The 288358-nt window shown below is 40.7% G+C and overlaps 2 protein-coding genes and 1 non-coding gene across 3 annotated transcripts; 1 reads left to right on the top strand and 2 right to left on the bottom strand.

Annotated features, from left to right (window-relative positions):
* Positions 1 to 64975: 64975 nt before the first annotated feature.
* On the bottom strand, positions 64976 to 70173 carry LOC127570989 (leucine-rich repeat-containing protein 14B-like). The gene is given in 3 exon segments (XM_052016961.1): positions 64976 to 65451; positions 65454 to 65623; positions 69269 to 70173. Coding segments are annotated over 3 exon segments (1551 nt in total).
* Positions 70174 to 73752: 3579 nt separating this feature from the next.
* zgc:158766 (uncharacterized protein LOC100009641 homolog) lies at positions 73753 to 205551 on the bottom strand. Its single transcript, XM_052016913.1, is given in 28 exon segments — positions 73753 to 74900; positions 77553 to 77624; positions 79209 to 79417; positions 80303 to 80572; positions 81790 to 81906; positions 85609 to 85692; positions 85695 to 85785; positions 86367 to 86537; positions 94134 to 94174; positions 94177 to 94351; positions 95979 to 95984; positions 96086 to 96175; positions 97760 to 97854; positions 97857 to 98008; positions 100216 to 101159; positions 102682 to 102873; positions 103863 to 103985; positions 106323 to 106461; positions 108051 to 108193; positions 110126 to 110224; positions 111798 to 111914; positions 113966 to 114052; positions 118143 to 118236; positions 123241 to 123364; positions 126120 to 126338; positions 129093 to 130410; positions 149294 to 149491; positions 205298 to 205551. Coding segments are annotated over 27 exon segments (5400 nt in total). The 5' UTR covers positions 205355 to 205551; the 3' UTR covers positions 73753 to 74900; positions 77553 to 77579.
* Positions 151860 to 152019, top strand: LOC127571063 (U1 spliceosomal RNA). Its single transcript, XR_007956439.1, has one exon. It is a non-coding gene; the product is annotated as a U1 spliceosomal RNA (small nuclear RNA).
* Positions 205552 to 288358: the final 82807 nt, after the last annotated feature.

Below are 288358 nucleotides of genomic sequence, written 5' to 3'. Positions count from 1 at the left end.
CACTGCTTTTTACCTCATCTGGTGTCAGTCTATTATGGGCTTCATGCCTATTACACCTTTATGGTGGCAGCTGTTTGTGGTAGTGGCGTGACTGTCTTCTTTTGGCTTACTACAAGATGCCATCAGCATAGACTTTTATCAATCCCATCTGCTGGAATGCACTACTCCCAATTATGGATGCGGTATCTTACTAAAGTACTCTGATGAAATCCACTTCTTTTACATTGGTTGTACATACCTCACTGGCTTTAACTGCAGTATCTCATCATTGCCGTCGTGCTTCAAGAGGACATTACACTATACTCCAGAATCAAGCTGAAATGTCACTTGTAGTCCCTACACTGACATCTTGATATAGATACACTTAGCAGGTAGTCCATCTGCAGAATTGACCTTGGTTGGCATCAGGTATGTTCTGTTCAACTGAACCCTTGAATCTGATTCTGGGTCCGTCCCTGCTTGGCTCATCTCACCCACTCTGTGCACTATTATGTCCTCTCTATTGCGCACTGTCTAAAGAAAAGATTTTCAAGTGCACTTCACACACACTGTTGCCCAGTGCTCTCCTCTCTCCAGCCATCTCAACTGTTTTATTCCTAATCTGCCTTTTTACTCATCAATGTCCTTCTGGTGCCCATCCTACATTTCTACCCCGATGTTCAAAAACCCATAGCTCCGCACACCTGTAAGCACTTTTATAGAGTTAATTCTGTTTCATATGGTAGCCATTCCCTCACTGAACTCTAAGACACCACAAACAATCTCTGATGAGAGAGTTGTTCAAACCTGTGAAACAGTTGTTACCTGCAAACAGTTTTAGCTCTGTTAAGAAAGAGTTGAGATTCTCCCTGTTCCTAACTACAAGAGCCGGTAATGGCCAACTGCAGTGTGCTTGTAATGAATTTAATACATTTTCCAGAGTTTCACTTGAGGGCTTTATGGTTTGGTACAAATCTCTATCCATGTGGCAAATCAGATATAACAGCATCTTTACTTTCATCTGCTCTGGTTTATCTTGTGTAACAGCTCAATCATCATTTCCTCTGCACTGCTACATTCTTAGATGGGTTATTTGTTTGGAAACCCAGTGACCTGGGCATCCTTATTTATAGGTTTTGTCCTATTCATAGGAAGAGGCCTCTATGTCAGCTCTCAGAGCAATCCCATCAATCCCATTCCCTACATATTTCCCTGCAAACCCTTTCACTGTCACATGCGTATTAACACCCGCTCCCCATCTCCAATTCTCCCACCACCAACCAGTGCTGGGGCAATCAACTTACCAGCACATCTGAGCAATACAGGAGGAAACTGGAGCACCCACAGGTCATAGGGAGAATGTGCAAACTTGTCATGGACAACACCTGTGGTCAGGATTGAACCTGGGTCGCTAGAGCTGCTGCAGCACATAACACCCCAGTTCTTTCCCCATGGTAGGGTATGGGAGCACAATTTGAACAAAAGAAGTCCATTTTAGTGCAAAGTGAATCAAAAGTGGTCATAATGTTGTTAAACTGTAGTGATTAGGGTTGTGACACTTTGTTCAGAACTGAATGGTTGAAGGGAAGTAGCTGTTGCTTGAACCTGGTGGTGTGGGACTTTAGGCTTATGTGCCTCCTGCCTGATGGGAGCTGTGAGAAGATGGCATAGCCTGGATGATGGGGATCTTTGCTGCTTGGAATGTCAGCAAAGGATGTAGTTGAGATTCTGGACAAACTGAAATTGAGATAAAAATTGAAAGAAATGGTACTATAAAGGCTAGCTGCGCTTAATGTTAAAAGCTGCTCTAAAACCACCTGGTCAAGATGAGATGCATTGTGGCTTGCTGAAGAAAGAAATTGCAGAGGCCCTGGTCATAATCTTCAAAGCGTTTATAGATTCACGGGTTGTGTCCAAGGACTGGACACTGCAAATGTTACACACTTGTTCAAAGAAAAGTGCAGGGATGAAACCGATAACTACTGAAGAGTTATCTAATCTCAATGTGGAGAAAGTTCTACAAAACAATAATCAGGGAGTGAAATTAACAGATTGATTAGACAAAGCCAGCATGAATTTGTTAAAGGCAAATAATAACTAAATCATAGTTTTTTTTTCTGAACTGACAAAGGGAATTGTTGAGGCTGATGTAGTGTATATGAACTTCTAAAAGGCATTTGATAAGGTGCTGTAATAGCATGGATAGAAAAATCCTTTGGTTACAGGAATTAAAACATAGTTGTAAAAGTCAGCTTTTCAGACCAGATGCACAGTGGAATTCCCCAAGGGTTATTCCTATAATCAATGTTTTTCTTAAAGAGATTTGATGAGATTGATATGGTACATATGAACTTCTAAAAGGCATTGGATAAGGTGCCACACAATAAACGTCACCTTGTCTGAAAGCTTCTTGGAGACTGTAAATGACTAAAGTTCAGAGAGATCTGAATGTACTAGTGCATGAATCCGGTAACCCCACCCCTTCTTTTTAATCCCACCCCCCCCCCCAACTCCTCTGTCTTCCCTTATTCCTGCGGCTCCCTTCCCCTGCCTTGATGACCTGCCCATCTCCTCTCCTCCCCTCCTCCATCCTTTATTCCATGGTCCACTGCCCTCTCCTACCAGATTCCTTCTTCTTCAGTCCTTTGCCTCTTCTACCTATCACATCTCAGCTTGTTACATCTTCACCCCCCCCACCCACCTACCTTCCCCTTCTCACCTGAACTCACCTATCACCTGCCTGCGTGTGCTCTCCCCCCTCTCCCACCGTCTATACTGGCTTCTGCCCTCTTCCTTTCCAGTCCTGATGAAGGGTTTCAGCCTCAAATGTTGACTGTGTATTTCCCTCCATAGATGCTGCCTGACCTGTTGAGTTCCTCCAGCACTTTTGTGTATTGCTCCACATTCCAGCATCTACAGAATTTCTTATGTCTCCAGAGAGCATTTTGGACTTTATTGCAAAGATGTTGGAGTTTAGAAATAGGGAGGTTTTTTTTACAATTGTACAGGGTGTTGGTGAGGCCATATCTGGAGTACTGTGAACAGTTTTGGTCTCCTTACCTAAGAAAGAATATATTAGCATTGGAGGCAGTCCAACAGAGACAAAACGTTAATCACTGGAATGAGAGGGTTTTCTTATCAAAAGAAGACTAAACAGTTTGGGTCTGTGTTCTTTGGAGTTTAGACCAATGAGGGGTGACCTTATTCAAACAAATAAGATCCCAAGGGGGCTTGACAGGGTAGATGTTGAGATGTTTTCACGAGTGGGGAAGTCTTGAACAAGGTAACATAGTTTCAAGATCAGGGACCAGTCTCTGAAGGATGATGGAGGCTAGATCTTTACAACTATTTAAGATGGTGATTGATTATTGTTTGAAAGATCAAGGAATTGAGAATTATGGTTAACTGACACAGAAGAGGAGGTGAGGTCAACACAGATCAATAGAATCATACAGAATGGTGGAGCAGGCTTGAGGGGACTGGTGGGCTACTCCTGCAACAATTTTCTTGTGTGCTTCTGTTCTTAATACATACCAGTGATTTGGACCTGTGCATATGGACACAGTTTCCAGATTTGCAGAGTACACAAAACTCGGGGGCGCAATGAAACCGAAGGGGAATAGTAATAGACTTCAAGGAGATCTAGAAAGAGTGGCGGAATGGGCAGATCAGTGGCAGGTGAAATTTAGTGTTCTTCTGCCAATGGAAGCAGATTCTCTCTTTCTTACTACACCCTTCATGGTTTTAAATACTTCAGACCTCCTAGAAAATGTGCAACTTAATGTTGATGTTTAATCTCCCTATTATCACATAATTAGTCATAGAAAATGACTATAAGTCAGAGGAAAGTAAACAGATATAATTTAAAATGAGTTCCAATAAAATGTGTCTCTTGGGTGACTAAAAGAGATAGGCATTATTTAATGCCACACAGAAATGCTGGAGGAACTCAATGAGTCAGGCAGCATCGATGGAGGAAAATGGACAATTGACCTTTCGGGTCAAGACCCTTCATTTTGACTGAAAGAAGAGGGGAGATAGCCAGTATAAAAAGGTGGCGGGAAGGGGTGAAGCAAGAGCTGGAAAGTGATAGGTGAATCCAAGTGAGCTGGGTGTTAGGCAGATGAGGGAGGGTGGTGAGTGGGAATGATGTCAGAAGCTGGGAGGGGATAGATGGAAGTGACAAAGGGCTGAAGATGATGGAATCTGATAGGAATGGACAATGGAGCATGGAATAAAGAGAGGGAAGGGGGAAGGGGAACCAGTGGGATGAGTGTGTGGGTGATGGGCAGATGGGGGAGGGGGAGAGAAAGGGTCATGGGGCCAGTTGGATTGCATTTTTGTCTCCATCAGGCATTATTTAATGGTGAGATGTTAAGAGGGGAAGAGTTTCGAGACTAGGCTACCCAGGGCGTTGGTCTCAGTGGCTGCAGGTAAAGTGACTAGGGGACTAGAAATACGTGGAGATGGAGATGGAGATAAAGGTAGAGATGATAGAAATAGAGATGATAGAGAGAAGATAGAGATGATAGAGATAGGGATAGAGATGCTATACATAGAAATAGAGATAGAGATGGAGATAGATAGAGAAGATATAGAGATAGAGATGATAGAGATAAAAATAGAGATAAGATAGAGACAGTTAAAGATAGAGATAGAGACAAAAATGGAGATGAAGATAGCAATCAAATGGAGGAGTTGAGACTACAGGGGAAGTAGATCACAAGGATGACAATCATCGATTTGTCCCTCCACAATGCACAATGTGTGGAGTACATAATCAAAAGAGATGATAATTGCAACATTTCAAGAGTCAGCTCATTCATTAGTTGCAACCATTGCCCTGCCACCAGGGCTGAAAGATTGCCTTTAGCAAACACCTCACACTGTCATTCTGGATTTACATTCTAATGTCAGCAGTTGGCCATTTAACAATTTTAAAATAAAGCATACCTGGTTTTATGATCAAAACCATTTAATTATCAACCTCAGAAATTCTTGTTTACAGTGATATGGAGTGGCATTTAAGTTTGCTTCAAACATTAAAAGAAATCTGTATGTTGGAAAAGGTTAATGTATTAAAGCAGCTTGTCTAGACTTAAATACATGCCTAGAATCAATACTAAATCATCTTTAATGATGCATCTTCTCTCTGGGTTCTCTTGCCTTCACACCTCCTGTTAAAAAAAATATAAATGTGCATAGGGAATTAGATCCAAATCTTACCTTCGGCTTGGCATTCAAAAAAATTTCTTTCAAAGAGGCAATGTTGAAATAAAGTGAAAGGAACGTAAAGGCTGAGCTGAGACAGATTGGTTGCCAGAAGGCTGAAATAAAGCTGTGTTCTGCCAATGTTATCAGCCAAGCTCATTTAAAATCCATCTGCCTTCAGAACCCAAGTGTTGAGACTACCCTGTATGCTGCCTTTTAATTTCTACAGGCTGTGGAAGCCATTCAAATGAACCCAACTTTTGCCAAGTGCCATAGATCTCAGGAACCTGGCAATCATTTTACTTCTGCGCAGAAGTTAAGGCTGTGATTTGCTTTGTTTACTATAGATGCTGCTTAATTGCTTTGATATATATTTCTTATTCCATACATGCAAACATTCTGAGAAACCAGAAGGATGGAAACAGAAAATACTCAAACATTCGGCAGGTCATGCTGGTTTCGTGTGCAGGGAAGACAAGTTTAATGTTTCAGGTTAATAAGTTTTCATCAGAGCTGGAAAATGTTTAGGGTGATCCAGTGGCCCTTGCTCATACTGCAGGCCGCATACCAGTTTCATATCGCAGGCTTGTGGAAGTCAGTGTGCAGCCTATTCTGAGGAGGAAATGTATGTGATAATGAGACAACATGCGAGAGAATGGGCTGTAAGATTTTCTAATGCTGCACTGGAGATCTTGGTGAAGGTAGAGAAATGTGTTCTATCAACAGGAGGCCAGGAGGTCCTCCAATAAACTCTGCCTAGGCAGAGGGGGCTGTATGCTCTGCCAGTCATTGCTAGGAGTCAAGCCCAGAGGACCTGACTGCATCACCACAAAAAAAATTCAAAGATCTGACAAGTGTGGTCAAGGTCAGGAGCTGCGTCTTGAAATGCCATATCCTATCAAATACACCACGAGCCTCAAGCACTCGTTAATACACCATGTCACCACCAATGTTCTCTATCAATCAGGGCTTGTCCATAATATTTGTAGGCCTTTTCATTTGTAGGTTCAACTTCACCCTCATACACTAAGAGGTGCTGAAAGCCTCACAACTACCTCCTACAGCATGTATACACTGCCAGCAACATGACAGGCCCATCACCCAAATGCATTTTTAAGCCTCACTCGCTCCTTCTCTCTTGAATGACCAAATTGTGTCTAAGCGGAGGCAACACCACTTAATCTTTAAAAGTGTATAGGCACAGCTGCATGTCCTTATCCCTGGGGAGGAGACTTGGCTCACTTTGAGCCACTGCTGGGACTGTGGCCAGTGATGGGACTAAAATGATGAAAGATAATGGCATCCTCCTATCCAATTCTCATTCTCACATCATAACACACTCCTCATCTTAATATTTTCTGATTTTCACATGGCAGATGGTGGAAGTACAGAAATCTTATCTCTTATCTCTCCCCAATCTTTCCTTACCACATTTCAGAATAGTCAGGGATGGATAATAAACTCTGGCCCAGCTAGTACCACCGAGATCCCATGAATGGGTCATAAAGTCACAGAGCACAGAAACAGGCCCTTCAGCCCACCAAGTCCATGCTGACTATTTACACTAATCCTACACTAATACCACTGTATCCTCCATAGATACTCATCAACTCTTCCCCAGGTGAATGAGTCAAATTTGTTGATGATTCACTTAAAGACGCACAGGTGGGTCTCCCTGTAGTTACAAAATGCATGAAGATAAGGGTTAAGAATGACTGTTAGGTGGGGAATTGAGCTCTGAAACAGCATCACTGTCATTGAAGCAGCACTGCTGGATGATTAACATTATGATCTGCCTATGCTACATACTTATGGCAGGCATTAGTTATGCACACATTAACACCACAATCAATAACACACCTACAGTGGCTCATACCACAAACCATCAGGTGCCACTTTGGACTGGAAACATCCTTCTGCCTCAGCACCCAAAAATCATGCTGTTGAACCAGATTTTATCCTTCAGTTTCCTTTCGTATTGGAAAAAAAGTGTCTAATGGGATATACGTATATCAGAAACCAGCATGAAATGAAATTCAAATGCATCAATTAATGCAAAATATACTGCAATAAGCAGTATTACTTAATAAACTTAAACTGGGGATTAAATGGCAAGATTTCAGTTCCACATCTCCAAATCAGTGTACTTGCCCTCCCATGTGGAGCAAAATCTACAGCAATCACAAGTCCATACTGATTACTAAATCAGACTGTACTAACCACTAAAGCAGCAGAAATACATTGGAGTTGAATCAGATAATATGATGCCCATTTTCAAGAGAGGAAACAGTGCAGGAAGGACCAGTTTCACTGGGTGATGTCCTGCATGCCAAGAATTTCCAAAAGACTTTGACTCCATTTTGCTGATCTTCCAAGTGTCTTTGGTGGTCCCTTAAAATTGGTGTTTGGTGCCGAAGTGCCTATCTGATTTCAGACACATTCCACAAGAACACAAGAAAATAGGATCAGGAGTAGGCCACCAGGGCCCTCAAACCTGCTCTGCCATTCAGTATGACCATGGCTGATCTATGCTGACCTCAACTCCTCTTCTGTGTCATATCCCCAAAGCCCTCAGTTCTTCAATCTTGCAAATGTTTATCTATCTCCACCTAAAATATAACTAATGATTTGGCTTCCACCACCCTTGGGGTCAGAGAATGCCAGAGATTCACTATCATCTGAAAAAATAAATTTCTACACATCTCAGTTTTAAATGACTGGCCCTTCACTTATTTCCTCTTGTTCATGACTCTCCCACTTATAGAAACATTTCAACATCTACACTAACATTTCCTTACGATCTTATATGTTTGAATAAGGTCACCCCTCATTCTTCTAAACTGCAAGGAATACAGCCTCAAATTGTCTTGCATCTCTTGGTAGGACAATCCTCTTGTCCCAGGAAATAATCTGGTGAATCTCCTTTGGACTGACTCCAATGATACTATATCCTTTTTTAGCTAAGGGGACTGAAGTGCACAGTAAGGTAAGTGCACAGTCTTCCAGGCATGGCCTCACCAACACCCTGTACAAACTCCAACCCCTTCACAATAAAGGCCAACATGACATTTGCCTTCCTAACTACTTGTTGGACCTGCCTGCTAACATTTTATGATTCATACATTAGAACACCTAAATTCCTCTGAACTCCACTCATTTGTATTCTCTCACCATTTAGATGGTAATTTGTTTTTTTTATTCCTGTTATTGAAGTGCATGATCTCACACTTCCCCACATTAAACTCCATTTGCCAGGCTTTCTCCTAATCACTTGATCTATCTACATCCTGTTGCATAATCACAATGTTCTTATCACAACATGAGCTTCTACCTATTTTGGTATCATCAACAAAATTACACTTTGTTCTTCCCTCTGGGTTATTAATGTGAATAGTAAACAATTGAGGTTGATCCCTGGGGTATTCCACCAGTTACATCCCTCTGGCCTGAAAAGGACCCATTTATTCCAACTCTTTGTTTTCTATGTTACAATTTAGTTTTCAATCCCTGCTAACACAATTCCTCCATTACCTTGGGCTCTTAATTTATGTACCAGCCTCTTATGTGGCAACTTATCAAATGCCTTTTGGAAATCTAAATACATCTACAAGTTCCTTTCATACCCTCAAAGAATTCGAGCAAATTTGTCAAACATGATTTACCTTTCATAAAACCGTATTGACTGGGTTTGATTATATTCGGCTTTCTCAAATGCTTAGTCATTTCCTCTTTGATTATTGGTGCAAGCATCTTCCCAAAAATTGATGTTAAACTAATTGGCCTATAGTTCCCCACCTTGTGTCTTCTTCCCTTTTTGAACAAGGGAGTCACATTGGCTGTTTTCCAATCTCCCGTACCTTCCCAGAATTGAGTGAGTTTTGAAAATATTCAACCAATGGGTCCACTATCTTTGCAGCCACTTCCTTTAAAACCCTTGGGTGCAGGCCATTGGGTCCTGGTGGTTTGTCTGCCCTGTAAGTTTCTCTAATACTTTATCCCTTGTGATTGTGATTTTTACAAGTTCCTTCCTGTTATTTGAAATTAACTCATCTGTTATCTTATAGATATTTGCAGGGTCCACCACAGTGAAGATTGATGCAAAATATTGATTTAACATATCTGTCATTTCTTTGTTTCCTGTTATTAATTCACCAGCCTAGTTCTCTGAAGGTCCCACACTTACCTTAGCTGCCTTCTTCCTATTTATATATCCACAGAAACTCTTACTGTTTGTTTTGATATTACATGCAATATGCAGCCTAACTAGAAGTCCTTGAAGTATTTTACTGTTAACATATGTATAGCCAGAAGCAGCAGTGCTCCCAGAACATACCTTGGAGCAACTACTGCCTTGCATTTAGCTCCACTCCTGATATTCCTACTCCAGTCCTACTGTTGTGTGGACACACATCCTGGCCCTTTCTCAGGATTTACCTGTGGACCATTCCAGTTTTGGCAAACAGCTTAATTCTTTTGTTTCTCAAAACAGCAAACAGTTTGCAGAGGTGTGACATCAGTTGGCTCATCACCTAATTAATAGCTCTGAATCGGCCTTTAGGCATCTCTTTATATCCTGCATGTAACCCAAAAGGCAATGTAATGTAATCCAACCCTTTTATTTCCAATTCATTTCCATGCAGGGTGAGATAAAAAGAGATTTGATACAACTTGAAAGAAAGACCCATTTGTCTCACACCTTACCTTCAGCAATATATTCAGTGGCATCAAACTAAATACCTATAGTTGCTATGGTACTGACATTACCAATGATTTAACTGCTTAGCTCCATTTCCAGACACCTTCTCCCCCAATGGGTTTGTCATCAGAATGGATGCTGTGGCAGTAATTTAAAGAAAGGAAATTGCATTTGGTATCATAAAGGTGATAGTTTACACCCAAGAAACCTTTGCAGAAGTGTCAACAAATATTATAGAGAATGTAACATTTAGATAAGAAAGACCGTATTATATAATAAATAAAAAGAAACATAATGCTTTTAGTAATTACAATCTAAATGACCTTATTAACTGTAGAGCAAGAGTTTTCAAATTATTGGGTGTGCTTCAAAATGCAGTGGTTGATTCAAATATTATATAGCTTACTTGTAAATGGTTACATTGTAGCATGTGCTCAATGTGCTCCTTTAACATCTAATACAGTTCAACATTTGTAGCTGTAATTATACCATAATTACTAACACCAGTCATTAAGGGCTACAGATTCCATTGACCTTCAGTGAAGAATATCATCACCATTCATTTGACACAGTAATCCAACGTGATGCATTTCAGTAAGTACCAGCTAGCACTGCAACTGAATCAAAGTGGGTAAAATAAATTTGGGCTTGCAGCATGAAAGGGGCTACAGTGAAAAATGGATTGTTTTATATACTGCCCAATGTTCTTTGCTGTTGGGTGCAGTATAACTGAAGGTTAGTGTAACTTAGAGAACCAAGTGTATCATGTGATCTGACTCTCAAGGCATTATTGTACAATGACTACCGTTAATCGGGAATTGACTACTTTCATTAAAGGATGACTTTTTGTTAACCCTGCCTCTGTCATAAAGCAACAGCACTGGAGAACCTATAGACTGTACATTGATGATAAGGATATGATGTGAAGCTGAAAGAGAGCAGCATTCTCTGAGTAGACTGGTGATGATGGCAGCCAGTCGAAGTGAAGGATATGTTGATAAGTGTGAGAAATACAATAGGTCTCAGCCATTTGCTCTTTATATAGAGCAAATGGGAATGTTCTTGTAGGTAACTTATATCATCAGTGTTCCAGGGGAAAATGCAGAACAGTAAAAAAAAGATATATAGGAAAAGAGGAAGTCAATATTGTTGTTGGTTGCTAAGCTAAAGCTGTCTGAAAATTGACGAGTTTACATGCACTACGAACCATGGTTGAGGTTTCCTACAAGGACCTTAAAAAAGTCCTGAAGGGACATATTATCCCAGCACCTTCAGAGATTTTCAAGTTGTAAATTTGGCAAGCAACCAGGGACCAGAGGAAATAGTGGGAATATATGCTCAGGCAAAAGGAGCACTTTCCACATCTCTTTAGACTGGGTGCTATGGCATAAGTAGGTTACCAGCTGCTGAATTAGGGAATTGAGGTGAACCTATTTGACATGCATAAAATATTTAAGGGAACATGCTGGAGGGCTACCAGTATAGAATGCCCTTTTAAAAATGTCAAGCAGTTCTGCTCAAGGCACAATTCCAAGGTGGAATCAACAAACAAGCCCACGGAATTGGTAATGGTGGCTCAATCTTTTTCATAGCCAAGTCATGTGGATGCTACAGGTGGGTTTAGCAAGAAACTAGTAGGTCACATGAGTGTAAAAGATAGGAAAGTTGCTAGTCATGTGGACTGAGAGAGCCATGTGGCCGTAGAATGACTATTTAAAATGGCACAGTGATACAATTATCTTAGGGCAGGGTGTATTATAAGCCTTAAGGAAGTTACTAGTTGTTCCTGTTTGCCTCAAATGCAGGGGGGCATAGGTGTAGTCTCACAGGAGTACAGTATGCATTTTAGAATCAAGTAATAAGAATGTAGTGACAGAGATGTTAAATGGCATTTATTGAACAACCAGAGAACACATTTCACAGAGGCTACTTTACTGACTAAGAAAATATTGATAAACATATATATTGATACAGCAGCAATTTGATCCGTCATAGACCATAGATCAAAATGGTGTTGGGCAACCAGGCCCGAGGGTTCCTTCCAAGTTATGGGAAAGATAAACTGTTGGGTTGTCAACAGAGATAGATGGGCCCAGTTACTCATTGCAGTTATGAGCCAGGAATGTGCACTAATGATCATAGACACAGGTTGAATTGAGTCATGTGGACTGAGGGACTGTGTGACAGGTCTTAGTGTTGGATAGTAAAGAGATGTCTGAGCCACTCATGTTTCAGGATGTACTGGCCCTGCTCAAACAGACTATGATCAGGTGGACTTGGGTGGTGCCAGGAAGTCAATAGCCCCAAGCAGCTACTCCCAAGTTATCAACTACAGCTTCAACAAAATCATCACAGGAAATGAGAAACTAATAACCATTCCACCATTATCTCGGAATGATCCAGGATGAGAATGCAGCAACCATAGACAGCTTTCTCCATGAATTGGTTGGGTTGGTTTATTATCCAAGGTACAGTGAAAAACTTACCTTGCAATCTGTTAATGCAGATTGATATATTATACAGTGCATTGAGGTAGTACAAGGTAAAACAATACAGAATGCAGAGTGAAATGTCACAGCTGCAGAGAAAGTGCAGTGCAGATAGACAATAAGGTGCAAGGTCATAACGAGGTAGATTGTGAGGTCAAGAGTTCATCTTATTGTACTAGAGAACTGTTCAAGTGTCTTATAACAGTGGGATAGAAGTTGTCCTTGAGCCTGGTGGTATGTGCCTTCAGGCTCCTGTATCTTCTGACTGATGGGAGAGGGAAGAAGAAAGAATGTACAAGGTGGGTGGGGTCTTTGATTATGCTGGCTGCTTTACCGAGGCAGTGAGAAGCGTAGGCAGAGTCCATGGAGGGGAGTCTGGTTTCCGCAAGGTGTTGAGCTGTGTCTACAACTCTCTGCAATTTCTTGTGGTCCCGGGCCATACCAAGCCATGATGTATCCAGATAGGATGCTTTCTATGGTGCATATATAAAAGTTGGTGCATGTCAAAGGGCATGTGCCAAATGTTTTTAGCCTCCTGAGGAAGTAGAGGCATTGGTGAGCTTTCTTGGCCGTGGCATCTCTGTGGTTGGACCAGGACAGGTTATTGGTGATGTTCACTCCTAGGAATTTGAAGCTCTCAACTCCCTCACCCTCAGGAGCATGTGAGATAGGTGTGGTAATTAAGGTGTTGGTTGCAAGTCGGTGGTACTATTACAGATGGAATTTGATAATAGTCCATCTGAAGAGAAATGTGAAGATTGGGTTAAAAGTCAAGTGAGGTGGCTGAATATGAGACTTTTCTGAGAAAAGGTAAACAGAAGTTAAGTCAATGCATACTATAGTAATTGCTAAGGAGAGCTGGGTAAGATTGAGTAAAATAGAGTCAAGGCTATGGCTAAACCCCATGATGGAGAATGGTAATGTGATTACCTTGGAAGTGGTATGGTAATGCTTATTGGCAATCGCAACAAAGAATCCACCTTCCATGACATAAAGTGAATATTAAGAGCACCTATCAAAAGCTTGGCATTTACATCACTGACCATTCGGTTACCCACCATTAAGAACTGGGAATGTTTCTATTTTGCTGTCGGAAAACAATTGTAACAAATCTCTTATGATGATGGCAGTGAGATACTAGGGCAGAAGTTGTATGTTACTGAAGTGTCTGCAGAGGCCAGCATGAGGTTGTGACATAACCTTGCAGTAAAATGTGGCAAGCAGGCCAGAGATATAGACCAGAGTGGGATATCCCAGAGTGAAGGTCAGTCCAGGGTATTATTTGGTAATTACAGAGAGTCAAAGAGGAAGTCAAGGTGCAACATAGAGTGAAAGCAGAAGCACAAAGATGGAGAGCCTTAACAAACAACTAAAGTAGAAGCAATTATAATTGCATTTTCTGTACCTAACAATGTACCATATAAAGTGCATTGTGTAGCTGCTCTGTTAATAAGTGTTGTTAGCCTGTGTTAAGTTTAAAGTGAACAGCTGATGTTCAAAAATATATTGTTATACATAATTATGTTAATGTAATAATTGGAGCACTGGATGTGAGATCAAACATATGTGAAACTAATCTGCAGAAGAGATCCATACTAATGCCTGGAATAGACACTTCAGAGACATTAAGTACATCTCGCAAGTAAAGAATTTAGTGATTGTCATGATTAGCAGACTGAGTAAAAGTACCAAATGTTTGGTTAGATTTATAACTATTAGATATTTTAGATGTTTATTTATTAGTCACATGTACATTGAAACACATAGTAAAATGCATCTTTTTGCATTACTGCGAATATGCTGGGGGCAGCCCACAAGTATCACCACTCTTCCGGTGCCAACATAACATGCCCACATCACCTAATCCATTATGTCTTTGGAATGTGGGAGGAAACCGGAGCACCTGGAGGAAACCCATGCAGACACGGGGAGAACGTACAAACATCTTACGGACAGCGGCGGGAATAGAACCTGGGTCACTGGCTCTGTAATAGTGTTACATTAACCGCAACACTACCATAAATAGTTATCTAACTGTATAATTTTCTATATGAAATAGTTAAATCGTGATAGAATTTTATACATGTAAATAGTTAAATCATGATAGAATTTTATACACATAAATAGTTGACAGTTTGCTTGGGTTTATTACTTTTTTAAGGGAAAACAGCATAGTATACAGTATAAGGTTAGTATACCTTTAGTAACTGAACATACCAAACCATTTTGATGTATTGTTATACTGCCACTGCTGTTAGCTGGAAGTTGACTACCTTCAATAAAAGATATTTATATGGTAGCTCTCCCTTTGTTTTCTTCCCTTAACTCCTTATTAAGCAGCAAATAACCTTCAGACAACCTAGCTGGGGAATACATGTGTATGTTCCTCTGCAGCAAAGGGCTCTAATCAAATCTCTTGTGTTTAACAGGCCTAAAATGTTGCCACAATGAATGTTATGACATACACTACTAGTGATTACAAATAACTTTTCTATTGCCTGGACCACTACGGGATCCCTGCAGTGAAGGTATCAAGATTTATGATAGGGTGCTGCTTACAACACACCTTGGCCAGAATGGGGTGGCCTTGCAGAAACTGAAGGCTAAAAGCAGAAGGAAGAGGGGAGGAAGAAATCTAACGAAGAGTGAAGAAACTGAGGGAGTAAATAAGGATACAACTTAGACAATTCATCCTGTCTAAGCGCCACATGATCAAAGAATTGATGAGCCTTAATCACAACTCACAATGCAGCAGCAATCCCTCACTGGACACCTTTTCCTCTATTGCTGTCACATTATCCTTTCAACAACAACAGTATTAGGAAAATACATACAATAATTTAACATTAGCTCATGAAATAATATATGAAAAAAATAAACAAATGTGCCCTCTGTGTTCACCTCATGTCTATTTCATAATGCCAGGCTAAAGAAGAAAGTTGGCCAGCACATGACTTTACACAGAATTTTCACCGTCTTACTGCCTCTCTGCAGATTGACTCACCAGCTTCAGTACAGCCAGGGAATGACGGCTAACTTTTATTTGAGCAGTTATCACATGGCCTTTTGAACAACCTCAAGCAGCTCTGGGCCTTGAAAGCCCAGCTTCATGCTGCACCATTGAAATGTACACCACAGCTGCCAATGCTGGGTGGTTGCCCAGTCTATCAACACATGCAGATGCCTCTTTCCTTCTCTATGTGCAGCATCAGAACAAGTGTAAAATCAAGTGATTGCGTCTCTCTGGCTCTTTCTTTCCCATTCCACCCCATGGACAGGTTTCAATTCAGGTTTCCAAAACAGAAGTTGTGTTGTGATGAGTGAAGGAGAGAAAGCAAAATAGGCATATTTGCATCTTCTACTACCTCTCAGTCAGGAGAGATTGAGGAATGAGAAGAAAGTGGATGAGGGAAGGTAGATTAGCCTTGTGGATACCTTAATCATCGATCACCCCATGACACAAATTGCTACAAACTTTGCAATAGCCTTTCCCATACCTGTTGACAACATCACCACCATGGGTTTTAAAAACATACAGTTGCATTTATCCTGCTGTGGAATGCCGCTCTCTCCTGCAATAAGGAGGAAAATGTGTCAGTGGCTGTCAAGTGATCTATTTGGGTAATGCGACTCTCATGGGTGAACAGCTGCTGGTATTGAGTGCAAATTGACAAATTGAGTGAGATCATTAAACACCTTCCTGCTCTCCATCATGTTCAATAAGCAGGAAAGTGGCATGGGCCTTCATCACTACTTCTTCTCACTCCCTGCTCCGAATGTCTGTATGGCCTCTCTCACCTGTTGATAGAGGACATCCTTCCTTTGATCCACATCCTCTATAAGCTTCCATTGTATTATTTGTGGCTAAGGATTAAAAGGACAAAAGTCAATAAAAGAAAATAAAGGGTTTTGCACCAAATGAAACAAACTGACAGCCTAATACCTGAGGGATTTTATCAGAAAGAAGCCAGGAGATTATTGTTGTGATACTATTTCAAACAAGCTGCTACTTCCCGTAATAAAATTGACAAAAATGATAAAAACTGAGGGTTATAGACAAAATAATCACAAATAAATGCATTAAAGAAATCAGAAGAAACTTTTCCATTCAGAGAATCACTGAACCTGGTACTACAATCTTTTCTTTGCATGCGGTATAGTTATGATGAATACCATTTAAGGGAAAGATTAAAGAGAAACAAAGGACTACAGATGCTGGAATCTAGATGAAAAACACTATGATGCTGGAGGAACTCGGCGTCTGTGGAGAATGCTGCCTGGCCTGCTGAGTTCCTCCAGCATCATAGTGTTTTTCATTCTTCAAGGGAAAGATTAACATTACAGGGAAAGGAATGGAGGCTAACGTGGAGTATTAACATCAGCCCAGGCTAACTAGGTCCAATATCCTGTAAAATTCCATCTACAAAAGTATTCACCAACATGAGTTATAGGCATTATGTGATCCGTAAAATGCATATGGATCAAGGCCAAAAGCTATAAGACATGAATAATACCAGGTCACCTAGGAGTGTAAAAGTAAATGAAGAATCAACCAGACCACACTTAATTAACTAATTGCTGCACTGTTTCTATGCAAAAAAAATTGCTTATTTCAAACAAATTAACTTTTTGAAATAGGTAACAGATGGTTCTTTAATTTTTTTTTCAGTAGTCCAAAACCTAATAGATTTCTTGGGAGAATCCCAAATGCCATTACTAGTGAGTTTTTAGAATCAGAGCAGCCAGCTGGCCATTCTCTTCCCAGAGGGGAATGCGGGAACCCTGAGCAGCTGTCTGCAGACAGGAATAGCATTGCCACAGGTCCTCTGTGGGTTCTAAGTAGGAAACTAAATAGTAAGTGAGGACAACTCTGCTCCCACGAGAGTCCTATTCCTAAACATAACTCATTTGTTAGTATTCCTCTAACTTTTAGTACAATTTATCAGTCATAACAACAAATTTATAGTTAATTATTCTGAAATAATATTTGCTGTAAAGGGACCATGATTTCAAAATCAAATTATCTGAATATTGATTAATCTTACAGATGTTTTACCTTCCCAAGAAGGTGAACCGTTACAGAATTAACTGATGAAGAATTTACCAATGGAAAATATTATAATGGGCAGGCTCATAATTCAGTTTTTGTTCTATTTTTCATTCAGCTGATTAGGTCATCTTAACTTTTGTTCATGGTGATCAAATGGGGATATTGGCTTCTCCACTCGTTATAAATCTATGGTTGCCCAACACGTTTGTCACACACCTCAGACTTCACATATTCAGGTTTTTTTTAACCCCACATATACCTCACTAATCCAAAGTGAGCATCATAATCTCCATCTCTCACAGCATAACTCTTCCATCTTATGGTTAAGTTCACACCTCTCTTTCACTCACTTCCTTTTTGAAAGATTCTACAAGTTGACTGCTGGATAAGTTGTTAGGATTATTATCATTTGTGACCAAGTTCCATTAAATTTAAGCATGTTACACATTGATCTGAGAAGAAATTATCCTTTTAATCTTTATAAAATGGCTTCTGACAGCAGAAAGAGGAAATTCTATTTCATTTGGTGGACAGTGGCCATAGAAATGTCATCATCAAAGGGTAGTGGAAGATATCTTTCAACATTTTTAAGGCAGAGGCTATGACTGAGTTGTTACGACTGATAAATAGACCTTTGATAAGCAAGAGGGTGAAAGGTTACCATTGGTAAACAGGAATGTGGAGTTGAGGTTAGAGTCAGATTAACCAAGATCCATTAAAGAGCAGATGATCAGAATGGCCTATTCCTGTTGAATGTTTGTAAGCTCCATGAGAAGCCAATTGTTGATGCACCTCACACATGCTGACGAAAACTGAGAGAACTACAGTTGGACAGAGGAGGAAGCATTTGCGATTACCTTTGAGGTTACAAGGTGGTCAGGGAAGATCATTCACACTGGTTACTGAGCACACACTACTGTTGGCCATTCTGGGACTGAGGTCTGCTGTGCACGACTATGACATTGAGTATAGAGCAACCACACAAAACATTATAGTACTCACCTTATCTTGATTACCTTATGTGGAATCCATGATAAATATAAGAAGTAAAGCTTGCAGGTGGCAATTTCCCTGTCACAACAGTTGAAACAGCGAGGCTTTTGTAAAAATAACTGATTCTGAGATAAGTATATGAACATGAAATCAGTGAATAGACTGATTCAGACACAAATCTGTCAGAAGCCTTGAAGCTATTTCATTGAAGAATTTGTGGATTGTCCACCAAGTAAGATTGGATTAATTGGGTATACAAAGTGGGGATACTAAGGGAAAAACAAAGCAAAATTACAGGAAGAATTTGATGACAGTAGCTAGAGAATTTGTCTATGGGTATGGCTGAGTCAAGGTTAAAAAAAGAACTAAAAAAAATGTATAGCATGCCAGAACTGCAGAATAATACTAGTTCCTCTGTGAAGGTCACAGGGGTATGAGTACAAAACCCTGTGATGAACTAAATTTATAAAAACATTAAATCTATTTATATAAAAAGAAAGAGAAGCAATACGGTTTGTGTAATATTTGGTTGCAAACAGTAATTGTTGCTTTAAGGTTGACACCTCTTTAAGTATTCTGTCATGGGACCAACTGGTCTCCAAGCAGCAACAATGTTCTGCAGAGTTTTGTGTGTGTGTGTGTGTGTGTGTGTGTGCGTGTGCGTGCGTGCGTGCGTGTGTGTGTGTGTATATACATTCTGTAATGGACTTTGTTAGAAGTCAAGAACTCATTGAACATGTATCGTTTACAATTAAAACAAAACAATTCCTCACACAATTAGAAGTAGAAATCTGGATCTCCTTCACCCAAAAAGTTATTAACTCTGAATCAACAGAAAATTTAAAAAAAACTGATATAGATTTTTGTTAAGCAAGGATATGAAGTGTAGACACAAGAGACTGCAGATGCTGGAATCTGGAGCAACACATAAAATGCTGGGGGAACTCAATGGGTCAGGCAACATCCATGGAGGGAAATGGACAATTGATATTTTGGGTCGAGACCCTTCATCAGTCCCGATTTGGGTTGAAACCCTGCATTTTTGACCCAAAAAGTCGACAATTCCTTTCCTCCTCCAGATGCTGCTCAACCCGCTGAGTTCCTCCAGCAGATCATTTGTTGCTCTGGATTCCAGCATCTGCAGTCTCTTCTGTCTCCTATGAAGTGTATTACTGGCTAAGAACCAAGGTGAGTAGAAGGCATTAAGATATAGATCAGCTACCACATAGATATAGATCTAAAATAATAGATATACATCAGATTTATGATCTGATTAAATGGTGGAACCCCTTCAAATATTGAATTGTCCACTCCTATTCCCAAAATTCATTCATTTTTTGGGCTTCCTGCTTTTTCTACTGCATTTATCATTACCATGTGAAATATGGCTGGAGTTCAATTATCCCATTCATGTACTTCCATATAAATTGTTTGGAGAATTTCTCTGCATAAGTTTGCCCAAAGATCTGGTGTGAAATCTGTGATGCAAGATTGCAATTCCCAAACTAAATTGCATTATATTGTCACATGTTCCCAGTCAACTCAGGTTTTCTTTAATTTTTCAGGCAGCATCTGAGTGTTTCCCGCATTTTATGTTTTTATTTCAGATTTCCAGCATCTGCAGTTTTTTTATTGTTTTCTTGTATTTTTTAAGAACACTACAACCAATTATGAATCTTTAACAATATTAATGAGGAATATAATTTCTGAAAATTACCTCAGACAGGAGATAAGTGTAAAATTTGGCATATGCATGTCAAATCTTGGATAACAGTAATTGTGACACTCATTTTTCGGTAGAAAGTGTAGAATTTGAACACAGTTTTTAACTTTTTGTTATTTATATACCAAGTAGCAGATTGAAAAGCAGCAAATGAACAACATGACTGACTTTTGAATAATATTCCTCTGGAATTCAGACAGCCTTGGCATTTTATACTTTCATAGTTTTCATTATTTTATTTCAGCAATTAGTAGATGCATCAAATGCATCTTGATTTTAAATTCAAGAGCAAATGATAGTTTTTGATCCAATAATGAAAGTGATTGGGTTGAAAGATTAATTGATTGAAAAGACGGTGTTAACAGTACATGGATATCCAAGGATGAGATTGGATGTTCTTCATGAATCCAGTCCTATCCTACAGTACAAAGTACATTCAAATAAGAATTACATAAATAAATGCAAATTTTCCTTTGAAAATCTCATTCTTAAATGATTTAAGAATTTAAAGTCAGGGTTCAGGAGCTTTTAATGCATGAATTCCAGTGCATGATCAAGTTGTTAAAGGAACAGAGTTTTGCAATGTGGGCTATTACCAACATACACAAAGACAAAGAGTACAGTATTATTTAAAGACAAAACCTATTAAATATAAGCTTGCTTTGTTTAATTGGAATTGGAATTTGTTTATTATCGTCACTTGTACTGAATTACAGTGAAAAACTTGTCTTGCATACCGCTCATACAGATCAATTCATTATACAGTGCATTGAGGTAGTACAAGGTAAAACAATACAGAATGCAGAATAAAGTGTCACAGCTACAGAGAAAGTACAGTCCAGGTAGACAATAAGGTGCAAGGTCATAATGAGGTAGATTGTGAGGTCAGGAGTCCACTTTATTGTACTAGGTAACCAATCAATAGTCTTATAACAACGGGATAGAAGCTCTCCTTGAGCCTGGTGGTATGTGCTAGAATGTCTCAGGTAGGTGGGGTCTTTGATTATGCTGGCTGCTTTACTAAGGTAGTGAGAAGTATAGACAGTGTCCATGGAGGGGAGGTTGGGTTCCGTGATGTGCTGTGCTGTTCCACAAATCTCTGCAGTTTCTTGTGGTCCCGGGCAGAGCAGTTGCCATACCAAGCCATGCATCCAGATAGGATGCTTACTATAGTGCATTGATAAATGGTGGTGAGTGTCAGGGGGGACATACCAAATTTCTTTAGCCTCCTGAGGCGCTGATGAGCTTTCTTGGCTGTGGCATCTACATGGTTGGACTAGGACAGGCTTTTGTGATGTTCACTCCTAGGGACTTGAAGCTCTCAACTGTCTCGACCTCAGCACCATTGATGTAGACAGGTGCATGTGCATCACCCCCCCTTCCTGAAATCAATAACCAGCTCTTTAGTTTTGCTGACATTGAGGGAAAGGTTGTTGCCATGACACCATGTCACTAAGCTCTCTATCTCCTTCCTGTACTCTGACTCATCGTTATTTGAGATACAGCCCTCTATGGTGGTATCATCTGCAAACTTGCAGATGACCTTAGAGCAGAATCTGGCCACGCAGTCTTGAGTGTATAGGGAGTAGAGTAGGGGTCTGAGGACACAGTCTTGTGGAGCACCAGTGTTGAGAATAAACGTGCCGGAGGTGTTGCTGCCTATCCTCACTGATTGCGGTCTGCTGATCAGGAAGTCAAGGATCCAGTTGCAGAGGGCAGTGTTGAGTCCCAGGTCTTGGAGTTTGGTGATGAGTTTGCTTGGAGTTATAGTATCAAAGGCAGAGCTGTAGTCAATAAAATATCATCTAACATAGGTGTCTTTACTGTCCAGATGCTCCAGAGATGAGTGTAGGGCCAGGGAGGTGGTGTCTACCGTAGACCTGTTTTGGTGGTAGGTGAATTGCGATGGGTCAAGGTTTTCTGGGAGGCTGGAGTTAATGCGTCCATGACCAGCCTCTCAAAGCACTTCATGGTGGATGTCAGAGCTACTGGGTGGTAGTAATTAAGGCACGTTACCTTGTTTTTCTGAGGTATTGGGATAGAGTAGCGGTTAGCACCAGTGACCCGGGTTCAATTTCAGCTGCTGTCTGTAAGGAGTTTGTGTGTTCTCCCTGTGTCTGCGTGGGTTTCCACCGGGTGCTCCAGTTTCCTCCCATATTCCAAAGACGTACAGGTTAGAAGTTGTGGGCATGCTATGCTGGCACTGAAAGCATGGTGACACTTGCAGGCTGCCTGCAGAACACTCTACGCAAAAAGATGCATTGCACTGTGTGTTTCGATGTACATGTGACTAATAAAGAAATCTTAAAGCAGGTGGGAACCTCAGATTGAAGCAGAAAGAGGTTAAAAAATGTCTGCAAATACCCCCACCAGCTGATCTGCACAAGATGTGAGGACACGGCCAGGGACACCATCCGGGCCAGATGCTTCCTGTGGGTTCAATCTCCGGAAGACTGATCTTAAGTCCTCAATGGTGACTGTGGGTTCAGGTTCATTGGAGGCTGTTGGGGTGGGTGGTGACATACCAATCTCCTTTTGTTCAAAACATGCATAGAATGCGTTAAGCTCATCGAGAAGGGATGCACTGTTGTCAGCGATGGTCTCCAACTTAGTTTTGTAGTCTGTTATAGCATGTAAACCCTGCCACAACTGACGGCTTGTCTGGGATTCGATTTTGGACCGATATTGTCTGTTGGCATCTCTGATAGCTTTACAGAGATCGTATCTTGATTTCTTGTGAAGGCCAGGGTCACCTGATTTGAATGCTGCAGTCTTAGACTGCAGTAGGGAGTGGATCTCCCGGTTGATCCATGGTTTCTGTTATGGGAATACCCGGATTGTCCTCAACACACTTGCTGATAAAGTCCGTGATAGTGCTGACGTAAACATCTAGGCTGCAGCTGAGTCTTTGAATATGGACCAGTCTACTGACTCAAAACAGTCACATAGAAGCTCATCTCTTTTAATGAACACAATCCTATCAGTACTTTGGTATTTAATTATAAATACCATTGTCATTTCTTTCAAGCCTCTGTACCTCTTTTGTATCAGAAAATGCTGAAGCCACTAAAAAGACTACAAACAAAAAGGAGAGTGATAACTTTTTGGGAAAAAGCAAAAAGGAAATTCTACCTGTAAAATGATAAGAACAGATATGGTCTGTTCAGCCCCTGAGTCTTTATCACCGTTTTATTTATTATGGTCTTATTTAACACATCCAATTTCTTTTGGGTCAAAACTTTAAACTAAAATCTTGGAGTAACTTGAATTGATCAATTTTGCTTTTCTTATTCCATTCCTGTTTAAGGAAGGTTGCTGTGTTCAAATCAGTTATTTCATCTCTCTCTCTTTCTTAAGATGTTACACATGTACTTATTTATAACTTATCGCCTGGTGATATGAGAGACCATGTCTGAATCCCTGGTAGTCTTGTCATAATAACTGATCCAAGGAAATATAACAATGAAGTATTTATCCACTTTTCCTTAGAGCACTGTGAGACTCATAAGGCTTGACGAGGCTATATCAACATCCAGTAGTGGGACGTGTGTGTCCTTGCTCCCTGTGGTTTGACAGACTGATCAGGCAGAGACAGATAGATTTGCATTTGCCTTCTGGTGATGAATGGAGGACAAGTCATTTATTCCTCTTTCGTTGCAGAGCCAACAGTTTAATCAGATCTCTTTGCATCAATGGAAGATCTTGATCCATCCCTTGAGTGATCAGTTTGGACTTTCAGAGTTAGTTTTCCAAATATCTAAAATCTGGATCTCCAAAGTGGAATTAAAAGCAAAGTTCCAAAGAACATTGATTAGTTTTACTCCAAGCAACTGGTCCTCTATGAAGGAAAGTAAGAGGCAATTTACATATATGAACTAACTGTATCTGTCACAAAAATAACCTCTAAATAATTAAGTACGTACAAAAAACAAGTTGAATCTGCAGTCATAAACTGGCAAATCTTACCTGCCATGCCATAGTTTTTCATCCTAAAACAGATCTCTATGAGAAACCAGCACCCCCAACAAGTATAAACTACCTTGTTAAATTGCACTACAGCCTTCCACACAAGTAAAATGAATGCAAGGAGAACGTTGGCCATGTCAATGGTGTACAGCATGTGATAGATGATGCAATATTGCAGGCATATACTGTACATGCTCAGGAAACTGTCATAGAGAGATACAGTGACAAAAGAGATTCTGAGGATGCTGGAATATGGAGCAACACACAAAAAATACTGGAGGAATTCAACAGGTCAGGCAGCATTTATGGAGGGAAATAAACAGTTGACGTTTCAGGTCGAGACACTTCATCAGGACCATCACCTCCATAGATTCTGCCTGACCTGCTGAGTTCCTCCAGCAATTTGTGTGCATAGATAGATAAATAGATAGATAGATAGATAGATAGATAGATAGATATCTTTATTAGTCACATGTACTGTACATCGAAACACACAGTGAAATACATCTTTTGCATAGAGTGTTCTGGGGGCAGCCCACAAGTGTCGCCACGCTTCTGGCGCCAAAATAGCATGCATACAACTTCCTAACCCGTAAGTCTTTGGAATGTCGAAGGAAACCCACACAGACACAGGGAGAACATACAAACTCTTTACAGACAGTGGCTGAAATTGAATCTTGGTCGCTGGCACTGTAATAGCATTATGCTAACCACTACACTACGGTGCCTGCCCATAGAGAGATACAGCATGGAAACAGGTCCTTCAACCCACTGAGTCTACATTAACCTTCAACTATCCATTTACATGAATTCTACCTTAGTTTCACTGTACTTTCCTTGTAACTGCAACACCATATTCCATGCTCTGCTTTTCTTTTTACTGCTTTGATGTACTTACGTATGGCATGATCTGTCTGGATGGCATGCAGACAAAAGCTTTTCACTGTATCTCAGTATATGTGACAATAATAAACTAATTTCAACCCCAACAACCAATACCAATGTTCTCCCCACATTCTTACCAACTCCTCCCAGATTCACTACACACTGGGCGAAATTTACAGCGACCAATTAACCTCCTTGAAATGTGGGAGAAAACCTGGAGGAAATCTATTAGGTCATAAGGCAGTGGCTCTACTAGCTGAACCACTGTGCCACTTTGTTTGGGCCTCAAACTCAGGAACAGTCTGTTCCCAGAGGATGAAGGCCTGCTCCAGCATAAATTAAAGGGTCCATTTACCTGCACCATTGACTGAGAGGATAACAGAGAAGCAAGCCCTGAAATTTTCGTAGCTTATCTTGAAATCTTCTAATTCAAGGGGGTAGGGGTGCTCCATCGACAGTATTCTCCAGCAACAATGACACCACACTCCATGTTGAAGAGGAGCAATACATAAAAAGTGCTGGAGGAACTCAGCAGGTCAGGCTGCATCTATGAAGGGAAATAAACAGTAGACATTTTAGGCCGAGACCCTTCATCAGGATTGGAAAAGAAGAGGGCAGAATAAGAAGGTGGAGGGAGGGGGAGGAGCACACACAGGCAGGGGATAGGTGAGTTCAGGTGATAGGTGGGTTCAGCTGAGGGGGGATGGTAGGTGGGTGGGGGAGGGGGAGAAGATGTAATAAGCTGAGAGGTGATAGGTAGAATAGGCAAAGGGCTGAAGAAGAAGGAATCCAGTAGGAGAGGGCAGTGGACCATGGAATAAAGGATAGAGGAGGAGAGGAGAGGAGATGGGCAGGTCATCAAGGTGGGGGCAGGGAGCCACAGGAATAAAGGAAGACAAAGGAGTGGGGGGGGGGTGGAAGAAAAAGAAGGGGTGGGGTTACAGGAAGTTTGAGAAATCGATGTTGAGACCATCTGCTTGGAGACTCCCAAGGCGGAATATGAGGTATTGTTCCTCCAACCTGCACCTCGCTTCAATGTGACAGTAGAAGAGGCCATGGATAGACATGTCAGTATGGGAGTGGGATGTGGAATTGAAGTGGGTGGCCACCGCGAGATCCTAGCTGTTGTGGCGGATGGAGCGAAGGTGCTCGACAAAGCGGTCACTCAATCTATGTTGGGTCTCACCGATGTAGAGGAGGTCACACAGGAACACCAGATGCAGTAAATGACATCCTCAGACTCACAGGTGAAGTGCTGCCTCACCTGGAAAGATTGTCTAGGACCCTGAATGGTGGTGAGGGAGGAGGTGTAGAGGAGAGGAGAGGAGTTGGAGAGGAGTGGTACCATTCCTATGATCTGCCTTCCTGAAGTGCTGCCATCTGTGTGACAAGCATGTTCTCACTGTGCCATTGGGTAGAGGTTTCCAGGATTTAGACCCAGCAGTGCTGATGGACAGTTGACATATTTCTGTTTGGAATATGTGTGACTTAGACGGTTACATACTAAGTCTCTCTACTTTTTAGAGACAGACTATGGGTGTATAAAATGCAAGTTTTTGGACAGAAAGTTTTGAAAACTTGGTATGATAGTTCAAAACCTAATGTCAATCATAGCCCACAGCTTTGGTGAATTACTGCTAAATACAAGTGGAACAAAGCAATGTCAAAGGAAAATAATCTCACAATAAATAAGAGTCCGTGCGGAAGGAAATTTATCAAATGAAAGCTACATTGATATTGAATCTGGATGACTGGAGCATAAAATTGATGATGAAGTTGAAGGAAATAATGAAGGAAGAAACTAATGTATCAGAAAGAATGCTAAAAGAAAATCAATTGAGCTTATGACATTAATTTTCTGCATGCAACTGACATTAAGACTCATCAAGACATATTGACTCATATTAGATACTGCACAGTTACTTGAGAAATAACTTAAAGCATACAGAGGGAAGGATGTCTTCCCTCTCGGGCTATGGTCTATAAGAGGTGGTTATTTAGTTTCAAAGCATTCATATTTAACTAACAAAGTGAGCAACCATCATACAGAAGGCTGTAGTCTCAGCAAAAGTCATTGAATCCAGAACAATGCAAAGCAGTTTCCTGAACAGAGGGCAATTAAGAGTTACTATATTGCAATGCATGTGAAGACAACAGATTTCCTTCCAAAATAATATTTGTGAACCAACAATCCAATCATCCTTCATGACACTCACCAAAAACAGGAGCAGTCAGTCAAGTTACTGCACTTGGCATGAATGCAGCATTTTTGGTGAATATGGGAATCAAGAAGCTCTATTGTAATTGGAGTCAATAGGAATCCAAAGAATTCATTCCCCTTGTTAGAGATTATTCTGGAATTATGAAATTATGAATAACATAACAGATTTATTAAAATAAGAACCAGTCTTCAGGAAGTAAAACCTGTTCATAATTTAAATTCAACTGATACTTTAAGGCTATTGGAACCAATCATTGAGTGTGGGACATTCTGATTCTGTCCCATTGAAACTACACAGGGGAAGACAAAAGATGAATGTTCATGTTAATTGGTGGTCATTGAAAACTTCAGGATGAGATCAGGGAAGGCATTAAGTGGCTATATCCTGTACTAGCACATTGTATTGGTATTGGTTTATTATTGTCAGTTGTACTGAGGTACAGTGAAAATCTTGTCTTGCATACCATTCGTACAGATCAATTCATTACACAGTGCATTGAGGTAGTACAGGGAAAAAACAATAACAGAATACAGAAAAAAGTGTCACAGCCACAGAGGAAGTGCAGTACAGGTAGACATTAAGGTGCAAGGTCATAACAAGATAGATTGTGAGATCAAGGGTCCATCTTATCATATAAGGGAACCATTCAATAGTCTTATAGCAGTGGGATAGAAGCAGTCCTTGAGCCTGGTGGTATGTGCCTTCAAGCTCCTGTATCTTCTGCCTGGTGGGAGAGGGGAGAAGAGAGAATGTACAGGGTGGGTGGATCTTTGATTATGCTGGTGGCTTTGCCAAGGCAGTGAGAAGTATAGACAGAGTCCACGGAGGGGAGGCCGGTTTCTGTGACGTGCTGAGCAGCGTCAACAACTCTCTGCAGTTTCACAAAGTCAATTTGCCTCCCTTTTCTCATATGTAATTAAGAATTAGCAATGCACATGGGCGTTCCAACAATGCCCACATCTTGTATGAGACCAGGGAAAAAGGAAGTCAATGACGTACATATATTAATTTTTGCAAGTCTTATTAATTAAGTATCATTGTGCCCTATTGAAACAAAGATGAGTTCCCCACACAGGTGATCAAATAATCTAAGGTGAGATCTCAATGTAGTATTTGGTCCACACCCTTCACAACTACTCAGATGAATGTAAACAATCCCATATCACTAAGATGAGCAGGCTGGTGTCCCTTGAGTCATGCCATCCTTAACTAATATCACTAACCATTAATGCTTTTGCTGTCTGTGTGATTTTGCTGCACAACAACTGATTGGTAAATTTGCCAATGACACAATATACTTCAATGGTAAATTATTGATTGCAATGGGTTGACCTAAGGATGTGAAGAATTACTGTAAAAATACAAATTCCTTCTTGTGGCAATCTATAGAAACCAGTTTTATTACAGATGTTCGGTAAATATTGCAGTAGTTGATAGTGATCCAGTCTATTAACTGGCAAGGCAAAGTATCATGGGATTTTTTTAATAAACCTGAATGTTTCCTGAATTCTTTCAGATTGTTCTATTGGCAAGAATGAGTTTAATCTCATTTCAACTTTGTAAACTGAAGCCAACAAAAACGTACATTCATACCAACTCTTGAGCATAATGCACTTTGGCACTTCATTGGATCCACAGAAAGCAAAACTTGACACTAAACCATTTATGGAGATATAAGGCACAGATTTGGTTCACTCCTCATGATCGCCTCACATGATATTTCTGCAATGTGCAGATGTGGAAGTCAGGAACATTCTGATCTGCACACTGCTACTGGCATGCTGTTTTCTACTGAGGAGCATGATCTGGCTCATTGTCCCTTAAGTCCTGCCACCCCTAACCAATATCACTAACCATTAATGTTTTTATTGTCTGTGTGATTTTGCTGTACAAAAACTGTTAGGTAGATTAGCTTGGTCAAAGTTTTAAAGACTTTACCTCTTAAAGGAGAAAAAGAATAAGAGAGGCAGATTGACAGAGAACACTTTACTTCACACTGTGGAAATAGATGCTGACAGCTCCCAGTCACCTTTAAGACCGGGATGCATACATGAGCAGATACTTGAATAAGCAAGAGATCTGTAATGCCTGGCCTGCTGAGTTCCTCCAGCATCCTGGTGTTTTTCTTTAAGAGATCAGTAATCTAACTAATAAACCTCCCTGAAACTACAAAAGATATTGGAGGATAGTTGGGACATCTGTTTAAGTGTAGAGATATAATTTTATGTCCACAGATTGCACAGACTATTATTACGGTGACAGAAATGGAAGTATAGATTGACCAAGTGTGACAGCCTCTCAATCATTCAAATAAATGAAAAAGCTGTTAGAACTATCCTGTCCAGTGCCTAAACTAACACAATATAAACTCACTAGATATTCTTACAGAAGAGAATATGCTGCTGCTTTATTTCAGTGAGACTGAGAGTGAAAGATTATGGAGAGTAAAATGAGAGAGACCAGCCAGGATCACTTTGGAAATCATCACGTCTAGGGGTAACAAAAGCATGGATGTGGATATCAGCAGGAGGTGTGCCAAGGCAACGGTAGAACCAGGCAATGTCTTGGAAGAAGAAATCGACACTCGTAATAATGATGGGGTTCCAAACTCTTCTTTGGTTCAAAGGTGACTCAAAGGTTGTGGTTTCATCAGTTGGACAACTGATAGAGAGGGAAATGGAAGTGGTGTCAAAGAAAATTGTGATAACATCAACTTCAAACATGGTCTGATCCTGTCAGCCATTCAAGTGCTTCTGCACAAAAAGGATTGTGGAAATATAGAACAAAGGCTGTGGCTGTCATGTCAATTTTAGATTTCAAGATTGATATTGATAAGTTTTGTTCTTTTTGAACAGCAAGGAATATAGAGCAAGGCAGGCAAATCAGTCTTTGATGCAAATCAGATGGGAGCTAACTGAATGGCAGGATAGGTTCAAAAGGCTGAAAGGCTGCTTCTTTTCCTAAGATTCCTGTGATCCATCACTGGTCTGAAAAACATAAAAACAGAGAGTCGTGTATTCCCCAGGATGACCCAATTTTGGTCAAAAATTGATAACCCCATCCCAATACTCTGAAAAATTCATTTTTGAGGTGTAGACTTCATTGGACAGCCAATATTTGTTGCACATCCCTGATGATTCAATTGAGAATCTTTTTGGGCCACTTAAGAAAACAGCAAAGAAGTTTATAAAGGACTAGAGTCAGACATAAACCAGATTGGATCAGGCAGTAAGATTCTCTCCCTTAAATAGCATTGGTCACCTAAATGACAATCTATGCCAACCTGACAGCTTCACTGTCATTAGAAGCAACCAAAGTTATAAAGACATCAGGTCTTAGTGCCCCATTCCCAAAGGGATTTTCTGCTTACGTTCCCAAACATCAGAGGTATCTACTACACAGTGTGTCAGAATTAACACTCTTTATTCTCCTGAAAGTGCAACCTCACAAGGCATAATAGATGCTTAACCATAGCTTCCATATTCATTCTCCAGGTTCATTTGACTGAAAGGTCAGCAACTGGGTACAAAATGGCAAGTTTTCATCATCTGAAGGACAGATGTTCTTATTGCAATTGGTCTCTTCAAAGCTTTAGGCTATCCGTAAATTTTTGTTTATAATTAAATAAATTTTTAAAAACCTCTCTCTGAGCCTCTGAAATTTTCAACTGAGAAACAGTACTGTATCGGTTTTAAAAAAACCAACCACAATTTTAGATGTCATAAATATTTGTTGGTTACTAACAATGAGTTCAGGAAGATCTTTCCTGAGTGGTCAGAACGTGAAGTGTTTCACGTGATGCAGTTGAGGTGAAAAAAAAAAGATCCATTTAAGAGAAAGCTAGATAGGTATGTGAGAGAAAAAGAATATTTAGATAGGTTTTGAAGAAGGATGAGAGGCAACACATTTGAAATATAAACAGTGGAACACACTAGTTGGGCAAAGGTCCTATTTCTGTACTGTAAATTCTATGTTATCCAGGGAATATTGGATAATGTTACTCTTCCTAAGTGAGGCACCTCTTCTGCAAAGCAGCCTCAACAAATTAAAGAGAAATACCAGACTGTGATTATTGTATTATTGGTGATGTCAATCTTGGTGCACTATTGATTTGACCTGCTCTGCTAAACTGGGCAGCTGGAGGGATACTTTGCTTTGCTTCCAGAAACATTCCTGAGAATACTGGAGGATATCAGTTACATGATTCCCTTTACATTCCACCACTTGGTTTAGTGGAAGTTCTCTATTTAAGCAGAGAGGAAATAATTTCCTTGGGCAGAAATCAGGGGGCAGCCCAGCTCAATTATTTCCTGATCTAGCAGGTTTTGGTCAGGGCAATTGACTGCATATATTTGCCATTAATGTCCCTAAACTTGAACACCTATCTACGCAAGACTGAGTCTGTGCAAGGCTGTATGGGTTTTATAGGAAGAATTAAGGCGTAGACTATTTTCTAAATGGGGAGAGAATTCTGAAATTGCAGGTGCAAAGGGACTTGGTTCAGGATTTCCCAACTTGCAGGTTGAGTTGGTAGGAATTAAGGCAAATGCAATTTTGGTACTTATTTCAAGAGGACTAGAATATGAAAGCAAGGATGCAATACTGAGGCTTTATAAGGCCTCGAATCTAAGGAATGATGTGCTGGCCCCAGAGAGGGCCCAGAGGGGGTTCACAGGAATGAGCCTGGGAATGAAAGGCTTAACATATGAGGAGCATTTGATGGCTCTGGGTCCATGCTCAACGGAGTTCAGAAGGATGAGGGGGGATCTCATTGAAACCTACCGAATATTGAAAGGCCTGGATAGAGAGGACATGGAAAGGATGTTTTCATTTGTGGGAGAGTCTAGGATCCAAGAGCACAGCCTCTGAATAAAGGGACGTCCCTTTAGAACTGAGACGCGGAGGAATTTCTTCAGCCAGGGTGTGGTGAATCTGGGGAATTCATTGCCACAGAGGGCTGTGGAGGTGTATTTAAGGTAGAGATTGATAAGGGCGTTAAGGGTTATGGGGAGAAGGCTGGAGAATGAGGTTGAGAAAAAAAATCAGCCATGATTGAATGACAGAGCAGACCCAATGGGACAAACGGCCTAATTCTGCTCCTATATTTTAAGGTCTTATGGTCTAAGAACCAAAAGCCTTTCTCTCTCTGAATATTAAATTAGTTTGAAACCACAGACATAAAATCTGGTGACACAATGCATAAATTTGATTCTTCCTTTCTCAGCAGGTCAGCTGGACCTGGCACCTTTGAGCCACCAGAATTTGACAAGTGGAAGTCTCTGTGGGGACAACAGCTATGCATTGTGTACTACACAATCTTGCCAATATGCTGTTACTGTTCTTGCCTCTAGCACCACAACAGAAGAATGAGGAAGAGGAGGAGGAGGAGGAAAGTCAAGCTAGAAGGCAATGATGTGACACCTTCTCTGGACATTGTGCAAGGCTCCAAGTTGCCCTTTAATTCACTCAAGGATTGGGTGTCAGTCAGCATAGCTAACAGAATAATGGCAATCGATGGTTCCTTCCCCACTAATGCAGCTTGACCTGCTGAGTGTTTCCAACATTCTTTGTTCTTGATTTGGATTTCCAGCAGCTTTTGCTCCAATAGTATTCAATATTGTGCAATTACTTTTGATTAAGTGTGCCCCAAAACTCCTATTTTCTCCTGTGCACCTAAAGGAAAAAATTGATCATCACATTTTCCAGCAGACTTGCTTTACATTCAATCTAACAAATGTGACCTTATCAGATCCATGTTGCACTTGTTAGAAGAATGATAATGATTATCGGGACAGATGTCTGCCAGATGCTTATTTTGCTAGTCTGCACAATGTAGAAAGCAACTCAGTGCAGTGCAAAAAATGTTGGTGAAATGTTGATTTAATTAAGCCTCTGGGAGTTCCTCATTTCTCTTCTTGGTTCTCAGAAATAAACAGATTTTCAGTCAGCAATGAGCAAAAATCATTTAGTTGGAATTCCTGATTTGCTATTCTTGAGTTAATTTGTCTAAATCAGGCACAAACTTGTATGGGGCAATTTCAACTGACTTGTTCCATCAGTAAAGGAGGTGTTTTATTGCCATAGTATTTCAAGGCTAGAAATTTCTAAATTTAACATTTTTTGGGATGGTATTCCAACCATTCACTGCAAATGGGTCAATCCATCTGTTAATGCATAATTTGCATTTACATGAAGCCTTTAACATAGTAAAATATCTTAAGGCATTTTTTGAGCGTCTAATCAAACCAAAATTGCCACCACACGAAAGAAAGAAACATTAAGGAATAAAAACAGATATTGCCTGGAAACATACAGCAGGCCAGGCAGCATCTGTGGAAAGAAAAAGAGAGTTGACACTGTAATTTGAATTTCCAGCATCAATTATATTTAGGTTTTGTGCAGGCTAATAGATTTTATGGAGATGCAGCATTTAAAGAGGGGATTCCACAGAGTTTGTAGCCTAGGTGGCTGAAGAGACAGCCATTAGTGATGGGGAGGTGCATAAAACACAAAATTGTTGAATGATAATAAGGATGAAGGAGAATGCAGAAGCAAAGAAGTACAGGTCTGTGCTGATGCTGGAAATCTGAAGGAAAGACAGAAAAATGCTGGAAACACTCAGCAGATCAGACAGCATCTGTGGAAGGAGAAACAGAATCACTGCTTCAGGTCAATGACTGCTCATCCGGTCTCTGATGAAGGTTCTGATGGAGTTCTGTATCTCTCTCCACATGTACTGTGGGTCTTGGTGAGTATTTCCAGCATTTTCGATTTGTATTTCAGATTACTTTGGTGTTCACTTCTGTGTGAAATGCTCGCAGAGGGGAAATTGGACAAGGTATTTCTCTGCACTATTCATGCTAATGAGTCTAATGTTTTCCAGTAGTGGTAGTGCACGATGTCACTATACAGTCAGATGGTCAATTGTCATTATCTATTTCCACTATTGCTCGCAAAATTTGAGCTTTTGGGTGCCACCTATAATTTTTGCCGAACGTTCTCAGTACAACTAGGAGCACATTGCATTACTTTGTTACTCTTTGCATTATAGAATGCCTGCAGTCTGCTCAAATGCCATCCAAGGTCCACAGACTGTGCTACAATGATCAACAACTGTTTTCTCTTGCACTGAGCTGCTGAGATACTCATTCAATAGTGCCTCAGTGATGACATTGTTGTGGCGATGAGTTGTCCAGCACACAAACAGACCCTTTGGCCCACCATGCCCATGCCAATGCATGGAAGGGCTGACTTTTGAAGTGCAAAACAGTAAATGAGAAATCCCACAAGATTTTAACTGAGGTTCATAGTAAGACAATTGACCATCTCATTGTAAACAATGGGGCACAACTAATAAAGTTTCTGTGGTAGAAACATTGCATTTCACCCAGCTTGCAACAATTGGATTTGGTCAACAAGCCATCATTTCTTACCAATGCTCCCTCACCAAGAGGGAATATAGAGTATGTATCATCTGAACAAACTGCCACCCTCAAACTTCTTTGCCTCTATTGGGAATTCCTCCCTCAGAGGAAGCCTTCATAACTATCACAAGAGCAGGAATAAGAACCATGAGATGGTAAAATCAGCACAGATGTGTCATGGTTACCAGTGCTGCCTCACAGATCCAGCAAGCTGGGTTTGATCTTGAACTTGAGTGCTGCCTGTGTAGAATTTGTAATTCTCCATTTGACCATATGGGTTTCCCCAGTGTGCTCCAGTTTCCTCCACATCCCAAAAATGTGTTGGTTGGTAGGGTGGAGACACAAGTGTCTTCAGATATTGGAATCTGGAACAAACAATAAATGGCTGGAAGAACCGGGTAGGTCGAGCAGCATTGTGGGGGCAAAGGCATGGTTGCCATTTCAGGTTGAGACCCTGGATCAGTCCTGATGCAGGGTCTCAACCCAAAACATCAACATTCCTTTGTATCCACAAATGCTGTTTGGCCTGCTGAGTTCTTCCAGCAGTATATTTTTTGGTTGGTAGATTAATTAGCCACATGAATATACCCCTACTGTATGTGGGGGGTGGGGAGGGGTAGGTGAATCTGGTGAGGGGGGTGGAGTTAATGGATGTTTTAAAGAGAACATGTTACAGGGAAATGGGATTGATGGGTTTGTTCTGAGAACTCGCATGGACTCGAAGGGCCAAATGGCATCCTTCTATGTTATCTAGAAATATGAGAAATTGTACCCTACATTGCATACAAGGCCAGATTCACTTTACGCCAGAACAACATGATAATTGTAGCATGTGTTTAAATATTTCATAAATATGTGATCAGTGTTAATGCTGCAATTTTTAAGGGGAATGCATCACTCAATGTATGGGCACAATGGAATTTTAGCTTGACCACATTTACATGACAAGAGCAACCTTTCTTGGTGAAGCATGCAGGGAATGCTACCACCAGTCTGACTTACCTGTGAACTAAGTACGTTATTGGAACTGTATGAGCATGCTTTCCAACATTCCTATTGTCTGGAGAATACTTTATGCCAAATCAAAGTACGTAATCATGGAAGTAATAATGTATCTCAGCAAAATAGAACATCTTTGTCTTTCCCAACTCACAACCTTGACTGAGGATCTAGATGTGCTAGTACTACGTTGCAGCTGCTGGAAGGTCGGTCACTCAAAAACCTACCTCCCCTCTGGTGACTCCGTCTACATTTCCTGCTGCCTCGGAAAAGCAGCCAATATAGTCAAGGGCCCCTCCCATCCTGGTCATTCTCTTTTCCGTTCTCCAGCAGGCAGAAGATACAAAAGACTGAGAGCATGAACCAATAGACTCAAGAATAGCTTCTACCTCACTGTTATCAGACACTTGAGTAGACCTCTCATGCACTAAATGATGAACTCTTGAACTCCCAATCTAGTTCATTGTGGCCCTTACACTGTATTTTACTACCTGCACTGCACTTTCTCTGTAACTGCAACACTATATTCTGCATTCTGTTTTCTTCTTACTACCTTGATGTAATTATGTATGGAATGACCTGTCTGGATGGCACGCAAAACAAAAGCTTTTCATTGCATCTTGGTACATGTGACAATAATAAACCAATATCAATACCACTTTCCCTTTAAGTTCACACAGATATTCTTGATGATCCACAAAATCTTTTTGCTCTCGGCAGGCTGGCTTCAGATCCAGGGCCAATTGAAAAAGCTGGCAGTAGGGCACTGGTGAGTATGCTGTTTGAGATGTTCTCATGGGAGGTGAATTCATGACAGCACAAGGATGACATCTATACACCAGTTGATCTCTCAGAGGACTGGCTAACAAAGAAACAATGATCTGCTGGTACTCAGGCTGCTCCACCATTGTTTTGATCCTCAAACCACAGACTACAGATCAGAGGTATCTGGTCCCTACTGAATTTACTTCTCTCCTTGAAGTCAGCTCTCTGTCCCATCGCATTGAGGTCCCTCCTGGTCTCAGTATCTTGCACCTCGACCTCTGTATCACATTGTGTAAATCTGGCAACTCCCTTCTTCTCCCTGCACTCCCTCTCTCTCTCCTCTGAGGCAACCATTGCACACTAAAGACTACCATGAGGAATGTGCATTAAGGGCCTGATGTCAGCCAATATAGTGCATCAGTCGAGGTCCCCTAGGAAATCATCCGGACCCTGTTTCAGTACATTTTTTGATTTTAAGTCATCTTAGCACCACTTAAAAATTCTGGGGGGCAATTTCACAATTTTTTGTTGGAGGAGGAAGGGTAGAATCAAAAACCCCATTAGCTGTTTATACAGTGTGATTTAGTATTGCAAAAAAGGGTGAAATCCAATTTCTAAGAAAAGGATGAGAATTTTAAATTTGAGTCAGTCGTGTGCCTAGAGCCAAAAATGTCCAGTTGGTATCCTAGGAATGCAAGAAAGCTTCTTCAAAGAGAAGCAAAGGACTGCAGATGCTGGAATCTTGATGAAAAAAACATGATGATGCTGGAGAAGGGAGGCAGGGTGGGCACAGGGTGCCCTGCATCTTACCTGCATCTACCTATCACCACCCTGTGCCCACCCTGCCTCCCCTCTTTTGTCCACCTATCACTGCTCTGCTTTTCCCTCCTATGTATTGGGTTTTCCCTTTTCCTATCTTCAGTCCTGAAGGAGGGTCCTGACCTGAAACGTTGACCACCTGCTTTTTTCCATGGATGCTGCCTGGCCTGCTAAGTTCCTCCAGCGTCATTGTGTTTTTCATCAAAGCTTCGTCGAAGCTTATTATCATGAACCCATGAATGCTACCTCGTTATTCCTCTTTTTTGCACTGTTTATTTTTGTAATTTATAGTAATTTTATGTCTTTGCACTGTACTGCTGTCACAGACTGCTGTCACAGAAACAACAAATTTCACGTCATATAAGTCAGTGATGATAAATTTGATTCTGATTCTTTAAGCAGATGAGGTGATGCCTTATCATTATTCTGAGTGTTTCCAGTATTTTCTTCAGTTATTTCTTGACTTCCCCATATGTGATCTTTAACCATTTTTTAAGTTAAGCTTTATTAATAATATACTTTGAGTGAAGTAGAACATCATTTCATTTCTACTCAAGTTCAAGTCACATGTGAATTATTACTCTATCAGTGGATTTAAACTAAATATTACACACAAGAAGAAATGGCTCCCTCAGCAATGCATTGGAATATCAGTCCTGATCTATTGAAGTTGATGGAAAGTGCAAAATAACACAAAACTAGGAACACGAATATGCACTTAGTAGAAAGAGACACAAGGGTATGGATCTTCAAGGAGACCCCAGAAATTCCAATAAACATTTGTTCAGCCATACAAGAGCTTGTGAATATGGCTATAAAAAGGCCACTAGTGTAACTGTGATGGATACTAGAGGTCCTATTCTGCCTTGTAAGGCTCCATTGGAAAATCTGTGATTGAGATGGTCTTATGTACGTATTTTGAATGGTGTCAGTAATTGCCAACACCATTGAAGTTATGATTGCAACACTTGAATATATCCAAATCAATTTCCCTACGTTTCTAATAGAAAACAATATGCTAAGAATATACTTGATATCTTCTTAAGACACTTTTGTTCATGCTGTGTAATATTTTTTTCTCTCAAAGTTTGAGGAATCAATATATTGGTGCCATGTGTTGAATTTTGTCCATTTTTCTACTTCCATGCAAAAATGTGATTTCCAATGCAGACCAGCAGCTCTTCATATTTTAATCATTTTATATTCTTCTACAATATATTCATAGAAGTATACAGTATATGTGACACAGTTTTTAATTAATTGTAATTGTAAATAATATTTCACAGCATAGGATTCATCAGGGAATTACTCAGCTTCATCATAGCCAAGAATGCACATTATTTTGCATTTTGCATTTACTTTATCAGAAATAAAGGCTTCTCATAAACAATTGACTTCCCATGTTGTGAAGGCCAATGTTTTAATGTCTCCTAGGATAACATAAGCATATTAGCAGAAGAAGATAGAAAATGAAAGAGTCAGTCCTTGAAGAAAGGAGGAAGGATTTTTAAATGATTCTGCAGAGTAATGAGACAGACTGGAGATAGGTTTCCTTCATGTTCTGCTTGAAATCAGATAGCTATTCTTTGTAACCTCCCCTACATTGGCGAGACCAAACGCAGACTAGGTGACCATTTTGCAGAACACCTGCACTCTGTCGGTAACCATGATCTACATCTCCTCGTTGCCAGTCACTTCAACTCCTCCTCCCACACAATAACTGATATGTCAGTCCTCAGCCTCCTCCATTGCCAGGAGAATTCCAAGTGCAAACTGGAGGAACAGCACCTCATTTTCTATCTTGGAACCTTGCAGCCTAATGGCATGAATATTGAATTCTCCTACTTCGGATAATCTACACCCCCCTTCCCCAAACCACCCCCCCCCCACCATGTTTCTTTTCTTCTGCCCTATCCTAGCATCTTTTTTTCTACCCTTTTTTCCTCTCTCTCCTTACCTTTGACCCATCCCCTGGTGGATCTGCTCTCTCCTCTGCCCCTGCACCTCCCTATGTCTTCCCTGCATCTACCTATCGCCACCCTGTGCCCACCTTGCCTCCCCTCTTTTGTCCACCTATCACTGCTCTGCTTTTCCCTGCTATATATTGGGCTTCCCCTTTTCCTATCTTCAGTCCTGAGGAAGGGTCCTGACCCAAAACGTTGACTGCTTGCTTTTCTCCACGGATGCTGCCTGGCCTGCTGAGTTCCTCCAGCATCATTGTGTTTTTCATCTAGATTCTAGCATCTGCAGTCCTTTGTTTCTCTAGCTATTCTTTGTAGATTTGAAATAAGAACTCTCTACTCCATAAAATTTATGTTCACCAACATGTACAGGAAAGAGCTTGTCCAAAGAGTTCACTCTCAGAATGACCCATGAACAACCAAATTCCCAGCATTTTACAGACCACCAGTGGGAAAGGGGATTGACTGCGATTTAAGTGTCAATAGCTGTTCCCTGCTGGAAAAGCTAGTCCTATTCTGAAGTGAGAATCAAGTCAGCAATATACTAAACCATGATGACTTGTCTCAGCAACATGAAATGATTCCAAGATACACACTTCTCTACTAAAAGCAAAAAAAAACTGTAGATGCTGGAAATGTGAAATTAAAAACAGAAAAAAATAAAAATATTCACTACCAGGTCCGACAGTGTCTGTGGAGGACAAAACAGGGTTAAGGTTTCAGGTAGATAACTTTTCATGAATTAGGAAAACTGATAAAACAAGTATGGTTGATGTTGCAGAGAGAGAGAGAGAAATGTAGAGAGAACAGAGGAAAGCCTGAGATAGGATGGAGACCAAGAGAATCCAGCTGAAACAGATGCTGCTGATGTTGTTTAAGAGATGGCAGTGAAGACATTAATCTAGCTGATCTGCCTGGATGAGGTGTAAGTAGAGGAAGATGAAGGAGGATAGAGGAGAAAAACAAACAATGCTGAATCTGTGGGATGCAAAACACAACAACTGCTGGAAACGTAAAACAAAAGAGAATGCCAGAAATACCCAGTAGATCAGGTGGCATCTGTGGAAAGGGAAAAGCTGAGTTAATGTTACAGGTCGACAATTTACATCGGACAGACCAGTTCTGATACAAACAGGAAAGATGGTTATCGGAAATTGTTGAGTTCAATACTGAGTTCTGGGGGGCTGCAAACCTCCTGGACAGAAGATGAGATGCTCTTTCTTGACTTCCCATTGGGTTTTGTTGGAACAGAGTAAGTGACCAAAGACAGAGGTCAGAGTGGAATTAGGATTAAAGTGGAAAACAGCTGGAAGTTCGGGATCACCCATGCAGACTGACCTGGGTCCTAAAGGGGAAGATGGTGCATAACCAGCATCAGCAGCAAAAGGCCATCATTGCCTCAATGCCCTGAGGAGGGAGTGCTGTGATCCTCACAGATTCCATATCGAGAAATGGCATGGAGCTTAGTGAGCATAACAGTGAGACTGAACCTAGTCCTTTTTTTCCCCAATCCCACATTAACCACCCCTTCTCTCTCTCTCTCCTCCCACAATTACAAAATGTACATGGTGTAATGGTGAAGCTCTCATTGGCACCCTGCTTCTAACCATTCCCTAACCCTGTGACAATCTTCTTCCAGACAACAGGGATCTCCCATCTGGCTGAGTAGCAGCAGATCATCAAGAGCACGGTGAGGAAGATAGCACCCCCTCCCTCACTCTGATACTGACTCACCAGTTGAGTTTGCATACTGAAAAGGGCTGGCCTTGGGATAAGTCTCTTGGTGTGAGTGACTTATTCAGAGCCTGTGCCTTGTAAATGGTGGAAAGATTATAGGCAGTGAGGAGTTGATTCCCTTCACACAGAATACCCAGAATCTGACCTCTTCCCAGAGCCACAGTAATTAGATAACTGGGGCCAGATTAATTTCTGGCCTTAGCAAATTCCCAGGATGTTGATGGCTGGGAGCTTGGCAATTGAATGTCATACCATTGAATGTCAAAGGTAGACATTGTCACTGCCTCACACCTATGTGGCATTAATGTTACTTACCACCTAGCAGCCTAAGATTGAATATTGTCCACATTTTACTGCATGCAGACATGGACTTCTTAATTCTCTGAACAGTGATGAATTAGCTCGGTCCTCTGCTCAGTGGAACAGTGAAGTATTGAGTCTGTCCCTAACGGTCAAACTATAAAGAGTATTCACCTTCTCTTCTGCCTTGTCCAGGTCCTCCCCCTTTTTCTTCTGCTGGGCAGGGTTGGGGCTGTATGATCCCTGTTTGTCCAATACACAGCATGTTATGATGAACAGAGGGTCCGTCTCTGAATTTTACTGAAATGAACCTCCAACGAGATCCAGGCAGCAGAGAAGTTGCTTCAGGATTCCGATTATGTGCTCAATCATTTTGCAGGTGCTGCAAGTATCTCATAGTTGGAGTCACAAGAGATTTTGCAGATGCTGGAATCTAGAGCAACACATGAAGGGTCTCGACCCAATGGGTCAACTGCTTATTTCTCTCCATAGATGTTGCCTGACCTGCTGAGTTCCTCCAGCATTTTGTGTGTGTTGCTCATAGTTGGCAATTGAATGTCATACCCTTGAATGTCAAAGGTAGACATGGAGTGTTCTGTTTTCGTACCTGGAGCCCTCACTTGGTTCAGGACCCAGAAGTGCTGGAGATTGCTCTTGTCCCATGTTGCCATTCATTGGGCTGGCATGGTCACTTGGAGACATCAAACTGGCACATAATTAAAGTATTTTGCAATCTCAAAAGGAGTCTGCAATTAGCCCTAGGATTTTCTAGGAGTAGTGAGGATTTGGGGAATGGAACTCATTGTGGTTCTGACAAAGTTCCACAATGTGAGATTTCACATTTCATTTTCTTTTATATCTTACACAACACAGAAGGCCCACTAGCCCGTTAACTCTAAGCTAGCTCACAGAGCAATCCTATCTTTCCACTTATTCCGCTGTAACCTATTCCCTCTCACATCCCCATCAACCCCACCCTGATTTTCATGTCAGCTACTTACACCAGGGGTAATTTACAGTGAACAATTAACCTACCAGTCAACACAGCTTTGGGATGTGGGAGGAAACTGGAGCACTCGGAGGAAACCTGCATGGTCAGAGGGAGAACATACACCTCCACATAGGTCATGATTGAACTGGATTGCTGGAACTCAGAGGCACCTGATACGGCTGATGTGCCTCAGTACTGTATTGCTCTCATGTAAACATGGGTGCAATCAATCAGCCTTACACCATCAGGAGCCCACAACATTGGCTCCGGTCCACATAGTCTTGATTCCAGGGAAAGGAGGTGAATCAAATAGACCAGAAGCGTAGATTCGGTAGCACTTCGGGACATGTTGCTCACATTGCCAAGAATGAATCAGAGGCGCTAGGACTGAGTTGGTCAGTCTATCTACAGGACTCCAGCTATGTTTGGGTCACTGACATATGACAGGTATCAGTCGCCCCTCTCTTTGGAGGAATGGAACTCCAAAGACATTGCTTCTCAGTCAGATGCACACACACACACACACACACACACACACACACACACAACGCTAACATACACACTAACACACACACACACGCACACGCAGGCACACACTCACACACGCACGCACGCACAACTGACTGAATCAGTCTTTGAAAATTCTTTGCTGTATTTGCTCTTCTGGTCAGAGCCCTCCCCTGTTCAGCTGGCCCTCCCTTTTCTCTGTCTTCTTGGTTGCCTGGAGAAATGGTGACCAATCCACATACTTATGCCAAGAATCCAAGATAGATAATGGTATAAAACAAAGTAATAGGTGTGAGTAATACATGGTGTTAGCTGGAACTTACTGCCCAATTTTGCTGTGTTGATTCCAAATCAGTGTGGTATGAAGACTGATGTTACCAGCTTTCTACTCTGCATACTTCTGCCAAACTACTCAACTTGGAGAGCAAGTTGCATCATGCTAAAAATGTGTACTCGTAATTTATAAATAAAATTGGAACCAAATTGGCTTACACATGACTGGAAATTACCATGGCATATTGCAGCTTTAGAATCTTACAGCACAGGGGGCCATTTGATTAATTCTGTGTGCCATTTGAAAGGGCGATCCTGATGCAGTAGCTCTTAAGTGTTTCCTTTTCAAATTTATGCTCAGTTCCTGTTGAAAGGTACCAATGAAGCTGCTTCCACCACTCTTTTCTTGCCAACATTCCAAATTATATCAATTTACTGAATTAAAAAAGTCACCTTTGCTCTGTTTAACTTAGCTTAAATCAGTGTCCTTCTTCTTATTGACTCCAACAAATTCATTCATAATTTTGATGATTTAATTAAATCTTACCTTTCCATTCCCTCTTATAAAGGAAACAATACCCATCTTCTCCTAATTTGCCACTTAATTGAAGCTGGCATCATTCTAGTAAATCACTTCTGCAGGTCTGCAAGGTTTTGACATCTTCTGGAAGTGTGCTGCTAAAAATTAAACTTGGAGACACAGAAGACTGCAGATGCTGGAATCTGGAGCAACGCATAAACCACTAGAGGAACTCAGTGGGCCAGGCAGCACCTATGGAGGGAAATAGACAGTTGATGTTTCGGGTCAAGACCCTGAGTGGCAAACTGCTCCATGAGTTTATGTATTATGTTATTGTTAAACTGTTTAAAATATTGCAGAGACTAAGCTTCAATTCCCTTGAGTCAAGAAGATGAAGGAGTAACATAACTGATGTGCATGAAATGGTTAATGGATCTGCCAAGGTAGATAACAAGAAACCATTTCCTCTGGTATGGACGTCCAAACTAAGATCATATGATATTGCAGCTAGAATTAAGCTTACTTGGCATGTTCTAAAGGTGTAGAATATTTCTCTCTCTTTGTATCTGGTTACTGAATGGTTACACATGGATTTGCTGACACATGTTCTCCACATTTTCATAAACAAGGAACCTCGGACATTGGTTTATTTTCTCTGTTCCTGTGTAACTTTCACTCAGCCCAGTGCCCCTGGGCTTGATTTCACAGAACCAGTGTGCCATCTGATTTCGACGACTGTTTGTAATTACCAGCTTAATAAAGCCTGCGGCTCTATTTGTCTGCCATTAATAATTGAATAGAATTCTCTTGTGAAACAAAAGATTAGAAAAATCAAAAATAGAGGTCTGCATGATCACAGATTTGGCAAAATTCTACAAGTCACTTGATTGAAAACCAGGATGACTGAAGCAGTCATTTGTCATATTTACAATATCAAGAGACCTTATCTTTCCTGGGCCTGATTTGTCACTTTATGACACAACCGCCATTACTTGAATAAATTACTATTGTGAAGTAATTGTTGCTTTGGAATGGCTCTCCTGCTGCTATTCTGTTGCAGGAACAGACGGGGCAGTTAGTGACTAGGTGAATGTTATTTTTCCCCCCACCTGCCGCAGTTGGTTGACAAGTTCATTCAAGTGAACAGTTCACATGGCTTTCAGTGGCACCTGTTTGATGAGATGTCAAATCTGAGACCCAGAGCTGCAGAACAGCAGGGATGTACTTCCCAAAACAAAACTTACAAAAAATACCTACTTGTTTCAATTGGGTCCATAACGATTGCAGTCTGAGCTTGGGTTCCAAGGATCTCAAGAAATGGAGGGAATTACAAAAAAGGCTTTAGGTCTATAAACAACACACACAAATATGTCTGTAAAACTCACTTGAATCTATCTCATCCTTTGTCTATTTTAGTTTTGAATACTTCAACTTGAGTGGCAAACTGCTCCACAAATTTAACTATTATATTATCACATGTTTATCAGATTCCACAGACTAAGCTTTAGTTCCCTTGTGTATATCAGATTAAAGAGTAATCTAAGTGATGTGCATGCAATGGTTTAATGGATCTGTGAAGGTTGATAATAAGAAACTATTCCTCTGGTGTGGGAGTCCCATGGTATTGTAGCTTGACTATTTAGGACGATTTTTGGGAAGCACCTCCTCATAAAAAGCTCAGTGGAAATCTCTCACGCAAAACATTATCAGTGTTGTGTGGGTTGAGAATTTCAAACTAAGTTTGATGGGTATTTTTGGCAACTGAAATGGATCGATGTACTTAAAGAGACAAACGAGACTGCAGATGCTAGAACCTGGATCAATAAACAATCTGTTGGAGGAACTTAACGGGTCAATCAGCATCTGTGGGGGCACAATTCTGATGTATGTAAGGTACTGAATGACTGAATCAAGAATGGGAGTACAGGCTCAAGCAGTTGAAAATGTAAATTCTTTCTTGATGTTTTTGTTGATGATTGGCTTTCTCTTCTTTGTCCACCCCTCTGTTCCTAAAATGCTTTGGAATTATTCTTTATTAATAATAGACTTTGCTTTTCATTCTGCAGGTGTGAATGATTCAGCCTTCAAAGGTCTTTTGTCTGATGCCTTGCCTAAACCACATATGTCAATATCAGTGTGATTGCAAATGCATTCAGACAAGACATCTAGTCCTGTGACACTGGTATAGCCAACAGGATGTGGGTTCGACTGTGATATCCCATAATGTTAGGTGAGCTTGTTGGTTTGTAGGACTTTTTCCACTTGAGTCCACAGGGTGTGAGCTCAGGTCTCATTCCAAACCCTAGGCTGTGAGAGATGAGATGTTCAACCCCTAGAAGGCTGCACAGGTGCCTCCAGAAAGAAAGGAAAGTATTGTAAACTACCAAAACAAACAGGAATCCTACAGAAAGATTGTTTTAAATATAAAATCATCCCACCTCAGCCAGCTGGGTTAGGTATATGTATATCCTTATATACCATGTATATCCTTTTATATCCTGTTCCTATAGGTGTCCGAACATGACCACCAGTGCTTTATCCTTCCCCTCCCCTGCCCCTACCCAACTGCCCATATAGCCATCCTCACCCAACCTCACTTCCAGTCCAACTGGGAAGTCCCATTGTTGGATGCTTATGTAGTGTAATTGATTCATCTTAAAGCTCACACTTCATTATGTAGCAGAGTAGATGTGCCATATTTATTTTTAACTTGAAGTCAATTCCTAGACCCCATCCTTGGCTCAGTCTAGCAAACAAAGGGCAAAATTCTTGAAAGTCAGGCAAGCAGCCATTATTTTCCCATCTGCAGAATCTCTTGTGTCTCCATTTTCCCATCTTCTCTACTTTATAATCATTATATGAAAATTTTCAAGGTGAAAAAGGTGAAATTTTAAATGAGAGTAATTTATTTCCAGTATTACCAGAAACAGCATCCTTCACTTTCTTTACCATGGGCAACACTGCTATCAGCCTCTCCCTGACCAAACCCATGATGGGGATGGGTGATAGCCTTGAAGTCCCTGGGTTAGAAACAAATACCGATCGTGTACTCTGTTCTAAAGTGTGTGCTTAAAGATGAATTAATTAGTCTGCACAAGTCTCCAATAAGTGGACCTTCCCTTCTATCTGCAAAAAGCTGGGAAGGGTCAAAGGGGTTGCCAAAGGCTGGAATCCCTGGAACACTCTATCATACCCTTAGGTGCACCAGGGTTGAAATACGTCTTCTGTTGTCTGTTCCAAGTGGATGATGCATCTGACTGTTGAAATCTGCTTCTGAAACTCAGCCACTTCGACACCAAAGGGACACCCATTGATATGGATGGGGAACCAAGTGGGGGATCCACTACTAACTCCCAGTCCACTCACACCATAGGCCCCCTCCCTAAACTAAAATATTAATGCGTCAAATTTGGTTTTCACCCCAAAATCCAAATAAAGTGGAGAATAATTATTCAATGTTCATTCTGGCCTTCTCAGGCAATAGAAATTTGAGTCCTTATACCCTTTAATTTGTGGGCTTGATTGTATTTTTAATCATTACTCTTCATGACTATTCAGTATAAAATCTTCATTTCCAGTGGAGTTGCTTTGTGCTGGGAATGTTGTGTTTTCAGTCTGAATATGGTTTTATGTTTGGTCCCATAATCCACTACGTGGGATAAAACCACTGAAGTTGCAGCACATCAGTTCATGGGCCAATAAATAGGGTAAGGGGGCCCCCTAGAGGGGACTCAATATAAGGCCCTTTCTGATCCGTGGCTTTTCTCTCTTAATTAAAACAAAGGCTTGTCTTCATTGTGTGAAAACTCAGCCACCAATTTTCCTTTATTCACCAGGCAGTATAAATCTGCATACTTTGAGAGATTCCAAGCAGGCTCAATGCTCTCAGGGTCTTATCTGGGGAAACGAGTTTGTGGGCTGACATTAGTGGGAGATGAAAAACGCTATGATACTGGAGGAAATCAGCAGGCCAGGCAGCATCCATGGAGAAAAGCAGGCAATCAACGTTTTGGGTCAGGACCCTTCTTCAGGACTGAAGATAGGAAAAGGGGAAGCCCAATATGTAGGAGGGAAAAGCAGAGCAGTGATAGGTGGACAAAAGAGGGGAGGTGGGGTGGGCACAAGGTGGTGATAGGTGCAGTGATAAATGGACAAAGGGGAGGTGGGGAGGCGATTGTTCCTTACTCTGCCTAGTTTACAGGCACTAACACCAAAGATGGCTCTACTTCAGGTACCAACATTCTGTGGCCCAGGATGATTGAAGAACACCCCAATCTGTGTTGGACTGTTGGTTTCATGCTTCTAGCAGAGGCAAGATTTCTTGCCTGGTTAAGCCAACATCCGATGCCTATTTCCTTTTCCCCTGCACCAAACTCGGCAGCACGGACTAGAGGGGAACATCAGTCGAGCTGGATTCTTCAATGTTTTTAAACTTAATGCTTTTAAAATCATCTCCATGAAGATAGGAGGAGCAAACCTAACACCACCCAACTCCACCTCCCTTCGTGCTGACTCTATAACATTTGTGAGCAGCCACCCTTGCTGAACCAAACAATGTTAAAATCATCTGTTTATGTGGGAAAACTGTCTTGGGGGTGCCACGGGACAAGGAAGTCACCTGAATAGTATCAATTCAGTCTAAATTCAAGTCAGCAGGTGGAGGGAAAATGGACAATGAGGACTGTGCTTACTTCAAGTCTGGCGATAAAGTTAAATGAAATTTATCTTTCCTCACATGCTCTATTTTGGTTAATCTTGATTATGAGCACGATCAGAATGAATTTTGCACTTGTTGTTCACAGAATAATTGTTCCATACATGGGTCTTACCTGTATAGTGATTCCAGTGTTGCACTCCCAGGAACTTCAATGCTTAGCTGACCCTGAGGCATTTGAGGTTGCAGGTTGCATGCTCCAATGTGATGGGATGGCAGCCACAAAATTCAGCTCTGGCAAAACAGACCTTTAGTTGGTCAAACACCCTTCCGTCCTCATCTCTGGACTCAGGGCACTAGGTATTTCAACACCAATCTCCGTATTCAGACTGATTCCCCTCACATTTTGGAATTTACTCCCTAACTCCCTTTACCTCTCCAGCTCTCCCTCCTCCTTCAGGTCAACCTCGATGACCAGGTTTACATCTCCAACCCTGATCTCTCTTTTGGCTCAGCATCTGTTACTCCTGGCAACTCAATAAACCATTTACAAATAAATCACTTACGTGGAAAAATGATCTCTCTTATTTTGAGACCTGGATTGCCACAGGTTTAACTGCAGTTGGTAAGTATCCTTTTTTCTTAATTTAGCTGAGTCTTAATTGCTCCAATATTGCACATCTTTTTTCTGGTGATCTGTAAATTTCCCCTTGAACCTTGTTTATGGCAAAATGCACGTTGAATGACAGCTTGCCTAAACACTCAGCATGCCTATGAACGTTAGTGCTGAGGTGTTAATTTGATTGACACTCCATTAAGCTATCCAAAAATCTCAACAGCTGTGCTGTAACCATAGCAATACCATGATGAAATGGTTACAGATATCTAGCGGAATCAAGTGTCACTGCATCAGGTAACTAACAGTACAGCACTTAAAGGAAAGCAAATGACTGCAGATTCTGGATATCAGAAATTAAAAAAAACAGAAAATGCTGCAAATACTTAGGCAGTGTGTGCGGAGAGAGAAATGAAGTTAACGTTGCAGGCCAATGACATTTTACAAAATTAGAAAACAAACATGTCTCGAGTTGCAGAGAAGCAGGAGGAGTGGAAAAGACAAAGGGAGTAACAGAATGACACAAGTGGTGCTGATGTCATTGAGAGAGGGTGGTTAATCTACCTGGAGGAAATGTAAGTAGAAGGAGATGAATGAGAACACAGATGAAAGAGAAAAAGAACAATGCTGGAACTGTAAGATGCAAAACACTGCAGTTGTCTAGCAGGTCAGACAGTATCTACAGAGAGAGAAAAAGTTAACATTACAATTTGATGGTCTTTCATCAGAACTGGCAAGGTATGAAACAGAGCGGAATTGTTACATTTAATGTAGAGTCCTAAGCACTCTGCTGTGTTTGGCTGGAAGATGAGATGCAGTAGCTCATGCTTACATTAGGCTTTGTTGAAACAGTGGAAGAAGCCAAAGACCGAAAGGTCGGAATGGGAGTGAAATGGAGAATTAACATAACATGCAACTGGAAGCTCAGGGTCACTTTTTTGGACTGAATAGAGGTGTTCCGTAAAGCGGCAGCATAATCTGTGTATGGTTTCTCCAATGTAGAGGAGGTCACTTTATGGGAACTGGATGCAGCAGACTAATTTGGATACACAGCAAAACACAAAGTGCTGGAGGAACTCAGTAGATTAGGCAGCATCTATTGGAAGGAAATGGACAGTTGACATTTTGGGTCTACAAAATCGGATGAAGTGTAAATGAATTGCTGCTTCACCTGGAGGGAATATTTGTGTCCCTAAAAAGGGGGAAGAGGTAAAAGGGCAGGTGTTGCTTATTCTGTGGTTGTACAGGTGGGTAACACAAGAAGGGGTGTAGGTGTTGGAGGAGTTGAAAGGGTGAATCAGAGGGAATGATCCCACTTAAAGGAAAGAAAGTGCCTATCATGTCTATCACTCATTCAGAGTGTTCCAAGGTGTTCTTCAGCCAATAATGTTCTTTTTGAAGTGTAACCACATTTGTATTGCAAGAAATGCAGTAAAAGTTTAAAATTTTTTAAATGGTTTATTTATATTATTGAGGTGGGGGTGAGGGGATGTGTGGTTACAGTAGCATCATGGTTGTTATTAGACAAGCATCCAGAGGCCTGAACCATTGATCCAGAAAATCGAGTTCAAATCCCAGCACAGTTGCTGAGGAATTTAAATTCAAATAATTATATAAATCTGGAATTAAAAGCTAGTATCAGTAATGGTGACCTGAAATGATCCAATTGTGAGAAAACCCATCTGACTCACAAATGCGCTTTAAGGGAAGAGAATCTGCCGTCCTTACCTCCTCTGGCTTCTTTATGGCTCCAGACCAAATACAATCGACTCTTTACTGTCTCCTCAATTTAGGGGCAATGACAAATGGATGATAAATGCAATGTTGTTACTGATAACCACATGAAATAATTGAAAGGGTAAAAATAAAATAATACTTCTTTAATATTTCTGAAATGTCAGGGACAGTAACGTGCAGGCCAACACTTCCAGCAGCGCAACACACATTCAGCATTGCCCTAGAGTGGGGCACGAACTCATGACATTCTGACTCCAGTGTAAGAGTATTCTTACTGAGCCATACTATCCTTCAGAGTCACATCAACAAAGCATCCATCTAATGTTCAGGTGAATGTAAGAGAGCTTTGGTCCCTTTGGATGGAGAGCAGGGATTCATCCCTCTCTTATATAAATCTTTCAATCAACATCAGCTAAAGAACCAGGAGATTAGCAGTCTTCTGAGGGGTAGATCTGTGGTGTTCAAGACCAGTGATCCAGAACCCTACATGAAGTCTATGTATGACCTACGGAAGGCCATCGTGAGAGTGAAAAGGCTATTCGTGTGAAGTTAGAGACACAATCAGACGCATGACGCTGTGGCAGAGTTTGTGTGCCATTCTATAATGCGAAATCTAGCAGCATAAATAGCAGTGATGCTTCACTCCCCGATGAGCTCAACGTCTTTTATGCATGCTTTGAAAGCGAGAATAACACTACACCTGTACGAATCCCCACAGCATCTGGTGACCCTGTGATCTCTGTATCGGAGGCTGACGTCAGAACATCCTTCAAGAGGGTGAACCCTCGCAAGGTATCAGGCCCCAACGGTGTATCTGGCAGGGTACTGAAAACCTGTGCCGACCAACTGGCTGGAGTGTTCAAAGATATCTTCAACCTCTCACTGTTGCAGTCGGAGGTTCCCACCTGCTTCAAAAGGACATCAATCATACCGGTGCCCAAGAAGAGCAGGGTGAGCTGTTTCAATGACTATTGTCTGGTAGCACTCACATCTACTGTGATGAAGTGCTTTGAGAGGTTGGTCATGGCTAGAATTAACGCCTGCCTGAGCAAAGACCTGGACCTGCTGTAGTTTACCTACCGCCACAACAGCTCTACAGCAGATGCAATTTCATTGGCTCTGCACTTGACTTTGGAGCACTTAGACAACAGCAAAACATACGTCAGGCTGCTGTTTATCGATTACAGCTCAGTGTTCAACACCATCATCCCCTCAGTACTAATCAACAAGCTTCAAAACCTGGGCCTCTGTACTTCCCTCTGCAACTGGATCCTCGACTTCCCTATCAGGAGACCACAGTGGAAATATCGGTAGTAACATCTCCTCTTCGCTGACAGTCAACACAGGTGCACCTCAAGGATGCGTGCTTAGCCCACTGCTCTACACTATCTACACTCATGACTGTGTGGCTAGGCACAGCTCAAATGCCATCTATAAATTCACCAATGACACCACTGTTGTTGGCAGAATCTCAGATAGCGATGAGGAGGTGTACAGGAGTAAGATAGATCGACTGGTTGAGTGGTGTCACAACAACAACCTCGCACTCACCGTCAGCAAGACCAAGGAGCTGATTGTGGACTTCAGGAAGGGGAAGTCGGGAGAACACACACCAGAAGGGTCAGCAGTGGAAAGGATGAGCAACTTCAAGTTCCTGGGTGTCAACATCTTAGAGGATCTATCTTGGGCTCAACACAATCACAAAGAAGGTACGTCAGCGGCTTTAGTTCATTAGGAGTTTGAGGAGATTTGGTATGTTACCAAAGACTCTCGCAAATTTCTACAGATATACGGTGGAGAGCATTCTGACTGGTTGCATCACTGCCTGGTATGGAGGCTCCAATGTGCAGGATCGAAAGAGGCTGCAGAAGGTTGTAGACTCAGCCAGCTCCATCATGGGTACAACCCTCCCCACCATCGAGGACGTCTTCAAGAGGCGGTGCCTCAAGAAGGCGGCATCCATTTTTAAGGACCCTCACCACCTGGGACACGCCTTCTTCACGTTACTACCATCGGGGAGGAGGTACAGGACCCTGAAGACCCACACTCATTGTTCAGGAACAGCTTTTTCCCCTCCGCCATCAGATATCGGAAAGGTCCATGAACCCATGAACACTACCTCGTTATTCCTCTTTTGCACTATTTATTTATTTTTTGTAACTTTTTAGTAATTTTTATGTTTTTATGTCTTGAAATGCACTGCTGCCACAAAACAACAAATTTCATGACACATGTCAATGATAATAAACTTGTTTCTGATTCTGATTCTAATTCTAGAAATCAATTCTACATATAACAGAGTGCCATTTCAATTCATTGGTCCTGAAACTGACCATACAGCCATGCATAAAATGCAACAAATAATATGGCACTAAAACAATTGCAAACTACTGCAAATATTTGGCAAACAATCCTATTTCTTCTCAGTAGTTGTAATGCAATCATGTCAATTTCATTATTAACGCCTAGGTATTCATAGCACAGTAGAGAAGTGATGGTTAGCAATCACTTTCCGTTTACTCTGCTAAAACTGACCACCTTCTCCTCAGGACTATGTCATTTACTGGATTGATGATTCAACTGCTCTAATAACTTTGCTGTTTGGTCACTGTGAATGCAAAGAGCCGGCATGCAGATAACACTGCACCACAGTCCAAACTAAAAAAAGCACTTAAGTGCCAGAGCACTGTATTTACAGATGTTGATCTTTCTTCACTGAGTGGCCACCAAAAATAAGAACCTTGTTTTCAGATGCTGAATCCATATAAGGAGCTAATGCAATTATACTTGCTTTGCTGTATTTCATACCTCTCTGAGCTGTTTACCAAACAATCACAGTTGACATTGAATTACAGTGTTCTTAATTTGGTTAGTCTTTTGTAATTTGAAAACTGAATCATCAAGCAAAGAGAAAATAATATGAACCATGCATCCATTCCTTCAATGAACATTGCTCACATTTCTTGATCATTAAAATGGGGGAAAGAAGCTGATGATGGAGCATCAGTAATATATCTCAGAATCACTTTGATTTTCACATCACAATATATTTCATGCAGTTGTTTGTGGGAGCTCACTTCTTTTTGCCACATTATATTAACATAAATATTCCCTCAGCTACAGCCAGTGAGCATGATCAGAAATAGTAACTTCAGAAGAGCTCCCCTTCTCAAACAGCAAGGAATCTAAAACCAATTAATGATTCAGCCAACTCAGAATGGGTCAAGAGTCAAACCTACGGCTACTAGTCTGTACGGCTCCAGATCACAGTGGGAATGGCTGGGGAGGAGGTTCATTCATCTGGCCTTGTTATCCTGTATGATTTAGCTCCTGGTGTCGGAAACGCAGTAGGCTTTGAGCAAATCTGAAATACAGTTTTCTGTGCTAGTCATCAGGTGTGTTTTTTCTATAGTTCCTCACAATTGTCAGATTTGTCAGTCAAGGAATCAAGGCTGATAATGTAGCCCTATGCTTACTGACAGGGTGAAGGGTGGATGGATGGTGGGGGGAGAGGGGAAGGGAGATACTCCTTCCCCCAAATGAGTATTAAACAGACATTCAGAATATGTGTTAATTTCTGTGCCAGTTTTTGTTTTAATTTTTCACACCGAACATCTGCAAGTGCTCCAGGAGAGAGCAAGCAAACACAGACACAACCACTGCTAAATTTAGTACCAATCCTTGTCAGAACCGTAAACACACTCGTCTGAGATTAGGCCAATTTCAATTTCATTTTGTATATGATCAGGAACAAGCTAGCGATTCTAGAGATGAAAGTCAACCACACTATGTACTCTCACTAAATCAGTCCTCATCTGATAAATAGTGACTTCTAAATCTATATTTTTGCAACAAATTATCAAGATCTTACTGACGACTCATAAGCATAAGAATGTTGTACTGGCACCTAAGGTACTGTGTTTAATTCTGAATGTCAGTATTATAAAGAAGATTCAAAAATACAGAAGAAGGAACAAAAAAGATTCACTAGGCTCTTGTCTGAACTGAGACCATTTGCTTGCTGGGAAACAATAAAATGGCTAGCGCTCTTTCATGCCAGAGTCATAAAGTCATACAGCATGGAAGCAGGCTCTTCAGCCCACCAAGTCTGTGCTGACCATCAAGACCCCATTTACTTTTATCCCATCTTATTCTTCCCCTAGATTCAACCACTCACCACACAAGAGGCAATTTGCAGAAGCCAATTAACCTACCAACCTGCACATCTTTGGGCTGTGGGAGGAAACAGGAGCATCCAGAGGAAACCCATGCAGTCACAGGGAGAAGATGCAAACCCCACCCAGACAGTATCAGAGGTCAGGATTGCACATGGGTCACTGGAGCTGTGAGGCAGCAGCTTGAAATAACTCTGTCACTGTGCTGCACTTTTTGTCCTCCCATCCCCCTATTTCCATGCTCTGTAATTCCTGAAAACTGTTATATCAATAACAGTTTCCATACCTGGTGAAAGCTCTTTAAAATGTTTGTCTCTCTCTCCGCAGTCGCTGCCTAACCTGCTGAGTATTTACAGAATTTTCCATCGTCTTTTTAATTTCCACCATTCTCAGTATTTTTAGTTTTTGTAGAAATGTTTCCACTTGTAGAGAAGATCAAAAACAAGAGGTCATAAATGCAAGAGGATCACTAACAAATCCCATGGGGATCTCAAGTAAAACATCTTATCCTGGGAATGTTAGAATCTGCAGTGTGGTACCACAATAACTTGTTGAAAGAAGTAACCTGTATCACATGACTAAATAAACTTCTTACTTACAGTTCATGGTTTCAATATACATATCTTGTGTCATGTCAGTCCCAGGCCATTCTGACTGTTGGAACAACTTAGATACTGCAAAAAAGGAAATACTTCCACACAGCTCTCTGCTTGACCAGTATTGTTGTCCTGAGTCTTGACTCGCTTTGTATCATGGGTGAATCTTCAGGCAGAGTGACCTGTTGGCCATCTCTTCTGCCTTTTGACTGGTGATTCATCCTGCTGGTCGTCCACACATACACCCCAACCAGACTGGCCCAGGTGAGACACTTGTCCCTTTGACAACAACCTGGCAATCTGCACTGGCTGCACCAAGTGGGCTGTGGAGAAGAAATCTGTCCTTGCAAATATTTCTCACAGCAACAAATCAACATTCTTCATTAGTTAACTTAACCCTGATGGAGGACAGCTTGCAACTAATTTTCAAGACATGTTAAGATTTTCCAATTGTCATCTCAAGGCTAACCAAACGTTGTGAAGGTAAGGAATGTCCTTGCGATGATGAAGAATGCTTTGTGTAGTGTATTCACTGCCTGCAGCTCAATCAAATTAAGCCGATTATAAAAATAATGGATATAAATGTTTAGTGTACAGGACAAAAGTACTTTGGATTGAATAAAGAATGTTGAATCTGTCACAGTGAGGAATATATGCCAGCCAGAACAGGCACTTATTCTTCTCAGGCATAAATTCTTCATTGTGGAGCTAGTGCAGTCTTTTAGTGAGGCCGAGGTTCCGAGCTCATTAGACAGACTGCACAGGGGATAAGGTGGGGGGAGCTTCCTACCTTACCACAATCCAGACCACACCCAGTGTCTGCTAGACTGCTTCAGCAGCAAGATGTTTGTCAAAATGACATGAACTGTCTGATTGGGAAATTGTCCAATTGGATCCACACTCTTCTCATCCTGAACAAGCTATTTTACAATCTTGGTTTATTTATGGCTGTCTTGGGTCTCATATCATTAAGCCCTGGTAGCAAAGCTCCTGCTACTCATGGCTCTACATTAAGGTAATCATTAAATAAAGCTTACCACTCAGCAGACTGGTTGGCCAATGGCCTTTTTTATGGATAATGGACTAAGCAGCATGTAGACCTGATATTCTTGAGGGAATAGGCTGACACCTGCTTAGCCCATGGAAGATGAGCCAAGACAAAAAAAAAACAGTACTGGTTCCTTCATTAGCATGTTCAAGGCCTTAGATCTGTTTTAGGCAGCCACAAAGAATGCCAAAGAAACCACCTTACAGCAAAAGAAGTCAGACATTATTCCAGTGTACCCTGCAAGGGATATATCCATACAAAATAACACCAATTTACCTCTCTTTCACACCTTAAAAACAGGCAAAAGAAGGTGCAATTGTGTCCAGGCTTCAGTGACATCAGGTGAAGTCATTTTATAGGCTCAGCTCCAATGTTCAAATACATACACTTACTAACTAAATGGTGGTTAGTTTAGCCCAAGGTATTCAAACAGGATAGGTCTCCCTGTTTAGGTGGTGGTGGGGGGGGGGGGGGGGGGGATGGACTGCAAATTTAAATATAGAAGGGGAGTATAACCATTTGAAACAAATAGTTTTTGTACACTCATGACTGCTGTGACTAAGGACAGCTCAAACACCATCTATAAATTCGCCGATGACACCACTGTTGTTGGTAGAATCTCAGATGGTGATGAGGAGGAGTACAGGAGTTGAGATATATCGGCTGGTGAGTGAATCACAACAACAACTTCACACTCAACGTCAGCAAGACCAATGAACTGATTGTGGACTTCAGGAAGGGGATAGTGGGGAGAATACTCAAGAGTCCTCATGAGCAGTGGAAAGGGTGAGCAGCTTCAAGTTCCGGGGCAATCAAACATTTTCAGAGAATCTAGCCCAACACATTGATGCATCACGAAGAAGGCACACCAGCGGCTCTGCTTCATTAGGAGTTTGAGGAGATTTGGTATGTCACCAAAGACTCTTCCAATTTCTATAGATATATAATGGAGAGCATCCTGACTCGTTGCATCACTGCCTGGTATGGAGCCTCCAATGCACAGGATTGCAAGAGGCTGCAGAGGGTTGTAGACTCAGCCAGCTCCATGAAGGACACAACCCTCCTCACCATAGTGGACATCTTCAAGAGGCGGTGCCCTCAAGAAGGCAGCATCCATCACTAAGGACCCTCACCATCTGGGACATGCCCTCTTCTCGTTACTACCATCAGGGACGAGGTGCAGGAGCCTGAAACTCAACGATTCAGCAATAGCTTCTTCCCCTCCGCCATCAGATTTCTGAACAATCCATGAACCCATGAACACTACCTCAATATTCCTTTTTTTGCACCAATTATTTATTTTTGTAATTTATAGATTCTTTTGTCTTTGCACTGTACTGCTGTAGCAAAACAACAAATTTCATGTCATATGTAGGTGATAATAAATCTGATTCTGAGTTTTTGTCCAGTGTTTATAATCAAAGAGGAGAATGCGGGAGGTGGAAATGTGGAGTAGAAAAAAATGTCTGAAGTGAGCTGCAAGAAAACTGCTTGGGAATTTTTGACTTGAAATGGCATCATCAGATTCCCAGTGCCTGGACATCTATTCCCTTGTAGTCCTCAGCACAACATTCAAGAGAGGGGAGTAAAATGGAAAACAAGTAGTTGAGGAGACTGCCCAAGAATGCAAAAAGATATAATGGAGATAAAAATGAGCATTATCCAAAAAAGTAAGTCCCTCTAGTAGTGAAACATTAATCTGCACTTGATCACTTGCAGCTGACTTGCAGCACCACATGTTTCTGACCTCCTGGTCTCCTCAGTTAAATTTGTCTTAATTTGGGTCAGCTCCAAACTTAGATAGGGAAAAACATTGCCCTTGAGAGGGAATGCTGCTTTGATATGAGCTAAATACATTAAATATCTTCCAGTCAAACATTTTGGATATGTATGTTTACCTGGCAGAATTGAAACATATTGCCCACCTTTTTTTTGCATATGAACATAGACGTGTGACCTTTTAGAATCGCTTTGGTGACGGATTGGCATGAAAGACTATGTTAGAGGAAAACAAGAGCAAACCATATTGAAGTGAAGTGAAAGTGATCAGTGAACCTGTAGAATTTTTAGCACAAGTTTCACAGTCCCTTTCATTTTAACAATGCTATTTCACAAGTTTTTTATTAAATGATTGTCATGGCAGCAATACCTAAATGCAGTTGGACTATACCAAATGCTTTGTGTGCCAATGCAAAATGTGCTTGTTTAAGAACATAAAGTATAGGATGAGGAGCCAATCATGCAGGCCCTACAGGCTGCTCTGCCATTTGGTAAAGCCATGACTGATCCTTTGCCTCAAACACTTTCTGCCTGGTTTCCATATCTTCTGATTGCTAAAGTGCTTTGAATGTACTGATTGATCTGAAGTCCTTAAATAGGTTGAGGGTATCCACAGCCTTCTGAGGTAAAATCCCAAATGTTTGCAACCTGCCATGTTGAGAAATATTTCTTTATCACAGTTCTAAACAGTTGATCACTTGTCCCAAGTCTACTTTTCCTGCTCTAAAACTCTTCAGTCAAAGGAAAACAGCTCAATCCTCTCAATAAGTCTCAAGACCTTGCATTTCTCAATATGTCTCAATATATTCCTCTGCAGTCCAGAGGTCATAGGCCATTTTCCTCATTGTCTCTTCATAGGACAAGCCCCTCGTTCCTGGATTCAATCTAATTAATCTACTGGACACTGACTCTAGGGCAAGTATATCTTTCTCTCTCAGTTTCTTCTTCTTCAGGGTTGAGGAAGCCTTGCTTCTACCCTACTTCTACAAGTTCAGGGGTAGCTGTAGAGTGTTTTGTAGGAACTGCAGACTCCGCCAGTTGGGAGAAGGTGGTGATCGAAGGGGGTGAGCTGTTTGGAATGTCACGCACACTCTAGTGTTTGCACATGTGTGCTCCCATCATGGATTCATGAGGTGTTTGGTATCTTCCTAGTTGTTCCTTTACCAATTTGAGCCGATATGGGCCAATGATTCCCATGAGTCAGTGAAAATATTACACTTTTCCAAGAGTTGAGAACATCCTTGAAGTATTTCTCTGTCTTTCTGAAATCTCTTGCTGTGATGGAACTTGTATTAGGGCATTTCTTTCAGGAATCTGTTGTCAGGTACACAGAAAATGTAGCCTGGGCAAAGCTGGTTGAGAGTTATCAGAGCTTTGATGCAAGAGCTGTTGGCCTAAAGAGTTTCTACCGAGCTGAAAACTGAATTTCTTTCCAAAGCTTTTCATTTTTATATAAAAAAAAACAGACAACACTAAAGTTGCTGTAGTTTCCTCTTTGGAGTTAGGAAATGTGATTGTGTCTAAATTTTAAAAATTAAATCACTACTGTGACCTTTTGTATGTGATAACTGACAAGAAAGGGTTAATTCCAACTGGGTTAATTTCATTCCTTTATCAAATCTGTAAAGTACCAGTTGACAAATTTGTTAATTGTTAAAATTATCTTTATCCTTTATCCCTAATCCCAAAGAGTAAAATAGATTAATGCAATGTTCCTCCTTAGATCTAGTCAACAGTGTAGATAAAGAAAGAACTTCTACCCCACTGTGATAAGACTATTGAATGGTTCCTTTATACAAGGAGATGGACTATGACCTCACAATCTACCTTGTTGTGACCTTGCACCTTATTGCACTGCACTTTCTCTGTAGCTGTGACACTTTACTCTGTACTGTACTGTTTTTACCTGTACTACATCAATGCACTTTATACTACTCAACGTAACTGCACAGTGTAATGAATTGACCTGTACGATTGGTTTGTAAGACAAGCTTTTCACTGTACCTCATTACAAGTGACAATAATAAACCAATACCAATACCAATACCAACAGTGCCTTCCACAACTTCAAGATGTTCAAAAGCTCTTTATTGCTAATCATATTACTCCATTACTAAAGCTACCATTGAAAACATGGAAATGTTCATCTATGGGTGTCAAATGGAAGGCAGGGCTGACCCATGACACCCATTTCCCAAATCAACAAATAAGATAATTTACATAGAATTACCTATATGCAGTGCACTGAAACAGCCCACTCAGTCCAACAGCATTTACGCTCCCCTTGAGTTCCTCAATCTTTCCTCATTTATTGTTGCCAGCATAATCTATTATTCCTTTCTCTTGCTGGTATTCATTGAGTACTACTCAACCACAGCTCACCGCTATTCCAAACACCCATTAGTTGAAGGAGTTAATCCTGAGTTCCCTATTGCCTTTATTGGTGCATTTTATATTTAGTTTTGGTCTGCACCACAAATGGAAATAACTTCCCTATCAGTGCTCTGTCAATCTCTATCATAATCTTACAGAGTCCAATGCTGTGTCTTTTCCAATGACATAAACCCAAGCATGTTCAAACTTTCCTGATAGTCATTGTGCCACTGATATCATCCTTGTAAATCTTTTATGCACCTTTTGCAATATCCACACATTCCTTCTGTAATATGGAAACCAGAACTTTGCATGGTATCCAGATCCTTCCTCCTTTATGGGATATTGCTATGCAAAGGCATGTTGCCATGTTCGCAATAGTTCCTCCACTTCACAAGTAATTCATTTTTATTTGCATCTTTTTACAGAATTATTGTGAGATTTGACATAATGCAGTAAGATTTCTTCCTGCTTGGCACATCCATGAAAGCAACGGACATGCAGATGAATAGCTTGCTCCTCTTTCTTGCATATTTGGGTAATGATGCCAAAAACAAGCATGTGTTATCAACTTCAGAAGAAGAGAGGAAATGAAAAGAGTGAAAGAAAAGGATAAATTTAAGCTCCTAGACGTAATAAAAGTACCAGGCAAACTTGAAGTGAAGAGCACCTTAATTAGTTCAAGACATTCTGCTGAACAATGTACTTCCGACTCAGTGATTACCAATGATTTGCCAGTGATTGCAATCCATTCCCAATCAGCATTGCCTTGACGTCCTTTAATAACGGACATGATACTGTAATGAAGTTTGCTATATTAAGGCAGAATTAGTTCGCAATCAGAGGTTATTGTCAAAATCATATGAGGGAACTTGATGTCAAAAGGAATATGTTAGCAGTTAATGAAGGCAACGTGAAATAAAATACCAAATCAGAGGCATTCAGAACCAGAGTACTGAAGGCCCAAACCTACCAGCTGGGATTTGAGCTTGGATTTTGACATGTTTAATTATCTCAGTGTACAAGATGATGAAAACTTCTTAATTTCAATCTACGCAAATATAGACTGTGGCATTTCATGTGTGAAAGAGATTCTGCCCAACAGTTAATTAAAGGAAAATTTGCTGTGAGAATTGTATCACACACACTTTCACCAGTCTTGTTTAAAAATGAAAGAGAGAGGATTTTAGACATAAGAGATTCTGCAGATGCTGGATCTGGAGCGATACACACAAAATGCTGGAGGAACTCAGCAGGTCAGGCAGCATCTATGGAGGGAAATAAACAGTCGACGTTTCAGGTTGAGACACTGACCTGCTCATTTCCTCCAACATTTTGTGTGTGTTGCTGAGAGAGTGGGACCTTGCCAGAACTTCTGGTATGATCCATACAGTTAGGTTTTTGCCCCTTTCACAACACTGAAAGAACTCTGATCAAGGTCACTAAAGGCATGCTTTACACCTGTGAGATGAGTTGTCTTTCTTTCCTTGTCCTTTCCACTTTTCAGCAAACTTTGACAGGGTTGACCGGGCCATCCTCCCCCAGATCCTCTCCACAGTCACCCAGGCTGGAGAATCATTGGTAATAGTTTCTCTTCACATCCATGATCCCCAAAATTCTGGTCAGGTCCCCACCCATTTTGCACATCCATGCCACTCCTCAGCGACACCATCAAAAAAATGCAGCATTTGTTTCCACAAATACAGAGATGACATGCAGCTCCACTTTAACTTATCCTTTCTCTCTTAACCCTTCCACGGCCTCTGAACTGTCAGCCTGCTTGCCTGACAGACAGTACAGGAGAAGCAGAAATTTGCTCCAAATAAACTTTGGGAAGCTTGAAGCCATCAGTTCCTTTCCCTTCATAAACCCTTTTGCCTAACCAATGATTCAATCACTCTCCATGGCTATTAAGTGAAACTGAATGAGATCACTAGTAATCTTAATGCCATATTTAACATTGGAGTCAAGTCCATGCTGTCACCAGCACCACCTACTCCCACCACCAAAGCATCACAGGACTCACCACTAACTCCAGTCTTTGCTGCTGAAAGACACATCCTTGCAATTGACACCTCTAGACTTGATCATTCAAACACACTGATTTCTGGCCTCTTTTATTTCACACTCTATAAACTTGAGGTCATTAAAATCTGCTGCCCAGGTTCCATTCACTCACAACCCCTATTTTTGCCGACCTATTCTAGCTCCTGGCTAAGCAATGTCTCATCCCAACCCCAAAGCTTACTCTTCCCTTGGATCTCCTGTCTTTTAAACTGCCCCTCCTCCATCAAATTCCTGTCTTCTTCCCATCCTAATCTGTCGTTTTCCCAATCCAGTCTTCTGCCCTCTTCTTTTAATTAAATGCGCCCTCTCTCTCTCCCCTTGATCCCTCATACTCCTCCTTTACTTTTGTTCTCTTTCAACAATCATCTCTCCATCAATTGTCTGCCTCTCCTCCAAGCAATTTCTTCTCTGCCCTCAATGCCCTCTCTTCTGTCTAACAAATTTCTATCTTCTATCCCCTCTTACCTTCTCTTCTCCCTCTAAATTGCTGTAATTACTGTAATCATTAACTGCATCATTCACAGATGCTGCCTGACCCACTAAGTTCCTCCAGCAGTTTGTTTTTTGCAGTTGATATTACCTGTGGCCCACTGCAGTCATTTTTAATCAGCATGTAATTTACCTGGTTGTGCAAGAATTTCCAAGTAGTCTAGCCAAACTATTCTATAGAGTTCAGCTAAAGAAAACTGGCAGCTAGATGCTTAATAGCTACTTTCCATCTGGTAGGTTTTGAATTTTATTGAAGAGTTGACAATACTAGCCTTCTAACCAAGACTCATTACGAGGCAAAAGCTGCATATCGTCCCTACAGTGAATGAACCACTTCCTTACTGCTGAAGTGAAACGTTGGGAACTTGGTATTGCATCTGGGTTAGCTATAGACTAGGCAACAAATGGTGGATGTTGATACTGGGGGAGCTGACCTCTGGTGCCGTATGGGTGGAGTTTGTATATCCTCCCTGTGACTGACTGGGTTTTTCTCCAGGTGCTCTGGTTTCCTATCACTTTCCAAAGATGTGCAGGTTTGTAGGTTAATTGGCTGCTGCAAGTTGCCCCTTATTCCTCCTGCCTGATTATCAGATGGTTCTATATCAGTGACCCAATCATAAAGTCATGCTGCGTAGAAAGAGGCCCTTCAGCCACTGACCTCCATGTGATCATCATGATCCGATTTACAGCAACACTAAACTAATCTACTTTATTCTCCCCCACTTTCCCATCCACAAGCCCGAGATTGTACAATTCACTTACACAAGGGGCAACTTGCAGCAGCTAATTAACCTACAAACCTGCACATCTTGGAAAGTGATAGGAAACCAGAGCACCTGGAGAAAACCCAGTCAGTCACAGAGAGAATATACAAACTCCACCCATACGGCACCAGAGGTCAGGATTGAACTGGGGTACTGGAGATGACAGTTGCATCACTGTGCCGCTCACTATCTCAGGTTAAAGACTGGCTATAGGAAAACAATTGCATAAGTGTGAAGAAAAAGAAAAATATTTTGCCATTGTTTATTTTTATAATCACAAAGTAAGAAAAACAACTAAAAGCACTAAACATTAAATGTAAGAGTATGTGAAGACCGAGTGAAGCAGCTGCAAGGTTTTTAATATTTTGTATATTTGGTACAAAGATTAATGATTTACACAATTTCTATGGTGCTTTGTTCACACAATGTGGCAATTCTTGGCTACCTTTGACTTCATGTGGCTTTCAAATGGATGTGGGTTACCATAATCAATACAAATGTTGGGATTAGTATTAGAAAACTATAAGCTGCATAGGAAGAGAACAGGTTAGTATTTATTTTATAAATTCTTGCACAGTCTTACTTCAGCAGAATATTTTACATCAGCATTGACTGGTAAAGATTGGGTAACCTACTCCAGTTGGTTGTTCTCATGGAGGTCATCTGACCCTCCATTTCCAGTCACTTCAGTTGACCAATCAGCCTTTCTTCTCCCCTCCAGAAAGGATAGAAAGGGAAAGAGGTCATTCCAGTTAAGCATTGACAGAGACTATTATCTCTTCTACAGACAATAACAATGACAAGCAAGAATAATGTCTGGATGATTTATTCCTTCATTAGTGAGTGAGAAACCACCCAGGAAGGAACCAACTTCTATCCCTGGTTCTGGGGTTAGTTAGCTACTTTCAGTTTAAGTGGTGTTAGTGAGGGACCAGGAGAAAGAGAAGCTATTAATCATCCTGTGAACCCTGCTTTGTTTCTGTATTCCAGTCATATTTTTCCTGTTTAAATATATCCATTCCCTTCTGGGAGTAACTATTGCATGTGTGTCCGACAGCCTTCAGGCACTGCATTTCAGTTCTTAACTCATTATATTAAAAAAAAATCTCTTCTCCACTTGGTTAAAAAGCTAAAAAAATAATCATGGTTTACACTTTCCCTTTTGTGCTAATCCACTTCATTCAAAGTTGTTAAAATGTTGGAAATAGCATCTTTGAATGATTGAAGCATTACAACACTAATCTCATTGCTCGTTTCATGAATGTTGGGATCAAAACTGCCAAAGATTGGAGTTGACACAACGATATCATTTCGATTGGCCTGCAACAATATCACCATTAATTCATTGTTTATCTCCTCAAACTTCTCCCTATCATATTTCAGCAGGTTTTCATCTGTGAGTGGATAAGTATAGGATGCAGGATAGCAGTCCCTAGGGACTGGAATCTCGACTTTACAAAGCATAGGGAGCTCCGTGAACACTTCAAAGATACGACGAAGTGATCTTGATGTTAGCGGGTTTCCCAGGAACCTGAACTCTGTTAACATTTTGCAGGGCTCTATGGCTAGCATCAACAGATGGATCTGTTCGTCACTGATGTCACACTCCTCAAGGGTTAGTGCTCCTCAGAGTGTGGGACGCAACGGGTAAGCAGCTTGAAGAAGGTTGAAGGGAAGAGGTCAGTGACACTGTTGCCACTCAAATCCAGCACTTCCAGGTATTCAGCATGCAGACTGTTGGCCAGGTATGCCATGTCTACGTGATTCAGACAGCAATTGGACACATCCAGAGACCGCAGAGGAGTTTTTAAAGGACTGTGGAGATATAAAGTAAAAAATGCATCATGTTTCAGAATAACATGAGGATTCCTAATGGACGTTCCACTATTTCAAGTTGTCCCTCAGTGCTTCAATATCAGTGAATTACTTTTGATATACAATTACCATTGCAATCAGTTTGCACACAACAAGACCTCAATCTATAATATGATAAATGGTCAGGTAATCAATCTTTTTAGTGGAGTTGTAACAAGATTGATATTAGTCAGAATGGAGAAAACACCTTGCTCTTCCTTGAAATAACGTTATGGGCTTCTTAATACCCAGCTGAAAATCAGGTGGGGCTTCAATTTAACATGTATTTTCTTTGATGATGATATGGATGAAATATTCAGGTGTTGTTGTGATCTCGAAATATCTTGGCTTATCCTAGTAGCTCCTTTTTTGGTTCCATATCAGTTTTGCCTGATTATTCTCTTGTGAAAGATCTTGTACGGTTTCACTATGTTAAAGCCAAGCTTTTGTTGCTGTATTTCCCCACTATGTTCTACAGTGCTGGCTGCTAGAGAGATCATTCAGAACAAAAAGATATTTAATTAAGAGAGAACTTCATGGACAAATATAATGCCAAGGCTTGTGATGGACCTCCCTTGAGCCAGCCTAGAAGCTAAATATAAAGCTTACAGTGTGAATCTGCTGCCTTGATACCTTCACAGCCCCCGGAATTAGTGGCTGTGATTGTGTCTAGCCTGAAAGGTCAGCTGTAGACCTGCTTTAGTGTAATGATACCTGTTTGATAATTCAGGGAATCCAGAGAACGGGTGATTGAGGAACCATGATGTTTTTCACTGAATGTCCCTAGTGATTAAATAAAAAGATGAGAGCTTGTAGTGTAACCTGATAGGCACACAGAATGGTCATGGTGTGACATACCATCTCGCCCTTCAGTTGCTGGATTAACATTGTACATTGCAGAGCAGCAACGAAAAATGCACCCTCTAGGATCGAGGGTGGAACCTAGATGGTAGGGGTGTTGGTGGGATGGAGGGTCAAAGGCTGAAGACCAGATGGGGGTGTGAAAATGGGGCTGGGTCAGGTCAGTGATCAGAATGGTGGCTGGAAGAGGGAACTGCAGGGGAGTTGATGGTGGGTGATGGGGTACATAATGGTATCAGGATAGTGACCCAGGGCAAAGGGTTGTTTATCAAGGTACTATGGCCAGCAGGGAGAATGTAGTCAGTGATCAGAGGTAGAGGTAAGGAAGTGGGAAGAGACTGGAGCCAACAGAGGCTTCAGAGGATCAGGATCCTAGGGTATGGGGTTTAGCAGAAGGTCGAATGATCAGGGGGCCAACTGGGAAGAACTGCAGGTGGATTTCAAACTGGAGCAATCAAAGGGGTTGAGTCCAATCGGTGGGTGTGTCCTGTATTATGGTGTTGAGCATGAACACCAAAAGTTATCTTGTTGAGGGTCCCAGTCCAGCACTGCACACTCAAAACGCAGACATGTCAACATGGAGTATTTCTAGCATAAGATGGACTGATTTCCTAAAACATTGCCGGAGGAATCGTGTCACTTTATGCAAGTTTCATGCTGAAGTCCTAAGAGACTCATGAACCTGGCTTACACCAATAAGTACATGGCTGAGTTTCCAGTGGAAAAAAATGGCCTGGAAATGGCTGTGCTTTATCCAATCACATAGCTGAAATAAACTGTTTAATCCTTCAAATTTTTTGGTCACAGTTTTTTTTTAATGTAGTTTCACTTGCTTCCTAAACTATATACGTAGCAGGAACAAATATATATCACCTATTACACTATAAGGCTGCTCAAAAGTGGAAAGGGAGCATTTGAGATCAAAACCATGCACATGGAGCACACAGAAGCCCTGTATACAGTAAGTGGCAGAAGGAGCACACCACCACACAAAATACCCTTCCATCTGCCCTGTTAGCCACTTCCAGGCCCAACTGTGAAAGAGTCTGCAGTTCCCATATTGTTCTCATTAAGCACCTCAGAACCCATAAAACCAGAGTAGAAGCAAAGTCAAGCCCAATCCCAAAGGACTGCCTGAGGGAAGGTGTCAGGAATACCAGAGTGGAAAACAACATAGATCCTTTGAGAGAAGGCATTTAATAAAGAATGACCCTGCGTCAACATTTTACTGAAAATTATGAAATGGCATTTGGACTATGTTGCAGGGCGTCAGAAGGAGGACAATGTCCCACTTTGTGAAGTGATAGTAAGGGCATGAGCATAGGGGAACAGCATTTTAATTGGAGATCAAATATATCATACAGAATTGTTCCTTGACCAAGGGCATTGAGGAATCCATGAGAGGCAGTTCTCGATTTGGCCAGGAGCTTGCTGAAGCTCCACAAAAGAACGTGGGAGTAAGAGGACATAACATAATCTGAGTGCCAATATTAATCTAGACCAGGAACTAAGGATATATTTTTGAAGTGGACTAATGGATTGTGCTGAATGATTAAGTAATATTTCAGTGGAAAACAACTACAAAGATTTTCTGGTAGTGTCTAAAATTATCATCAGTGACCAATGTCCCAGAGGACTAGAATCAAGATCAAATACAAAGACAGAACTTGCACTTATATGGTAAGAGGTCTTTATGTTCTAACCAATCAAAGTCAATGTATTTTGAAGTGCTGTCAGTACTGGAATACAGCCATGATAGTGAACAGATAAACAAATTTGCGTTTGGTTGAGGGATAAATTTTGGACTGGATCTTGAAGAGAATATCCTTGCTCCATAGCATAAGAGCGACTTCCCAGCTCTTCTTAGCGATAGAGCCAGGATGTCTTGTATCTATTCATTTCATTCCAAAGATGTCTTGTATCTATTCATTTCATTCCATGTGTTGAGGTAGCATTGCACTTTGATAGTGCAATGCTACCTCAACACATCACTAGAGCTTCAATCTGAACTTTATGCTCAAGCCACTGGACTGGTGTTGGAAGGGACAACCCACAGAGCTGACACCTGTATGCCATGACAATTCAACCACGTGATCCTCTTCCTATTTTAATATCAGAAATTTTGTTTTTATCCCTATATTTCCAAAATAACCTTTGCTATCCATAGCGTTGTAGTGACAGAAGGGTATAATTACAAAATAGTATGAACAGAGAGCTTCCATACTTCCATTATGAACAAGTTTATAGTGAGAATAGGTGACAAGATTGTTGCCGTTCTAGGATTCCCTTGGGAAAAGGCATAAACAATTCAAAGCTGAAGACAGTAAGGGAAATAATGCTTTAGAACATTTCTTTGTAGTCATCTCAAATGATCAAAGAAGTAATCATAGAAAAGACACAGAAAGCCATTTGCCATGGAGCCTATGCTGTCTCCAAGATGAGCAATCCCATCAGTCCTGTTCCCTAGCTCTTTCTATACAGCAATGCAAATTATTCCTTCTCCTGTACCTATTCAATTCCAGTTTGAAGATACTAATTGATTCTATTTACCCCACTTTACAGGCAATGAATCCTACATCATAAATAGTCTCTGCATGAAAGAAAGCATATTCCCATTGTGCCTTTAACCCAAAACTTTAAATCTGAATCCCATGGTCCTTAAATGGGAACAGCTTCTCCCTACTTACCCCATCTAAACCAGTCATTATCTTGTGCACCTCGAACTTAATGGTCATCCAAACCTACCTGAGTATCTTGCGTATTCGTCCGGTTAGAATTGAAAAAGCCAAGCTCAGTTCTGTAAGGAATTTCATTCCACTTAGCATCTCACCAATTCTCACCAACAGAGGTTCATCCTCTTGCGTCATTCTACGTACATCAAAGGTTCTTGCTGGGAGTGTCAGCGATCGGAGCTGTGGGAATGCAACTTGGCTCAAGAGGAATTCAAGATGTTCCATTTTCATGTGAATATTGTGGACTAACTCCAACTTCTGCAGAGTCTCAGGCTTGACTAGTTTGATGATGTAAAAGAATTTCCTCAAAGTCAAACTGTCAGCTCTGAGGTCTACACATGTGATCTTCAGTGGACACTGCTTCCTCAACAACAAGGCCTCAACCACTGTTTCATAGTTCCGCTGTGTCACAAACATACTCATTAAAACCTTGATTGAAATATCGGACACCAAAGTACCGAGCTGACGGGCCTCTATCTCCACTAGCAAGTCAAAACAGGTCCTTGCCATCAACTCAGTTCTTCCCCACCTCCCCAAAGTTTTGCCACAATTGCAGGCCTGAAATTCCACGTCAACAAGGCCTGTTAAATCAAACATTTTCAGCCTCTTTGAATATGTCACTGAACTGTGTAAAACATAGCTCTTCAGCCCTGTCAAACATGCTTGCAGGCAGAGTTGGCAGGTCCTGTTGCAGAGATCTTCTTCACAGTCTGGTGTTTTCCCCAGGAGCTTCCTAATGCTGAATTCTGCCAATGGCCACTTTTCTACTAAGTTATGAATCACCGTGGCCTGTTCCAGCATGTAGCTTGCTTTGAAGAGTAGAGGGTACAGATTTTGTGCCACACAAGTGATACTTCTCTGGGCGATCTGGGCATTTGATACCAGGGCTTGGGCACAGATGAACCGCAAGGTCTTCATTATTCCTCGGTTCTGTTAGTCTTGCAGCTTCCTATGTTTACCCCCATGTAGCATGTGACTTTCTGAATGATCCAGTGACTTGCTCACATTCGGTGTCATGTATTTTTAGCAGCAGTTTCAGCTGCTGTCTCCTGAATAGGAGGCATCCCAATCATGTGTTCAAGCTTACATCTATTTTAATACCAGGCAAGCTAGGACTGTGACTGCATTTTCCTGGGAATTGTTTCCCTGAGATCTAAATGATTTTGTCAATAGTACTGACTATGGGACACAGTTAAAATTTTGAGTAGAAGAAACAATGGGAATATAAGGAAATAGTTTCTTTCAAGTAGAGATTATTTATGATGTAGAATTTACTGCCTGTAAAGTGGTGGAAACAGAATCAACAGGAGTACAACAGATTTTTCATCGAATGTTCCTTCTTGGTCATCAACATGTTGTATTAGAGCTGTAATGAAGTATGTGGAACTATAACAGCAACTTGCATTCATATAACATCTTTAACATACATTTTATGGTATGATCAAAACAATTGACACTAAGCCACATGAGATGCAAGGAAGATTAGCCAACAGCCTGGACAAAAAACTGGGTTTTAAGAATGATGTTAAAATACATGAAGCTTTATATTACTGTCAGCTCTCTAAACCCAATCACTTTCGTTCATTTGACGCACTGCTACATCCATTATTGGAGGAACAGAGATTTGTGTCCAGCTCAGTATTGGGAAGACTGAAACCAATTTTGTTTTCCAACACAAATTTTATTTCCTGGCCATTGTTTATATTTCTGCCATCTCCCTAAAATGAGCCAGACAATTTGCAACCCTGGTTTTGTGTTTGGCACTGAGATGAGCTTCAGAACATTAATTCTTTACACCAATAAAGCTGCCTAATTTCACCTCTATTGCATCGCAGTGCATTGATCCTGCCCTAGGTTGCTGGCTGCTGATACCCTCATCCTATTTATGGTCACCTCTAGATTTAACTAGCCCAATGTTTTTCTGAATAGCCTCCCGTCTTCCAACCTTCATAAACTCATGCTCATTCCAACCAGATTGCACATAACTTGTTCCAAGATTCATTCACCCACCATCCTTGCTTGTTAATCTAGATTTGTTTTCAACCCTGAACATCTCAATCTTAAAATCCTCATCCTTGCTTTCAAATCCTTCCAGAGTTTCCAGCCTCAGAAGTCTTCAACCTGTCTGCAAATCCACCCGCTTGTTTATTACTGACTTTAAACACTTGCTCATGATCAGCTGCCTGGCCAGAAACTGTGAGGTTGACCCCCTTAAACCTTGCCTCATCTTTTAAGGTCCTCCTTAGAACCTAACTCTTTGACAAAGGTTTCATAACCTGTCAAGATTAACCTTATCTAGCTTGGTGTAATCAAAAATGAAGTGCGATTGGTGGCAGAGGCGAAGGGATTTAAGGGGAATCTCTTCATTATGAAGCTTAGATTGCCGAAGCCCTAGGAATTTATTTGGGCAAAAATATGAGAACAGGTGCTAAATAAGTGTATTAGTAATAAGATACTTCCCACCCACCCCAACACCCAGTCCTTTTTATGTTGTCAGGAATGATATAAGTATCTTAACTTCTGCAGTTACTTGTCAATGGTGAGAGCTTTTGACTCAATTTTGTCTCCAGTGTTGAATGCTCATCATCTCCACTGGTGACCTCCAGCTCCCTTTTCATTTCTTATTTAATTGTGTGCTCTCTATAGAAGGGCCTTCTCACTTATTTGCTGCAACATTTTATTTAGTAAGCATTCTGGTTTGTTATGAGTACATAGATCATAAGCACAAATCGGAACGGCCTACTCTGAAGGATAACAACGTGGGAATTCGTTCAAGATCATGGAGTTTGGGAGAGTGATGGAAAACATTTCCCAAGAATGATGTGAAGGAGTTTGGGAGAGTGACGGCAAGGATTTTGCGAGAGTGATGTGATAGGGCTTTCAATGTCTCTGGAGCATCCACTGGTGTAAAGTGCAATCTCTTTGAGCATTTATTTGTTCAAAACAGTTGCAAGAAACAGAGTTGTAATGTACTTATTCTTTAAAATCCAATTTATGGCTGTTATTCCATTCTACTATCTAATACAATACCAAAGACATTTTTACAACAAAAATAGCTTGATTAGCAAAGCCAGCACTGTGATTGTGGAGTTCAGCAGATTCAGCAAAAATCAAAAATAATTGCAGGTGCTGGAAATCTGAAATAAGAACAGAAATTGCTGAATTTTTTCCACTGGTCAAGCAGCATCAATGGAATTAATGTTTCAGGTCAAAGACCCTTCATGAGAACTGTCTTCAGGGGAGATTCAGTATCAAGTATCTGTGCATAATGGATCTCAGCTCAGGTGAGTACATGTACTTCAAAATGTTTCAGCCCATTGTGTTTGGAAGAGGTAAATATAATGGACTGGATGACTGCTCACTACCACCACAAAATACTAGTATGATAAGATTGACTCTTGACCTGACAATCTACCTCATTATGGCCTTCACCTTATTGTCTGCCTGCACTGCACTTTCTCTGTAATTGTAACACATTATTCTGCATTCTGTTATTGTTTCCCCTTATACTACCTCAAGGCACAGATGTGATGAAATGATCTGTATGGATGGTATGCAAAACAAAATTTTTCACTGTACCTCAGTATATGTGATGATAATAAACCAACTTACCAATTTATCATGTAGCTTGCTACCATTTGGTGATAATACACCCATGAATGGCCAATAGGAGGGCACTGACTTTGCTTTTCACCCAAACCCCCTATTCCTCACTTACTGTACTTCCTTTCCCCTTGTACTTCTGCAACTTTCCACTCCATCACGGACACAACCCTCCCCGCCATTGAGGACATCTTCAAGAGGTGGTGCCTCAAGAAGGCAGCATCCATCATTAAGGACCCTCACCACCCAGGACATAACCTCTTCACATTACTCCCATCAGGGAGACTGAAGACCCACACTGAATGTTTCAGAAACAGCTTCTTCCCCTCCGCTATCAGATTTCTGAACGGTCCATGAACACTACATCATTATTCCTCTTTTGCATTTTTTTTATTTTTGTAACTTATAGTAATTTTTATGTCTTGCACTGTACTGCTGCTGCAAAACAACAAATTTCAAGACATATGTCAGTGATAGTAAACCTGATTTTGATTCTTAAAATGCACCTGGATCTCTGTATCATTCCAGCTCTCTCCCCTTGCACATCTCCTCCATTCCCTTCTGTCCATCATTGGTGCCCAAGTTTTTGGACATCTAGATTCCAGGCTCCTGCATTCTCTCTCTTTATCTCCCTGCGTCAACAACTCTCTTTTTCCTTAAACCCACCTCTGTGACCAAGCGCCTGGTAATGCAATGGAATGTCTTCTTCTTTGGCCCAGTGTTTTTTTGTGCCTGATTATGCCTATGGAACACCTTTGGAATGTTTTACTAAATAACGAGATCTATTTAAATGTAAATTGCAATTGTTGTTTTTCAGGGGATACAATATATCTTGGTAACCAGGAACAAAAGCACAGCATGGAAAAGCTTAAAGAAAGAGGGTCATTTTATTTGCTACCAGTTCTATTTCATAAAATAGGCTTGAGATACCAAGCAAAGAATAGTATTCAGTAGGTTCATCAGTGGCCACATGGCTAAGCTTACCCACTTGTTTTAATCATATCAATTGTATGTGTTCAAATGTACAGGAATGGGTAGGATTTTTGCCCAAAATATTAATGAAGAAAAGTGGTTTGGGTTTTTAATGACAATGGAAGCCTGACACAAAGAATATTTAATGTACTAGAATATTTACTGTAAGACATTAATAAGTGGAACAGAAGCAAACAGGACCAAGAGATAATTGTAACTAAAGCATGCCTTAGTTTCTGATCTGCTGGCTCAATAAAAATACATTAGCAATTGATCTCTTGGCCAGTTGGATCACTTGATTATAATTGCCTACCACTGCATGGAAACAACTGCTTTTCAAAGATTGTTCACTGCAACTTCTCCAATCAAACGTGTACAAACTATAAGCAGCTCAGTTAAAATGGCACCACACTGCCCACTTGCTGGGAAATGAAAGAAATAAAACAAAAACCTGGAGTAAAGTTTCAAACCATGTATAAATTCTGGATACCCGAGAAGGATAGAGACATATTGGTCACAATTTTTGGTGAAAAAGATAATGCCAAACATTTAAAATAAATATTTACACAAACATAACGCTCCTAGACAATTTGATTTATACACTAGCTATGGTAAAGAATTAATCTATATCTACAGTGTTGCAGTTTCAAAGCTACAGCCACTATAAATTGCACAAGAATATAGGTCACGCTGCAAAGGCACCTCGTTATTTACAAAATGAAACATAAAAATGTTAAAATATGCTATAAAAATACTAACCATACTATACGTATATACATATACTCTAGTTACTTCCCATTTATCACTTGGGCACATTTTTAATGTCCTTTTTTAATGCAAGAAGGAATGTCCCATGATTAATTGTCCTTTTCAGACATCTAAATGCTCATGCACATTATCTGATTCATTCATTCTGTTTTGGATTTTGAGGATGATATATCTGCTCCTGTGTAGGTTGTTAGCAAATCCAACGCAGCAACAACTTAGAACAAGCAGTCCAATGCCTCAGAGGTGAAAATGACTTTCTTCACTGGGTGCATAAGATAGTATGTGGAATTTTCCATTCAGAGCTGTTAAAACAAAATATTATAACAAGAATAAGCAAATCTACATTAATTCACCCATTGCATTCATAGACCTCAAAGAGTTGGAGTACAACTGTGCAACCTAAGATTAGAATCCAGTCAACTCCTCTTCCAACAACTCAAGGGTACTCATGGAGGTCTGATGTAACCTTGGGCAGTATTCTATGTCTGAAATTAGATCATTCCTGATGTACATCTGGACTCAATTTACCCACCTGCATTCCCTATAATTTAATGTCCTGACAAAAATCTATCAATAAAAGTTTTAACATTTTCCAATTGTTACCCCAGAAGCAGTAGCTTTTTAGTGGAGATAGTTCCAAGCTACCACAATCCTTTGTGTGGGGAGTGCTGAGTGGTATCACCCCTGAACACACAATCTGGAGTAGAGAGGAAAGATTAAAATAAAAATAAACAGAGGAACAGACCTTGGTGTTCCAAAACAAAAGCAGAAAAAATTGGCAATAAGCTCAGTCCAAGTCCCATAGTTTATAAGAACTAAGACAAGATTTCTTTATTAGTCACATGTACATCACAACACACAGTGAAATGTACCTTTGTGTAGAATGTTCTGGGGGCAGCCAGCAAGTGTCACCATGCTTCTGGCACCAACATAGCATGCCTACAGCTCCTAACCTGTATGCCTTTGGAATGTGGGAGGAAACCGGAGCACCCGGAGGGAACACACGCAGTCATGGGGAAAATGTACAAACTCCTTACAGACAGCAGCTGGAATTGAACCTGGGTCGCTGGCGCTGTAAAAGCATTACGCTAACCGCTACACTACCTTGCCGCCCCTTGCAGCAAATGCTTCACTGGATCCTCTTATTATATAAAAAAAGCCTCCATTGAGGGGTTACAAAAATAGATGGATTCAAGGTATTGGTTCACCTACAAGTTAAATCTTGATGCAGCAACAGGAAGTCGTAATGGCAAAATGTATTAAACACAGGGTGAGGAATAAATGGAGAAGCTGGGGCTGACAATCAAAGGGCAACTGACAACAAAGAAGGAAAGTGGAGCAGCCAATAAAAGGGCAAGTCAGATGATTCTACAGGGGAATGTAGATTTGTATCTGGTTTATGTCTTTCAGTAAAGTTGTAGTATGCAGTAGCTTGGAAGAAAGTAAAAGCATCAAACTGAACAAACTCAAAGCTTTGAACTTCCTTTTACTTAATTCATCCTTGGATATGGCCATCACTGGATGTGGCATCAATTGCCAACCCAAGTTGTCCTAAGGCGGTGATAGGTCTTTTACTTGATACAATTGTGTACCTCACTGCCTCACCTTAGAGACCATTAAAATTCACCCATTTTGGAGATGGATTCACGTATACACTGGATTGGGTAAGGAAAATATAATCATTTTCCCAATGGATATTTATGAACTAAATGGAGTTACATGACATTGTGGCAAATTCATTGTCACGTTTTATTGCTGATAGACTTTTTTATATATACTTCCTCAATTAAAAAGAATTGAATTCAAATTCTCAAATTGCCAGTAGGGACTTAACTGATGTTCTTTAGTAACATAAGCAAATTATGATGCCGTATCCAACTGTACCTGGACTTCAAAATGTTGCCCATTAATCAAAGGCTTTTGCCTGGGACTGAAAAAAATGTTGACAGTCATACTTGCTTGATAAAATTATGCCAACACCCTGTATTTTTTGAAAGCTAGTAATCAAAGAAGGAGAGAGGATAGCAGGTATGCAATCACAGAAGGCCCACTACACCTGTGCTACTTCTTTGAAGGAATCGTACAATTGGTCCCAATCCTCTGGACTTTCAATATAATTTTGAAAATATTTGCTTCTCAGGCATATGCACAATTCCTTAGTCACTATTTCCACCAACTGTCCAACAGTATTTTTGAGATCCTACAAATCTCACTACACAAAACGTTTCTTCTCATCACCATTTGGGTCCTTTTGTCAATTATTTTAAAGTGTGTGCTGTCTGGTTAGTGAACTTCCTGCCTACAGAAAGAGTTTCTTCCTATTAACTTCATCAAAGCTCCTTGTAAGTTCAAACTTTCTCTGTTCTGAGGAGAATGATCTCACCTTCTCTGTTCATCCAGTTAAATGAAACCCCTCAGCCCTAGCAAGCTGCGAAGAAAATCTCCTCACACCTTCACTGTAGTCTATACATCCTTTCCAACATGTGCTGTCCAGATCTGGATACAATGCCCTAATGAGATCTGCTTTGCAACTGATTTATAAAGGCTTTGAATAGCTGTCCAATTTTTTTTTATCTGCCTCAGGATCTTAAAAAGTCAAATCTTATCGGCTGTTATTTTAAACCTAAATAGTTTAGGTACTTGGAAATACATTTACATCCACAAAATTAAAATTATGTTCCTGCCAGATACTTGGGATTGCTGTCAAAAGAAAAGTCATTTCAGGTTAAACCAGGGAACCCGCTCACCTCTACAAAAGGAACACAGTTAATAGTTAATAGCTATCAGCCCGAATAAAGCGCCATGATTAATAGCATCATTTGAAACATGCTAATCACCTTTGTTATTTTCCCAGTTAGGGTTATTGTTTAGTAAGTCACCACTTATCCCTGCTTAAAGTCATTAGTCTGATTAATTCTCAAAGATACTTTAACTTATAAAATCTAGTTACTTACTGAACTATCTTTGCAAACACTTGCAAGTCAAACCAGTGTTGAGAAGCCTATTGTTACATGTGAGACTTTACACTGCCAAGAGAGTGAAGGAAAGGAACCAAATTAAAATTACTAGCTGGTTGATGCTCAGAACAGTAACTTGCCGCATTGTTGGGTCAAAGGTGGAGAATACAGAGCAACATCCATTAATGTTTGAATACTACAACTTAACCACATGTCATCTTCTTTATCATGTCTTAGAAACCAAGTGACAGTGCAGGCCACAATCCAGGGAAGAAGGTTCCAGGTGGATAGAATCCCTTCTAGTTTTTTCTTGCCAAATCTCTTATTCTGCCGAAATCATAAAGAAAGGAGTTAAAGAGAATGAGGAAAATAAAGAAGACGTGAGAAAACAGATGAGGGGTAAAGAGACAAAGATAAAGAAAGACACAGAGAAAGAGGAAAGACTTGGAGGACAATGAGGAATGAGAGAAAAAGGTGGAGAATGGCAGAAGAGAATGTGGATTTTAGTGCTCTTGAAACTGGAAAAGCAGCTGCAAAAATCATTTCACAAAATTGACATCATTTCTCATCAATGTTGCCACATCTTGCCAAATCCAAAAGTTGGAGAGTTGGAATCATTGATCATACACAAAGATTTGCTTTGCTCATAACAACAATCAATTAAAGACATAATTTATGCACATCCACAGAGAAAGACATGCAGAAAGGAAACATTTGTTGTGGTGTTTTGCTTATGCTTTCTTACAAAGCTGGAATACTGTGTGCGGTACTGGTCACCACACTACAAGCAGGATGTGATTGTACTGGATAGGGTGCAGAGAATGTTGCCTGGGACGAAGTGGTCACTTATGAGGAGAGAACGGATAGGCTGGGTTTGTTTTCCTTGGAGCTGAGAAGGCTAAATGGGGACCTGATTGAGCCATAAAAAATTACGAGGAGTACAGACATGGTAGATAGCAGAGAACATTTCCCCGAAACAGAGGTGACAAAAACTGGAAGACATAGGTTTAACATAAGGGGGAACAGGTTTAAAGGGATTTGAGGAAGAATTTTTTCACCTGGAGGGTGATTGGAACCTGGAACGTCTGCCTGAGTGGATGGTGGAGGCAGGTACTCTCACAACATTTAAGAAGTACCTAGACAAGCATCAAAGGATACAGACCCAATGCTGGTTGACAAGGTTAGTATAGATGCATAGTTGATGGTCACCAGGGAACTGGTGGGGCAAAGGTCCTGTTTCTGTGCAGCATGAACCTATGACTCTGAAGTTTGGCAAAAATAAATTCAGTCCAAAAGTAAACTGATAGCAACTCTAAATTGTTGCAGTTTGATCTTAGTAGTATCTGGTAAAGATTTAATTTAATTTAATTCTTGCCAGAAAATAGGTTTTCTTTGCTTTGTTAAACTCTATTCACACTTTCCTTCTTCTTGAATTACTGACAATTCCTGATTTGCCCAAGAACTTTCCTTCTTGTACAAACATCCTCAAAAATCCAAGCAGATTCATTCCTTAAACTGAAGTATGTAAAAAGCTTTGCTTAAATGTTAAGAATTAAATGTTTTGCAAATCACAGGACTGGTAAGTAAGCTGTGATTATTAGAAACATTGATCCATTGCCAATAATCAACACTACACAAAACTCAGATACTTACTGCAGTTATGTATTGGTTCTTCGCCTGCTTAGCCCTCTGCATCCTTGGTGAAAGATTTGGGGATGAATAATGGCAAGGCTTATTAGAGTCAGGATTAGACGCTTCATCAGAAAGTGTCTCTGTGGAAAACTGGGACACGTAGTTGAGAGTTGAGCCACTGATGCTTTCTGCTGAAGTGCATTGTGAAGAGGTCTCCGAGCTCTCTGTGACTAGGACAAAAAAGATGGCATCTCAGAAGTGCTCAGTTTCCTTCAGGTGACAGTGATCACCTTTAATAAAGTTTAATCTTTAGCCATGTACAAAATTAAATTGGTCCAGAATGTCTGTGAGCCTTGATATGGTTTGAATACTGACTTTTCTTTTTGCTTTACAGCTCTTGGAAAAAGAAATGCTTTCTGGCACTGCATTTTTTTCAGTTTCATCATCAGTTCAAAATCTAATTGTTACAACATTAAACAGGATTTGCCTTTGGAATATATGGCAGATTATCCAAATACAAAAGTGACTTCATTTCTAAAGCATTTCTTTGGCTATAAAGTACTTTGGGACATCTTGAGGTCACAGAAGATGATACATAAATGTAAATGCTGCTGAGTTTTTGCAGCAGTTTGTTTTCTGCACATAAATGTAAGCCTTAATTTTCTTTTTTTTTCCAACATCTACTGCAAGTGGTACAGAAGCCATAGTATTCAACATTTCTAACTACAGTGTAAGAGTTGAACAGGGGAGACCTTGTTTTGATTGTTTTACAATTTTTTTTGTTTTAAAACAAATGTAAAATAAATTACCTTGTTATACAATAGAGAGAAACAATATGATTTTAATCATGCTGATGAAAGGTTATCTAATATTTATGTACAAATGATTCAATTTTTGTGCTGAGTCAAAACATTTTTGTACTTGGCTAAATGGCCAAATGTTAAGTAAAACAATATGGCTCTTTTGAAGAAACATCATTGGATAGAGCAAGGATAAATCTGGCAGAATAAATTACACCAGTTTCCCATAGCAATACATAGCAGAATAAACGAAATGGATTTGATGAAGTTTCAGAAGTTTAATTAAGAATAATCCCAATTCTATTATAGACTCACTTATAGAGGGTTGGCTTCCAGAATCTTGCTCCAGTTCATCTTCTTCGATGCACGTTCCAATGTCATAGGACCACTGGTTGAAAGGTGTCAAATGCAGACCAGCGTGTACTGGACTTGAATACACATGAAGATTGAGAGTCCCCAGAATGGATGAAGATGACTGGCTGCTCGAAGAAGAGGTGCTGCTGTTGGATATGGTGGAATGAGGCCTCTTGAAGGACATTGAGTGGTCAAACGAAGACACAGCAATAGATGCTCTTGTTCGAGTTTCTAATGAGTCATAATCAAATTGAAAAATGTTAGAAAGAAAATGCTTATGTCGCATTAAGGATAGAGAAGATCTTTGAACAGGATAACTACACTTCAAGGGATTTTAGTTCGGGAATCATAGAAATTTAACAACAAATGAGAAGCAATTTGCAGCAAAGATTCCATCTGGTAGTAGAGGCACTGATTAGCCTAATAAGTGATCTCAGAGTGACAGTTCAAAATAAGGTCCAGAACATTTTCAATTTTACAGGGGACCAGGATATTTTCTCCTGGATCGATGAAAATAGTCACCAGCTAATTCTGAACTGTCCAAAGGCCACCAGCATGAGATTTCACACACAACCATTCAACCCCTATTCTCAATCCTAACGCAATGCACAGATGAAGAATGCACAGTTTTGATGAAGAAATTAAGGAAGGGCCATGTTCTCTCATTTGGAAATCTATGTATAACTCAGTTAATGAAGAGACAAGGTGAGAGATATTTCATCATTCAAAGGATTAGTTTAGTGTGAAATCTTTTGTCACTCAGAATACTTGAGACAGAACCGAAAAGAATCTTTTAACGGAAAGGTGCTTGAAAATAGGGGCAAAAGTCAGGCAATGAATCAAATGTGATTTTTCTGACTAACAGGGACTTTTCTTTCCTTGCTTTTGTACTTCAATTCTTTATGGGTGGAAGAATCTTTTATTCTGGGTCAGGCCTTGAAGAATGGTGCCAGTGTACATGAACTCACCTTCCACTCTTCTTGAGAAGCACTTAGTATTTTCTCATGATAATACCACAAAGATATGAGTTTTATTGGTACAGCCACAATGTAACCTTGTCTGTGTTTGTGCATGGTAAGGTGGACAGTGCCATGCAGAAGGGAAATGGCAACGAACAAATACTTTATCCTTGGTGGCCTTCACCTAGTCCATATCAATACTCAGGATCCAAAGACCTATAAACAGGGAACTGGCCAAACAAACGTCTCCTGGTAAAATTCACTGGAGCATTGGATCCAAGTACCGTAACATTTAAAAATAACATCAGAAGGGAATAGAATGAAGTTTGTGAATGAGTAGATCAGAAGGATGGTGTTCAAGCAGTATCACGCGGCCCTGAATATTCACCTTAATCTGCAGATGTCCCTCCCTGGTTATTGTACATTTAAAAATAGTCAAGTTGCTGAAGTTTCAAACTGCCATTTAGATGATTACTTTATTTGACATACCTGTACCTTTCATGATGTAATCAATTGCACGATCACTGATGGCAGCTTCACTGGGCTTGATGTCCATAAATGGTTTATTACCTATCCCCATGGATACCATCTCCTGCATCCTCAACTCTGTAACAAAGAGTGTGGTGGTTAATCGCTAAGGGATTACTAAATCATTAATTATTCAGATGACAAGCATGTATTGCTGCAACTTCATTTTTTTCTTAATAAGTGTAAGTTTGAAATCCTAGTTCCATTTATCCCTGAGGCAATGTTCATCCTGCTATTTGAAGACCTGTACATGGTAAGAAGACATTAAAGAGAAGGGAATTTAAGTGGCATTCCTTGTTTGGGCCTGTTTTTATTTTTGGTCTCTTAAGAACCCACAACTTTTATGCAACTGTCTGCCAAATTATTTGCATAGGAAATTACGATATGCATTTCAGGTATGAACAATGAGCAACTCCAGGATATTCAGCTCTGAAAACCTCACCGGAATGAAATCAGTACCAGCAACCCCAGATGAAGTCAATTGCATAGATACTCAAAAGCTATCTTTCAATTACTCCAGATATGTTCAAGCTTGCACTTGGGCTGAATGGCTAAATACCACATCTTGGGGCAAATTTGCCCATTTAGCAATTGCCAAGAACCAGAAGGGTTCTTCAAATGCTGTATCATCAGTGCTAGCAATAGAGCTGTTTATTTGGTTCAGTTAATATTAATATGCAAATTAATTGTGTGATGATGGCAGATGGAGGGAATGGTTATATTACTAAATGAGTGCATCAGTATTCACCAACAAAACAGATGCTGCCGGTGTCTTGGAAGATGGAACAAAGATTTGTGAAAGGTTTAAAACTGACTGAGGAGGTACCAGAGAAACCAGCTGCACTTACAGTGAAAAAAATCACATGGTTCAGATAGAAGAGATCCTAGATTACTAAGGGAGTAAAGGGGGAAACTGCAAAGACCTGACCATAACCTTCCAAATATCTATAGGTTCAGGAGTGGTGCCCGGGGACTAGAAAACTGCAAATGTTACAATTAAGAATAAACCCCTTGACTACAGACTGGTCAGTTGTTGGTAGTACAAGTTCTGGAAACAATCATCAGGGACAGAATTAACAGTCACATGGACAAGTATGCATTGATTAGGGAAAGCCAGCATGGACTTGTTAAAGACAAATAGTGTCTAGCCAACTTAATTGAGATTTTTGAATAAATAAGAGAGAGAGTTAATGACAGAAATGCAGTTGATGGATTTCCAAAAAAGGTGCCACATAATGGACTCGTTATGAGAATTGAAAGTCATGGAATAAAGAATGCTACAGCAGCATTGGCTGAGTTACAGGAGACATAGTGAAAGATTGTTTTTCAGACCAAAGGGAAGCATACCGTGGAGCTCCCCAGGGATTGGTACAAGGATTGCTGCTTTTCTTAATATTTATTAATGATTTAGACTTCGATGTACTGAAAACAATTTCCAAATTTGCACATGACTCAAAAGTTGGAGGCATAGTCAACTGTGAATATTAATAGAGATATAACCAGGGTGGTGGACAGATGGATGGAAAATGAAATAAACAATGAGAAATACAAAGTGTTACATTTTGATTTAAAAGGAAATTGCAAGCAATATAAACCAGAGGGAACTATTCTAAAAGGGATACAAGAACAGAGAGGTCTGTGGATATATTAGCATGGCTTGCTGAGAGTGCCACAGCAGGTTTAGAAAATGGTTAAAGTACATATGAGCCTGGATTTAATCAAAAGAGGCAAAAAGTACAAGGGAAATTATAATGAACCTTTGAAAAACACTGGTTCAGTCACAATTGGAACATTATGTCCAGTTCTGGACTCCTCACTTGAGAAAAGATGTAAAGCTTTTGGGGAAGGTGCAGATGGGATTTACCAAAATGATTATAAGGCGACAGGACTTTAGTTTGTGGATAGTCTAGAGAAGCTGAGGTTGTTCTCCTTGGAACACAGAACATAGAACAACACAGCACAGGCCCTTTGGCCAACTATGTTTTGCCGACCTTTTAACCTACTCTAAGATCAATCTCACCATTCCCTCCCACATACCCCTTCATTTTTCTATCATTCATGTGCCTATCCAAGAGTCTCTTAAATGTGCCTAATGTATCTGCCTCGACCAGCACCCCTGGCAGCACGATCCACACACCCACCACTCTCTGTGTAAAAACCTTACCTCTGATATCTCCCCCACCCCTTTCCTCCAATCACCTTAACATTATGCCCCCTCATGTTAGCCATTTTCACCCTGGGAGAGAACCCCTGGCTGTCCACTTGATATATGCCTCTTATCATCTTGTACACCTCTATCAAATCACCTCTCATCCTCCTTCGCTCCAAAGAGAGAAGACCTAGCTCGCTCAACCTATCCTCATAAGACATGCTCTCCAATCCAGGCAGCATCCTGGCAAATCTCCTCTGCACCCTTTCTAAAGTTTCTGCATCCTTGAGGCGACCAGAACTGAACACAATACCCCAAATGTGGTCTATCCAGATTGTTATACAGCTGCAACATTGCCTTGCGGATCTTGAACTCAATACCCCGACTAATGAAGGCCAACACACCATACGCATTCTTAACAACCCTATCAACCTACGCAGCAACTTTGAGGGATCTATGGATGTGGACCCCAAGATCCCTCTGTTCCTCCACACTGCTAAGAATCCTGCCATTAACCCCGTAGCCTTCAACAACCTTCTACACTATCCATAACACCACCAACTTTCATGTCATCTGCAAACTTACTAACCCACCCTTCCACATCCTCATCTTAGTCATTTAGAAAAATCACAAAGAGCAGGGGTCCCACAACAGATCCCTGTGGAACACCACTGGTCACTGACCTCCAGGCAGAGTATGCTCCATCTACAACCACCCTCTGCATACTAAGGGCAAGCCAATTCCGAAACCACACAGCCAAGTTTCCCTAGATCCCATGCCTCCCGACCTTCTGAATGAGCCTATCATGGGGAACCTTATCAAACACCTTACTAAAGTCCATATGCACCACATCCGCTGCTCTACCCTCATCAATGTGTTTTGTCACAACCCTCACTTACTCAAGTACTCACAACCCTCACATTCCATCCTGTGAGACCTTCCTGGAACTATTAACCTCAAAGCTTCTAACATGGGCTGGGGCAAGGGATCGAGTGCCTCTCCAGACCATCTGTTTTTGTAGAGGCTGCAGGCCATTTTCCAAGTAACTGCTATTCAAAGTGGATGGATCAGCAAGGCATGGGCAGGGTCATGTGGTCTGGTGGTTAAAAACTACCTCCTGTTGGTCTGGGCAGACAACTAACTGACTCCTTCAATTTGTCACCAGACACTCACTAATATGCCAAGATCCATTTGGTTCACCTTCTACCAGCCTGGTTGGCATATAATAAAACAATAATGGGGTCGTAGATAATCTTTATGATCAATATTATTTAATATCAAAAAATTTGTTTACAACAATTCTTAGTCAGAAATGGGGAAAACTCCACTGGTAGAGAGTTTTGCTCAAAGGTCTAAAGACATCTCTTTCTTCTTATTAATGTCACAATGATCATGTGTCATGCTTCAAATTAGCAATTCCAAAATCTTCTGAGCGAAAGAATCAAATTTACATTTGAACCAAGAAATACCATCAACTCAAACCAGCTCCATAGAGGGCACAATTCTTGATTAGACACTGGGAATGTGAATCGTGGGCCTTAATAGGAAACAAACAGCATTGACATAAAGCACACACCTTCTTCTTGGTTTACATAACAATAAATCAAAAGACCTGAATCCCACTGACATACCTCTGTTTCTGAGGGCTTGGCGCCACAGGATTTTTCCTATAACATTTGTCCAAGTTAACTTGACCTCAGAAGAGCTGGCCTGAAAATATAAGTGTCCTGAGATTTCCTTCTCCTGAACCAGATCTCAAAACGCAGCCCACTTTCTCCAACGTTCTCGGTCATTCCAATCTCGGCAGTCTGAAATCAGTCAACAATCCAGTAAGCGCAGGAAAACTCTTGCCAAATGTTACCATGAATTACTTAAAACAACATTATGAAAATATTTCTTTGAAATGGATGGAAACTTGAGGGTATATTGGAGTAAAGTCTGACTTATTTTGCACTTCCTCATGCTTGAGCTATTTGTTGAGCAATGCTTCAGTATTTAAATTTCTTATACTGCTTTTCAAATCCCTCCATGGCTCTGATCAGCCATATCTCTGTGATGCCCTCAAGCTCTATAATGATCCAAGGTTTTAATGTTTTGCCTATCTTGAATCACCAATTTTCAACACAGTAACATTGGCAACTATGATTTCAGCCACCAATCTCAAGTTCTGGAAGTTTTTCCTAAATTTTTCTGCCCATCTACTTCTCACTCCATTTCCAAAATTTTTCAAGACATATACTTTCTCACCAAGCTGTGCCAAAATTTCTAAGTCTGCCTCAGAAAAAAAGTAACTTTGATTGAAAGGTTTATTAGATGAAAAATATTGTGTAAATGCAAGTCTTTGTTGTATAAGTTCATAACTTTTCAAAATTAATCATTTTTCCTTTACCTTAAATGACAGCTTGTAAACATAGATGTCATATCCTCCTTCAATCTTTTTTGTTTTGCTGAAGAGAATGAGGTCCTCGAAGAGGAAGATGTGTCTCAGATATTTTTTGCGTCCACACCAAATGACAAATTCTTCCTGACACATAAGCTGTCCTTGTTCTTTGAGATTCACCTACAGGATATAATAGTAATAGAACATAGAACATGGAACACTACAGCACAGTACAGGCCCTTCGGCCCATGATGTTGTGCCGACATTGTATCCTGCTCTAAGATCTATCTAACCCTTCCCTCCACATAACCCTCCATTTTTCTATCATTCATGTGGTGCCGACATTGTATCCTGCTCTAAGATCTATCTAACCCTTCCCTCCCACATAACCCTCCATTTTTCTATCATTCATGTGGCTATCTAAGAGTCTCTTAAATGTCCCTAGTGTACCTGCCTCCACCACCTGTCAGCAGTGCACTCCACGCACCCACCACTCACTGTGTAAAAAACTTATCTCTGACATCTCCCCTGTACTTTCCTCCAATCACTTAAAATTACGCTCCCTCATGTTAGCCATTTTCGCCTGGGAAAAAGTCTCAGGCCGTCCACTCGATCTATTCATCTTATCATCCTGTACACCTCTATCAAGTCACCTCTCATCCTCCTCCTCTCCAAAGAGAAAAGCCCGAGCTCACTCAACCTATCCTCATAAGACATGCTCTCCAATCCAGGCAGCATCCTGGTAAATCTCCTCTGCACCCTCTCTAAAGCTTCCACATCCTTCCTATAATGAGGCAACCAGAACTGAACACAATATTCAAATGTGGTCTAACCAGAGTTTTATAGAGTTGCAACATTACCTCATGATTCTTGAACTCAATACCCCAACTAATGAAGGCCAACACCACCATACACCTTCTTAACAACCCTATCAACCTGCATGGCAACCTTGAGGGATCTATGGATGTGGACCCCAAGATCCCTTTGTTCCTCCACACTGCTAAGAGTCCTGCCATTAACCTGTATTCTGCCTTCAAATTCGACCTTCCAAAGTGTATCACTTCACACTTTTCCATGTTGAACTCCATCTGCCACTTCTCAGCCCAGCTCTGCATCCTATCAATGTCCCGTTGTAGCCCTACAGCAACCTTCTACACCTATCCACAGCACCACCAACCTTCGTGTCATCTGCAAACTTATTAACCCACCCTTCCACATCCTCATCCAAGTCATTTATAAAATCATGAAGAGCAGGGGTCCCAAGACAGATTCCTGCGGAACCACTGGTCACTGACCTCCAGGCAGAATACGCTCCACCTACAACCACCCTCTGTCTTCTATGGACAAGCCAATTCTGAATCCACATACCCAAATGTCCCTGGATCCCATGCCTCCTGGCTCTCTGAATAAGCCTTTCATGAGGAAACCTTGACAAACATCTTAATAAAATCCATGTACACCACATCCACTGCTCTACCTTCATCCAATGTGCGTTGTCACATCCTCAAAGAATTCATTCAGGCTCACGAGGCACTACCTGCCCCTCACAAAGCCATGCTGACTGTCCCTAATCAGCCTATGCTTTTCCAAATGCCCATAAATCCCTGTCTCTAAGAATATTCTCCAGTAATTTGCCCACCACTGAAGTAAGACTCACTGGTCTGTAATTCCCAGCATTATCCCTACTCCCTTTCTTGAACAAAGGGAACAACATTTGCCATCCTCCAATCATCTGGCACTACTCCTGTGGCCAGTGAGGATGCACAGATCATTGCCAAAGGTGCAGCAATCTCTTCCCTTGGCTTCCCGTAATAACCTTGGATATATCCCGTCCGGTCCTGGAGACTCATCTATCCTAATGTTTTTCAAAAGTTCTAGCACATCCTCTTTCCTCACATTGACATGCCCTAGCATATCAACCTGTTGTATGCCATCCTCACAAATGTCAAGGTCTCTCTCACTGGTGAATACTGAAGCAAAGTATTCATTAAGGACCTCTCCCACCTCTTCCGACTCCAGGCACATATTTCCTCTTTTATCCCTGATAGGTACTACCCTCACTCTAGTTATTCTCCTATTCTTCACATATGTGTAGAATGCCTTGGGATTTTCCTTAATCCTACTCACCAAGGACTTCTCATGCCCCCTTCTAGCTCTCCTAAGTTCATTCTTAAGCTCCCTCCTGCTGCGTTGTAACTCTCAAGAGCTCTGTCTGATCCTTTCTAAACCTTAGGTAAGTTTCTTTCTTCCTCTTGACAAGACATTCTATGTCTTTTGTTAACCATGGTTCCTTCACTCTACCATCCTTACCCTTCCTCAATGGGACAAACCTACCCAGAACCCCATGCAAGTACTCCCTAAACAACCTCCACATTTCTGTTGTGCACTTCCCCAACAACATGTTCCCAATTTATGCTCCCAAGTTCCTGCCTAATAGCATCATAATTCCCCCTCCCCCAATTAAATACTTTCCCATATCGTCTGCTCCGATCCCTTTTCAAGGCTATGGCAGAAGTCAAGGAGTTATGGTCACTGTCTCCAAAATGCTCTCCCACCGAGAGATCGAAACCTGATCAGGCTTATTGCCTAGTACCAGGTCCAGTATGGCCTCTCCTTAAGTCGATCTGTCCACATACTGTGTCAAGAATCCTTCCTGGACACATCTAACAAATTCTGCCCCATCTATCCCCTTTACATTAAGGAGATGCCATTCAATATTAGGGAAAATGAAATGACCCATGACAACAACCCTGTTATTTTACACCTTCCCAAAATCTGCCTCCCAATCTGCTCCTCAGTGTCTCTGCTGTTATTAGGGGGTCTGTAGAATACTCCCAATAGAATGATCGCTCCCTTCCTGTTTCTGACTTCCACCCACACTAACTCAGTGGATGATCCTCCAGGATGTCCTCCCTTTCTACAGTTGTGATACTGTCCCTGACCAGCAAAGCCATTCCCCCACCTCTTTTATCTCCATCCCCATCCCTTTTGAAACATCTAAACCCCAGAATATCCAGCAGCCATTTCTGGCCAGGTCTCTGTAATGGCCACCACGTCGAGTTCCATGTATTTACCCATGCTCTAAGGTTCCTCAGCCTTGTTCCTGATACTTCTCGCATTAAAGTAGACACATTCAGCTCATCCAACTGACTGCAATTTTGCCCTTTCGACTGCCTTTCCTTCCTCACAGTCTTTCTATGTGCTACATCTACTTGTACACTAAATGCCACCAACCTCTGACCTGTCACTCAGGTTCCCATCCCCCTGCCAAACTAGTTTAAAACCTCCCCAACGGTTTTAGCAAACCTGCCCGCAAGAATATGGTCCCCCTCCAGTTCAGGTGTAGCCTGTCCCTTTTGTACAGGTCGTTCCTTCCCCAGAAGAGATCCCAATGATCCACAAATCTGAAATCCTGCCCCCTGCACCATCTTTCAGGGCAGACATTAATCAGAGGCCACACCCACCCTGTTGATTGTAAAGTAAATGATCCATGGCATCATTTAGCATTACAGAATGGTTACAGCATGAAAGGAGGGCATTCAGCACATTAAGTCTGTATGGGCTCTATGTAGGACAATCAAGCTAGACCTACTCACCAACCTCCCTTTGTAGATCTGAAAATTTCTTTCCTTTCTAATATTTATCCAGACCCGTCTGAACACTACAATTGAATCAACCTCTATTGCAACATCTGGTAATGCATTTTCAGATGCTAGTAACAGGCTGCCTTGAAAAAAATCAAGTCATTTTTGGTTTTTTTGCTAATCAGCTTCATTCTATATCCGCATCTGCACAGAACTGGACACAATATTCTAACTGTGGCCCAAACCACTGAAGGTTCATCATGACTTCCTTGCTCTATACTCTGTGCTGCTATTTATAAAGCCCAGTGTGCTATAAGTTTCCTTTCTTTCTTTCTTTTTCAATCTTTTTACTAGTTTCCAAATTAATACAGATTAATATATAACATTGATGTTTGTACATGTAATACAAAGAGATCAAGAGAACAATCATGGCATAGATAATCATAAAGAATAATAAAATATTTTAAAAATCTGTAGACCTCACGATCTCTTAGTAAATTAATATAATATAAAAGAAAGGAAAGAAAAGATTTATTGTATATATATAAAGGAAAAAAATCCCCAAATCAATTTTAAAAATTATAAACAATATATCAAACCAAACTAAAAGAAAAAATTTCAAAAAAGACTTGTCTGAAATTTCTCAATAAAAACAGAGAATATTATGTCAACAAATCCGTTCCTCTAAATTGGAAAGTTATTGAAAGGGATCTATATCATATGAAAATATTGAATAAATGGCCTCCAAATATCTTCAAATTTAAGCGAAGGATCAACAGTACCACTCCTAATTTTTCCAATTTTAACATGATATAGTTTGAGAGAACCATTGAAAAGTAGTAAGGGGTATTGGATCCTTCCATTTAGCAAAGTGATCGTTTGGCCATTAATGTAACAAAGGAAGCATAGGTAGCGGAAGCAGATAAATGGCCAGACTCTATCCTTGGTAATCCAAAATTGCAGTGATAGGGTGAGGTTGTAAATCAATATTCAATACAGTTGAAATAATGTTAAAAATGTCTTTCCAATATTTTTCCAAAAGAGGACAGGACCAAAACATATGTGTCAAGAAGCACATTCGACTTACATCTGTCACATACAGGATTTATATGGTGATAAAAACAGGCTAAGCTTATCTTTTGACATATGGGTCCTGTGAACTACCTTAAAGTGTATCAAAGAGTGTCTGGCACACATTGAAGATGTATTAACTAAATGAAGAATTTCTTCTGTTTCTCTGTAGGTAAAGATGTCTGGAGTTCACTTTCCCATTCATTCTTAATTTTGTTCAGCGAGTCTGGGCGTATTTTCATAATTAAATCATAAATTATTGTTATCAAGCCCTTCTGATAAGGATTGAGACCTAAAATTTTTTCCATAACTTCAGTTTTGTATGGTGTCGGAAAAGAGGGTATAGTAGCTTTTAAAAAATTTCTAATCTGCAATATTGAAAAAAGTGTGATCTAGACAAATTGTATTTGTTAGACAGCTGTTCAAAAGATGAAAAACAGTTATCAATGAATAAATCATGAAAACATACTATTCCCTTCCTTTTCCATATAGAAAAAGCTGAGTCAACGCTGGATGGTTGAAAGAAAAAATTAGATTGAATGGGACTTGACAAGTTTAAATTTATTCAATCCAAAAAATTTACACTATAAGTTTTTCTTAATTTTATTTTTTAAATTTTATTTACAGCGTGGTAACAGGCCCTTCCGGCCTAATGAGTCCACGCCGCCTATTTTAAACCCCCAAATTAACCTACCCGTATGTCTTTAGAACGTGGTAGGAAACCGGAGCATATTGACCACTTCTCAACTTGCCCTGCTATCTTTAACTATGCACGTTTCCCCTCAGATCTCTATACTTTGTACCACTATTAGAATGTCACCCTTTAACTTATATTATCTTTTCTCATTCTCCCTACCAAAATATTATACCTCACATTTCTCATCATTAAGTTTCATTGTCACCTACTTGCCTGTTAATATATCCTTAAAATCTATTGCTATCCTCCTTACAATTCATTGTGCCCCAATTTTTGTGCCGTTTGCAAATGTTGGAAATCGTGTCCTGTACACTATCCAAGTCGGTATAACTAATATATATTCAGAAAAGCAGTGGTCTGAGAAGTGACCCCTGGGGAATTCCAACATTTTCTTTACTCCAGCCTGAAAACAATCTTTCACTGTATTTCCTTTTACTTAGCCAATTTTCTATTCACTATGCTATAACACCTTCTTGAAGTCTATTCCTATCCTCACAGTTTTCACCATGCCTCCGAATATTGTGTCATCTGCGAAGAAGATGAAGGTGTTCTCCCAATATTCTACTTACCCCTCAACTGACATCTTTAAAGCAAATTATATAATTAAAGTCTTATGAGTGGTCCAAACACCCTTTTTCCAGTTCCCTTTTAGCCACATCAATGTAACCTTTTCTCTTTGCCTTTAACACTGATCATATGAATCAGTGTTTCTGCTATTTCTTTCCCTTCCTCTGACCCACCAGGCCATGCAACCCCTGTCCCAGCACTGAAATTACAGCTTCACCTACTTATCTCTCCTATCTCTCATCATCTCCTCTCCAGTTCATCTTGTGCCCAAAATTCACCTCCTCATCCCATTAGTTGTTTGATAATCTTCTTGGATCCCATATTAGTTGACATTGTTACCAGTTCACTTGTAGGAATACTGACACCACCTCCCCCCTGCCCCCCCATCATATCATCATCATTTTCCTCAAAAGAAAAACAACCTTGGACTTCTCCCACTAGCACACTACAGCCCCATCAAAATGTCCCTTTCTTCTCCTAAATCTAGAATATACTGATTTATGTTCCTGGTCTTTCCTGAAGCTCCATGCTTGAAACGCTCCAATCAGGCTTCCATCCCAGCACAATCCTAGGTGACTGTGACAAGGGTAATTGATCACCCTCTCATTCTTCGAGACCTACATGGAATTTTTGACGTGGATCACCACACTTCCTCCACCAGCACCCAATTATACCCACTTGGCTCTGCTATTTAATTCAGCCATAGAATCATCTGCAAAAAGTTCTCTTCCTACTCCTGTGCCTTTGATGTTTCCCAAAGGATGTGCCTTTGGAACCCTTTAATTTATCATCAGCAAAATGGCCCAAGCAACATCGTCTTTCACATCACTACCAAAGCAATCCAGTTCCACATCACCACCACCTCTCTCAGCCCCTCCATATCATATATTATCATGTATTGAGGAGGAGTTGAAATCTCCCCCAACTTAACACTGGAAGATCATAGCCATCACGAACTTCATTCTCTAACTGTTGGCTCCAGCTCTCTCCCTGCAGCTTGTTGAAATCTTACATTAATGTATTAACAAAATCTTTTGAACTGGCATTTGAATGCATTGTGGGAATTGCACAAGCAGAGAGAATAAGATTGTGCTATTTTCAAGCAGTTCAGACCACCTTCAAAATGTAAATCTTTGAAAGCTTTTGTTCCATCTGGAGAGCAAAATAATCAGGGTATTGAAATTGCCTTGATCTGCAATGTTTTGCTGAGCTGGATAAGGTGACTAATCCAAATCCCTGTTCTTTATTTGTTGCAAAATTCAGGCCATGTTCATCAGACTGGTAATTGGATTCTATCCAGTCAATGTATGGAGTCCAGTCCACCAATCTGAGTGAATCAAAGGACTCTGCCACTTAGTATCTTACTTGGATTTAAAAGCCATATTCAGGTTTCTTTGATCATAGCAACAACAATAAAAGTAGAGAGGATGAACCTGCAATTTTCAAACACCTTTCACAGCTTTGTGCTCCATGGTATTGTTTGAAGTTTAGTCTGTGTGCAGGAAAACACAGCAGTCAGCTTGCGTACAGGCAGATCATACACGGTCAGCAATGAGATGTGTGAGTTTATTATCACTTCTCGTGAGGTTGGCTGAAGGATAAAAGAGACAAAATGGAAGCAGGAAAATACTCACAGGGCAAATGGCTGCCCTCACCCACCTGCTCAAAGAAAGGCAAAGGCAAAATTCCCAACAGCAACTACTCTCGCTATCAGCAATAGAGCTAAGCATAGAATGTGGAAAGACAAGGAGGTGCTTTTCAACAAAAGTACCACTCTGATCCTCAAAAGTGGCTCTGAAATTGCCAAAGGTAGTATTTCCAAATATTAGCTAATGACAGAGGTAGATTTCCCTTACAATCGCATCCACGAATGGCATCCATCGCCAGCAAATCATTCCATGTCGAAGCTGGAACTTAACCATTTCCTCAGCTGCTTGCAGATCATTGAACTCCTGCTCCTGTGCTTTGCTGCACTCTTTGATCATATCTTTCAACAGCAATGCATACTTGCTCATCCGCTGGATGGTGTTCAGAAGATAGGAGGCCAGGTCCATCTTATCACCGAGTGCCAGCTGCTATTCTGCAGAAATATTGCACAGATGGGTCAGCACACATACAGATAGTAAAATCAGGGGAAAGGCTGCAGGCTTTTCAGCCCTGGAACCTCCTCCACCATTCAATTAGATCATGACTGATCACCTCAAAACCATCTATCCACCTTCTAATTCATATTAGAAACAAAACAAGTAGGAGCAGGATGAGGCCATTCAGGCCTTCAAGCCTGTCTAGCATTCATTATCAGGGCTAACTTCTTTGCTCTATCATACCATGCGATCATTATGTGCCTTGACTCCTCTCGTTTCCAAAAACCTCTCAATCTATGATTGGACTATGATCAAGAAATGAACTCCCACAGCACTATGAAATTGAGAATGAGAGATCCAAAGACCCTTAATCCTAGAATCTGGACCAACCATTGATTTTGGAGGAGCTGACTGCCTCCACCCATTCCTTTGACTTGAATAAAACTCCAAGGATGAGATGACTGTTATACAAAGAAAGATTGATTAAGTTCCAAGGAATGTCAAGTTTGAATAGTCATCTCTCCTTAGACAACCGTCCTCTCATCCTAGAACTCTTTTCAAGGCAATCATATCTGAAGTAAGGTGGCTAAAAATGCACACAAGTATTCCAGGTGTGGTCCCACCAGGTCCAGGTATAATTCAATTATTTTACAATTTAGGCTGTTGTTCTATCTGCTTTCATAGTTATTTGTTCTACATGCAAGGCAATTTAATATTATTCATGTACAAGATACCCAAGATTCCTTGGAATAACAACATTGCCCAGTTGTGAGAATGTTTCACTGGAAGGAAGATTTGAATTAGACACATGGTCTCTGGAAGGATTTCTTCTTTCATAAAGGTAATGGATCTTTGAAATTATCTCTTCAGAGGATTGAATAATTAAGTATATTCTGAGACTGAGACTGATGGGTTTATGGACAGATCAAACATTATGTTAGCGTTCAGTAGAGCAGGCTTAGGGATGATCTGTATATGTTATTATTTCTTACATTCTTGCATCTTCTCTTACCACTTTGAATATTTTGTCTGCAGAGATTGGGATCTCACTTCTGCAACTGATGCAATTATTAATTTGGAAAATGATGGATTTTAAATGTACAAGCGGATATGAGAGTAAAGGTAGGCAAATGGAATTAGGTCACAGAGCAACCATTATCTCATTGCTTTATATAACAGGCCCTAGGGGCTAAATAACCTACTCCCACCCTCTGTTCCAACTAGGTTTTGCTAACCTCCTACTGTTTTACATATCAATGTTTATTTAACAAATTTCCCGAAATATCCCCAAAGGAATTTTGTAACATAATCGCTGCCTGAGGAAATGCAAAGTCAACTTGTGCCCAACATTACCCGAGGGAGCAGCTAGGGTACTGGGAAGCCTTCCCCGCATTGCCTCAAAATACTGCCATGGGTTCTTTGTCAACTGTCAGTTGCGATTTACGCTGGACCTAAAGTACAGCAACTCCAATGGTTCAGCAATCTATCGGTTCTGCACTGGAGTGTCATGCTGTAATATGTACCCAAATCACTTGAGTACATTTTGAATCCACAAGCTTTAATCTCACAGGCAAGGGTGATACCAAAGCTTCATAAAGCATCGGGACACCACCCACACTTCATTCTAAAACAAAAATTCAGGACACGCAAAATCCTTTTGTCAATTTATTTCTACAAAGATTAAAAAACTAATGTGATTCTTTTTAAAGTACGTGTGCTACCTACTTTAAAGAAAGTGTTTCCGTGACTCGCAAGCAGATTGTCAGACCGTGGCTTGTTCATGCTGTACAGTGCATACATCCCAAATTGTTCTTCCTGGATGAGCAAAGTAAACAAGTAAAAACTGTAAATGTTAGCTAACGTAAACAGTTATTGCTACATGGCTCCAAATATATTGAACTAACCCATGATTAAATCACATTCTCAGACTTGTAACCTGCTCATCAAACTCTGGAATTGAATTTGATCTTCTTGATAAAGATTCTAAACTATTAAATGCTGTTTCTTTAATTACTAAAATTCTCTATATTGTTGTGTTAAATAAGGAAAAGAGCACTTTGCTTTTAACAGCTGCTCTTTAATCTTCATAATTTTATCTGGAGACAGTTAATGATCATGCAGACATTTCCATTTTTACCCCAGAAGATTATGGCTTCTGATTCTGCTGAAGGTGTTGAAGTCGGTGGGCTGAATTCAAATGCACAAACGTCCATTACTACGATTTTTAACAATCCATAAAGTACATTTTGTTGTTAATCTCTGAAGTAATAGAGCAGGAGGAGACTAGGACCTTCCTGGAAGCTTAAGAGTTGCAAAGGTAGAAATAAAACCTAAGCAGAAAGTTTGCACCAGAAGTGTCAGACAGAGCAAGATAAATATTTCAGCTGCAGCATCAGCATGAAAAGGCAGAGTAAAGTTCATAAGCTTTCCCTCCTTCTATTCTTTAGGGATGGAGGTGAACGTGTGCAAGGATGAGAAGAAAAGTGGGCAAGTTAGATTTGACCTATCTCCCTCCTGTCCCAGAGGGGATGGAACAGACTATATAATATGCTCAGCTCCCTGGATGCAGAATTTGGACACATTCTGAACCCACAGGGAGCTCAGAATGCATGACTAAACCAAGCACAGAATATGACAGGACTATAAAGTCATAGAGGACACTGCACCTCTGGCAAGCTTGAGGAAATACATGCTATGTTTATGTCCATTGCCCTTCTGCAAGGTTTCTGTTGGCTGCTGACTTATGTGATCTCCCAAAGGACATGCCTATGTCTGTCTGCTGCTGACTTCTGCTGTTGGGAAGCCAGGAAACAGAATTTAGGCAAATAGCGTGGGATAGATTGCTGATGAGTGGAACCATCTGCTTGTGCTCAAAGGAGTTAAACCGGATAAATTGATGGAATTCCTAATCCCTGTTTTCCAGATGTAAAACAGGGACTAAATGGACCAATGTCACAAGATACAAGGGTGCCTAATATATCACCAGGACCAAATGCTTGGACAAGAATCAGACATCCATCGTGACTACCTTTAGATATGTAAATACTGGTTCAATGACTGACTGTGCATCATTTGCATTATAATTTTCTATCTTTTACCAGGTGTAAAGGAATAGCAGGTATAATCAGAGTTATGGTGTAGTGATCATTAGTACAAATGAGAACCAGACTTCAAACTATTCGGATTAACTTTGTAATGCCCAGACTGGTACAACAGGTTGAAGATCAGGGAATGTGCAATTCCCAGAATATTGTTGCCAAAATGAGTAATGTCCTTTGTTGCAAAATGCTTGACATTGTAGTCAATAGCACTTGCCAACTTATTTTCTCTGTGTGTTTCATATCTTCAATTAATCACAAATAATTATGTTTATGATAAGGTGGAAATAACAAGACTCACATGTCTGAGGAAGCAATGGCTGACTCGAAGTGGACTGTTTGTACAGTGCTCAAGTTCCTTCAAAAAGTGCTGACAGTGAAAATCATAGAGCTTTCCAAATTCCCAAATATGATGTTTCGCTTTCCACGCAGGTCTTGAGGCAAGTCGATTCTCTCCATCTCTGGGAAGTAGTGATCTATGATATATCCAAGGGACTTAACATACTCCCTCTCTGTGCTGATCATTTCTTCCATTATGTGCTGCAACTTGCTACAGGTAAGTAAAGGACAGCCAGTTGGAACATTTCTTAGCTGCAGGAATTGCAGGACAAATGATTTTGAATGTGTCTAGACATCTGCTCTGGTGCATTGCTAGATTTATGCTATTTGACCTCAAAATAGAATGAAGACACATATGGTATGAAGCTACTGCTTGGCAGATTGATCTCCCATTACTATGCACAGTCTCATACCTTTCCCTTGTGCTATCAATTATAAATATAGAAATATACAGCACACACAGACATACTGTGACCTAACGAGTCCATACCAAGGTACCTGCCCCATCCCTCTACATTCAATGTAAAAACACATAACTCACTTCAACAAATTTTGCCAGTAGCAAATTCCACGTTCTAAATTTTCTTTAGATAAAAAGTTAACCTGGAATCTGGTATTGTAGTCTACCTTGCAGGTTGAAACACCTTCACTGTATTTAAGCTCTTGAACTTTAAAAATTCCTATTTGCCTACCACTGGATCTTCATTTCTGGCAAGAGCCCAGCTTAGACAAATTTTCTTTGTTGGTTTAACTACTCTTTTCTGGTGCCTTTACAGCAAATTTAATTAAATAAATGGAGGAAATAAACTATTTTCTAGCTAAGGTAATGAATAATGGTTTAATATCCAATATAGTTAACAATTTGTCATTTTGCTGAAATAAAGTCTGTCCTCCTCCTAGTCCTTTTAACTGAATAATTAACACAATATGATAATTCTTGGATATGGATCTCTGTTACTATCAAATCTTACATAAAGTGTGTCACAGTTTTCATTTTTCACAATTAGGAAGAGCACACTTTGAAATTGGAGGACCTCAAACACAAGGCTGGAACACTCCATTTGACTGAGTGAGAAAAATATGCATTCCAACTTTAAAATCCCTCAATCCAGAAACTGTGAAGTGAATATCCAACAATTCCTGAGTTTCACCAATCAAAAATCATAATATTTAGGCATCCATGAACTCATTAAATCAATGGTTACAACCTACCATTCAATTTAGATATTTACCAAATAGTGCCTGGGGGTACTAATGCGCGATCTTGTTTGTTCATATCAGTGGTAGTCATGATGCTGTTTCATTATGTTTTAGGCAGAACCATTTCAACAAAGGGTGGATATTCAATTACATTCTTTATCATACAACCAAGGCCCAAACTCGTGTTGCTTCCAAAATTCAGTACTATTAGTGTCAATGGAGTTGTATTTCAGAAGCTTATTTTAATACACATATACCACTGTACCACTCTCCCTAATGGGGAAATCTGCTTTTCACTGTCCCAGAAAGACCACAGATACTGAGGTGGTTCAACAGAAGCAGTGAAAGGTGGAATTTTACTAGTTAAGAAGGTGAAGGATGAAGAACATGAGAGATATTTTAGCCCTTCATGCCCGTTCCACCATTCAGAAGATCATGTCTGATCTTCTACCTCCACACTACTTTTCTGCACCAACCTTGCTTCCTTTAGTTCCCTTAATATTCAAAAATCTAGCTGTGTCTTTCTGAGTATAAAGCAATAGAGCCTCATACTTTTTTATGTTTCTTGCTAGTGACTCTCCAATTCTATTTTCCCTTTGCCATCAATTTCTTGGCTACCTTCAGCTAAATTGTGAAACTTTCCTGTTCTTCAGCTTTTTTTTGCTTTCTTTTCCTTTGATCTAATATTATCCATTTTTCTTATCATCTGTAGCTAGACCATTTTTACTGTTGGGTTTTTGTACATTACAATATATTTATTGTAAACAAGTCGTTAACTCTTTAAATGTTTCCCATTGCTCATTTCCTCCCATAACATTTCATGTAGTTTCCCAGTCTACTATAGCCAACTCATACCTCGTAACTTTGTGATTTGATTTGTTTAAATTTAAGATCCTAGATTCAGGTTGAATTAAATCACTATGGTTCTTTATATAAAGCTACCACTTTTTCCTACCACTTTTCATTAAACACCCCAAAACCACACGATTATTAATTAACCCCTTCTCTTTGCACATTATCAAGCAAAGATGGTTAAATGGAATTGAGAGGTAGATCAGGAAAGATCTAGCTGCATTGTGGAACAGCCTTCAGATGTCAAACAATCTACTCCAGGATGACATTACTATTCCTGCATCAATGCTTGAATCATTGTTGGTTTCATCATAAAATAAATCTAAGACAATGCATTGGACTTATGATGAGTATTGCAATCATTACCTGCCCGTGTTCTTAGCTTCCTGTGCCTCTGGATGGTTTATCTTGCAAGATGCTGATAAACTGTGCCTCCTGATCAACACCGGGCTTTTCAGCTCTGATCTGGACATTCGGTTTTTGTCAGCCACCACACTACTGATGACCTCCAGCCCTTTGATGTAAACTCCAGTGTTGCCGTGCCTGCCGACCTCACCCGAACCATTTTCTCTGTGCCATAACTCAACACTTTGAGTCTTCCTCATGATTTTTTTCAATGGCTGCTTCTTGTGCCGAGGTCCTGGTGAGCGGGGGGGCTCCAAGTGACAGGATGTGGCAGAAGAGCTCTCCATGCAGTTGTCAGTGTCTTTGAAGAAGAACTCACCCCCTTGGAACCTGCCACAAGCCGGTGCTGAGGATGGAGGGGTTGTGCTGAATTTACACGAGGGTTCACTATTTTGGCAGAGCTCTTTAAAACCTGATGTAATGGAGCCATCTGATGCTGTGAAATTCTGGCCATCTTCTTGCTGATGTACTGTGTCAACAGGCCAAACACCGTTCTGCAAAGTCTCAGCAGCTTTTTGAGTCGGAGACTCTCCGAGTTCATCTGATCCTTCCGTGTCAAATTCACCACTTGTCCTTGGCCCTTCATCCTCTGAGTGTGCTGTGGTACCCAGGCTGTTGCTCTGACTCTCCTGGATTCTGACTGTTGCAGACAGCACCTCCTCCAAAAGGTGTCTGGTTTGTTGGCACTTCATCCACTGGATGTTCCACTGCTTCAGCTCCCGGGCACTGCCAAGGCCATGAACCATTTCATTCATTGTCCGAAAGTTTTCTGCATTGAATTTGGTGGCCTCCTGATGGTATCTTTCTAAACTTTGGACTATGGCTGTTGCATCCACCAAAGTGCTTTGCTCATTTACTTTCAGTTGTCTTAAATAATCATTGCAGTGCAAGACCCACTGATCAGCCTAAATAGAAAGTTTAAAATGCCAGAATTGAACTGATCTTAGTGACAGCCATCACCTGTTTGTTTTGGATCATGAATCTATCAGAACCAATTTACTTTTATAAGATAATGCAGTTTCATTTACCTTTTTTAAAAAGATCACAAAACAAGACGTGTTAGTAAAGCAGTGAACAGATGTTCCAAAAGTGCATAGAATATTCTTCCATATAATTCACTAACATCAATGGTAGAGAAATTATTGGAAACATGTTCTGAGGGACAGGATTAATTTGCACTTAGAGAGGCAGGGTTGATCAGGGATGGTCAAGGTGACTTTCTGAAGGGAAGATCCTCTCTGACTAATTTGACAGATTTTTTTTCAAGGAGGTCACCAGAGTTTATTAGAGTAGGGTGATTGATGTCATCTACACGGACCTCAGTAAGGCCATTGACATGGAAGATAGCTCCAAAAGATGAGTGCTTGGGATCCAGCACAATTTTACAAATTGGATCCAAAATTGGCTGAGTGATAGGAAGCATAGGGTGATCATCATGGACTTTTTTATGAATACAAGCTTCTGACCAATGATTGGTGTTGGGATCCTTGCTGTTATTTTTTTTTAACTGCATTAACGATTTGAATTGGAATGTATAAGTTATGATGAATAAGTTTGCAAATGACATGAAAATTGGTGGTGTTCTTGATCGTGAGAAAGGTAGTGTTCTGTCACAAAACAAAATTGATCCAAGATAAGATGGGCAAGGAAATGGCAGAAGGAATTTAATCTGGAAAAATGGGATGCAATGCATTTTTGGAAGGACTAATAAGGCTAGGAATATACACTATGAATGGTAGGACCCAAGTAGTACTGAGGAAGTACTGAGAAAGAGAGCAAGTGTCCTAGGAACTTTGAAGGCAGTAGCACAAGTAGATAAGGTAATTAAGAAGGCACGCAGGATATTTATCTTCAATAGCTGGTACGTGGAATAAAGAAGGAGGGAGGTTATGGCACAACTATATAAATAATTAGTTAGGCCACAGCTGGAGTTTTGTGTGTGGTTCTGTTCACCATGCTATAGGAAGGTTGTGATTTCACTAAAGAGAATGCAGACAAGATTCACCAAGATGTTGCCTTGGATGGAATACTTCGGCTATGAAGAGAGATCAGATAACCTGGATTTATGTTCTTCGGTGCGATAAGGCTGAAGGGGGACCTGATTGAGGTATATAGAAGTATGAGAGGCATAAGTTGGGTAGATAGTAGTAATTTTTTCCCCTTAGCATAGATCACTATAACCAGCTGGCATTGATTAACGATAAGGGGAGGAGATTTAGAGGGGATTTAAGGAAGAATATTTTCACCAAGGGAGTGGTTCTGGAACAAATTTGAGCAAAACAGTGATAAAATATATAGCATTACAGCCACAAAGCATATAGAGGAAATTGCCACAAACTAGAACAAATTGCCAACAAAATGGAGTAAACCAGCATTCAAAGTGAAGGAAATCAACATCAAATATGAGGAATAATGTGAACCACTTACTGTCTCATAAAATTCATATAAATTAACAATGTTGTCCAAATCTGTTCTCTGCTTTTCTAGTTTGCTGATGAAGTTACTCAGAAACTGCTTGAATTCCTTGACTGTTTCTTCCAAATGGAGCAAATCATTGTGTGATTGATTGTTCAGATGGCCAACATCTTTAATCAGCTGCATCCCTCTTCTGTAATGTTGCTATAAACAACAAAGTTAAATTCACCCTTTGGGAATTCCCACCACTGATCAGACTAAGATCAATTTTGCCTAACAAGACTACTAAGAAGTCCACTAGGATCAAGACAACATTTGCTCATTATTTCCATCCCCAAAGGACATTCTTCGCTCATGTAAATCCAAAAAGGTTAGCCCCAGGCTGGAAAGAAGCAAGGCCGCAGGTTCGTCAGATTGGTTAAGGATCACAACTTGGCCATTTACAGCTTTGCAGCTTACTGGAACTGAACATTAGCTTCACACTATTAAATGCAGTCAGGTCAACTCTAGCACATGCAGCACTGAACTTGCACAGTTATGTGGAAAATAGTGGAACAAATATCAAAACTTTGTGATAGATTTGCACCTGCAACACTTGTTATTGAGTCATTTCATCACCAACTATTCTAGGCCATTCTGGAGACTTAAAACCTTTTGATCTATGCTGTGCAGTGTAACACTGAGGGACGCAATAATATTATCCCTAATTTCTATTATGTATGCCATTTATCACTTGAAAATTCTTTGTTGAAGTTTGCTCAACTATTTCAAATTAAGAATAAGTAAAATGCAAGGGGAAAACATTCAATAAGGAAATGTTTTATTATTTAACCTTTCAAAGGGTTTTAAAAGCCAATATGGCATTATTGCATCAACTGACTCCGAACATAAAGCTTTCCCTTTCAGTGTTGGGAACTTTTTTGCTTCCTTGCGTTTTGTTTCTTCATCTCAGATTAGATTTATCTGCTATGTCTTGAAAATCCCTCTACAAATGGTTTCCTGAAAGTAAATCACGTCATGAGTAATCATTCCACCCAGAATCAGATAAACTGAAGACTGAACAATGAACAAAAAGGCACAATTGTCTGCAGGGGCTGTACTTTCATCAGGGACAAGTGACCTGAATTTTAAACAAATGTACACTGCCTGCCTAATGGAATGTCTACCACACAATAAAAAAGTACAACACTTACCACAGCCAGGCCATAGAAGGCATTATACTCTTCCTGTTTTTGTTTCAATGATTCCAGAGAATGTGGCAAACAGTCCACTTGTACAAAATGCTTTTCTCCCTCGCTCTCAGCCCAATGTTTTATCTACAGGTAATAAAAGTACAGCAATTTACATTAGGATGCACATTAATTATCCACTCTATGCAACTCAAACTATCCACAATTCAATGACCACCCAGCAATATGGTTGTAAGGTGAGTGATTAACATAGTGGGTGGTGAATAAAATTATTTATGATATAGCATCCATTAAATTGGATTGGCCCTTTTAAGGCTGAGATGGGTTAGGTTACAAGCCAATATACTAAAAGATCTCTCATAATTCAAACTACTTCCTGTCATAATTCAGCATGAGATCAAGCTAAATTCTAATGCATCAGGGAAAAATTAATCTATTGACATAAAGGCTACCACCAATCTAATAGAAATAGTTAGTAAGTGGAATAGTTGTGTTTAGTGCTAAAGCTAAATTAACCCCTGCAGAAAAAGAATCACAAAATCAATCAAGAATCAGCATTATGGTGGCTTTCACAAGAAAAAAGGCCTAAAATAGACATGATTCTCAATATGATCACATCCAATTTTGCACCTCTCCTTAAAGGCACACTCCCCATGGCATCCAAGCAGCAACAACACACACTCCTGTTGATCAGGAGATAGAAACAGTGGATGGACGGACAAACAGCTTCCCACATCCACTCAAGGGAACAGAGTCCTGGTTAATGAGATAAGTGCCAAAAGGAAGGTTCAGTACACTAGGGAAGGAGTTTGGGAGGGGACATGACTAGAACAGAGATCAAGTTGAGAAACTAGCAAGAGGTGGCACAGTGATAACCCCCAGGAGTGAGAATCCACCCACAATGCAGTAAGACAGAAATAAATTCTATGCCCTCTTAAAGTGTGCCATGTTGAACTACATGTCTGTAAAATGGACATCCTCATAGGAAGTGTATTTTAGGCAGAAGCCTGAATTCTTTAAGATCCCACTCATCAGGAAATACAAGTCATTTAAACAATTGCAGTAGTGATATATACATTCTCATTTTATGATCAGTGCAGGTAGACCTGCACACACCTGAACTCCTCCACCTGAATAGTAGTGTATTATGTTTGTGTCAGCAAGTCCTTTAATGCCTGTGCCAACGATCTTCTGCTCAGCTGGGATACTGCAAATTCATCATCCTGGTAGCTTTATTTCCCCCCCTGCTTCTACTGCTCTTCAAGCTCTCTCTCAAGGTCCTCAGGCTTTGAGTCTTCTCAATGTTCTTCCTCTGATGCCAGTTGTTGCGTTCAGTTTGTCAGATTCTCCAGCGTAAATAGACAATGATGAATCTCCACATTTACCAGCTAATTCCACAGGGGACCCTGGACTGATGCAAACAGCGAAATCGCATCCTGAGAAGCCCTTTCAACTATCATCCTGACACATGAGTGGCCCTTGTTGTATCTGCATTCAGCTGCTGTGGTTGGAAAGCATACTGATGTATGTAGCCAGGAAAGTAAAACAAATGCCTTAGTTTCCAAGGATCCATGCCTCCGGGTAATGCGTTCCTGCTGCAAAGGTTCAACAATGTGTTATTCCTTAGGATTAATAACCACAACGAGCTGCACAGTGAGGGAGTGGAAACCTTTCCTCCAATGAGTTCTGAAGCTGATCATTTGACTCCGTTGATGTCAGCAGAGTGTCCATTTAAATAGCAGAAAAAAACAATCCGAGAATTGTGGAATAATATCACTGGATGAATATTTGATGCTGGTAAAATATACGGACTTTGGTGAGACCTGCAGTTCTATGTTAAGTTTTAGAATCAGTACCTTAAGCAAGTTAAACTTGCTTTGGAGATGCTACAGTGAAGATTCATTTACTAAAATTTAGAAGACTGAGAGGTAATCTCATTGAAACATATTAAATACTGAGTGGGATTGACAATGTAGATGCTGAGTGCACTGGATGGAAAACCAAATTCCAGGGAGCACCAATTCAACATAAATGATTGGCTATTCCTTAGATCCACCTATCACCCACCAGTTCTTGTTCCAACCCTTTCCCCCACCTTTTCATATTGGCTATCTCCCCTCTTTTTTCTTTTCAGTCCTGATGAAGGGTCTCGACCCAAAACATCCATTTCTCTCCATAGATGCTGCCTGACTTGCTGAGTTCCTCCAGTTCCTTTGTGTGTTGCTTAAGATATGGAGAAACTTGTTTATTCAAAGGGCTACAAACCCCCTGGAAGTTTCTCCCAGAGAGCTGTTGTTGAGTTTGTCCAAGGGTGAGCTAGATAAAGATTTGGTAACAAAGAAAATCAAGCGATATGGGGATTGAGTAAGAATTTTGATAGATCTACACTTCTTATTGAATGGTGGCTTGGGCCTAATTCTGCTTCTACTTTTTATGTTCTTAGGTCAAAATCTCTCTTTTTACCTTGGTACTTCCTTCCTCAAACTTTCTCAGCCCCAAAAGGACTTGCAGGTGTTGCAAGCACTCATTGGACAGTTTGACCAATTTATGGACCTCTTCATCCACCTGATTATAGAGCATCGTGACGGCATCCATGGCAATCCTGAAAACATTAGGAGAATGGATTTAAGTACTTACAAATGAGGAATACAAGTTCATTCAAAATTATTTTTAAATTCTGCAGTCTGGTCTTATTTTGGCTGGTGACTACAAATATGGTGATTGCAATGAGGTGAGTCACTGAGATCCACAGAACTTAACAACGCTCTTGATAGTACAAAAGTCAAGTTATTTGGGTTTAACATTACTCAAAAGGATTTTTAAAAATCCTCATTTACATCACTCGTTTCCTGATCACAAACCAAATAGATTATACGACATTGAGCTTTAACCAAAAAGGACACAACTCAATCCCTCATCTGTATTGAATTAGTTAATGGCATAATGAATTGGGTATGTTCCTGAGTCTGGGAACAAGAGTTTAGTTAGCTTGGGACATGGAAACACATCTGGGTAGCTAATTATTAACTAGCACATGAAAAGTAGAAAATAGAGTAAGAATGCATGCATCTGCCAATATCTGAACAGTGGAATCTTGTCCAAAAACACATTAAGGAGAAAATTCAGCTTTGGCAAGGGTACAAAACAAAATGGCAGAAGATTGGCCAGAGGTCAGTTTAATGGAAAATTGGGCAGAATGCATAATATTTGGCCAGTTCATTGCCTCCTGCTCTATATACCTCTATTAATAGCAAATTTTACCCTCAGTAAATACCAAACATTTCTTTTATTTTGGAGATGCTGCATTGTACCTTTTATGTGCCAGCCAAGTCATTGGCTTCAGGACAGCAGGAAGTAAGAAAGGGGGTATTAGCAAGATGAGGAATAAAACATTTTCAGAAACAAATATATCAAATAAAGGTTCTGATGAAGAGTCAGTGACTTGAAATATTAACTCTGTTTCTTTTTTCACAGTTGCTGCCTGACCTGCTGAGTACTTCCTTCATTTGCTGTTTTTATTTCAAATATTCTAATGTTCTAAGAGGTGACAACATGTAATGGAAAATAACATGCATTTTACAACATTCCAAAGCTCTTCCCAGCTAAAGAAATGTTAAATAGTCACCATTCATATGCAAGGAACACGTGGCACATTTTCTCAGAGCAAATGTTATATAACCAAATAATGTATCTTTGTTAATAGAATGTGGTTGCAGATTAAACACTGGCCAAGACACAGAGAGTATTCTCCTTTCTTATCCAAAATATTGCCACCTGAGAGAACAGATGGGATCTTGGTTTGATGTCTCATTCAAAAGTCTGCTCTTCTGGTGATATAGCACTGCCTCTGCATTGCACTAATTGTCAGGCTCGATCTTATACACATAACATGGAAGTAGGGCTTGAATCTACAAACATCTGCCTCAGAGAAAAAGGGCACAATTTACTGAGCCACAGCTTACACCAACATCATAACACTTTCACATTATTTACTTTGAACAGCAGAATGCATTCTACAGAATCCATGATCCAAGGACTGATAGAAGTATGGCCTGAGCAGATTTGCATAACAAAAGCGTAATAAATATTATCAACTCCTTTTCACATAACCAGAAATGATCTTTGTCCAAGAAAGACTACATATTTTTGAAGAGTTCTTTAGAAATACACTGAAGTTACTTATATTCCTACCTGTAATCATCAGTGTCACAGAATTCATCTTTCCTAATCCTGGCAAGGACAGTCCCACCTTCCAGACGCAATCCTACCAGCCGGGAGTCTTCCAGCACACATTTCATTATCCTTGTGTGCTGATTGAGGAGCTCAATGACTTCCTGTGGAATGAAGATGCCAGATTTAACTTGAGTTCTTTATAAAACTCCCACATTCTGCATAACCTGTTGCAGCTGTCCACAATGAAACACCACTTTTCTAAGAGGTTGTGTGGTAAAATTTCTGGTGCAAATTTTCAACAACAGTATGATCGTGCAAGGTACTGGAAGTAGGTTTAATTGCAAGCTTCAAAGCGTTAGTGGATTTAAGCATGAACAGAATGGTATTTTCAGGTCCATAGAATAAAATCTGAAGAATTGGACTCATTGTGTAGCCCTCTGAGAATTCCAGAACAGGCATGATGGACCAAATAATCTTTCTTGGTTCATGGCGAGTATTATTATAAACAATTTATATTTGCACTTCCTTTCAAGAGACAAACAATGACTTTTCCAAGCAGACTGATAGGCTTTCCCAATGGTCATGAAAGAACATTATGAGACCGAGGAACTTATTGACTGCTTGGATTCTGATGGGCAATCATTTATGCTACCATTAGAAGAATGAGCTACTACACGAACACAATAAAATAGGAGCAGGAGTAGGCCCCTCAAGCCTGCCCTGCCCTGCAATTTCATCATGGCTGAAATGCCCCAAACCTTACCTCCTCTTCTGTGCCAGTTCCGCATAGCCCTCAATTCCCTGATCTTTCAAAACATAAACTTTCAATACTCTCAATGATTTAGCTGCACACCCTCTGTGGCAGAGAATTCCAGAGACTCACCATCCTCTGTGAAGAGAAATTCCTACACACCTCAGTTTTAAATGACAATTTCCTTATCTTGTAACTATGTCCCCTCATTTGAGACTTTCCCTCTAGTGGAAACATCTCAACATCTTTCCTGAAATGGCCCCCTGGGATCATATATGCATCAATAAGATCAGCACTCATTCTTCTAAATGTCAACGAATATAGGTCAAGCATTTTTTTTAGCTGTTTATGACAGGATAGCCCTCTCATCCTAAAAATTAGCCAAGTGAATTCTTCTGGATGCCCTCCAATACTGGTACATCCTTGCTCAATTAAAACTGTACACAGTACTGCAGGTGCAACCCCACCACTCTGTCACTTGTAACAATATTTCTCTATTTTTAAGCTCCAACCCTCAGCAATAAAAACCAATTTGCCTTCTTAATTACTGGCTGCACTTGCATGCTAACGTTTTTTTTCATGCACAAGACATCCAGATTCTTCTATACTCTTATCACTTGCAGTTTTTTCCATCTGCCTTTTGGTTCTTTTACCAAAGTGCATGACCTCACACTATCCTGCATTGAACTCCATTTGCCAAATTTTTGTCCACTCATTCAACTTGTCAATATCCTTTTGCAGAGTCCAAAAATTCTCATCACAGCATACCCTCCCACCTATTTTTGCACCATCAATAAACTTGGATACCTTACACTCTACCGGCTCCTCCAAGTCATTAATAAAGATTGAAGGAAACTAAGGGTCAAGGACTGATCCTTGAAAAACTTCGCTAGTTACATGTTTCCAGACTAAAAAAGGCCCATTTATTCCAATCTTCTACATGATAAATGGTTTTCAATCCATATTAACATAACTTCCCCAATACTAATAAGCTCTTATCTTGTGTTTTAGCCTTTGATGTGGCACCTTATCAAATGCCTTCTGGAAATCCAAATACACCAGATTTCCAGGTTTCCTTCTATTGACACTGCTTGGTTCATCCTTAAAGAACTCTAGTAAATCAGTTAAACATGATTTCCTTTTTACTGATGTTGAATACCATGTCCCCTAACACAATCACTTCCAGAAGGAAATTTGAGTGACTGTATACTCTGGATACTTGCCCATATCCATGATTCACTAAATCCACTTTCCAAAAGATTGTTAGGGGAGAGAAAAATTGGTGAAGAGGAAAATGGCTGGGTAAGATCTGCTGCAGGTAAGGCAGAGTTATTGAATGTACCTGTGTAGTGGACGGCATTCTGCTGACATTCAGAGAGTTGATTGAATTCTTCAAGTAGATTAGTGCCCCACGGCAGTTCTTCATGAAGGGCTCCAACTTCTACAACAACAAACACAGAGCTACAATTCAGATTTATCTCTCCACAGATGTGTGTCCCCTAACAGTTTTACATGAGAAAGGGGTAATTATTTCAATGCTCCCCTGGCAGGCTTTTCACCCTGTACTCTCCATTACCATGAGCACACACAATACTCTGCTGACAGCAATAACAATATTTGTACATGTTGATTTTAATGGAGAAAAATTACCCCTCAGCATTTGACCAGTAGCATTTTCAAATAAAATTTGATAACAACCTTAAATAGATATTCAGACCAATGACCAAAAGCTTGTTTAAGGAGGTTTTAGAGAGAATCTTGAAGTAGTTAGGTACTGGAGAGGCAGTAGATCTCATGGAGGGAATTCAAGAATTTAGGGCTATGATAGCCAGTGGAAAATAGGCAGTACAGTTCTGGAGGACACCGTGGGATACACTGGAATAGTCGAGTCTAAAAACAAGACGAGACACGGGAAGAGTCAAGCAAAGTTACAGAGGTCAAAATAGCCAGTGTTAGTAATAAAAATGAGCTATGAATATGCATGTATTTGTTTCATGCCATAACATGGATTTCAAGAAATCATATGTGTATTTTAATGTATGAAAAATGAAATAAACAAGTAATTCTTTTTTTTCTTTGAATGATATAAAGATTTATGAGACTGTCCTGGAATTAAAATGATGCAAATTGGGGCCCTTCTCTCCAGAAAAGAGAAGACAGGGAGGAAATCTAACAAGGTCCTCGTAAATCTTTACAGCAGTCAAGTAAACAAAATGGATTTTTATTGTTCCTTTCATTTATCGTACATTAAATCACAATTTTGTTATAACATTAAACAGATACATGCATTTTCATAGTTCTTTAAGTCTATGAAAGGACTCATTAAGATGGAAATAGGGGAACTGTCTCCTCATGAGTCTAGAACAAAGGGAAAATCAAATTAAGATGGTTACCAATAGAACAAAGGAAGGATTCAGGAAGAATTTCTTTACACAGAGAAGGGGAAGACTATAGAATTCAGATGGAGTGACAAATGTACTTATGGTATTGTTGCATTTAAAGGGATACTTGATGCATTGGTAAGGGGGAAAGTAATGGAAAGATATGGGAGCCAGACTCAAAACTTACATTGTCGAAAACACTATTGCATTACATCCCATAGAACTGAATTTTACTCATATACAGTTTCTATGGGCTGTGCTACTTGGATGCTGCTGTGGTGTAACGAATGCCCCTTTAAAGATTCATGAATCTATATTAGTTTCTACATTGGAGAGAATGAAGTTCACATGTAATTACAGTTCTTAACTGTTCTCAATAAGGTCGGGGCCTTAAAGTGAATATTCTTTTTGTCGATCATTAATCTACATGTAACCTACTCTTTATTTCTGTAATGCTAACAAAATATTCAGCTCCAAAAACACCTCAATTTTATAAAGCTGGTTGCTAGATTTGACTGGATGCTTGTCAAGGTAATATTCTCAAGTGCTTACCAAACAGACTTGTGAAAGGATATATTCTAATAAAAGCATTTGCGTGAGCACATTTCACTGCTTTAGGCAGAATATACAAACCATATGGAAGCGGATCCAGTCATTATGATCGTAAGGAAAGGTTCCCGAAAACTCCTGTGTCAGTTGACAGCCATCAATGTGCCTGTGCAGGCCCTTCAGTGAAGTCACTATTTCATGCTGGGTTGAGGAATTAGATAAACATTAAAATAAACAGTCACTTCATGTGCCTACTAATAAACCTGTATGTTTCCAATGCAAGGTGATACAGGATAACTGAGTCATGACAACATTTATTAATATTTCCTTGCTTGAATAACCCTGTCCACAAACTTCTCAGACTAGAGAATTAAATGCATTTGATTCATTCTGTGCCATCCATGTAATTAAAAAACTGACTTAAATTGAAATTTATACTGAAGTGTACAGCATTATTTAAATATAAACAATGCTTTAATTTCATTTTAACATTTAAATCTCAATAAATTTTTGATGCATATTTATATTTTCCAAAAATAGACCATCTTTTCTGTCCATTACCTCTAACTGAAATGTAACAAGTATGCTAACTGCTGCATCAGCTAGAAAGTGGTATGCTAAAGATTAACCCAGAATACTATTTTCACTGAAACACTGGGAGCAGGACAAGAGGGCAGCATTCAAAACCCAGACTAGAGGATCAAGAAACAGCCCCTCAGCAACATTTATATATCGGATCATCTTAATCTAGTAAAATTCCCAAGGGAGCTTTTGACAGTTGAAAACATGCCACCAATGATAGATCGAAGAAAACTTGAGCCAGCTTGCACATGAAGGAATTCACAGACCTTTGCAAGTTGTTTCACTTCTTTCATAGGACGTGGACATTGCTGGCAAGACCAGCAACTGCTCTCCGTTGCTAATTCCCCTTGAGCTGAGTGGCATGCTGGGTCATTTCAGAAGTTGTGAAGAACTTTGATCATTGAATATTCTGTCCCTCATATAGTAAAAGGTATAAGGCTGAAGGTGGTGGTGAGTTTCATCATCAATATTTGGTTTTATTGAATGGTAGCTCCACACATATAGTCCACATTTCTCAGGGTCTCATCATAGACCTTTGTTGTGGGGCAGTGCTGAGTAGAAAGAGCAGTGGCTGGAGGACCTCACATATTAAGTGTACAACTTATTCTCCTGCATACTTAAGGAACAAATCGACAATGGGCTGTAGCTCCCTCCCCTGAATGTACACATGCACTACCATCCTCTACGTACTGCAGTTCGACCACCGAGATTGGGGTGGCCATAGTTCAGGAATGAAGGATACATATGTTGGGCAGTTCCCATTCATCCAATAGAATGGTTTGGCTCCATTTGGAAGCGAGGTGTGGTGCAGCATGTGCCGTGAAAGATAGAGAAGAGAGTTAGTGATGACAGAGTCTTGCTCAATTCATCTATTGTCATAAGTTTCAACTCTTGACTGTTATGCATCCTTGCTCTCTCTCTCTTGCTCACTCTCTCTCCAAACCATGATTCTGACCAATGGCCTGGAATTGGCTCTGTGGTGGACCCATTGGTTAGAATCATGGTTTGGGGAGAGAGAGAGTGAGAGAGAGATAGCAAGGATGCATCAAAGTCAAGAGATGAAACCTCATCTGTAGCTTCAAGGGTTTGGCTATTTGTTGATGACAATAGCATGCTGGTGTCATGGTACAGTCGGCTGGAGGGTCATGAGACATTTGCTTATCATGGGGGAGTTACTGAATTGCCAGAATAGCTCACTCCTGATAGCAAAACCCACTCCATGAAGGCAGTTTTCTTCTTCTGGTTCATTGAGCTGATCATCTACAGTCATGCCACACCATTGCCAAGCCGTGCTAGCAGAGCAATGCTCAGGGTTGTCACAGTCGGGACTGTCCATAAGGATCCTGATGTTCCATGTCCCAAACTTCATATTGAGGGAGTGGAAGCGCCTGACTTCTGTGAACGTGTGAATGGCCACTGCACACCAGTTACCACATTGGCATGACTATGCAAGGTCTTGCTCCAGAGGCACATAGATCCAAGATCACTAGAGACCAGACTCTGCTGCATAACATAAATACACTTGGACCCATGCATAAATGCCTGCCAACACACATACTAATGCACATAGATAAACTACTCTCTGGCACTGCCTACTCCTCTCTCCCCCTCCCTCAACCCACCCTCCACTTGATCCTACTTGCCCTCACTTCAACGAAATTCTGATTTACCTGAACAAGTGGGTCTCTTTCAGGTCTGAACGTTGACTCTCTATCCACTAAAACCAAGACTGAATTTATAGCATTTGGAATAGCAACCTGTGAACAATTAGAGATAGAGTTTAGATATATAAGTAAAAGTGAGAGACATCTAAATTCAAAGGTGGATGATATCACACCAGGCATCACATTATTTTGTTTGTTCAACTTAAACATCACAGAGCTAATTTTCCATGCTTTACCTGCAGATCAAGAATGACAATCCAATACAGAAAAAAGTACTATACTGCCATCTTTTGCATAAAACGTTAAGTTGACACCCCCCCCCCCCCCCCACCACCCATCTCTCATCTCAAATTGATTTATAAGATGCTATGACACTCAGGCAGATCCATATCCTGTCCCTGGCATCCTGGCTAATCAACCAATGGATTTGTAGCATTCACTACATGACAAGTGCCATTGGTTGTAAAGCATTCTTGAATGACTTGAAGTTGTGAAAGATTCCATATAAATGCTAGTTCTTATTAGAATATACAAAATTCCCAGATATTGGAAAAAGGAGCAAAGATGAAAGGTATGGATTTCCACTGCACTGCCCAGATATTCCCAAGTTTTTGCAGGGTTAACAGAATCACAGATGAGGAAGACTATTGGCTCACTTTATAATCCACAGAATTCCCAATGAACATACTCCCTCCCCCACTTTCACATCTAGACTCAATGAAGCTTTTCTGGTGGTCATTGCAAAGAAGGAGTTTGGGCAGAAAAAAAGGGGGCATTCCTACCCCTTAAGGCATCATCAATGGGAAACCCAAAGGTTGCCACTGAGGCTGGAGCCAGATATTTGCAAAGCAGGTGGGCAAGTGCTCTTAATATTCCACCCTGAAATGTCCTGCAGGTTGCCCAAACTATTCCAGAGAAGTGAAAGCAATAAACCCTGATAATCCAAGTTGCTTTCATTCACAGTGCAGTGCAGAAACACTGCTCACGTTTGAAGGTTGGAGAGAGGTGAGATGGAGTGAAGCCAGAATTCCTCTAACTTATGTTACCTAGATCCTTCAATCTAACATCATTGTGGAATTTCTGCAATTATTCATGAAGGGATTTGGGAAGTAAATATCAGCCATAATCAGCACAGTGCATTCCCCTTTGCACAATGCAAATTGTTATCGGAATGCTATTCAACATCTGGATAAATTGCTTCAATGTTTTAAAGGGAAAGCCTTATCATAAACCATCACCACACAATTATTGGATAATAGCAAAATGCTCCCGCAGTTGGTAGCTAAAAAGAGAAAGGATTGCCAAAGAAAACAATAACCTCCTGGTTCCCTATTATGGAAACAAAACATTGTATTGAACAATAAATGTATGTTGGTGTAATGTTTGCTAAAGTTGGAAACTGGTCTCAATAGAAATTTAATTATTGCGCTCCTTTGCCTTTCTTTTAATACTGTAGATTGTACATTTTATTACACAATTAATTATGAGTTTAACTATATTTCCAATGATTAGTATCAGCAACAATGAAGGCCTTTTAAGCAAACCGGTGAGGTGGGGTGGGAGAGGGTTGCTTTCGTGTTTTATTGCATTTCATCAGAAGGTGATGGATATCAACGATTCTCCCCCCAATAACACAGACAGCGAGCAGCACTCAGCTGAGATTCCACAGGAGAATTATGCAACCCAGCCCAATTTCATTCACACCCAATTTCTGCACACAGCAAGAGATGAACTTTGGATGCAGAGGTCAATGGAAGGAAGAACCATCTTGATGTACAACCCCAGCCCTCAGTTTTCCCATGTGTGCTTAATGTGGATACTTCTGTCTCACATTCCAGTGGAGGTTGGTCACTGAGTAAGGATCAGCATCCCTCTTGCTGATCCCCAACCATCACCATCAGCTCTGCTCCCACTGTCATCTGAGTTCACCAAATCCACTGTAGACCAGGAATCAAATCCAGGCCTTGTAAGTACCGCACACACCTGCCATCAGAGGGTGCCCTAGTTCCCAACACATAAAAATGTTAAGAGAAGGAAAAAACTGGAAGTGCCAGAAATCTGATATAGAAATAGAAAATTCTAGAAACACTCAGCTTGTCAGGCAGCATCCATGAAGTGAGAAACTAGTTATTGGATGAAAGAAGTAAACTAACCTGGAACAATATCATGAGAGGAAAAAGGACAAGCATTATGGAAAAGCTGGAGAAGAATACATCAAATGATATAAATAAGTGAAACTGAAACATGAAAAAGAACAATAAATGCACAAAAAATGAGTAAGCAGTAAATGGATAACAATAAAATGCAAAACTTGAAACACATAAGAAACACACATCCAGTAAATAGTTACAAATTCTATTAGTTCCAGACATTAATTTTGGTCACAATCTTAGAAAATATAATCCAAACCACAATTCCTTTCTCCTCACCTTTCCACTGAACAGCTGTATTTGCATAATAGGAATAAAAATAATTGTTACTGGGTTTGATCATTATTTATGGTATAAAGGGACTGGATCTTAAACAACCACACATTTGGAAGGGATCATACAGAAAAGTCTTCCTTCATAAGACAAAGCCCAAAATTGTTACTACAAAGAATGTTCTTAAATAATTTGTTGATGTGTGGGAAGGATCTGCTTTCTTTCTCTTGATCATTATTGCAGGCCTGTGGATAACTAGCTCCATAACTTAACTGCACTCTCTCATCCTTCAAGTTGACCTGCTTTGTCTCCATGGGCAAAGGACTCATGAACATTAACTGTGAAAACACATGCAAGCTTTGGTGAAGGATTATAGACTTTATAATAACCACATGCTTCATCTCACCCAGGGCAAAAGAACCTGAGGTCACAGCAGGAACTTGAGGGGACTTCAATTGAAAATAATCTGTGAAATCTTTATTTCGTTGAACAGAATCAGGTTTATTATCACTGACATATGACGTGAAATTTGTTGTTTTGCAGCAGCAGGACAGTGTAAGACATAGAAGTTACCATAAGTTACAAATAAATAAACAAAATAAATAGATACTGCGAAAGAGGAATAACAAGGTAGTATTCATGGACCATTCAGAAATCTGATGGCCGAGGGGAAGAAGCTGTTCCTAAAACATTGAGGGTGGGTCTTCAGGCTCCTGTACCTCCTCCCCAATGGCAGTAATGAGAAGAGGGTGTGTCCCGGATGGTGAGGGTCCTTAATAATGAGCTTAATGTGTGGAGCAAACTCTCTAGGAAGATGATGGTAAAAGGAAGAGGGCTTAATTGAGTCTGTCCTACAATTCATTAGTTTGGATCTCGCTGCAGGATAATGGTAAATGCTGTGGCTCCTCCTCCACAGTATTTCCTCTTGCAGTCACATCCTCTCACTCCTGGCCACTAATAAAATGTAAAATACTACATCAGCTAAGGGATATGAATCTCACTCTCTTATCTTGTATCCAGGTATATCTCCTGGTAACTCTCTCCTTCCCTGATGCATCACATTATCTATACTCAAAACTTCAGTCCCAAACACTGAACTCAAATCCCTTGAGCTACAGACACATGCTATGGTTGCCAGGGATCGGTTCACTGGTTGCTATCCACAAGCTCCCATCCACTGCTTACATATAATACCATGTATGTTATTTCTGTCTAACCTTGCTTTGGACTTTCAATCAAAATTTCATATCATTAATTCACATGGTTAATTTTAAGCCAATACATTTAACTTTAAACTTATTAATTGATCTTCTATCACCCTCTGCATTGAATTCTTACTCTGACTGACCACTCAGCTTCCCAAACAAAATCAAAAATTGCTTAACGCACTCAGCAGGCCAGACAGCATCTGCGGAGAGAGATACAGAGTTAATATTTCAGGTCAATGACCTTTCATCAGGGCTAGCAATGACCCATAGATTAAGTTGCTGAGAAGGGGTAAGGGTAGAGATAGGGCGGAGATCAAGAAAGACTGAATGACATCAGTGGTGGTGGTCCAGGCTGAGAGAGGGTGGTGAAAGCTTGTTAATCACAGCTGATGTGTCTGGAGGAAGTGTAAGGAGAAGGAGATGCTTTAGATTACAGGAGAAAAGCAAAAAGACAATGTTAGAATTGTGAAACACAAAACACTAGTCACTGGATATCAAAAAGAAAAGTGACATTCTTAACAATGTCTTGTCAGTTTTTGACTAACATCTCACCTGCAGTGCAGTGAAAGCTTTGAAGAGCGTGGGCGCGGGTGGACACCTACGAGCATCCACTAATACGGTCAGTCCAAGTTCTCGTATTTCCTTCCTGCAACAAACAGACTACACTATTAAAAAGTTAAACTAACTTCCATGTATTTCAGAGCTCCACCTGAGCTTTTATTTAACTCTGCCCCCCCCCCAACCTAAGTACACATTTTAAGATGTTTATGAGACATGTGATGTTTGCCATTTTGTTTCTGAACCCTCCTGACAACTTGCTAGCTACAATGTTTGAGCATTGGGCAATTAAGTAACCTTCAGAGAGAAATTTCAATTACATATATTCAGAGCAACAAACAAGATGCTGGAGGAATTCAGGACCAGATGAAGGGTCTCGACCTGAAACGTCAACTGTCCGTTTTCCTCCACAGATGCTGCCTGGTCTGCTGAGCTCTCCTAGCATCTTGTTTGTTGCTCCAGATTCCAGCATCAGTAGCCTCTTGTGTCTACATGTATTCAGAGAGTGATTATGTTTGGAAAATGACACACCAAGCCAAGATTCCAGTGTAGATTGCTTGATATTTGGGTAATTTGCAATTCACGAGACAATTTTATACCACCTTCAGTTTTTCCCATTGGCTTCCATTAAGTGAGGTATAAAACAGATAATCAATTCACAGTACCAATTTCCCACCTGTGATAAATGTTAAAGTTAGCCCATGCACTTCTGAACTAATTGGCTTTCACCCTGATGGGAAAATTGGTTGTAGCTTCCAACTAAACTGCATGGAAGTTGGAAGCTTTATTGGGACTAGGGCAAAAAGAAATCCAAGTTCATGCAAGGGTTTTCCACAGATCTGACCCACTACACTATTGTAATATTAAATGAAAATCAGAAACTGCTGAACACCTGAAACAAAACAAAAAATGCTAGGAACACTCAATGGGTCAAGCAGCATCTGTGGAAAGAGAAACAGTTAACATTTCAGGTCAAAGACCCTTCATCAGAATTGACAAGGGGTCTTTGACCCAAGATGTTAACTCTGTTTCTCTTTCCACAGAAACAGTGTAGTAAATGCAAGTGGATTCAGAAAAAAATTAGGAGATTTGTTAGAAATTGTTTACCATAGTTAACTTCCAACACAAATACACAAAAAATCTTAAAGTACAGAAGATGGACATTTGACCTATCATGAGTGTGTCAGTTCTTTGAAAGAACTATGCAAATAATGCCACTCCCTTTCTCTTTCCCAACTTCTTTCTCATCTTTCAAGCATTTATCCATTTTCTTTTTGGAAGTGATCATTAAGTCTGTTTCCACCTAAGATCCTGGAGTAAAAGAAAGTGTGAAATTCAGATGCACAAAATCTGCAGGATACATGGCAGGAATCAGATAAATTTGCACTTGTTATGCAAGAAAACATCAGGGACTTGAAAGGGCTCTGTCCCTTCAACACACACTACCCCAACAGACTATATGTCAATACAACTCTGTAAGCTGAAGACAGTCATGAGAAGATGCAAAGATCCCAACAAAATGCTGGCACTTCAGAGATCTGAGCAAGGTTATTGCAGTGTGTCAGCTTAGGGAAAAATGACTTATAAAACCAGAGCCAAAAGGTAAAACATTCACAAAGGAAAAACTTTATTGTTTATTCTCTGTTTTGTATAAAGGTCAGAACTATGACGACATCACTTGGAAACCAAACTAAGGTTACAGCTGCACTTTCCACAGGTTTCCAGTCAAGCTGCACTATGCTTTGATATATGGGGTTTTTCTGTTCTCTGATTTAGGATCATAATTTAGTGATGCTATGAAGGCCGTACGATTGATAGATATCACCAAGTTACACTCTTACATTCAGACCAACAACCTCGCCATCAATCTATCAAAAGCTATATAATTAAATTCAGTTCTCATTACATTATGAAATCATATATTGTGACTTTATTGGTCCCGATGAGGCTTTATTTTATGCAGCCTGAAGGTGTCAAAATACAAGGAAAAGGAAAATGATGCAGAAGGAAAGACACTTAATGACGATGCTGTTCTGATGTATCAAGTGAGCATATAATGTCCTTGGTGTTCAAGTGATCCTCAGGTAAGGGATATAGGGAGGGTCTCGCAAAGAGAAGGAGCTGTAAGGTTACAATAATATATCTCTGAATGTTCAGTGTGGGACCCGGAGATGTTCATGTACCTCCTGGCTCAACAAGGCAGAAAAAGGAGTAAAGACTTATCTTTCTGGGCTTCCTCAGCTTCTGATACTTCTTACTGGCACCTTTATTGATTAACAGTGCAGTCAGCTCCCAGTTTCATCAATGGACTCTGAACTGCACATTTGAAGTTGGGCTCAGGTGCCTTCCTTGTCTCTTGCCTCCCTTGTCTCTTGCCTCACATAGCAGGTTAAAAGAGAAGGGAGAATCATGTACCATGCCAATAGACAAGTCATCTGGCCAATTTTGACTGTCACCCACCCAGGTTCTGCTCCATTGGAGCCAACCAAATATTGTACATTAGGATTCATCATAAGAATGAATCCTTTCAAAAGGAATTCCAGATACTGTCCAGCATTCTGTTAGGGTTCAAGAGTCAAGGAATAATGGGAAAGAGAATATCTTAGGTTAAGGGAATATCATCAGTAAAATACTTTGGACAACTCACTCATGACTGTATTTTCTTTATTGACCTATCATTTCCCTTCAATTCTCTCCCGTTATCCAACTTGCAGAGAACCCATGCCAAAATCCTCACCATAAACCTATTTCACAAAACCATGGAAGCTCCAAATCACAACACAACCAATGAATTACTTTCTGAGCTTTATTTGCTGTTGTAATATATTCATAGCAACCAATTAGAAAACAGCAAACATGCACAAACAGCAACATGATAAATGCTCCATTAGTCTGTTTTAATTAATGACGTTGGCTGAGCAATAAATCTTCCACAATATATCGGGAGATCTTTTATGTCTGTCTAGGAATGCAGACAGAATTTCAATTTAATGTCTCAAGCCAATGAAGGCAACTTTGACGATGTAGCTGTCCCTTAGTGCTGCTCTGAGGTGTCTGCTACATTACACATACATGCTGGTGAGGAAGGAAAAGGAATAGGAAAGAAATCATATAAAAATACGATGATACAGGAGGAACTTAGCAAGCCAGGCAGCATCCGTAGAGAAAAGCAGGCGGTCAACATTTCGGGTCAGGACCCTTTATCAGGATCGCCTGCTTTTCTCCACGAATGCTGCCTGGCCTGCTGAGTTCCTCCAGCATCATCATGTTTTTCATCAAGATTCCAGCATCTGCAGTCCCTTGTTTCTCAAAAAATCATACACCTTTTCTCACAGTCTGTAATAAAATATCTGCACACATCCTGAGTTGACTGTGCCAAGTTTTATAGGAAAGTTTTAGTCCATGCCAGAAAACGTTTGCAAGGGCTGTAGACAAACACAAATACTTCTTGTTTTGAGACAGCCGAGGGATCTGAATCAACACAATCCATTTTGATGTGGTTAGAGGAAATAATTTGTTCATTCTTTGAACTTGCTGTTCTCAGGCATACTTTACTTTGTGTGTCTTAGCTCCTTTTATCTCCAATTTGAAGAGATTATTTCTCCAGCAAAGATATTTCAAAATCTCCAAGTACCTTCTTGTCTAAGTAAATCTGAAATACATTCTTCATTTCAGATGTACAAAGTTCATGTCACACAGGATTGTCTTGTATTTAATTTGCTTGAAAAAGTTATGGCACGGCATCCTGATCCAGTGTAGCTCAGGTGATAAAGTTTTGCTATTGAGTTAAACATTTTATTATTTTGGTCTAACAATAAAATATCACTGACATAGTTAGAAGTCCAAGTGATATGGAGGGAACTTCACAGTGACTTTATTCCTCTCCACATGAGACACTTCTCCTTCTAATAGGTGTCCAGAAGCACAGGTGATAAGCTTTAAATATGATGTCTATTTATTGAAGAAACTAAAATTTGGCATGGAGCAGGATTAGAGTTCTCGTTTGTTAATAATGGGAATTCCCAGGATGCTCATGAGGAGGAAAAGTAATTTATTTATATATTTAGAGGATTTTAATTATGTTTTAAGCCTTTTAAAATTATGCGAGTAGTTTTTTTTAAATGTCTATGACTATCAGATATGTAAAACCTATTGCAAAGCAATGATGGCATTGACAGAAGATGAGGATCTGCCCAGCTTACTTCCTGTCAGAAGCAGTTAGGGCTGTCCAGTGCTGATGCCTCAACAGTGCACCACCGGAGTGTTAAGGCCTCCTGTGCATGCAGTCATCTCAATTGGCTCTCTGTCTCTGGCCCAAGTAAGTGCGGGTGGGCAGAAGTGGACTTGATTCAGCATGATTCAATTCATTTACTTTGAGGCTTCCCACTTATCAAGGACTGTCCAGTCACATGTTTGCTGTCCAATATACTATTACCAGTTTTCTCTCTTGATTTTGACATGAGTGCTTTTTGTTTCATTTGCTACCTTTGTTTTCAAAGCTGCAAAATGAATTAAAGTCACAGATGTTGCTGACGGGGCCACCTTGGAAAAAGTCAATTAACATCATTGGTTGGGTAAGCCAGCACATCTGCACTTCTTCTTATCTAAAGCATACCATTATTGTTAGTATGCCTGGTTTTTAGGGACATAAGGAGATGCAAATCCCTATCACCTTTTATGTTTCTGTAAATATAATAAGTAAACTCCGGTGCATGGAAGTTCCTCCCCAGCTCTTGTTGATCTATGCAGTGTTAACTTTGAGGCAAAGAAAAGCAAGCAAAGAATTCCCCCCCCCCCCCCATTCTAAACATTCAACAGCAGACTTTAATACAGGGACCGAGGCCAGTGGAAACAAGATCAAGAAAATATTGCATTTCAAGAAAAAGCCATCTGGTTCACTGAACCCTTGTTTCAGGAAAGGAAGTCTGCTGTATATGACTTCATGCCTCACAATGTGGTTGACTTTTAGCTGCTCTCTGAAAGCAACTCAATTCAAGGGGAATTGAGGAAAAGCAATAAATGCTAGTCTCGCCAGGTATACCCATAATAATAACATTCTGAGTAAAGAAGAAAACACCTACAGGTTCCATACCTAGGAATGGTGTAGTAATACCCCAGTAAATTGGTCAACTGTGTGCTGGGGTAGCTTTGATTCAACCAGATCATGCTGTGTGTCCAAATCTGGATTACAGCTCGACCAGCTTTATCTCTGTTTCCTGTAGGATAAATCACACAAAATGAGGTCATAAGTTCTTTCTTCACCATCTATTTTTTTCTGGCAAAAAAAATGTATTCCATTTCTGTTGGAGACGTGCTCTACATGGACTACGGAATGATAATATAGAAAAGTTTTCACTGCATTCCATGGTAGTTAGGAAGATGAATAAGTAGGCAAAGATAAATGAATAAATGATAAGCTATATGGGGGAAAAGAGATCACCATTGCTTGGTTGGATTATGGAACTTGAGAGTCAGAGAAGAAAGGCAGAGAGAATTGGGAGGAATTTCAAAGGAATAGGATCAAGGCAACTAAGGACTCTGCCATCAATAACAGAGCAAAAAGAGAAGAGGACTCGTGATAAAGGATGACATAACTCAGGAGGAAGTCACAGATGGGATTGAGAATTCAGAAATTATGTTCCTGGGGACAAGCAGCCAATGTTTATCAGTAAGTTCACACTGTGGATGAGGGATTTGTTGAAGGAGTTAGCTATTTTTTGAGCCAGTGGGGAAAAGTTAAAATTATGACTATACATCAGTGATTTCCTGTAGATTGGTAACACTGGCCTGCTTGCTGCAGATAAACTTGGGATTGAAAAATTGTATCTGGAGGCTTGACTTTACTTGGTTCCTTATTTACAAAAAGTGTAGAATCAGAAACCCATATGCACATGTACATATGGCCAAGTAGTTTCCTTCCTTTAGCTAATGTGTCAGGTAAGCACTGTGTGGTACTGAAAGAATTCTTCACTAACTTTCACAGCTGCTACTTTGTTTCTTTAAATAATTTCTCGCTTTGTCCATTTGAACAACTTTTAAAGAAGTTTCCAATTTCTCCAAATACCTCAGAAGGCTCCCTTCCTTTCTTCTCATTGGATTTGTAAGACCATTTTCTTTTTATCCTGTTGTATTTGATTTGTTTATTAATAAAACCACAAAGGTTACATTTATTTAGTTTGAGCTTGTTGGCTTTTTAGAATATATTTATCCTGCTTGCTCAGAATCACATTGCTAAAGATGCTCGATCTGTTTTCTATTACATTACTGAATATCCACCATAACTATTCATGTCAAATTTAGGACATTTGAACTGATATATCCTCCCCTAGTTTTGTGCATTTCTGACCTCATGTTATAACAGCAAAACACTGCAGAATCTGTAGGTCGAGCAGCATCTTGGATTCCAAAATATGGTTAACGTTTCAGTGACAGTGATGTTTCAACTACGAGAAATTAGGGTTGAAACAGGTCTTAAGATCAGAGATCAGGTGCAGAAAAAGGAAAGGTCTACAGTAAGCTGGAATATTTTACTTCCCCCTTTTACGATTTATTTAGGTTTAAGTTGTTGTGTTGAGGTGTTCTTCCCTAACTTGTTCCATTACCATCCGCTTTCATCTTGCCCTACCATTCCTTTTGTTGTTTTTATCTGAATTTGTCGGAAAAAGAAAAATACCTAAATGGTAGAAATCTGCAATGAAATAGCTGGCGATGTTGATTATTTGAAGTTGTTGAATTCAGTCTTGAGTCTAGAAGGCAGTAATATGGCGAGTAGGAAGATTAACCACTATTTCTTAGTTTACATTGAGCTTCAATCAAACTGTTGGACAGCACAGTGGTGCAGATAGTGGAGCTGCTGCCTCATAGCTCCAGAGGCTCAGGCTCAATCCCGATCTCAGCTGCTGTCTGTGTGATGGTTGCACGTTCTCCCTGAGAGTGTGAGAGTTCACCCCGTATCTTCTGGTTTCCTCGCATACCCGAAGACATGCATTTTAGTATTTAATAGGCCACTATAAATTGCCCCTAGTGTGTTGTTGAGTGGTAGAATCTTGGAGGCGGTAGGGGACGGGGGGGGGGGGGGGGGGGGGGGGGAGTTGATGGGAGTGTGAGGAGAATAACATAGGATTAGTGTAGGATTACTGTGAATGGGGTCTTGACGGTTGGTATGGACTCAGTGGGCCGAAGGCCTGTTTCTTTACTGTACAGCTCTATAACTGGGTAAGAAGCCAATGATGATAGGGCAAACTGTGAGTACAGTGGAAAATTTGTGAAAGGACGCTCAGAAATCTGTATGCACATGTACGTAGGGAGAATAGAAATAGTAGGGTTCTCATGGGCCTGTCTCTGGGGAGACCGAATGAAAATTGGGAGATCACTTTGTTGTCATCTCCATACAGTATACAAGTTTGATCTTACTTTACTAACAAACATTATCATTCAGGAGTGCAATGACCTCCAGTTCCTGCACATTTATTTGATGAATAATATCAGTGTCACTTCCCATCTGCTATAAGTAGACTAAATCTCCAAGAAGCCAATCTCCATAAGTAAAAAGAGCAAACAACTGCAGATCCTGGAGATCTGAAATAGAAACAGAAAATGCTGGAATGTCTTTCAAAAAATAATTGGATAATTGCTCAATATGGAAAATCTTGAAGAAAAGCAAGCAAAGAGCAGAGAGGTGTGTTAACTGCTTGCTTCTTTCAAAGGGCTGTCAAAGACAAAGCAGCCTCCAACCATGCCTTATCATTCCGGGTGCCTAAGCAATCAGCTAAGGTGGAAACAAGTGTTTTATTTTCCAATATATTTCTGAGTAATGAGGGGTTTTCATTTATTTATCTCAAGTGTTCAGTATTATAGAGTTCAATGTTTCCTGCTGACACACAAATAAGAAATTAACGGATAATTTGGTTGAAACTGCCCCCTTCATTTGTAACCCACTGAGGCCATTTTCTGTTGGTTGACCATACCAACCTGGCAACTGAGCAATTCCCGACTGCAGCAGATCCAGGTTCACCTCTGCAGCCGTAGTAGGGAGGTTGCTGCAGGCTTGCGTGCTGCGTTGGACCTGGACTGTGGCTTGAGGGCAAGCTGGTGAAGTAGGAGTCTCTGTAGCTTCCAGCATCTGGTTTAAAACTGCTTGGCAGCTGCCCCTCCTTTCTATCTCAGTCACACTGCTCTGGGAGGGACCTGCTAAAAGCAAATCAACCTCATTAAGTCATCTTCCCATGCTCTACAGCTCTCCAACAATAAATGACTCACAACTGCACTGAAATGAAACATGAGCAATTTACAGAATGATTCTTCTCGACATTTTATGAGAAACCAAAATTATAAAATGTGTACACTGATAAGTCACCGGGCAAAGTGCCCAAGATGTGAAAGCTCTCATTTTTCTACATGAGATCTCTACTTCCTCTGCCCACGCACATGATCCTTAGCAACAAAACATATTTAAAAAGTATCCTTGAAAGCAATGAGACATTAAAAAATACTTAGTAAGATTTGTGAAATATAAATTTCTAGCCATAATAAATAAAGCAATTATTTGGACTTTGATAGTAATCCCCATGAAAGATCATGCTTGAAATTCAAAGCCTGGATGTAAACATGTCACAAGATCATTTGTTAATCATTTTAGATTGATCCATTCTGAACTTGCGCACATTCTAATTGCTTGCTAACCCACACTCAGTCTGGGAAATATCTCTCCCTCTCATGTCTACGTGCTTAAATGCAGAACGTGTTTATAAGATCTTGTTTATGTTGTGATAGCAAATTGAGCATGGATCTAGAACGAGTGGAAATCTGACCCCTATTGGACAATTTCAGTCTCCTGGCAATGGGCTAACTTAGGTTGGTTTTAAAGTAGATGTACATCTCAATTTCCTGCCAGAACTAATTTTTACAATCAGAAATATAGATATTAATCAAATACAATGTTCTCCACCACTCAAGTTGATTATGAAGATATAACCCTTTACTTCACATATACATTTCATAACCTCCTGATCATGTCTTCACTGTTGATCTCATGCTATTTTTATGAGATACAATTCCAAAAGTAGGATTATTCTTTACATTGCTGGTTACTTCAAAAACGTGACCACAAAAATTCATCTTACCACTTAGTCAGCAGTTAGGATTCGTGATAACTGCTGACCTCAAATATTGTTTAGAAATCATGTTAAAACATTATTTCAGGACGGCAAAGTAGCCCAAGTGTCATACAGCAGCTCCTGATGGTAAGGTCACATGTAGGAATCTCGGCTGAAGCCAGGAAAATCCTCAGATAACTTAAGGTAAACAGGAGGACCCTGAATTAATGTAGGACATTGTGTGCCCTCAGGCACCCTAATGCACTTCATAGTCAAATAATTTCTTCTGAATTGTAGTCATTGTAGTTTTATGGGAAAACATATCTGCCTCACAAAAATGGGGAAAGCAGGCAGCTCTCCTGCTTTTCAGGTGGTGCTAGCTGGAGATTAAATATTATCCTAGAACGCCATGAGATACTTTGTGTTGTTCAGACGTAGGTGAGGCCTCAGTCTGACATCTCATCTGAGCTGCAGCACTTCTACCACAACACACTTTCATCATTATACAATAAAGCTCTGATAATCCAACACACTCAAGACTTTGGTGGTGCTGTATTAGTAGATTTTCCAGGATATTGGATATTATTCCTAATAATACCCTGACACACTGAGTCATTCTTTTTTTAAAGATGTTACCCAGCATTAGAATAAATTTTCCAATGAAGTGCACAGGTTAAAAAGAGAACAGGAACCAGAACCCACCCCACCCCCAGGGGAAGACAGAAAGCAGGGCTCCAATGAGTGGAAAGAAAGCACAGCAAACATCACCTGGTGAACCAGATGCTGAATCATCAGGATTACCTAATAGTCATTTAGCAGACTATTGGAATTTTAAAGTACCACACCAATGTTTTCCACTCTAACAGTGACATTGCAATTTAAGCAGGCTGCCTTTTTGCTTCTGCTCTATACAGATATACAGTGGTGCAGGTGGGGAATCATCAAGAATATAATGCAACACACCCTTGCACCCTAATGATTATCCTGCAGTACTTGCTCCAAGCAGCCTGAGACCTGGCACTTGCCCCACCAATATTTGTACCATTATGCAAATAAACTTAGGCAGTAAGATGCAGAAATCTGAATTGCATTTTGTTTCCTAGCCATGATCTCCTGCCCTGTGCCCTCCTTATATTCGTGCCACAGCTAAATGCAAAACAGGATTCATAAACACTCTCAGCAAGTTGGAATCCATTGGCAAGTTTGGGATTGCACACTGGAATACAAATGTGTGAAAGTCTTTTAATAGGGGCAAATTTTAGCATTTTGTCTCTGAACTGCCAGGATTCATGAGCAAGTGTTGAAGCTTATGTTTTGTAAAATATACTTCCTATTACTAAGATGAACAAACAGAAGAAAATATTCCTCTATGTTACTCTTCCATAATTTGAGTGTTGATTGAGAAATGGCAACTGCTTAATATGGATCAACACTGCTTCTTCAAATCAAGAGATTTAGCTTTTACAGATAAAGATGCCTAGACTCAATTTTGCATATCAGATATTTAGCCACAAACCCTCAGACCTTTGCAACAATTTAAGGACTGTTTTTGCATGAGCAGCAACAGGTTAATTTGATACTGAGGGATGAAGCCTTTCAACTTACGCAAAGAAGGAATGAGAGATTATATGTTTTGGTTCAGTTAGGTTGTCTTTGAGACAGCAAGGTTTCACTATGCACATACTTCCTAAGTTTGTTAGCTATAAAGCATTTTGATATATCCAGACATTGTGAGGATATATCAAATCTCTTTTAGAAAAGAATTGCTCCTCCGTTATAGCACTTTAAGACTTGATGCTGATTTAAATTGTCAAAAAGTCACATAGCTGGTTTGAATTTCTGTATTTACCTGGGTTAGTGGAGCTGCTTCCAGTATTGGTGAGACATGTGTCAGAATTCAACTTATCCGTTTCTACTATGTGACCATTTGATACTTTTTTTCTTGAGGAGTCACCAGAAGAGAATCTTGTCTTTAATGCTTTCTCCTGTAAGCTCTTGTAGGCCATATCCAAAGACTTGGATCTTCTGCGACATATTCGACTGCTGGGAATGGAGGAACGTTCTTGCAGCGTCACAGACCCAACTGGGTTTTGACAGTGCTGGGTGCTTTTAGACTCTTCACTCCCTCCTTTACTTTCAGAACTGCTGGCATGTAGATCATGCTTTAGGCTCAGCTTATCACCAGGTCTCCTCATAAATATCCTTAAGTTTCCATTATTGATCACTTCAGTTTTATGCTCCATGATTTCCTCAGCTATGGATGCCTCAGAACTGAAGCCCAATTGCATAGGGTTCTGCAAAGCCTCCATGTACGATTTCCTAAACAGACGTTTTGTTTCAAGGTACACCGAATCTCGATGCTGCTTCCTCCTTTGACAGGGGCTGCTTAAGTCTGTGGCAAAGGTTAAAACTTTAGTAGTAATCCTGGTCTCAGGGCTAGGAACTACCAAAGCTTCATTGTTAACTGTTGGGGCCTCATCAGGAAGAGGATTGGGTCGAACTAGACTCGGTAAAGGAATTGCATCAGTGCCATTAGAACTTGGGGGAAACAATGAGCTGTCTCCTTCTGCAGACCCCTGTTTGACATTAGTTCCAAAAGATTGAATGTTCTCGGACAAACAAATCCCACAGTTCATTTTACCTTCTAACATTGCTGATTTTTCCATTGGAACCACTGCTTCAGTAGAATTGCAGTGATCTGGCAAGTTGCTGCTCTCTGTCATTTGCGGCATCTTTTCTGTGGTAGGTGTTAGCTGGTCATGGTGATCTGAACCGGAATGTGAATAAGTCAGAGTGGTTTTTGGCCTGTTGACAAATGCAGGGTTAATGACGTTCTTCCAATGTACCCGGAGAACAACAGTGCCACTCGTTAAGAGACAGCTGTGCAGAGAACACTTGCGCTCACGATTCACATTCTCCAGAAATTCCATAGTGAAGAGATTTGCATAAACATCCTCAGGGACAAGAGCTTCTTCCACTGACTGCCCATTTCTGGAAAGATACTTCAGCACCAATTTTGCAGATTGATTCCCCTGAGGTGCAACCTGAATGTAAAAGTCTCCAACCTTGAGAGGGACCTTATGGAGTGATGCTAACTGCACCACCACCTTTTCATGGACACACAATGGCCAGCCTTCATGACGGAAGATGAGTCCTGCATACTTGGCCTGCAGACAAAAGAAAAGCAATGTTAATAGATGCAAAGAGCCTTCTGGCTTTTATATCCCAAAAAATGTTGAACCCACATATATCCTTCACTCCTCATTTACCCACTGCAGTAGGATTATCACTTCAGCAAAATGCAGGAACTGTAAGATGGTTACTTAATACAAAATCAGTCCCAGAATGATCAATGAGTTAATTATCCATTCATTTCCACTCTGGTCAAGATTTGAGATATTCAGCCCTGATGGCTAATAGCTGTGGTGTGAATAATCTAAATGAGCATCGGGACACTGAGCACATTTAGTGCAATAATTCCTACATTACAGTTGTGACAACACAAGTAGTAAAGTGATTTGTGATATGTTAAAATCATGAAAAACATAACTCCTTTCTTAATAATAACAACTGAATAAATTGGAACTGCAATACATCTGAACTCCAGAATGTTAAACTATACATTTATTATATGAAAGATATTTCAACTGCTCCTGAGACTGGTTTGTGACACAGCAACAAGTTGAATGCAGATTGTTCTTATAACTAATACTATCAGGGCTGGACTCCCAAGGATCAAGATGCATTAGAAGAGGGGGTTGCCAAAGGCTGCTAAGCCATGAAATGAATGGAGATTAGTAGAGTCTCAAGAATATAATAAGGTTGGAAAATTCCTCAGGATTACTCCCTACCTGTTGGTATTATTTTGCTGGAAATGCTTCTAAAAGTGTGGGGGAAACAGACCAAGACTGTTTCTGAAATTGTGAAAATTTTCACCTCAGCACTGTCACTGGGACCTAAATGCATCACTGACATATAAAACCAAAGAACTCTCCACTGCCTATAATTCACCTGCTCATCAGTCAAACTGATTGAATCATCAGGCAGAGAAATTTGAAGTAATTTTCCATGATGACGATGTCCTTTTTAAAGTGAAACAGTGGTTATTCCATCAGAATCAATTATAATTATATTCAGTCCTGACCTTCAGTGCTGCCTGTGTGAAGTTTTCATGTTCTTCCTGTGACCATGTGAGTTTCCCCCCGGGTGCTCCAGTTAACTGACTAGTGGAAATTGTGCAGATGACAACCAAGTATGTAAAAGAGTGCTGGAATCTGATGAGAGTTTGGGAGAATCTGGGGAAGAGTAAATTGGGATTAATGTTGAATTAGTGTAATTGGGTGCATGATGGTCAGTGTGGATCCAGTGGGCCAAAGGGTCTGTTTCCACACTGTATGACTCCAGCAGAACCATGATCTTACAAGTGTCTATCAAATAGCTCCTGTTTTCACACCTCTTAAAAATATATTGAAGGTCACAAACACTTCTGCCCTAAAATAAGACTGTCTTTTCTTAATGCTGTTCCACAGAAGATGCTTATTAGTCATGGAAAAGTGCCATTTTTAATGTCTGAGTGAAACGTCATATGTCATGGGCCCTCCTGTATAAGCTGCAAATAGAATAAAGCACAGAAAGAACAAAAGACTTATTTCTTCCATGACTTCAGGATATTTCAAATACGTTAATAATCATGAAGTACTTTTTAAGGTGTCATTAATGTGACGTGGGAAAGAGAATAGCCAAAGTGCCTACAGCAAGAAGCTACAAAGAGAAATGTGTCGTTTTCTTTTTAGTGGTGTTGTTTAAAGGTGAATTTTCCGGTTCTTATAGCATTGCCAAGTGATTTTCTGTCTGAGGGGGAAGGAGGAAGCTTGGTTTAACACGTCAACAGTAAGATGGGAGTATAAAAATCATTGCATGCAAACTCACTGCACTCAAGCTATCTGTGATTCTCTCGGCCCCAGCTAGGTCACTTCAGTTAGCTGAGTGTGTATCCTTTATCTCCGCAGGGAAAGAGTGAAAAAGAGAGAGGTCATTAAATCTGACACTCTGTGTATTTTCTCTAGGCCATCTCAAAGGTAGCAAGGGAAAATTCCACTTCATGAAGTGACCAGAAAAGGGGAAGGGTACAAAGTAGCTTAAAAAGTCACAGAGCTAACCTTGGAAAACAAAGCACGATTCTCAAATGGGCTTTGTGCTTGTGAAATGTGTGAACGAAAGAGTATGGGGGCACAATGTTTACCAGAAATGATATAGTGCTATAAATTGTATCAAACAGATCACTGTTCAATCAACAAAAACAAAAATAACACAAAATTTTCCCCCTACTCAAGAAAAAGTGATTTCCAATGAAAATAACTGTTTATTTGTTTACTACAGTTAGGCCCTACCTAACTGAGGAAATTGCTGATTTTACATTGTCAGTAAGGGGTCTCCAGCCTCCACTTTGGCCACACGCAGGGTCTCTGACCACCCTCCTGGCCAGTCCCAGAGATAGCTGTCTGCCCACCTAATCCAAGGCCCCAGACTCGCGTCCTTCTGCAGCAGGTACTGTGAACCAAATCAATCATATCTCCAGATGGAGCAATGAACCTCAGTGTACAAATGGATATGTATTGGAAAAAAATAGCTACTGAATTATAACATCCCACTGTCATCATTTAATGGCATAATGAATTGATCTGTATGAACGGTATACAAGACAAGTTTTCCACTGTACCTTGGTAAAAAGTGACAATAATAGACCAATACCAATTTAAGTGTCTTCAAATGTATTAATGTAGTTTAAGCACTTTCAAGATCAAAAAGATTCCTGTTGATTTTTACAAATTACAGCAACTAGTAAAAGTAAATTTTACTTTTCTACAATTTTATCTACCTCTTTTGCAACACTACATTTCTATCATGTTCCTACTACAATTTTAGTGTCTTATTTGCCCTCAGTTTTCTCTGCTAAATATTCTCTCTCCTGATCTCTCGCAACTCCATCATCCCTCTGCTCTGGTCCATTTTCATCCACACTAGCCTTCCCATCCTGCACACCATCCTCTCCCATGTACACATCATCCTGCTGCCCTTCATTCATGTGAGATAGAACATAGAAAGTACAGCACAGGAACAGGCCCTTCAGCTCACAATGTTGTGCCGAACCAATTACATTAATAATAAAATGCCCAACTAAACTAATCCCTTCTGCCTACACAATGTCCATATCCTACCATTTCCCTCACATTCGCACACCTATCTAAGAGCTTCTTGAACGCCCCTATTGTATTTGCCTCCACCACCACCCCAGGCAGTGCATTCCAGGCACCCAACACTCTGTGTAAAAACCTTGCCCCGCACATCTCCTTTGAACTTACCCCCTATCACTTTAAATGCATGCCCTCTGGTATTAGACATTTCAACCCTGGGGAAAAGATACTGTCTGTCTACTCTATCTATGCCTCTCATAACCTTATAAACCTCTATCAGATCTCCCCTCAGCCTCTGCCACTCCAGAGAGAACAACCCAAGTTTGTCCAACCTATTGTCATAGCACATGCTCTCTAATCCATGCAGCATCTTGGTAAACCTCTTCTGCACCCTCTCCAAAGCCTTGACATCCTTCCTATAATGGGGAGACCAGAACTGAATGCAATACTCCAGATGCAGCTTAACTAAATTTTTATGAAGCTGCAGCATAACTTCCTGACTCTTGAACTCAATGCCTTGACTAACAAATGCAAGCACGCCACATGCCTTCTTTACCGCCTTATCAATCTGTGTAGCCACTTTCAGGGAGCTATGAACTTGGAAAAGATCTCTAAAAGCATCACAAAAAAGATCCTGAAGAAATCAAAGTTGAACCAATTTCCAGTTTGTCTGCATCTGATTCGACACCACAGGTAGTGGTTGCTGGACAGTGATAAGGAAGAGGAAAATGCACCTTTCATGCCTTCAGGATCTCTCTTTACAGCTGGATAAAGTGTTTTAGAAATGCAGAATATTGGAATGACAGTTTCACATGGTATGATGCAACATGGAACTAAGTGATGAGCAGACAATGAGATTTAGGGATGGTGGGGAGGGAAAACCACTGGCTTTGAGTTGCTCTTCCAATATTAATGCATTGGAGACACAAGAGACTGCAGATGCTGGAATCTGGACCAAAAAAAAACAAATTGCTGGAGGAAAACAACAGGTCAGGCAGCATTTGCGGGGGGAAATAGACAGTTGACATTTTGAGTCGACACACTTCATCTGGGCTGAAAGATAGAGGGGAGATAGCCAGTATAAAGAGGTGGGGGGAAGGGTTGGAGCAAGATTTGGCCAGCGATAGGTAGGTCCAGGTGAGGAGCATTGGGGATTTTTACTTCAAGTCAAGAAGGTAGACAGAGTCTTGGTTTAACATCATCCTGAAGACGATAACTTTAACACTGTAGTGCTTCCTTGATACCTGGCTCAGATTATGTGATTAACATCTTTTGAATAGGACTTCATCCTTCTAAACTCTGTTAGAAAGGTGAGAGTCTACCTGACAATTAGTCACAGCCAACAAACCGTCGCTGTCTGTAAGGAGTTTGTGCATTCTCCTGTGTCTGCGTGGGTTTTCTCTGGGTGCACCGGTTTCCTCCCACATTGCAAAGACGCATGGGTAGGTTAATTAGGGTTTAAAATGGGCGGCGCAGACTCGTTGGGCCGGAAGGGCCTGTTACCACGCTGTAAATAAAATTTTTTTTTTAATTTTTTTAAAAATTTAAGTTACGTATTTACTTGATCTTCTTTCTCAAGGTGTCAATTTCAGAAAACTTGCTAATAATCCTGTAAAAATCTTGGCAATTTGTTCTTTTGTATTCCCTCAAGTAACACAGGGGTTTACTCCACTTGGAATCATCTGCTATCACATTCAACTTGGGGAGCAGGTGGGGAGGGTGAACGTATGCTTAAGAAGTTAGAGTAGTTATGATTGACTACACTTCACTCAACATACTGCGGCCTCATTAACAATCCACCCTTCCTTGATATACTCGTTCCTTGTTTTCTGAAACAACAAACTTACAAGGAGAGAATCGTGATCCTGATTTCTTTGACTCAACAATCTTTGTCATGGGAACAAATGACCCAAAGCGGGTCTTTCCTCAGTTGTGCCCCCAGCACTGGAAAATGTTTAGCAAGTGAAAAAGCTCCAGTGGGAACACCCGAGGTGATTAAGGGTTCACATGAAACCAAACTAATCACAACTGGTCTAAAACAACCTGTAAGGCTCCAGCGGTTTCAAGCAATTTTCAAGCTCACAAGAGCCGAGCGTGGAACAATGAAGTGTTCCAGTCCAGTGACTCCAGCAAGCAGAGAGGAGGGAACAGAAAGGCAGGATTGCAGTGCTGAATCACTCACTGACAGCTTTCATTGTAGGCTTGGCCACAGAGGCTTTCTGCCCCATAGAGCAGGTAGAAACAGATCTGCTTGGCACTGACAGAACCATTGCTTTCACTCAGACGTTGAACATCGTGACGTTTAAAATTTTCATCAAGGAGGAGGCTCTACTCTTGCATCACCCTCTACCGTTTATTTCCACCTCATTTACTTACCATGTTGGCTGCTTCCTGGGAAGAGACCATAATGTGAAGAGGTCATCAGGTGGAATGTTATCATGGTTCAGCAATCTTGTCTATTTTCACCAGTGAGTATTTATCCCTAGAAGGAGACTGATTATCTCAGGAGGCCTGAAGTACCTATGCAGCTGCATTGAATGTTTAGGATATTTAAACTACTCAAAAGAATAAAACCCAAATATATTAGCATTGCAGATGCAAGATGTTCCTTGTTGCAGTGGGTCGAGCATCAGTCAACAGGGACTTCCATTCACATAGTTAATATTAATGTAAAATCTCCCAATGTACTTTATGGAAATGTTACCAGACACAATTTGATTCTGAACTGCACAAGGAGAAATTAGGGCGGATGACCAAAGCTTGGTAAAGAGATAAGAACATAAGGAACAGAAGCAGGATTAGGCTTTTGACCCATGCTCCACCATTCAACATGATCAGGGGTGCTCTTTTTTTTACCTCTGTGCTACTTTTGTGCACTAACCAAATATCTCTTGATTCCCTTAATATCCAAAAATAATCAATCTTTTTCTTTGAGTATACTCAGTGATTGAGCTGCCACAACCCTCCTGGGTAAAGAATTCAGAAGATTCTCAGGGTGAAGAAATTTCATTTCATGTCTATCCTGAACAGACAACCCCTTATTTAGAAACTGGGACTCCTGGTTCTACACTCCCCAGCCAGGGGAAACATCAATTCCACACCTACATAGGAGAGGAAGAATTTTATTTAATTTACAGCATTATTAATTCCACTATCTCCAAGATCCCGAGTAATTTAGACTGAGCAAAACCTTAATTCTGATAAAACTGTCAGCAATTCAGAATGCTTCAGTATCTCTGATGACAAACAAAGACTTTGTGGTCAAAGGTATTGACTGCTGGCTGCCTTCCCTTATGGACTTGAGATGCACCTCATATTCTGGCCTTCATATCCCTTCTCAAACACTGGAAAATGTGCAGCACATGTGAAAACCCGATGGTGTGGCAGACCCCCTATTCATATAGAGTACGTGAGGCAGTTTAGACAACATGCTTCTGTAAACAAGGTCACTACTGTTTATCCACACATCTGTGTCATAATACCATCTGCTAACTACCATTAACGGGGAGCTGTTCAGACTAGATGCAATAATGGGGATCTTCCAAAATTTCCTAGATTCTGGAATGGTCATGGTAACAAATTTAACACTGTTATTCAAAATAAGGAGGGAAAAATTAGGGAACTACAGATGACAGCTGGCTTTAGTCATGGGGCAAGTAGAAGAATTCATTGTTGAAGTGATAGCACAGCACTTAAATATTCATGATGTGATTAGGCAGATACAGCATGGTTTTGCAAAAGGTCGTCAACTTGAAAAGCTGGCCTGTGTTAAAACATTGATACATGGCTCCCTAATACTGGTTTAAAAAGCTCTTGAAGAATCACAAAATTTGTTCGTGCAGCTGATAATAATGTCAGGCTGACAGTATTGTTTTTCAGCAGCAGTGACAACTTACACCACCATTCTGACTCAGGACATGGTTAAATCTCATCAGGCAACCCTTAAAGAATCAAGCACATAACACCATAAGCAAACTTCCATCTACTGGAGACTGTTTACTCTTCACCATTGCTGCACTAGTTTATTCCTGAGGGTAGTGAGCTTGCTCCCAGGCTCACTGACAATGACCTTGAGAGGGTGGTGGATCACACTGCATGCAAGACAGATGTTCTCTGTTCAAGGAGACCAGAGAGACTAATGTTCCCAACATTCTACTTCAAAAATAAGGAACTTACTTTAATTTACCCTTGAAGAATGAGATGTCCCTTCTAACATAGGGCAGATAATCTCTAGGACTGCCCGCTGTTCCAAGGCAACACACTTCCCCTGAAACCTTGAGCTCTTATTTTATGCATCAGCTTTTAATGTAGCACGTCAAGCGTCATCTGAAAATCCAAAAATACTATACCTACAGATTCCTCTCTATTGACTGTGCTTGTTACAACTCCAGTAAATTCTAACAATGCAGCTGAATGATCTGGACATATTTTCACGGACACTTTACAGAGACATTTCCCATGTTCTTCGGGTTCAACCAAGAATAATCGTTCAGCTAATTTACTATTCAACCTCTGAACAACTCCACATTCAACCTGATCTGTTGATGCACTACAGATATTGAACATGCTTGTGTTTACCGCAGTCCAGTTGGGAGGTGAGTGGCGGAACAGCCATTGAAACAAAAGTAAAACCATGACGCATGCACAAGCCAACTCCTTGGAAAGAGGCATGAAAATACCCAGTAAGCACAACAAGCAAAATGAGAGTTCTGGGATCAACAAACAAGTATGATGTGCAATAGTGGGATACGAGTGAAAGACTACAAATCATCAGCATAAAAGATGTCTTGTTTGAATTGTGCAGATGATTGTAACGAGAGGCACAATGGCCAACTAGGAGAGCCACTGCCTCACTGCTCCAGTGACCCAGGTTCAATCCTGACTTTTGACGCTCTCTGAGTGGAGTTTGCATGTTCTCCCTGTGGCTGTGCAGGGTTTCCCCAGATGCTCCAGTTTCCTCCCACATCCCAAATATGTGCAGGCTGGTAGGTTAATTGGCTGCTGTAAGTTGTCCCTAGTGTGCAGGAGAGTGGTAGAATCTGGGGTGCAGTTGAGAGGAATGTAGAGACATTAAAATGGGATTGGTGTAGGATTAGTGTGAATGTGCACTGATAGTCAGCGTCAACTCAGACTGTTTCTGAGCTACATGAATCTATGGTTCTATGACTTCAACAGAATTTAGTGGAGGAACATGTGATGACAAATTTATTCCCAAAGTGAACATAGAACCATATAATGAAGAGGAGATTCAGGTCAACATTGATTGGAGTCAGGAGCTCATACATTCTTCAACTACACCAGAGACTGAAACACAGTTAAGAAGTTCCAAGCATCTGAGAGAGCCAATTAGTAACCTGAATCCGTAGTAACAAGAGTATTAGAAGAAAGAAGGCTTGGTGCCATTATACTGGGCTTTGCTGTAATTAAAATGAAAATACTGAAAATACTCACCAGTTCAAGCAGCAGTAAAAAAAAAGCATTATCTAATTGGTGAGGGACGGCAGAGCTCTGGGATGCGGAGGGATTTGGGTGTCCTAGTACATGATTCACAGGAAGAGCAAGTAATTAGGAAAACCAACAGAACGTTATGGAGACACAAGGGACTGCAGAAGCTGGAATTTGGAACAACAAAATATTATCATTTCTTGCAAAGAGAACGGAGTAGGGAGGTTATGCATTTGATAAGGCCACAGGTGGAGTACAACATTGTTATCCTTATCTAAAGAAGGATGTTAATGTATTGAATCAATTTAAAAAAAGGTTTACTAAACTAATACCTGAAATAAGCAGGTAGTTGAATGAGGAAAGATTGCTCAGTCTAGGATTGTATCCACTGAATTTGAGAAGAATGAGAGAGAATGATTAAAACATCTGAGAACCACAGGGGTCTTGACAGGTTGGATATGGAAAGGATGTTTCCTCTTGTGGGAGAAAATTGGACTAGGGGTCACTGTTTATGAAAAAGGATCAGCCATTTAATACTGAGATGAGGCAGCGTTTTTTTCTCTCTGGATCATGAGTCTTTGGAATTCTCTTCCTCAAAAGGCTGGTGGAAGGAGACTTTTTCATTATTTTAAGGCAGAGCTAGACAGATACTTATTAAGCAAGGGAGTGAAACAGAAATGCGGATCTGGGGTTACCATTGGATCAGCCATGATCTTATTAAATGGTGGCCTACACCTGCTCCTAGTTGATATGTTTGTATGTATGCAGTCATGTTGGGAGAACAATAGTGAAATCTCAACAGGCATACCATTTACTGTAAATGCTGGAAGTACTCAGGAGGACAAGAGCAGGAGGATTTCCAGCAGTTTGTTTTTATTTCAAATTTCCATCATTGACAGTTGGTTTTTTGTTGCTTTTTGATTATTGCGCAGCATCTTGATCTCCACAGCTATAAATGGATATACAGTACTTCCCCTGGGGGAAGTGCAGCAGTTTTGCTGGATTGAGTCCAGGGGTGAGGAGAAATTGCACAGGATGGACCTATACTCACCGGAACTGAGGAGAGTGAGAGGTGTTCTCATTGCAGAGTATACAGTGTTGAGTGGGTGGTTGCTGACAAGACTTTCTTATGACTGGAGATTCTAGAAGTAGGGGACAAAACACAGGAGGAGACGAGTCACACTGCAGCCTTCCTGACACAATATTCTGCATTTCTGCCATTTTATTTCAGCTTTCCAGCAGCCACTCCACTTTATACAGCTACTTTTAGATAATGATTACGCAGTCACACCTCTTCCATTGTACCTTCTGCTCCCTAATATCATGTTCACCTTGTACCGTCACCCCTTCTGTCATTTAATCAACTGCCCTCCATTCCAGAATCCTTTCTGTTCTCTTCTCCACCAAAAACATTCCCCCCTCCACACCCCGCTCCCAACCATTTAGTCCATCTTAAAACTGGCCTTACCGAACTGTTACTCATCCCAAAGAAAGGTCATGAACCTAAAATATTCACTATGTTTCTCTATTCACAGATGCTGCCCGACCCACAAGTAACTCCAGCATTTTCCACATTAATGGTACAATCCATAACTCCCTTTCAAATGTAATTATTCAGCTTTTATGATCCATGTTACCCGTCCACAATTCTTTCAGTTGTCAATGATTAAACATTCCACCTTGTGTTACACTTTTAAAAAAAACCAACACCTTGCTCAGTGAACAACTCCAGATTAGTCAAACCATCCAATCATTTATTTCCTGAATTTGTCAGTCCCAGGTTGTGACTCAAAAACAAGCCTATCATTGAAAGTTTACTTTGAACAATACAATAGTCAAATGAAACACAGATTTGCAAAGGTGAAAGCCTGTGACTTTGACAATTAGGCCATCAATCCTCAATGCGCACACTGCCACAAAACTCTGCCTCCTTTTATAACATATCAGGGTATGATCTCAAGAACTGATAACGTCATTCAAAGCAATTGAAGCAAGAACAGCATTTGGCAGTAGTCTTTGCTGAGAACAGAGCGTGCATGTACTGCAGGATAAAATTCCCTGAAATCATTTTTTTTCCCCACTGAGGATTCTGACCAACACTCAGAACTTACTTGATCCTTTTAAAGTTCATTAAATGACAATTCTGCAGCCTCTAAAAACTTAGAGCCCAAAGTGCTTTGAGCCCATCTAACAGGCTATTCTGTTTTGGGAAAGCCAAAATAATGTGGAAGAACATTTACATGGTTCTATAGAGAATCATTTCATATAAGCAGTTGTTTGCAAGCCAACATACCAGGTCATTTGTATATGGTTGAACCAGCCTTTTATCCCTGTTCTGCCATTCATTGAGATCGTTGCAAAATTGCCTTGAAACTCCATTTTCCTGCCTTAGTTCCAGAATTGTTAAAAAGTCCACCCCCTAAAAGTCCATCCCTAAATCTCTTTGCTCCCCCAGATTTCCTTAATTCCTGCTCATTAGAAAAGATTCAGATCTGCTTTGTTCAGGTCCGGAGTGGAAAGCCCCACATTCCCTTACGCTGAACTCCAGCTGCCACAGTTTTGGATATTCACAAGTATTTTGCTGCCTATATTTGCATAAATTGTTGATTTTCTGTTCTTGTCTGCACTAATCCACACTGGTACGTATAAATGACAGACACACCTTAACTGAATCTTTACGTAACTCCTCAAACAGTTCAAATGGTTGTTAGTTAGACATGACTTAACCTTTACAAGTCTTTTATCAGTCATGCAAAGGAAACCATGGAAACATTTTGGCAGCTCTCAATCTCCACAGGATAAAGTTTGGCTGGCAACTGGGAGTGAGTGCATGAATTGTCTGCTGTGAAATTCAGAATCAGTGTTTTTTGGTTGTTCCGGTTTTATGGTAACAACAGTTTGTTCAGTTTGTTTGCATTTTCAAGACATTCACATACAAATTTTAGTCTGTGTTTATATATTTACATCCACGGACATATTAATATATACCTATGAGTCAGAGTCATAAGTTCATTATCTCACAGCACGGAACGGCACAGAAGCAGCAAGCAGCCATTGATTCAGCCAACGCTTCCCAGCAGCAATCTTGTCAGTCGTACACTTGATCCCTTTCCACATATCACTGAATTTTATTCTCTTTTATGGTCCTTCCAATTTGGAGGCTACCACCGAATTTATTTTTCTATCCAGACCAACAACACTTGAGTGTTGGGTCCTTGTTCAGACCAACAGTCAGACCAATACAATGGGCAGGCACGGTAGTGTCATGGTTAGCATAACACTATTACAGTGCCAGCGACCCAGGTTCAATTCCGGCCGCTGTCTGTAAGGAGTTAGTACGTTCTCCCCGTGTGTCTGCGTGGGTTTCCTCCAGGTGCTCCGGTTTTCCTCCCACATTCCAAAGACGTATGGGTTAGGAAGTTGTGGGCACGCTATGTTGGTGCCGGAAGCGTGGCAACACTTGTGGGCTCCCCCAGAACACACTACGCAAAAAGATGCATTTCACTGTATGTTTCAATGTATATGTGACCAATAAAGGTATCTAATCTAACCTACTCAAGTACTGAGGATATGCTGCACTGTTGGGGTCCTCTGTTAGATGACGTGCTCCTGAACATGGGTACAGTAGTGTGGTGGTTGTTACTGGTTAAGTTACAGTTCTGGACCATTGATCAAGAAATTTGACTTGAATCCCTCAATGGCAATTGGCATTGAGTAAGTGAAGTGAAATCTGGTATTAAAAAGGCACAGTAGTCTCAGTGGTGATGACGACAGAACCACCTAATGTCCTATGGGGAAGGCAATCTGCCCAGTCGGATACCTGATCTGGCCTGGGTGGCACCGTGGCTCAACGGTTAGTGCTACTGCCTCACAAGTCCAGCCACCGAATTCACTCCTGACCTCAGGTGCTGTCTGTGTGGAGATTGCACGCTCTCCCTGTGACCCTGTGGGCTGCCCCCAGCAGCTCTGGTTTCCCCCACATCCCAAGCGGGTCGGTAGGTGAATTGACCACTGGAAATTGCCCCTCATTATAGGTGAGCGGTAGAATCTGGTTGGTGGGGCAGGTGAGTTGATGAGATTATGGGGAGAATAATAAATGGAATTAATGTAGGATTAGTGTAAATGGGTGGTTGAAGGTCGGCAGGGACCCAGTGGGCTGAAGGCCCTGTTTCCATGCTGCATCTCTCTCTCAATTTCAAGTAGGATATTTCACTACATGTTTTTTTTAATAATCATTCATTAACATTTCCTGCACAGTGGTTATCACATTACTGGCCTGTCACAAACAGGCAAAGCAGGAGGAAGACAGCAGTCCTACAAGACCTCAGATCAGTGACAAGTTTCAACCAGATCTCAAAGCCCTTGGACATTGGGTGAAGTCAGTTGCACCTCACCTCTGAATAAGAAGTTCTGGGTTCAAACCCACTCCAGAGACTTGAGCACAAATGTCTGGGTGCATACATCAGTGGAGTAGCAAGGCAATGCCACACAGAGTCATACAGCTTGGAAACAGGCCCTTCGGCCCAACTGGTCTATCCCAAGATTCTCATCTAAGCTAGTCCCATTTGCCCGCATTTGGCCCATATCCCTCTAAACCCTTCCTATCCAAGTACCTTTTAAAATGTTTTTAATGTACCTACCTCAACCATTTCCTCTGGCAGCTCATTCTATACACTGACCACCTTCTGGGTGAAAAAATTTGCCCCTCAGGTTCCTAATAAATCTCTCCCCTCTCATCTTCAACCTATGCCGACTAGTTCCTGATTCTCCAACTCTGGGAAAACGATCATGTGCATTCACCCTAATGCCCCCCATGATTTAATACACCTCTATAAGATCACCCCTCATTCTCCTACACTCCAACCTGCTCAACCTCTCTCCATAACTGAGTCCCTCGAGTCCTGGCAACATCCTCATAAATCTCCTCTGTGCTTGTTTTTGAACGAGACATCAGATTGCTCTCCGACGTGGACATAAAAGATTCCAAGGTACTACTTTGAAGAGAAGCAGGGGTGTTATCCTTTGGTGTTCTGGTAAATAATTAAGCTCAACCAACATTACTGAAAAGTCAATAGATTATTTGGTCTTTACCCCAGTGCTGTTTATGGAAGATAATACATGGAAATAGACCGCAGTGTTTCTTACCCTACAGAAGTGACAACACTTTAAAAGCATTTTTTACTTGTTCTTCCACTTATTACCCACCTGCCTGTGTCCCCCAACCCCACCCCTCTCCCATTTGGCTCCATCTGCCCATCGTCCTTCAGCCCTCCCATCACCTGCTGCCCCTGTCTCACCACTCGCCCCCTCTGCTTTATACCGGCTGCCTTCCCTCTCCGCTCTCAGTCGCGATGCAGGGTTTCGACACTAAAAGTCGGGCAATTCCTTCCCCACCACAGATGCTGCTCGACCTGCTGAGTTCCTCCAGCAGTTTGTTTTTTGCAACATGTTTTAAAGCATTTGACTGCCTGTCCCACCGCTGGAACTTCCAGGGAATTGCTACGGATTTTTATGTGCATTGAAGATCAAGTGGGAAACTTGCAGGAGATGATGAGACGAATCGCCGGCTCTGAACCATGGCTGGGATGTCCTGAATTTTTAAGCATTGGGTGGGGGTAGATTGAGTCACACTGTGATGCCTTCAAATGTCAAAGAGCCGGTAAAACTAGTCGAGGGTTACATATAAATTTTGTTTGAAGTTTTGGGATGGGACTGGTCCTTGTGAAGACTTTGGCCATCCAGAAGTTACTGGTGGGTGGTGGGAGTGTGGGGGAGGCCTAGGGAGCAGTCTGGTAAGGAGACACACAAAAGAGATTTTCTGATAGTAATGCACAACAAAGTTACACAGATAATTATCTTCACCTGTTAACTCCTGAGAAGAAAGCAGCAGTCATCACATTTCAAAGGGCCGGCCTGCCTGAGTGATAATCACAATTATTCAAGTCATCCCGTTCTACTTTTTTACATTATTTTATCATGTTGAATCAGTTGTGGGAGGTGGACCGTTCTGCCATTTGTCTAATTCTATGCACATGCAATTCCCCTTGAAAAAAAATTGGTGCTTATCAGCAGAAATTCAGGTTTGGGATTTTTGTGTACTATACTGAGATATAGAGCCATCATTGTTTGGGACCAGTGGAATCTCATTTTATATCTGTCACACTTCTCTGCTTCATACTCAGAGATGTTTCTAGGTAACATCTCCTTGAGTACCAAGCAGCCCAAACACCCTATGGCCATTATTGTGTGTAATGCCCAGACAGTAAGTGGTACTGAGCTATTCAGCATTATGGGCATCACAGAGACCAATGCTCATCTCAAACACACATGCATGCACTTACTGGCAGCAAACAAATAATAATGATCAGAAAATCTTCCAGGTACTGAGGCCAAACCAACCCTCCCCCCACCCAACTGAATCAGCAATCACAGTACAGGTTCAGCTGGGACCTTCCTGATCGATGAATGCTGAATATCTTCCATCCCCGGCACTGAACTCCACCCAGTGTGAGCACGTGTTGGTGTGGGAGTCGTGACGGTCAGTGACCCTGAATTTCAGTGGTCCCAGTTTTCCAATTGAATAAAATAAACCAGCAAACAAAAAGTATGCTGATGTTAGCTGTAACGCAACAGTAGCACTCTCGCTTCTGAGCCAGGAGGTCATGGGTTCAAGACCTTCTCCAGACACTCAAGCAGATGCTGCAATGTCAGAGGGACAATCCTTTGGATTCATTCTTAAACCGAGGGAACAACTGCCTTTCACACGTGAGGCAGCAGCACGAACCGCTGAGGCCCTGTGTCACACTTGGACACTGTTCAGAGTAAGGGGGAGCTCATCCTGTTGTCCACCCCAAACGCCACACATTGCTTTTTGTGGGATTTTGTTGTGAGCAAATTGGCTAGTGTGTTTCTTGCATTACCAGAGTGCCTAACCTTCAACAGCATTCCATGGGCTGTAAAACACTATGGGACTTTGGGTGTCATGTAAATACAAGTCCTTCCTTGTTTATTTCCCTCCAATAGATGCTGCCTGACCTGCTGAGTTCCGTGTGTGTTGCTCCAGGTTCCAGCATCTGCAGAATCTCGTGTCTCCTTTTTACTCATTCTGACTGATTGCCAATGGTGGTGATTCTGGGGTTAATATCTCACGTTAACAACTGAGCTTCCGGGGTGTCCGAGCGACCTGGGATCCAATGAAGGGCTCTGCTAAAGCTGGGTTTTGGTACAGGGGCCTTTGATGTGGACACATTGCCTATTGTCCCATTCCCTTCATTCCAGCACATGTACGGAATGTAGAGGCAGGCACATATAAAGACTGGTAATTGTTCTACAACTCAAAAGGCACACTAAACAGGAGACATGGTGCCCAGTAGAATCAACTTTGCATAGCTCGTGAGCACAGAGGGCCTTTCCTCCAGTAGCTCCACAATCACATTGTTAGCCATGGTGAGAGGGACACAGAACGGGCGACGGGCATAGGGGACTTCACTCAGGATCACGATCAGCTGCAGTCACTATTGGCTGCTGGGGACAGAGAGGATAGCAAATTAACTGGCTGGGAACATATCACAGCACCCCAAAGGAGATATACAGGAATGTGGACAAAAAGGGTGAATTAAACTCTCAAAGGTGCACGACCTGCAAGAAATTCAGCCATCTAAGATGACAACAGACCGAATAAGCCAGCCTCTCTTAACATTATACATGTCTTGTCGCGTCCTGCTCGGAATGATGGACTGTGCATTTCGGGGGCACACCCCTGAGCAAATGGATTTCAAATGATTGATGTTCAAATATACATCGAATGGATCTTGATCGATGGCACAAGCCCAGGTGCCCCTGTACACAAGTGCATCATACACGCAGACCAGGATAACGAATGCGATCAATTTTTATTTTAAGTGTGACCTATACGTTTAGTCATAGCGTCACACCAGCACAGAGACAGGGCCTTCGGCCAGCCGTGTCTATGCCAACCTTGTACTATCTACACTTAATCTTATTTACCCGCATTGTTTCTCCCTCGCCCCGCCATGTCCGCATCCCCTTCACATTTCGCGGTCCACCTCCAATCACCTTGGTTAGTGGCCCCTCCGCTCTGTCCATCCCCGCTCCTGGTTCACCCTTTCAGGTCGACTTGAGCTGCATCATGCCCTCTCCCTTTCAGGTCCGCTTGAGTTCCACCCTGCCGTATTCCTCCCAGGTCCGCTTCAGTTCCGTCCTGCCCCCTCCCTTTCAGGTCCGCATGAGGTCCACTCCGTCGGATCCACATCCAGTTTACCAAATCTATTCTTGATCATCCTCCGCGCTTCTCCCTGCCGCCCGCTCCCTCTGCCCTACACGTGGTTCACTTGCTCTTCTCAACCCGTTCGTGCTTCACCCAACCCGGTGCGCTGGCTCGTCACCCTGCACCTCTTTACAGTTCGCGGTTCATTTCGAATCAACCTGCGGCCGTTGAACGTTGCGCGTCCCTTGGTTTGTGGCCCTTTCGCTCTGTCCATTCCTGCTCCTGATTCACCCTACGCGGTCCGCAAGACCGTCATCCGTTCAGGTCCGCTTGTACCGCACCCTGCCGTATTCCTTTCAGGTCCGCTTGAGCTCCACCCTACCGGGTCCGCACCGTTTGCCAGATCCACCCCGGATCGTCCTGCTGCGTCCGCGCTTCTCCCTGCTGCCCTACACGTGGTTCCCTCACGCTTCGCTCTGCCTTCCCAGCCGGTTCATGCTTCACCCACGCACTGCTGGCTCGTCACCCTGCACCTCTTCACACTTCGCTGTCCACTTCTAATCGCCTTGCGGCCGATTACTATTGTGCACACCTTGGCTGGATGCCCCCTCGCTCCGTCCACCCCCTCCCCCAGCCGCGCCTGGTTCTCTCTACACGGTCCTCAAAGCCATCACCCTTTCAGGTCCGTCTGAGTCCCACCCGACCTTCTCCTTTCCATCTATGTTTCGTCTCCGAACTCCTGGGCCTTTGAAACATTTTTCTCTCTCCACAGGTGCTGTCTGAAATCCCGAGTTTACTTTTGCTTAACTTCACCTCCGTATCTCACTGTCACTCAGTGAGCAACCTCTAAGGCGCTTTCACACTGATGTTCATTTCTTCATCACCTGGAAAACAACCTTAAAAAAGCTTTGTCCTGCTTTATGATTTTCAGTACTCAGCTCAAACAATCCAACCCTTTCTGAGGACATTCACCAAACTCTAGACAGCAGCAGAATTTCGAATAGAAGTCCCACCCGTCCAAATTGTTTCTTTGCAGCTAATAAATATAGCAAGCAGGCAATCAGGATGAAAAGGAGGGGGCTGTGTTGCAGTTTCTCAACACTTGCTGCAACCCAGGTTGTCCCAAAGCAGTCTTGAGTGGACAATCAGAGACTTTTTCCCAGGGCAAAAATGGCTAACACGAGGGGGCATAATTTTAAGGTGATTGGAAGAAAGTGTAAGGTCAGAGGTAATTTTTTTTTACACAGAGAGTGGTGGGTGCGTAGAACACACTGCCGGCAGAGGTTGTGGGGCAGATACACTAGGGACATTTAAAAGACTCTTAGACAGCCACATGAATGATAGAGAAATGGAGGGCTATGTTGGAGGGAAGGGTTAGATAGATCTTAGAGCAGGATAAAATGTTGGCACAACGTCATGGACCGAAGGGCCTGTACTGTGCTGTAATGTTTGATGTTCACTCTATAGCAAATGAACATTTTTGGCATATACATTGTTGTAATATAGGAAATGCAACAGTTATTTTGTACATAGCAGGATCTCACAGACTGTAATGCAAAAAGAATGCATAATCAGTTTAAGAGAGGTTAGCTGAAGGATTAATGCAAGCCAAATCACCCAGAGAACTCCAATGCTCTTTTTATTTAATTTTGTGGAGTCTTTTACATGCACCTGAAAGGTCTGATGGAGCTTTGATACAAAGTCTCATTTGAAAGACTGCCTCTTCGCCATTGTTGCATGAAAGCATGCGTTGAGATTTCATGACCTTAGAACAGGATTCAAACCTATGATCTTCTGACTCAGAGATGAGAAAGTTACCAACTGAACAAAAACAGAAGTAATACCAACTTCCATCTTTTTTGTTGCATTCTAGTGAAAACATCACAAAACCATCACCTCTGTTGAGTAAATCCCACCATCATATTCCCCCAGCTCATACAATTCTCAGGATTTCTTCTATGGGCAACATAACTATTTAATTGTATTCTGAAGATCGCTGTGTGAAATCAAAGACCTGCTTCAATATTACTTTTCACCATCACACATGGCTGGCTGTATTTAACGAGCTTCAGCTAGCTAAATCCACTTTATTCTGGCCAGGCCGAGACTTCTTGCTGTATTACCTCTGTTCCTTAAGCCATCAACAATGAATGCCCTTCTTTCCTGCGGCGAGTTTCTACTTACACATGTGTCCTGCTGAATGCACTGAAGGATTCTTTTGGCGGGAACCAGGAAGTCAATCAGACAGCGGAGTCCGTCCCCTCGATATGACTTCTCCACCACGTGGAACAGCTGCCACAGGACGGTGGCCGCAGTGACTTCAAATGGTGGGTAAAGAGCTGAAAGTGTGCTCTGTATGTAGGTGTCAAGGGATTCCGAGTCCTACAGGAGGTATAAACAGAAGTATGTGTGAACCATCTGCTCATTCCATCTGCATTTTCAAAAGAGATTGCACTGGAGCGTGGTGACTCATCGCAAGCTGCTCTCTACAGATCTACTCATTACCCTTACGATAATTGTTCTATACTTTTAAATTTAAACTCTGTGTCACCTGTACTACCTCCATGCGCTCTGTACTAACCCAACGTAACTGCACTGTGTAATGAATTGACCTGTACGAATGGTATGCAAGACAAGTTTTTCACTGCACCTTGGTACAAGTGACAATAATAACCCAATACTAATACCAAGCTGCAAAATATTTTAACTTCTGGAAAAAACTTAAATGAAGGATTTCACAAGCTATAAACTAACCAAAGCAACTTGCAGCCAATAAAATACTTTGAAAGGATTGTCACTGCTGTGATGTGAAAAACATAGCAGCTAACTACACGCAGATAGCTTCCAACGACAGCGATATCTTCACAAGGTTGGTTAAAGGATAATTATTTATCTAGCACAACAGGGCTCCTTAAAATCATCTGATAGAAGTGAGCAGTTTCACACCTTATTCTACAGAGCAGCACTTCCCCACAGCAAGTGAAAATCAAAAAAAAGCCATAGGTGCTGGAAATCTAAAACAAAAGCAGAAAATGCTGGAAATACTCAGCAGGTCGGGCAGCATCTGTGGGAAGAGACGCAGAATCAACGTTTCAGGTCGGGGACCCTTCATCAGAACTCTGTCGGTTAGTGTTTCTGACCAAGGGTCTCCAACCTGAAACTCTGACTCTGTTTCTCTTCCCACTGATGCAGCCCGAGCTGCTGAGTATTTCCAGCATTTTCTGCTTTTGTTTTTTCTTCCCCAAGTACAAACAGTGGGGCAGAGTCATTTAGTAAAAAAAAATCTGAACTTCTAGCAGTCATTGTGTTTTCTTTCCTCTGGGTATAACATAGAGATCTTTAAAATTATGAAGACGTTCCAAAGGTAAAATACAGCGTCATATCTACTTCTGGGGGTAGAACAAAACTATGGGATGTGGCTTTTGCTAATAAATGATAACGATAACAAGTACTGGAGAAAGGTGGGAGATAAACCAGAGGACTGGAGAATATTGTTCAACTCACCGGAACTTCGGATCCCAAGGATTAGTTGAAGTCAACAGCGTTGATGCATGTGAGAGGAAGGTAGATAAGCAATTAAGGAAAAAAGGAATAATAGGTTCTACAGATGAATTAGGGTGTGCTGAATTAGGAAGGGAGGAGATTTTTGAAAAGCATAGACCAGTTTGACCAGAAGGGCCTTTGTGCCATAATTCTACAAACTTGCATATAATTCAACAAGGGTACACAGTTTTAAGCATTGTTTTTAGTCACAAAGTTCATACTTTTGCAACAATTAGATTTTTTTCCTACAATTCCTTATGGGCATGCAAAATGAATGTTGTTGAACCTTAGACTCTGAGACCCTTGGCAAGGCGTGAGCAAGCCTGTGCCAAAACAATGCTGTCCAGTGGCATGAAAAGTATTCCTGAAGTCTGGCATTGTCCTTTCTGATAAAATCTGGTGGGAAAGGCATGGCACTGGTAACAGGAAAGCAAGCAATTGAATTCATGTTGTAGAGAGAAGAAAAGTATTTTTTATTTCATTTATTTCTTCCATGAGTAACTAAAGATTTTGTTGTGCTATCAAGGGGTAATTCTTATGGCTATATTTGCTGCTTGACTATTTCATACTTCCCCCATCCCACGTCCCATAGCATACACCTCCATTCATAAATTAGAGGTTTATTCTTAACTGTCGGGAGGAACAATGTACCAATATGCACAGTGCCTGTTCTGTTACTGTGGCAGTGTAATCTTAGACTTTAAGGCTCACTGCTTCTTTCCTGTTACAATTTTCACCCACACTAGAAGGCAATGGATTCAAGTGCCATACGAGGGACATCAGCAGATCGAAGCTGACACCCTAATGCAGTACAGAGGGAGTGCTTATTCTATCAGTGGTGCCACCCTTTGGTCGGCCCGAAACTTGTTGGTCTTCCAGCACTGTGAGATGTCCGTAGGGGAATGCTGCCGACTGCACATTCCAGGCTGCAGGAGTACATGCTGAGGGATGCACTGAAGCTGGGTGCAGCCAATGCAAAGGCTCGGTGGGAAGGACTACAGTTTAGGGTTCTTCTGCCACTGGAGAAGGAGGGGCAGGGGCAGGCGAGAAAGCCCCTAAATATTGTAAAATACAGGACTGGGTAGCCCCCAAGGAGCCATACGTGTGGCATCGGTGCTGCGTTTTATCTAAAAAGGTAACACTAATGAATGATCTGTACAAGAATTAAAAGGCTTGCGCTGTTTTATAATTGTATATAGTTTGTCTTTTATTATGAATGAAGTTTATTTTGATAAAAAAATAGGTTCTCCCAGGACGAGGCTATCCCATTGCACTTCGGGTGTGCTGACGCCTGCAATGTCCCCAAATGCGGGATACTCGACAGCAAAATTTGTGGTAGTGGGGGACTGCGTTCGTGGTCTCCCCTGGCATTCAATTCAAAGACAGAACTGATGACATTCTTTCTCCGCAGCGAAAGCAGAGCCACACGAGTGGTATCGGTGCTGTGTTTTTTATATATGAAAAGGTAACACTAATGATTGATCCGTACACGAATGTAAAGGTTTGCACTGTTTTATTGTTGTATATAGTTTGTTTTTTATGATGAATAAAGTCTATTTTGGATTTTAAAAAATCAGTGGTGCCACTCTTTCGATAGAGATGTTGAACAATGATGCAACACCTGCTCTTTCACCTCTTCCCTTCCCACCATCTAAAGACCCAAACTTTCAGTCCAGGGAAACAGCCTTACTGCTTCAAGTGACCCAAGTTCAATCCTGACCTGTGGTGCTGTGGAGTCTGTACGTTCTCCGTGCGGGTCTCCCCCAATTACTCTAGTTTCATCTGACAAATAAAGGATGCACAACTTGGTAGGTTAATTGGCCACTATAAATTGCACCCAGGTTGGAGGTGATTCATAGAATTGGGGAGGGGGAGGGAGAATTGATGGAAATGTGGGGAGAGTAAATGGGATCAGTGTAGGACAACTGTAAAGAGCTGCTCGATAGTCAGTGCCGATTCAGTGGGCTGAAGGGCCTGTTTCCATGCTCTATGACTTTACAGAACATGTTCATTCAGTCCACAATGGTAACTCTTTGCTTTCAGTTGCCTTCACTCCTATTCTCCCTCCCACTCGCTCTTTGAGCTCTCTGTCCTTGGTCTCTGACACTGTTCCAAAGAAGACCGACATCAGCTCACGGAATAACATCTTCTGCACAGGCACGCTGCAGGCCTGGCCAGTTCTGACAAAGAGTCATCAACCTGTATGTTAGCTCTGTTTTCTCTCTCCACAGACACTGGCTGACCTGCTGGGTATTTCCAGCATTCTCTTTTATTTCAGATTCCAGCAACTGCAGTGTTGAATCTTACAATCCCGTCCGATTTACTTTTCTCAGTGATGTTCATTAAGTGCTGAATATTGGCCAGGAGAGAATTCAGGGATGAATGTGCAGGGAACGCCCATTAAGTGAATGGCAGACACTTGATCCCCCCCAAGTCCATTTGTTAGATGTACAACATCTTTCATCATGTCCTTCATGGAATCAAATTAGTCTGACAATGAAGGATCTTAGAAAGATAAAGAAAACTTTTAACCCCTGACACATTACATCATGGGTTAATCTGCTCAGATTACACTGCCACAGACCACCGAATTGTGACACCATTAATCAAAATAGAAAAGGAAAAGATCAATCAGAGAGCTCTTTGCAGTTGTCTTAGTATTCTAATTCTGAATTTTAAGCTGTTATGACAACACATTGAGATATTCCCAGCGAAATTCATAGGTACCCAAAATCATTCCATCACTTTCCTTTCCCACCCGTGTTACCTTTCATAGAACCAAATCAAAGAAACAGGGCATATAGCATAGAAACAGGCCACTCAATGACTCCATGTCAGTGTTTATGCAGTACAAAAGTCATCAACTTCCGCTGTTTCTCTCTCCCTTTCAGTCTAACCTTCTATTCCTTTCTCTCTCATGTATTCATCCAGTCTCCCCTGCATCTATGCTGCCTAATCAACAATTCTTCATTCCACGTTCAATAAACCTCCCTAACTCACAAATCTATCAAGACTCCAGGAACTGTGTTTACCTAACACTGCAAATGACATTATTGAACCCCGACTGATTGCATTCTGCAGAATTTCCATATTCTCAACAGCATGTCTTATTTGCTCTAATAAACTTTTATACATACAAATTACATCTATCCACTATAATGAATTATAGTGACATGTTGGTCCTGATATTATTACCACTAATGCTTTGAAGAGAAAGCAAACGTTCTCTTGCCAACAACCCGAACATTAAATACTTCTCTTAACTTATATTTGGTTGGACAAGGAAAGTATCAATGCTAACATTTGCGAAAGGAAAGGTTAATCCTTCATCTCATGTTGTTATGAGATGATACTTCTGCTAACCTAGGAACATCAGGTTAAAAAAAGAATGCTCCATTTACCTTTTCCAGTGGACCAGGAAGGCAGTAACAGTCTCATGGTGCTACTCAAAGGAAAGTAGGAAATTCGTAGGGAATCCAATCCAGCAGCTGCAAAAATATTCCACCTGCTGGCCATCTACCTCGTTATCCAACAGCAGAGGGGCAATGACAATCACCACCACTTTATGAAGCAGTTTGCGACATTTCTAGAAGAGTGATATAGTGCAAGTTTCCTTAGTAATTAAAACAACACAGGAACTGGAGGAGGCCATTCTGACACCAATCTGCTCCACCAGGAGTGAAATCATGGCTGATAATGCACCTCATCAACATTCACACAACTTTGCTCCACACACTTCAGTACCCTTATCTTAGTAGGATCTCCCACTCATGGTCTCATGCACTATTACAGCACCAGCGACCCGGGTTCAACTCCCCCCGCTGCCTGTAAGGAGTTTGCACGTTCTCCCTGTGTCTGCGTGGGTTTCCTCCGGGTGCTCCAGTTTCCTCCCACATTCCAAAGGTTAGGAAGTTGTGAGAATGCTATGTTGGCACCGGAAACATGGCGAAACTTGCAGTCTGCCCCCAGAACACTCAACACAAAAGATGCATTTCACTGTGCGTTTCGATGTACATGTGACTACTCTTACCTGAAAATGTCCAAATGAAACCTGGCACCCTACGCATTCAGGAGAGGAGTTTACAAGTTTCCTTCACCCTTTGCATTAAGAAATTGCATCCTTTTTCTCATCTTACGTGCCCTTCATTATTTTTGCAGCAAGTCCACCTTGATGTTTTTGAATAGCACACACTTTTTGTCACCCCCTCTTCAATGATCCTCATTAACCTAACTTTCTATTCCTTTCTCCCTTGTGTGTTATCTAGCTTCCTTAAAATCGTCCATACTCCCTCTTTAACCACTCCCTCTGGTAACAAGCTCTACATTCTCTTTATCTGCCAAAAAAAAATTCCCTTGAACAACTCAGCTCTTGACCTTTTGTACTTCAAAGGAATACAGTCCAAGTTTACATGGCACGTCCCACATCCCCATACATCAAGTCTTTCAGGTCTTGTTTCATTGTGGTGAATCTATGTTGTACCTTCTCCGAGCATAATATGGGTGGCAGTGTGGTGCAGCATCAGTGCTGCTGTCTCACAGCTCCAAGGACCCAGATTCAATCCTGACATCCACTGCTATCTGCATGGAGTTTGCATATTCTCACTGTGACTGTCTCGATTTCCATTGGCTGCTCTGGTTTCTTCCCACACCAAAAGGTGTGCTGGTATTTTGATTTGCTATCGTAAATTACCCCTCAGTGTAGATAAGTGGTAAAAGAGAGATCAAAGGGGAATTGATCAGCACCTGAGAGAGAATAAGTTGCAGGGCTACAGGGAAATAAGATTCTATATAGGAAGACTCCATATAGCTGAGGGAGCACTTCCTCTCTTTTGCAATCTACCCACTCATGATAAATGCCAATATCTGGCTTTTAATTGATTTTTGTATCTGCCACCCATGTACATATGTTGCTGAGTTAACAGCACAATTCAAATCTTGTGACTATAAAATATATTTTTAAACTGGTCCTTAAAACTTTAAAAGCTATTTTCCTGCAGAGGGCAATAAGCATTCCCCAGATTTAAGGTTTTGCTCCACAGTAATGACAAGATTTTCACAGCCCACCCAGAGGAAACAAAAATTGTTTGCTTTATTCAGAATTGAATGGGATGGATTGTTTTCATACAGAATATTTTGGGGTGCAGGTTCTGAATAATCCATAACATAATAAATTGTAACATGCTGTACAGGAATAGATAATTTTGGATCCACGAAGGCAGAAATTCATCAGCTAAATGGCTACACAAGTTTGGCCTGCGATCATACTCTACCAACTTTAGTGCAGTCAAACTTATGGAGACAAGTGTAAAGAATATCTCAAACACCTGTAGATTTTTAGGTCTGGTTTCTGAAGCTTAAAGCTCTCAAAAACACTTTCGTCCACATGGTTCCAAGAGCTCCTCGCCACTGGAAGTGTCTTCTCATCATGTGCAAGTCTCTTGAAGGCTGATTGACAATGATTGACTTCTAATATTAATCATTAACTTCATTATCATGCAGCCACTAGGGTAATGAAAGGCAAATGAGGTGGCCTTAATATTTTACCACCTGACAGAGCCTATTTTCCTCATCAAATAAGATTGAGAGGTTAGATAAGTTTCAAGGGCTGTCAGATTGCATTTGCTGCATATTATTTGCTTTGCTCAGTATGAAATGTGGACAAGAGTAAAATGCCCAACTTTTGTTATGGCACATAATATATCTCCACAACTTACGGATCACTTATGCTCCACAAAACAGTAAGACAAAACAGTTCACTTTAAATTAAAATACCTGTCTGTATTTAACAAGACTCCATCTGGTGTGGTCAGGAACAGACACCTTCAGCCTTTGTAGAGACACAGGGGAAATAGATTTCCAAATGATCGCAGTCTTTTCATGTCAGATGTTACCTGAATCTGTCCAGACGTGACACTGACACACTCGGCTAAACCTTCCTTTGATCTGAACTCTACAAACTAGACGAATTGTTCAACATGAATGCTCCAGGCTAGTCTATGTGCAGTGGTAGAGATGCTTTCATTCACTCCCACTGTAGCTTGATACTTAATTTCCTCCCACAACAGAAACAAAATACATTTAAGCATACAAAAGAGAAAGAACCAAGCCATTACCTGATTTTAACAAAGATGCTTTAATCATGTACATTAGCAGACATGAATGCTTTCTTTTCCATGACAACTTGTATAAACTACAGCAGAAACCTTGAAGCAAAACACAACTTACTCAATGGAAGTGGAGTCCAACCCTTCTGTTTAGATACTTGTATGATTTTCACCACTAAATGGCAGCCTGCTCAATAAATCTTCAAAAGCATTCATTAAAAAAAACTAAAACATTGTCTCCCAGCTGGTTATGCTCATCAAACCTGCAGTAAGATGATGTCTGCATCAAATTTTTCATTAATATGGATTTATCTTTTCCTGCAAGTCAGGTTACTGAGGGTTGAGGTCACTTCAGCCTCCAGACAATCAAAAATCACTGGAGCTATATTGCTCTTTGATCAACAATCCTTGATGTACACTTATATGCTGACCTAATAATTTTTCATTCTTTCTCACAGCTATCCTAAATCTTAATGTTGATTTGTCCATCTTTGATTTATTAGCTGTCACCAACGCCAACTGAATCGAGAAGAAAATCTTGTATTTAAGAATAATGATTCTCTTAGGATGCATGTTGTACAAAATTGTGCTGTTATAGGCCGAGAGATTTGGTTCCAGCTAAAAGGATATGCCAAGTGACACAACCAACCAGGTGCTACACATTTTTGTCATCAAAAATATTCGATTTGATGCTCCATTCTAAGGTCAAATTCAGGATAGCTGGGAGTTGTGGGCTAAATCTGGCAAGTGGTCTTGCCAGGTTATGTGGTGGAGCACTGGAGCTTGCACTGATTGAAGACCAGACCGAGATGAGTACAGACTACCAACACAATGATGAAGGCTGCAGGTGGGGTCAGCAAACCAGGATAAAGACACTGATCTTTTGGTTTGAGGCAGGTGGCAGATTGGGACAGTCAAACACTGAGGGATGGAGGGGCGGTTGCTGGTGTAATAACCTTGAACATCAGGAATCACTGTATTCAGGGATGAGCAGAAAGGCAGTATGATGCAGAAGGCAAGTCCTGAAGAATCAAAGTAATTGGCTTACTGGATGGAGGTCTAAGTCCAGCACTGCACTGGAAAACCCAGTTCAGATTTCCTGCAGTGCTCCAGAAGAAGCATTACATGGGGAAGCACATCATACTGTGTGTGTCCTAACACTGAAATCAGTTCAGAAGTAAAAGAGCGACTGATATCTAGAAGTGGCCAGATTTGGCACAAAGTAACTTGGAAATGGTCATTACCTTGATTAATTCTGGAAAATGATGTCAATTTTCAATTGCATAACATTGAATAAGATGTTGTTTTCTCATTGAAATTTCTAGACAATAGAGTTTCAATATGTTGTTGGCAAACACACAGTGATAGAAAGGATTTTCTTGCATTGTTTCTCAGTGTTAGTGACACTAACAAGAGTATCCAGCTCACTGCAAGACATAAACAATCTTCAGGCAGCACAGCTAACTTTTCCCTTATTTTCACTGACTCCTCTTGTAGCTTGTAACTTATTATTTGATTAATCTGATATTTTGCTATATGTTGTTCCTGGCCTGTGGATAACCCTGGGGAGGTTGTATTACTTGACTATCCCTTGTTGCAGTTGGGAAAGTGCGCCTTCTTCAACCTTGAACTTGGTGCACGTGCAAGATGTCCAAGTTGCTATTGTCACTGGTTTTATAAAAAACAATAAACAGAGGAAATCTTTCCAGCCTGCTGAGTGTGTCGGGAAAAGAAGGGGAAATCTTCTGCCTATTTAATTACACACAACCCAGGTGAATCACAATGTTCAGCAGCAAACTAACAAACACAAGCAGGAAATGTTAGTCCATTGTTTATCCTACCCATTGCAATTTGGTTTATATCTTCATTTTCTTCAAATCATAAATCTCCTTAGGAAACTTTTTTCTCCATATCCAACTAAAATGAGTTCACCTTACTTACTACCCCCTTTAGATGGACTTGGCTCATGAACGTTTTATGAATCCAAATATCTGCATTTGTCACACTGTGGCTGGAAAAATATTCATCAGTTCTTTGCCTCAACAATAACTCAGCACAGCCCACAAAAGTGACTTGCATTGAATGCAGTTGTCCAGCCAACTGACTTGAATAGTTTATCACTCCAGTTGTCAATGATAAGATGCATAGCACATAAAATGCAAGGCAATCAACAGAGAAGGACAGGGAAATTTCTCTAAATTACCTTTGACAGCAGCACTACTGTGACTGTACCACCCGGCCTTGGTACCTGCTGCCTGGAGCATTCTACAGTGTGGGACTATCACACACTATGGGACCACAGAGGAAATTTGAAAAGTAGGCAGCATGAAAAAAAAGTTTAAAAAATGAATCCTTTCAAGTGGAACAAATCTCTGCCTGCTCCAAGTCCAGTTTCTGGGTGGGCTGAGCACAACACAGCTGCACATCTCACCCACCCACCCACCATCTAAACCCATCCCGCAGGTAGTGCTTTTGGGACTGTGGTTAAGCTTAATAAACTGATCAACACATCTGTTACTTCAGGTAGTCTGGGGGGCAGCCAAATCCAGCTGGTTTAGGGTGTGCTAGATGATTTACATTCTTCCTTTAAAGGCAAGTCAGGAGGGACTACCGTTCACAGAAATTGTCTTTACCATTAAACCATTAGACATCGAACAATAAATGATTTTTTTAAAAGTTGAATGTACTTTCATCAGTCTAATGATGTCAGGTATTGGCTGTCTCACATTGTATAATCTGTGCGTCAAACAGAAGATATGCGATAACATTCCAGTTGATAGTAGCAATGCCTGAGAACCTAAGTATCCAATTAATCACAATCAACAAAGTCATGATACTGACTGAAGCTTGTAAATATAAAAACATTGGTAAATATCTAAAGACCAGCCTAATTTTAACACTTGAGTTAATTTATTTAAGGTTACTGTTCCACTGTTTGCTGTAAATTAATTTATTTTGGATCACCAGGTTAGCGTTGACACTGATTTAATTTATTCAGGGACCCCAGGCTAGTGCCACCTTGATTTAAGCTAACTTTTTCAGGCTCACCAAATTTGTATAAAACTTGATTTCATTTATTCCAGGTTAATGCTAGTTTAGTATTAACTCTGACTTAAATCAATGTATTCAGAGATATCAAGGTGGTGTAAACCCTAGCTGTGTATCACAGGCTTAAAACTGTTGATTCTTCTTTGAACTTCCTGTGGAAGCAATGGGGAAACTATAAAGTGTCTCAATGTGAGAAATGCCAAGACTTTCCTTCCTGTTAGGCTACTCCATGGGATAGCCACTCACTGAGCACCTGTCCCTGTACTGAGGTAATACCTAGCTTGGAGTGCTCTGACTTGAGCTTGCGCGTGCAGGGTTGTTAAACCACAACGAGGAACTATCTACCAAGAACCAGGTCCTCATCCAACAGCACTGTGAGAATACCTTCACAGAATAGGCTGCAATGAATCACAAAGTAAGCTCATCTCCATCTCAGGGCTAAATAAGAATTGGCAATCAACACCAGTCTGGTCAGAGATGTCCACGTCTTCTAAATGAAGAAATAAGAAACAGCCTCCTCCACAATCATACGTTTGCTAATGATTAGGTGAAATTCAGGGATACTTAAATGATTAATCTAAGAGGACAAGTTGCATTGGCTGGGCTTGCACTCTGTCAAGTGTAAGAGATGAAGAATTAATCCAAGTGAGCAGTTTGAGACCACTAAAGGAATTGTTCATATAGCTAGGGAGAAACATAGTTCCTTTTTTCAATATCCAGACCCCAATTCGAAACCAACACATAGCTACTAGAACAGATGACCAATACTTTGGTTCAATAAGTAGGCTTTAAGAAGTTTCTTAAACAAGAAGGATAAAATTTCAAAGATTTAAGAACTAAGCCTTAAGGAGGTGTAGTCGTTGCTACCAATAGAGCAACAAGTGCCATAAGTGGGCAGATTTGGAGGAATGGAGAGGATTGTAGGGCGGGAGGAAGTTATAGAATAGGGAGAGGTAAGACATTGGAAGGATTTGAACATGAGGAGCAGAATATTAAAATAGAGAGGGACCACGAGAACACAGCCGAATAAGGCTTGGTGCATGCTAGGATAAGGGAAGATAGTTTTGGGAAACAATATGAATTAAGAAATAGGAGCAGGGGATCATTTGGTCTTTTGAACCTGCTCTGCCATTCAACAAGATCATGTCCATCTTTTATTTCAACATTATTTCCCTTCTATTGATATATCATTTGATTTCTTTAATATTTAGAGACTTATTATTTGAAATGTTTGGAATCCAGGATACAGAATTCCAATGATTCACCAGCCTCACCCAAGTGAAGAAATGACTCCTCATTTCAGTCCCAAATGGCCTATGTCTTATTTTGAGACTGTGAGCCCTGATTAGCTGGGAGGAACATCCTTCTTTCATCCATCCTGTCAAGCTCTCTAATAGTTTTGTACATTTTAATGAGATCACCTCCCATTCTTGCAAATTCTACAGAGCGTAGGTTTGGCCGAGTCAATCTCTCCTCATATGACAAATGCACCATCATAGGAATTAGTCTGGTGAATCTTTGCTGTACTCCCTCTCTGACAAGTACATCCTTTTTTAGGTAAGGAGACCAAAATTAAGCAAAATACTCCAGGCAGTGGTTTCACCAAGGCCCCCATTTGATTTGGCCTTTCTATTTTTAGAGGCCCCATGCTTACTCTTGTGCCCCTTCACAACTACTGTTCATCAGCCTGTTAACAATGCCCACCAACGTTTTCTGCTATCTGCTGCTTCCCAGCTCCTCCCCAAACTGATTCTAATTCTAAACCTAGACCTGGCATGATCCTTTCTAACTACTGATATCGTACTTATTAACAGTGCTGCCCCATAGCCTTTTCCCATTTACCCGCCCTTCACAAATGTTTAGTCAGCAATAGTCATTCTGCAGCCACATTTCTGCAATGGCAATTTGATCATACTTCTTTACAACACTTGGGCCATTAATTCGTCTGCTGGAATGCACTAAACATTTTTATAAAAGTAAAAATCATAGAAACATAAGAATTGTACAGCCCAAAAATGGATCCTCTCAGCCCACCTTATCCATGGCGACTATGACGCCTATCTACAACAATCCCATTTGCCTGCATTGGGCCCACATACCTCAATTCTTTTTTTATATAAGTACCTGTCCAAATGCTTTTTAAACATCGTAACTATATCTGCATTAAATATAATTGGATCCGCAAGTATTGTTATACAAGAGACCACTGTTTATTACTTGTTTGCACACAGAAATAAAAGGCAGAAATTCCAGATGTAGATAAATTGCTCAATAAATCCTTAGTGGTTAATACATATAAATATAAATCAGGGAATAATTTTCTTAGAAGCCATAGAAATACACAGCACAGAAACAGCCGTTTTAGCCCATTGAGTCCACAGTGACCATCAAGCACTCAATTACACTGTGTAGCGGTTAGCATAACGCTGTTATAGCACCAGCGACCTGGGTTCAACTCCGGCCACTGTCTGTAAGGAGTTTGTACGTTCTCCCCATGACTGCATGGGTTTCCTCTGGGTGCTCCGGTTTCCTCCCACATTCCAAAGACGTACAGGTTAGGAAGTTGTGGGCGTGGTCTGTTGGCGCCGGAAGCATGGCGACACTTGCGGGCTGCCTCCAGAACACTCTATGCAAAAGGTGCATTTCACTGTGTGTTTCGATGTACATGTGACTAATAAAGAAATCTCTTTCTTCTAGTAACAGTTTCTTTTTGTGGAAACAAAATGAAAACTAATAGTTCCTGCAAGACTCCTTTATTCAACTGAATCAAAAACCAAATGCTTTGCATGCCAGCAAAATTCCATCTGCTGTTCCTGTGTTTGACAAGAGATGTGGTTCCTTACTGCTTGCTTCTGTTAAGACATTTTCCTGACATGCACCTTTACCAAGTAAACCTGCTGGGAAGGAGGGCACTCTTTTAATGCTTGCATCTGTCAAACACTCTGACCTTTAATCTCTGAAGAGCCCAAATTCTCTCCATGTTTTTTTTTAAATAGCTGATCCTGTGAAGAAGGCAGAGGGTGGGGGTGGAAGGGGGTTTGCTGTGATTGGCAAAGATTCAATCTCCTTTCTTTTAAATTCTTCCTACCTTTCTCAATGATTTGTGTGAACCTTCTGCTCCATGCGGCTCTCCATATGTCGGGATGTGCATTTGGAATTCACAATAAGTTACTGCAATGCTTGTTTTGGCTGATGATCACATTTATCAAAAACCCTCTTCACTTCATCCATCATTCCAGAAATAAAATTAAACCTATATTAATGCGGTGATATCTTCAGGGAAATGTGTTTAAAGAAGAGGTTGAAGAAAGCAAACAAGGCAGGACATTCAGCCAACCCAACCACTCCTTTCAGAGGATGCATGTAACTTGTGAATCCTGCACCTTAGACACCTGGGGTGGGGAACGGTTCCCCATTATCATCGTGACATCCACAGCTTATCAATATCCTATTGTTTTGCACTCGCACTTTGCACAGCCCCATAGTTACAAGCTCTGTAAGCTTTTGGATGCCATGTGGTGTCTGAGCATCCCTGGGTGCTCCGGTTTCCTCCCACATTCCAAAGAGGTATGGGTTAGTAGGTTAACATGGGTGTAATTGGGCGGCTCAGGCTTGTTAGGCCAGAAGGGCCTGTTACCATGCTGTATAAATAAAAAATATATATCTGGTCATAACCACCAATCCTTACTTCCACGAGTGACCCGATTTACTACCTGTTCCCATTGACAGTCGGATCCATACTTTCACTTACATGGAGAGGTTAGAGAAGTTTTCTTTAAAGCAGAGAAGGCTGATGTGAGATTTAATAGAGGTGTTCAAAATGATGGAAGGTTTCATTGAAGTAAATAAGTAGAAACTTTTTTTTCTGCCAGGAGAAAGGGGGCAATCAAAGGAAAAGGATTTGAAAGAATCAGAGATTTCTAGAGGGTTTTTTTTAAACACAGCAGGTCCTGGTGAGCTGGAATGTGCTATCTGAAAGGATCCTGGCAGCAAATGGGAAGTCGTTTTTAAAAAGGGAGTGGAACTAATTGCATAACTTTTCAACAGAACTAACAAAGGTACAATGGGCTGCATATCCATCCTCTGTGCCTATGATTCTATAACACAGTCGCACCTCCTGACAGACAGTCTCCGCACTGATTGGTAAGGATCCAAATCCATGTGTTGTTATCTACCAGCTCCTGGCTCACAGTGATGCAAACTAGCCTCCCGCCTACACTGCTTCATTACACCATATGCAGAAATGTGACTGTGTGACCACTGATACAGTGACGAGGACTCCCTCATCTGATTCTTATGGGATTATGCTCTTGTGAGAATGTAACTCTCTCACTTTCCAGTCTTATTTATGGTCTTACTTTGTACTTCCAGCCCTGACCCCTTATGGTAAATGTGCGTCAGGCTGTTAATATCTCTTGCAGTTTAAAGATCTGCGTCAGTAAATCAAAATTGATACATGAAGAACAAAAAGAACAATGAACTTATTATAAAATTCATGCCAAAAAATAAGTGATAAAACAATACTCCATTTTAACTTGCAATACAAGGCCCAAACTGTTGTAACTTTCAGATCTAATTTGAAAGTAGATAGGCCTGGCTCCCACCAACAAAAAAGAAACTTGGGTTGCAAGACCACAAGTTGCAATTTTTAATACTAAAGCTATCTTCTGAGGAGATCTTTCCTCAGAGTGAACTTTAAACATTTATTAAATTTAATAAAATGGGAGTACCTTACATGTACATACATTTTCTGTCCAATACACATTGCTAGTGTGGACTAAGTTACCAACTCTACAACAAATTATGTATCACATTCCAAACATGGCAAGGCATCACAAGAGCATAAATACATTTTGATGCAGAGCCATATATGGAGAACATATCAATTTGCAGGAGTAGGCCATTAAGCCCTTCAAGCCTGCTCTGGTCATGGCTGATCATCCAAATACAGTATCTTGATATTAAGATAGATAACTTGGTTAAGGAGGTGGACTTTATGCTGCATCTTAAATAAGCAAGACAGACAGAGTGAATTCCACATGCTGTTTCTTGGCAGCTGAACCATGGCCATGAATGATGGAGTGATCAAGTTCAGGGATGATCAAAGATCCAGAACTGGAGAGACATAGATAACATAAGGTAAAAGGCCTACTGGAGTTTATAGTGAGGCAGAGCAGTCTTAGGATTGACATGGCTGTGGGATCCAAGATTAACTTGAGAATATTACGACACAAATACTACAAACCTTCTGATAACTCCAGGTATCTTTTCTTCCAGCTGTCCAATGCTCAGACTCCACCACTGATTGCCCAACATACCCAGTTCCATGGTGCACCATTTTCCCGTGCCAAAAGAAGAGTGAATAGATTCTACATTACCCAACCGAATGATCCTTCACTGAAATAAAGGTGACCCTCTCCTCTCAACACAGAGTCTAATATTTTTGTAACAAGTAAACAGAATTGTTCAAGCAATAATTTTGAAACTTTTTTTTATTACCCTTCTCTTTGCTATGACTTTTCTCCTGGGTTGCCTGCTACAGAATCCTTCAGATTAGTTTTTCATTCCTGAAGACTCCAGGGCAGTCTTGAAGGATTAACAACCATGGTGGGCCTTGGCCAGATAATCAGTATCTCAGCAGTGCTAACTAGGTGAAAATGCCAAACCTAGTCTTTAACTCAATCTCAGTGCAATACACAGTAATAAATCTGCTACTTAAGAAAATATCTAAATCATGCCATGTTTCTCCAATTACCTCATAAAATCAGGATTTCTGAAGCTTTATTAAAGCCAGAGCTCCCTTTCATCAGCTTCCCACAATAATATTGGAAACAAACGTGAACAGTGAACTAACAGCATCTACCATTAAGTATTACTTGGATTGCAAAGCCTAAACCACAATGAGGCCTGCTCCTCTTGTAAATTCACCGACTTCCCTCAACTCCTCTCTCTTGCCCTTGCAAACATAACAACATTTCAAGCTTACCAAGCCCTTCTACTGCATATAATTTACTTGACTGAAATCTACTCAAAGTATTTGATTGCTGGGAGGGAAGAAACTTTAACAAAGATTCCCTAAGATAAAAGAAATAAAATTCCAAAAAGCTAAACTAATCTTGTATCCCATTTACTTCATCTGTAATTGGGTTGGCCTGTTAGGATTGGCCTGAAGAGTTTATCAAATGCTAAAAATAATAATCAATCTCCCTGAGAAGAACTATTATTTATTTTATAGTACTGTCTCATTTCTGAACAGGGGCAAAGAAGAAAATAATGTTGTTGCCTAAAGACCACAAAACAACATCTTCTAATAATGGCTTTAACCTACCATGGTTTTGAGGTGAGAGTTCAATATTTAAAAGTGACTGTGATGCTGCCAGGTTATTGTAAAAACACAGCTGAATCATTTGTGTTCATCAGGGAAGGAAAACTCCAAAGTGACTGAACTTGCCTCCTTACAACTGTGAACCCACAGCAATATGGCTTAGCTGCCTGCAAAGTGACCTTGCAAGTTGCACAGTTAGACAAAACCAATTCTTGCAATTCAAAATACCACCATCATCTCAGGTGATCCTGCCAGAGATGTCAATGTCACAACAGTGATTTTTTTTATATATAATGCTTGAATTAACATGGAAAAAATAGCCCAGATTCTGCTGGTAATTCTCAGAATGAGCACCAGCGATTTCTAAGCAGTGATCCACAGCCGGACATTGCATGGAGCCCAAAGGTGGAGCAAGAACTTGCCAAGCTTTCGAGCATTTACACTGCAGAATGCGTTTCTGAGTCCTCCTCCAGTCAGACCCGGTGCAGAATCCGCAAGCTCACTCACTTCACTACTGTGGGAAAGTTACACTTCAATATGTGTTTATTACTCATGGTTTTATTTAATTTGGTTATTTAACTTTTAGTAGTTTTGAATGCTTCTGAATGTCAGCAACATTCAGATCCAACAACAACCTTAACATCATTACATATGTTAAAGTTGGTGTTGTCAGCAATTAGTAGGCAGGGCTTGTTCTGGGCCGCCCATGTGATCTGCTCAGGATCTCATTGCTCAGTATCAGGACAGCACTGGCCAGCAATATTTTTCCTTCTGGATGCAGACAAGGTAAAAGCACAATATCAATGGGTTCAGGTGACCAGTGTGGACAACAGGCCCACTTATCCCCAGGCTTTTAAAAGCCTGGTTGAAAATTCAGTTGGGTTCCATGGCAGACAGCAGCAATCCGCACTTACATTGCACCTGATAAGCAACCCCACATCCACCTCACCAACCCTCCCCCACAAAGAGACAGCAGCACAAAGGAAGAGTGGATGCTAGGTTTGACTTGTTTTCCCTGGAGCAAAGGAAGCTGAGAGGTGATCAGTTAGAAGTATACAAGATTATGAGAGACATAGATGGGTAGATAGTCAAGATTTTTTTCTCATATTCGGGGTATCAAAAAACAGAGGACATAGGTTTAAGGTGAGAGATAGGAGTTTTAAAAGGGGATCTGAGGGGTAAAGTTTTTTTTACACAGAGGGTGGTTGATGCATGGAATATGCTGCTGGATGTGGTGGTGGAATCAGATACAATTATTATGTTTGAGAGGCATTGAAGAGCCTGGCGGCTCTGACATCCACCATCATGGAGTGCTTCGAGAGGCTGCATGACATGGATTATCTCCAGCCTCCCAGACAACCTCGAACCATTGCAATTCGCCCACCACCAAAACAGGTCTACGGCGGATGCCATCTCCCTGGCCCTACACTTATCTGGAGCATCTGGACAGTAAAGACATCAATGTTAGACTATTGTTTATTGACTACAGCTCCACCTTCAATAGTATCATTCCAAACAAACTCATCACCAAACTCAGAGACCTGGGAGTCAACACCTCCCCCTGCAACTGGATCTTTGACTTCCTGACTAACAAACCTCAAATCAGTGAGGATAGGCAGCAACACCACTGCCACGATTATTCTCAACAGCGGTGCCCCACGAGGCTGCGTCTTCAGACCCCTACTCTACTCCCTATACACTCATGACTGTGTGACCAGATTCTGCTCTAACTCCATCTACAAGTTTGCTAATGATACCTCTGTAATGGGCCCTATCTCAAATAACGATGTCGGAGTACAGGAAGGAGAGAGAGCTTAGTAACATGGTGTCACAACAACAACCTTTCCCTCAGTGTCAGCAAAACAAAAGAGCTAATCATCAACTTCAGGAAGGGGGGCAGTGTACATGGTCTCGTCTACAACAACAGTGCTGAGGTCGAGAGGGTTGAGAGCTTCTAGTTCCTAGGAGTGAACATCACCAATAGCTTGTCCTGGTCCAACCACGTAGATGCCACGGCCAAGAAAGCTCACCAGTCCCTATACTTCCTCAGAAGGTTAAAGAAATATGGCATGTCTCCATCGTCCCTTACCAATTTTTTTTAATTGATGCACCATAGAAAGTATGCTCTCATGGTATGGCAACTGCTCTGTCCGTGACTGCAAGAAACTGCAGAGCGTTGTGGACACAGCTCAGCACATAATGGAAACCAACCTCCCTCCATGGACTCTGCACATCTCACTGCCTCGGTAAAGCAGCCAGCATAATCAAAGACCCCACCCACCCCAGACATTCTCTCTCTCCCCTCTCTCATTTAGCAGAAGATACAAAACCTGAAAGCATGTACCACCAGGTTCAAGGACAGCTTCTATCCCGCTGTTATAAGACTACTGAATGGTTCCCTAGTATGATAAAATGGACTCTTGACCTCACAATCTACCTCGTTATGACCTTGCACCTTAATGTCTACCTGCACTGCACTTTCTCTGTACTGTAACACTTCATTTTGCATTCTTGTACTGTCTCAATGCACGAGGTAATGAATTGATCTGTATGAACCGTATGCAAAATATGTTTTTCACTGTACCTTGGTACAAGTGACAATAATAAACCAATTCCAATTCCATTTAGACATGAACTTAAATCAGCAAGGCATAGAAGGATACGGTCCTAATGGGGGCAAATGGGATCAGTGTAGATGGGCAAAAAGGTCGACATGAATATGGTGGGCCGAAGGGCCTGTTTCTGTGCTGTACAACTCTACCATGGGATGCTTGTTGCAATTAAGGGAAGAATTCAGAGCTTAAGACCTGGACAGTTGAAGGCTTATCCACAAACAGTGGAGAAAAAGGGATTGATTACTCCAAAGTCAAAGAATGTTCCTCATTTTGAATAAAGAATCAGAATTCCAAGAATCCCAATAGCTAGCCAGCTTGCATAATTGGAAGTCGAGAAGCGCAAATGCTGGGAATCTAATTATATAAAAAAACAAAACATGTGGTGGAAATACTCTGCAGGTCATGCAGCATTTGTGGAGAAAGAAATAGAATTAAGAAATTTGAACTTAGTCCGGGATTGAGATAGAGGGTGGATAAGGGGAAGACAGTGCTTCCCATCAGATATTACATATCAGCCAGGTTATAATGGGAACAATAAATCCCTCAGTCATATGCCACTCAATGCAGTTGCTTTTATATTTCTGTGCATTAGTGTTGACACTTTGCACCAATTCTAAAGCTATGTATTGCAAATCTACAGTCAGGACCGAAAGTGGAGTGCACAGTATCATTCTCCTCTAGGGAATCGCACCCTGCTTCATCCCTGTATCCAGTTAGGCTCCACCACTGCATTTAACTCTATTGAAAAAATTGTCCCATTCCTAGATAGCGTCACACTCCAAACCAGCTGACTTTATGTACAGCTGCTCTGCTCAGCATGACTCAGAAGTAGTACATGCACCACTCTTTGGTATAAATTATGAGGATGGATGAATGACATTGCCCTGGTTACAGAGAGCACAGAAGCTTCCCACAAGGCTCATTATCACTGATTTTGCAGTTCTCAACATGCAATGCTGGAGCCTAGTGAGAAGTTGGATACAGGAGTGTGTGTGAACCTGCAGGGAGAGCAATGGTATAACAGAAACCAGGCACAACGCGACTGCAGGGTTTTATCAGCTGATATTAACATGACTGGGACATGAAGAAAAAGGAAGAAAGAAAACAAGAGAAAGAAGATGAGCATATTGCAGGCAACCTTCCTCGGCTTCTGGGTGTCCAAACACACTTTACAGCCAAGGTAGTGCTATACGAAATATAATCACTGCTGTAAGGTAGGATACGTATCAGACAATATTAACACAGCAAGATCCCACAAACATTGTGAATATGAGCAGATAATCTGGTATCAGTGATTTTGGTTGAATATTGGCCAGAACATTGAAGTGAACTCCACTGCCTTCCTCTGAAGCATTGCCAATGGGAGCTCTTACATTCAGTTTGCAGAGCAGATGGGGTCCTGGTTGAATGTCCAGTCTGAAATAGGTCACTTTCAACAATACAGCACATCCTCAATATCGAACTGAGTCAGCATCTTAGATTTTTTGGTTTAATTCTGCCAATAAGTCAATATGCAGGCATAATTATGGTTCATCGAGAGTTGCTGATGTCCTTAGTGCTCTACCCAAGAATGGTTTAGTGACCAGTAATAGAGAATATCGGAGCAGGGTGTAACTGACAAAGTCAGCAATTGAACAGCTACAGTTCTGTAGTATGCATTGGCATTTTTATTTACCAGTTATCTCCATTCCTCCCCTGAAAGCACTAAACCCTTGCCCAGATACCGTCATCAGGTAAACTGCCCTGATTCCTAACCCCCACCCCCCCACCCCCCAGCATCTCTCCCAAATCTGCAGTACTCATAAATCAACTGTGACAATACAAGTCACTTAGCTATTCATCTGGAGAGGTATCCAGGGGATTCTGATGTTTAACATGGGAGCAAGTTGTAGTCAGGCAGTTGTCAAGAACTGGACTATATTGAGGGTTCCCTCAGTTTGATGCAAGAAGGGAGAAGCCAGTCGAATACTTCCTTATCTGTAATCAGATTAGATTTAGGGGTGTTAGGGGATAATAAATTCACCCTAATCTGTCTGGCAAACTATGGAATGGGACCATGTACCAACTTAACACTCCACCGTGTTTTATGTTCAACGAAAGACTTTATCTAGTATCTAAGCTCTGATTAAAGCAACTTAATATAAGAGTCTGGGTCTGAAATTGACACAGGGTTTATTCATCCTAGTATGTCTTATAAAAAGCTACAACACTTAGCAATGGCTGTGTGGCTCTGCAGATGGTCACAAGCCTTAAAATTCTGCTGAACTGGTTATCGAGTTCACAATTACATCACACTGTGATCCTATTTCATCTCGAGGATTCACCTCTCTTCTCATTCCATACCTTACAGTGCAGGCTCACACAAGGATAAAGTTCCCACGGGGCTTTCCAGTTCCTTATCCCAATGTTTCCTCCCACTCGGAATAACACAGCTGGATAACAACCGTGACACAACCCCGCACACCAGCTGCCAACAGCTTTCCACAAGGGCACAGATTTCCTTCAATGACATAAAAAGGCTGGAGGAGCTTGGCAAAAAAACTAAGTTGGCAAAGTGCAAGAGCAAAAGACTATGGACAGGAAATTCTTCCACTTAGCACAAAGCTTTTAGTGCAAAGTAAAGACATTTCATCTGAAACCTGAAATCAGATCCATTTTGTATACGTTGCACTGTTGTTAAAATAGGTTCCCTCTGTACAATGATGTGGAAGCTACAGGCCCCGTGCAGGGACATCAAAGGGCATGCAATTCATGTTCTGATGTTAATTGTAAAAAATGAGTATCCAAGGCACACACATGGCAAGGGTCATTCACACTGAAGCAGGGCTTAACTGGAGAGTTCAGGTTGCACTGACATTAAAGGGGCTGAGTATTAGTTGGCTTGCTGGCACAATGGATCTCTTGGCACATGGACTCACTTTAAGAATAAAATTCGGTGTTTGCTCACTCCACCCTTCACAGCAGATATTGCTTGGCCTTCCCACTGATGTCTCTAACCACCCCCTCCCTCCTTAGGATCCTGCTTTGATCATTCAAAAGATCTCCACCCTGCCACTTGATTGTGCATCCACGACCTCACCCCCCTCCCCTCATCTTAATTTCCTAATGGTTTCCCAGACCCAAGATCTGCCACATCAGTGCCTTGCCTTTCCTGATCCACAAACTAGTGATTTCTTCCACTAACAATGCAGGAGCAAGCAGAGGAAAGGCCTTTGTGCCTGTTGTAACTTGCAGGGCCTGTTCCATCCCACAGAACTCCTCAAGAATCTTGCTACCAAGAGAGCTTGGATAAAATTGGCAGGGACCCAGCCCTCCATGCATTCCAGGTCAACGCAAATCTCTGGCTACTGAACAATTACCAGACCATTGAAATAATATCAGACATATTTTGACATAGAAGGACTTCGTGGTGAGATATAAAAAGCAAACCATCTTACATTCTGCAGCTCCTTTCATGGTCCTCAATTCATCGCAAAGCAACTTACTGATCAACTTTTATGGTCAATCAGAGAGACATTCAGTGGAAGTAGGAATCAAGCAAAAATCTAGTAATAGGAAGGGTGGAGGGTCAGAGGTTCGTCAGAGTGGGGGCTAAAGAAGGGTTTGACTGTAGCAAAGGCAAAAGAGAGGATAGTGTGGTACTTCACCATGAAGTGTTGGATTAACTGAACTTTTTTCATAAGTAAGAACACACAAATGCTGGAGGAACTCAGCAGGTCAGGCAGCATCTATGGAGGGAAATGAACAGTTGGCGTTTCAGGTTAAGATCCTTCATCTGGACTGAAAGAAAGAGAGGAGAGACCCAGTATAAAAAGGTGGAGGAGAGGGGGGAAGGGGTGGAACATGAGTTGGCAGGTGATAGGTGGATCCAGGTGAGGGGGTTTGATAGGCAGATGAGGGAGGGGGAGAGTGGGAATGATGTAGAAGCTGGGAAAGTAAGGTGATGTCAGAAGCTGGGAGGCCAGTGAGGATATTCCTTATCGCCCCCTCCTGGAATGATGAACACCTAGGAATGAAGGTTCGGAAGCAAGGACAAGGGGGTAAAGAGGCAATGTTCTGAGGTAGGAGACCACTGGCAGGAGGGAAGGTTGTTCTCAGTTATCAAGAAATGGCAGTGAATGAGATAAAAATGAGCTAGCAGACTGGAGCACACTTGATGGGCCACATGGCCAAATTAGGCTCAAAAATTCCCACATTTTGATGATTGGTAAAACTGGAGGAACAAGGGGAACCAGAAGAAATAGATTGTGCAATAACTATTTCCATGAGCTGTAACTTTTGAAACAATCTGCAACATAAAAGTGTTATTTTTTTCCAATAGCAAAACAACCAATTGTTTGCCAAGAAACTGCAACAAAATTCAGTTGATAAACAGTCATACAGCCAGCTGTTTCCTTATACTGTCCTGTGTCGCTTTTGGTGTACAGTGTTAACTGGCTTTAAACTGCAATGTTCTGTAATATAAGAAACACCACTGTAGCACTGGGCTGAATTCCGTTGGCAAGCCAACGTCTAGATCGATGAGTGTGTGGGTTCCTATTTACCTATCTCTTTTCCTGGCATTGCAGAAAACATAACAGGAACTTATTTTAATAGTTTCCCCTGCCTTCTGTTCACATCCTATGCTGACCATTATTGACTCCTTTCCATTCCACTTTGGAAAGCTAAACAAACTGTGTACTCTGTTTCCCAAGGACCTGCAGCAGACATGATATGATCAAAGATGCTATTATTTTTATTATCTCTTTTTACACCCCAATTTGTTCCTGCCTCACCCCTACCCCCCTCCCCAAAACTGTCACAGGTCATAGGGTCTTACAGCAGACAAACTGGCCCGTCATCCCACTGATTCCACATAGACACCAAGCACGGTAGTGTAGCGGTTAGCATAATGCTATTACAGTGCCAGTGGCCCGGATTCAATTCCCACCGCTGTCTATAAGGAGTTTGTATGTTCTCCCCATGTCTGCATGGGTTTCTTCTGGGTGCTCCAGTTTCCTCCTATATTCCAAAGATATACGGATTAGGAAGTCGTGGGCATCTATGTTGGCACTGGAAGTGTGACGACACTTGCAGGCTGCCCCCAGAACACTCTATGCAAAGATGCATTTCACTGTGTGTTTCGATGTACATCTGACTAGTAAAGATATCTTATTTTTATCTTAGACTTTCAAGCACCCATTTATACAAATTCCACTTTATTATCTCCACATTCTCATTAACTCCTCCCTCCTCCCCTCCCCCCGATTCTATCACTCACTCAAGGCAATTTAAAGTGGCCAGTTGACCTACCAACCTGCTTGTCATTGAGATAGTGTGCAATCTCAGTCCTCTGTTCTCTAACATTCTGCTCCATTGTGCATTCCTGATTTTCATTGGTCAACCCAAGACAGCCATGCCTGCAATGATCAAAGCTCAAACTCTCCATTTCTAACCCTGAAGCTCTCCTTCTCTACCAGCTTCATCTTGACATGATTCATAACACCCCCTTTGACCAGTCACCTGTCCAAATGCCTCTGTAGGCTAGTTTCAGAGTCTGAGGGGTCACAACAAGGTAGTTGCTGACAGGATGTTTCCCCTCAAGGGAACATTTCGAATTTGGGGCTTACATAAATTGAAAATAAGCAGTCACCCACTTAATGTAGAGAAAGGGGGGAGGTTGTTCTGCAAGAAGATAGTGAAGCTTTGGAACTTGGCTTCCCATAGAGCCATGGCAGCTGATTCACTGAATATATTCGAGGTTGGGATTGACAGATTTTCAGGAAACAGGAAGGAAGGTGGAGCTCAGGCCAAGATCAGATCACCTGTGACTGTCCTGACCGAGGGAGTAGGCTCAACAAACCAAGTGGCCAACTCCAGCTTCTCTTCCTTATGTTGTTGTGCAAAGTACCTTCTCATGTTTCAGTATGTTAACCATCCTGTGTTAATGGAAATTTTGATTATAAGCATTACCTTTAGTTAGGGACATCTCATCTCATCTCATCTCATCTGACGGCCCATTGTCTCGAGTGTTAGGGTAGACAGCAAGTGTTGACGTACTGATCAATCACTACTTAATTGAATCCCTATCAGCTGAACATGTATCACTGGATTGTGAACAAAAGTTGAAACTGAAGCGGATTTTCTTGTCCAAAACCATGAGGAATGAAGCAGCAAAATAAACAAGGAATTATTGATGCAAGAGTGGAACCACTTCAAGCAAACAAATGCCTGGTGTGGGAGACCTGACTTGTGCTTGGTCAAATTCTCTGCTACTAAAAACTACATTGTTTTCTCTCTTCCCACTTCTGATGAAGGATCACAGACCTGAAACATTAACCATTCTCTTTAGACAGATGCTGCTTGACCTGCTGGGTGTTTCCAGCATTTTCAGTTTTTATATTTAAGTTCAAGCTCTATTCTTCTTTACTAGTGACTTCAAAATATGCATACAAGCATTAGCCTTTCTACCTGCGGGTGGGCCTGAGAAACCTTACACTTAGCATGGCAAAAGCCAAAAACTGTGGTCAGTTGGTCCTGAATCAATTCCACAATGTCAATCTTTTAAACATTCTCAGAGTGTGGGCAAGGCCATCAGTTGTGCCTCCCCTCAGTAAGAAGCTGGTGGTGTGCTGGATAGGTCTTGAATGGTTGCTGTCAGTGTAGGGAAGGAGCTCCCACAATGTCGTTAGGTAAGACTGCTGGGATAATGATGAGCAATGAAAGTGAAAAACACAAGCTAGGGTTTGAACCTTGGCAATGTGCAAGCATCAGGCAACCAGCAGCCACCTGACATGTTCCCCCGAAGAATCATTGAGAAACCAATATTCCAACTTTGGTTTCTATCGAAACAAAAATCTATGGGGTGAAGAGATCACAGGAACTTAAGGCTATGAGTCAAGGGGAAATCAGACAAAATGTCTACCCACAGCAACACACAAAAAGCTGGAGGAACTCAGCGGGTCAGGCAACGCCTATGTGCTGATTAGTCCAGATGAAGTTCATTAGTCCTGATGTAGGGTCTCGACTCGAGACATCGACTATTCATTTCCCTCCATAGATGCTGCCTAACTCGTTGAATACCACCAGCATTTTGTGTGTTGATCCAGATTCCAGCATCCCTTCTATCCACCTCACTTCGCTTCATTGAAACAATGTTTATAAAAGAAACTTCAATGAATAATGATGGCCAGAACATTCCAGAACATTAATGAAGTCCTTTGATCATGATCACAGCTGTCCAAACGTCAGGGTGTTATTCTGTATGTAGTCGCAGCAACTGCAGCTAAGGCACTGTTTAAGCATTTCACTCAACTTGAAAATGGCAAGATACAAAATGAAAAAGTAACAGCAAGATAGCTGTTACTGCAGAATACATTGCTTTAATACTCACCCACCGATAGACCTTTCAGTAAATCTCGTGAGAGAAAAGAACTAAAAGGAGGGAGCCTCTATGTGTCAAGTGAAAGACTCTAGTGAAGAACACTATTCAAAGGTTCAGATTCTCCTGATGATCTAGTCAACAATAATTCCTCAATTTACATCAAGAAAACTGACAAATGGGTCACTTATTGCATTACTGTTTGTGGGATCTTGCTGTGCCCAAATTGACTGCAACATTTTTCCACTTCTTAATAGTGACTTCAAAAGATACTCAGGTGGATGTCCTGAAACTATAAAATGTACTTCATAAAAGCAACAAAATGCAAATTTCCCGGCCCCACCCCCACCCAAGTGTGGTGTTCCTACTGAAAATGCATGTGTGAATGAATGATGGCTTGAGACAAGATCGGGCCTGACTGATATGCCCAACAGTCTAATCTCACACATGAGCGGTGCTCTTGGGGCAGATACTGGGCCTGTCAGAAAAAGTGGAGGGAAGTAGCTATAAAAGATCCAATGTCAAATATTTCTTAACATCTAACTTTTAATGAAAAGTCCCATTTGAGCACATATTTAGAGTCGTTTAGTTGGCAATGAATGTGAAACACATCCTCTAACATCAGCCCAGAGCAGGGTAACACATTTTTTTTCTGATCGTGGATGTATTTTATGTTATAATTGAAATCAATCGGGGATGAAAGTAGAAACTGTGGGCCATGAGAAGTGTCAAGGATTCAAGAAAGGAATGATGGGATCCACTTGTAGAATTTTGATGAAAACTTGCTTCAAATCAATGTCAATATCAGACATGAAATGAGAGTGTGTGAAGTGTAAAAGGCTAAAATGGATTCAACCAAATAAGCAAAGGAAATGGTAAACTCGATTCTCCACACCATTAACTTCAAAGCCAAGCTCTACAGTCATGGAAAAAGTCCCAGCATATGTCAGGAGACGTTTCCACAGGGAGGTGGGGAAGGAATTACTTTGGCATTCTAGCACCTCACAGCAAGGGGGGTATATAGTATGTTGGGGAGAGTGGTGAGCATATGAGAGGTGCAATACTAACCTCAGATTTCCAGGCCAGAGGTGGCCCATGCACACCTTGTGTTTTGGAGGGATGGGAGGCTACGTGCACCAATTGGAACCTGCAGTCCACGGCGTAATGGGTGTCTGGTTCAGTGCACTGGAAAGGCTCCCAGGTCCATTGAATTACCCTGCAACGACTTGCTTTTTGAAGTGCAGAACTCCATATTGAGGTGTCATAGAAGTGAGCAGTCACTACAGAAGACAATTAAAAGTCAACTGAAACCACACATTGGCCCAGCTAAATAAAGGCAGGAGGCGTTCTTTCCCAAAGGACACAAGTGAAGTAACTGGGTTTTTGTTACAATCCGACAACTTCATTGACACGTTCACTGATACCAGTTTATTTCCGGATTTTATTTTGCCATGGTGCAAGTTGAATTTGCATTTTCTCGACTATTAGTGTGTACTTTTGGATTAATAGAGGACTTAGCAGAGGAAACAGGGACAGAGAAGAAAGCTGGGGGCATGGAAGAAGGAATGCTAGGAACTAGGAGGCAGGAACAGAAGCATCAGAGAAAAATGGGGGCTGGGAAGGGTGGAGTGAGGGGAGGAAGTTGGGAATGAGCAGAGTAGTGTAGGCACGGTAGTGCAGCGGTTGGCGTAACGCTTTACAGCGCCAATGACCCAGGTTCAATTCCGGCTGCTGTCTGTAAGGAGTTTGTATGTGCTCCCCGTGTCTGTGTGGGTTTCCTCCGGGTGCTCTGGTTTCCTCCCAATTGTGGGCATGCTATGTTGGCGCCGGAAGCATGGTGACACTTGCGGGCTACCCCCAGAACACTCAACGCAAAAGATGCATTTCACTGTGTGTTTTGATGTACATGTGACTAATAAAGATATCTTATCTTATAAAGGAGGGGGGAGGGCAGGAAAGGAAATAGGGATTATGGAAGGAAGTAGAGGATAGTGAAAGCAGGGGGCTGAGAAGGGACGCTGGGTACAGGGAAAGAAATGGTGCGTCAGGAAGGAAGCAGGGACAGGGAGGGAAATAGGTGCAGGAAGGAAGCAAGGGTGGAGAGGGAAGCAGAAATCAGGGAAGGAAGTGGGGGGAATGGGAAGAAGCAGGGGGCAGAGAAGGACACAGTGGATATGAAAGTGAGTGGGGGTAAGAGAAGGAACAAATAGGGAAGGAAGGATCATAGAGCACCATTCAATTGACCCAGACACACAAAGGAACATCACAAAGAACTAATACATAATGAGATTATCCAACATGTGTAAAGCAATGAGAGTTGTCATCTTTTTAGTTGTGTTATTAATCAGCCCTCCGCACATCAGATTGTGCTGTTCCAAGTACTAAAGCATAATCACTGCAAGTACAATAGTACACACAACATCCTAGTGATCCAAGATCACCATAGCAAGGACACAGGGGAGAAAGAAGGAACCCTAGGAGCTGAGAAGCTATCATTCAGCTGATCAGGACAGAGAGATCCCAGCTCTGGAGATATTTGGTCACTTGCCTACACCCTATGATTTTTGCCATTCAAATATAGAAAAGCCAAGTAGTGTTCTAACACAAAGACACCAAGGGTGGTAGAAACGAGATCAAAGAGGCAGGAATTCATTTGGAGAGAGATGGGGCACATCAATAGATTACCTTCAGGCCCTACTAATGTGCCATCTCAGCATGCACCTGAAAGGTGCAGAACAGATGGGAAAGCACTATAAACTCTGACTCAGATCCAAGCTATTGAAGCTAAAGATAGCAATGCTCATCAACCATTTCCATCAGCTTCACTTTCAAACCTAGCCAAAATAATGCTGACATTCTGGAAGAATGGCTCACTCCCAGTTCAAAGATAAATTAGATTGACTGAGCTGTGTCTGGTTAAGGGTTCCCCTCACCGCCACTCCACCCTACCTGCTGCTGACTGTCTGCACAGATTCCTGTTTGTATTCACACCTGTTCGGACAGGAGCTAGCAACTGCAATTGCCACCTGGTTTCTATATAGATCCTCTAATTTGCCAGCCATAGCAACTGTAGCTCGTAAGTCCAGATGCAACTGCCAGAGTGGAGCTGGCTGCTTTGAGTGACTTGCTGGAAAAATCAAAGAGTGGAGCTTCAAAAGTAACGGCATTTCAAAGGGAGCTCACTGATCCATCATACGTTTTCCATTTGTTCTCTGGTTCACGGAATGAAATTGGGTACCCTGTACTTCCAAACCCTCCCAATCAATTCCAACTCATAAGATTCTTCCTGAATTTTAACTCACTCCTGAGGATCCCAATTTTGAAAAAAATTACTTTCTTGGATTCCAAGTAAAAATAAGCTTGGAAAGTTAATTGCAGTTGCAGCCCCACAAACAAATGTTTTAGTAAAAGAAACAATTTGATTTATACAGCACCTTGAACATGGTAAAATGTTCTCTCAGGTTTCACAAGAGTGTTATCACAAAAGGACACCGAGCCACATAAGGAGATATCAGAAGTGCAGACTAAAAGATTGTTCAAATTGATTAATTTTAAGAATGAAAAATGCAGTAGAGAGACAGGAAGGTTTAGGGAGAGAATTCCAGAACTCAGAACCAAGGGGAAGAAGGCACATCTGCCAAGGATAGAGAAAGTGGTGATACAAGTAGATAGGATGGTAAAGAAGACATACAGCATACTTGCCTTCATCGGTCATTGAGTGGAAGAGGCAGAAGGTCACGTTACAGCTGCATAAAACTTTGGTCCTGCACATTTGGAGTTCTGTGTGAAGTTCTGGTCATCGCATTACAGGAAGGATGTGAAGGTTTTGGAAAGAGTGCAGAAGAGGTTCACCAGGATGCTGCCTGGATTAGAGAGAATTAACTATGAGGAGAGTTTAGACAAACTTGGATTGTTTTCTCTGAAGCGTAGGAGGCTGAGCGGAGACCTGACAGAAGTTTATAACATTATGAGAGGCGTAGATAGGGTAGATAGAGTCTTTTTCCCATGACAGATATGTCAAATACTAGTGGAGATAGATTTAAGGTGAGATGGGGGAAGTTTAAAGGAGATGTGCAGTGTAAGTTTTATTTTCAAGAGAGAGAGGCAATGCCTGGAATGTGCTGTCAGGGGTGGTGGTGGAAGCAGACACAATAGTGGTGTATAAGGTACATTTAGGCAGGCACATGAATGTGCTGGGAATGGAGGGATATGGATCACATGCAGGCAGATTGGTTTGGTTTAATTTGACTTCATGGTCAGCACAGACATAGTGGGCTGCAGGGCCTGTCCTGGACTATCCTGTTCTATGTTCTGTAATTAATATTAGGGATGTGCAAAATGCCAGGAGCCAATATCTTGAATGGGTGTCAAATTGGAAGAAGTTTAAAAGTTAAGAAGTGGTAAGGCGAGGGAGGAATTGCAAAACAGTGGTTAAACTTTTAAAATCAAAGGCTTACTCAACCAAAAGTTCATGTTAGTAGCAAGCATAGAGAAATGGATTAATAGACTTTGTGCCAGTTAGGATATGGGCCAGAATGGTTGGATAGGTTTTAAGTTTATGAAGAACAGTAGATGAAAGAGCATTGGGACAATCTAGGGATTATAAAGACATGGATGAAGGATTCAGCAGATCATCTGAGACAGGGACAGTCAATGCTTGGGAGGCAAAAATCAACTGTCTTGGTAATGGAAATTTCCTTGAAATTTATTCCATTTTACAAATAATTGATTTCTTAGGGCTCAAATCTGGGTGCAACTGTTGATAATGGATCAAACTGAGCAAAGCCTTGATTTATTTTCATTTGGTTACTAAATAGAAAGTTCCCAGTGTCATTTTGTGGACTGGTCTAGACTAGTTGGCTTACATTTGATCTTGAGACCTTTAAGCCCACATTTTGAGACAACTGAACTGTATTTCAGGACAGGGACATTGAGTCACAAAGCAGACATAAACATCACCATAATAATGACCACCTTCATGAACTGGTTGAAACAGTCTTGCTCCAAACTAAGGTTGTTGAGTTTATCAGGCATAACTATTAATGATGGATACATTCAACAGGAAAAATACAAAATAAGTAATTCATGATATGTTTAAAATTAAACCGGTTGCAGGGTTAGTAAGAATTAGATTGCATCAACAAAATATTTTAGTTTCTAATTGACCAAGGTTACATCATTTATACAAAACATGGTACATTTTTGTCTGATTGTAAGTACTGTTACATTGTGTCTTCTGGCTAAAGGCATAACTCTCCATGTTTTGCAGAGTTCCCAGCTATATTTGATACCCTGAAATGATTTTGAGTTTTACCAAAATCAATGTGAGACAATAAACAAAGATGGTTTCTGCTCCAATATCTAAACTGTAAGCAAACAAAGCAGCACTGTTTCTTTAACCACTTGATCTAAGTCCAGACGGATGCATGAATGTCTTAAAGATTGTCTAACACAGGTTTATGATAAAGGCTTAATGTTTTTGACCAAGTATTGGTTGAAACAAGAGTTTCATTCATGTAGGCAGGGATCTGCTCAACCAACCGAAACTAGGACAGTTTTAATTTCAGACATATCAATGGGCTAATTACTGTGCACTGGCTCCCTGTCCTTTCTTCCCAACAATACTCAACTGTAAAGTAATCCTGTGCCACTCAATGCTCTCAACGTGATGTTGTATGCAATTATTTTAAGTGTCTCAAAAATATTTTAATAATGTGTTTCACCGTAACACTCTCCCTCCAAAAATACGGCAGAGATAAAACTCAGTGCGAGACTGCAACCAAAAAAATGTATTTGGTCTTGCACTCTGTTGAAAAGCAGAAATAAATAATCTCCTTCAAAGGAAAATGAAAGAAAGAACAGCCCACAACTCACATCAGCTTGCTTAAAAAAGCCCTTTGTTTAAGTCAGAGTTGTAAAGAGAAGACATACCTGGACAAAACCTAATGAAGTCTTTGCTGCTAGACCAAACACATCCTTTGTGGAAAGAAGTATAGCGACAGCCCATAATTTTCCACAGGCTGGCCAAAATTACCCCTGATTGATGCTGGAGTGCAATCACCCAGCCTAACACAGCTTGCTACAGGTGAAAAGCCTCCAAACCATCGTGAAAAGAGCATCAAGGGCAACATATTGTATTCTGGAGGCACACAGCTTCATAGTGTCCAGACAGTGAAAGGAGGGCTTCTGAAATTCCAGAGTTTCTTGCACAGGTCAAAGATTAAGCCACAGCTGACAGAATGACAGAGACCAAAGCCAATCAAGCACAACTGCAACACTGTGGGCCTGCAGAGAATATTTCCATTAAAGAGTTAACTGAGACAATGATGTTGACAACACATCTGTTAGAACTAATACCAGTATATCTAGACAAATAAGACACCTTTCATGACATCAGGACCATGTACAAACACTTCAAGGCAGTATAGAATCACAGTTGCAAAGTAGCTAACTCAGCAGCCAATTTATGCATGGCAATCTCCCATAAACAGCAATGTGAATGTGGCCTGATAATCTATTTTAGTGGTGTTAGTTGAAGAACAAATATTGAAAATACACCAGAGATAACTATCCTGCTCCTCTTCAGATAGTGTCCTAGGACATTTTTCACAACCAAGGAAGAAGGCCGAACTGGATTTGATTCAAAATGTCACCTTAAAAACAGCACCTCTGACAATGTCCCTCAGCACTGTACTGGAGTGGTAGCCTGGATTGTAAAATACAATTAGTAGTCTTCAGAGATCTGTAAAGTAATGAGTACAAAATGCGGTCATTGTAGTGTGCAACATGGTCATCACAGAGTCAGTCAAGCATTTGATTGACTCCTAATGCCGTGAGGTATGGATAATAAATACCATCTTGTCATCCACCACTCAAGGGAAAAAATAAAAAAAAGTTTCCAATCAGTAAAACGTAAGCATGCCCAATTACCATAGAACAATACAGCACAATACAGGCCCTTCGGCCCACCATGTTGTGCCAACCTTTAAACCATGCCTAAGACTATCTAACCCCTTCCTCCCACATAAGCCCCTACTTTAAATTCTTCCATATGCTTATTTAACAATCTCTTGAACTTGACCAACGTATCTGCCTCCACCACTACCCCAGGCAGCGCATTCCATGCACCAACCAATCTCTGGGTGAAAAACCTCCCTCTGATATCTCCCTTGAACTTCCCACCCATTACCTTAAAGCCATGCCCTCTTGTATTAAGTATTGGTGCCCTGGGAAAGAGGCACTGGCTGTCTACTCTATCTATTCCTCTTAATATTTTGTATACCTCTATCATGTCTCCCCTCATCTTCTTCCTCTCCAAAGAGTAAAGCCCTAGCTCCCTTAGTCTCTCCTCATAATCCGTACTCTCCAATCCAGGCAGCATCCTGGTAAATCTCCTCTGCACCCTTTCCAACGTTTCCACATCCTTCCTATAATGAAGCGACCAGAACTGGACACAGTACTCCAAGTGTGGACTAACCAGAGTTTTGTAGTGCTGCATCATTACCTCGCAGCTCTTAAACTCGATCCCACGACTTATGAAAGCTAACATCCCATAAGCTTTCTTAACTACCCTATTCCCTGTGAGCCAACTTTCAGTGATCTGTGGATATGAACCCCCAGATCCCTCTGCTTCTCCACACTACCCAGAATCCTGCCATTAACCTTGTACTCCGCCTTGGAGTTTCAAAGTATACCACCTCACACTTCTCCGGATTGAACTCCATCTGCCACTTCTCAGCCCAACTCTGCATCCTATCAATATCCCTCTGCAAGCTTCGACAGTCCTCCACACTATCCACAACACCACTGACCTTTGTGTCATCTGCAAACTTGCTAACCCACTCTTCTACCCCCTCATCCAAGTCATTAGTAAATATCACGAAAAGTAGAGGTCCCAGAACCGATCCTTGTGGGACACCACTAGTCACAGCCCTCCAATCCGAATGCACTCCCTCCACCACAACCTTCTGCTTTCTACAGGCAAGACAATTATGAATCCACACTGCCAAGCCTCCCTGGATCCCGTGCCCTCTGACCTTCTGAAGAAGCCTACCATGTGGAACCTTGTCAAACGCCTTACTAAAATCCATGTAGACCACATCCACTGCACTACCCTCATCAATCTTCCTGGTCACCTCCTCAAAGAACCCTATCAGGCATGCTGGCTGTCCCTAATCAGTCCATGATTCTCTAAATGATTATAGATCCTATCTCTTAGAATCCTTTCCAACAGCTTTCCCACCACAGACGTAAGGCTCACTGGTCTGTAATTCCCTGGACTATCCCTACTACCTTTTTTGAATAAGGGGACAATATTTGCCACCCTCCAATCCTCCGGTACCATTCCAGTGGACAACGAGGACTCAAAGATCCTAGACAACAGTTCAGCAATCTCCTCCCTCGCCTCGCGGAGCAGCCTGGGGAATATTCCGTCAGGACCCGGGGACTTATCTGTCCTAATATTTTCTAACAGTTCCAACACATCCTCTATCTTGATATCTACATGGTCTAGAACATTAACCTTACCAACACCGTCCTCAGCATCATCAAGACCCCTATATTTGGTGAATACTGAAGAGAAGTATTCATTGAGAACCTCACCCATTTCCACAGCTTCCAGGCACATCTTCCTACCTTTGTCTCTAAGCGGCCCTACCTTTACTCTCGTTATCCTTCTGTTCTTCATGTACGTGAAAAAAGCCTTAGGATTCTCCTTAACCCTACTCGCCAAAGCCTTTTCATGTCCCCTTCTTGCTCTCCTCAGCCCCTTCTTAAGTTCCTTCCTTGCTACTCTATATTCTTCATGAGCCCTATCTGATCCTTGCTGCTTACATCTTATGTATGCTGCCTTCTTCTTCCTAACTAGTTGTTCCACCTCTCGTCTCCCATGGTTCCTTCACCCTGCCATTCTTCCTCTGCCTCACCGGGACAAATTTATCCCTAACAACCTGCAAGAGATCCTTGAACAACGACCACATCTCCGTAGTACAAGAATCATTTTTTCTGCACCGTTGTTTGCCTGAAGTTTCTGTAACATTACCTTCCAGGAGAAAGCGTGTACCACAGCATAATAAAACGATCACATCTTCATGGTGAGACAGTGTGAGGTGGACAATCCTAGTTTAGTTCCTTTGCTAGGAAATAAAATAACACACACTGGCTACACCTAATGGAAGACCACTAGCAGATGTTGGAATGCAAGAGATTTCATAATAGTCTTAAAACCTCCAAACATTTGAAAAAAGAAGAGAAGAGCAATGAAATTGAATTAAGCAGATAGTGCTTTCAGAGAGTTATTACAAACATCATTGGCAACTTGGCCTTTTACTCTGCACAATACCATTACAAGTGGAAATGATCAAATTTTATGTCAACTGTGACTCATTTGGTAAATTCCAGAGATCTTACCACAAAATCTTGGCAGACAATACACTGCAGTACTCTCGGATGTGCTTTCTTTCAGTCTGCTCTCTCAGCTGGGATCAAAGATCCAATGCTACCTGGCTGGCCAAGAGCCTAGGTGCCATCTCTGGTTTCCAGAGCAAAGAATTACTGCCCTGAACAGCAAGGCAGCACACTGGAGGCACTTAGCTTCATGATATCCAGAGAGTGAAAGAAAAGCATCTGAAATTTCATCAGTTTGAACTGTTGGAATTTCAGATTGACTGTGCCATTGGATCATTGATCCCAGCTGAGAGAGCAGACTGGGTCCGAGCTTCAACTTGAACCTGAAAGATGTCAACATTAATGAAATAGATTATCTGGTCATTACGGTGTGCGCAAATCGGCTTCTGTTTCCTCTATTAGAATTGTAACTGCACTGAAAATTACATCATTGACTTTAGAGCTGGAATGTCCCAACGTCCTGAAAGAAGTTATGTAAAAGCACAATTTTCATCCTTCAAATATGACACAAAAACAGAAAGTGTTGGAAACATTGAGCAGGTCTGGCAGCTGCTGTAGAAAAAGACACAGAGTTAACATTTCAGGTCAGCAACCCTACGTCAGAATGAGGAAAGTGAGAAAGCAAGAAAGTGAATTAGTTTTAAGTTGCAGAGGAGATGGGGGAGGGATAGATAGGACAAAGGGAATACCTCTGATCGGGTGAAGCCAGGCTTAGCATAGTGATAAACTGTTGGTGAAACCAACTGGTTTTTAGGTTAATGAAAGTAGTTAGAGAGAGAAAAAGAAATGGGTGTGTAAAAGCTGTGAGAACTGGTGAATTAGAATTAATTTAAAAGTGAAGGGATGCAGTGGTTAAATTACAAGTCTAGGAATTCAGAGCTGTAATCCGGAGACATGTGTTCAAATCTTACTGTGAGGGGGTTAGAATTCAACAACAGATTTCCAGTGTCCACAGTTTCTCTGATTTTCTCTAAGTATCATATTTTGGACACCATGGGGGCATAGACAGGTAGTAAAATTTGCCAGGTCATGGAAGACTCACACACAACCTAATGTCATGGGGCAAGCATGTGCAAGCATCCATAAACTCAGTCTATATGTATTTTTATTGGATGATTATTTTGTGTGGGTCAAGGAGGTCTCTGTTTCCCTGCTTGTCCCCCTTTCTCTGTGTGAAGGAAGCTATTGCTCAGCAGCCAAAATGGTTTCTCATTTCAGGCCTTTGTTATTATTTGGGTTTTATGATGGATATGGATGCTTGACTGCAGTTTTGCGAGACATGCAGGTGGGGATATACGTCAGGAATTTAATTATAGTTTTATAGATATACACCAATAGAGGATCAAAAGTATGCTTTATGTGGGATTATTTCCATCTGTCTGCACCTGCATTGGCATTTTTGTTTATCTGCAAGTTCCTGTCTAGTTCCTTCTGCACCTGCTTGCTCCTGTTTGCATTTTCTTGCCATTTCCTATCCTCGATTGTCAATGCCTCTCTCCATCTGTATGCTCCTCTGTGACCCTGTGAAATAATCTGATCTACTGCCTCCCCACACTCATTTCTTCTCCCTTGCCTCTTTGGTGCTCAACATGTTGTCTCTGGGCAGACTGACATTGCATGGGTGCAAAACTAGCAAGTTGCATCACAACATATTGGACTGTATTCCTCTGGTTTATGCCATCTCTTCTGAATGAAAGGACAGTTTAACTGCTAGTAACCTCAGGACTTTCGTCTAAACACTGTCAAACATAGAGGCGCTGGACTTGCTGACTGATTCATAAACCTATATCCATTAGTTCACAGCAACACATAATTCCACAGAGTCCAGGAGTGAAACCCAGTCTCGCTAAGATTCATACCAGGTCAGACCCAACATAGAATCCCAAACCATATAGATTTCGTAGGAATGGTAGGCATCTGGATTAGGAGAAATAGAGAAACACAAGTTCCTTTTTAAAAAATCATTTCAGTTTAGTGCAACATTTTTAAATAACTTGCAAACATTTTTAGATGTTTTTAATTTACTTTTTAAAATACGTTAATTTTTTTTATTTTTCTTGTTGTTTATTTCAACTTTATTAGTTTTTAAATGTATTTGCATTCAGTGACATTTACAAACTATTACTAATCACTCACAGTGGATCTGGAGATGGGATTCTGCTTTCAGGGTCATTTCAGGGTCTGGATCCTGTCACTGCAGCACTGGAGGGCCTGTTGCCATTACAGTCCGAGACATTTTGGGATGTTAGGTTGGGCTCTTTGCATCCAGACAGGCAAGAATAAGTGCTAGGATATCTCTGCAATTGATTTTGGGAAGGAACATCCAGTGGGGAAGATTTGGCCCAATGTTGGGGGCAACTTACTGATCCTACTTCAGAGGAGATCCTGGGCTCAAAATGGTTTTGACGACTTAGCTTACAGTTGAGATAGCCACGGGATATTTAAAATTCACCTCAATTATATTAAAGTTAGTTGCACCATACTTAGACAAGTTTACTGTTTCCACAGGAAACTGGACCTAATTGTGGAGGTTTCTACTGGTGGGTCACAGAATTGTAACCAAGAGAACATAGAGCACACCAGGAGGAGGTCATTCTGTGCATCATGACCATCAACTCCCTTCATTGCAAGGTACTACTGTTAAGGAAAAAGTGTTCAAAATTACATCGGAATTTCTTGCAATGAACTCTGCCAGGAGGATCAGGTAGCAGAGGTTGTTGATTTAAGGGAAGTGACGAAACAACCACTACCAAGATGAAAAACTTATTTTGAGCAGAAAGCTGTTATAATTTGGAAGGTACTGCCTTGAAGCTGAGCCGAAACAGATTCAGCAGCCCTTTTCAATGGAAATTGGATTGAGCAATGGCTCAATAGGCAAAATGGCTTTCTTCTGTGGATCCTTTGACAACATTATAATGTGATTCCTTTGCTTGTGAATTAATGAGTGAATATTGTACTGATAGGATTAAACAATTCTTTAAAGGAATTCAAAAGCTTGCCTTTTGATCTTATGTATATTTAATCATCTTTGCAGTTATTGTGGCTAGACAGATAGTCACATTCATTCTCAAAACTTCTCATTTGAGTGCCCAAAATATCAAACTTGCCATTTAAAGATAGCCCAAGGGGAGAATCTGGTGACAGAAGTCCAAGGGTAGTTAATGAGGATGGGGGGAGGGAAGGAAAAAAGAGGAAGACTGTAAGATTGGTGTAAATGGGTGGGTGATGGCACAGACCTGGTGGCCCGAAAGTCCTGTTTCTGTGTTGTATCTCTCTGTGACTCCAGGTGTGATGACCAGTGTTAAAGAGATGAAAGTAAGCATCTCCCATGATGAATAGTTAGAGAATCAAGGGTTACCAAGTGATGATGAGATAAAATGCAGGCACAAGGGGCTGAAATCAACTTTTCCTTCTTCAAAATCTTATTTTCTTCCAGTCTGGTTAGAGTGTCAGCAGGTCATTACTGGGACAAATAGAACATCAAGGTCATTCAGACCTGATTCCAGCTCAAACAATGAGCAGAGTGAAGAACAGAGTTGGTAGCTAGGGAATGTAGTTTCTGGTGGGGTAAGATGGCAACAGATCGAGTCTCCTGAATATTTAGTTTGGAGTCAATTTCTACTCATCCTGTGCTAGATGTCAACTCAGGAGAAGCAAAAATTTATCCTACAATGTTATGCTTGGACTAGTGCTAGAACTCTGAAAATGAAACAGTGGTTTTATTTCCATCATCATTGGCCTAACCCAAATTTATTGCAGTCATGTGATACTGATGTGTGCGTACACACCCATACACATACAAACACACCTGTACATATACAGACACATGTCCAGTCACAAACATTCTGTTCTGCAATTAAAGAACAAAAAACTACAGATCCTGGACATCTGAATAGTTCTGTTGAAATCAGTTCCATTGAAAGGTTAAGAACCTGATACATTAACTTTGTTTCTTGCTCTGCAGATGCTGCCTAACCTATTACGTATTTTCTGATTTTATTTAGCGATTGCTGTCAGTCATACGCAGGCTAACCTTGACTATGTATAATCCTTTGGCATTTGCATTTTACAGGAAAGCAATCTTTGTTCCTTTGTACATAACTGCTAAGGATATTTCCTGTTTTGTCTTACTTCCAATTCATTGTGGAACTTGTATATTTTTTAAATAGGCAGCAACTGTAGCCTCAAACAGATGATCAATCTTTGATATTGATCTTTTGGACGAAGGTTTGCTACAATTTTTTCCACACATCACTCAGAATATTAAGCAATAAACCTTTTGCAGTAAAGATACAGGAGACAATCTCAGCACTTCACATTCATCAAGCCTTTGGAGTTTGGTATCAAATAATCTTTAAGTGAAGGTTATTAGTTTGTTGTTTCTATTGGAACATTTCACAGTGTCATTCACAAAATCAATTGGATAGATAGTTGCAAAACAAAAGGGAGTTTGCCATTCATCCGAAGTCATGAACAATTCTCATACAAAAATAAAACTAATGGTAACTATTGGTCTCTAACACCGCAAACATCTGGGATTGTCCCTTGTGGTTAGAGCCTCCACTTTATTTGAAATCTAATTACACTAATGATATGTCATCACACAAGGCACAAAATATATTATCCATTATGTAATTTATCAAGTTGTTTGACCTGTTAATGTGCAGTTTGAATTTTATTCCATCTGCATCATTGTAAAAGTGCCAATGTGCTGCAATGCACCAAATAAGTGAACTTTGCAGTCATGTATCTCGTGCCATCAACTTGCCTAATTTTGTTTCTTGTAATTCAAGCTTTTGGACCAAGTGCTCTTTTACAAAAGAGGCTGTTGCCTAAAACACAGCTGAGAGGAGGCTGAATCCCTCAGGCAGCTCCACAAACCTAGATTCAAGAGGTGGTAGCCACGCACTTTTCATTTTGAATGTCCCTCATTCATCTGTTGATTGCACGTTTTACAGTGAAACACTTGCCAGAAAGACCTGGGGGGACTGGGTGGGGATGGTGGGGGCAAATATTTTGTACACATTACTTAGTGGTAATGCTATGATATTACTCAGCAGTGATAACAAAAAAGCATTGGGAAGTTCCCTGTGGATGCAATTATCTGAGTATCAGAACAGTTCCTTTGAATTGGACATATGTCAGGTTAACAAGGTCAAGTATTGAGAATGCAGTAAAGCTCAAACATAAACAGCAAATGCTGGAAATACTTAGAAAGTCAGGCAGCATCTGTGGAGAAACAAATAGAATTAACATTTCTGGTTGATGACTTTACAGGTAATCATTTAATATATAATCAATAATGGGTTTGAAGTGGTTTGAACCAGTGCAAAGTACATTGCTATGCAGACTTTAAGGAAACAAACTCTCCATTTTCAATCACTGAGCTGAGAAAACTTATCTTAAAATGATTGCATTTAAAAGGCATACTCAGAAAACCTGGATTTGTTAGCGGTGCCAAACTGGCAGATTTACTGAACTTTTGGATATTATTCCTACTAATACCCCAACACAATGTTAATTCACTCTAAGATATTGCACAGTGGTGTAATAAGTTTTCCGTGAACCATTTGAAGTTGAACTTATAATTGAAGTGATTACATTTGGAATAAAAAACTGGTAGTTGTGATCATGAAATCAGATTGTCACAAAAACCCCTCGGGTTCATAAATGTCCTTCAGGAAAGGAAATCTTCCATCCTTACCTGGTCTGACCTGTACATGACCACCAATGTAGTTGATTCTTAAGAGTCGCCTGAAATGATCTAGCAGGCTATTCAATTCAAAGGCAACCATGGAGGTGAAGTAAATGTCACTTTTGGCAGCAAATCTGCATATTTTCTACAAACTGAAAAAAAATTAACATTAGGATTGCTTTGGCTCAGACGACCAGATTCTTACTTCAAGCCTGAAGGCAAAGTTTAATTTCAGTGTTTGAGCACATAACTTAAACTGACTGATCAGTACAGTACTGAGAAGGTATTCTCCTTTGGATGAATATGTTAATCGAAGCTCCATCTCACCTCCCAAGTAATGAGCTAGATCCCATCAGAACATTCAAGAAAAACAAGGGAGCTCCCTCCGTCTCCCCACCCTCGAGTCCTGGACCTTAATTTATCTCTCAAGCTAGTGCTTTGCATTGTATGTGGTCCCAGTTAAACTGGTGTAGAAACTCAATACCTTTGTTATTCTCCAGCAAGATATTAAAAAAATGCAAGCTTCATCTGATTTTTTTGTAAAGCATAACCGGAGTATGATCTGTCTTGGTCTCAAACTCTGGGTTTTTTCAGCTGGCTTTCAGTGACCCAATTAAGTTCTCAAATTCAGTTTGGTTTTCAAGTATGTAACACAACAGCTCTCGAGGTCAACACTTCCATAAAATCTCCAGAAATGGTTATAACTGATCACAAGTGCATAAGGGCCTTGGAGGCTTACAATGAACTCAAAACACATTTGTCAACATGCAACATCAAATCTGAAAGGAGGAAAATCAACCCACCCTGTTAATGCTCGCTGTTTGAAATAGCCATCCAATTCATCCCACTCTCCTTGCTCTTTCGCTTTCGTCCTGTAAGTGTTTCCTTTGCATATCTGAAAGTTACTATTGAATTTACTTCTATCACATTTCAGGCAGTGCATTCCAGATTATAACAACTCACTGAGGATGAGATGAGATTTTCTCATCCACTCCTTGCTGGCTTTAAGTTAGTGATTATATGGCTCCCCTTACTGAATTAGGTTGAGAAGTATTATGCTGCAGACTATTTTTCACAATGTCATCAACTAAAAATTTAGAAGTAACATCACCTTTGCAGTCACTAAACATTCCCAGATGGTGAAATTGAACAACCAGGTGTTAAGATCTACCTTATCTCATCCCTAAACTATCTCATGTCTCAATGCAGTAATACTGATTTACAAGTTGAAACACAACAACTTAAAGAATCAGTTGGCAGCACACCTGTGAGATCAAATGGTTTTCAGAACAACATGTGCCAGCAGGTGCTCTTGGACTGCTTACTGAGTGTGCATTAATACTGTATGCCCACTAACATGTTTCACGTCTGACCAATGGACCATGCATCCACCTTGGTCCGTTCTAAAATGACTGATGATTAACAAAAGCAAGTTTCCTTTGTGATTAAAGCTGCTGAACCATTGCCATTATCATTTTTGAAAAGCCAGTTGACTCAAAAATGATGCAGTACCTTCTGTAAGATGCTGTACAAAGTCCCCTTCAATTGCACATTGCTGTTCTGGAGAGAATATTGGCCCACATCAGACAAATAAAAATGGCCCAAAAGCCTGATCTGTACGGCCTACTTAATACCTTAACACAAGTGTCAGTCTGCCTCAGGTCTTAAGGTTGTGGTTTCTACTCCCATTCAGGAGCCTTAATCACACCACCAGTTCTATATTGAAGGAACCCTGCATAATCATTTTACCAGAGAGATGTTAATCTAAGGTTCATCTGACCTCTCAGAAGTATATATTAAATTTGAGCACAGGGAACGACACTCATTGGATCTGCAAGCAATATTTGTCATGTAAGCCTTGTTTTTCCAATTGTATTGCAGATTCACAGATCACCTTCAACATAAATGCTTCAAAGTAGTGCCATGCCACAAAATTTAGCACTAAGCCACAGAGATCTCAAGATATTTGCCCAGACTCGGAAGACTTGCTTCTATTTATTCATGTTCCTTTCATAATGTCCCAAAAATATTTACAGTCAGGGAAGTATAGTTATCCTCATACTATAAGAAACATGGTAGCTAATTTCCGCAAAGTAAGCTCACAAAAGTTGCTGATGAGAAAGCTCAGTTCTGACTTTTCTCCTTCCACAAATGCTGCCTGACCTGCTGAGTGTTTCCAGCATTTTCTGTTTACATCATGAAAACAGCTATGAGATTATAACCAGAGATAACTGCTCTATTCTTTGAATTGAGACCACAGGATCCACTTCAGAGATGGGGCTTTGATTTAATGTCTTAAATGAGAGACAGCACCTCCAACAGCAGAGCAATCTTCAGGTCAAAGAGTTGTCTTGAGCTGTTGCTTAAAGAGGCAGTGAGGTTTGGTCAGAATATAATATAATTGTAAATGATAGAGTGAAAGCATCATGAAGAAGAGACCCCAAGGAAACGCAGTGGTCTTAAAAGTTTGTGGGAAGTTCCAGCGATAGAGAGGACAAGGCTTTGGAAGGATATGAACACAAAGACTAATAATAATGTTAATACTGACTCTTTCAGTGAATTATTATTGATGCTAAAAGTAAAAAATCTGGCTCAAATGGTGGGAATATATTAATAAAACATGCAATTGGGTATAAGTAAAGGTGCCACTATCATATTACTGTCTGGGTGCATTCAATTAGTAGCTTTCTAGTTGAAGGTTCAGCTTGCATTACAACACAATTGCTGCAAAGAAACACAGGCTGTCCCAGAAATAGTTGTGGATAACTAGAAACAGGGAACTAAAAAGACACATGAGGAACGATGGGGGCTTGGGGGAAGATAGAAATGGGAAGGTGGTGATGCTAGAAATTATTTTTATTTTTATCCCTTGTACCTCCTCTCTGACAGGAGCTGCTGAGATGGAATATCACAGTGCCCACTGCTTCAGTTCATGCCTGAGAACTCTCTAGGATTTGACCTGAAATCTCTGGTTATTTATAAAAATTCTTAATACTACAGGTCAGCTAACTTCAGACCCGCTCATGGACACACTGCCTCAGGATGGCACTTAGTAATTATTGGCACTTGGCTAATTATTGGTATTTGCACCTATGAGTTTGATATCCATTCCAATCTAACTTGGCAAGTGGACTCAATATCTAAACCTTCATAAGGTTTTTGGGTAGAGAATTCCAAAGAGTCATTTCAATCCAGCTGGAGAATTTGTCATTTTCCTCGAGGTGAAGAATTTACTTCTCACCTCTGCCCCCCTTTTATGAGACTACAATCACATGTTCTAGACATCCCAGCCAGGGAAAACCAACAAACATCTTCAACGTCAAGCCCTTATGAATTTTATATGTTCTTAATGAGAACACCTCAAAAAGTTCAAGACAGTGTAAGTGGAATCTGCCTAATCTCTTAGGACAAAAGCACCATTCCAGGAATCAAGCCAATAAACCTTCACTACATTTCCTCTATCACATGCATATCCTCTCAGGCAAGGACACCAAATCTGTTCATAATATTCCAAGTGTGGTTTCACCAGAGCTCCATACAATTAGATCAAAATATTCCATTGTATCATCATGTTGGAAAGTACTGCCAGAGAATGTAAAACAGAAGCACTTACCCATTGCATAACAGTGTATTTCTTCCAGGATGTCTATTTGTGCTGGCATAACAATGACCAAGTGAACTTCACAATCTTTAACAAGACCTCCGGCAGACTGAAAAGTGCTTGCGAGGGCAATCAATTCTTATCACTGTGGTATTTTCATATAAATTAATGAAAATGCCAGCAGTTAGAGGAAGCCATACATTCACAACATACACAGCACACTATGCACACTACATATAACAGCAGAGAGAGCAAAGCCCAAGGATTAAACAATGCTCAACATCAAGTTATAGGCACTGCTTCTTCAAGCTGCATCTGATATGTATAAATTTAAGCACAAAGTGGGATAAATTAAAACCAAATACTTGCATTTACAAGGCTTCTCTAATGATCTCAGGGTATCCCAAAACAATTTGAAATCATTTAAGTATATTGCAAAATGCACACGTCACTCTAAAAAGAAAGAGAACCATGCACACACACACTGAACAACAACGTGTCAATTTAGATATTCCACTTGTGTCAATTTAGATGTTTCACTTGGTGAACCCAAAACTGTGACATCTGATGATGCAGATCGTGGCATTTTGTTCACTCACTATTTTGGATAATGACTTGAGCCACCTCATCCCAGAAAACTTTGGATTTGCTGTGCAAGCTTAAGATTGTTAGTGGAATGTCATTACAAGCTAGTTTCATGTCAGGTACAACATATTCCCACTTCTGTGCCTTGATTTCTTTCTATTATTCCCCCAACTTCCCAAATTTTAAAAGCCTCTTTGCTCTGCAAAGTGCCATGGGATATTCTTTTATATCAAACATTCCATGTTTGATGTTTAATACAGTCCATATACTAGATCAAATGTTTCTTCTGCCAGATACTTCTGTCAGTTGCTAAGTCATTATTCTTCTGTTACTGAACTATGTACTGCAGCCATCAGCCCATGTAAAATTAAGAACCATACCAGGTTACTGATTTTACAGGAATTTTCTGGAAAAGGGTATGGTTTCTGGGCTGTAAACAAAATGCAGCAAATATTTTCTAAGATTGCCAGGATACTATTTGTTATGGGAATTAGTTATTCCCTCATGACACATCCTATTTATTTTTATGTCCTTTGGTATTTCAAGATAACAGATACCAATTCAAGGACTGCAGCACTTTCACACTTGGGATACCCAATCCCAACTTCAATCACCAAATATTCCCTAATCTGATTGGAACATAGGTCATTGTCTGACTGGAGCCAAAAACTTCCTCTACATCAATGGTATGCTAGAAGTTCTAACCTCAGAGGAGCATCTCTTCAGTATCCTCATCAGCCGGTTGTTGTCAAGGTTCCTGTAAATGCCATTTGTTCAATGTGTCTCACCGACTGTTAATTGTCTCTTTTTTTACTGAGCTGTTCTGCACTGTGGTTGTGCTGAGGCTTGGTGGTTATGGCTACTTTTGCATAATTTAAGGATTGCCACATCCTCTCTTCAATCACATTACTGCTCCTAAGGGACACTTGGGTCCTGTTCCTATTGGCATTTGGACTTGATCAGTCTTAGGTAATTCTGTTTACTGTCATTATTGCAAGATTTAACACCAAGCCTGCCTTTACCCTATCAGTATGGCACTTCAATTTCCTGTAGCAACCAACCCTGTAACCTGAACCAGATAACAATTGGTGCCAAATGTACCAAACCCATTGGATTTTACACTGAAAAGATAGTAAGGCTTCCACACCTCATTTAAGCAACATACAGCTTGCTGAGAGAAGAAGATCTATCTGGACTGACTTTGAACTGGAGCCCAACGATGAAAGGACAGTGAATTATTCGCAATGCAATTGATGCCTGGATTTAACTTGTAATCTTTGCAGGTGGCTTTAGCAAATATTAAAAAGCTTAAAGATACTGTGTTATTGCTAAAAATTCACAGGATTCTATGAAACAAAAGTATTGTTGGCCAATTTTTTTTGGTATCAAATACCTCACTATTTCTAAAGATCCTATCAGTGTGTTATAAAAATACAATGCAGGAAATATGCAACAGCTCAGGCTGCATCTGCGGATCATTGACCTGAGGCATTAACTTGGTTTCTCCCTCCACAAGTGCTGCCTGGTCCACAAGGTAATTCCAGCAGTTTCTGCTTTTATTATTTCAGACTTCCAATACCTGAAGTTTTTGCTATCCTATCCACGTGGAGTTTGGTCCTTTGTGTAAAATTAAAGGGAATATTAATAACAAAAATGAGGAGTCTTGAGGCTAACACTTTACCTTATAGAATGGATTTGCCAGGTAAATGAGACTGCATGAAGACATGAAATAATTCATCCCAAATTGCTGTTATATAAAGCACTTGAAATCATTTTAGGTCATTTTTTTTCCCATAATGACAACAGAACTTAAAAGCTGTTCTCCCACCTGGTCATTTAATTGATTTTGCAGTCTATTAATTCAACTTACAGAACGCATACTTTATTGTTCTATTGTTTTGCCACAGATGGCCACAGGTACAGAAAGAGAGTGTGAATAAAAGGTTAATCGTGTAGTAATTATTTTGCAAGCAGAGGTTTAAAGGAGAATTAATCAGATGAAAGTAAAGCAAAATTTTTGTAGGGTAGTGGGAACAAGAAAAAGGGATAACAAAATAAAATACAATTTCACTTTGCAGGTCAGGTCATGTAAGAGAGGAAGCTTGAGTCAACTTCATTGGAAGCCACTCCTGAGTGATGTTGTGTATGCAAATACATGATGCGTATTAATGCTTTATGCACATGTATAGTGTACTTTGTGAGATGAATGAACAATGCTTTCCAGCAGCTCTCTCAATATTCTCTGTCCTATCCACAGTTAAATCAAGTATTGTGCACGCACACATACACACACACACACACACACACACAAATATTACAAATGAAGCCTCAACTGTTACTGAGGACACAGATCAACAAACCATATTTCAGATGAGGTCTCATCCAGTTCCCAACTTCCCTCAAGTGTCATAACAATCCCTGATACTATTCAAATAATAGCATGCGAGTGTCTTGGCTAATATTTATTCCTCAATCAACACCACCAGAACAGGTTATCTAGTTATTATCATTCTGAAGTTTTGAGGGCTTTGTTGTGTTCAATCTGGCTGTCATTTTCTCTCCATTACGTCAGTGACTGTATTTCATTGGCTGTAGTGCTTTGGGACATTCTGTGGTCATAAAAGATGCTACAAAAATGCAAGTTATTTTTCTTCACTTGCCACAAGGTATAGCTCAGGAGAGATAAGTGTTGTTTTTACAGCTGGCTTATAGAAACACATACCGGATCCTATATAATAGAAGGGTCTTTGCCCCATTGTGCTATAATTTTATTTTTTACAAGAATAATGTGAAACTTACACAGGAATTGATGACTGTCAATAAAGTTTTTATTTGGTAAGGTTCCAACTATTTTGAAAGTTTTCATCAGAAAAACACCTCATTGTCCCCAAAAAGAGAAAAAATTCTGCATATGCTAGAAATCTGAAACAGATACACATGTTGGAGATAGTCAGCAAGGCAGGCAATATCTGTGGAGAGAGAAACAGTTAACATTCCACATTGATAACCTTTAACCTGTGGAAAGGCCATTGATCCGAAACAATATCCGTTTCTCTCCATAAATGTTGTCTGGCCTTCTGAATATCTCCACGGTTTCTGCTTTTATTCCACCTTCCTGACCTTGATATAAATGCAGCACACTACGTCATATGATTTTTGTTCTCTCTTGGGGGATCTGTGATCCAATTTCAGAGGTGACTTTGGAAGGCACAATTTCTTGGTCCTGTCAGCTTGCCTGTGCAGACCACTGAACCACAGCTGTTTCCACCAGCTGGTCTTCTCCAGTCACTGCAGAAAAGAACAACAGCTGAAAGAGGCTTGTTGAACAACAGGATCATGAAGAGCTGTTTTTCAGTAAATGCAGAGAGTGTGTTTCTCAGAGAAGGATAATGTGAGACAAAAGAGTCACTATCAGGAGACGATGTAAAAGGTAATAGTTACCTGATCACAGCATCGCAATTGAAAACTATTACCCAGAATTGTTGGATTTTTCTAATCTTGATCTTACGTTTCTCCTATCAAATTTTTGTCGTACCACAGTATGGTGGCCCGCAATGCTCTGCAATAAGGATACTCCTGCATAAAGGCAAGTTGCTGCTGCGGTGATTAAGGTCCACTAATCTCCTTTTCATTACACCCAATTAGCCCTCACTGCAACCAGAGTTTTATGAGCTGCTCACACTCAGCATAAAACAGTCAATCTATTAACACCCTCAGGTAATTCAAAATCCACCAGGCATTTCTATTTCTTATCTTGGGCATGGAGACCCAAATATCCTAAAGGCAAGACTTGAATAATTTGCTGCCAGCTTGGTTTCTGACAGGTAATGATGGTTTTCTTTCAGAGCACTCAATCCAGTATTGATAAAATGAATTTGCAAGGCCCTCCTCAAAGAAAATACAATAGCTTCTGACCAAGGGGGTTCATGTTCAACTGTTTACATTCATCGTAATGCTTTGCAAGATTGAACTTGTTGGGATATAGTGACAGGCAGTTTGCAGATACTTTTAATGGGCCACATTAACAGCCAGTGTAAACATGCACAGCCTAAACATTTGACACTCTCCAGGCAGTAGTGGCTTCCTCCCTTGTCAGTAGCGAGATATACTGTAAGTAAATGACACAAATATTATTTTTCCTCCAAAGACAGTGTTCACACCTCAGGGATATAGCCATGATAAAGCAGCTTTCAGAAGCAAGCTGGACTTTTGTCTCACTGGTGTTAAATTGGTACTTCATAGCTTGGTAACTTGGTTGTAACACCACTTTCTTTTTAGACAGATGCTGCCTGACCTGAGCGTTTCCAGCATTTTCTGTTTCTACTTCACATTTCCAGCGTCTGCAGTTTTTTTGACTTACATAGAATGTGACCATGGATATTTTCCTGTCAAATCACACGACTTTGGAAACACAACTAATTTCTTTTGATTGTACATCATTCTTGTGCTGAAAGTATAGTTTCTGCATCAGATGAGCACCTGATGAAGCCATTTCACCCACAGCGCTCACTGTTGGGAGAACTAAGTCATATTGTTCTGAGGTGTGCCTGGTGTTCCAAATGTGCCTAACAATAACATTTTGACAACATTGCTTTCTATTCATCAGTGTAATTTAATGATAGCCTCCCTGAGCAAGTTGCAAGGAAACAGAATCCACAACTCCCACCTCCTCTGTCGCTACGCACATAGTTTTCCCAAACTCAGAACACTTGGGCAACCCACCTCTCAGCCATTGATTCCTCCCAACCCCCAGGCTCTGATTACTGGACATGAATCTACTCGTTTCCAAGGACCCAATCGTCTGACCCCAGCCCCCAATCCTTCAATCTGTTTAATGGCAAAAACTGCTATAATGTGACTTTCTCTGAGAATCTTCTAAGTTACCATCCATCACTGAACTGGCTCACTCTTTTGTATAGTCCTTTTGGCACTATATTTGTGGGATCTTGCTGCATATAAATTTTCTAATTGACAGCTACAATCCCAAGGTAGCTATTAAGGATGAGTGTTCCCCATCAACCAGATGCTATTTAAATACAATTTTTTCCTTATTATAGAAAAGTCCTATATTGCAGTTTATAGATTGCTAAATATAGAAACAGTCCATAAGGATTAAATCAGTGCAACTGAAAACAAATATAATTCATTGAAAATTACTTTTGCTAAAATATTTATCATTTAAGAATCATATTGAGTGTAAGAGTGGACCTCATGAAATGTTTTTTGCCTTTTGTAGAAGGAATAGCATTAATAATTCATGTTATGAGTTATTATGCAAAGTAATGTACTTTCTGCAGTATTTTCTCCATTACAACAATGATATCAGTTTAAGAATGTGAAATGCCTGTCAGCCACTGAGATCTGTACTCCATTTAATTTGATCACGGCCAATCTTCATCTTAACTATTTCTACTCATTTTAGTTGCATTACAAATAATCTTATCCAACAAAAATCCATTAATTTGGAATTTCAGTTGATTCCTAACCTGAACAGCTTTTGATTGAAGGACGTTTCCACGTTTTCACTAGCTGTTGTAAAAAATGCTTCTTAACCTTGCCCTGCATCAGCTCAGTTTTTAGTCATGAACTTATTCTACTTGGTCTGAATGCAAACAACATTGCAACAAAGACCAGACCTTCTGTACCGTGCAGTCACAATTGTGATGGTGAAAAAGGTAATCAAGACTCTGCTGTTGATTTGGGAACAGACTGCAAGTTTGAATGCTGAGTCACACTTTGAGTGATTTTTTTTAATTTACTCTGAAGTAGAAAATTAAACAGCCAAAAACTGTTGGGGAAGGACTGACACACTTCAGCTCTCAGAGAAATGCAACGAGTTCACATTGTGTCCATCTCACATGTTCTTCCCTTGACCGCTGATATCAGTTTCCCTCAACAGGTCTCTAAGTGCTCAAGGAAAGGCCAGCCAATTCAGGGGGACAGATGTCAGTCAAAGTCCTCACCAAATGTTCCACTATCACTCAAGTTGTTTTTCAGGCAATAACAGGAAGATTGGCAGCCAAGCATCCCACTCAGTGATTGAGACACTGCTTGTATCACACTGTACAGCTGCTTTAACATATTGAGAGAAATAATTGCAGAAAAGATAATTCAAGCTTTCTGGATGTGAGAAAGCAGATGGTATGAACAAGTTCACCTCCACAGGGTGTCAAACAATTAGGCCACCCTGTCTTATGTGTGTGACCCATTACACATCCACTGGAAGCAGTGATTTTTATCTCTTTCTTTGCCTTAAAGCAATTAGGCTGTTCTCAAACTTTTACCAAGCTCCCTATTTTGCAATTCCCATAGTTGCTGAAAGTGGACTGTCTCATTCTCTTGATTTACCATCCATAAGAGATTTTTTAAAAAATGCATCTCTTTCATAAACAATTTCCTTTTAATCAGATAAATCAAACTTGATTACATATCAATCTTACACTTGCTGCTTGTTTGTGTAGCTCAGTCTTCATGTGCAATGCATATAAGCTAACTCCCTGGTTAAATCCTTTCTCTTAACCTAGATGTTTAACCACTCCCAGATTACAATTACAAGTTTACTTTTAAAAGGTATTTTACGTTGCTCCAAGAGACTGCTTCTCACACACCCATTGTTCTATTTAGCTTGCAGATCCCAGTGACAAAATTGAAAGTTTTTGAATCTTTGTTTATGTATGTGTAGGGTACCCTTAAGAACTCATTTGTATCACATGGTACAACTCTGAGACATTGTGGTGCTTAGACATTCCTATTTAGTTGAGAGTTATTGCCTCAATAAAGGATGTTCTGTTTTCTAGATTTGCCTCTGTCTATTTGCTTATTTAAGCAGCAACATAAAAGGAACCCACAAGCACCACAGGTTTTAATACAAATTAAACAAGTGTCAAATTTAAAACACCTTACCAAACAGCAATTTGAAGAAACTCAGTCTGTTGAGCCAAAGAATGTGGAACAATGCTGTAGCATTCCTGTGTTGAAAATTTGGTCAGGAGGGAAGACAGACTTCAAAGAGATCATTTACATCAAATCGAGTCTGCTACAGCTTGTGTCATCAATTGAACCTTATCCAAACATACTGGGTTCAACACAGTAAACACTATGTGTAAAACACATCTGAGAAAAAGGGCATCAAAATCAGAGGGCTCAAATCTTGAACAGTTTGTAATCTGCAAACATCCAACCTTGATTACAAACTCTTAGCCATCCACTAAACGCCATGGTGTCTGTGAAAAGAGAGAATTCTTGCCAGGGAAAAGTTAGTATTTTTTTCCTGTATTTGCCATTCTGCCACACCTGACAACAACTTGAACTAAATGAGCTAAGACCTGAGTCCAGAGTAATAGACAGCATTTTACTCCCCCTGGATCTCCCATGGTGGGCCAATGCAGATCTCGTCCAGGCAATTTCCAGTAGCCAGAAACAGACACTTAACTGCAACCAAAAATGAATAAACATGCACAAATAGGTAGACTTTAACTGTCATTGAAAAAAGCTGTGAAATGAATTGGCAGCAACAATGTGCAGAATTAGTCAGGTTAAAAAATGAAATCTCCAAATAAAACCATAAAAACAAAGCAAAATAAACCAAAAGACAAGAAGCACCCTTCAGCACTGCCAAGCTCAGCACTTATTGCCTGTACTTAGTTGGATTTATGAAAAGTAGTGAAATAGAGGTGAGGTATAAATCATTCATGGCTTAATTGAGATCACTGAGATCTCTGTGCTCTGGATTAAGGGACTGAATGATCTCTCTTTTACATTGTATCAGACTTGATGAACTAAATGGTCTCCTGAAACTGGAGGACAAAATGGTTCCCCTTGTTCCCAGATAATGCCTATGCAACACTATGTCTATGCCTGAAAGGGGTAAATGGTCTTCTCCAGAGGGGTGAGGATTTTCTTCTTGTACATGCTCTTAGATAAATCAACAGCCTAAATTGTTCATTTTGTATCTATCATTGATTGTAAGAGGTTGAAAAGAACCAAACAGCTTACTTGTACACCTATGTAACATAAATGAGATGAATGCCCCACTTCCCTTTCTATGTATCAAACCTGAGCAACTAAATTGTCTCCTCTAGTGCCTATATATTAGACTAGTATGGCAACATTTCCTTCTGTGCCCATGACAAGCTGGAGGAACCAAATAATCTCTTACTATATCTTTGCAATAGTCCTGGGACTGAATGGTTTTCTCATTTGTCTACATTACAAGCTCAAGATGCTGAATATTCTTTTCCCATACCTTTACAACAAACTTGAGGATTGGCATTACCCAGCACCTATGTAACTAAAGTAATGGCCCCTTCCAGTTAAGATGTAACAGCCTCCTGCCATGAGGAACATTCAGGTAGCAGTTCCTACAATTTACAAGTCTAGTTTTTACTGCTTTATTCCAGTAGTGGACTGGAACACCCATGAAAAGCTAGATCTACCAGAGGGATGAAATAGATGCAATGCACTGCAAACGTGACTATTCCAAGGTACCACTCATGGCCGTGGTATCACCTTCTACGAACAGGGCTTTTCAATAGATCTGCTGCCTACTTGTCACCTCGTAAAAACCCACATGTACCCATCAAACACATGGTTACTTATCTTTATAGGATCCCAACCCAGTAAATGAATGATCTTAAAATTCTCACTTTCCTGTTCAAGTCCTTCCACAACCTTGTCCCTTCTGTCTCTGTAAACTCCAACAGCCACCTCCCAATGCTCTAGCAACTCTGCTACTTGTGCATTCAGACTTTCTTTGCCCAGCAACGGCAGCCTTGCCTTTAACTACTAACACCCTTAGTTCTGCAATCTCCCTCTAAAGCCCTCCGGATCTATTTTCACTTTAAAAACACTTCTTAAAACCTTCTTGGTTGAATGCACTTTTGCCTACTGAAGCTTATAGCTCATTATGTGGCTCAGTACCAACTTTAGTTTGATAACTCTCACCTGAAGTAGCATGGGGCACTTTACTGCATTAAAAGGTACTATATAATTACAAGAAGTTGTCACATTAACAGCAAGAGAATTAGCTGTTGATGCCGGATCCCCAAGAATCAAAAGTAAAATACAGCCAGCACAGAAGTGACTGCACAGTTCATAATTTACAGACTTCAGTGAGTAGGTTAAATATATAGACAAAAGACAAATCTGCAAGCCCATATATTTTTGTCTTTGAATCAACTCCTACTTTATGGCTATTTCTGCCCAAATATATTTTAATTACTGCCCTACTCTGGCTGACATGTGAGCTTTAGTTTGTTTTACTTTAAGTTAATTCGTGTGGAGGAGTTAGTCCTGAGTGCTCTGGGGATTCTTTCAGTACAACTCTCCGGTCACAATTCGCTGGGGAAAACCATTTCACTGCCAAATACAAACACTGCCATTCCTTGCTTAAAACTGCCCAATTACTCAGAAATTCACAACTGACCTTAACTCTTGCTGCACTTCATTCCGAAGTACAGAAAGAATCAAAATTATATATTTCAAAGTTTTTAAAACATCTTTTCAAAAAACCTTACAAATAATAAACATCATCTTGAAACGTGTTTCATTAAATCAGCAAATGATGCATCTGACCATTCTACTCACAAGACTGTAACGGATGTGTATTTTATATACCATGAGTCAGTACAAACGAGAACCAAGCAATACTTAAAAAAGTATAGAAGTTATGAGATCAACAACATTGATTAAAAAGTGTAATTTTTAATTTTGCTCCTTTCACTGAAGGCTACTTCAGCATTATAAATACCAACCCTGTGCATTGTCAGAAAGCAATAAATACCAAGCAAAATTAACAACTTATCTCACTTTATCGCCTGCAGCTGAGATTGCTAATAATAGCAAACTCTTGTAGTTTTACTTTCAAGTTTACTTTCACTTGCCTTTATCATATTATTATTTCACATACCTTTATGCTCAAATGGTTATCAGTTCTAGTCTTTGATGCTGACGATCTGTGAGTCATGTTAAACAGGTACAGCACCTAAAGCCAAATAACATAAAATCCACAGCATGCTCTTTTCCAGTATCCTTCTCATTTCCATTTGCAAAAATGTCCTGTCATTCCCCTAGTTTCTCTCTTTTTAAAGCAACGTTTTCCACCCACCAGAACATAAACACCCCCTATTAAAGAGAACAACAACTGATCCTCAAGGATTGCTGTTGAACTGTGCTGAGAGGAAACTATAAGACTGAGAGTTTGATGAACCAACCCCAGCACTCCTGTGCTCTCTCATTATGCATACTGATGTAACTTCCTCCCCTTATTCTCAAAGTTTTTAAGCACTCAATGCAACCTTGCCCAGCAGGAAGCTGAATCTCATCCCTGACACACAATAGGAATCACAGCCTACTTCAGCCAAACAAGAGGGGATGCTTGCAGGGAAACTTGGCTGCATTCCACGTTACACTTTTAAAAAAAACAAGAAGATATTCAGTAACTTGCATTTACAACAGTCGCTAATGTTGTAAAACCTCACAAGCCTCTTCACAGGATTTTATTTTACAAAATTTGACATCAAACGACATAAAAAGATAGGAGGACAAGTGATCAAAATTGGTCAGAGAGAGGGGTTTTAAGAAGCTTTTTAAGAGCTGGAAAGTTCAGGGAGGAAATTCCAGAGCTTTGGGCCAAAAAGCTGAAAGTACAGCCACCAATGTGGAGCAATGGAAGTGAAGGGCGTGCCAGAGTCCAGAAATGCAAGAGCACAGATTGCAGGGAGGGAACGGCCATGTAGTGACCTGAACCCAAGAATGAGAATTTTAACATTGACGTGATCTTTAACTGGGAATCAATGTAGGTCAGAAAGCACCCCAGCAAGGGGTAGACGGGGCTTGGTATGAACTTGAATGTAGGCAGCAGAGTTCTGAACAAACTCAAATTCATGAAGTGGTGAAAGACAAACAGAAAAACACTGAAATTATCGAGTCTGGGTGAATGATGGCTTCAACAGCCAATAAGCTGAGGTTGATGTTACATTGCCAAATATAGGCGGAGTTACTGACATTGCAGATATAAGGTCAAAAGCCCAATCAGTTTCAATTAGCATGCCAAGATTTAGCTTCACCTCGTACAGTGACCGGGAAAAGAGATAGAATCAAAGTACATAGAAAAGTTTGTGTGGTGACTGGAGATTTGGTCAATTGGCCATGAAGTGTCCAGGTACACAATCTAAGCTGATCATATAATTTTTTTTTAGTGATGTTGATTGTAGAACAAATATTGGCCAGGGAACTGATAATCACTTATGGGATCTTTTAGATTAATTTGCTTATCTTACATTAGCCATATAGTTCGGCACAAAATTATGGGCTGAAGGGTCCATACTGTGCTGTATTGTTCTATGTTGAGTGAGCAGTCAGGGGTCTGGTTTAACATATCACCCCAAAGAGTGGACAGCCAGCACCTATTCCCCAGGGTGGCAATGGTCAGTACCAGAAGACATCAGTTTAAGGTCAGAGGAGGAAAATTTAGGGGAGATGTCAGAGGTAGGTTTTTTACGCAGAGAGTGGTGGGTGCCTGAAGCAGACTGCCGAGGGTGGTGGTAGAGGCTGATACAACAGGGAAATTTAAAAGACTCTTAGATAGGCATGTGGATATAAAAAAAAATGGAGGGTTATGGACTGGCGGGAGGGAAGGATTAGATTGATCAAGGAGTGTTTATATAGGTCGGCATAACATCGTGGCTGTACTGTACTATTACTGTATTGTGCTGTACTATTCTATGTTCTATGTCTGGAAGCCAAGGAGGTATCAATCTATCCAATCTGTAGGTTAGGTAGGAAACCAAACAGTTCAACAGATCAACACTGAAGGTTGAAGAAGGGAGACAGGGATGTCGGCATGAGATAGAAGAGGTACCCTAAGGCTACAATAGTTGACCCCAAAATGGGGTTATGACCAATCAGCTTTGCCCTTGGTTGCTTTCCCATTTGAAACCTGTCATAGCAACCACAGTTTACATCTGACAGGTCTTTAGTAGTATTTAGTCGCTACTGCTCTACCAACTGATAAGAACTGGAAGTGGATTGAACAATAAATTGCTGTAAGAAGTCACAAACACAAAGTATGCCAAAATGAAGTTTGCTGCAGCTTCATACATTACCAAAGCTTACATTTTAACCATGATGACAATAGGGGACAGGTTAATCCCACATATGAAGCATTTTAGCAAGATGGACCAAAATGAAGAATAACTATCTTTGTGTTATAACTCTGCTTCCTCGGGGGATATCAGGGTACTCCACAAAAGTGAAAATGAATGAACTGTAGTTACAGTTGTCTTCAGGCAAATATAGCACACAGCAAAATCCCAAAAGCAAAATGACATAAACGTCAAGATTCTAAGTTCCTCAAGTTATCGATTAGGGCATAAATATTGGCCATGAGAAAAACTCTTGTATTCCTCAAATTGTCCTTTTTTTTCTATTAAGCATCTGGGTACCACTGGCAAGTACAGAATTAATTCTTTATCCCTAAATGCCCTTGCGAAGGTGTTGGTGAGCTGTGTTCTTGAACCACTGCAGTCTTTCTGGTGAAGGTAGTCCATAAAGTTGTTGGACAGGGAGTTCCAGGATTTAGACCCAACAGCAATGAAGGACGGGTGATATATTTTCAGCTCAGAGTGGTACATGACCTGGAAGGAAACCTACAGGTGGGTGATGTTCCCATGCGACACCATCCTTGTTCTTCTTGGTGGAAGAAGTCATGGATCTGGGAGGTGCTGTTGGAAGTGCCTGTGCAAGTAACTGCAGTATATTTTATGAATGGTACTCACTGCAGCCATTGGGCCAAATGGTGGAGGGAATGAATGTACAGGGTGGCTGGTGGTGGGTTGCAAATCAATTAGGCTGCTTTGTCCTGGATGCTGTTGAGCTTCTTGAGAGTTCTTGGTGCTGCACTCATCCAAGCAAATGGAGAGCATCCATCACACTTCTGACTTGTGTTTTTCAATGGTGCAAAGGTCTTGGATTGTCAGGAGGCGGATCACTCACCACAGGTACCCAGCTTCTGACCTGCTCTGGTAGCCATGGTAGTTAACTGATCCCTCCAGTTGAGTTTCTGGTCAATGACAACTACTAGAATATTGATGGTGTGGGACCTGGCAATGGTTATCCCATTGAATGACAAGGGTAGATGGCTAGACTCTCCCTTGTTGGAAATAATCATTGCCCAGCATTATCATGGTGACATCCTTGCCATTTACCCATCCATGCCTGAATGTTGTTGGAGTCTTGCTGGATGCAGGCATGAGCTGCTTCATTTATGGAGAAATTGTAAATAGAATTGTGTAATCATCAACTAACAACTTTATTTCTGACCGTGTAGTAGAAGGAAGGTCATTAATGAAGCAGTTGAAGATTGTTGGGCCTTGGATATTGCCCTGAGGAACTCCTGCAGTGATGTCTTGGGTCTGTTACAATGACCTCCAACAACCATAATCACCTTCCCTTGTACGAGATACAAGCCCAACCACTGGAGTGTTTCCCTTTTGATGCCCATTGATTGCAGTTTTACCAGGACATCTTGATGTCACACACTGGATCAAATGCAGCCTTGATGTCAAGGGCATTCAACCTTGCCTCATCCCTGAAATTTAGCTCCTAGATCCATGTTTGGATTAAGGTTGTGATGTGGTCTGGAGACCAGTGGTTATGGTTAAGCCCAAACTAGGCCTCAGTGAGGAGGTTATTGGTGAGTAAGTGTCACTTGGTAGCACTGTTGGCTACGTCTTCCTGAGTAGACAAATTGGGTTGTAATTAGTCTGATTGGATTCATCCTGCTTTTTGTGAACAGGACCTTGTCAGATAGATGAGAGTGTAGTAATGTACTAGAACAGCTTGGCTAGAGGTGCAGCTAGTTCTGGAGCACAGGTCTTCAGTACTACAGATGGGATGTGGAATAGTGGCATAACCATTGGAATGAATTGAATTGGCTGGAAACTGGCTTCTGATGCTGGGGATCTCAAGAAGTCAAAATGACTCAAAAACAAACTGCTGGAGGAATTCAGTGGGTCAGGCAGCAGGTGGAGAGGGAAGTGGACAGTTGACATTTGTTTTTTGCTCCAGATTCCAGCATATGTAGTCTTGTGTCACCAAGATAGATCATCTGTTCTGCCCTTCCAGCTGACACTTCAGCTTCAGCCTTTTCTGTAGCACTCATGCGCTGACCCTCACATCATTAAGTGTGAGGATATTCTGGTAACCTTCTCCTTCCAGTAGTTGTTTAATTATCTATCACCATTCACAATGAAAAATGGTAGGACTTTAGTAAGGCATTTGACAAGGTCCTTCATGGTAAGCTGATCCAGAAGATTAATATGCATGGGATCCACGGTGACTTGGAAGTTTGATTTCAGAATTGGCTTCCCTTAGAGGACAGAGGGAAGTGGTGGATGTTATTCTGGCTGGAGGTCCGTGACCAGTGGTGTTCTGCAGGGATCAGTGCAGAGACCTCTGTTGTTTATGATATTTACAAATGACTTGGATAAAAACGCAGATGGGTGAATTAGTTAGGTTGCAGATGTAACAAAGATTGGTGGAGTTGTGGACAGTGTAGAGGGCTGTCAAATAATGCAGCAGAATAGAGATCAGTTACAAATATGGGCAGAGAGGTGGCAGATGGAGTTTAATCCAGGCAAGTGTGAGGTGTTACACTTTGGGAGGTCAAATATAAGGCGAAAGTATACCGTTAATGGCAGGACCTTAACAACATTGATGTACAGAGGGATCTTGGGGTCCAAGTCCATAGCTCCCTGAAAGTGGCTGCACGAGTTAATAGGGTGGTAAAGAGGGCATGTGACACGCTTGACTTGATTGGTCAGGGCATTGAGTATCAGAATCAGGAGGTCATGTTGCAGCTATATAAGGCTGCACTTGGAGTATTCTGTGCAATTTTGGTCATCTCTTTACAGGAAGGATGTGGAGGCTTTGGAAAGGATACAGGCGAGGTTTACCAGGATGCTGCCTGGATTAGAGGGTATTAGTTATAAGGAGATATTAGAAAAACTCAAGTGTTTTTTTACTGGAGCATCAGAGGCTGAGGGGAGACCTGCTAAAAGTTTATAAAATTATGAGAGGCACAGATAGGGTAGACAGTCAGAATCCTTTTCCCCAGGGTAGAAATGTCAAATACTAGAGGACATGCATTTAAGGTGAGAGGGAGAAAGTTTAAAGAAAATGTGCAGGGCAAGTGTTTCACACAGAGAGTTGTAGGTGTCTGGAACAGGCTGCTGGGGGAATGGTGGAAGCAGATACAACAGGAACATTTAAGAGGCTTTTAGATAGACGTGTGAATATGCAGGGAATAGAGGGATATGGATTATGTGCAATCAGAAGAGATTTAGTTTAATTTAGTATCATGTCCAGCACAGGCATCATGGACCGAAGAGCCTGTTACTGTGCTGTACTGTTCTATAACTAAAGAGCTATGATCCGCTTTGTTGGTTGTGACATTGCTTGGCTCTGTCTATTGCATGCTGTTTAGCTCAAGTGTAGTCTTGCACTGAAGTTTCACAAGGCTGGCATCTCAACATTTTAAGGTCTGCCTGGTGCTGCACCTGGAATGCCCTCCACACTTCTCATTGAACACGGTTCACCTGCTGGCTAAGTAATTCTGGTGAAGTGAAGGACATGTCATGCCACGAGGTTACAGATTGTGCTGGTCCACAGTGCCCCACGGATGCCAAGTTCTGAGCTGCCAGACCTGTTCTGAGTCTATCGCATTTAGCATGTTTATAGCACAGTACAATACAATGAAGGCTCCTTTAAGATTAATCAGTGTTTTGTTTTTCTTTTCTGCTCAATTCCAGATTATTAACTGAATTTAAATTCCACAGCAGCCTGGTTGGATTTTATGTCCGAACTCTAGATTGTTGGTCCAAATCCCTGGATTACCAGTCTGGTAATTTAACATTGCTCCATCATCCTATCCATGAGCATATATTGAGTGGCACAGCTAGCAGTGTTGCTGCTTCACAGCTCCAGGGACCCAGGCTCAACATCTGACCTCCACCGTTTGTGTGTGGAGTTTGCCCGTTCTCCCCATGAATTCGTGGGTTTCCCCAAGGTGCTTCAGTTTCCTCCCACATCCCAAAATCATGCAGGTTGGTAGATTAATTGAACACTGTAAATTGCCCCGAGTGTGTAGGTGTTTGATAGAATCTGGGGGGATGTTTATGAGAATATGGGGAGAATAAAATGGGATTAGTGTCGGATTAGTGTAAATGTGTGCTTGAATGATCAGTACAGACATGGTTGTCTAAAGGGCCTATTTCTGTGCTGTATGGCTCTATGACTCGATATTTTATGTGCTTTGGAGAGGGTGGCCAGAAGCTGATTTTAGGTTTCCATGAAAGAAGAGAGAATTTGAAATTTGTACAGTGCAGGATTAATTTGGTTTTGCGTTGGATTCTCTGCTGGTTAAGTACTCAATTAAGTGGTTCAAACTTGCAACCTATTGTGAGAGGCACTGAAAACACAAATAGGGAGTTATGCTTCAATTAGGCCATTACTGAGATCATACCTGAAATATTGTGTACAGTGTTGGTCTCCTTATGTAAGGAAAGATATTAATTCAGTTCAGAGAAGGTTTACTGGACTGATACCTGGAATGGGCAGGTTGTCCTATGAGGGAAGTTTGGATAGGCTAGGGCATATCCACTGGAGTTTAGAAGAGTGGGAGGTGACTTGATTGGTATATATAAGATCCTGAAGGTCTTGACAGAATGTTTCCTCTTGTGAGAGAATCGTGAACAAGGGGCTACTGTTTAAAAACAAGGGCCACTCATTTGAGGCAGAGACAAGATGATTTTTTTTCCCCTCTAAAGGTTACGAGTCTTTGGAACTCTCTTCCTCAAAGGGAGGTGGAAACAGAACCTTGGAATATTTTAAGGCAGAGGTAGATGGATGCTTGATAAGCAAGAGAGTGAAAGGTTACCATGGAGAATCAGAAATGCAGATTTGAGGTTACAGATCAGCTCTGATCTTATTAACAGTTACAGCAGGCTGTAGGAGCCATGTGACCTACTCCTGCTCCTGATTCATATGTTTGTATGACCTTTTGGCTCAAGAACAAATGTGTTTCACACTAAACCATGGCTGCGCTCATCCTCACAATGGAATTGGCCAAACAGTAGCCATGTCTTTGGACTGACAAGCCTGCTTCATAATAAAGGTGCCATTATGACAGATAGGGAGACTTTAGTCCTGTCCTGCATTTTCCCATGCTCCCATTATTCAATGATGGATTTGATGTGACCTTATTTATAGTTTGATACAAACAGAGAAACATTCCTCCCAGAAACTAAAACAAAATAGTTCCAAAATATGAACAGTCTGACCTGTTAAAAACAATGTTCATAAGAAACCTTGGATTAATGTTGATTCATATAACCGAAAGAAATGTAGCCTTCAGGTTTAATTCCCACCAACTTATTTACACACTTTATCATAGTTTGGTCTTCAGATGAAACGAGCAATAATTGAATCAGCAATGGTGGAGAGATTAAGGCAGATGCATACAAAACAAGCCAGTCAGACAGATGCATCATTGCTCCAGCGATCTGTACTGTGGGAGCCACTGACCTGATCCCAGTGGCAGTGAGAGGACACTGCAATCGCTCCCACACCACATCCCTCCTCAGTCACCATCTCAATCTTTGTCAAACTTCATTAGCTCCCTATTTCATGAGCCCACCCCACCAGCGTTCACCACAACTCTCATCCCACAACATACATAAACTTTAAAGCTATATTTTTGATTCTTTTGTTTCCTTGCATTTCCCTATTGTCAGGAGCCCTCAAACCCCTTCTAACCACCAACCAGGTGCATTCTATCCATCAATGGCAGAGGCACCCTGGTGATCCCTCAGTCTTTCCTCTTCTTTTTCCATCATCTTTTAGAAGCAAACTCCAAAATGTATACTTTCAATTTGATCCTGCAGTAGTCAGAGGAGATGTCAGCTCTGCTAAGCTTTTCTCTCATGGTTCCTTTGTAAAGACCTGAGGGGTTATGCAGATGCATGTAAGCATCATGAAGAAGCCTAGCCCTTGTTAGTGTTAACTTTCAACCTCAGGTAATCAGTGCCTGAGAGGAATTAGGGTGAAGGGGTGAAAACTAGGAATGGAATGTAGAAAGCAAAATAAATAAAGACTTAATGAGAAGGGAACAGGTGTCTGGTTTGTCTTTGGCAATCTCACGGATTACTAGTTAGCCAAGGAACACAAGGGAGTGGGTGAAATATTTGCATAAAGACAAAGTCACTTTAATGGAAAATACAATGCTCTTACTGTGTCTCTCAGTTCATCACAAACAGTTCTTGCAATTTATTCTAAACATTCAATATTCTTTCTAATCAAAACAAAACAGACACTGCCGTGCATGTCATGAAGCACGGTGAACTCCTCCGCTCAAATCCTGCCATCATACACATAAACTGAGTCTATTATCAGCCTGTTTGTGAACACTTTCTACCCTTCACAGATCTGACTGCTAGAGTTAATCTTTCATTTCCCACACACTGTTCGAAAAAGCTTCACCCCCTGTACAGAAAAACAACAACAAGGTTGAGTCCCATAGCTTCAAGTCTCATGCATGCAATTGGTCAAGATTGTGCTACATTTAATTGAAGTAAAAGTATCTAAAGGACAGGGCTGTTTTGCAGCTTCAAGTGCGGATTTGGTCGTCACTCTTTCTCAGGCTAATTCGCCACCCATGGTACACCCAGCCCTGGTAAACAACCCCAGCCCCGACTGTCATGACAATCGCTGCCTAATCTACCATCATACCACATCCTGCACTACTGACAAAATGGTGAACCTCTCCTTCCTCACCTTACATGCCATTTCCTGCTACACCCAAACAACTGTTACTATTCACCCCGAGGCCATCCAACACATTCATCAGTCCCCTGGCACACCTATCACCTCCTTGAAGTCCACCCAATAGCCCAACCATCTTCCTGGTACGAGTCCCTCCCAGCACAATCACCGCCCACCCCTCCACAACTCAACTCCAAGGACACCTCCAAATTTCCCCTGCTCCTGCAGCCACTGCCAGCAATTTCCCCAGAGAAGGACACCAAAGGTGTTGAAGTTGATGGGGGTGATGGTGGAAAACCACATTCAAAACCTGCCTGCCCCTCCTTCATCTTCAGGGTCCTCTACAGTATTTAGCTTCAAATGCAATTCAGCTGACTAACCCTAAGAATTTCCCTTGGGGAGACAGGCAGAGGCAGGCTTGCTGCATGGAACCATTTCGTTAAGTTAATTAAGTGTGACCAGCAAATTGATAGCCACTGTTACTTCACTGATATTTCCAATCCAGAAATAAGTTAAAAGTTGGCAACATAAAATTGAGCTAATTAACTAAGTCTAGAATAATTGTTAGTATCAGTAATGGTGATCAGGAGACTACTAGATTGTCATAAAGTCCATCTGGTTTACTTAATTTCTTTACTGAAAAACCTTTACTGAAAACACCTTCACCTAGTCAGGACAACTTGTTACTCCAGACTCATAACAATGTGCTTGTCCTTAACTGATCTCAGATGTGGTTATCAAGACACCAATGACAAAATACATTATCTCCTCAGATAATGAACGAGCCCATGCCTGAATGCAACGAGACCTGAACAACATTTTGGCATTTGCTGATAAATGCAAGTAATATTTACACCATGCAAGCATCAAGAAATGACCAGCTCCTAGAATGGAAGAATCAAATTACTTCTCCATTCCATTCAATGTAATTATTATTGTCAAATTGCCCACCATCCAAACCTTGGGGTTATCACAGACAGATGATAAATTTAGGTGGACCAGCATATAATGATATAGCCACAAGAGGAGGTCAGGATTGAGTATTCAGCATTGAGTAACTCAGCTTTTGACTCCCTGACTCTTTTCCCCAGTCACTAAAACACAAGTCAGGATGGTAATGGAATACCTTCCACCTGTCTGGATGAATAAAGCTTCAATGACATTCAAAATCCTCCACACAATCCAGGAAAAAAAAACATCTAATTGATTAACATCTCATCCACCAACCTAAACCTTCCCTCCCTCCATCACTGACACACATGGCTGCAATACCTCGAAGATACACTTTCAAGGCTTCTTTCATTGCCTGTCCTGGAACCACAATCTCTGTCAGTGAGAAATATGAGGGTGCAGGCATGATAAAACACCATACCTCCAAGTCCCCCTCCAAACTCCTAGCTTGAAAATAAATCAAAGGCCCATTGATATCTCTCAAATTTACATCAAACTTCATTAAATATCCTTTCCGATAAAGAATGTCAAAAGTTGCCCTAATTACCATATCTCTTCAAAATGCTTTGCATCGAATGTGCCGTGAATCCTACTGCAAACTTCCCAGCCTCAGATGTGGCTCCATAGCTTTTGGTCCCTTACAAATACATTGACCTGTGTTCACAGGTCACTTAACATGTCAGAATTTAGAATGCTCATTAGATAGAGACGATCCTGCAAGAATGAAGAATTAGCTTTGTGGGTGGTGGGGTAAAATAAAGCAAAGTAACATCCATCAGACACATTGAATGGATCTGTCCAATTTATGGACACAGTAATGTGAGCGCTCATAAAATTTCACAGACTTTGGAGTTAATTTGATTACTCCTATTTATTCACTGCATTACCATGTTTGTGGTCTTTCAAATCACATTTGAATCCAGATTGTATATTTCACTGAGCGCTAATAACAAAGAAACTTTCGTTGCTACACATTATAGGATACTGTAAATCATCCTTTCCAGGTAAGGCTCTCTGGTCTTGCAAGCAATAACCCCCACCTACAAACCTCCTTAAATGTTACCTGTTAGGTTATGATGCTGATCACTTCCTTCATAGTACTGTTCAAGTCTGGCTCACAACTGGAGAAGTTTACCATATTAAATAGTGGCTACAAGTGTTACAATGTTGATGGAATAAATTCATGAATTCTTTCACATGTGTAATATTCACCTTTGAGTTGCTGAATGAAAAGAAAAAAATTCAAATTGCATTGTGACTTTCATAACCATAGGATATCCCAAAACAAGTGTGTTCACTGCTGTAATGTGGGAAAGGGAGTAAACAGTTTGAGCACTTCAAGTCCCATCCTAAAGATAGCACCTTCAACAATGTAACACTCCCTCAATGTCACACCAAAGCATTAAGCCTTGGATTATGCGCTATCCTGATTGAGACAAGAATCCCCAGTGTCTTCTTATTTGGGTCACAATCATAATGGCATTAAGACCACATCTTCAACACATGGATTTCAGCAAAGAAAGAATGTAGCTCAGGACCACCAGCTTCTCAAAAGCAACTAAGTTATGGCCATTAATTCCACTAAATGCCAAATGCACCCACATCTTCCAGGTTGAAGGAGGTAGCATTAAATCCACTTTTCTTCCATGAGGGATTCTTTGTCGGTTGAAATTTACAGCCCTTAACAAGATCTGAACAAACACATTCTCTTTAGTCTCTCTACAATAGGAAATACACTATTGTTTTACAATAGGAAAACAGAAGATGATTTTTCTTTCGTGCTCCTATTACACCAAGAACAATTTCAACTTGTTCCATCCAGTGTAAAGTTGGGGACAGCGGATCACTTACAATGTTTGTCATGGGCAAATTTGACCTGGTGTATTACGGAGCATAGTTGTGTTTCAATTTCTAAGTCACAGCACAGATGTTGCTAGAGTTAATGTAAGTGTTTAAACTGAGACTTCACAGCAAGTTACACCTGTCTGAACAACCCAATGACCTTTCCCTTTATGGACATTTAATGAGTTGAAGGAATGTTAATATTATCCCCTTACATGTGCAAAATAGAAGATTTTAAAAACACAAGCAAGAGCAAAATTCCTTTGGGACCATCCTCGGAATTTCTCAAGATGTTTTCACTTGGGATGAAGAAAGGACAAGTAAAGCAAGTTTACCCAGGCAGTTTGTAAATAATGTTTAGATCTATTAGATAAGTCAGCTGACTGCTGCCGTTCAAAACTTTGGACCAGAGCCAAACCTGATAGACATAAAAGTCCATTTGGTTCAGAGATAAAAAATGAGATTGTACTCTTTGATCTGCCGTTCTATTAGCCTCGCCCTTTGGGAAATTCATTCAGGCAAGTTGCATAGTTAGAGGAATTTCTCCCCTTAATTCAACATAGTTTACTCTATTACGTTAGCTGTCTGATTAGCATTGTCATTCTGACCAGAATCCAAAAGCATCAAAAATTTAGCTTGACTCAAAGAGCTGATAAAAATGTTTTGAAATTATGCTGAACAGCCACAATTTTGTGCTGATTAGTTTACAAGCTAAATTGGAATCTGTGATTTTTTTTAATTGTCAGTTATTTTAGATGTAGCTTTATGGTTCTTGGTTAATTGTCTTCTCAAAACAAAACTTTTCAGCAGATGCTACTTCACACCACACCAGATTTAATTAATAAATAGAATAGCACACCCATTAAATCTTACAGTTTTGAAGGCCACTCAGCCCACCGTGCCTCTTTACCAAGACCCCTGGAAACTTTTCTTTCATGTATTTATATAAGCCCATTTTGAAAATTGTTATTGAACCAACTTTCAGTTAATGCATTATAGATAGTTAAAATATTCTCCGCATGCAAGAATGTTTTTAAATATGTATTATTTTAACATCTGCGGTGTTTTCTATTGTTCTTTTTTCCTCTCAACAGTCTGGCATTTCACAAATATAGCCAAGTTTGCAAAGGGAAGGAAGACAAATCAATGTTAACTGCTTTCTGGCTGAAATGTAATAGATAATTTTAATACAGGGAATCCATTTAGTTTGCATCAGAGTTCCTTCATTCCCAAGAAATTATTAAAAATGGGTATCTTCAAAACTCTTTAACTTTTAGGTAACTTCAGTTGTAGCAAAATACAGGTAAATCTCTTGATGAACTGAGGTGCCCAAGGCAAAATAGGAGCCGGCATGGACTTGGTAGGCTGAATAGCCTTCTGTGTCAAAATTAGTAAATAATTAAATTGATTTTATCATCACCTACAATGAGGAAATGTTTTATTTAGTTGATTAAAAAGCTGCAGAGATGGATGCTGAAATGTAGGAAAAGACTTATGATTACAAAGCTCCCCTTCATGACTTCAGCACATTCTGTAAGACCTTACAGTTAATTAAGTGCTTTTTAAAAGGATAGAGACGATTGTAATGTAAAGAAACACATGGTGTAAAACCTGTTGTCCATAATGGCTTCAAGCTGACTTTTTAAGTTAGGGTTGATTTATCCTCTTTTATAACTTTGAAGGTATTGTGTTTTGTAAAGTTCTCCCTTTTGTTTTTTCTAACCAAGTGGAATATCTGCAAAACTGATATATGCAGCATGTACATTGCAGCAGGGTGGAAAATCCATGGATATGCCTGCGTCCTGTCTATTCCTAACTTACCCCCTTTGCAAACCAGCTCATGAAGATGTCCCTGCCAATGCCATGTAATATAGCAAGAAAAGTTCTTCTATTGGGTTTATGCTCACAGACCTACTGGGTTCCAGCTCTTTCAATGCCTCCAATTTAGCATTCTCATTCATGATTTCAAACCGTTTTATGTACATCCTTCTATATATCTGTAAACCTTTCGAGTTCAGTGATCTACAGTATTGTAACCTCAGCACTCTTCTGATTCTAGCCTCTTGAACAATGCATTCCCTTCATCATACCATTAGTAGCTTTGATATCAACTGTCCTGTCCTCGTGCTCTAGATTCCCTTCCTCAACCTTTCTTTAGGAATTCTCCTTACTTTCCCCGACCATGGCTTGAGTTGATCTGTTTAATATTTCTTCCTTTAATGCACTTTTTTTTATATTGTTATGGTTCTGTATAGTACCTGGAGACACTTTACTATATTAAAGAGATACTGTCTTTATCATAGAATCAGATGGCACAGAAACAGGCCATTCAGCCCAACAAGTCCACATTGACCAAGCATGCATTTACACAACTCCTGCATTGATCCTGTTTTATTTTCCCACATTCTCATCAACTCGCCCCAGATTCTGCCACTCAACTACACACTCAGGGCAGTTTACAATATTCAGTTCAGCTACCTATCTGCACATCTTTGGGATGTGTGAAGAAACTGGAGCACCCAGAAGAAGCCCACACGGCCACAGGGAGAATGTGCAAACTCCACCTAGCCAACAGCGGAGCTCATTAAACCCAGTTTGCTGAAGTTGTGAGGCAGCAGCTCTCCTAGTTGTGCCACTGAACTGCTGCCATCATCTCTTCCTCCCGCCCCATGTCAGCTCTTTTACAAAGTCATGTTTAAATATATATTTGGTATCCTGGGAAGAGGGAAAGAGATAGAGTCATAGAATCAGAGAGAGATACAGCACAGAAATAGGCCCTTCAGCCCAGTGAGTTCATGCCAACCATCATCCACCCACTTACACTAATCCTATATTATTCCTTTTTTAATCCTCCCCACATTCTCATTATCTCCCTCCAGATTCGACCACTCATCCATACACCAGGGGCAATTTACAGTGGCCAGTTAACCTATCAATGGAAAATGGAGTACCCAAAAGAAACCCAAGTGGTCACAGGAAGACTGTACAAACTACACACATACAGCACCCAAGGTCAGGACTGAAGCTGGGTTTCGGGTGCTGTGAGGCTAGCTGTGTCATTGTGTTGCCTGCATCTCCAAGATTACTTTTCAAATGTTTGTTACACATTGATTGTGTCTTTGGGCAGTCGCTAAACACTCATCACTTCTCCTGCTTGCAGTGCACAAGGGTTACCTTCAGGAGTTTCCACCAGGCCAACTGCTGCAGCAGGCTAATCATTGAGATCTCGCACATCTCAGCAACATCATCTGCCAACAGGACCAGTGTTCGCTACTTTTCCATTCGCCGGGTACTCCAAGGGGCATATTCCGAGGAGGGTGGTGGGGTGTAAGGAGTAGGGGGCACACAGCCTGGTGGAACAGGGTCAACCTCCTACCCCCCCATAGGGTTGGGGGATTTAATGGGGATGTTCAAAGTCACAAGGAGTTTAAAGCGTCAATGTTGGCAACTACATGGGATGGATTCAAGGTAACTCTCAAAATGGGAGGAAGAGGAAGGAGGGAATTATTTTACTCAATATGTTGTGATGTTGATACAGATTAGCAGTGCTGTAATTTGTGCCATCCTGTATCAATGATTCTGGTGAAATCCAGAGTGCTAATAGTTGTTGATAGGGAAAGAGGTGGTGCAGTTAATCTGCAGGTTAGGCCTTGAGGTAGGCTGGTTCCTTCTGCCACTGGTGGAAAGTACATTTCATGGCTTGATAATAGTCGGGTAAGCTATCATAGAGAGTGTGATTAGGATTGGAATTTTGAAGGATAGGCCTAGCCTGACCAAATATGGGTGGGTCCTGACCCTAATGAAGAGTTAGGGATGAGTCATTAGCCACAGGATACCCTACCTCTGACCTGCTCTTTTAGCCATGGTATTTTTGCCATTGGAGGTTTCTGTTAAATGTTGATTCTAGGATATTGGTATTGCGAGACTCAATGGTAAAATACTGGTAAAATTCACTAACCACTGAATTTGCGTACCTCACAGCTCTCTCATCTCTTGTTAGTACTGTCATCAAATGGTCAATCTGGATTCCCAGAGCTCTTAATTCCTCCATTCTATTATGTTTCAATCACCCCCAGGCATCTTCTAAGAAATGGCCATTTCATTGGCATGCTGGAGAAGTCCCTAAACCTTAAGCACCAACACTCAGCGCAGGACTTCCTGGGGGTTGCAACATTAATGAATGAGGTCACGATCCACAGGCCACACAGCCACGGCCACCTTCCTTACCTACTATTATTAGGCTGTCAGACTGCCTACCTATGGTGTCTGAACACCTAGATTCAGTCCCACTGCCTTGATGGTTCACATCAAATCGAAGGCATGGGAGTAAAGGCAGCAATGATCCAATCAGCTGACATAAAATAGGATCTGCTGGGCAAGACCTCCTGAGGGAAAGTGAGCCAGATAAATACAGATAGATAGAGCTGTTGTGTAAAATTAAAATAGTGCTACATTGGAAAATAGGTGAAGAAACCTTGCCTTAGGAAGAAGGACTAAGTAAACTATGGAAGAAAAGGAGATGAAATTTGCAACTGAAACAATAAAATTAAATGATGCATTTCATTGTGGGATTGAACACAAAGAGAATTTTCTGTAGCATGGGAGATTGCACAAGCTTAATTGAACATGAGACAAGGAGGATCGAAACAACAAACTTTCAATTGTGTAATTTAACAATACATCATATCAAATCAGAATATATCTTTTTGGTTTGCAAATAAGTACTGTGTGCCTCAGGGCACTCAGATAATTAAAGGGAGTGGAGCCAAATCTAAAGGGAAATCCAAAGAAAATTTTTGCTTTGAACCCCCCAGGGTCTTCAATGTGGGCCAATGCCATATATTACAGAGCAGACTCTCAGTAGTGTGCCACATACAAATGCTCACTTACTAAATTAAGGAAATAATGTTTTCCTCTTTTTGGGAGAGAGAGGAGAGAGATATAAAGAGCAAGAGAAAATGTGACATGGGACGGCGGAAAAGTCTGTTTGCCTGTGCTGTTAGGGATCAAGAAGGCCTGGTGAGGGGTGAAAGTGATGTGGGAGAGAGAGAGATGGAGAGAGGGAAAGAGAAAGAGAGAGATGGAGAGACAGACAGAAGGAGAAAGTGCTATAGAGTGTCCTTGTGCTGCTTCCAGTTCCTGTCCATTGTCTGGGGCCCGAAATTGTCTGATGGATTGTGATGTCCCATTGCTGGAAAATGTAATACATGGACCTGAAGGAATATCTGTGCATGCAGGCTGCTATGTCAGTGAAACCACATGTTGCCAAGTATGTCCTCAGTGGTAGCATTCTCATCATTGAGTCAGAAAGTGATGGCTTCAGACCCCACTCCAGATATTCGACTTGGGCTTAGCCATCACCCGTTTTAATGTTGTAACTAATCTGTGCATCAATTTGATGATCATTAAAAAGAATGCCTTTGGATTCCAAAGATTCCATACACCAAAAGCATGGAAAATGCACAGGCCTAAACGTTCTTCCATATGTATAAGGGCACGTTAAGCTGCCATTGGAAAAGAGGTCCATCTAGCATTTTGTGAGGTTTGGAGCTCCAGTATTCCAACACACACCAGCCCAGGACGCTGCGTGTAATAGAATACATTTTCTAGCACAAACTTGTTTAAAGGCATTTCTACCACAATCTCTCACAACTGGGGAGAGGGGAGCAGAGACTGTGGAGAAAACAGGACTAAGAGATGATTAGCTGAAGAGGCCAAAGGGGATGCATGAGGAGGAGAAGAATGGGTATGGTGTGGAGAAGGAAGAGAATCCTATGGGATGTAGTGGAGGGGCTGACAATCAAGGAGACAACACAAGGGGATACACTAGCTGTGACTGGAGTTATTGGAGGGTCCTGAGGACAACAACATCAAGATGTTGGGATGCTCATTAATTATAAAAGATTGGAGAGGTAACCTACCTGCAGGAAGATGGATAACTTGGGCTGCCCAGCTATGGCCCTGATAAAACTGTACACATTAACTAGTGCCATTGCAAGCCTTAACACACTTGCTTTGGTGTTTGAGATATGTGCCCTTCACGGACCTCAAATACATGACGGAACTTTCGCCAAGTAACATCGAAACAAACATTGCAGACTGTGTAGCATCATTGTGCTTGCTTAGTGAGCAACAATGATAAGCTGGTGATACACATGGAGAACCCAGAATGAAAGTATGGACAGACAGTGAATCCTCACCAGCACTACCACTGCCTACTTCACCAACTTCCTCCTGAATGAATGATTCAAAAGAAAGTTCAGTCTATATCTTTACCTTTTAAATTAGGAATGAAGGAAATGAAGAAAATGGTGAACAGCCCCTTCTTATTATGACAAAAAATGCAAACACCATCCAGGGGTAGTCATGAGGTGCCAGCAGCTCTGTTAGTCCTGTCTGAAGAATTCAATCTTTCCATGGATCATAGCTCCATTGGCTGTTGTGGCTATTTTCATGCACACTGTTAACGGAATACTAATAACTTTCTGACTGGAGTGTCACATTAGAGCATTTATACACCAAGGTCTTCCCCTGCATTACTTTATTATAGTTAGACCTGACTCTGTGAAGGTTAAGTTAATAAATGCAATTATTCATCAGCACAATAACAATAGATGAACTTAGAATGTTAATTGACACACAGGAATATGGCATTGTTTTAATCATGGGGACATGGTTGAAAGAAAACAACTCAACATGAAGGCTTGAGTTATAAGAAGAGATCAGATAGGCCTGGATTGTTTTCCCTGATGTGAAGAAGGTTGAGGGTGTGACCTTATTGAGGTTTATAAAATCATGAAGGGGCATAGATAGAGTAGATAGTCACAATCTTTTTCCCAGGGCAGGGGAGTCTAAAACTCGAGGGCATAGGTTTAAGTTGAGAGGGGAAACATTTAAAGGGGATCTGTGAGGTCAGTTGTTCACATAGAGGATGGTGGGTATATGGAGCAGGCTGCCAGAGGCAGCGGTAGAGGCAGTACAATTACGTTTAAAAAATATTTGGACAGGTTTAGAGGGATATGGATCAAACGCAGGCAAATTAGATTAGAGTTGGTAGGCATCTAGGTCCGTGTGGATGTCTTGGGCCAAAGGGCCTGTTTCCCTGCTGTATAACTCTATGACTCCATGACTCTTAAGTTACTCAGGCAGAAAAACTCAAACCTGATGTTTGCTGACCTTCAGACACAAAGTCCTGAACACCTTTTTTTTTTGTTGCATGGTTGCAAGCAGCATTTGAACCAATTCAGGTTCCACTCAAAAAAAATCATGAACTTGGTCAAAAACAGTCTGTCAACCAGCAAGGAAATCTGAACCTTGTTGCATCCAATATTAAAAGCAAGTGCATCAATGATCATTTCTGATTTTCAATAGAAGGGGTTTACTACTGGGCACTTGTGTGGATTCCAGAGCAGCTGGAATCCATACAAGTGCTCAGTAGTAAACCCCTACAGATCAAATAGCCCTTGATCTTTGCTCAGGTTTACTGCTCCATTCCTAATCATTTCAGCATTCCTTTGAAACTGATAACATGCAGCAGATGCCATTGCATTTGGAACTCTCAGTTACTTAACACTGACCACAATCTTGCTGTGCTCCAGCTCCAAAAGCTGATTGTTCATGAATTGTGAATAAACTGTGGAGAGAAATAAATGCTCCCAACACTGATCTCAGCACTGCTCTGCAGGAACACAAATAGAAGTTGCTTGAATATAAAAGGGCCTGAGCAATGAAGAATCCATCTGAAGGAATTAATGGACTAAGAAAAATGAAGTCACACTGACAAGTTCAGAGTGTTTGTTGCTCTAATAGCTGTAACCCATCCACCTACATTGGTTACTCCACATATGATGCAGTGGGAGAAGTTTTCAGCAATGTACCTGTTAACCCCTGATCCCACAGCATTATTTGAATGAAATACATCATTCATGCAAAATGAGGCTAAAGTATGGAAAACTGCAGGAACTTGCATGGAGATTGGCAGCTCTGCCCAATCCTTGTGCAATCACAATGGCAGGTGGGGAATTCAAATTCAAGTAATTAAAATAAATTAAGATTTTGTTTTAAACAGTAAGTCTCAGTATTGGGGGCTATAAAACAACCAGATCATCACAAAAAACCGTTTGGCTCCATAAATTCCTCAGAGAAGGCAACTTGTCATCCTGCTCTTGCCTATATGTGATTCTGTAGCCACCAGTGTCATTGAATCTTAAATGTCACTTCATTTCATGGGCAGCCCACATATGGTGGCATTGCTGATGACTTCCACACCTTATAAATGAGTAAATAAAAACAGTTCACTCAACTCCACAAGCTTGTGCTCTATTCAATTAGACCACGGCTCATTTATAGCACAATTTCACTTTCCAGCCTTCGTTCCACATCTTTTGTCTCCTTTACTCAACAGACATACATTGATTTCACTCTTCAGAGCTCCAGTTGTCCACCAGAATCCATACCCTATAGGGAATTTCCCCTCAGGTTGCACAAGATACTTCCCATATCCCTGTTTATAGGTGCTGATTTTAAGAAAATGATTTTAAGAGATTTTTGTATTTACTAACAGAATGTGGACACCCGCTGGTAAGGCCAATATTAATCATCCATCTCTGATTGCTTTTGAGAAGGTAGTAGTGAACTATCCTTTTGAATTACTGCAATACGTATGTATGCACTCATAACTGGTGTTTGATGGAGAGGCCTAGTATTTGGAGCAGGTGATGACAAAGAAACAGGGATATATTTCCAAGGCAGGATGGGCAGTGACCTGAAGGGAAACCTACAGGTGAGAGGGTTCCCATGCTCGTGCTGACATTCGGGGGGGTCAAACTCACAGGTTTGGAATGGTGCTGTTGAATTAGCCTTGGCATATTGATAGTTCATACTGCAGCCATGCCTACAATAGCCAGAGTAGTTTCTCCGTGTCCACAATCAATTTATTTTAAACTTTTGTGAAGTTCAGTCAACACCACTCAATATCTTACACTCATGGGAATACAAGCCAAGTTTCCACAGCCTGTCCAAGTTAGCATCTGGACCCAACACTGTTCTGGTGAATTTGTATTGAGCACTTTCCGTGGTCAATACACCTCTCCTACAGCATGATGTCCAAAACTAAATGCATTACCCCAGAACAAATCTGACTAATACTTTAAAAAACCTCTTCCTTCTTGTGTTCCAGATTAAAGAACAGAAGTAGAATCTCTATTTTGTGAAAATGTGCTGTGTTAAATCATATGTTTCAAGGTGGTGTTGCTCTCTCTTCCAGTTTTCCAGGAGCAAAAAGACCCCCAAGGTTCCACAGGCACTCATAAATCTAGTGCCTCTTGTTCAGACAGTGGAGAAACGGGGATGAATCTAGCGGAAAGTGGGTTAGGGAGGTGGTCAAGGAGGCAAGGAGCCTCAGCATATGCCTGTGTAAGTGTTGTATAAGTGGATCAACAGAACTTCCTGGATGTGCATATGCACATAATATATAGGTTAACATCCATGCACCAGGACCTAGTCTCCAAATATCTTGAACACACTTGCCACTGGATCTTGACCTACCTCTGTGTGTCAGATGCAGTTCAAACAACCACCTTACATAAAACGATCACACAGACACGTTCTACTCCTGATCAAGAATTTCAGGATGCCCCTGGACAACCCCAGATGGGAAAGATCTGACTATCCTTCAGCTACTGAGGCCATTGCTGCAAAGTCTTGTGCTCCACACTCTGATAGAACAAGGTGACAAAACTGTGCTCCAAGTTTTTTCTTAATCAGGAGGAGGATTCCACTGGAGTTCATTTTCCCAAGTTTTTACTTGTCATTCACAAAGTTCCAGAAGCTTGCACCCTTTCCAACCCTGGGGAGGGGGGGATCTCCCAACAATTCAGGTCCACAGTTAAACTCCAGAAAATGTGAATCAGTATTGATATCTCAGGAGCCATTTCACAGCAAGTGTAGATATTGATAGAATTCACCAATACCTCTCGTGATCCAGCACAGCCTTTGGCTGTCTGCAGAATAGTGTGTTCGATGATCAAAACCTCAAACTAGAACTAATTTTGCCATCTTCCTGACAGCAGAGATCCCTGTATACTTAGGAGTCATGGGTTATCTGTAACAGGCATTTCACATCGGGAAGGTAGTGCCTGCACTGTCTCTGCAAAATGCTCCAAATCCACTGGTAGAGTAAGCAAACCAACACCAACGTCCTCACCCGGGATAATCTCCCCAGCATTGAGGCGCTAATTAAACTCCATGAGTAGACAACAATATTTGCATGCCTGTTACTGAACTCCCGAAACATGCCATCTACTCCAAGCTCTGTCATGGCAAATGATAAGAGGAAGATGGAGGAAGTGCATCAAGGATGCCCTCAAAGCCTCAAGAAAAAAATTAAACATCCTCACTGACTTGTGAGAGTTGCTGGCCTGAGATGAACAAGATAGAGAAAGAGTTTGGTATGGTACTGAGGACCTTGAGTCTTTTGGTCGCTAATACATAGAAACCCTGTGAAAACAGTGGAAGGAGCACACAATCTCCTTTACAACCCACCCACTCTTCAAGCACCTCCAACGCCACCTGAGGCAGAATCTGTCATTCTCACATTGGCCTCATCAGTCATGTCAGAACTCATAGAACTGGAAAGAGAGTAAGTCATCTTTGATCTTTTAGGACTGCCTAACAAAAGGACGGGAGAAAAATCTGCATCACATCTAAGTTAGAAGTCAGGAGAAGGGAAAGTTGGGAGAACACACACCAGTCTTCATTGAGGAGTCAGCGGTGGAAAGGGTGAACTGCTTCAAGTTCCTAGGTGTCAACATCTCAGAGGATCTATCTTGGGCCCAACACATTGATGCAGTCACGAAGAAGGCAAGCCAGTGGCTCTACTTCATTAGGAGTTTAAGGAGATTTGGTATGTCACCAAAGACTCTTGCAAATTTCTACAGATGTACGGTGGAGAGCATTCTGACTGGTTGAATCACCTCCTGGTAATGGAGGCTACAACGTGCAGGGTTGAAAGAGGCTGTAGACTCTGAGGGTTGTAGACTCAGCCAGCTCCATCATGGGCATGACCACTGACCCCCACCCCCACCCCCAACTGCCATCAAGGACATCTTCAAGAGGCGGTGCCTCAAGAAGGCAGCATCCATCACTAAGGACCCTCACCATTCAGGACATGCCCTCTTCTCATTATTAACATCAGGGAGGAGGTGCAGGGGCCTAAAGACCCACACTCAACGTTTCAGGAACAGCTTCTTCCCCTCCGCCATCAGATTTCTGAATGGTCCATGAACCCATAAACACCACCTTATTATTCCTCTTTTGCACTTTTTATTTACTTTTGTAACTTATAGTGATTTTTTATGTCTTTGCACTGTACTGCTGCCACAAAACAACAAATTTCACAATATATGTCAGTGATAATAAACTTATTCTGATTCTTTCTAAATTGTCTGCCCCCTAAAACTATACAAAAGATATAAAGATGGCAAAAATGTTAAAAGTTCTGCCTTTTAAATTATGAAAGGGTGTAGGAAGAAGGAAACAGATAAAGACTTCCCACTTCATGAAGTGTTCAGAACAAAGGGACACCCAGAAGTGCACCAGGTTTCTTAGTAAATTCCTGAAGGTTAATCTTGTGGCACAGTTGATACAGGAGTGCTGCTCTTGGTCTGTCAAAGAACCCCTGGATTTCCTCTGCCCTTTCTGCTCCTCCCAACCTCACTTTGCTCCCTTCCCTTGCTGGGGTAGGATGTCCATTGTCTCCCAAGCCCTGCTGTTGTCCCCAAAAATCATCCTCGTGCAAGAGAAAACATGAGGAAATTTAAATGAGGCCCAGGAATTAAAATTGTTCCACATCTTTTGTCAATGTTTCAGCATCTGTTCCGATTTCCACCAAGTTAAAATCTCTTTAGCTTCATGATGGATCATCTATAACCCTTTATATTCCACCTTATCCCCATTTCCCTGGCTCCCAGTGAGCTAAAATATCCTGGGCTTCATGTCCACCATGCTCTTCCACCCTGCTCAACACCAAACCTCCTTTTCCCAACCAGAGTTAAAATTGCAAATCAAGTATTCACTATCAGGAAATGGCAACCTTTATATCTTGTTTTATAATGTATAGTATAATAACCAATTCTAGATAAATAATAACTGTTTCAGTGTATTCTCAAGATTTTGTTCTTAATACAGCCATGTTTTTCCATGCATATGGCTAGATTTTAAGTTGCTTTAAAAATTACACCTTCTTAATCCGTGCAGCTCAACTGCCAAACTTCAGTTGAGCTATTTTTGTTCTATTTTTCCCTCAGTGTCTTTTTAATCATTTTCAGCTGATGTTTGCATTTTTCTAGATGTTTCACAGTACTGCACATTGCACTTTAAATTGAGCAGTTTAATTCAAGGGTCAAACACACGACACAATTTTAATATCGGATTCTCAAACGTGCAATGTAATTCAGATTGGTGCAGCAATACTTTGCTTATAGTCCACAAAACAAAGTATTACCAGTACAAAGCTTCTGTCGGTTACATTGTTTCACACTAAGACAAAGCAGACCTCTTCCGCTTCCTGTGGACTTTACTGAGCTGTACCACAGCCAAATCAACAATTCCGCCCCTCCAGTCCTCAGTATTAACTGCAACAAGATTGTATATCAGATATAGACAAAGAAAGCCTCATCCTTCACCATCAATTTCATGAAGGGAAAGCTGATTATAGTAATTCTAATAGAGAACACATTTCCATAAAACCTTTGCACCAATGACCACTCATAAACATACATTTAAATAAGCACCACATTTGATTGTCAGAAATTATCACTCTTGTGCTTTAGTTACTGTTGTTTAATATTATATAGCTTTAACCTTTCATTGAATTGTACCTCATTCAACAACAACAGTTTGTGCATTTTTATATGTGTAGGACCACTAATGCACCAAAACATACCAATGCACTTCATAGGAACATTAATATTTGACAATATGTCAAGCAAAGAATTATTATGACAGGTGAACAAATGCCTTGGTCAAAGAAGTAAAGGATGGGTGAAAGAGCTGGTGACATTTAAGAAAGGAATTCAAAAGCTCATGACCTACCTAGATGGTAAGGTGAAGGAAAATGCCAAAGGGTCAAACACTGGAGGAACATAGGGATAGCATAAGGTTGTGGAGCTGGGAAAGGTTCCATGACCAGTCCCATTTTGCCCTCAAAGCGCACATTATCCTAAAACAAATATATGGCTCTTTATTCGCTGTCAATGGGTTTCATTTCAAAATCATCAAATTCCCTACCTATCAGCATCGCGAGGGTACTGTTAGTTCGGGAAGGCAGCTACTTCCATCTTCTCGATGGCATTTAAACTTAAGAAATAAATGCTGGACTTGCCAGCAATACCATATGCCCTGAAAGAATAATGAGACCCAGGAAGGTGTAAAAATATGGAGGTACAATAAAGCATGAAATACAATCTTTAAAGAAAATTGAAATGGTGCATAGCTCTCTCAATCACCTACAGGGTCTAGCTAATATCCAACGTATTGCTTGGATAACCTTGGATCATCTATTCAGCTGGTTGCAATTACTCAGCCACAGAATCCATCAAATTCACATCCAGATTCCCTCCATTATCGAGAATCTGTGATGCAAATTAAATCTTGACTCAGGTCCAAAGATTCTGCTCCATTCGCATTCAGGTTCAGATTTCTGCCACAATGGAAAGCGTTCTGAAGGAAATCCAAGTGGAAAATTAAAACAAAGCATACTTTCAGCTCCATCAAAATGCCTACTGTTGGTTCAGTTTGTATCTCTGAACCCATTGTGACCTGTTCCCTTTTCCTCTATGTTATATTTTATTGCTTTAGTATGTTTCCTACTCCCACTCTGGCTGAAACTACCAAACTCAACAACATATTCATCTTCAGACCATCGCAGGTTGTACAACTCGGGTCCATGCTGCCTTCACTGACTGTGAGCACATGCTGCCTTCATTCACTTGCTGACCACAATTTATAACAGCGATTGCACATCAAGAAAAGTCTTTCAGAAACTCTGAGGAATTTTGGGAGATACTGATATTGCATAATTGCAATGTCTTTAATTTTACTTCGTAAGAATTTAATAATAAGAGAGGTAAGTCATTTAGCTCCTCAAATTTGATCCACCATTCATCAAGATCATTGCAGATCTATCTCTAACAACCCATTTTCCATCCTTATCCCCATACCCCTTGATTCCTCTAACATCAGGAAAGCTATTGTTCTCTGTTGCGAATGCAATCATTGATCAAGCCTCTACAATCTTCCACAAAAGAGAACAATTCTTCACCTTTTGATGATGAAATTTCTCCTCATCTCAATCCTGTTTGAACCTTGTATTCAATAGTACAGAAGGACTGGCAAATGCCAGTGTGCAGATATGTCCTTCTAAAGGACAAATTTTATTTTAAATCTGTTCTTACTTTCTTTCATCATTGCACATTTCTTCACCTCACTATTGTCATGGTGTACTTTCAGTTGTCTGCTCATTAAGCTCAGAAACTTTCTCTTGAAACTATTCGATCATTTGTCCTTCAAGACATCGCTGAACAACCAGCTCCTTTGACTAAGGCTTTTAAGCCACCTATCCTAATATATACCCTCTTTGGTCATATCTCGTTTGCTGAAATTCCTCCAAAGTGCTTCAGGATGTTTTGCATTACGAGTGCAAGTCATCGTTTCATAGAAAAAGAGAAGAGCTGCTCTCAGTTTACTGGTCATTATTTACCAAGCAATCATCATGAATAAAAATAGATTATCTGATAAATATGTGGGATCTTATGAATGGATATTTGACTTCCAGGTTTCCTACATTATAACATTGTAATTTAATGTAGGAAATCTGGTAGCCAAATTGCCAAGAGCAAATTGGTTGGAAAGCACTTTGGGGCAAACTATAACCATAGAAACCATTATGTACATGTATACATTACATTATTTGCACCCCTCCTCTTCTGAAGTTGTTGATTCATGCTACTGGAGTAAGCTCACTTTCCAGTCATCGCACAGCTTAAGCTATTATTTGGGGGAAATGAGAGAAACATTGACAAAGGAAGTTCTACTTCCTGAAAGTAGCCTCTCACAAGCTCTCGGAAAACATAGGAATGAATTTGATTCATTCCACATTTTGCAAGTTGCCTCAGTGATCATGATCTCTTTTTGCTTTTAATTCAGTTTAATGTGTTGAAAAAAAAATCATTCAGCTGACCAGGTTGATGCTGGGCCAACATAGAGAAATTGAAGATGGAGAATTGCACTTCTAACATGTTGTGTTGCTTGGACCATTTACTCAGTCAAGGCAAATTCAAGGTTTGGTACTGAGTGAGACTCTTCACAGTCCAAGCAATGAATCACATATACCCAAACAAAAGCCATCTTCACAACCCCTACATCCCAACCCTTTAAGCATTCTTTCACAGAGAGAAAGAGGAAGATGTTGACAGCTATACAACAATGTAAGAGTGATAATGAATAGGCATACTAGTATTAACTGGTATCACTTTAGTATGAAAGGCATAGAGAGAATGGAATATTTAAAGTGCTTTTTGAGGCACTATGTAGATTGTACTCCTGGAGAAGAGGCAGTAATGGAACTAATGTAAGCAAATGTAGCTGGGTAAGTGTTTAACATGTCAGTGGGAGAACATTTTGAGATAGCAACCATAACCCTTAAGTTCCAATGCAGTTATGGAAAGGAATAAAATGGTCTGGAAATTAAGGTCCTTAATTGGGGGATACTAATTTCAATATCATAAGATAGGGCCTGGCAAAAGTAGACTGGGAGCAGCTACTTTATTATTGAGATGGAGAGAGAATGCAAATGAGTAAAGTACAGAGAGAGAGAGGAATCTGGGTGTTCTTGTCTGTGAATCATAAAAAAATTAACAGGCAGATGCAGCAAATAGTTAAGAAGCTAAATGACATATTACCCTTTATTATAAAGGAATTTAGAATATAGGGAAGCATTGTTACAATTGCATGGAGTGTTGGTGAGCTCACATTTGGAGTAGCATGGACAATTCTGGCCTCCTTACCTAAGAAAGGATAGAGTAGTATGGGAGGCTTCTACAAAGAATAAAGCAGATTATTGTTTAAATGCATGTGACTACAAAGAGATCTGGTTGTCCTTGTACATAAGACACAGAATGTTAAATTGCAGTTGCAGTAAGATAATAAGAAGGCAAGTGGAACACTGTCCTTCTTTGCAAGAGGATGGAGTATGAAGGTGGAGAAGTCTTACAATAAATATACACAGCACTGGTGGGACTGCACCTGGGCCACAATATAGAGGTTTGTTTTCCATATTTAATGAGGGATATACTTATATTTAAGGCAATTCTTAGGACATTGATTTCTGGCACGTAGGAGTTATCCAATGAGGGAAGGTTGAGTAGTTTGGGTCTATGTTCTTTGGAGTTGAGAGGAGATGAGAAATGGAAGAATATTAATGGGACATTTAAAGGTATATGTTGAAAGGATGTATTCCCCCATTGGGGAATCTGGAACTGGAACAAAGCTTCAAAGTAAGGAGATGATCATTTAAAACAGACAAGTTGAGAGTCTCAACCCCCAAGAACTACAGAGATTGAATTGTTGAACATATTCAAGGCTGATGTATGAAGGAGTCATGAGTTATGGGGTAAAGAATAAATGTGGTGCTGAGGACAACATCAGATCACTCATAGACTTAAGGGGTTATATGGAGAACGTGCAAACTCCACACAGACAGCACCCAAGGTCAAGATTAAACTCAGGTCACTGAAGCTCTAAGGCAACAGCTCTATGAGCTGTACTATTGTGCAGCCCCTTTATCTTTCGGGAGAAATTACTCTGTTTTCACTAGGAGAAGTTGCTGTAGTTCTATTCACTCACCTTTTCAGACTTTGTTTCCCAAGTAAATTGACTTTGTTTGCTGCACAATTGACTGTTTAATGAGGGTCATACACCTTGTCGCACCTTAAACTCATTGGTTCATGCAGTATTGTCAATAAATACTTCATTTCCAGAATTACCAGGTCAATAGCAAAACCACAGGATAAACAACCACAAATTACAAAGTACAACTTATGCAAGAACACTATCCTCATTATCCTAGGCTTCTAAATTGACAATTATTCCACATTTATCTCATACTTTGTCAAAACTAAACTGGGGCAGAAATTGGGGATGCACCCATTCTGGCTGGCTGAATGGGGGGGAGGGGTTGCTAAACTGCATAAGACATTTGAATAGTTCATTTTTATATAAACAAGACAATATTTTGGTTTACAAATTTGGAGCATTACAAAAGGTTTGCTTCTCCCATAAAATCAGAGCTGAAAATATCCAACATACTATGGAGTTCATTATCACTGCATCAGCTTGCAGTCCAACTCTAGTTAAAATTTAGTGCAACTTGACACAGCCTTTGGCAAACTAGAATATTGAAGATTCAATTCCCCCGATATTGGTCCCTGGGGCTCAGTTAACAACCAGCCACTGAAGATCAGAGTGATTCTAGTAACAGGCTCAAGTACGAAACCTCCTCCGCAAGGTAGAACCAGCCACGTGAATTCACAGACAGAAAGGATGGGCAGGTGAAGAATTACACACAGGGTCCAAGCTCCTCAGAGTTCATGGGAATCACCAGTGTCACAAAAGATAGGGAAGAAAAAATGAAAACTCACTACTGTGTAGGCAGATTAAAATTCCAGGCAGATGCTCTACTCTCCCATCTGGTGATAATCAAATCATCCTGAGGCTTTTCATCTGCACGTTTCAGAATTGATCTAAAGATTGGCTCCACTTACCCATCAGGTTTTCTGCAGTCACTTCCACAACCTAATTGCTCAGTCGTAATTGGCCAAATAACTGAAAAATCAAAAAAGTTACACATACGTAAATATAAATAGATGCCACCACTCATCAACTCAACAGCAAATTCAAATATCGCAATATTTACAAAAACAGGCAGGACAGTCACTTTCCGCAGTAACAGTTGATACTGACAACATTGCAGTAACTAGCAATATCTGCAATAACAGTTGATCAAGGAAATAACACTGTAACCAGCAATAGCTGAAGTAATAATCAATAGCAGTAATAATGGAACATCTACAGCAACAAGCAAAGCAGGTACTGCATTATTCACAGTACAGCCAATACAATTATTCAATACAATTCAGTGCAATACCTCTGTATTAATAAACAATTATCTAGAGCAATAATGTTTTGTTTAAAAGTGCTGGATAAATTACTGAGTGAATGTGAAAGGTATCTATTTAACTGCTGGACTGCTTTCAACCTTTCAATTTCCAAGTCATCAATTGCTTCTCTGTTGATAGCCTGCTACATTTGCTTGAAGGTCCATTAAGGTTATTGTGGAATTTTTTTTTTATTGTCTAGGCTTCATTATTGTCTGCCAGATATGATAGTCTAGTTCCTACAACTGCAAGGGATTTGGCAAATTGATGGCCAAAATAGATTAGATGTTTCTTAGAGTAAGAAGGGCTGTAGGAAACAGTTGCATTCAAAATAAAGCATGGTTATAGAAATGTGCAAATACCCTGAGCAAATTCATTGACATCCATAAAGAAAATAGACTTAGTGTGGATGCAACCCAGATGTTAACTTCAAGTCAAGTCAAAGTCATTATTGTCATATGCACAAATATATGTATGCACAGGTGCAATGAAAAACTTATTTGCAGCAGCGTCACAGGCACATAGAATCATATAAGTAGCATTTACAAGAAAGACGTAAATTAAACATAAATTATACACAATTTTTACAAGAAAGAACACAATTAGAACAAAAAAAAACGAAGTCCATTTTAGTGCAAAGTGATCAAAGTGGTCACAGTGTTGCTAAACTGTAGTGATTAGGGTTTTGCAGGTTGGTTCAAAAACTGAATGGTTGAAGAGAAATAGCCGTTCTTGAACCTGGTGATGTGGGACCTCAGGCTTCTGTACCTCCTGCCCCATAGTAGTTGCAAAAAGATGGCATGGCCCAGATGATGGGGATCTTTGATGATGCATGTTGCCTTCTTGAGGCAGCACCTCCTGTAGATACTAACAATCGTGGGGAGGGATGTGCCCGTGATGTATTAGGCCTACTCTCTGCAGTTTCTTACATTCCTGCGCATTTGAATTGCCATACCAGACCATCTTGCAACCAGTCAGGATATTTTCAACAGTACATCTGTAGAAGTTTGTTAGAGTGTTCAGTGACAAGCTGAACCTCTTTAATATCCTAAGAAAGTAAAGACGCTGGGGCACTTTCCTTATGATTGCATCTATGTGCTGGGCCCTGGACAGGTCATCCTATATGTTAATGCCCAGGAATTTAAAGCTGCTGACTCTCTCCACTGCTGATCCCCCAATGTAGACTGGCGCATGTCTGCCCTCCTTCCCCTTCCTGAAGTCAACAATCAGCTCTTTAGTTTTGCTGACATTGAGTGAGAGGTTGTTGTTGCAACACCACTCAACCAGGTGTCCTATCTCGCTGCAGTAAGCTGACTCATTGCCACCTGTGATTTGTCCAACAAAAGTAGTGGCATCGGTAAATTTGAAGATGGCATTGGAGCTATGCTTGGCCACACAGTCACGTGTGTATAAAGAGATGAGCAGGGGGCTAAGTATGCAGCCTTGAGGTGCACCTGTGTTGATGATCAGTGAGGAGGAGATGTTATTACCAATCCTCACTGACTGAGGTCTGCCGATGAGGAATTCGAGTATCCAGTTGCAGAGAGAGGTACAGAGGCCCAGGTCTTGAAGCTTGACGGTGACTTTGGATGAGATGATTGTGTTGAACACTGAGCTGTAGTCGATGAACAGCAGTCTGATGTATGAGTTCCTGTCATCCAGGTGATCCAGAGCAGAGTGAAGAGCCAGAGAAATCACATCTGCTGTTGACCTGTTGTGGTGGTAGGCAAATTGAAGCAGATCCAGGTTATCTCTGAGGCAGGAGTTGATTCGTGCCATAACTGACCTCTCGAAGCACTTCATTGTGGTTGATGTAAGCACCACCAGATGGTAGTCATTGAAGCAGGTCACCACGCTCTTCTTGGGCACCAGTACAATAGATTCCTTTTTGAAGCAGATGGAAACCTCAGACCACAGAAGCAAGAGGTTGAATATGTCTGTAAATATATCAGCCAGTTGGTCCGCACAGATCTGTAGCATTCATTTCATTCATCTTCATTCATTCATCAGTTGCTTGACTGTAAATTAGAAAGCTTTTGGCTCCAGGGTTGGAGAATACACTCTTAATTTTAGCAAATGTTGTATAATCACAGTTGATACTGACCAAAGAACAATAGTGTTCAGGACTGACATTTATCCCTCATCTGCCAGTTTGATTCTTTTGCTATTTAGGTCATTGCTGTCATGGGATCTTTCTGTGTACACAAATTGGCTGCTGCAATGTTCCAATATGACGATAATTTAAAGCTGCAGAGCACAAGGATATTTCCTGAGATTATTAAATTGACTATTGAAACAGAAGCTCTTTCTTTATATCGTATCACTACTTTAGCATCTCCACTACATCAGGGAGAAAATGAACTGTCAAGTTGTAGTCAGATGACACCTGCACCAAGCATGCACAACCCTTGAAAAGCACAGGGCCCAAGTTACTGCTCTGTGGGATCTTTTATGACCACCTGAGGAGAGACAGGGATTAGGTTTAACATTTTCTCATAAAAACAGTTCCCCACAACAATGCAGCCAGGACACTCTCAATGTGCTCTCACACATCAGCCTCGACTACACAGTCAAATCTCCAGAGGGTATCAACTCATGTTGTTCAGATGCAAAATGTGAGCACTAAACCAATAATTGACAAATTGAAGGCTCTGAATTTCAAACAACAATGTTCTAACTGATGAATTGAAGCCAGATGATTTGCAGCTTGCCTTGGTATTTCCTGACTTCACGCAGCTTTTAAGACTCTCAGTTTTTACTGAGATAATTTGTTAATTACTAGGTTGAAGTATTTCACTGCATTTCTAGTTTGGGCTTGCCAGTTCAGGTTCGTAGAGTCAATGGAAATATCTGCAATGTTGTGAAGGCCTGGAGCTGTTCCATAATGATTCTGCCAAATCCATTCCATCTGTGTCTGCCAAAAAATCCAATCATCTTGTTCGATCCAAAAATGAAAACCAAGCCATGTTGTTCAACGTCACTAAATACACTTTACAGTTTGCCACATAAACTCTAGCCTCACTAGAGTAATTATCAGATCTGAATTTTCCACTATCCTCTAATTTCCACCTGACCTGAAATCCAGCTCATCCAAATCTCCACTGCACACACAATTTCCTGCACTAAGTCCCATTAACTTAGCACCACTGTTATAGCATACCCCTTTGTCAGAGGATAAGATGCCAGAAGGAGAACTCTTCCCCTCAAGAAAATTAAATGATTTTTTTTTAAAAACTGCAGCTATTGGAAATCTGAAATAAAAACAGATAATACTGGAAACACTCAGCAGGTCAAGCAGAAACTATGGAATGATCACAGTTAATGTTTCAGGTCTGGGACCCCTCGTCAGAATAAAAATGGGAGATTTCTTGTGCAGCACATACACTGATTCTGGGTTCCCCAATAAGTGCTGTGTGAGTTCCATCACTATACGAAATTGTAAATGGTTTGACCAACTGTTCATGTTGGCAACAAAGCAGGTTACTTCAAGTAAAAGGAATTCTGCATAGGCATTTCAATATTAATGGCATTTTTCACTTTTCTCCTTACTTAACTTGCGCAGGAGCATCAGTGTAACTATGTGCTACTAATACTGTCCAATCTGAAGAGATCACTTGCAGCATAACAAGAAAATCCTAATTTCAATTGTACACTTCTAACTTGCTTATTGTTCACCCACAGAGTGCTGAATTGTGACTACGGGCTTGGCCCTCCATTCCAAACACTCACAGGAATATATTTATCAAGGCATCCATTCACGCACCATTGGGCTGCGAGTCTGGTGAAAGTCCCTGTTCTCCATCAGTGAACGCCCCCCTCGCCAGCTCAGTGTGGAGAGGCTACCTGTTGAGGGCTGATGTTGCGTGGGCTGGAATGTGAAGTGCAGCCACTGAACGCTAGTGGGGCTCATGACTGACCCAGTGAAGCATTCATTCTAATAATCCTCTCATCTCCAGTGAAAACATCCTGAGTGCTAAGTGAAGTATCAGTAAAAAATGGAAGTCAGTACCTTGTTTCTGTGGCACTTGTGGATCATTTGCTAGCAGGTTATGAATTTTAGGTCCCACTCCAGAGACTTGAGAACAGAAAATGAAGCTTTCACTCCAGTACTGGACTAAAGTGCGGTACTGTCAAAAGGATTAACTTCCAGATGAGCTGTTAAACTGAGGCTCGGTTTGCTCAATTTTACCCAAAATATTCTATGGCAGTATTGTGAAGAAGACCAGAGAAGTCCTCCCTGACATTCTGATCAATATTTATCCATTGGTCAGCAAAACTAATAAGAAAACCTGGTCATCGTCAAGTTTCTCACAGTGCTGAAATTAGCTGCTATGATTTCTACAAGAGTTACTGTACTTCTGGAGGACTTTATTAACCATCAAGGATTTTGAGACATTCTGAAGGTGAGGTGAAAGACTCTATTTTAATGTAAATCATTATTCTCTTTATGAGTGGATGCTGATTTTATAATGTCTGTGTGTGTATATATATATATATATATATATATATATATATATATACACACACACACACACACACACACAAGTTGAACTGATCGGAGTGCAGGTGTAAGAATACTTCTGAACTTCACAGAATTTTTGCTAGAAAAATGTACCAAAGAATCAGTGATTATGGCAGAGTAACTTGTGATTTGCAGATTTCTTTAATTATGACTCAGTGGCAGGGTTAATGTCCAAGGGAGGACTTTCTTGTCATGTAATGGATTTCCTTTTCACATTGTGACCCAGTGGGTTAGAAGATTGAGGTTCTTGCTTCAGCCCAGCTGAAATTAATGGAAGCAAAGTTTCTGTTCAAGCAGAATTGACATGAGCTTTGGACATTCCTAGTTACATTTTTTGAAAGACAATGAGCGAACAGTGCCAAATTAGCAACCTCATTCACTCCCAAACTGAAAGGGAGTACATGGAATGGGAACATTGGCCTGATACAATACCCAGAATTTCTCACTCTGAGTCAGAGGATATGGTTCCAAATGCCAGTGATTTGAGTGCAAACAGCTAGACTGAAGGTCTGTGCTGTGGAAGGAAACTTTTGGGGACACACAAAGAACTCTTTGGCACCACGTTGCTTGTTGGCCTGGCCAATATTTATCCCTCAACCAATATTTTATTTGGTTGTAATATTATTGCAGTTTGTGAAACATATTATTCACGTAATGAATGCTAAGCTTCCTTCATTACTACCTGTTGGCTGTAAAGAACAGAGATGTCCTGAGGCACGCAAAATCTAACTGCTTGAATTTGTTTTTTCTTTTTGAAACCTAAAATTTTATAAAGCTAATGCAAATAAAAATTTGCTTAAGATGGAAGGACAAAGGGTGTATTTACTTCCACAAGTGCACACGTTAGAGATGGATAAATCCTGCCAAGCATTCCTATCAATTGTTATTTGTCCACCTCAAAGGTTTAATAATGGCAAATCTAACTCCCATCTTCCAGCTCCATTACAGACTTCTGGTTTGCTGATCAACTTGAAGAGGAGGTGTCTAATCAACAATGAGAACCAGGATTGGAATCAGGAGTCCAAGATGCATTCAAATATTATGAGACCAGAGGAAATTTGAATTTCCAGCAAGCTTTAAACCAATGTCTTATTAAAATGAAAACTTGAAAATATTAATCATCGAGTCATAGAGACATAGAACACAGAAACAGGCCCTTCAGCCTGCCAAGTCTGTGCCGACCATCAACAACCATTTACACTAATCCGATACTCATCCCCTTTTTCACAATTTTCCCACATTCTTATCAACTCTCCCCAATTCTACCATTCACCTACGTACTAGGGGCAATTTACAATGGCGAACTGACCTGCTAGTCTTTGGGATGTTGGAGGAATCCAGATCACCCAGAGGAAATCCATACAATCACAGGGAGAATGTGCAAACTCCACATAGACTACATCCGAGGTCAGGATTCAGCCCTCATCTCTGGCGGTGAAGCAGTGGTTCTATTAGATGCACCACTGTGCCACCCATGTTGTGTGACTACTGTCCAGATTATCCCAGCATAGCCCTTCTTGTCATTTGCTGCTGGCTTATACTCCCAGACCATTTCATGGGCTTTTAACCATTTTGGATTCTTCTGAAAGGGATAAGAAAGATGCTGTCTTTTTTTTATTTATAGAATCTTTTCAGAATGAACCTTAGACAGTATAATGGGGACTCTCTCTACACCTTCTTTATGACACCTGACCCGAGAACGCAAGCTTAATAAATAAAAATCTGTTTACCAACCACTTCATGTTTCATCCTCACCATAAGTGTTCCAGACTCTTCACCATGAGTGTTCCAGAGCACTGAACCTCTTTCTGCAAGAGGTATTCTGCCTCTTACACAAAGCATACCCATTTTTGCTCTATCCTTGGAGGCTGTGCCCTTAAATCACCCTGTTCCCACACTCTGGCATTTCCTCTCTTAATCCTTCTGTCTCTGCCTTTCTCCCCTCCTTTACAACACTTCAGAAGAACTATTCCTTTAACCTAACTTTTAAGTCATCTATCCAACTGCTTCTTTAGTTGATTCAGCAATTTGGATGTTGGATAACACCAGTACCAAGCATTTTCAAGTTCAAATTCAAGTTTATTGTCATGGGCATACATACCCAGGGTATAAATACCATGAAATTAGTTTTCTGCAACAGCTGCACAGTACATTACAAACATAAATTACATAAACTTTAAAAGTAACATGAATAATACATAACTTACACAACACAATAAACAAAAATAACATAACGAGATTAGTGCAAGTTGAAGGAAATATAGTCCGAGGTAGAATTAGGGTTTTTCAGGTCAGTTCAAAACCTGATGGCAGTGGTGAAGAAGCTGTTGTTGAACCTTGAGGTGCACTCTTCAGGCCCCTGTATCTCCTGCCTAATGGCAGCAATGAGAAGAGGTCACGGCCCGAATGGTGGGGGTCTTAATGATGGATGTTGCTTGAATTGTGAGGCAGCAGTTCTATTAACTATACCACTAGACCACTCTTCAGCTGTGGTATTTACTGGAATAGTTTACCTTTACCAGACAGGATTGCAGGAACTTTACAGTTGGCTTCAATAGTCTAAATCAATTCAGAAAGAAATGGACCATGTTTCCTCATATTAGAAGTGCACCTCTCTGTGTGAGGGAAGAATAGATATTAAATATGGTGTCTCCCAAAAATTGAATATCCTATGGATATGTACTTGCATGCAGTTTGTGGGAATGTGTGTCATCTTTATAGAGTTGTGGTCTGGACAAGATCTTTAAAAAATTAGGCTGAAAGGAAAGAAGAATTATTGGGGAGGAAATGGTAAAAAATTAGTTTAAAATAAAAGCATTTTTTTGGACAGTATAGGAGGTGTAGGTCTCTGTCTCTGGGGTTAACCTATACCTGGCACTGCTCTCCTGAAATAGGAACCGGTCCTATCCTGATGCAGTTCTAATAATAATTATCTTCCTGATGTTGTAAAAGTGCAAAAAAATAATTAAACACAAGGTGTGGGCATGAGACTTGTTGATTTTGATTTTTTTCATATCAGAATGTCTGATATTAATTTTATATTTTTCTTTTGAAAACTAAAACTCATTAGCTAAGTATGAATCAGTCAATTTTTATAGAAAGTTACTTGGATTGGCAAAAAGCCCTTAAACCACAACACAAATCACTGACAGATTATTTATGAATAAGGTGTTATGTCTGAAAGGACAAACTAATGAGATGCATTCTTTCCTGCAGTTAAAATCAATTTTTAGATGGGGAAAATGCATTGAGTTGATTCATCATTAAGTTGTCTTGAAATGAATTTGCAGTTTCAAATTACATAAATAAAATATAAAGTGCTTAATTACAAAGGATAAATTTTGGTTGGAGGATTTCACTAGAGTATTTTGAATTGGTGTCATTGAATGAAAAAACAGATTTACATTTGCATGAGGAATGCTAGTTTGTTCCCGAGTGGTCAATGCCTGAAATGCACCACAATAACATTTTGCATTTTTTTCTGCACCCTCAGCATAATAAACCATCCCAAGAACTTCACAGGAACATTGCCTGACAACATTTCACAATAATGGGATATCAGAAGGCAACACAGAAATTTGTGGAAACACTTTCCGTCATCTTTCATATTTGGGTTCTGTAATGAACTATCGGAATAAGTGGTCAAAAGTTTGGTCAAAAATCAAGTGGCATCAGAAAAATACTGAAAGGTGCAGATTGTTGCAAGAACCAACTAGCTGACATGTCCTTTTAGGAAGGGGTTCTTACGCACAAGTTACAATCCAGATTCAACAAGTCTCCCATAATCTTTGATCATCCTCCAAAGGGAGACTGCAAACTTCTGCCATCCTGCCCAAGGTCTAACAATTAGGGAAAATATTTAGTTATACACAGAAATCTAAAATTTGCTCTGAAGTACATCACATTATCTTCATTTTAAAAAAACCACCATCCTGCTGTTTAACTTAAGATGGAAGACATTGAATGGTACAAAACTGTTGAATCTGTTGGGCAGGTACAAGCTGAATTTGCCACAGAAAATTAAATCCCTTAAACAAGGTGATTATCATTCCTAACCTCTGGCAATAGTAAAGCCTCATTCATTTGGAATGTAATTATAGGTAGATGTTTAAAAAAAAGTTGTCCAGAAACTTCTCTTGTTGATAGTGTTGCTACATAATAACCTTTATGCTTTGTACTCCACTTCTGAAACTTACTGAAATCACAGCATTTCCTAAAAAGCACAACTATTGATATCAAACAGGTATTAATTTCTAAACCTGTGAAACTTATTTTAAAAATAATTTCTCCTTTTAACTCTTCATCTCAATTGAACATTTCTTTCACTCTTTTATTTCTTTTCTGCACCTGGTTTGGCAGAGAATTCACCCAGCTGGGTAGAATGGCTCCTTCTGTGCTATGGCATGATAGTAGGTGAGCAATTGATTTTAATGCAGTAAAGCTCCAATAATCCAGCACCATCAGGGATTTGGTAATGCGGAGTGACAGATTTTCCAAACTATTGGATGTTATTCCTATTATCCTATGCATTCCAACACATGCGTTCTGGAAAAAAATAAAGTGGATATTGGGTTGAAATTATAATACACAATCCCAAGACCCATTTATCAATTGACCCGGTCCTGAAGAAGAGTCCTGACCTGAAATGTTGACCGCCTGCTTTCCTCCATGGATGCTGCCTGGCCTGCTGAGTTCCTCCAGCATCATCATGTTTTTCATCTAGATTCCACCATCTGCAGTCCTTTGTTTCTCTAGTTTCACAACACACTTTTACTTCACTTGTTTATAGATGTTACACAGTAAAATAAGTTTTCCAGTGAACCTTGGTAAGTTTAAAAGAAGTACAGGAAACAAGGCCCCATTGTGCTTAACAGGAGCACAGGAAAAAGGGCCCCAGTGAGTTAAAAAGGGGGTGTGGAAAATGAGGCCCCAGTGTGTTTAAATGAACCATGGGAAACAGGGCCTTGTTAAGTTGAAAAGGAGTGTGGAAAACATTACTGGTGAGCCAGATGCCGAACCGTCAGTATTTCCAAACAATTGTGCAGTGGATTACTAGATTTCAATAGCGGCTGGAAAATTCCAGATCTTCAAAAGTTGAGGATAGCTCCACCAATCACCCGCCCATGCCTTGTAATGGCATTGTGTACATTTAAAGCTAAACCAGTCATTTCTGGGATTTCATATTGTTCTTGGAAATTTAAAAATAAACAACACAGAATGTCCCAGGGTACTTCAGAGAAGCAATAACAAACAAAATTTGACTCCAAACTATGTAACGAGATGTTAGGGGAGTTTGGTCAAAGTCTTAGAGAGCATCTTGGAGAAGGAAAATGAGGTAGAAAGGTGGAGGGATTTGGAGACAGGTATTCCAGTGCTCGGGGCCTTGGCAGCTGGATTACCTGGGCAACTGTGATGCAGCAATTAAAATTGGCGATGCCTGAGTAACTCGCTTTGATACATCTTTGAGGAACAACTATTTATAGAGCCTAAAATTAATGTGCTAGACATGAGCTCCAAAATACATTCTTTGGGTGATTGTTATCTTCATAATAACACAACAGTTTGATTCCACTAGAGATAGGAATGTTTCATATTTCCAAATACTTACTGCCTTGCTTAATGTTGATGGGGGAGTGCAGTACTTCCGATGTGTGGTCTACAAAAGGATTCTGTAAAATAAACACTGAGGAACTATTTCTGCTCATTGGGGAATTCAGAATATGGGGATATAATCTTAGCAATTCGAGCCAATGCTTTAGGACTAACATCAGGAACACTTCATCCACATTCAGATTAGTGGAAATCTATTTCCCTTCCATTAAAAGCCAGCAGGTGCTGGCCAGCCTAAATTACCAGGCCTGAGATCTTAAATTACCAGGCCAGGTCATCATGGGTCAAATGGCCTGTCCAGTGCTGTTCTGTTCCAGGAGATTGGATGAAATAGTGAAGGATTCAGAGCAAAATGGGAAAGTTGCGCAGATCAGCCATTGAATAGTGGAATGGACATGAAGCACAGAGTGGCCTACTCATGTCCTGTCTACATCTTGTCATCTTGGAGTAGTTTTCAATCTACCAGCACCAAAACTACTCAAATTATCACAATTCATAAGAGCTTCCTAAAAAAGATTGTAAACGAGTTTGAAACATAAACTAGCAATTAGCTGTAACAAACAATAAACTCATTGAATCTTATATTGTGTTAATGATTTTATCATTTTACTATCAATACAAGGTTTCTGTCAACCATGATAAACTGATCTGTTAATCCTTCAACACAGATTTTATTACTAATATTGTGTATTATAATTTCAACCCAATATCCACTTAGTTCTTTTTTTCCAGAATAGCAAAATTATGATATCAGAGAAGGCAACTGAAAATTGGTACAAGATTAATTTAATAGTCATTGTGTGAATATGTATTTTACTATCAGTAAATGTAGATTTCCTGAGGTTTGAAACACCTTGATTTTATTTTATAGACACTCCCAAGACCCATTTGTCGATTGACCTGGTCCTGATGAATATCCACAATTCCCAGTTCCTCACCGCTTCAGATTTAAAATTCCCTACCTTATGTTGAATGCTTCCATGAAGCATAACCCTCTGCTTGCAACCTGCTCCCATAATTTCCAAGTCACAGAGCTTACATCTTTTGCATCTTTACCCAGTCCATACGCTCCTTTTGACCCACTATTAATGGGTCATCTTTTGTTGGAGCCCTTTGATCCAACTCACACGTTCTGTAATTCCCTCCCTAAAGCCCCTCCAAAACTCCACATCATTCTTTCCTATAAAACCATCCTTTAAACCTTTCTATTTGACTGGCATTTTGCCACCAGATCTCTTTTGATTGGGACCCATTGTATATCCTCATGTTAAGATTTAAAGTAATTGGTGAAAAGATTAGAGGAGAAATGAGGAGTTGATGGCGGGGGTTTGAAACTCTCTGCCTGAGAGCATGACAGTGGCCTTAAAGCAGTACTTGGATGCATACTTGAAGAGCTGTGACCTGCAAGGCTGTGGCCTTAGCTCAGGATGGTAGGATTAGCTTGGTAGCTAGTTTTCAATCAATCTCTTCTGTGTTTTAATTTTTTATGATTCTGTATGCCTTAGATAGGTCAAATGCACAGGAGTCATAGAGTAATACAGCACAGAAATAGGCCCTTTGGCCCAAGTTGTCAATACTGACCAAGATACCCATCCAAGCTAGTCCTATTTGCCTACATTGACCCATATCCCTCCAAACCTTTCCTATTCATGTGCCTGTCCACGTGTCTTTTAAATGTTGTTATTGTACCTGCCTCAACCACTTCCTCTGACAGCTCATTCCATATACACGCCAACCTATGTGTGAAGTAGTTGCCCCTCAGGTCCCTTTTAAATCTTTCCCCCTCACCTTAAACCTATGCCTTCTAGTTTTTGATTCCATTTCCCTGGGAAAAAGGCCATGTGCATTCACCCTATTTACACCCCTCATGATTTTATTCATCTCTATAAGGTCACCTACGCTCCAGGAAATAAAGTCCTAGCCTGCCCAACTTCTCCCTCTAACTCAGAATGAGAATCAAGTTTATCATCACTGACATTTGTTGTGAAATTTGTTGTTTCTCAGCAGCAATACAGTGCAAGACATAAAAGTTACTTGAAGTTACAAAAATAAATAAATAATGTGAGAGAGGAATAATGAGGTAGTGTTCATGGACCATTCAGAAATCTGATGGCAGAGAAGAAGCTGTTCTCGAATCATCGTGTGTGGGTCTTCTGGCTCCTGTACCTCCTCCCCGATGGTTGGTGAGTGTCCTTAACGATGGATGCCACCGTCTTGAGGCGCTGCCTCTTGAAGAGGTCATCGATGGCAGGGAGGGTTGTGCACGTGATGGAGCTGGCTGAGTTTACAACCTTCGGCAGCCTCTTTCAATCCTGCGCATTGGAGCCTCCATACTAGGAGGTGATGCAGCCAGTCAGAATGCTCTTCACTCTACATCTGTAGAAATTTGTGAGAGTCTTTGGTGACGTATCAAATCTCCTCAAACTCCTAATGAAGTAGAGCCACTGGCATGCCTTCTTCATGATTGCATCAATGCATTGAGCCCAAGATAGATCCTCTGAGATTCTGATGCCCAGGAACATGAAGCTGTTCGTCCTTTCCACCACTGACCCCTCAATGAAGACTGGTGTGTGTTCACCCGACTTCCCCTTCCTGAAGTACACAATCAATTCCTTGGTCTTGCTGACATTGTGTGCGAGGTTGTTGGTGTGACACCACTCAACCAGCTGATCTATCTCACTCCTGTAAGCCTCCTCATCACTACCCGAGTCCCTCAAGCCATCTCCAGCCCTCTAGTCCTGACAACATTCTTGTAAATCTTCTTTGCACTCTTTCCAGCTTTCTTCACCACCCTGTCTACCCGTGCCAGCACTAGCTAAATGCAGGTTAGAGCACTGCAGTACAGAAACAGGCCCTTCTGCCCATCTAGCCCATGGCAGCCTGGTTTTCAGCCTATTCTCATCTACCTGTACCCAGACCATAGCCATCCATACCCCTCTCATCCATGCACCTGTCCAAACTTCTCTTAAATGTTGCAGTTGAACCTGCATCCACCACTTCCACTGGCAGCTCATTCCACATTTGCACCACCCTCCGAGTGAAGGAGATCCCCCTCAGGTTCCCCTTAAATATTAGACCTTTCACCCTAAATCTATGACCTCTAGTTCTAGTTTCATCCAACCTGAGGAGAAAAAGCCTGCATACATTCACCCTATCTATACCCCTCATAATTTTGTATACCTCTATAAGATCTCCCATCATTCTCGTGAACTCCAGGGAATAAAGTCCCAACCTATTCAACCTTTCCCTATAACTCAACTCCCGGCAATGTAAATTTTCTGTGCCCTCTTTCAAGCTTATTGACATCTTTCCTGTAGGTAGGTGACCAGTACTGCACACAATACTCTAAATTTGGCTTCACTAATGTGTTACACAACTTCAAAATAACATCCCAACTCCTGTACTCAGTGCCCTGATTTATGAAGGCCAATGTGCCAAAAGATCTCTTTACAACCCTATCTACCTGTGATGCCACTTTCAAGGACCTATGGATCTGTATTCCCAGGTCCCTTTGTTCTGCCACACACCTCAGTTGCCCTACCATTCACTGTGCAAGCCTTACCCTGGTTTGTACTCCCAAAGTTCAACACCTCACACTTGTCTGCATTAAATTCCATCTGCCATTTTCCAGCCCATTTTCCCAGCTGGTCCAGATCACGCTGCAAGCTTTGATAGCCTTCCTCGCTGTCCACTATGCCCCTAGGTTGTTTCACATACATTGAAAACTATCAGGATCCTATCACCATCACTGGATCAGTATGGCAGCTTAGAACTACTAGGGGATAGTAAAGGTCTTGAAAACATCTCATTCCAGACAAGACGTAGAAGTAGCACCACAGAAAACTTTAACATCAGGGTCAAACACAGTTTCATTGGAAAGTTTATTTATTTCTGGCAACCTTTTCACAAATGACCAGCAAGGTCAAACCTCCAGATAGAAGATAATTAGACCCATCTGTATAGCAGGAGGAAAATAAATCTGTCACAACTCCTTTATTTAGAAAGTCTGCACAGTACCAGTAAACACTAGAAAATAGGGCTTATTTTTGCATATCAAAATACCAAAATTAATGTTAGAGATCTTAATGTAATTGCTTATATGCTGTTCATAGGTCTTATCTTTCCAGTTGCATCATTCTGGGTGGGGTGGGAGGGGGCAGGTGCAGGGATGCAGATCTCTGATGTTTACTCAGCTGTGGTATGCATTACTAAAATGCATGCATCTTTGATAATTGCTGAACTATATATGCCGATCGTTAGTTCGCAAAATAGTTTGAGCAGAATGATCTATAAAGAGCGCGAGGGGGCAGGGCGAGGGAGAGCGAGGGCAAGGGAGAGCGAGGGGGGCAAAGTGAGAGCGGGTGCAAGCAAGGGGGAGCAGTACAAGAGAGAGAGAGAGAGATAGTGCGAGACCGAGGGGGGAGCAGTGAGAGAGTGCGAGAGCGAGACAGCACAAGACAGGCAGACAGAGGGGGAAGTGCGAGGACGAGAGGGGGGCAGAGGGGGGGGGGCAGAGACAGAAACAAGAGATTTTGCCTTGTAGTCCATTGTGTTGAAGGTCATGGAATGAAGGCTGCAAAATTGGTGGCAGCAAAGCCTATATCCCAAGATTTAAATGGGATGGCATAAAGCTCCAGAGACCCAGTTAAACCCTGACCTCTGGTGCTGTCTGTGTCGAGCTGCCTGTGGCCACGTGGGGTTTCCTCTGGGTGCTCCGATTTCCTACTACATCTGAAAGACTTGTGGTAGGTTAATTAACCACTGTAAATTGTCATTTGTGAATAGATAAGTGATATCATCCAGGGATGAGTTGATGAAAATGTGGGGACAATAAAGTGGATTACTGTAAGGTTTGCATATATAGGTGGTTAATGGTCAGCTTGGATTTAATGAGCAGGAGGATTATCTCCTGTGCTGTGTCTCTCTAAGACTCTAAAACAGATGTATCTTTATACTCAAAATCTATTAATTCAAACCTCTTTTCTTACCACCACACTTGATTCCTTCTGATCTAGCAACTATTTGCTCCTATATTTGTCTGTGACCAAGACAATGAGTTCATAAACTGCAAAGTAAAATCAAAAGACCGGAATCTCATACGTAACTATTTATGTTCAAAGCTAATAATACTGCACTTAAAGTAAAGCAAACACACAAACCACTGTTTACACGTATTGCACCAGTCAAATATCAGTCTTTATTTAAACACAAGGCACCCTGCCAGTATAGGATCATAAATTACTTTGATATCGGGTGTGAACACCCTCAGGAGAAAAACAGACGCAACCAGAGACACAAGGGACTGATGCAAGGGATAATTACATGCTTGCCCCAAGCTGGGTCATTCCGCAGAGATCAGCATTGCTATCTACTTATGTGCAATTTTGGAAGTGATTAGAGCATTGTGCATTAGAACACAGATCTACGTACTGAGTGTTCGTGCATTGTTCCAAGTATTTCCTCCCCTCTTCTCCACTGGCTGGTTCAATGGGCAGCCCACCAGCAAGACACCCAAGTGTACAGCCCTGATCAGTTACAGGAAGCACTCTTAAATTTGATTAAATCCTCCTACAGGAACCATCAGAAAAAAAGATTTGCAATTGTCTAGCCCATTTCCTAACCTCAGCTGGTCCCAAAGGTTGTAACAACCAGTGAAGTGCAGCCACTGATGGTTAGGAATATATCCCAAACTGACACTTGTCTTCCCTCACACAACCCAGTTGGCATCTCCCCTATTGAGACTGGTTAAATCAGCAGTGTAAGAAATCACTCTTGCTGGTCTGTGTGTTCCATTTCTATTCTGCACATTGAACTCAACCTCACAATCAGCAGCAGAGGTATCAATGAAATTTATTAGATATGAGGAAAGAGCATTTGTCCCAATGACTCTTTACTAACCTTAAAGATGAAAGAGATAGTTTTACAAATGTGTGCTCCCAGCACAACTTCCCAATATCCCCTTTCCACCAACAAAAGTTCAAACTTTGAGTGAATGTTAGGAAAATGACTTCTCCCTAAGCTCCCCATTCTCAATAAATCACATTTTCTGGAACATGATGATGATAAATGTGTTTCCCCCCCCCCCCCCCACAGAATGCATATCTGCTGGGCCAAAGTAAAGTGAGGAAGAGCTGCCTCCTTATGATGCTTAGCTGAAGCCATGTGGCTCTGCTTTCTTTCAATACCAAGCTCACCATCTCAGAAACAACCTGTTTCAATGGCATAAACATGAAGAAATGCAAGACCCAACTGTGAAACAACAGGCAGCCCAAGAGGAAGATCGATATAAGGTTATTGGGTGAGGGTATTGAAGAATTTGGAGCCAAGGCAATTAATTTGTACTGGAGGCAGAGATCACCTTAATATTACTGGCTCCAGAGGATGAGTGGTCAACTTGACTCATTTGTTCCATGATTAAAATATTTGTGTGTTTTTAAAGATAGTTGCCTTTGCAATTGGGTTTAAGTGCTCAGCTGCAATGTTTCAAGTTGACAGCATTTACCTGCTCAACTATTAGGCACCATCTTGCTTCAATTATTGATCGATTTCCCACAACGTCACTGTGGGCTTACATGGCATTGGCTGAGATGCACAAACCAGCTGGATTGTCAGTTTGTTCCCTGGTCAATGGCCAGTCAGCAGATCACAGCAGAGCAAGATAATAAGCATTACATTTGACTTCTGCAAATTTAAATCAAGGAGGGACATTAGTAATAAGAGCTCAAGGTCCCGATCACTATTCAAGAATCTTGCTGCCTGTGTGTCAGCTTTGACAAGTCTTATGAGAAAACCTAAAAACAAGAGGCTCATGCTCTTATTTCCAAAGGTCACAAAGAGCTCTGACCCCATTTTTGAATCAAAATGTCCAGTTAGTCAGGAGAGCAGATGACTGATTGGAGCAGTGCTGTCCTACAGTTCTCACGCCACAGGCCTTTTACTACATGTTGAAGTCAGCTATTAAAAAACTAAGCGACATCTGAATAAAAACTGACATAAAATTACAACTCGTGACTTTCAGATAATTAAACCATATTATAAAAGAAATAAGTCCAATGCCAATTATTCTAAGCAGACTTGACATTCAGAATATGTAGCTATAAGCTTGTCTACTTATATGGTAGACACTCATCACCATGGCTGCAAACTTATACCCAACCAAGGAGTCAGAGCCATAAACAGAGATGGCAAGGAGAAACGTTAACTAAGGAAATTGGTTAAACACAAATCAGACAAACTCAATTGCAATTAGCTTCCAGTTGTCATAATTGTCCAATGGTAAAACTCCCTTACTCTGGTTGACACAATCTCTTTCTTAAGCAATTCCTTGTCCATGCCCATCAAGTACAGAGTAATTATTACATGTGGATACATTGCAACTGTGTCGTGAATATTGCCTGATCAATTTCCTTAATATTAAATCGAGCAGGACCTCAGCTGAGAGGAGACCGTCTCAAATACATGCCAGGGAAAGCAGCGAATGTGCCTGTGGAAAGCTCTTGTATGCAGCCATTCTTGTATTAGCTGTGAGTCTCATAATAGCAAAGCAACGGATGTATTCCTACTTCTACACAATGTTATATGTAATATATTAAGCAATCAAAAAGCAGTTTAACTCTGCTGACTGATAATACGAAATAGTTAAATTGCAAATAATGCATTTCAGTTGCAAACACTGTCTCAGTTGAAGCTGTTATGATTAACTCCACACTTACCATCCCTCAAGAAAGGAAGCCCAGACATCAGTTGCTCTGCATGCCATGTTTGCGGGTCCTCTCAAATAACAGCAGCTACTTTTGAAAGAAATTATTGTTCAGCCTTCTCAACCGCATCTTTGCAAGTACAGTGACTGAACTGTTGTTAACGCTGAACACATGTCCTAACTCAATGAAAGTAGACATCCTTGCCTCAGAGAAAAATTCTTAGCAGTTCTGCACATTCTCCTTCTGCACCTGTGTTGTATGAACCCTGTAATTACCTTCAACTTTTGTAGTGAAACTCCTTTTACAGTTCATGCTGGGTGAAATATAAACTAAGGACATACAGGTAAGAACAATCTCATACAAAGCTGTTGCCTTACTGCTGGACAAAATCCAAATTATTGTAACTCTATAAGATTGTACAGCTCTCTGTAATTCTATATAAAATCAGAATAGTGTGATGGTATTTTCACCAAAATTGTGAAAACCACACAGCTAAACAAAAGCAGGTGGGTCGTTCATGTTGTCAGTTCCTTTAACACTGATAGCTTGGCAATAGCATCTGAATACAGTTGTTTGGATTTGCTTTGGAAGATTTTCATTCATCCAACAATGGAAGTGCTGAAAAGTTTCAAAGATTAAGAGCTGCCAAATCTGCACCCTTTAATTGAACCAGATGGTGCAGTATGGTAACTACTTATTAAACAAACATTATTAGCCAAGAAATTCACTTCGAGTCTTTAGCATTAAAAATGCACATTATAGCAGCAGCTACACATTATATACTGAAATTTGGTTCTATTGAAGCTAAAACAACCTAATTTCCATCCAATACTTCATTGCGAGTTTCAGACAAATTCTGAATTGCAATCAGGTTTGAAAAACTGCATTTTTTAAATCCCAGGAAAAAGAGATGGAAGCTAGATTTTTCATAATGATATTACTCTGAAAGATGACACACATTTCAGCCAGCCTTAGTTTGTGTTTTTTCTAGTTAACAATAAATCACTTTTGTTTAGCTAGAGTTACCATGTTTTGATGCAAGAGTGATAATTCCATTTGAATTTGAGGATGATTTAGTGGATTTCCTGTATAAGGAGCACAAATTTAGCACATCCATATTTGTTTATGGCATAAAGCTAGGTTGAAAAGTAAACTGCGAGAAGAAACTGAGAAAGGGTGCTTTTATAAGAATGTGGGAAAGTGTGAAGTCATCCAATTTGTTGGAAAAATTGCAAAAGCAGTATTTTTTAATAGTTAAAATTACAAAGTACAGCATTTGGGGGATATCATTCAGGAATCAAATATTTAACATACAAGCAGCTGGAATGGCAAACAACATGTTAACTATAATTGCAAGGGGAATTTAGCATGAAAGTTCTGCTGTATTCATGTAGGACTTTCATAAGACCACACCTGAAGCACTTTGTTTTGGTTTCCTTGCTTCAGAAAGGATACACACCTTTTAGAAATGTATATTTATTTTAAGGAGTGCCATAAACTTTCAGTGAATTATTTCTTCAAGTGAAAGTGTGCCAACAAGGAGAGATCATGTAAAATGGGTCGATTCTTACTGAAGATTTGAAGAATGAAAGTGCTCTCATTAGAACGCCCATGACTGGAAGGACAGGTGTTGAGAAGCTGTTCCTTCTGCAATCAACTCCAGACCTAGAAGTCATAATTCCAGGACGAGCGGTCAGCCACTTAAAACTGAGATGAAAAGATATTTCTTCACTTAGGAAATTGTGAATCTTTAACAATTACTGCCACAGAAGGCTGTGAATGCTCAGTCAACGAGAAGGAACAAAGGGATATGGGAATAAAGCCAGGAAGTTTTGTAGAAGTTCAACTGCAAACTTATGAAAAGATAGAGCAGGCTCATGGAGTCTCTTGGTCTACTCTTCCTGATGTTTCTTTCAAGACAAAGCAAATAAAAAGATAGAAAGACTTACACTTCTGTAATACATTTCCTGAACTCAGGATGTTTTTAAAGAACTTTGCATCCAAACAAGCATTTTCAAACTTCACTTACTGGAGCAATGAAAGAAACCCAGCCACTAGTTTTTGTACTGCAGGGTGACACAATCAGAAACTTGATAATGACTTCATAATCTTTTTAGAGACATTAGTTAAGGGATAAATACTGACCAGAATCCTGGGAGATTTCCCCGTTCTGTGAAATAGTGCCACGAGATCACTAATACCCATGAGGAGTTAGACAGGGCCTCAGGTAAACAGTTCATCTGAGAGGTGGCAGCTTTGAAATCTAGCACTCTCTTAGGTGTGAGACGCCATCCTACATTCTTATCAAGCCTCTGTAGTGCAATGTTCTGATTCAGAAGCAAGAGTTGGACCACCTGAACTAGTGCCAAAATAGAAAATATCCTAACTTCTTCATATGATCAGAGATAATAGCATTACAAGTAAGGCAAGGGCTAGTCCAAGATAGGAACAGCAATGTTTATTCAAATATTCCTTGAATTAATATAATCTATAATACCAATTAATGAACAGAGATTGGTTATTTGGTGCTGACTTTGCAAAGATTACACACTCCAGTTCTAAAGCTCATAAATATTTAGTTCCAGACACTGAAACAGTTGTGAATATATATTTTTGCCATTCAGAGTCACCCCAGTTAAATACTTATCTTTCTGTTTTTCTTTTTAAAACCTGAAGGACAAAAATCCAGAAATTATTAAGTAGAACATTCATGGAAAATATTTAAAACTTCATAAAACATCCTCTTAACATATTTGTTTGACGTTTGTCCATCTATTAACATAGAAGACAGAGGAACAATCATTAATCATTCAGTCAGTAATATCGCCAAAAGCCAGAAGAAACCCTGTCCCAAGCAATCATTCACATTTAGCAAAGAAGAAATAATTATATAGTAGCACTGAAAATAGCAGTGAACCATACCAAAGTTTTCCAGATTGTATTCAGCAGTTTTACATCCCCACCCTCAGCTGATTTTTCCTTTATCACAATAACACCACGAGAAAATAGGAGCAGGAGTGGGCCACCCAACGCCTCAAACCTGCCCAAATATTCAATATGACCCTGGTTTATCTATCCTGGGTTTCAAATTCTCTTCTCGGCCAGTTCCCCACAACCTTCAAACCTTTATCCACCTCTTCTTCAAGTATCTTGAGTGATTTAGCTTCCATATGATCCCAGGGAAGGAGGGGGGAGGGGTGTGGGGAGATTTAGAGAATTTCAGGGATTCACCACGCTCAAAGAGAGAAAATTATTACACACCAGTTTTAAATGTACACCTCCTTATTTGTAATTATATTCCCTCATTTGAGCCTCACCCCCAGTCACTGGCAAATTTGCATACCCTACACTCTGCCCTCGCCTTCAAATCATTAAGATAGACAGTAAATAATTGAGGGCCAACAATCAATCCTTAGGGTACTCCACGAGTTATATCCTTCCAATCTGAAAAAGACCCATTTATTCTGACTATCTTCTACCAACATGTTGGGTAAGATTTCCAAAATAAAGAAACCTTGCAAAATTCACATCAACCATTACAGAGTAATTGTGGTAAAGGAGATTATGATTCAACACATCAAGTCTGTGCCAGCTCTTTGTGGATCAATATAATTACAGTGCCAAAAAGTCATAGAATTATACAGCACAGAAACATGCCACTTGGCCCTTAAAGCCTCCACTGACGATCAAGCACACATATACACTAATCCTACACTAACCCCATTTTGGAATTCATGTGACCAATTAACCTACCAATTCACACATCTTTGGCCTATAGGAGAGTACCAAAGCACCTGGGGAAAACTCATGTGGTCACAGGGAAAGCATGCAAACTCCACACAATGCTGCAACAATATCAGAGCTATTGTGTTCTCCTCAGATTACTCTTCCTATGATATACTGGATTATTAATCTTTTGGCTTTTTCCTACTGTTTCATGGATTCCTCAGGCTTCTGTCCTCCCCCTAAACTTTTCCACACATCACTTAGGCCCACCACTCTTTTGCTTTGATCATTTTGTTTTAATTTATCGATTTGCTGTACGTTTTGGCAATCTAACAGCCAACTCAAAACTTTGACCCTCTAATGAAAATCTAGCTAACTTCAGTTCATTGCACATGATTTCCCTCTGCAAGTCGCTGAGTAGACAGCTGGTATCCTTCTCTCATGAACAACCTATCTAATATTAGAGGGCACACATTTAAGGTGAGAGAGGAGGAAAGTTCAAAAGGAGATGTGAGGGGCAATTTTATTAAACACAGAGAGTGGTGGGTGCCTGGAATGCACTGCCAGGGGTGGTGGTAGAGGCAGATATGCTGAAGGCATTAAAGAAACTCTTAAATATGCATATGAATATGCAGGGACTGGAGGGATACGGACCATGTGCAGGCAGAAGGGATTAGTTTAATCAGGCATCATTAGCTTAATTAGTTTGGCACAATATCATGGACCAAAGGGCCTGTTCCTGTACTATACTGTTCTATGTTCTTTCTTTGGCCTCAAACTCCTCCACTCTATAAACTCAAATAAAAGATTCACTGTTCTAGGTTCCCTTTGTTTCTTTGAAGGCAATTCTTCTCATTTCTCACTTAATCCCATTGAGGAAATGAATGCTTCTCTTATATCTGAGGAAAGTTCTTCTAACTTTTGTTATCCCTGGCCTGCTAACTATTTCCAGCATCTTCTGCCCATTTCAGATATCTACTTGCTGCAGTATTTTCTTCTGCACCTCAATTTTAATTTTCAGCTCAATCCAAGAAAAAGCTTTTAAATTATTGCTTGAAACCCACTTCTCTCTCTGTCAAACCTCTGCTTACTTTTCTCTATTCAATCACTATGTGGTCAATGCTTCATTAAAGTTCCTTTCCATGTCTTTCCTAAGTACCAAATGTGCTGATCTCCATGATCTGTGTCTTTCCAATCTAGTTACTTCATTAATAAGAGGACTTATAGATCACAGACAAAGCTCAATGGGTAACACCCTGTGCATACATCATTAAGGCTTTTGACTCAAGTCCTACTCCAGATATGATACTACATTTTATTAACTTACACTCCAGTGCAAAGCTGAGGATATACTTCCCTAACAGAGGTGCCATCATATGGATGAGATATTAAACCAAGTAGCAGCCCACCTTCTCTGGACATACAAGTTCACATGGAACTATTTTACTATATTTGCTCCAACATTTATATTCCTCAGCCAAATAACTAAAATATCATTTGCTCCTTTATCTGACTGTATGACCTTCATTTGAGCTATTTGGCCACTGTGCCTCTTACATTAGAGCAGCGATTTCACACCTAAAATAACATCATTGGTTTTAAAGGATTTTGGGATTTGCAAGATTGTGAAGAGTAGTATATAAATCACAGCTTTACTCAAGCTTTGAATATTTTTCTCCCTTAGGCTTCATTTTTGCTTGTAATTTCCAGTTATTTAAAAAAAAACTCAGTCTGGATGTTCCCGAATGTCTTATTCTTCCTTATTCATACAGCTTTTTAAAAAGCAAATGCAATGAAGGAATATATCTCATTTTTATCCTTGTGGAGTAGAAATGAAGGGTTGGTGAGAACAGTGGGGCAGGTGGGGAAGCTTTCAAGTAGATTCGCATGGCAGTCAATCATGCCTTACAATAAATGCAACAAAGCAAGACAGCCACCTTATCACATAAGTAGAGCTTATGTCTCTCTATATACTATGCAACCCTAATCATATTTCATCAATTTGAGTTGCTTTTCATACCAAGGAATGCAAGCTTTTCATAATAGAGTGAAACACGGTAAGTCAGCATCCTCAGGATGTCGGTGGTGTTGGACTATCAGATTTACTCGTATTGTTCCAACACACTTTTATTTCACTTTTTTTAAAAAAATGTTATACCTAGTAAGATAAGCTCACTGGGTGCACTAGAAAATTTAAAGGGAATGCAGAAAACAGAACCCAATGAGTTTCAGCTTGTATGTTTTAGCTTGGCTTGTGGCCTCACATCCAACCCACACCCCCAGTAGTGCACAGATAATCTCACAAGTATGCATATCTGCAGATAGTAAGTCCACAGAAAACAAGGACTTACTGTGCTAATAAGTGAGCTGGATGATGAACCATCAGGCTCTCCAAACAATCAGATACCAGATTATCGAAGTTTTACTATACCGTCTTACTGTTTCTCACTTAAAACTACAAATGTTACTGAACTCTGTTGGACTGGTAATAAAGCACGTGAAGCTGACATAATTATAAAATCTTTTGCATACTTGGTGATAGAGTCCCTGTTGATTTTTTTCTGTACAAAACCCTTCAACTCATCTCTTAATTCTTCTGTTTCTCCTTAAACCCAACTGTCTATTCGGGTTGAGATTCATCAACATCTGTTAGTTTTCATCAAGTGCCATTTTGCATACATGCCTAATGAAGGATCACTGACGTGAAACAATAACTGTGCATCTCTGCACAGATGCTGCCTGATCTGCTGAGTAGATCCACCAATTTCTGATTCGATTTCAGATTTTCAGCATCTGCAGTTGTTTAATTTTAAAATCATAAGATTAACCTATTTGTCCATACTTCATTTTAACAGTTTGGCATTGGACTATTCCTGCACAGTGAACCCCATTTCACATCAACAGCTTGGCAACCTGATTTATAAATCATGACCAGGAGAACCAGTCGACACAGAAGGGAAAATCAAAGCACTGCAGATCCTAGAAATCTCAAATAAAAGCAGATAATTCTGAAAACGGTCAACAAGTTGAGCAGCATCTGTGGATAGAGAAACATTTAAAGTTTCAGGTTGAAGCACAAGAACTTAGATGCAAAAAGAAATTCGCTCTGAATTCCTGTCATGCATGAGCACCATACTGGACAATGACATCAGTATGGAGGTTTTAGTACTCCAGTCATCAGGATGTCTGGAGTGAAGTTCAAACCGATAAATCTTCAAATTAAGAAATGGGAAAACTGCCACTGAGCCAAGATACCCCTCGCTCCTGTTGCTGCAATATTTTATGCAAACAGAACTCCACTGTAGTTTACTCCATGAGAAACCGTCATTAGTATCTTGGTGGGAAAGGAAAATGATTAAAAAAAAGAGAGGTAGCAGCAGAATGGCAACAGCTGGTCTTCCAGAAAAACCCTCTAATTTGGAGGCTTATGAGCAAATTAGAGACTTGCACTAATATCCGAGGTGTCTCAAAACTTGCCAAAGGGAGCTCAGCTGAGAAAGATTTACAGCATGCAGCCTACATTTATAAGGCACATTACGAAACTCGGCTCTGAAAAATAAAAACACAAATGATAGGTGTTGACTGACTGAAATCCAAAAGTTACAGCACTAAATAGCAAATTATATAAACATATAAAACATGCATATATTAGCAACAAATGAATGATTTTTAAATTAGATCCTTTTATCTAAATCACTCTTGCTGAAAATAACCATAGAGAGAATACATTGTCCCTTCCCTGGAGACTATTAAAGCTGCTAAGTGAAATGGGTTTCTAATAGTTACACAATCTACTGAAGTTAAAAGAAAGACTTGCATTTATATAATGCTTTTCATGAACTCAGGATATCTCAAAGTAATCTACAGCCAAAGTCCTTCTGAACTATATTTACTGTTGTAATGCAAGGAGAAACACTGGCAAGCTGTCCATAGCCCAAAGCCAGCAATGAGCACAGTGACCAAAACATCTGTTTTGGGAGCTGATTGAGGGATAAATGCTGGCTAGACACTAGTGAGAATTTCTCTGCTGTGAAATAAAAGCAGAATGCTGCACATACTGGAAATATGAAACAAAAACAGAAAATGCTGGAAATTCTCATCAGGTCAAGTTGCATCCGCGGAGAGAGAAACAGATTTCATTACTTTCCTTCAATTAGCACCACAAGATCTTTAAATGAACACGAGAGCAGGTGGAGGATTAAGTTCAATGTCTCCTCTGAAAGACAACACTCATTCAGTACTACATTAATGTGTCAGCCTGAAGTTTGTACTCACATTTCTTGGTTAGCACTGAAACCATAATCCCATGACTCAAAACAGAAAACAGTTATCCAATTGATCCATAGCAACCATCCTGTAAGTACATCAACTCTTAAAATTCCCACGTATCTAGATTTTGGATTTGTGAGTAATCTACAGAGATATTCATATTTTGCAGTAAGTAACATTCTCAGCGTGAAGAAGATCAAAATGATGCCAAAACACAGTTAGCTTTTCAGGTCAATGACCCTTCATCAGAACTGGGCAAAACTAGGACATTCCCATCTATTCTTTAGTGCTTTAGTTTTACTTTATACATCACAGATCATACAATAATGAGAAATATTTAGTCACAACTTCTCTTCCCCTCTTTGTTGAGTAAATTCCACACTGCATTGCCAAAAGATACAGCTGGCCAATCTTTACATTATTATTTCAGTCTTCTCTTGTTAACAAGATATTTGAGAATCAAATTCTATAAATATTTCAGATTTAGCTACATATTGTCAGTCAGTAGAGCTGTGATTTCTTAAGGGAGATGATAAGGGATTTCCCAGATTCTTTTTCCCAAATAGATAATCATCTTTAATCTGCTTTCTGCATCACTCAAGAGACTGCATTGTGTTAGGTGGGTTGGAGAGTGTATATAATTGAAATACATACTAATACTAACGTTTCAAGAATTATTTAAGTAGAATTAGGTACTAAATCCATTCCTCAAAGTGAAGAGATTTTCTTTATATGTCTAGGCTAAAGTTGCATTGATTGGTAAGGGGTGGCTTCAGAGAACATATTCAAAACACTTTCAAATACTTGTAATGTTACCTTTTACTGGCGATGCCAGGACTTAAAAATTTAATGAGGTGGGACATATAAACCTGCTTTGAGTTTACAGGTTAGATAAATTATTCATGGTCATGTTCATGGAAAGAGATTAATGATTTTGTTTAAATGGGAGCAGCGGGTTGGGGGGGGGGGGCGGGTGGTGGGGGATGTTATCCGTACTATCTACCAATTGCAAAGTCATTCGGAAAAATTCTCCTTATCCATTTAGTCCCAGAATCACAGAGCAGATTCTGTTCATAAAGAGGGTAAAATGGACATGACTTGCACTACACAATGAATCCAAGAAAAATGTAGGAAGCAGCATTAGCCATTGTATGCAGTCTTTTCCAACTTCACAAAAGTCTTTGGCTCCATCAATCAAGTGGGATTATGATGATCCGTTCTCAGTGTTGGCAGTCCTCAATAATTTGTCACCATTCTCTGCCAGATTGAGCTGTGGTGATCAGGCTGTGTTACTACATCAATCTCTTCCCAATCTGCTTTGCTAAAATGCTTCACCTCACTGCCAGATCCATGCTGGAATGGAGCTAATCTGCAGAAAAAACAAGATCACTCCATCCTCTCATTGAGTGGCAACAAGCAGAAAATGCTTGCATACGTTTTGTGCTTGAAGGCTAAATCTAAACCACTGTTGATTATTTCACTGAAACTTATAAGATGATGGGCAATGGACTAAACATCTGGAGGATCAATGTTCTTCAGCATGCTCTCCCCAGTACATGATAAATAAATTCTAGGCCAAGACCCGAGTCAATAAGGATCATCTCTGGAACCATCTGTCAGTAAGGGTAGACATCACTGACAAAATCTTCCAGCTGCCTAAGGAAGAGAGTGTTCAAAGAACAATATCTCAACCTCATGTCAAGCTTTTCGTCTATTGGCTAGAAGTGATACCTACTCTCCTGATGTGTTGGAAATGTGGACAACCTACAATAAATGTATTGGAGAGATACCACCATCCATGCCTCTGCAATGTCCATCAAATAACAGGATGTTTTTCTGACTGGACATCTGTAACTAGTGATGTTAGGCAAGGATCAGTGCTGAAACTTCTGCTGTTTGTAATATATTAATGATTTGAATGAAAATGTAGGTGGACTGATTAGTAAGTTTGCAGGCGACACAAAAACTGGTGGAGTTGCAGATAGTGAGAAACTTTCTCAAAGGATATAGCAGGGCATAGATCAGTTAGAAATTTGAACAGAGAAATGGCAGATGGAATTTAGTCAGGATAAGTGTGAGGTGGTCATATTGGGAGCTCAAGTGCAAGAGGAACGTATATAGTAAGTGGCAGGATCCTTAAGAGCCATCCGTTCCTTTGATTCGAATAAAACTCCCAGAAGCGACAGCTTACAGGTGGATTTGTACTCGGCTCTGTGGGACTGGATGGGCCCTGACCTGCTGGAAGTGTACAATGCTATGCTTCTGTCTGGCAGCATGTCAGAATCCATGAGGAAGGGCATCATTACCCTCATCTACAAGCAGAAGAGGGAGAGGGCGGACATCAGAAATTGGAGACCCATCTCACTATTGAATGTGGATTATAAGATCCTGTCCAAGGCCGTCGCCAACAGGGTCGAGTCTGCTCTGGGACAGGTGATCCACCCGGACAAAACCTGTTCTGTACCTGGCAGGAAGATCTTTGACAGCCTCGTGCTGCTCAAGAACACCATCACCTACATGCAGGACAGAGGGATGAACACCTGCCTGGTCAGCATGGACCAAGAGAAGGCCTTCGACAGGATATCACACACGTACACATTGGATATGCTCTCCAAAATGGGCTTTGGGGAGGGGATCAGGAATTGGATCCAACTGCTCTACACAGACATCTGTAGCGCAGTCCAAATCAATGGGTGGGAAGCAGACAGCTTCCGCATCAAGTCTGTAGTCAGGCAGGGCTACCCTCTCTCCCCTGTCTTGTTTATGCGCTGTATAGAACCCTTTGCCAAGTCCATCAGGAAGGACGAAAGCATCAGAGGGGTGATGTTGCCAGGCAGTGAGGTCACCCAGCTGAAAACCTCCCTGTACATGGATGACATTGCCATCTTCTGCTCAGACCCAGGGTCTGTTCGCAGATTGATCAGCATCTGCGACCAGTTTGAGTTGGCATCAGGGGCCAGAATTAACCGCACAAAGCGCAAGGCCATGCTCTTCGGCAACTGGCCCGACCGATCCAACATCCCCTTCACCATCAGGCCTGACTACCTGAAGGTGCTGGGGATCTGGTTCAGAGGGGCTGGGGTGTGCAACAAAAATTGGCGGGAGCAGATTGGGAAGGTGAGGTAGAAACTGGGACTGTGGGAATGGCGCTCCCTATCGATAACTGGGAAGAATTTGGTCATCAGGTGTGAGGTGCTCTCAGGGCTACTGTACTTGGTGCAGATGTGGCCTGTTCCTCGCTCCTCCGGCCTGGAAATCACTCATGCCATCTTCCGGTTCATCTGGGGATCCAAGATGGAGCAGGTCCAACAGGTCACCATGCACAAGTCCCTGGACAATGGTGGTAAAGGTATCCCCGATGTTGCCCTCATCCTGATGGCCACCTTTGTCTGTGGCTGCATCAGGCTGTGCGTGGAACCCAAGTACGTGGGCGCCAAGTGTCACCACGTACCGAGGTTCTACCTATCCCTGCTGCTGCGAAGGATGGGCCTGGCCCCGTGGCCACACAACATCCCAGTCATCTGGACGCTGCCACACTACCTGTCCTTCATGGAGAAGTTCTTCCAGACCAACACCTTTGACCACAAGTCCATCAGGCAGTGGTCAGCACGGAACATCCTGCAGACACTGCAGGAGGAGGACTGAATGGATACTCGGGGGTGGTTCCCTAAGCAGACTGTCCAGACCATTTGGCAGAATGCCTCATCACCAGAACTCACTAACAAGCACCAAGACCTCACTTGCCTGGCGGTATGAGGGGCCCTCCCAGTCAGATCCTTCCAGCATGGTCGGAGCCTCACTCCCAGTACACGCTGCCCCCTAGAGGACCGCGCTGGGTATGAGACGGTTGCCCACCTCTTTGCGGGCTGTGGGTTTGTGAGGAGGGTGTGGCAAAAGATGCAAGGGTCCTTGTCACGGTTCATCTCCAGCAGCTGCGTAACAGAGGTTTCTCTGATCTACGGGCTGTTCCCGAGGACACACACAGAGACAGACATCAACTGCTGCTGCAAGGTCATCAACTCAGTGAAAGACGCCCTTTGGCCTGCCCGAAACTTGTTAGTCTTCCAGCACTGCGAGATGTCCATAGGGGAATGCTGCCGACTGGCATATTCCAGGCTGCAGGAGTACGTGCTGAGGGACGCACTGAAGCTGGGTGCAGGCAACGCAGGGGCTCGGTGGGGAAGGACGACAGTTTAGGGTTCTTCTGCCACTGGAGAGGGAAGGGGGGGGTCGGGCGAGAAAGCCCCTTAAATATTGTAAATATCGGACAGGGTAGGCCCCAGGAAGCCACACATGTGGCATTGGTGCTGCTTTTTTTTCTTTTTTGATCTTTTCATTAATTTTCAAATTAATGCAGAATAATACATATAACATTGGTAATTATACACGTAATACAAAGAGATTGGGAGGACAATCATGACATATATAGTCATAAAGAATAAAAAAATATATCCTAGGCCCCACGGTTTCTTAGTAAATGAATATATTACAAAAAAAATCAAAAAGAGAAAGAGGAAGACTTATTGTATGAAAAAAAACCCAAATCAAAAAAAATTATCAGTAATAAATTGAAACAAAAATTTCAAAAGAAAAAAAACTGGACTGATATTTCTCGATGAACAAAGAGCATTATTATGTCGTCAACTCCGCTCCTCTAAGTTCAAAGATTATTGAAAAGGGATCAATATCATATGAAAATATTGAATGGACTCCAAACTTCCTCAAATTTGAGTGAAGAATCAGCAGTGCCACTCCTAATTTTTTCTAAGTTTAAACATGATATAGTTTGAGAAAACCATTGAAAAGTAGTGGGAGGTATTGGATCCTTCCATTTAAACAAAATGGATTGCTTGGCCATTAATGTAACAAAGGCAATCATACAACAAGCAGCAGCAGATAAGTGGCCAGATTCCATCATTGGTAGCCCAAAAATTGCAGTGATTGGGTGAGGTCGTAAATCAATATTCAATACAGTTGAAATAATGTTAAAAATGTCTTTCCAATATTTTTCCAAAAGAGGACAGGACCAAAACATATGTGTCAGGGAAGCCACCTCCAAATTACATCTATCACATATAAGATTTATATGATGATAAAAACAGGCTAACTTGTCCTTCGCATATGGGTCCTGTGAACCACCTTAAATTGTATCAAAGAGTGTCTGGCTCACATTGAAGATGTATTAACTAATTGAAGAATTTTCTTCCATGTCTCTGTGGGTAAAAGTATCTGGAGTTCTCTTTCCCATTCATTCTTAATTTTATCAAGTGTCTCTGGACATATTTTCATAATTAGATCATAAATTATTGCTATCAAGCCCTTCCGATAGGGATTAAAGCCTAAAATTTTTTTCATAATTTCAATTTTATATGGAGTCGGAAAAGAAGGCATAGTAACTTTTAAAAAATTTCTAATCTGCAAGTATCGAAAAAAAGTGTGATCTAGGCAAATTGTATTTATTAGACAACTGTTCAAAAGATAAAAAAACAGTTATCAATGAATAAATCACGGAAACATGTTATTCCCTTCATTTTCCATGAAGAAAAAGCTGAGTCGATTCTGGATTGTTGAAAGAAAAAATTAGATTGAATGGGGCTTGATAAGTTAAATTTATTCAATCTAAAGAATTTACGGAATTGAAACCATATTCGTATTGTACGTTTAACTATTGGGTCAGTCATATATTTAGTAGGTGCAAAAGGGAGTGAGGCTCCTAAAATAGAAACTAATGAAAATCCTTGCACTGATTCATACTCAAGGTATACCCACTTGGGACATAGAATTACATCTAAATCTTGTGCCCAAAAAATTAAATATCTGATATTAATTGGCCAGTAATATAATCTAAGGTGAGGCAAAGCCATGCCACCATCCTTCCTTAATTTTTGTAAATATTTCTTAACCAACCTTGGGTTTTTATTCTGACATATATATGGAAGAATTTTAAAATCAATAGTGTCAAAAAAGATTTCGGGATGAAAGTTGGAATCGTCTGAAATAGATATAGAAATTTTGGTAAAATATTCATCTTAACCTCATTAATTCAGCCTATCAATGATGGAGATAATGGGGACCATTTCGTAAATAATTGTTTAACGTTATCAATTAAAGGTAACAAGTTAACTTTAAACAGGTCCTCATGCTTCTTGGTAATTTTAACACCCAAATACGTAAAATGGTCTGTTACTCATCTAAATGGTAATTACCTATAAATTGGGGTTTGCATATTTAATGGAAAGAGTTCATTCTTATTAAGATTTAAGTCTATAACCAGAAAAAACACTAAACTGAGCAAGCAGTGATAATACTGCAGGGATGGATTCCTCCGGGTTAGAAATATAAAATAACAAGTCATCTGCATATAGAGGTACCTTATGAATCCCCTGTGGACGAGACGGTCGCCCACCTCTTTGCGGGCTGTGGGTTTGTGAGGAGGGTGTGGCAAAAGATGCAAGGGTCCTTGTCACGATTCATCTCCAGCAGCTGCGAAACAGAGGATTGTCTGATCTATGGGCTGTTCCTGGGGACGCACACACAGACGGACATCAACTGCTGCTGGAAGGTCATCAACTCAGTGAAAGACGCCCTTTGGTCTGCCCGAAACTTGTTGGTCTTCCAGCACTGCGAGATGTCTGTCAGGGAATGCTGCCGACTGGCATATTCCAGGCTGCAGGAGTACGTGTTGAGGGACGGGCTGAAGCTGGGTGCAGGCAACGCAAGGGCTCGGTGGGGAAGGACGACAGTTTAGGGTTCTCCTACCACTGGAGAGGAAGGGGTGGGGTCAGGCAAGGAAGTCCCTTAAATATTGTAAATATGGGATTGGGTAGGCCCCAGGGAGCCACACGTGTGGCATCAGTGCTGTTTTTTTTATATAAAAAGGTAACGCTAATGAATGATCTGTACAAGAATGTAAAGGCTTGCACTGTTTTATAATTGTATATAGTTTGTCTTTTATTATGAATAAAGTTTATTTTGGAATAAAAATAATCTTACAATGCAAATCCATAGCACCCTAAAAGTGACAACACAAGTGGAGTGAGTGGCATTGAGTATAAAAGTTGACAAATCATGCTGCAGCTGTATAAAGATTTAGTTAGGTCACATTTGGAGTACTGTGTATTAGCATTGGTTTATTATTGTCACTTGTACCGAGGTACAGTGAAAAACTTGTCTTGCATATCGTTCGTGCAGATCAATTCACTACACAGTGCATTGAGGTAGTACAGGATATAAACAATAACAGAATACAGAGTAAAGTGTCACAGCTACAAGGAAGTGCATTGCAGGTAGACAATAAGGTGCAAGGTCATAACATGGTAGATTGTGAGGTCAAGAATCCATTTCATTGTATAAGGGAACAGTTCAATATCTTATCACAGTGGGATAGAAGCTGTCCTTGAACCCAGTGGTATGTGCCCTCAGGCTCCTGTACCTTCTGCCTAATAGGAGAGGGGAGAAGAGAGAATGACCCAGGTGAGTGAGGTCTTTGATTATGCCGGCTGCTTCACCAAGGCAGTGTGCAGTTCTGGTTGCTGCATTACAGGAAGGATATGGAGGCATTGAAGAAGGTGCAGAAGAGGTTCCCCAGGATGTTGCCTAGATTAAAGAATACTAGCTATAAGGAGAGGTTGGGCAAACTTGATTTTTTTCTGGAGCATCAGGGGCTGAGGGGAGACATGATAGAAGTATATAAAATCAGGAGAGGCATAAGTAGGGTAGATAGTCAGGAGTCTTTTTCCTCAGTTGGAAATGTCAATTGCTAGAGGACATTGGTTTAAGGAGAGAGGGGAAAGTTAAAAAGAGACTTGAGGAAAGAATATTTTTCAAAAACACAGAGTGGTAGGTGCCTGGAACACACTGACAAGGAGGTGGTTGAAGCAGATACGTTAGTAACATTTAAGAGGTGTTTAGACAGACACATGAACAGGTAGGTTATAGAGGGATACAGACTGTGTGCAGGCAGATGGGATTAGTTAGATTGGCATCATGGTCAGCACAGACGTGGTGGGCTGTAAGTCCTGTTCCTGTGCTGTACTGTTCTATGTTCTTAAGACCTTTGTGGATTAATGTGGGAGAAGAATTCTCCTTAATGTTTTTTTTATATATTATAGTGAAAAACTGCAGAATTAAGGGGCAAGTATTAACTGTTGGCTCAGTTGGACCTTTCATTCCATCAGTCTTTTAAACTGCATGACAGAATCAACATGTTTGATAAGTATCATAATCTAATGCTATTTCTAAAATCAAAAACCTGCCATACAGTATAAGTGAATTGGAACACAAAAGAACCATTATGAGCAGAGTAATAAGATTCATTTATTTCATTTTTTCCGTTATCTCAGAATGAAAGCAAACTTTGAATGGCAAAATAATTTGAAGGAACAGAGACACGCCTCACGCGATTGGCTACAATCACTTTGGGCATGCTTGACAAAGCTCTTGGAGCACTCTCCAATAACCTGAACACTGCTGCATTTTCCCACACAAGTAACAAGCAACCAGATTTGGAGAATGAAAATTGATTCTTCTTCACTCATCCTTCACCCTGTCAGGCTAATTGCACTGAGAGGCAGCAAGCTTACAGCCTGCTGGACATGCGTCGACAATAGCACAAGACATCAAGTGTACTGCAATCTCTAATCTAATCAATTCAAACAGTAAATCAAATTGTTATTAATTTCTAATATATATTGATCATTACAGCCTACTTTTAACTTGAAATGATTCAGTCCAAAAAATCCCTCGTGTACTCAGAGCTGAATTAGGAACATGATGCCTTGCACGTTAAGTATATCTGGGAACTTGCCCTCTCCACAGCTTTGAGAATCCTGAAAACAACAATGGTCCTTTTATTTGTTTCTTCTGTATCTCACTGATTTTCTGTTTTGTCTGAGAGATGGAAGCAAGCTGAGATGGTCAAATAATGCTGTCAGGAAGTGGCCAATGCAATCAATACAAATGAGCTAAATTTGCAATCTTATCCGATAAGAAATTTAAGTTAAATCCACCCCTGCCTACCTCTACAACTGTATCTACGACATCCCTAAATTGATGTACAGAGTGGTCCACAACATGCCCAAGAGGTTGCATCCAGAGAGTACATCTCAGCTATTTTGGAGCCTTTCATATTTTATATACATGCTTAAATTCTAGTTCGGTGAAAGTCTTGGCTGCATAAGACGGCTCCAAGGAGGATAGAGCAAATCAGGGTGATTGAGATGTTTTGAAGTCCTGGGTATAGACAGCACCACCAATGTCAGGTGAAATATAGAATTAGACAGGCAGGGAGAATTTGGATATCATTTGACAGGCTGAAGTAAGGACCTGATCTAGCAATGACTGCATCAGATGGAGGTTTGGGCAGGGGAGGTGGGGGGGTGGGGCCGGGCGGGTGAAGGAGAAGATTCCTTTCATCATACTGTATCTAAACTGTCTGATAACTTAGGCAGGTAAGAAGCAGAGTATAAAGTGCAAATAATAAAAGCAGGTAGCAGCTGTCCTTACTTAAAAAAAAGTGCACCAAATTTTTTTGACATGCACAAACCCTCTGGCACTTGCTTCAGTCAAAAATTATTGTACAATATTTGAAGTTAGGCACACATCTCGTTGAAACTTGTATTTGAATTCTTTTTGTACCAGTCCAGAATGAAAAGAATGAAAATACAATAAAATGCTGTGAAACTGCACAGGCACAGTAATTTTTGTGGAAATTTGAACGCAAGAATTTTTTTTAAAACTCATTGACTGATTTAGGAAGATCTTCTAGGGTTTCATATGGAATCATATAAAACTGATGGTGGCATTAGTTGTGCTGTTTTATTAAAAATAAAAATAAGCCATCCAATTCATCCCATACTCTGCTTTGTCCTTATCCAATAGAAAGGGAGAAAAATGAAAGGACTGCAGAGTTGATAAGGCTAAAGTTAAAGGATCTCAAATTCTGACTGGGCTAGAGGATAGAGACAGAGATGGGCAAAGACACAGGGGAATTCAAATACAAAATAAAATTTGAACCAGGTCAGCAAACACACCTTTGTCACGCTCAGAGGGTAAGAGAGCCGGATTATCTGCCCTATTCACCCACTTTTGTCTTCACGGTCTTACACTCACAGAATCAGATCAGGAACCTGCCACTTGATCCAGAGAACTCCTGGACCAGAAATACTGATAGAGAACTGAAGAGCTGGTTTGGAAAATGATTAAAGATGTCCTCAGGTTGTCCTGAGAACATGGTCAGGGCTTCCATTCTTTTGGAATGCTGCTGTTGGCAATGGCTCAACTTTCCCCCTTCACACCTCCCAAAACCCATTTTTGTTCACTTCAGCTCCCTTTTTCATCATCAATTTTGTCATTTACCCTTCCCTTCTTTCCATCCAATTACATACTTTCCTTCATGTCCTTTCCTCTTTTCCCCTGCCTTTGCTTTCACCCAAGCCTCATTACGTGTCAAACATTTTACAACTCTGATGAGATATCACTAATCTGTTAGGTTAGATGGCAGAGTGGATTATGTCCTCAACAGTGTGGGACATGGACAGCTGATCAATCTAGTCCCACCCACACTTTATGGAAAAAAGAACATTACAGCACAATACAGGCCCTTCGGTCCACGATGTTGTGCCAACCTTTTAGCCTACTTTAAGATCAATCTAACCATTCTTTCCCACATGCCTCTCCATTTTTCTATCACCCACGTGACTGTCTGAGAGTCTCTTAAATGTCCCTGATGTATCTGCCCTCACCTCTGCCAGCAGTGCGTTCCAGGCACCCACTACTGTGTAAAAAAAAATTTACCTCTGATATCCCCCTTATACCTTCCTCCAATCACCTTAAAATTATGCCCCCTCATCTGAGCCATTTTCGTCCTGGGAAAAAGTCTCTGACTGTTCACTCGATCTATGCCTCTAATCTTCTTGTACATCTCTATAAAGTCACCTCTCATCCTCCTTCTCTCCAAAGAGAAAAGACTTAGCTCGTTCAATCTAAATTCATAAGACATGCTCTCCAGTCCAGGCAGCATCCTGGTAAATCTCCTCTGCGCCCTCTCTAAAGCTTCCACATCCTTCCTATAATGATGACAAGAACTGAACACAATACTCCAAGTGTGGTCTAACCACAATTCTATAGAGCTGCAACATCACCTCGCGGCTCTTGAATTCAATACCCCAACTAATGAAGGCCAACACACCACACGCCTTCTTAACAACCCTATCAACCTGCACAACAACCTTGAGGGATCTATGGACATGGACACCAAGATCCCTCTGTTCCTCCACGTTGCTAGAAGTCCTGCCATTAACCTTGTATTCTTTGTCAATATTTTTATGAATTGCAAACAAGTACAAAATGCATGAAACAAAGGAAAAAAAAAGAAAATGTTACAAAATGGATTATATTGAATCACACAAGAAATCACAATGCTTCATTTTGATAAAAAGATATCAATTGATATTGATAAGTTGGAATAATTATATTATAAAAGAAATCTAACCCCACTACCAAAACTGTTTAGTAACATCCTAAAGACATAGTAGTATTGGCCAATATCTGTACATTTAGCACCAAATCAGTGGTTTTGAAAGTAGTTCAAAAAAGGTCCCCATAATATTTGAAAGTTCAGAATAGATCCAGAAATAGAGCAACGGATCTTCTCTAAATTTAGATATGACATAACGTCCCGTAACCATTGAGCATGAGTAGGGGGAGTAGTTTCCTTCCATTTAAGCAATACAGCCCTCCTGGCTATAAGAGAAATGAAGGCCAATGTGTAAGTCAGAAGTCTCCAGAATTATATCTTTTTCTCCAACAATCCCGAATAATGTAGTTAAAGGATTTGGCTTAAAATTTATTTTAAAAAGTACAGAAAAAGTTTGAAATACCTCTATCCAGAATTTTTAACCTTGTATTCTGCCTTCAAATTCGACCTTCCGAAGTGCATCACTTCACTCTTTTCTGGGTTGAACTCCATCTACCACTTCACAGTCCAGTTCTGCATTCTATCAATGCCCTGTTGTAATCTACAGCAACTTTCCACATTATCCACAACACCACCAACCTTCGTGTCATCAGCAAACTTACTAACCCACCCTTCCACATCCTCATCCAAGTCATTTATAAAAATCACAAAGAGCAGGGGTCCCAGAACAGATCCCTGCAGAACAGCACTGGTCACCAACCTCCAGGCATCTACCACCACTGCGTCTTCCATGGGCGAACCAATTCCGAATCCGTACAGCCAAGTTTCCCTGGATCCCATGCCTCCTGAATTTCTGAATGAGGCTTCCATGAGGAACCTGATCAAACGCCTTACTAAAATCCACGTACACCACATCCACAGCTCTACCTGCCCCTCACAAAGCCATGCTGACTGTTCCTAATCAGCCTATGTTTCTCCAAATGCCCATAAATCCTGTCTCTAAGAATATTCTCCAGTAATTTGCCCACCACTGAAGTAAGACTCACTGGTCTGTAATTCCCAGGGTTATCCCTATTCCCTTTCTTAAACAAAGGAACAACATTTGCCACATTCCAATTATCTGGCACTACTCCTGTGGCCACTGAGGATGCAAAGATCATTGCCAAAGGTGCAGCAATCTTTTCCCTTGTTTCCCATTTATTTGCAGCAGAACTTGCTGCCTGTGGCTCAGCAGTTCCAATCACATTGGAAGACTGCCTGCCATGACCATACAGAAGTGGTGACTAGACTGCAACGCCTATGCTAGAATGCCCTGATGGCCTTTCGATAGCTTGCTTTAAAGTAATCTCTGATAAGCAAGTCAAATAAATTTAAACAGTGAAAAAAAAGTATATGTTTACATAAAAGAAAGCTTAAACTACTGGAAATTAAAAACAAAGTTTAAAAAAATGCAAAAACAAAATAAATAGATCACTCACCTACACTTTTTTTAAAATCAAGGTCAGCAACCATGGTCAAATGAATGGGGTTGTATTATTTATGCCAGCCTTCCCTTCCCTAATGTTAGGGGACAGATGCCAAATGCATCTGGCTGCCCAACTCAGAAACTTTGCACTGCAGCTCTGGAGTCAGTGCCACATCCAGTGGCGAGCAGGAGGTCAGATGCATTTACATCTGGCTCATCCACGACTTCCACTTTTAAAAGTGCAGAAGTCAACAATAAGCTGGCCCACATCAAGGACTTTGCTAGCAGTTCTGGCCCAAGAACTTGAATCCAATATATGGAAGTAAATTTGGAACTTAAACAATGAGCTATGTTATGAAAACCCATCTGATACCCCAGATTACCTTTCCCCAGACTGCTGTTTATGGAATTCCAAACACATAGCCATGCAGTTGACTTTTAACTGCACTCTGATTTAGCCCAGCAAGGAATACTTATAGATGAACAGTCACTGTGGCCTTGCCACCAAACAAATAAAACACTTCTGATTGCTGAGGATTTTCTGGCATTTTCTGTTTCTTTTTTAATTTCAGATATTCTTGTCTTGTACAATCTGGCAGGTGATCAAAGTGAACTAAACAACATAATCATGGAAAAGTTCGATGTTTTCTATACCATCAAGAAAACAGACTCATGCAAGGTCAAAATTAAAATTGCAAATGTCATTGTTCAGAGTTGATTCACCACGTGCAGCGCACATAAGAGGAACAGTTGCAGGAGGTAATCACAACCAACAATTACCTAGAATCAATGGTTGCTCAAACCTGACCCTTTTCCTTACCAACTTTAAATGGTATGGATGAGGATGATTAACATCAACAGATGTTGAGCAGATGAACTTATAATGCAAAGTAAAACCAGAATTAAGGGGATCTACTATAAAGTGCAGAGCGAGATAAATATTAAAGAAAATTTTGCAGAGGCACAGAGAGAAACATTTCAGATTCGTGAAAGAGGTGAAATGTCTAGGATAGATTCTCAGAAAGGTGGATCACATGGTTTTCTGTGAAAGAAACCTGTTTGATAGCCAATATGGCATGACCTGGTTCAACATTTCTGATGCAGTTTGAATCAATTTTAACAATTAGATTATAAACTGATAAAATCAGTAAGAGATGTATGAAAATACACAAACAAAATTCACTTGTTCTTTCTGCCAATGTTAGAATGCAAATCAAGCAGCAATGAATGTCATCCAACTCTCCTTCCAGTCTAATCAGGAAGAGACAAAGACGTGACAAGTAGTGGATAGAACAATGTGCTCAAATGTACTAAAAATAACTAAAAGTGAAAACAAATCCTTAACTAAACAACTGTGGGTGGCAGCTTCCTGTTTGAGTTTATGTTCCACAAGGAATTCTAAGTCGGGGAAAAATCATTAAGGATAAACCTCAGGAAGTACAAATTGCCAAACCACACTTCAATCCAACGTCAATGGAAAATCTTACAGCTATTTTCCAAATAGAAAAATGACAATTGGTCAATTATATACACAAGTATTTCAAAAATAGACCCAAGGTTTACCAGTAATAATAACAACAGTAATATAGTACTTCTGATGAAATAAAATATCCCAAGGCACTTCACGGTAATGTTATCAAACAACATTTGGAATCAAATCACAGAAGGAGATAAGGATTTGGATTTTACTGCCACTACCCTGCTGTTCACTGTTGGTCATCACTCAATTAATCTTAACTTGTTGCAGTTCAGAACGTCAAACTTGCTTCTCCAACTGGCCCCAAATTTGAGCAGCAAGCTCCTGAGAGGTAGCCAGATCTTGACCAATGTAATGCAGTGACATGGATGGGCAAGAACAATGCCCGTCCACAAAACACCTCTGAACACCATTGCCAACCAGCAAACACTCACCCCAGCTTAGCCAGCTGCTAAATCTGTCAGGGTTTCTCAATGTTCCGAATATCTCAAAACATTGCTTAAAAATGAAAGGAAGAGCTAAAATATTTAAATTATTTAAAAAGTAAAAGCAACAAATGACACAAAAATCATTAAATAAAAGATATTGAAATAGCACAAATACATTTAAAAATAGGAATGCATCTTATTTTTCTTCATGGCACAACAACTCCCATTGTAATCAATGGACTTGAGAACCAGGCACCAGATCTAACATGATGCAGATGTGAGTACACACTTGCCAGCATAAATGCTTTGAAATTTCAGCAAAATATAGGTCTACCGCTGAACCCCATGGAGAACCGAGCAGTGGAACGCAGCCCTGAAATGGCACGTAGAGTTCAAACCACAAACCTGGAACTTGCACTTTCAGTAACGAGTCCCAACACTCCCTGTTATTTAAATAGAGAAATGTTAAGAATTTCAGGCTGGGTCTTTCCTGGCAAATTCTGGATCCCGAGGACAAAATCTCAAAGTCAGCCAAGCTTTGTGCAGGGCAGACCATGTCTTACAAACTTGATTGAGATTTTGTTTTGGAGGGGATGACCAACGTGATTGATGAGGTTAAGGCAGTGAATGTTGTCTGTATGTACTTTAATAAGACATTTGACAAGATCCCTCATGGTATGCTGATCCAGATGATTAGGGTGCATACAAATTTGGCTTGGTGGTGGTGGAGGGGGTGTTATTCTCACTGCAGACCCATGACTTGTGATCTTCCACAGGGATCAGTGCTGGGACCTCTATTGTTTGTGATATATACAAATGACTTGGATGAAAATGTAGATGGGTTGATTAGTAAGTTGGTGGAGCTGTGATACTGAAGGTGACTGACAAAGGATACAGACAGCAAGATATAGATCAGTTTCAGATAGGAGCAGAGAAATTGCAGTTGGAGTTTAATCTGCACAAATGTGAGATGTTGCACTTTGGGAGGTCAAATGCAAGGCGAAAGTATACAGTAAGTGGCAGGACTTTTAGGAGCATTGATGCACAAAGAGGTCAGGGAACTGAATATAAGAGTCCACCATTCAGGGTCGAGAAGCCCAAAGGCACGAGTGGCAGTTGTGAAGAAAAGGTACAGGGGATTGTACAAAAATCCAGTATAAACAAAGGGTTATAATCTGGAAGTGGATACAGTGAAAGGAAGTGGTGATGCCATAGAGGGACATACACAAAGAAGAGAAATTTAAATCTGAAGTATTGGTGTACCTGGGAACAACAAACACAAGCAATGAGACTGGTGCTACTTAAAATATACGCACTGAGTCCTGAATGAGGTCAGGTTTGTGGGGTGTGTGGATGGAGGTGGTAGCACTTGAACGTGGAGGGAAAAGTGCAAGGTCATCATCTCGTCATTGGAACAGTCAAGTTTGAGAGGGAAAGGCACAGTTGTAGATTTCAGCAACAGGGCCAAGGACAGAAGATATCTGCATGGCAAGGTAGTGTAGCAATTAATGGTGCAACCTCAAGTCCTGAAATCTGTCCTGGGTTCGATCCTGTGTGAGGTTTATACGTTCTCCGTGACCACGTGGATTTTCCCTGGGTGGTCTGATTTCTTCCCACATCTCAGAGTTATATTGGTAGGTTAATTGAATTGAATTGGTTTATTATCTTCACATGTACCAAGGGACAGGAAAAAGCTCATCTTGCATGCTGTTCATACAGATCAATTCATTACACAGTGCATTAAGGTAGTACAAGGTAAAACAATAACAGAACGCAGAATAAAGTACAACAGCTACAGAGAAAGTGTAGTGCAGGTAGACAATAAGGTGCAAGGTCTTAACGAGATAGATTGCAAGGTCAAGAGTTCATCTTATCATACCAGGGAACTGTTCAGTAGTCTTATAACAGTAGGATAGAAGCTGTCCTTGAGCCTGGTGGTACGTGTTTTCAGGCTTTTGTATCTTCTGCCCAATGGGAGAGGGGAGAAGAAAGAATGTCCAGGGACGGTGTGGTCTTTGATTATGCTGGCTGCTTTACCAAAGCAGCAAGAGGTATAGATAAATAATTGGCTACTGTAGCATGCATAGGTGGCAAAAGCATTAAAGAGGAGTTGATGGGCACGTTAGAGAGAATCAGTTGCAATGTAATAAGGAGTGGGGCATGAGATTGTTTGGATTGCTCTGTTGGAAGCCAGCATGGACCCAATTTCTGTGCTGTAACAAGGAAGGAAATATTCACTGCTCCAGTGACCCTGGTTCAGTTCTGAACTCCAGAGCTGTCTGTATGAAGTTTTCATGTTCTTGCTGTGACTGCATTGGTTTCCCCCAGGTGTTCCAGTTTCCCCCCACCCCCCCAGCCCCCAAAAGATGTACAGGTTATCTGGATAATTGGCTATTGTAAATTACCCATGGAGCAAGTGCTTGGTAGAACTGGTGGGAGCTGGGATGGAGAAAAGTGCTAATGGGCAAATATGAAAGAGTGGGTTTACAGTAAAATAATTGGGGAATGGGATGATGTGGTTGTTCTGTGAGTTGGCACAGACTCAGAGGGATGAATGTTCTCTTCCTTCTATGTTACAAGGAAACATTTAGACTGCCAGCTAGGAAAGAGTACAAGTTTTTTTATTGCAATGTGTTTATTGTCCAATTGCTGATGCAAAACAGAACCAAGGAGAATCCAATTGACCTGTGCATTTTTCAAGACTGACAATCCATATAGACAGGCATGGGAAGAATGGTTGCTTTTGTGAAAATCTAGTTAACAAAATTGTTTATCACATAAAAAGCATGTACCACTCCTGCCTTCATGTGGTAACACAAGGTAACTACACATATAATGTATTTTCAGTCTAACATAACAAAGTTAATATTGAGGCTTTTCTGCAGAAGTAGGAATAACCTTGCGAAACACACTGAGCATAAGATGTCAGACCATCACTATATGCAATCTGATTGATTGCGAGCACTTTCATCGCACGCTAGAAAGCTTTCTCTCATGGTACAAAAGAACCTTTGAATAAAACCAGTAAAGAAATCATGTTCAGAGAGCATTTGCAGGTGTACAAAAGCTGGGTAGATTGAGGGTGAAAGTCATGTGATGGCAAATCACACAAGAGCTGCCCAACCTCAGAGAGAGAAGGTAGATAAATGCTTTGGGAAATATAAAGCCCCTTTAAAATGGATTCAATAAAACAAAGGGTGAATGGGGTAAAGAGAACACACATCAGGAAAGCTGAATCCTGACACTGAGAAGTGCATTAAATGATAAATCAGATTATTGCTCCTTCCTTAATTCACACTCTCCTCCATTCAGTAAGTTTTGTCCATACGTATCATTTCATATGGTTAAATGAATCTTCTCAGCAACTAAATTACATCCTCTATCAATTATTATGATACCATGACATTCTTAATCCTGTATTTTATTTCCGTTTTTTTTTTAAGTAACTCAATTCAAATTCCCAAACTGTCCTGGATGAACTTTACCTCAATTTTCTGGGTCATTATTCAACCCCTGCAGATTCACTACACATTCGGTGGAGAAACTTTTTTTTATATATAATGTAACTTGCAATTGATTCAGATTAGAATGATGGGGCAGGTATACGTGATAGAAATTAGTCAAATTAGGAATTAAGCATGTATTTCTTTCCACAAAAAACAAAGCGAGCGTGAACTCAGCCACATCGAGAAGTCAAGACAAATTCCATCGAAATAGACAGAAACAGTGAAAAGCAGGAATAGGTAATTAATGAGAGAGGAGATTTGCAGAGTTGAAATACTGGCCCAGACCACAATTCATTTCTATCCTGTAGATTTACCTATGAGCTCTACCAAGACCAGGGCAGCAGATGCATTGGAACACCAAGAACTACAAGTTTCCCTCAAAGTAGCACACCATTCTGATTTGGATATACATTGCTAGTTCTTCATTGTTGCCAAAGTCTAAACACTGAACTCCCTGTTCAACAGTACTGTGGGAGTATCTTCACCAGAGGAACTGCAGCAGTTCATTCACCACCACCTTCTCAAAGGTAATGAGGGATGGGGAATATATGCTGTCTTTGCCAGCAGTGCCCAGATCTTGAAAAATGGATAAATGAAAAACAGTAAATGATCAGCAACATCAGTTGCCTTTGCTTGAGTATTGTAGAAAACAAAACGAGTTGAATTTACTGCATCATAGTGGTGCATTTTTCAGGGAATTCTTTTGCTCTGTCTGCTGATAGCTGTGTGCCTTTACAGCTTCCAATGGGCATCATTGACCTGTAGCTACTCTGCAGAAGGACACCTGAATGAATCCCTGAAGAAAGGCACATGATATGAATGCATATTCAGCATTCCTGCCACAATGTTCAAAAGATCAGCCTGAAAGAGCACATAGGTTTAATGCTTGTATTGGCCTCCATCTGCCTTTGTTCCTCCAGTGGAATCTTAACTGGAAATCTTCCCTTATTATACCACAAACTGGGTCTTTGTCACCTAACCCAATCCTTGTTGAAAGAGGCAATCATGTTGCTGATAAGATTTAACTGACAGCTTCTAAATCCTTTGACAGAGCTTCAAACAAGTTATCACTACCAGCAGTGACCGTCAAAATGAAGCACACAATCTTCAGAAGGAAATGCAAAACGTAATGGACAACTACTGCTTCGATAGCTGCTTCATGATTGCTTTTAATTGTCTCCAAATGCCTCTACAGAAAAGCAAACTATAAGGCCTTTCATTTATATAGCTTCACAGTCAAAGAAGTCTTGTTTTGAAGTGCCGTCAATGTAGTAATATAGGGAAAGTGGGACAGCCTATTTGTCCAATAAACAACAGGGTCCCAACAACCATCCAGTTTTAAGAACTGGTGAGGGAAGAAAAAAATTGACAGAATGCCTGGGAGGATCACTTTAAAAACATGCATTTTCAATGGTGAGAAATAAATTTCAAATCAATCCCCCTAGGTCTACTAATCTCCCCAAATCACACATCACAACCAAAATGATTGCAAACACTTTGAAGTAAAATACGGGTCTTTCAACATTCACTAAATTGTCCTTGAAGAGTAAATAAAACAGGCATTTGGATAATTGTCAAGAAAGACAGGAGTACAGAATATTGGGGTTAATAAATTTATTTTCATTGATGTGCACCCCGAAGTTAGGGAGAGCAGCTGAACTTACATGTAGACACAGGTTGTAGCAACTGAATCACAGGTATTGAATCATAAAAAAAGCAGATGAAGATGAAGGTAACGCCACTGCTGGTTGTGCTGATTTTCTTTTCATTCAAGAAGCTCTTGACCAAGCTATGCATACATTTCTTTTGTTTTAAGTCTCTGGATTAATTGGTAACACTCTCATTTCACGCTTGAGGTAGTGGGTTCAAAACCCCACTCCAGATACTGTGGCCCATAATCTGGACTGTTAGCCCAGGTTAGTTCTCCAAATTGGAAGGTTTCTCATAGATGGGATGCTCAGAGGTCTCCACTACCGTCTCAATGGAAGGTGCCACAGCACAATTCCAGGATGAATTGGGTCACTTCCCCAGTCATCATCATTTAGAGTGATTTGACATTCTTTTGCAGAGCGCAATGTTTTTGTGATGTACAAGATCACATTTTATCTAACAAACCAAAATTAGCTGCAATCTGCCAATTCACAAATGCATTGTGCACTTTAGAAATGTGCTTTGCCATCTTCTGTGTACATGACATGCTTGTAGACAGAGGTCTCTGGGTTTCTGACACTACAATGCACAATGAATGAAAATATTGGTCACTGTAGCACTAAAGCTGCTCTACAAATGACCTGGGCCTCATGCACAGGAATAGACCCATACTATAGATCGAAGCCTTGCTCATTGTTACGCCAACTCTACCCAGGGCACATTTGAGTGGACTAGGTTTGAAGATACAAGATATTTATTTATTAGGTCACATGTACATCAAAACACACAGTGAAATACGTCTTTTTGCGTTGCTAAGAATGTGCTGGGGCAGCCCGCAAGTGTCGCCACTCTTCCGGCACCAACATAGCATGCTCACAGCTCCTAACCTGTACGTCTTTGGAATGTGGGAGGAACCGGAGCACCCGGAGGAAACCCACACAGACACAGGAATTGAACCCAGGTCGCTGGAGCTGTAATAGCATTATGCTAACCACTATGCTACCGTTCATCCAGAACGGTCTGAACATTGCCTTTCTATTACATAAAACTTCATTCCTTTGTTGAAATAGAAGAATTTCAAATTACTATCCATCTACCTCAATATTTTGGGATTTTTCTTCGTTCAGATTATCCATTGTTTCGCACATTCCAGAAACAACTTTGCTACAAATGTTCATCATTTGTTGTAAAGTATGGAAAGATACTGAGTTTGTGAAAAGGCACCAAGTAAATGCAAGTATTTTTCTTTCCTTGTTATGCCCAAATACCATCATTATTCATCAAAGCAAGCCAGAGCTTTTTGCACAAATAAGTTTGTAACAGAGGGTCATTCAGCCTTTCAAATCTTTCCCCTGTTCGTTTAGATCATGGCTGTTCCATAACCACTTACATGTCTTTGCTGCATATCCTTTTATCCGACAAAAACTTCAGTTGACCTCCAACATTCAGAATCTTTTGGTCAGGGGAAGACCATTCCAGATTTTCATTAACATTTATGAAAAATGAGGCCTACAGAATTGTGCAACTCTAGCATTAAGATTGTGCTTTCCTATTACAGATTTTTCCAAGCAGAAGAAAGGTTTCTCAGTATCTATTCTGTCCAATCATTTCCAATTTGTACACCGAGGGACTACAAATCAAGCCCATGACACAAGTCTTCAATTTAATCGACATAACCTTCCTATTGAATATATGCTGGACTCCTTCCACTACAGGCTTCCAAAAGGGCAGCGTCCAAAGGCTCTGATCAAAGTTCTTTACTCAAATGAATTACCCTTGAAGATAATGACCCCCCATTCTATGACCCTGCTTTATTAAATTTTGACCCTTGGCGCAAGTTTTTAGTGATTTGTATCCACGGGCACCTAGTTCCTGATCTCTTGCCATTAACAAAACATTCCAATTTATCTTTCTCAGAAGATTAATTGCACAAGAAAACTACTCAGCAACTTTGGTTACAGAGAATTCAGTTTAAAGTTAAATCCAGGCTGCACACAAAAACTCAATGAACAGGCCCCACTGAGGAAGGCACTTGTATTTATTTATAAAATGCCTTTTGGGTTATCAGAAAATCCCAAAAGTCATTCACAGCCAATAAATTAGCCTGACGTGTAGACATTGCTGTGTTATAGAACACAGTAGTCAATTTATATAGAGCAAGAAAGGAGATGAGATAAATTGCTTATTATTGCTTTTTTTTAAAGCAAGGTTGACTAAGTGTTAAATGCTGACCAAGACAGAAATAAGAAATTACCCAGACTTTCTTTAAACAAGGTCAATGGACACTCAACATCTAGCTGAATCTATCAACAGCAGTGATAGAAATGTAAGGAAATCTACAACTATGCGCCTTGCTTGTCCAAAATAGGCATGCCAGCAATAATTCCTATACCCTGGAATTTTATAATACATGCAGAGACTGAGGCAAAACAGCAGCTAAAGCTTACTTCCTGGCAGTCTCCATGGAGATGCAGACAAGCACCAATGGCTCAGAGGATATGTACTGTATCCTAAGAGAATCATGAAAAACATAGGAGATTTGAATTAAGGCCAATATTTGAATTTCTTTTAAAAATTCCCTTGTATTTTAAAATCAAGCAACTGAAATAAAACAATACAAGCAACAAATGTCTATTTCTATTGAGCAAAATGAAGGAATTGCACAAGTAAAACAAAGAACCTTTCAAAGGTAGAAGGGCAGAGTCCTAAATGCAGACTCTCTTTTAAAAGAGAAGTTATATTATAGGCACGTCCTCCAGGACTCTGCAAATCCTCAGGTACAAAATAACGATTTCTCCTACAATGAGTGTGTAGAGGTCAGACTGACTGAATTGGCACTCGAGCAACAGTCTGCTCTGGATTGCAAGTATTTTGCAAAAATCTCATACAAATTTAATTTGCTTTTCACTTTCCAGTTTACTTTATAACTTGCCTGTTCTGTTAACTTTGATTACCCATTTCACTTTCTAAAGATCAAGGCCCTCGATTAACAAAAAATAACAGGAGAGCATTAACATGCCTTTTACAAATACTATCCTCATTACTTGTTTGTGTTTAATCTTAAAAGAATTAGAGTCATACAACACAGAAACTGACTGACCATATCCATGCCAATCTTCTAGCACCATTTCCACTAATCCTATTTTGTTTCATCCCCACATTCCCAATAACTCCCACCAAATTCAACCGCTCACCTAAACACTAGGTGTGATTTACAGTAATCAATTAAACTACCAATCCATACATCTTTAGGATGTTGGAGGAAACTGGAGCACTAGGAGAAAACCCATGTGGTTTAGGGGGAGAATGTGCAAAAATTGAATACCAAACTGCTTATGAACAATATACTTCTTAATGTGGATGCCAACAGTAAAGAATTGTCAATTTTGATTAGAGATAAGTTACGGTTTTATTTATATAGCAACTGTAACTTAATTGAAGGAACAATATTTTGCATAAAGGCACTTGAGATAAGAGCAGCCGACTAAAATCTTGGGCAAAGATATGTTTTAACAGAAATCTTAAGAGGAGAAGTGGGAGAGAGTGAGGTTCAAGGAGGCAATTTCAGAGCCAGAGAAAGACGCCAAAAAAAAACAGTGCCAATAAAGATGAAGAGATTTCAAGTGGTTGATAAACTGGAGGAGATTCTTCTTCCTAGGCAATCCTTTGGGGTTGAGGATGACCCGTTTCCACCCCAGCTGTATGGGCTCCAAAGAGGTGGCGTGTCCTTTATCAGGATTGGTTGAGGGGATGAGGGGAACCGGCATTATTTGGTTGGATTATTGTACACTCTCCCACTGTTTGTACTTCTCTGCCACTGTAAACAATGGAATTACAGAAATAGGGAACAGAGTCCATGCAGGGATTTGAAGACAAGGATGTGAGATTTAAAAATAGAAATGATAAGATGAAATGTGCAAATGTCATCAGTGATCACATAGCTGATGGATAAACAGAAAATGAGGTGAGTTAGGATCATGCAGGGTTTTGGACAATCTCAAATTTATGGAAGGTACAAGTTGAAAAAGACTGACCAGGAATGGTCACATCAAAAATAATTTGCAGCAGCAGATGAGCTGAGGCAGTGGCAGAGACAAGTAAATTTGAGGAAGAGGGATTAGGCCATCTTGGTTATGGAGAGGATATGGGTTTGAATGGGATGTTGCTTGATAAATATTCTGGTTCAGCCCTCAGTTAATAGTTAGGGAGATGGACAGAGTTTCCAGCAAGACTGAAGACAAACACTTCAGCATTCACATTTGAATTAAGATTACATTCACAGTGATGCTGCAGATCTCCAAGAGCAACAAAAACAATGCAACCAAACATTTGAAAGATTGGCTGATTGTGCTCAGTCGACAATTGGCAAATAAACACATAACACTGACGATTGTAAATTATTTCTCATAGGCTGAAAAAAGGCACTCAATGTACAATGAATGGCATCAATTAAAATGTATTATTTAGTCATTTAGCAGATTGGGTTCAGTTGTGATAGCACCAACATTCAAAATAGCTCTTCAAAACTCACTGCCAGGGCTCACTGTTGAATAATGGGACACTTTGTTGAGAGTATATCTTTTGGCTATAGCTGCCCTTGGGGTGTTGCTCTACATTACAAACACTATACAAATGCAAACTGTTCTTGTTAGACAACTAACATGTTTACAATGTTTCCATAAGCACACAAAGAAGATATTGCATTCTGAAACATTTGTAGAAATGATATCCCAAGATACGTCACAGGCAGTGATTTAAAATATAACGAGAGAGAAAAAGTTTGTCAGTTTTTCCTACTTTTCTTATCAATATGTTCTTGTTCCTCCTTCTCTCCTATAGGCGTCGACTCTGTTGGTTACTTAAGTAACCCATTATTCAATTGAGTGTTCTGACAGGTAATAGTGGAAGGCTGGTCCCATCACATGAATGGTGACAGACTCCACAACTACTAATGTGGCACTGTTGTTTGAAAAGAGAAAGTTGAACCAAGTAAAATCCAAAGACCCAACCTAACTTTGGTGCCAGATATAGAACTGGTAAAAGTTCTGAAGGGCAGAATTAATTGTTTTGAAAGGCAAGAATTAATTAAGGATTTGCTAAAGTAAGGAATTGTTTCTTTTCTTCATATTCTCTCATGACTTAACAGGCAGTCATTCAGCCCATCAAGTCTCCGCCAGGTTTCAAGGCATTGCCATCAGCCCTGTTCTCCCACTTCATTTCCCAATAGCATACTCTCTGGCACATGCCCATTGACTCCAACTGCCCATTCACACTATGCCAATTTCTATTAGCCAAGTACAGTAAGCCACACATCTTTGGGATGATGTTCTTGTCTGGTTAACTTAATTGAATTTTTTTTTGAGGAAGTGAGAAGGACCTTTGAGAGTAGCATGTTTGATGCCTGCATGGATTTCAACAAGATCCTATATATCAGACTGCTCAGAAAAAAAGCAAAACCCATTGAATCAAAATGGTGAATTGAATTGGCTTAGTAGCAGGTAGGGTAATGATGTAGAGACACCTGTGACAGGAAGGTTATTTCCACTGAGGATCCACGGGGCTCATTACTGGGGCAATTTTTTTGTGTTGCAGTGTAATCAGTTGTTTATATTTAAATGTCAAAGGCATGAATAAGAAGCTTGCAGATGATAGAAAAAAAGATCGAGAGCAATTAACTGCAGGAAGCCATCAATAGACTGGTCCATCATTCTTACTTGACCTATATGCGACTCCAGACTCTTAAATGCCCTCAAATTGCCAAGCAGCCCACTCAGTTTATGGCAGCTCATGGGTAATAAATGCTGGACTTGCAGCAACACCTGGCTCCTGAGAAATGAATGAAGAAGAATTTGCACTGGGAAATAGCCTGTGTTTGTTAATGTTCCTGTGGAGTGCTTTGCCCTTAAAGGTGTTTCATAAATAGAAGTCTGTTACTGTTCTCACATTCTGCTTTCTCATCATACTTCAATTTCTTCAGATTTACAAGCTGCAGATGGTGCAAGTTGGCACCTCTTATTTTTCCTTCCACTTCCCTCCTCATTTCACAAGTGCCTTTCTCCTTTCATTTGGCCAAGAACTGCAATCTTATCAGCCGACAAATAAAGCAATGTGCATTCATTCAATTCCATACCAGCAGCTATTGGTTCAGGAGCTGACACTGCATAGTTCCCAAGCCATGAAATTCAGCTCTGAGGTCCTGAAGATGCTTTGGACATCAGAGATGCCAAATTAGTTTCAAGCTAGCGTCCATTGTGGAAACACTTGCGGCATGAGACGCAATATAATGTTTGTTATTAGAACAGTACAGCACAGGAACAGGCCCTTCAGCCCACCACATCTGTGCTGAACACGATGCCAAATTAAACCAAGTCTCTTCTGCCTGCACAAAATCCATATCCCTCCATTCCCTACATATTTATGCATCTATCCAAAAGCCTCTTAAATGCCACTGTCGCCTCTGCTTCCACCACTACTGCTACAGTCTATTCCAGTGTTTTAAAAAAAAACTTGCCTTGCACCTCTCCTTTAAACTTTCCCCCCTCTCGCCTTAAATGCATGTCCTCCAGTATTTGACATTTCTACCCTGGAAAAGAAGATTCTGACTGTCTACCCTATCTAACCAACCACTGAGACCCAAGGACAGATAAGTTTTTCTTTTTTTTTGTATGGGGTTTTTATTATAAGGTTTAGTGTTAAGGTTCTTTTTTTTAAAATAAGTTTTAATTGAGAATAGTGGGGACTGGACTGCACAGGCGCGAGATGTCAGCAGGTAAGGCGCAGGCAGTTTAAAAAAGCAAACCGCCATATCCAGCGGGCAGCAGAGTGAGAGGTAGCAGAGTGTTTTGGGCTTTGGCTCAAGGGGCATCGGCGTAAAGGGGTGAGGAAAGGTAGGTGACTTGAGTTAAGGAAAGGGTATGAGTGCAGTTTCCTGTACTCAGTGTCAGATGTAGTAGTTCCCGGAGTCTCCCTGCCTCTGGGAAGGCTACATCTGCACCAGGTGTGTCGAGCTGCAGCTCCTGATGGACCGTGTTAGGGAAGTGGAGGTGCAGCTCGATGACCTTCGTCTGATCAGGGAGAATGATGAGGTGATAGAAAGGATTTATAGGCAGGTGGTCACACCAGGGCCACGGGAGTCAGGCAAGTGGGTCACAGTCAGGAGGGGGAAGGGGAAGAGTCAGGTACCAGAGAGTACCCCTGTGGCTGTACCCCTTGACAATAAGTACTCCTGCTTGAGTACTGTTGGGGGAGACAACTTACCTGGGGGAAGCAACAGTGGCAGTGTCTCTGGCACAGAGTCCGGCCCTGTGGCTCAGAAGGGTAGGGAAGGAGAGAGGAGGGCACTAGTGATGGGGGAATCTATAGTTAGGTGGGCAGA

The sequence above is a fragment of the Pristis pectinata genome, chromosome 5 (assembly GCF_009764475.1).
Source record: "Pristis pectinata isolate sPriPec2 chromosome 5, sPriPec2.1.pri, whole genome shotgun sequence".
Classification (NCBI taxonomy): domain Eukaryota; kingdom Metazoa; phylum Chordata; class Chondrichthyes; order Rhinopristiformes; family Pristidae; genus Pristis; species Pristis pectinata.
This window is presented reverse-complemented; position numbering and strand designations above follow the sequence as displayed.